The sequence below is a fragment of the Eumetopias jubatus genome, unplaced genomic scaffold (genome assembly GCF_037043125.1).
Source record: "Eumetopias jubatus isolate StellerSeaLion01/CBP00866 unplaced genomic scaffold, mEumJub1_p1.0 scaffold_1, whole genome shotgun sequence".
Taxonomy (NCBI): domain Eukaryota; kingdom Metazoa; phylum Chordata; class Mammalia; order Carnivora; family Otariidae; genus Eumetopias; species Eumetopias jubatus.
The window spans coordinates 203,454,716-203,705,192 of record NW_028274807.1 but is presented as its reverse complement, the minus strand read 5'-3'; the positions used below and the strand labels follow the sequence as shown (position 1 = coordinate 203,705,192).

The 250,477-nt window shown below is 50.9% G+C and overlaps 9 protein-coding genes, 1 long non-coding RNA gene and 1 pseudogene across 23 annotated transcripts; 6 read left to right on the top strand and 5 right to left on the bottom strand.

The window, feature by feature from the left end:
• Window positions 1-7,812: 7,812 nt before the first annotated feature.
• GATAD2A (GATA zinc finger domain containing 2A) lies at window positions 7,813-110,397 on the top strand. Of its 6 annotated transcripts, none has more exons than XM_028126844.2 (13): window positions 7,813-8,187; window positions 47,896-47,984; window positions 73,480-73,748; window positions 96,644-96,776; window positions 96,899-97,030; window positions 98,281-98,370; window positions 99,015-99,146; window positions 99,646-99,813; window positions 101,447-101,726; window positions 105,396-105,694; window positions 106,360-106,434; window positions 106,736-106,931; window positions 108,846-110,397. In XM_028126844.2, exons 2-13 carry the CDS (start codon window positions 47,970-47,972, stop codon window positions 108,974-108,976), a joined length of 1,920 nt encoding a protein of 639 aa, XP_027982645.1. In that variant the 5' UTR covers window positions 7,813-8,187; window positions 47,896-47,969; the 3' UTR covers window positions 108,977-110,397. The 6 variants fall into 6 exon arrangements, with proteins under 6 accessions (XP_027982645.1, XP_027982649.1, XP_027982646.1 ...); XM_028126845.2 differs by lacking the exon at window positions 7,813-8,187 and adding an exon at window positions 21,790-21,883; XM_088028856.1 differs by lacking the exon at window positions 7,813-8,187 and adding an exon at window positions 32,631-32,678 and having other exon boundaries at window positions 73,485-73,748.
• Window positions 110,398-115,979: 5,582 nt separating this feature from the next.
• TSSK6 (testis specific serine kinase 6) lies at window positions 115,980-116,801 on the bottom strand. Its single transcript, XM_028087227.2, has one exon. The coding sequence runs from the start codon at window positions 116,799-116,801 to the stop codon at window positions 115,980-115,982; it is 822 nt and encodes a 273-aa protein (XP_027943028.1).
• An 842-nt stretch (window positions 116,802-117,643) lies between these two features.
• Window positions 117,644-126,897, top strand: NDUFA13 (NADH:ubiquinone oxidoreductase subunit A13). Its single transcript, XM_028087175.2, has 5 exons — window positions 117,644-117,755; window positions 124,609-124,687; window positions 125,944-126,015; window positions 126,410-126,479; window positions 126,701-126,897. Exons 1-5 carry the CDS (start codon window positions 117,662-117,664, stop codon window positions 126,818-126,820), a joined length of 435 nt encoding a protein of 144 aa, XP_027942976.1. The 5' UTR covers window positions 117,644-117,661; the 3' UTR covers window positions 126,821-126,897.
• An 85-nt stretch (window positions 126,898-126,982) lies between these two features.
• Window positions 126,983-135,396, top strand: YJEFN3 (YjeF N-terminal domain containing 3). Its single transcript, XM_088028849.1, has 6 exons — window positions 126,983-127,537; window positions 130,907-131,015; window positions 133,098-133,208; window positions 133,449-133,562; window positions 133,643-133,793; window positions 135,132-135,396. Exons 1-6 carry the CDS (start codon window positions 127,338-127,340, stop codon window positions 135,338-135,340), a joined length of 894 nt encoding a protein of 297 aa, XP_087884975.1. The 5' UTR covers window positions 126,983-127,337; the 3' UTR covers window positions 135,341-135,396.
• A 637-nt stretch (window positions 135,397-136,033) lies between these two features.
• CILP2 (cartilage intermediate layer protein 2) lies at window positions 136,034-144,313 on the top strand. The gene is made up of 8 exons (XM_028126866.2): window positions 136,034-136,097; window positions 137,124-137,222; window positions 138,183-138,455; window positions 139,116-139,271; window positions 140,310-140,588; window positions 141,277-141,385; window positions 141,579-141,736; window positions 141,978-144,313. The coding sequence occupies exons 1-8, from the start codon at window positions 136,034-136,036 to the stop codon at window positions 144,311-144,313; spliced, it is 3,474 nt and encodes a 1,157-aa protein (XP_027982667.1).
• Window positions 144,314-155,858: 11,545 nt separating this feature from the next.
• Window positions 155,859-164,399, top strand: LOC114196417 (uncharacterized). Of its 4 annotated transcripts, none has more exons than XR_015769477.1 (5): window positions 155,859-156,401; window positions 156,499-156,830; window positions 157,541-159,394; window positions 161,411-161,995; window positions 162,397-164,399. It is a non-coding gene; the product is annotated as an uncharacterized LOC114196417 (long non-coding RNA). The 4 variants fall into 4 exon arrangements; XR_015769472.1 differs by having other exon boundaries at window positions 157,541-161,995; window positions 162,397-162,601; window positions 163,311-164,399; XR_003606678.2 differs by having other exon boundaries at window positions 157,541-161,995; window positions 162,397-162,601; window positions 163,035-164,399.
• On the bottom strand, window positions 158,139-192,245 carry PBX4 (PBX homeobox 4). 3 transcript variants are annotated; one of them, XM_028087095.2, is made up of 8 exons: window positions 192,042-192,245; window positions 179,332-179,405; window positions 165,350-165,597; window positions 164,880-165,070; window positions 164,302-164,437; window positions 161,262-161,418; window positions 160,953-161,059; window positions 158,139-158,514 (listed from the first exon to the last, which is right to left on the bottom strand). In XM_028087095.2, the coding sequence occupies exons 1-8, from the start codon at window positions 192,191-192,193 to the stop codon at window positions 158,422-158,424; spliced, it is 1,158 nt and encodes a 385-aa protein (XP_027942896.2). In that variant the 5' UTR covers window positions 192,194-192,245; the 3' UTR covers window positions 158,139-158,421. The 3 variants fall into 3 exon arrangements, with proteins under 3 accessions (XP_027942896.2, XP_027942897.1, XP_087884955.1); XM_028087096.2 differs by having other exon boundaries at window positions 158,427-160,158; XM_088028829.1 differs by having other exon boundaries at window positions 158,427-161,059.
• Window positions 192,246-194,929: 2,684 nt separating this feature from the next.
• LPAR2 (lysophosphatidic acid receptor 2) lies at window positions 194,930-207,717 on the bottom strand. The gene is made up of 3 exons (XM_028087169.2): window positions 207,611-207,717; window positions 196,849-197,590; window positions 194,930-196,109 (listed from the first exon to the last, which is right to left on the bottom strand). Exons 2-3 carry the CDS (start codon window positions 197,588-197,590, stop codon window positions 195,796-195,798), a joined length of 1,056 nt encoding a protein of 351 aa, XP_027942970.1. The 5' UTR covers window positions 207,611-207,717; the 3' UTR covers window positions 194,930-195,795.
• Window positions 207,718-208,645: 928 nt separating this feature from the next.
• GMIP (GEM interacting protein) lies at window positions 208,646-218,137 on the bottom strand. Of its 3 annotated transcripts, XM_028126819.2 has the most exons (21): window positions 218,026-218,137; window positions 217,001-217,085; window positions 216,448-216,523; window positions 216,278-216,335; window positions 215,845-215,970; window positions 215,698-215,762; window positions 215,490-215,597; window positions 215,009-215,089; window positions 214,729-214,899; window positions 214,502-214,639; window positions 213,961-214,157; window positions 213,540-213,640; window positions 213,377-213,466; window positions 212,940-213,017; window positions 212,717-212,871; window positions 212,306-212,494; window positions 212,053-212,190; window positions 211,755-211,951; window positions 211,023-211,413; window positions 209,583-209,646; window positions 208,646-209,451 (listed from the first exon to the last, which is right to left on the bottom strand). In XM_028126819.2, the coding sequence occupies exons 1-21, from the start codon at window positions 218,042-218,044 to the stop codon at window positions 209,072-209,074; spliced, it is 2,907 nt and encodes a 968-aa protein (XP_027982620.1). In that variant the 5' UTR covers window positions 218,045-218,137; the 3' UTR covers window positions 208,646-209,071. The 3 variants fall into 3 exon arrangements, with proteins under 3 accessions (XP_027982620.1, XP_027982622.1, XP_027982621.1); XM_028126821.1 differs by lacking the exons at window positions 216,448-216,523; window positions 218,026-218,137 and having other exon boundaries at window positions 217,001-217,089; XM_028126820.1 differs by lacking the exons at window positions 216,278-216,335; window positions 216,448-216,523; window positions 218,026-218,137 and having other exon boundaries at window positions 217,001-217,080.
• A 1,800-nt stretch (window positions 218,138-219,937) lies between these two features.
• On the bottom strand, window positions 219,938-236,717 carry ATP13A1 (ATPase 13A1). 2 transcript variants are annotated; one of them, XM_028126818.2, is made up of 26 exons: window positions 236,298-236,717; window positions 233,610-233,699; window positions 233,308-233,498; window positions 231,724-231,796; window positions 231,344-231,499; window positions 231,122-231,191; window positions 230,937-231,043; window positions 230,241-230,370; window positions 230,049-230,104; window positions 229,353-229,479; window positions 229,138-229,275; window positions 228,935-229,055; window positions 228,419-228,576; window positions 227,826-228,001; window positions 227,645-227,755; window positions 226,495-226,620; window positions 225,567-225,675; window positions 224,016-224,215; window positions 223,838-223,934; window positions 222,303-222,466; window positions 222,116-222,230; window positions 221,829-222,025; window positions 220,876-221,018; window positions 220,572-220,683; window positions 220,343-220,486; window positions 219,938-220,258 (listed from the first exon to the last, which is right to left on the bottom strand). In XM_028126818.2, exons 1-26 carry the CDS (start codon window positions 236,700-236,702, stop codon window positions 220,148-220,150), a joined length of 3,627 nt encoding a protein of 1,208 aa, XP_027982619.2. In that variant the 5' UTR covers window positions 236,703-236,717; the 3' UTR covers window positions 219,938-220,147. The 2 variants fall into 2 exon arrangements, with proteins under 2 accessions (XP_027982619.2, XP_027982618.2); XM_028126817.2 differs by having other exon boundaries at window positions 222,116-222,466.
• Window positions 236,718-246,092: 9,375 nt separating this feature from the next.
• Window positions 246,093-246,484, top strand: LOC114196470 (large ribosomal subunit protein eL34 pseudogene; annotated as a pseudogene).
• The last annotated feature ends 3,993 nt before the right edge of the window (window positions 246,485-250,477 follow it).

The following is a 250,477-nucleotide window of genomic DNA, read 5'->3' as shown; positions in this document are numbered from 1 at the left end:
GGCTCAGCTCAGAGACCAGCTTGGCCCTCTCCTTGCTACCGAGCTAAGTCACACCCTCTCTGGGCACTCCTCCCTTGGGAAAAGTAGAAGGTGGACTGGCTGATTTGTTAACTTCCTCTCTGCTCTGACCGTCCCCAACGTGGGATTATCTACACGAAGAGGGGACACAGAGGGGAGAAATGAGGAGGCGTTTCCGAGAAGATGGGCGACCCAGGCAGTTATCTGTTTATAGGTAATTGGCCATGTGTGTATTACACATGTATGTGTATTTATGACGTGTATATTGAGGAATATGGTGCTATCCTCTGGGAATGTATTATCTAATGGAGATAAGAAAGGAAGAAAGAAAGAGAAAGAGAGAGGAGGGAAGGGAGCAGAGGGAGGGAAAAAGGAGAGAAGGAAGGAAGGAGAGCCATCTTACCTACTTTGTGTGGTGAATTAATACAAAATGCACGAAAACTAAAGGATTATAAACAGAAAATGTTAGACACCAACACATTCGTGGCCCCAGCAGGTGGAAAGCCTTGCTTGGAGTTGGGGATTTTGTTCTTCACTCCTTGCACCTTTCCCGCCTTTCCACACGGCACCCCAAAGAGCTAATTTGAAGTGGCTGGGAGGACTTTGGGGAGAGTGTGGGCAGCTGCAAAGATTTCAGGATTGGAATCCAGACCGAGGTTCTGGTTTTATTTATTTGTGACCCTGGCCAAATAAAAATCCCTGAGCTTCAATTGCATCCCCTCCAAAACGGAGGTCTATCCCTTGACCACACATAACTACTAAGAGAGGGGGGTGCAATCAGGGGTGACAGAAGCTGGCTTAGCCCAGGGCAGCATGGGGAACCAGCCCTTTTCAAATCGTGAACCACGGTCCACGGACTGTGAGTTCTCCAGGAGGTTAATAGATGTTCTTAGAATGAAAGAAAACAGACCACGTTGTCAAGGAAGTTTGCAATATACAATGACAACATCCATTATCAATAGGAAAAGGTTTAGCAAAATCCTCTAGTTGAAAAAATAATTTTATAAGAGAGAAACTAATCACAGAATCCCTATTGATATCTTGAGGCCTTCTGATGTCCCATGGAATCCAGAGCGGGACATTTTACACTGATCAACGTATCCTCATGGGGGGGATGCCTGAAATCATGGATAGTGATACTGAATGCTGTATATACTATGACTTTTTCATATATACACATACCTATGATAAAGTTTAATTTATAAATTAGAAAGGCACAAAAATAACTGATAATAAAATAGAACAATATAATAAAAGTTAAGAGTATTCGGTGTCTCTTTCACATTCTTTTTTTTTTAAAGATTTTATTTATTTATTCATGAGAGACAGAGAGAGAGAGAGAGAGAGAGAGGCAGAGGGAGAAGCAGGCTCCCAAGGAGCAGGGAGCCCGATGCGGGACTCAATCCCAGGACCCTGGGATCATGACCTGAGCCGAAGGCAGACGCTTAACCATCTGAGCCACCCAGGCGCCCTCTCTTTCACATTCTCTCAAAATATCTTATTGTATTGTACTTGCCCTTCTTCTTGTGATTAAGTGAGATGATAAAATTCATACATGATGAGATGAAGTGAGGTGAATGATGTAGGCATTGTGACATAGCACTGGGCTACTATTGACCTTCGGGCAATACCTCAGAAGGAGGATCATCTGTATCCAGACCAGCATTTGTCCTCGGGTAACTGAAACCAGGGAAAGCGAAACCTCAGGTAAGGGGGTTATGACACATTCCAGGAAGTAACCAGAGTGAAGGGAGGGCCAAAGAAGAGAAAGACTTTGAATGCCAAGCCAAGATTCAACCTTTGGTGATGGAGGGCTTAAAAAAATTTCTTTTTCTTCTTAATTACAAAACCAATAGAATACAACCTCCTTAAAAATGGAAGTTTTTTGAGTAGGGGTGTGACATGGTTCTTGATTGAAGAGAAATCAGTCTAACAGTTTATGTGTAATTGATTATGAGAGAGTCGCTAAGAGCATTTTTGGGAATGGGTGGTAGTGACAGAAATCAAAAGAACAGACAGAAAAGCAAGGGGACATATCATAATGTTGAGCAAGTAACTTTGAGTTTGATGAGTGATGTTAAAGCAATCTCCAAAGTTTTAAGAGTTTTCAACCTGGAACACCAGGAAGGTGATGTTAGTGCAGAAGAAAAGAGTGACAAAGGGAAGCTGGTTGAAAGGATAGGGTTCCCTCTCCCTCTTTCTGCCATTGTGGTGTGTGCATCTGACTCTGTGCACAGACCTCATATCTTCTTACACAACTTTTAGGATCAAGGGCTTCCTGGTTGAGAAACAGAAGTAGAATCAACCTATTCCCCATGGATTCCGATGAAAACAGGTATAACTCCAAGAGGAGACATTGGAGAAGAACCAAACTGATGTATAAGGAATCACTTATGAGATGGCACATATTTATACTGTATCAAGGTCACTAACATCTTACCATGTCATGTTGAAAAGGTCACCACTCTCTCTGGACAGTTGGATGTGTTTTATTAGGAAAATAATTTTCTTCTCTTTGTTTCTCTGCTTCTGCACTAGTAGGTTGGTTCAGTGATAAATATATGAGAGCTTTCGTTTGGAAAAAAAAAAGAATTGAGAATGGGTTAAAGAGAAAGACATCAAATTTTGTCTGAAACATACGTAGCTGTTGAGTTTCAGTCACATCCCATCTAGAGGGGAAGGAAATCCCAGACAGGAACTCAGGCAGACTGGAAATACAAATCTGGGAGTTCCTAAGAGTCCTGCTCCTTGAAGGGATTCATTCTCTGAAGAAACATAGAAAGCACAGACTAGTAGCAAGAGATGAGATGGCAGAATTTCCAGGTAGAAGTTGGACGAAGACTGAACAGGAGACCAGAAGAGGCAAGTTCCCCAGAAACCATGAAAGACATTTCAAGAAGTAGGGAGTGTCCTCTAGATGCTGGAGATTGGAGAAAATGCAGACCAAGAAGAGTTCCTGTAAGGGGAATCACTCCATTCTCAGTAATATGAGAGAAGGATTTTAGTGGCAGGATTAGACAGCAGCCTGACAGGGAGGAAGGAATTGGCAAGGGAATGAAAGCAGTGAGCCAGGTCCACAGGCATAACATGCATGTCCCTTGGAGGCAGAGGCAGTCACTTCAGTCCTAGGGCACAGGGCTCTTGTCTCAAGGCCGAGAGAGGTTGGAGGAAGGGTCTGAAATGCAGTGGAATGAAGGCCCTGACCTAGGTTTTAGGCTCAGATGTAAGTGCTTGTCTAGGATGCTAAAGGCCTTCAGATCCCACAGAAGCTCAAGGGGAATTCTTCACTGGTGGTAGTAAGGAAACTCTTTCCCACCTAGCACTGCAGTTGGCTCCTCCCTCTGCACAAAAAGTGGCCACACATGTCAAAGATCAACTCCCTCCTGTTCAGAAATGCTTTCCATCCTGGTGGGGAAGTCACCCTTTTGACTTAGTAGTCTTCTAAGCTGTAGGCATGTAGGTGTACATAATACTTTTTTGCTCCAGCAAAGGGTTATCACTAGTGCCATTTAATTATGTCAATAACAACCAGGTAAGATTTTGTTACTACAGTCTAGGTTTTTGACCTAGAGACTAAAGAAGCCTGACAGAAAGGGCTCCTGGGCTCCATCTGGACTCAATTCCAGAGTTTCCAGCCATCCAACACCAAAGAAACTACACTCTGCTCCCCACCCCTGGATACTTCAGGTGCTACCTGACTTTCTCTTGTGGGGAGCAGGAGGATGACTTAGGCCAACCTCTTGATTTGGTAGTCTCTATTTCTCTCTGAAAAGACACTGACTTTTTACTATCCTTTCCCTGGGAGACCCAGAGCCAATTCCTATGACCTGCTAAAAGATGCAAGTTTCAGTAGATTAGCAATTCACATATGTGAACCTCAAAGTGCTTGGCAAACCCAAATGAATTTTGCAGTCCAACAATCTTAGGAGGCAATGATGGAAGGGGCACTTTGCTCTGGTCACCTGAACTGGCAAGTGACACTGGAGGACTTTAACTTTTGGGCTTAGTACCGTTCCCACTGGTATGAACCAGCTGTTATTCTTCACTGTTAGTGGGCACTCTTCCTTGTCCACAACCCTAACACCAGTAGGGGGTCTCTGCAGGCTGGCACCCACCAGGCCCCTCATTTTTCTAACTACCACTGAGGCCTTGCCTTCCTTGCTGCCTGTGCAGTCACCTGGCTCAGTTCCCATTTCCCTATTTGGATGTGAATGTCACTTAGCCAGTTTGCCCACATGATTTCCCAGACCCGGGAAGGGACACGCCTTGATGCAGAGAGATGCAATCGCTACTACCACTGTGGAAAGGAAAGCCATCCTTGGTATGGGTCACATGTCCTTTTCATTTTTTTATGTCAGAAGCTGTGCCTGTGTCATCCATTTTGGTGGGGCATTTCACTTCCTCTGATGAATGCCCATTTGCCTTGGACTCTTCCAGGATACAATTTCCCAGGCAATAGGGCTCTTGTTTATGTTTAGATTCCAGACTTCTCGGACATCCCTTAATCCAACATCTCTGCCTCTAGGCAATGCCTTTTTCCAGAGAATAAAGAAATTTTGTACATTCTTAAAATAAAAAGTGAAACATAATTATAGGTCCTGACATTTCTAGGGATCAGTCTTGGAATTACACAAGACAGCCCTGAAATAACCTCACTTCATTTGCAATCTCCCTTTGACAAAGTTAATTTCGGCGGCCTTGACCCTGGTTATGGTGCCCCACTTGCCCTTTTCTCTTGGAGTTAGGGGACTCTAGCAGACCTGTATCCAGAAATTTCCCACGGCTTGTCTAAGAGAGAGATAAGGCTCAGGAAGTTTTTGGTTCCTAACATGTCTCAACTTGGCACAAGGACTCAAGAGGATAGGCCCCTCTTCTTCTCCCCGTTCCTGCACATAGGCCCAAAGTGAGATTAAGGCAATGCAAGTTTAGGATCCAGCCATAGAGTAGCAGTGGGATGTGAGCAAGTCGCAGTTGCCCTGTAGGTCTCTCCATTTCTCATGTATAAAATGAAGCGTTGGACAATGAGCTGCTCTTTGATCCCAGTTCAATTCAGTCACTATAAAAGCACTAAGGGACTACTTAAACGAATAAGGCTGGATCCCTGCTCTCAGAAAGCATCCTGCTTAGTGATGGGAATGAAAGGAAAGTGCCGTACACGGTGCACTCTCCTCAGTGCAAACTTTGAGACTGGTGTTCTCATTTCTGATATGGCTGAGTAAAGTAACTGGCCTAGCTCCTGTGGGTTCAACTGCAGCTCTGCTAGCCACCAAATTCTGAGTGGTTATTGTCACCCAGACTGGCTCAGACACTTGCAGAATGTGGTAAGTGTTACAACAGAGGTGCAAACAAGGGTCTCTGGGAACACATTGTCTTCATGTTTCCAGTGGCTTCCTTCCCTAGCCAAGGACTCTGTCAACCTTGCCACTTGAGTCCAGCCAGGCTGAGTTCAGTCAGGGAATCAGGCCCCACAGGGCTGCCTGCCAACCTCCCATTCCTGTGACTCTCAGGATTTATCCTTTACTTTTCTTCCAGGAATGACAGCCTACTTGTAACAATAACAATAATCCCTTCCACCATCGTTTCATGGTTTACAAAACAGTTTCACATCATTTAATCACATTCCTACAATATCTTCTTGGTATCCCTTTAGTATAACATTCTGCCTTGCCTGACAGGCCTGTTTCCCTTTATTGCATTCATCTTGGTTCACAAGTTCCATCCTATAATTCAGGTATCTCAGTACCTTGCACATTTCTGTGCACAAAGTGGGGGAGATAAAAGTTTGCTGTATTGAAACCTCACTGTGTTGTGGGTCTTTCTCATGGCTGCTTTCTTCACCCCTTTGATTCAATGGTTGTTTGGTTGTCTACTAAGGGCAAAGCTGGGTTCTTTCTTTCTTCCTTTCTTCCTTGCTTTCTAAGTAATCTCCACACCCAACGTGGGGCTCAAACTCACGACCCTGAAATCAAGAGTCACATGCTTTTCCGATTGAACCAGCCAGGTGTCCCAAAGCTAGGTTCTTAAAAAGATTTTATTTTTAAGTAACCTCAATACCCGATGTGGGGCTTGAACTTACAACCCTGAGATCCAGAGTCCCATGTTCTACCAACTGAGCCAGCCAGACTGCCCAAAGCTGGGTTCTTTGAGGGGGATATCAGGCAAGGAGTTCAGATCAACAGTGGGGAAGACAGAGGCAAAGGACTCTGACACCTGTGGGCCATGGTAAGTCCTACTACAGCAGAGGTGCAAACACTGCAGTTTGAGTGACTGATGAATTTTGTCTGGGGGTGGGTGGGAAGCAGGAATGCTTTTTTTTTTTTTTTAAAGATTTTATTTATTTATTTGACACAGAGAGACACAGTGAGAGAGGGACCACAAGCAGGGGGAGTGGGAGAAGGAGAAGCAGGCTTCCCGCCGAGCAGGGAGCCCGATGCAGGACTCGATCCCAGGACCCTGGGATCATGACCTGAGCCGAAGGCAGATGCTTAACGACTGAACCACCCAGGCGTCCCAGCAGGAATGCTTCTTGGAAGGGACCCACCCAGTAGAGAAGGAAAGGGGCTGAAGAACTCGACAGGGGTCAGAATCAGGAATGGCCACAGATTTGATTGACCCTTGGGAAAGAGAAGAGAGCTGCACAGAAAAACACTCTCAAAAAAAGAGGAAAGAGGGAGGAGAAAAGAGAGGTGCTTGAAGTCACAAGTTTCTCCTCTGGTCGGGGGAGGGACATACAAGGTAGGAATTTCTCGAGTTATCTTTAGATAGGAAGGCCACAGCACATAGCCCCCACTGCCCCTCAGCCAAGGGAGGGAGCGGGCCAGTGGCCCCTATAGTGCTCAGAAAAGAGCTAGGGTATGCTCCCCAAAATACTGCCCAGGAAAGGAAGTGGGCCCTGAGTTCCCCCAATTCTCCTTAGTAAAGGGGGCAAGGGCCTGAACCTCTACCAATTTTCTTAGAAAACAAGAGCTAGGGTTGCGAATCTACAAAATCACCCTCATCCTGGCAATTCTCGGAAAAGCGGGCAGGGCAAGACTCGCCAAAACTTTCTTCAGAAGAGGGCCAGAGCAAGACCCTCCAAGATTCTCTTTAGGAGAGGGACTAGGGCAAGATTCCTGGATTCTCCTCAGAATGGGGGCTAGGAAACGAATTCCGAAGATTCTCCTCAGAACGGGGGCCAGGGCCAAGAATCCCCAAGATTCTTATCAGAAGAGGTCGAACCCACAACTCTTGTCATAAAAGAGCGCTGGGGATAACGCATTCCCTCGGGAACAAGGCCGAGCCAAGGGCTGCCCAGTCTCCTCAGAGCGCGCCTCACGCGGCCCCGCCCACTGCCCGGCGTAACCGCCCCACGCCCGCCCTGCCCAGGCCCTCTCCGGTGCATTGTGGGTGGGGCGCCCCTGCTGAGCACTGCGGGGAACCCCCTGCCCAGCCAGTTGTCGGCCGCCCGGCGGCCCAGCCGAAACGCCCTCCGGGGTCCGAGCGAGCCGGCCAAGAATTGACGCGTCTCCAAGTCCCCGCCCCTCGTGGCGTTCCCGCCCCGAAGCCGAGGCCCCGCCCCCGAAGGGCCATGACTGGCCCCGAGGTCCGCTCCACTCTTTCATTGGCAGACCGCTTGTCAGTCACCCCGTCCCACCTCCTCGGGACCGCCCAGACCGCCGGCGCGATCCCGAGGGCCAGCCGGCTCGCGCTTTCATTGGCTGTGGGGCACTGTCCGTCTTGAGGCTGGCCACGCCCTCCATGGGAAGCGGATCCCCGGAGCCTCAGCCGGACCTCATTGGCCTGCGGCGCCGCCACTCGACGAGACGCGCCTCAACCCGGAAGTGTGCGAGGCGAAATCTGCCTAGCAACCGGGGAAGCCGGGCTGCGAAGCGGGCAATTTCAGTGTGAGAAGGAGCGGCGAGACCGAGCGGCGGCTCCGAGCGCGGCGCGGCGGCTCCTCCCGCTCGGGGTCAGCGCCCCGGCGCGCGCACGCGCATCCCCGCCACCCGAGCGCGCTCCGCGCCGCCCGCGCAGTCGCTCGGTCGGTCGTCCGTCGTCCTGTCGCCGTCGCCGCCGCGGGCGCCACCTGAGGGAGCCGCCGCCGCGGGACCCGAGCTGATCGGACCGGACCCCGCCTCCCGAGGCCACCCGGGGCCCAGCAGCCGCCCGCAGAGGCGCCGAGCAACTTCGGTGAGTGAGGGGCTGGCGCCGCTGGTGGCGGGTCCCCGGCTTCCGGTGCCCCGGGCTTCTCTGGGGCTTCCGCTTCTCTGAGGGGACAGCCTCCGATGCGCGGACCCCCCTGTCTGAGGGACCCCCGCTTCTCTCAGGGGAGACCCCCTTCTCCGAGGGACCCCCATCTCTGAGGGACCCCCACTTTTCTGAGGGACCCCACCTCGCTGAGATACTCCTTTCCTCTGAGGGACCTCCACTTTTCTGAGGGGCGCTCCCCTTCTCTGATGGACGCTCCACTTTTCTGAGGGACCCCCTGTCTCTGCGAGGGAGCCCTCCCTTCCCCGTGTCTTTGAGGGACTGCCTGCTTCACTGAGGGCCCCTCGCCCCTTCTCTGAGGGCTCCGCCTCCCTGAGCCCCCTCCTAACTTCTCTAAAGAGACCCCTGCTTCTCTGAGCGGTGCTCTGTCTCTGAGGGACCCCCCCGATTTCCTGGGGACCCTTCTCTCAGGAGACACCCTGCTTCTGGGGGACCCTCCTCGCTTCTCTGGGGGGGCCCCACCTTCTCTGAGGAGACCTCTGGGCCTTTCCAGGGACCCCCCCCCCACGTTCTCTGAGGAGAGCCCTGCTTCTCTGAGCTGTTGTCCCTCATCCCTTTTTGCCCTTGCTTTTCTAAGGTGTCTCCCACTTTGCACAGGGCCCCTTTCCCCCTACCTTTCTGAGATGCTCTCCCTGCTGCCCCCCCTCCCTGGGGGGCCTCCTCCTTCTCCCAAGCGACCCCGGCTAATCTGAGGTATTGTTGCTTCTGTCAGAATCCCTTCTGGGCGTGTTCCCCACTTTGCTGAACTATCCCCACTCTTGATGGGACCTCCTACTTTTTGATGGGTGCCTTCTCTTTCCTGAGGGGTCCCCCACTACCCTGAAATGCCCATTCATCTGACTGGATCCTTAGTTCCCAGAGGAAAAGTTCCCCACTTTTCCAAAATGTTTTCTTTGGGGCTCTCCACTAATCTCTGGAAGCCACAATTTTCTGAGGGGTCCCTGGCTCCTCCAGAGCTTCTCCGCCTAATATGGGATGTCCTTCTCCTAGGCGATCCTCATGTCTCTTAAGTGTGCTTCCACTTTTCCAAGATATCCTCTGCTGGTGGGAAACACTGTGGATTTCCTCACTTCTCTGGTGCCCCCCGCATTCTGAGGCATTCCCTTCTCACTTGCCTGAGGACATTTCCCCCTTTCCTGAGGTTTCCTGCCTGATTCTCTAAGGGAGAAGCCCTTCATTTTCCTTGGATCCCCTAACTTCAAGCTTCCCCTGTTTCTGTTTGGGGTACCCTCTTCCTCCTTCCTGGAAGGAGAGACCAGAAATGTCCCCCCCTCTTCTGTCTTCTTTCTTGCCAGATTGGAGGAGGAGTTCTTTGAACTTTGACCTCAGCTTCCAAGGACCTGGAGAATTTTGTGGCTGGAAAGGAATTTGGGAGACAGTCAAACAGACAGTTTCTCTTGTCCTTCTGAGACCTGCTAGATTTGAGGGGGAGCAGGGGCTGTTGCCAGATGACCACTTTGGTTACTCCATTTTTGAGCCATGGGCCACCACAGTGTTGTCAGGCCATTGTGAAGGCGGGAGGGACAGGGCTGGAGCATTGTCCTCCTATTATTCCCCATTATCACACTGTCAGGCTGTGGGACCGACCCACTTCCTGTCCCATCCCTCAGTCCTTCTGCACAGTGTAGCACACCACCGTCTCACCCCCCCCAAAAAAGGAGAAGCAAAAACACTCCTTCAGGTCTTCCTGCTATGTTTTCTCTGATTTGCCCCTTGATCTCTAGAGGATCCCCAGTTTGTGGGCCAGTCTGGTTTGAATGGCAGGGCAAGAAGCAGGAAATGGGTCACCTTAGATCCAGGAACAGTGGAAGGGAGGCAAAGGACAGGGAATTTGACAGTATTTCTCTAAGTTTTAGGTAACTTCAGCCTGGCCCAAAGGAAGTTTTTACACGGCTTTTACAAATCTCATGTGTACTTTTTTTAATGGCCCACCCTGGATTCCAAATTCACTCCAGTAGCTAATTTTATCTGCTTTGCCAAACGCAGAGCTCTCTGGAGCCCAAGTAGATGAATGCTGGCATTGAGAGATGGTCCAAAGGACAGGAATGAACTCAGTTTGAAACCTGAGTAACTTGTAACCACTTCGTGTCCATGTACAAGTCTCGGGCTAAAAACATGGGGAGAATGTATTTGAAGTGGAGTTCTGAAATGTAGGCTGAACTGTTTGGTTTAGCATTTCAACAAGTTCTTCTCTCTGACTGTGCTAGAACTGCAGTTCACTTTACAGTGTGACTTCAGGCTGTCTCTCTCCTGTTCATTTCCATCTGGGTCTTGCTTAATTTGAGTCCTTTGTGAAGATTCCTGCCGAGGCTATAATTTGAGTTCTAAATCTGTCGGTGGACCATGTGGACACAAGTTTCAACTCGAGCTATTTTCTTCTGTAGAGAAGCGCTTGGAGAGTTTCCTAGGCCCTTTGCTCCTGGGGTAGTCAAGTCCAGGCAGGAAGGTGCCGCAGACCTGGATGTTCTCCTACTGCCTCTTCCTGGTCAGTTGTAGGCACTGCCCTGATGGGAAGGGGAAGGATGTTGGGGAGCTTGGGGCTTAGGGTTTCCTGAGACAGGGCAGAGAAGTGCCAGCACATATTTATTATTTTGAATGAAACCCATAGGACCAGTAGGATGGGGTGTTGGAAAGGGAAGGGGGAGCTTTGAAGTCAGAAGGACTTGATTCAGGTTTTGGTCTGTCCTTCCTAGTTGTGTGGTCTTTTACAAGTTATAATGCAAAATCAGCACATTACTAAATATTTGAGGGGTCACATATCTATGTGTGTGAAGGTGCCAACAGATGGGAAGTGCTTCCTAGACAATGAATGAATGAATCTGAGGTAATGAAGGGGAGGCAGCCAGCATAATGCCTAGCACATGGTTGGTGTGCAATAAAGGTTGACTGTTGTGCTCAAGAGATTAAGGTTCTGGTCTGAACTTCCAGACCAGGAAGCACTTGATATTCTGCCAAGGCTAAATATGCTCATAGAGAAAGAAATGTGGTATGTCTCTTGCAAAACCCATTGCCACCCTGGGTCTTGTAGCGTTTTTCTGTGTTCAGATAGCAGATGTGAGATGGATTTGCTGTGTAGCAGACATTTGTGTTGCCTTGGCCTTGCCTTCTGCCTCTGTAAAATGGGGTGATTGTGAGTTGAGGGCAAGTAGGGAGATGTATTACCATAATTAGACTGTAGGAAAAATAGAAGTTTATAATGAACTTTAGGAGTTGTGGGAAGAAAAAAGTAGGTGAACTATAAACCTAAAGGATCATATCCATATTTTGGGACTGTTTGAGTGAGTGATATACAGCAGTTACTTGGTGAATGTCTCTTCTTACACATTAGAACCTTAAAAGCAGAATGTTCTTTTAGAGTAATGGATCAGATTTGGGGACAAAAGACTGGGAAAGTGATGTACAAAGGCATTTGATGTCCCATAATAATAGTGCATTGAGAGGGCCAGTGTGTGGCTTAGTGCCCATGAGGAGATCAGAGTTCACCTTGAGCTCCCAGGATCTAGAGAGCTATAGAAGATGCTAACTCAGCCTCTGGGGGTGAGGGTGGAGGTAGGGGCTAGGGTGGGCAGGACATTTTTTTTTTTTTTTTTGAGAGGATTCTTTTTTTTTAGCCATTAGTGAAAGTCCTAAAATCATGACCAGTGAGTTGGGCCTAGCCTTTTTCACTTACTAGTGTGGTGACAGATGGCACTTGCCTCTAATATCTAAAACCCAGGGGGAAATAATGGGTGAAAATCTGAGCTAGGCCTCCACTGGGCTACTCCCAGGTTTGAAGGATTCCCCCCCACCTTTGAAATTATACCCACTCCCTCCCTCTTTCCCTCCTTCCTTCCCTCTGCCTGTCTCTCTGTCTGTCTCTCTCTCTCTTGACTTTGCTATTGAGGCAAAGAACCACCAATCTTAAATTTCTCTTAATTCTTTTAAGGACAGTAATTTCATTAAAGAAAAAGGAACAAAGTTTTATTATTTTTAAAGTATAAAAAAATAAGGTAAATAACTTTAAAGGTATCACTATCCCTTTTGAAATTATGCTGCATCTTTTGTGTGCCACAGACTTCACTTTGGTGGATGGTGGCGCCACCACCAATTCTCTTTTATCTAACAGGAAGTTTTTTTTTAACTTTTTGTTTTAATTGAAAGATCCTTACAGCAATAAAAACCCTTGGATAGTTAGAAATGATATTGATCTAGGTACATTTATTAGATGTAATGTAACATGGTTATCTGTCGGTGGGGAGCTCTAAAAGGCATGTGGGTCCCAACACTGCCCAGATTCTAACTCTGGACGATAGACTGTTGATTTATATAACTGAAATAGCTAGGGAAGTCAGGGTTTCCTTCCTGTTAGAGACAGCACTGGGGGCATTAAATCCCTGTGGATCTTGATGATTAGAAAGAAGCTGACCTCTTTTGGAATTGGGAAATAACTACTGTATGAAGTTGTTCCATCCAAATGAATGGAAGGTGTTATTTTTAATTTGTAGTATTAATTTTGGTTTTATCCTCTCTGCAGCCTGGCTGCCTTTGTTTATAGTGGTGTGTTGTCTGAATAAGACTTTATCCCTTCAGGGGCACCTGGGTGGCTCAGTTGGTTAAGTGTCTGCCTTCAGCTCAGGGCATGATCCCAGGGTCTTGGGATTGAGCCCCGCATTGGGCTCCCTGCTCGGTGGGAGCCTGCTTCTCCCTTTCCTCCCAGCTTGTGCTCTCTCTCACTATCTCTGTCAGTATCTGTCTCTCTCAAATAAATAAAAAATAAATAAAATCTTAAAAAAAAAAAAGAATTTATCCCTTCAAACTGGCCTATAAGGGACAGTTTTAGCACCCAACTAAACGAGGTTTTTCTGTGTGGCTGTAAGGTAGGGCATTTTTTTCTTTTTTATTTATTTTATTTTTTATTTGACAGAGAGAGAGAGACAGCAAGAGAGGGACTACAAGCAGGGGGAGTGGGAGAGGGAGAAACAGGTTTCCTGTTGAGCAGGGAGCCCGATGTGGGACTCGATCCCAGGACCCTGGGATCACCTGACCCGAAGGCAGACGCTTAACAATTGAGCCACCCAGTCGCCCCCATTTTTTTATTTTTTTAGTTTAACTTAAATTGGATTGAGATACAGTGTTAAATATTCTGGCTCATGTAACTTCTTCCTATGCCAGCAAATAATCCAGCAATAAATGTTTACGTGCCTACAGTGTGCCAGGTGCACCATGCTGGGTGTTGTGGGCCTAGCAGTGAGTAGGACAGATGAAGTCGGTTTTCAAGGAGCTTACATCCCAGTCACAGACAAGAAAACAATCGAAAGAAAGACTACTGCAGGGCTTCTTTGGGAATATCCCTGGATGTTGGGAACTTGAGGTAGAGTTTCTTGGAGGTTTAGAAGTGAAACCTCACTATCCCTCTAATTTCCTCACTGGGCTTCTTGCTTCTGTTTCCTCCCTCTAGAAGGCAGAAATTTTGGCATTTTCCTGGTTGATTGTTGGCTTTTGGCACTAGTTGATCCAGGATGATGGTGACTGTAATCTTAGAGAAACGAGAGAATCTGGGATGGTCACTGCTAGGAGCATTTTCATTTCCACCTCGTTTGAAATCTTAAAAACAAATTCAGACAAGTGGAGTGCTTGGCTGTTGTTTATGGCATAGGAAAGAAAAGTGAGATTTCAACTAGATTGCTTTGTTGTGTATTAGTAGGTTCTTGGTGCACAGTTCCCTCTGCCCCAGGATTCCCTCTTATACTGGGACTGGGAAAACACTATTTTGACTTTCCTATGTTGTGGTCAGATTTGATGTTAGTCCATAGAGGTCAGTTATGTTACAGGTGCTTTTCTTAAGGGTATTTGTGGGGGGTGGAGCCAGAGAGTTGGGGTGGGTATTCATTCAGGACACAGGCTCCAAGGGGGAGAGGGAGATTATAAGGAGAGTTTCTGGTAGTCTGTCTTCCTTTCCTTCAACCAAAGTACTGACACGGAGGTGAAGAGGCAGGCTCTGGCCGGAAGTGGGCGTGGGCAAGTAATGCAACTGTGCACGTGACCAGGCTCCCACCTCTGGGCTCTGCTGCCCTTGGGAAATGGATGCTTGCTCCCTCCTCACTTCCTGTTCCCTTGCCCTCCGGCGGAGTTCTTGGGCCCCAATTTGAGCATAGAAAACATGTTCAAATTTTCACTTTTTCCCTGGTAAGCTGCTTTGTCAGAGCTGGGAGCCACCAGGGGACTTGTACTTGGCAGTTCTGGGGGTTCAGCTAATGTACCTACAAACTGGCAGGGTAGCCAACAGGATGGTTCCCTTTGCTTACCACAGGAGCTTGCCTGCAGAGGGCTGCTCTGGAGATGTGTATAGAACTCAAGGAAGCAGACATTAGAAGGTCCTTCTGCAAGAGTGTGCTCTTGAAGAATGGTTTATTGTTATTTGTCTTTATTATCTTAGAAGAGTACCCTCTGTGGAGTAGAAACTTTAGAGTCAGAAAGACTTGGGTTTGTATCCAGATTCTGCCACTTGCTGGCTCTGTGACCTCAGGAAAGTGGCTTAACTGCAAATGGCTTAACTTCTTTGAGTCTCAGTTTTTCATTTGTGAGGTGGGGATGGTAAGCATGAAGCAGGTGGCCAGATTGTTGTAAGTGTCCAATAAAGATAGTTGTTATGGAATCATATAAAAGCTTACTGGCCCTCTTAAGATTGGCACCCAAGTTTGGATAGCTACCTATAGCATTTAATACTGTCTAGCAAACCAGTCCATGTTGGGGCCACAAGCTGGGTGCAACTAACTGAGGACCGATGATCTAGAGTTTCCCAGATTGGCTGATTTTTCTGTGAGTTTCCTCAGTTCATCGTAGCTTTACGCTGCTGTGCATCGCCTTTGTATACTTAATATATGGACTTGCAGTGCCCCCTGAAGCATGGATAGGGTAGCTGGGAAAAAGGCTCAAATTGGCGGGTGGGCAAAGGAGGGGTGATAGAGAGAGCTACTTGTTAGATGGCTAGGCATTCTGGGGAGTGAAATAGCATGGGCATGGGCAGGGACCTGGAGGTGAAAAACAACCCGGTGAGTTCTCTTGACCTGAGGAGGTTATGGACATCTGAAAATCAGAGTTTGAACTGAGCACCTTTGGCAAGAAAAGTCCAGTTACCTTCAAAGGTAGAAAGTTTTATAAAATGTGCCATAGTAGAATTCAAAACTGAACTCAGATTAAAATATTTAAATTGAGATCTTAGTAAGAATTTTCAATCAGAAATATCAATGATATCCAGTGAAATCAGACCAACTGGACTCTCTTTAACGGTATATAGTCTACATGAAGTTTAATCTCCTAAGGAGCTTCAAGAGAACAAATTTGGGTAGGCTGCTTCTGAGTTACTTTTCTTTGAGAATTGTTATCATTTAAGCTGGTCTAAAATCTTTAACATAGTAAAACAAGTTTTTAACTTGCATGACATTTTCAAGGTTTAGATTTTATATTGATATTTGCGAAGCTTTCAAGTTTTATATTTAATCGCTTAAAGCATCTCTATTGAAGGTTGACTTTTGACTTAAATTTGAAATAAAGATCTTTTTCTTCTCAAACCAGGAGTTGGTAAAATGTAGGCCTGATCAGGTTGGCATGCAAGAAGGCATGGGTGTTTTGTTATCAAGCTGTGAAGGAGAAAACCAGAAAGACCCATCCCCTGTATTTTTTTTAAATTTATTTTTAATTTTTTAAAAGGCTTTTATTTATTTATTTGAGAGAGAGAGCAAGGGGGGGGGCAGAGGGAGAGGGAGAAGCAGTCTCCCTGTGGAGCAGAGAGCCTGACGCTGAGCCTGATCCCAGGACCCCGAGATCATGACCCAAGTGAAAGGTAGATGTTCAACCGACTGAGCCATCCAGGTGCCCCAAAATTTATTTTTATTTTAAAGATTTATTTAAGAGAGATCAAGTGAGTGCATGTGCGCAGGGGGAGGGGCAGAGGGAGAGGGAGACAAGTAGACTCCCCACTGAGCAGGAAGCCTGCCCCAGGGCTCAATCCCAGGACCCTGTGATCAGGACCTGAGCTGATGCTTAACTGAGCCACCCAGGCGCCCCCACAACCCCCTCCATTTTTTTTTTTTTAAGATTTTATTTATTTATTTGAGAGAGAGAGAATGAGAGATAGAGAGCATGAGAAGGAAGAGGGTCAGAGGGAGAAGCAGACTCCCCACTGAGCAGGGAGCCCGATGTGGGACTCGACCCCAGGACTCCAGGATCATGACCTGAGCCGAAGGCAGTTGCTTAACCAACTGAGCCACCCAGGTGCCCAGAATATCTGCCATTTAACAACCAGGGAGTGGTGTGTGAATTGGGTATCAAATTTTTAAAACATATTTTTCTTCATGTCTAAATCATGGATGTTTATTAACAGACCAATGATGTGACTAGCACTCTTTCTTTGCTAAGTAGGTTTGAATAGGTTGATCTCTAGACTTAAGACTGACATACAGCCTTTTTTTTTTTCTTTTTCCTGGTAGCTTTCTGATTTTTTTCCTTTTAATTTTTTTAATTCATAGAAAACAGTTCACTTACTTTTTTTTTTTTTAAGATTTTATTTATTTATTTGACAGAGAGAGACACAGTGAGAGAGGGAACACAAGCAGGGGGAGTGGGAGAGGGAGAAGCAGGCTTCCCGCCAAGCAAGGAGCCCAATGTGGGGCTCGATCCCAGGACCCTGGGATCATGACCTGAGCCGAAGGCAGATACTTAACGACTGAGCCACCCAGGCGCCCCCACTTACTAACTTTTCAAAGACTTAAAATTGATCTATATCAGGTGGGCATTTTTTTTGTAAGCCATGTATAGACACAAAAGAGATATTCCTTGCCAAGTGGTGACACATGCAGATGAAGACAGAGTGGGAGATATACTTCCGGGTTCACTGTGATACATCTAGCCGTTTGTATTTAACCCTTCAGTGGAACATTTGTGCTCAGAATTCTGTAGTAGTGGGACTTCCTCAGGGCCACACAGAGACTAAGTACAGATGGAGCCTGAACTCCATGTTGCCTGACACTAAGTATACGGAATTGTGGTTAGAAACGACACTCAAAACAAACATACGCTGACAAAGTGGCCCATCTCTAGAGAGCTGTGTTTCAGAGAGCTTTTCAGTGTATATACGACAGGGATGCGTCAGAGGGGTGCAGATCTGTTTCCCACAAACTCCTAATCTAGTGTAAGAATGCTGTTACTTAAAAAATGACATTTGTTGTAGCAGGCGTAATGCACTGGGAATACTGTATTTTTCATAAAGTACCACTGTAATAGTCCCTTTAACTATTTTCTGGTCCTTGAAAAAGGTACCAAAAACATCAAAGTACTAAGGAAATGATATTAACATAGGAATGAATCTTTTCCTTCTCTTTCTCGACCAATTACATTGTAATGTCACTATGTGAGTATGAATTCGGGGTGAAATAAGAAACTTTAAAACAATCCTCCTTAGAGATTGTAGTTATGATTGTCCCTAAACTCAGTGAAAACAGTTTTAGACTTCTGAGCTCTAAAAATGAGAAGTATGGAGGCACCTGGGTGGCTTAGTAGGTTAAGTGTCTGACTCATGATTTCAGTTCAGGTCATGATATCAGGGTCTTGAGATCCAGCCCTTTGTCGGGTACCACGCCGAGCATGGAGCCTGTTTAAAATTCTCTCTCTTATTCTCCCCTGCCACCCCACTCTGTGCCCTCTCTCTCTCAAAATAAATAAATATTTTAAAAAATAATAAAAACACAAAGTATGGAAAGCGGTCAGCGCTCTTTTTCATAAAAGTACTTTTAAAAAGATTTGGTACACTTTTGCATGAACAACCTGTTTATTCTTTAGAAAACAAGTGGGCGCCTGGGTGGCTTAGTTGGTTGGGCGTCTGCTTTTGGCTCAGGTCATGATCCTGGAGTCCTGGGTTCGAGTCCCGCATTGGACTCCCTGCTTGGTGGGGAGTCTGCTTCTCCCTCTGACCCTGCCCCCTCTCGTGTACTCGCTCTCGCTCGCTCGCTCTCAAATAAATAAATAAAATCTTTAAAAAAAGAAAGAAAACAAGTGGGAGCCTAGTGTCACTGATAGCAGTAATCTCAAAATTAGCTAAAGTCTACAAAACTAGGTCGGCTTAGCCTTCGAATTTAAGTAAATAGATGACAATTCATTCTGTGTTTTGAGGGAGAAAGACATCTAAAAAGTTCCATCCCTTTTCAGCCCTTTCTGCCCCCAGAGCCCCACACTCCAGGTGTGGTCAGCTCTGGCCTTTGCCTCTGCTGTTCTGGATGCCTGGGATATTCATCTGTTAAGAACTGGCTCAAATGTCACATCCACAAAGATTTCCCAGACTCCTCCCCAGGCAGAGGAGCAGCCCCTTCCTCTGTGATTCCTCTCTTTCCTATGAATGCATTTTCTGCATTGAAATCATTCTGCCTTTCTGTGCCACCAGCCTGTGAACTTCTGGAGATGGTGCCTGCAGGCTCCTCAGCTTGCAAAACCCTTGGGATGAGTGGTCTCTTAGACAGTTCTTGTCCATCAGTGTTTATCACATAAGACATCTTGAATCTTGTCCACCAGAAACTTTAAAGAAATCTCCTGATTAAAAACAAAAAAGTACAGTACCCTAAACATTCAGTAGGTGATGCTACTCCTTTTCAGTTTCATGCTACTATGGAGCCTTTGGCCAATTTTCTGCTATAAAAGAGGCCATGAACATACGGAATTCGGCCCAAATTTCTTTTCTTTAGTCCCTCTGTTGTGCAGGAACAGGCTCAGATGGCATTTAGAAGTTTATCTAACAGTACGTTAGAAAGATAATTAGAATATTTTTGCAGTGGTTAGGGTGGAAGGAGGCCTGGCTGTTATTAGCAAGGATCTGATCTTTGAAGGATATTAAGTTTAAAGTGAATTTGGAAGGAAATTTTGCTTAACTAAATAACAGAAGTGTTTTCAAAGTATTATATTAACTGGTATCTGTAAGTATTAATTGACTGCCTTGTTTTTAGGGCAGAGGGAAAACTTCAACAAAAACATGGTACTAGCCTTATTTGTCTTTTAGTTTCTTTAGCTTTAGAATGGAATCTAAAGGTGATTGCATCATATTTCGTAATCAGCCTGCTGAACTATTTGCTGTTTAGTCCAGTACTAGACCCTGAGGTAGTAAGGTTTTTAGTCTGAGCAGCCTTAGCATTTGCCTGCCTGAGCTCTGGGGACCCCAAATAGGTCTGGATTTACTGTCACTTTTTCCATCTACACACCTGGCCCTATCACAAAAATAAACCCTGTAACTACTTCATCCTACCCCCACCCCTGCTTTCCCAGCTGGAGATGTTGGCACTGCCCTCTGGAGCAGCCCACCTGTCACCAGTACACACCTCAGTCCACAGGGGTGTGCCATTAATATGTTGCAGCTGATGCCTCTCTCTTTAAAACAGGGTGGTTGTCACCTTGGTGACTCACACAGGGCTCGCCAGTTCAGACTCTGGAATCTCTATGTCTGTCTCAAGTCTTGGGTCTCCCACTTGACCACACATTGCTGTTTGTAGTTAATTAAGTTGGCGTTAATCAAGACCCAGGTGAGGAGCAGTGAGGTAATATTTTGCTTGTATTGCTTTAATATACATCATCTGATTAATAGTCCTAGAGTAAAGCAGTTCTCAAAATATAAAGCTGCCAAATTACAGTGAAAATTTTGGATATTTGCTTTTAACCTGTTCTTGCGCGTGGGATCAGGGAGCCTCCCGCATTCCTATACCAAGTCACCTGTTTGAGAAGACTGTTTTTGTTTGGTTTTTGAATTTGAACATTTGAAATTCTTTGTAGCAAAGCAAATTGCTGACAAAACTGGGTCAGGGAAGGCATTTGGGGGTCAACAGTTTGCATTTTGTATCATTTTTTGAGGAATGCTTAGCTTTTGGCCCAGGGGAGTTGTGCCAGATGTTGCATTAAGCAGTTGGAAGATTTGGAGAGTGCGGTGGGGGGCGGAATCAAGGACAAAAAATTGCTAATTATGTGTGTAACTCAACACAATTAAAATGGGCCTTTTTGAACCTCTTATTGTGGGGGGGCACATGGCAGGAATACAATTTTATACGTAAAAGTTGTTCTACATTGTTTTTCAGGTTTGGAGTCAAGACCAATGGTGGGTTGAAATTACATTGAATCTCTTTTAAAAAATGAAATAGAATAGTTAATATCAGAGTTCATTGCAAGTGGTTAAAGTATGTTTGGTGAAACTTTTGCTTCAGTTGTATTAAGATGTGTTATAAAACAAATTAAAAACCACTAATCAGGAGTCTAGGAGTCTTATGAATTGTTTTAACTCCGGTAAAAGAACATGAAAAGGGCTTTTTTTGGTGACTCTTCAAAACATAATCTTGATATTGAGAGCTTTCTTGTGATATTAGATATTTTTTCTATTGAAATTGTGTTTCCCGGGGCGCCTGGGTGGCTCAGTCGTTAAGCGTCTGCCTTCGGCTCAGGTCATGATCCCAGGGTCTTCGGATCGAGTCCCGCATCGGACTCCCTGCTCTGCGGGAAACCTGCTGCTTCCTCTCCCGCTCCCCCTGCTTGTGTTCCTTCTCTGGCTGTCTCTCTCTCTGTCAAATAAATAAAAAATCTTTAAAAAAAAATTTAAAGAAAAGAAATTGTGTTTCCCTTTATATAGTTTTTAACATATCCAAAAGCCCATCCTTTCTCAGGTTAGACTTCTTCCCGTGTTTCCTTCTGGTCACTGGAGAGGGAAGGGTGCAGATTTGCCGTCTTGGGGGGGGCATTCACCTCCCAGAACACGGGGTGGGGGGTTGCAGATTGGGAGGTAACTGGAGAGGGAGAGCAGTCATCCTCAAGTGTCTAGAAGTGGGTGGGTCTGGAGCTTACTCAGTAGAACTCTCTTCATTGCACAGAAGTGATGGTTTAGCCGATACCCGGGAGCGCAGCTTCTGTGTGACGACCCCCGTGGGGGTGGCATTCTAACCTCCGTTTTCAGAAGCAGCTGAGTTGCTCCAGGTCAAGTAGCTCAGCTGGAGCGAGGTCAGTAGTGAGAGCGTCGTGAGTCAGCCCTGGGCGCGGTCCGCCAGGCTCTGCCGCCGGTGAGCTGGCGACGACCCCTCGGCCCTGCGGAAGGCACTGGGACTCTGCGGGGAGGGAGCCCGCCCGCACCCGCGTGGGAAACCAACCGGCGGAGCAGGGCGGCCCGTGGAGCGTAGTTGGGAGAGGCGGTGTTTCCGGGGCGGTGCCGGCCTCCCTTGCCCCGCCCTCCCCGCAGCCTTGCCCCGCCCCCACAGTAAGGCCCCGCCCCTCAGCCTTCTGTCCCCGCCCAGCCGGGCGCGGGCGGGCGGCGTCGCCTTTAAGAGCTCCCCGGTGTTTTGGGGGCCGCGGGCCGGGCGCGCTGACCTGGTGCGCATGTCCCGGGCGGTGACGCCGGCGCCGGGCTCCATGTGTGCGGCCGAGGGGCGCATTATCTGGCCGGCGGCGCGGGCGGGCGGGCGGACCGGCGGAGCGAGCGCCGCGGGCCCGGGCGGCCCCACAGGCGGAGCGAGCACGCGCGGCCCGGCGCCCCCGGCCCCTCCGCCGCCCGGCCCCGCAGGCGACCCCGGCCCCACGGCCCCACGAACCCGCGCGCTTCCCTAGGGCCCGGCCGGCCCGCGGCCCGGTAAGTTCTGGACCAAACTTGGCGGGGAGCAGGGGCCGGAGGGGTGGGGTCGGGGCTGGGATCGTGAGGTGGAGCCTGGAGCGGCGGGGGTGGCGAGGGTCGGACAGGGTCGGGGGTCAGTGGGCTCAGAGGGACCCCCGCGTGAGCATGGAAAAGTGCGAGCGAGTGAGTGAGTTCTATCTACTTGTATTCTGGGAGCGTCTCGCTAGCACTACCCTAGAAAGTTCCGCGCTCCGACGCCTCCTAGGCACGTGGGGGCCGGGCCGGGCGGGGGTCCCGGAAAGTCTCGGCGTCGCCCCCCTTCCTTCTGCGCTTCCTTCGCGGTCGGGGGAGGGGCTGGGCCTCCAGTGGTCGTTTCCGAGCGGCCAGGACGGGCGGGGGCGGCGGGCGGGCGGCACGTGGGCGCGCTGGGCGGGGGGTCCCAGGCAGGGGGGGCGGGGGTCCCGGGCGGGCCTGGCCGCTGCGCTGAACCCCGCGGCGGCGGCGGCGACGGCGGCGGCGGAGGATCCCGTGTCAGAATAAGAGTCCCCGCGCGCCCACGCCTGCAGGGCCGGCACTCTCCCTCCTCGCGCCCTTACTGCCTGACCCCCGGGAGCCGCAGGATCCTTCCCCCCTCTTCGGGCTCGAGCCGTTCTTAGGGACGTACACTTTAAATTTGCCTCCCCGTTTAGGCGGTGGCTGTATTGATTCCCCCCCCCACCTGGAATGGGTCGGCATCGGTGACTAGACAGCGGCAGCTGGCCTTTTAAAGGGATTATTGCCAAGAATCGGAATTGATCACTTCAACAAGGAAAGGCTTGTGGGCAGGGCCCCAGCCTAGAGCGTGATTGACACTTAGTGTGTGTGCACACACTGGGACCCAGAAATGAATGGGGATCCCTCTCTTAGGAACTGAATGTCAACCCTTGGGTGCGCGTTTCAGCCCTGCCCTGGGAACTTTGCGGGGGCTATTTAATTTTCTGTATTTGACCCAGCGTCTTTAGCTGTGTAGCTCATCCTTATCTTGAGAGCTTTGGATTCTTTTAGATCAAAGTCCGGGTGAGTCACTTGAGCCTTTAATTTTTTTCTCTTCCTTACCCTTTTACTTCTTTCAGTTTTCTTGAGTACACAGTGCTTGTTAAGTGTCTGGTTCTGTGTGTCCATTTCGCACAGTGACACCTTCTGGCTGTGGCAGCACAGATAAACTGAGGGACAGAGCCTTCTGTGTAGTTGCTTCAGACTTGTACTATCCTTTGATGTTCTTTTTTTTTTTTTTTCTGGTAGTGGTTACAAGTTTTTTTCTAAGTCAGATTAGGTTAAATAATGTTTACTGGCACCAGCTCAGGATGCTAAGATTAGTAGCATGTTACACCTGACAGCAAGCTGTGGAGGAGGGCAGGATAGACACCAGTCCCCAGACATGAATGCCTTTTGTACACAGATATCTTCCTTGCCCATAACACTCCAGAGTGGTGGAGGATATAATCCCCACATTACAGGTGAGGAAACTAAGGCTCCTGGATGCCAGGCTGCTTGTTCAAGGCTACTGAGTGGTAGAGGGGCAGAGCTTGGCTTGAGCCTGATTTTTGGGGCATCAGAGCCCAGGAATGTTCCTGTTTGCAACCCACTGTGTGAGCATTTCCAGGTCGTTCCTAAAACAAGAGGCCGTTTACTTGTCCAGGCCCCAGTCAACTTCTGCTGGGAGTTCGGGGGATGACCTGATAACTTAGGGACACCATTGTAGCCCTGTGTTATCCTCAGAGAGCAGAGTTGGCCTTGAAGGAGTCAAGCCACAGACTTGCCACTTTGCATTTGCTTCCTCACCTTCCAACTCAGAAAAGTTGGCCTTTTTCTAGAGCAAGTAGTTTAGGATGGAGATTTTGAGAGCAATTTGCAATAGGTCCTTTCCTCGTGTAGTCCCCCATTTTTTGTCTTTCATCACATATTCCTCCCCTAAAATTCTGAAGCTGATTTTTACAGAGGATTACCTCTCATCTTGGATGTGATATAGAAATTGGGATGGGTCCTGTATTACCGATTTGGATGCATTGTTTTTTCCACTCAGATGACATCATTTTTTTTTTTAGTGTCAAGTCATCTCTGTTAATGCAGTATCATTTGGCAAATCCTACAATCGTATATTTTGATAGTGAAGAAAGAAATAATGCTACTCTTGGAGTGTAAATAAAATCCTGGAAGGATTTGTACCAGAATGTCAACAAAATTTCTGGGTTAGGGTGAGGAGTGGGGTTTTTTTTTTTCCCTTAAACTTTCTGATATCTCTGTGTTTTGTGATTATTTAAAAAACAAGAAATGATTTCAAAAAGATATTTTTATTTTTTTATTATCATTATTTTTAAGTAATTTCTACACCTAATGTGGGGCTCGAACTCACAACCCTGAGATCAAGAGTTGCATACTCTCTTCCAACTGAGCCAGCCAGGTGCCCCAAGAAACATTTTTGAGTAATAAAACACAGTTTAAAGACTCCAGTTCTTAATTCTTCAGTAGCTCTCACTTGCTTTGCATCATTTATTTTGTGAATTTCTGGCATTGCAAGGCGTGATTTCTGGGTAGACTTATTCAATAAATATCGGAGTGTATACTGTGCCTCCGGCACCGTGCTAGGAATCCCTGCTCAGTGGAGTTTACCATGAGATTAGTGGGAGAGAAATCGTAATTAATCTCATAAACATGGGGAAACTTAAAAGGGTCAAGGAGAAAAGGACGCTGTGACCTGGTGAGCAAGACTCAAGGGGGTATTTCTCCAACTGGGATTGGAGGATGTGTAGGAGCTAAGTAGGTAAAGAGAAAAGGGAAGAACATTTCTGATAAGAGTGTCTAGGACCGAAGGAAGATTAGGGTGTGTTGGAGCAGAGAGAGAGAGAGAGAGAGAGACACACACACACACACACACACACACACACACACACACACACCCCAAGAGGGTCTGGGATTTACCTTGACAACAGTGGGATCCCTGTCGAAGAGGACAAGGCAGTGATGGGGTTCACAGCCAGGACCATCTTGAGCCTTAGGTAGCAGATCACTGAAGGATGCTTCTGAAGGGTGTGGGTGGGAGAGTAGTGAAGCCATTCTGAAATGTTGCCATTTTTTTTTTCTTTTTTTTTAAAGCGATCCTACATTTATTTTTTTTCTTTATTATTATTTTAAAGATTTGATTTCAGAGAGCACACGCATGAGAGAGAGCATGAGTTGAGGAGAAGCAGAGGGAGAGGGGGAAGCAGAGCCCCCACCAAGCAGGGAGCCCGACATGGGGCGCAATCCCAGGACCCCAGTCATGGGGTCATGACTGGAGCTGAAGGCAGACGCTTAGCTGACTGAGCCACCCGGTGCCCCTATTTTCTTTCTTTCTTTCTTTCAAGATTTTTTATTTATTTGAGAGAGAGAACGCACATGAGAGGAGGGTCAGAGGGAGAAGCAGACTTCCTGCTGAGTAGGGAGTGGACTCGATCCTGGGACTCCAGGATCTTGACCTGAGCTGAAGGCAGTCATTTAACCAACTGAGCCACCCAGGCGCCCTGTATTTTTTTAAGTAATTTCTACCCTCCAACATGGGGTTTGAACTCACGACTCTGAGACCAAGGGTCACATGTTCTACCAAGTGAGCCAGCCAGGTGCCCCAAATGTTGGCATTTTCTGATATTTGTTCTCCTGGGGGAAAATTAAGAATGACTCTCAGAGTCTTGGATATTGTCAATTCCTAACAGAGACCAAAATGTAACGGCCTTACCAATGAGTTCAGTTAAGGAATGTCAGTGTGCTAACCTCCAAAAGTTTGGGCAACTCAGATACTTGTCTGGAGAACTACCTGCTTGGACTTGTGATGTTTCTGGGTCATTAGATGGAATGAGCAAGGCTATTTTCCCTAGACCTTTTTCTCTCCCTGATAATTGAGTTAATTTATGCTCATTGTAGAAAACTGGAAAGATGATGAAACAGGTGATTAGGTGAGGTCTTTATGAGCAGTCGTCCTGGGGTAATAGAGCATCTCTGGGATTTCCTTGTAACAGTTGTTGGGTTGGGAAGTGTGGCAAAACCGGAAGAACAAGTTGGCAGTGTCATAATTTGAGGCTCACAGGACTGTGTTCGTTGCCTGCTAAGTGGGGTCGACTGTTAGAATGGATGCTCTTGAGTTATCTGAATTGTTTTAGAAGGTTAGGTAGACAGTCTGGCTTCAGGTTGCTATTCTTTTGAGTAATGATGTTCTAACTGTGCAAAGCTACATCTTGCACTGAATTAGAAGGCCACCGGTTAAGGTTAAGATAAAAGATGGGACCTGAAGTGATGGCAGGGAAGTGGAAGTAGTGAGGTTGGTTGGTGTTCTTAGAAGCAAAAGTAACAGCTGGGGACAGATCCTGCATACTTGTAGATGCTGGCAAACATGATCCAGGACTTTTTAGTCAAGAGGAATGTCAGACCATGGGCTTATTGCCTCTCCCCTTGTTTTCTAGGCTGTATTTGTGACCTCTTTTTGTCTGATGAAAATGTAGGTTAGTCTTTTAGAAGACAAAGGAACTTACTCTAATTGAATACCTGCAGGTAGCCTTAGGAAGTGACTGGGAATCCTCCGGAACCCTCTGGGGGGGGGGGGAAAGGGCCCTTGCAGCTTCTCAGTGCACTGCACCCACTTTCTCAGGATCCTCAGAAAGGTAACCCTGTTTCTTGGGCAAGTTTGTCAGGGGCCTTGCCTTCTTGTTTCCTGGCTCCTTATATGAAAGGACTGAAGGCTTGATATCTGTCTGAGAATGAGAGAGACCAGCATCTGAGATAGAGCGTGCTGGCAGCATATGGACAATACCTGCAAGTGGGCTCTCAGCAAATTGAGGTAGGAGTTTTGGGGAAGGTTTGAGACTAGTACTTTGAGGTTGCTTGGCCTCAAAGATAGCTAGCTGCAGCTGGGGATGTGGGGTGGGTTGAGGAGAGAGTAGAGGCAGTGTGGGGTTGATGAGAAAATCTCCACTTGTTGAAGGTTGAAGAATCTTTGAGCCTTTCCTCCTCCTGCAGCTTTGTCTCCAGACATGGCACCACCTGACCTGCCATGCTGATCAGATCTTTTGATTTGAATCTTCAAACTTAATTCAGCCTAAATGAGGTGATGCCTTTGGGCACACTTTAAAAAAATACTGCTGTACTGTAGTGGCCAACCAGTTCCTCATCCAGGGCTACCTGCTATTTGCTGAGTGAGAAGTGAGCCCCTGTGCCCTATTTCCAGGCAGCAGGTCCCTGCAGTGGTGTCATAGACCAGCCCTGGCTTTGCCTTAGGTTGGGTGTAAGTTCCACTTGCCACTTTCTAGTGAAGTGACCTTGCTGACTGAACCTTACCCTCTGTTTCCAGTTTCTAAAAAGGAGGTAATGTCTACCTTGAACAACTGAGTTGGAATGTGATAATAAATTCAAGTGGCTTAGCACAGGGCCTAGTGTGTATATAGTTCAGTGAATGCTGTTATGATTAGAATGGATGAGGCAGAGCACAAAGATACTGCTTTGCTTTGGGTGTGGAGCACCTCCACGTTTTCAGGACAAACTGTCACTGCTGTGTGCCCCTTGGAGCCATAGCCTGTCCCCATGTTCCAGATGGAAGAAGCCAAAGTCCCCTACAGAGGGTGACACTTTCTAGGGCCACCTTGCTGAATATTCTACAACTGGGAGTGGGCTCCAGCCTGTATGAGTTCAGATTTTGTATGTTTTTTCCACTAGCCTGGGCGCCTCCCTAGTGATACAAGATAGTTGGGTGGTGGGGCCCCACCAGGGGAAAGGAGATAGCCCCTTTCCTGGCTTTGCTGAATCTCATGTTCTGACTTTTAGGAACAGTGCCTCCATGTGTGAGATGGGAAGATATTTGCCAGGGGATCTTGCCTTTAAGAACCAGGAGGGACCCCTAGCACTTTTGGCTTTATCCCTAAGTGGTCTCTGGCCAGCGATGGGAAGTGGGTTGCCTCCTGATGGTGCATGCAGTGGCAAATGGGAAAGCCTGGGACTGAATCCTAGTCTCCTTCCAGATTTACTGCTCTCAAGCTGGCTTGGGAATTGGACAGATTGGGTTTCGCCACTGAGTAATTTAGTGCTTTTCAGCTTTGGGTGGGTTGCCTGCCTACCTGGTCTCAGCTTTCCTATCTGTAGATGGGGAATATATCTTTGATGTCCTAGGATGGCTGTGAGGACAAATGGAAATGTTCAAAAGAGGTATCCCAGCTCCTGACTCCTCCATTCACCTCTAAGACAAAATTCTGCCCCTAGATGACAACTACATAATGATTCCCAGAAGGTCGCACATCTCTATTATCACATACAATGAAACACTCAGATTGAGGCTTTGGATTTTCTTTATAACAAAATTCCACCACAGCCGCATAATTTGGAGGTCTTTAGAGTTTATTGTAAGGAGATCTCACCTAAAAAGGTCATCAAATTATTTGGAAGGGAGGTGAAAAAAAAGAAACCCTGTGGCTTTAAACCTGCATATAATCCCAGCATAACATTTCCTCTAATCCCAATTGTTCTGTGCAATTAGCCTTTGAGTCAGTGGCTGTTAAACTGTACTCCACATATTCTTACCTTAGAGGCAGCTGCTCAACATGACCTTGGAGGTGAGCAGGTTTCAGGCCTGTATTCTCTTCACTTGGTGGATTTTTGTGGTGGTAAGAGAGTTTTAGTTTTCTTGTTGGTTTGGCCAGGTTTACTCAGCAAGTTCTGAAAACTTTGCCACTACAACCTTATTCACATCTGCAGAGGAAACACATTTTTTTCCCAATTGCTCAATGGTTTGGGGAAAGTAGGAGTGTAGCAAACTGAATTCTTGGTTTGAAGGCATTGGTTGAATTGGTCAAGTCACTCCAGACCTATGATATTCTCAGGACTTGTGTATCATTGACAGAACGTTGCCAGTTCAAATGATTGGACTTCATTTTTCTTTTTTTATAAAACTTTTTTTTTAATTTATTTGACAGAGCACACAAGTAGGCAGAGCAGTAGATGGAGAGGGAGAAGCAGGCTCCCTGCTGAGCAGAGAGCCCAGTGTGATGTGGGCTCCAGGGCTCCATCCCAGGACCCTGGGATCATGACCTGAGCAGAAGGCAGACGCTTAACCTGCTGAGCCACCCAGGTGCCCCTGAACTTCATTTTTTGTTGTCTCATGTGTTACTCCTGTGCATGTAAAGGGTTCGCACCTGCCCCTTCAATGGCAGTGGTTTTTTCAGAGGATTCTGAATCCACACCTTCCCTGGGATTCTCTCTCTTATACGCACTGGAACCCTGGGAGATTTCCAGGTTTGATTAGTGTTTTCCTTAACACTTTTGTTTGATTAACTGTCTTAGCAGTGTGTATGTGGGTCATCTGTCTCTTGCTTTCCCTTCCCAAACTTTGAAATTTCTCTTTTTGAGGCTTTTGTCTCTGGTAAAGTCTGGGGAGAAGGAGGAACCTCCAGTGTCAGTAGTAGGAGTTGCCTGTTCTGCTTTTGAAGTTTTCTTGGGCAGAGATATTAACGTACCAAGTCTGGATGGAAATGAAATTGCAGCCTTGTAGTCAGTTTATGTTTGTCAGGCAGAGCTTTAAAAATGTAACTATGTTTGATCCTTGGGCCCCAGACAAGTTTAGGATTCACCTGGGACTAGCTTGCTTCCATGTGCTGTTTTACTGAACATAGCACAGACTTCAAGATGAGTGGGGCTGCTCTTGATGTTACAAACTGGAAACTGAGGCCTGAGAGGAGTGGCGTACCCCTGGTTTAATTTGCAGAAGGAAGGAGAACGTAGCTCTCTGTTCTCTTCTGGAGCCTCCTTGGTCTGATCGCTGTCATCCTTATTTCTTTTTTTCTTGTAAAGATTTTACTTTTAAGTAATCTCTATACCCAGTGTGGGGCTTGAACATAAAACCCTGAGATCAAGAGTTGCATGCTCTACCAACCGAGCCAGCTAGGCACCCCATGTCCTTACTTCTCTGTGGTTTGGTCAGGTACTTATTTATCTAATTTTTAAATTTTTTATTTAAATTCAATTTAATTAATATATAGTATATTATTAGTTTCGGAGGTAGAACTTAGAGATTCATCAGTTACATATAACACACAGTGTTCATTCCGTCAAGTTCCCTCCTTAATGCCCATCACCCAGTTACCTCATCCTCCCACCCACCTCCTCTCCAGCAACTTTCAGTTTGTTTCCTATAGTTAAAAGAGTTTTATGGTTTGTCTCTCTGTTTCTGTCTTATTTTATCTTTCCTTCCCTTCACTTATGTTCATCAGTTTTGTTTCTTAAATTCCACAGATCAGTGAAATCATATGATATTTGTCTTTCTCTGAGTGACTTATTTCACTTAGCATAATACCCTCTAATTCCATCTACTGGTTTGGTCAGTTCTGTTTTGTCCTAGGTTCCTCCTCCCTAATTAGGAGGTCTAATGGCAGGTTTCCTTCCTCATGGCCTTATCTTTTTTTTTTAAGTTTTTATTTTAATTCAGTTAACAGTACGGTGTCATATTAATTTGAGGTGTATGATATAGTAATTCAACAATTCTGTACATCACATGGTGCCATCAGGACAAGTGAAGGAGCCTCATCTTTTTTTGAGCCCTGAGGTGGTCAGGGTGTCTGTAGTATAAGGATGGGACAGGACATAGGGAGGAAGAACACAGGGCTGCCTTTAAAAAAACAAAAACAGAAACAAAACTAGCAGTGTTTCCTGTTTTGGAATTGAGTGGGTGATGGCTTTCAATTTTAAGAGCATAAAACTCCTTTTCCCTATTAAAAAAAGAGTAATGGCACTTAACTTGCAGAAATCCTTCAGGTGATATGTGGGTGACCATTTCAAGATCCAGACAAGCAACCATGGAAATAAGGTGGAATGGGCTAAATGTCAGATGCTGAATTAGGCTTCAGTGATTGGCTGTGCTAGTCCGGGGGTGGGGGTGGGGGGTCCTTAACACCCAGTGGAGGGTGCTAGATGATTCTAGAATAGCACAATCTGATGCTGGAGTGGTCTTTAAACTGTATCACAGAACCGGTTAGAGGGATTGAACATGTTTTGTTTGGAAGAGAAAAGATTGGGGGTGGGGGCCATGAGGGATTCCAGGGACACCCATTGGTGAGTCACAGTCTGACAGAGGCCTTTTCTACTGCTAGTGCCAGTAGGCACCCACTCACCCCCTCTGGGAGTATGGATGGGGTCCTTCTTTTCAGAGAGAAGATCAGGTGACCTGGCCACAAAAGGCATTGAAAGTGGACAGGTCATCCCCTGGGGAAGGGGCTTGGCATCGAGTGAGCATTTCAGATGTGCACCCATCTTTTGTGAAGGTTAAGATGGTGGGAGAGCTTGTCCACTCTGTTTCCTTGGTTTATGGCTTAAGGGAAAAAGGAAACTTAAATTGCTTAGAAAAATTAAGGTAACTTTCATCTGTTCAACCATCCTTCTGAGTCTGTGAACCACTGTTGGCCTTTTTTTTTTTTTTTTTTTTTTTAAGTTAACTATTGACATTTAAGCGCTTAAGCTGCTCTGGAAGGTGCCCCATCAAGTGAAATGCAGTGTAGGCTTCTCACCACCACATGGTGGAATGAACAGATCAGGAGATTGTTGCTGGCTGTGGGATTCTCTAGAGCTTCTTAGCAGGCTGGCTGGGATGGGTGACAGTGTTGCAGAGATGTCTTTGCAGCCAGGTGGTCCTAGCCCCAGGTTGTGAGTAACCCTAAGTATACTCCAGTGTGCTGTGCAAATGTAATTTTTGTTATATGCCATGATATGAACAAGATGGGGCTTCTGATCTATCTCCCTCTACTCTCCAGCACACTCTTCTGAGAAGGGACTGTTTTCTTGGTCCCTGGAGGTCTACAGCTCTTGTGGAAAAGGTTGGTGATGTTGGACTAGACCATTTACAAGGAGTGTTTCCTTGCACTGGAACATCAAGGATGGATGGAGTTGGCAGATAACCCTCCCAGACCTCAGGGTTTATGGAAAGTCATAGTGGGAAATAAGGTTAAAAAAAAATGCAGGTTGTTCCAGTTATTGTTGATGACTTAAAATGGAAGACTGTTTATACTTCATCTGAAAAACATGGAGAGCCCTCAGAAGTTTGTGAGGAGAGTATTCACTTGATCTGAGCAGGGAAGCCAGTCAGGAAAAAGGGACATTGATAAAAGGCAGGCATGAGCTAATATGGCCTTGAATTTGCCTGGTGGGGAATAAAAAGCAGGGACAGGTGCCAGAGACACTGTGCAAGGAGATTGGGTGGGGATTAGCTGGATACCAGGGGTTGAGAACAAGTCATCTGTCCTTCAAAAACTGGGGTCCTGGGGCGCCTGGGTGGCTCAGTTGGTTAGGCATCTGCCTTCAGCTCAGGTCATGGTTCCAGGGTCCTGGGATTGAGTGTCACGTCAGGCTCCCTGCTTGGTGGGGAGTTTGCTTCTCCCTCTGCCCCTCCCTCCTCACCCACCACTTGTTCTCTCTCCCTCTCTCACATACACACACAAATACATAAAATCTAAAAAAAAAAAAAAAAAAAAAATGGGGTCCCTTCCCTGCTCAGCCTGTGCTGTACCCCTGGAGTCCAGTGATGGCCTTTTCTTGCCCTCAAGGGTCTTAACAGCCACATAAGGGAGGATAGGGTGCCCTGAGAGAGAGGGAAGAGTGGGTATGAGCATGTCTAAGAGGTAGCTGCAGGATGAGGACTGGAAGGTGACATAGGCTCTAAGATTGTGGGTCTTTGCTTTCAGGGGTGCTGAATTTGAGCAAAGGTGAAGTGAACTGGGTCCTGGAGAAGGTGGTCCAAGGTAGCATCTACTGCCTGGGGAAAAAGTGGATGTTGGTGAGACAGTCTGGCCTTTGGTGCTGGATGCCTTCTCTTTGTTTTACGTGACTAGGAGGGAGGATACAGTGGGCTGAGGCATGAAAGCCCTCTGTGACCTCTAGAACCCTCTTGAATGCAAGGGGTATGTCTGTGAATCTGCCAGATTGTGGCTACCTCCGTTGTGGGGGAAGGTGCAGAACTTAATCTGTTCTTATGTCTCCTCCTCCCAAACTAATTGTGCTTTGTGTTCGAAGAAAGCATAAAAAATAGGTGAAAGAATAAAAGGGACTATCTCGTACTCGTATATGTAGGAAAAGTTCTGCTCTGTTCCCAAGAGTGAAGTAATGACAAATGGAACCTAGATGGACACAGCCCGTAACGTGAAGAATTGTAGCAATTAGAGAGACCAGGAAGAGGCTTGATATTATTCCACTGCCCCAGGAGCTGGTTGGTAACCTGCATTTTCTAGATTCTGAGGATTTTCCAACTTGAGGTTGTGGACACTTTTCCAGAGAGACCCAGAGCGTTTAAGACTCCTCTGAAACATTCAGATGAATTATTCCAACAGCTGCTCCTTCCTGGTTTGAGAAAGGTTCCTTGTTTCATGCATTGCTGAAATGTTTTCAAATCATGGCTCTTTTGGCAGTGTCCAGGGGAGAAGACAGGTGGGCATCCCACAGAGTGACAACACTAGTGTTGAGTGGGGGGGGGGGGGCATGTTGTTGCAGAAAGGAAAGGGGCCTTGGGGATTTGGCACTTGGAAAGAAATGACTTGGGTTCCAGAGTAGCACCTGGTTGGTGATGAACAATACGCTGTCAAGAGTCCTGATTTTGGGGGGAGGATGGGAGTAAGTAATCAGGCGAGTTAAGTGAAGGCAGCAGCCTGGTACCCCTTACACAGAGCTTGTAGGGCCTGGACTGTCCTGAGCCCTATGTCCTCTGCTGTCCTCTCTGTTGTGTCAGTGGCCTGGAGACTGATCTTCTTCCTACTAGTTTGTGTCTCCTGTGTTTACTGCCTCACACTTGTGAGCCCTGTGCTGTTCTTATGCAAAGGAGGAGAGAAATCTGCATATATGCTCCTTGCTGGGGGACCCTGGTTTGCTCCTGTGATGGGCTAGAGTGTGGTTGGCATGTGTGTACATCTTAATAGGAATGAAGATGAAAATTGGTTCTGGGGCACCTGGGTGGCTCAGATGGTTAAGCGTCTGCCTTCGGCTCAGGTCATGATCCCAGGGTCCTGGGGTCGAGTCCCGCATCAGGCTCCCTGCTCCTTGGGAGCCTGCTTCTCCCTCTGCTTCTCTCTCTCTCTCTCTCCCTCTCTCTCTCCCTCTGTCTCTCATGAATAAATAAATAAAATATTAAAAAAAAAAAATTGGTTCTGGTTTGTGACCCAGGCTGGCAGTGTTGATCAGGTCCCTTAAACCTTTTGGCTTGTACCTTGGCAGGTAAGGGCTCAGAAATAGTGCTTCAACACCTGAGGGGTTTGGTGCCTTTTAAAGAAAGGGAGTCATTGAATTTGCTACTTGGTCCACAGGATACAGCTTGCAACAGTTGAGGCTCATTCCTCCATGAGGTTTCTAGCAATTCAGGAAAGGGTTAAGTTAGTGTGCTTTTAGAAGAGGAATTGCTGGTGTGCTGATCTTTGCTCTAGGAAAATTCCCCAGAACTTTGGGAAGGATCCAGCCTCAGGATGGTTTCAAAGTCAGACTGTCCCTGCTGGTACAGTGGTTCAGATTTGAGCCTGGGCCTGGGAGGAGGATCCCAGGACTTCTTAGCCCTCTGACCCTGGCCGATCACGTTGACTTTTGTCAGTCTCTGTTTTCTCACTTGTCAAGTTTGGGCATGAGTGGCAGTACCCTGTGTGAAGTGTGGGTATCAATGGTAGTACCTCATGTGAAGGAGGGGTAATAAGGGCAATACCCTGTGTGAAGTGTGGGTAACACTGGAAATACCCCCATGTGAAGTGTAGCATTGGCAGTATCCCGTGTGAAGTGGGTAGCATTGGCAGTACCTTGTTTTGTGGTTATAAGGATTAAATGAAATCAGGCATGTAAAGTGCTGGCACCCTGCCTGATATCAAATAAAGAATTCAATAATTGTTAGCCACTGTTATGCTTTTCTTTTCCTCCTTTATAACAAAATCTCTTGTCAACATGTAAAAGATGATTCTTTCAGTGACCCAGAAGTTGTCAGTGGGCTTTTCTGTAGCAGTTTGAAACCGTGTGCCTAATGGTCGCTTTCTCAGTGAAGAGTTAGGCCCTCACCTTCTTCCCCCACTGATGCTTGAGCACTCAGGAGGAGGCTTGGACCATGGGGACAGCAGAGCCCCCTCCTTGGCAGTAGTGTCACTGTGGTCTTGGGGACAGATCTGCTGGGTCTGGGTCTTAGGCTGGATCTTGATGCTGGATGGTTAGGTAGGACCTGGGTCTGTGTGAGGCAGCTGGAGGCAGAGCAGGGCAGTGGGGTGGGCCTTGGAGGAGGCAGGAGGGTCTCCTGTAAGGCTGGCTCAGTAAAGATTTAGGTGAGTGAACACCACCCCCCTCGTGGTCCTGCCCCTCTACACTTGTGCTGGCCTCCCTTACAAGGAGGGCTGATGGCCTGAGACCCTGGGCAACTTCCCACTGGATGTCTTGATTGGGGTTGGATTGTCTTGGCAAGACTGTGCTTCAGAGACACTAGAGTGAGGTAGTTTGGACCTGGCCCATGTAGGACAGTGATTCTCTGGGATGTGTGGTCTGTGTTTTCAACAGTTGATGGTTTAGAACTGTGCCTTTGCCTGGAGGACAAAGTGTGTTGGCCTTGTGTGTGCCTGTGTGGTGGCCTGAATGTATTGGTCTTGTGTGTGCACATGTGCAGATTTGTGAGTGTGTGTATGCGTATGTGCATGCATGCTTGTACGTGTGGGGGTGGGTAGCCTTATATGTGCTTACGTGTCTGCCGGCGCTACTTGCTGGAGTGGAGCCTGACATGTGCAGTTACTCTGGCTTGTACAAATGGAAGAAAGACACTCCAGTCCATGTTGGACATGGACTTTGTGTGGCAGAGTCCTGCCTTTTGTGGGGCCTCCAGCTTACTCTGGGGTTAGTCTCAGGTACAGATGAAGTCCCATCGAGGGCACAGTCTAAGCCTGTGTGGCCCTTACAGATTTCTTTATGCTTTCTTTTAAGGCAGAGGTTCGTGTGACATTTGCATTGTATCTTGTGACACCTCAGAGTTTTTTTTTTTTTTTTTTTAAAGATTATTTATTTGACAGAGAGAGCACAAGCAGAGGGAGAGAGAGGGAGAAGCAGGCTCCCTGCTGAGCAAGGAGCCTGATGTGGGACTCAATCCCAGGACCCTGGAATCATGACTTGAGCCGAAGGCAGACGCTTAACCGACTGAGCCACCCAGGCGTCCCCCTCAGAGTTTTATTTTTTAAAAGATTTTATCGGGGCGCCTGCTGCCTGCCTGGGTACTTACTAGCCCCACTGGATTTGGATTTAGGCAAACCTTTAGTGTTCGGGGAAACTACCAGCTTAAATAGACCCGAGTCACTGCTTCTTGGTCTCCCGTTGCCAGCTTGGAAGATAGTACCCTTCTTGGGAATCAAGGTGGCAGAGATCACCTGAGGCTCCAGGTCCATCCAGCTGTAGTAGGATGGCTAGTGGGTACTTTCCTTGGTAGTGAGAAGACAGAGAGAAGAGGTGGGGTGGGGTTTAGAGGTGAAAACTGGAGGTCCTCTCCCATTTATATTTCTTTGGTGAGATTTCTCCCATCCCACCAACTGCTAACTGACCAAAATATTTCTGTCTTGTCTTGGACCTTTCAGAGATAAGTTATGTGAACTACTGTGGGTAGACTTTGTTTGGATTTCAGGACTGTGAAGTTCTTTTCTTCTAGGCCCAGGTCTTCATTTGTATGTATACTATTGGGGCCTTCTTTAGAATGCTGCTCCCTCTGGGTGCTCTTGAATAACAACAAAAGCTTTCCCTTTTCCCTTCCAAAGAAAAATACTCTGAAAAATAAGATACGGTTCTTAAACACTTGGGCAGTACTTGCTCAAGATTACCATATTGTGGCAGTCTGTCTGCTCCCCCTCCCTTTCTAAATTTGAGTATAGTTGACACCATAATGTTACATTAGTTTCAGGTGTACCAGTGTAGCTACTTATTCTCCACGACCGCCTGTTGGAAGATGGCTTGTGGGAAAGAAAGCTCAGCAAGATGGCTTGTGGGAAAGAAAGCTCAGTGGATGGCCTTTATGCTGCTCCTCAGAGACTTGGTGTAATTTACTGGTCTTTGCCCTGCTCATGAATATGCAGATCAGGGTTGGTGCCCGTGTTGTCACCAAAGGAGAGTGAGTGTGTTGCTGATTTAGGGGCTGTCTTCACAGCTTGGAGAAGGTACTCAGCTGGTGGCTTTGCTCCTGCTTGCATGGTGCATGCAGGCTCCAGGCCACCCAGACCTGGTTGAGGGAGCACATGGTGCCTGTGGCTAGGGCCCACAATGCCTCGGTGGTAGTGGAAGGTAACTGTCCACTGGTGAAAGAAGAATTCTCACCTTTCCAGGAGGTTGCCTTTATGATAAGTAAGGTGTTGCTTGCTTGCTTGCTTATTTATTTCTTTATTTATAAAATATTTTATTTAATTTATTTGACAGAGACACAGCGAGAAAGGGAACACAAGCAGGGGGAGTGGGAGAGGGAGAAGCAGGCTTCCCGCAGAGCAGGGAGCCAGATGTGGGGCTTGATCCGAAGACCCTGGGATCATGACCTGAGCCGAAGGCAGGCACTTAACGATTGAGCCACTCAGGCGCCCTGGTGTTGCTTTTTTAAAAGTAAACTCAAGAAAATTTGCCATAAGAGTAGAACGGCTGGAGGTTTTATTTCTTGACATGAAAATAAACCTGGCAGCCAGCTATAAAGCTAATATAGCTGATTGAGATCCTGTAAGACATGGAGGCAGCCTGGATGATATGTTCTTGGGAATAAGGCTGGCTGCCATTGGATTTTCTATTGGCTGCCTCAAAGATGGAGGCGATGTCTTCTGCAAGTGGGACTTTTTGTGATCCTCACTCCCAAATTTTCCTGTTTTGACTGGTCCTGGAGACTCAAGACTACTCTTTAGTCATCTCAGGAGGATTCTTTTTTTTTTTTTTTTTAAAGATTTTATTTATTTATTTGACAGAGAGACACAGCGAGAGAGGGAACACAAGCAGGGGGAGCAGGAGAGGGAGAAGCAGGCTTCCCACGAAGCAGGAAGCCTGACATGGGGCTCGATCCCAGGACCCTAGGATCACAACCCGAGCCGAAGGCAGACGCTTAACGACTGAGCCACCCAGGCACCCCTCTCAGGAGGATTCTTTGCATGTTTTACATTCACAGGTCACACAGGGACACACGTGTTTGCAAAGGAGACTGACTGCCTGCTTGCCTTGCCCTAGGCAGAGAACCCCAGACAATCATTTTTGCTCCTCTTACTTTTATTTTTATTTTATTTTTTTAAGATTTTATTTACTGGGGCACCTGGGTGGCTCAGTCGTTCAGCGTCTGCCTTCGGCTCAGGTCATGATCCCAGGGTCCTGGGATTGAGCCCTGCATCGGGCTCCCTGCTCGGCGGGAAGCCTGCTTCTCCCTCTCCCACTCTCCCCTGCTTGTGTTCCCTCTCTTGCTGTCTCTCTGTGTCAAATAAATAAATAAATTCTTTAAAAAAAAAAAAGATTTTATTTACTTATTTGAGAGAGAGAGAAACAGAGCACAAGCGGGGTGGGGGAGGGCAGAGGGAGAGGAAGAAGCAGACTCCCCGCTGAGCAGGGAGCCCAATGCAGGGCTGGATTCCAGGACCCTGGGATTGTGACCTGAGCCGAAGGCAGATGCTTAACCGACTGAGCCACCCAGGCACCCCATTCCTCTTTTAATCTATCCTGGAGCAGTTGACCAAGAGATGGGATGCTCTGGGCATTCCTGTCTGAAATGATGGGCAATGAAATGCCCTCCCTCTGTGTGAGTTGGGTACCTCATGTTGGGGTCACTTGATGTTACTGTTTTTCTAGGCAACATCATCCATGGACTCAGCCAGTGTGGTGAATCCCCTGGGCCTGGCTCTGCCTCACAAGATAGGTGGGCTTGGTGCTCAAAAGTTGGGGGGGGGGTACAGTGTTTTCCTTTTCACTGATGGTGATTGGCGGGTACGCTGTTTGGGCTAGTTGCATGGGTCTCCCTTGTGTAGAGTTGGTCATGTCAGGAGCTCAGGGCTGGCACTCCTCTTGGGCCTGTGTAAGTTTCCACATCTAGCCCAAGTGCTCCAGGGAGTAGGTTTGGATTGGGCTGTGGTATCTCTGGCTTCCATTTTAGGAAATGTTTATGTCCAAGACAAGTTAGTCATTTTTACCATTCACCCACCAGGCATTGCTTGATTCCTTTGGTTCTTGGATGTGAGATGGGGCTGGAAGAGGTATATCCCAGGGAGATGAGGTGCATTGGGAAGTCAGAGCTGGCATAAGATAGGCATACTTAAAGTCCATCTGAGACATAATGTTTACTGCTGCTCTCATTTTACCATTCTAAGTTTTTCCAGTGACATTTTGTGTAGTTTATTTGGAGAGTGGAGGGAAGGATTGCTTGATCGTGGAGGATGTCAGGGACATGGCTGGTCTGGGAAGCAGGGTTCTAGAGTCATACATTTGGCTGTGAATATACAAGGCCTATGGACTTTGTTCTGTACACACACTTTGGCCCCAAAGTGTTAAAATGATGTATGTGGTTCTACCTTAAGAGACATGCTAAGTGAAATAAGTCAGACACAAAAGGACAAATACTGTATGATTCCACTTAATATAAGTCCCTAGAATAGTCAAATTCATGGAGCTAGAAAAGTGGGATGGCAGGTGCTAGGGGCTGGGGTGGGGGTAATGGGGAGTTAGTGTTTAATTGGGGACAGAGATTCAGTTTTACAAGGTGACAGAGTTCTGGAAATGGATGGTGACGGTGGTGGTGATGGTTGCACAACAATGTGAACGGACTTAACACCACTGAGCTGTACAGTTACTAGCTAAAATGGTCAATTTGATGTTACTTATATCTTAGTACAGTGAAAAAAAGTGGAACCTTTGAATTCAGAAATATCCTGCATTCTTATAAGCATGCATTTTTATCCTCCCAAGAGTTATTTTAGGGAGAAAAGAACAAAGGCACTCATATTTTTATGGCTTAGCTTGTGCCGGATACTATGAGGTTAAAAAAAAAAAAAAAAGAATATGGATATGTGTGATTCTGAGAAGGCTCATTGTAACATCATTTTGGGAATGTTGGAGCACAGGGATTCTGCCGGTGTTCTTTGGTCCCCACAGGGTTGGGGCTTCGATGCACTTTCTCCAGCTGCTTGGGGTGACACGAGACTCTTAGAGTCTTCAGGGGACTTAGGAGAGCAGAGTCCAGAAACAATCTGAAGTCTTTTCTGCTCCAGTGCTTGGCTTAGAGATTGAAGGTATTCCTTGTTTTCCTATGGCTGTTTGTCAGCGAATTTCCTTAATATAGCACATATTGGTGCATATACACAGAATGGGAGACACCAGTTCTTAGTTTCTCATTATTAACAGATGTTATTTCCTCATTTGTTCTTGTGACATTTTCTTTGAGATGTCCTTTAATGTAACACATCAAACATCCTCAGTGCTAAACACTAACACTTCAGACACTTCCCAAAGTCTCAGACATGTCTAGATAGATGTAGACATTTGATTCTTGAGCATTTTAAATATGGGGGTTTATCTGAAGTTTTGAACTTCTGTGTGGACTTGCCAGGGCAACTGCTGGGGGCAAGGATGGAAACTCTAGATAGGAGTTGAAATATTTTGAGGAATAACATTAATGACACTACTCAGAGTAAAGCTAGTTGCTTCTGAGAGCCTACCTGGTGCCAGGGCCTGTCACTTGGTCCTAAGGATGGTCTTAAGGCCTGAAGGTCTGCCCAGGGGTCAGGTTATGATTCATCAGGAGAAAGCACTAGAACATTCAGGTTTGGTGGTATGAAAGGGAGGGATTCCTGGAATGCCCAGGGAAAAGAGATATGGTGGAGGCAAGCCTTGGAGAGGAAAGGGATCTGTTGCAAAGACCGTACTGAGTGTTTTAGGATAGGATAGGAAAGGAGGAGGGGAGTACGGGGTGTGGTTTGCCATGGGTGCAGGGGTAGGGGTAGCTCATGGTTCTCCGCAGTGACAAAGGAGGCCTTTCCAGACAAAAAGCTGTAGAGGTCTCTGGAACTTTCTCTAAGCTCTTTGCCTTTCTCCAAACAGCAGTGTAAGGGAGGGTGGGGAGAGTTTCCCCCAGGGGTTGTGGTGGCGCTGTGGCCTTGCCTATCTCCATGTTACTTCTTCCTGGTGTTGACTTGCTATTCTAATTAAGGGTAGGGTTTATATTTATATTGCTATGTTTTTGCCTCAGGTCCATGGTGGAAACATAGTGGTTGGGTATTTATAACTCAAGGAGGATGGCATTTCCTACTCTTGCTTCATTAGGCATTGGATAAAGAGATGAACAAGAGCTTTTTCTCAAGAGTATTTGGGGAAGAGAGCCTAATTCTGGATGTCTGGATGTCAAATGTCAAGATCAGCTGTGCTAAGTGTTGGGGCTGTAGTCCTCAGTGATAGAAGGGAATGAGGAGGGACTGGTTAGGGAGAGCATGCTTAACTAACAGGTGCTTGAGTCTGAAGGATGAGTGGGAAGAGGGAAGGGCTTTCCCATGGTGGGAACACTATGTGCAAAAGCCCAGTGGTGGAGGCAAGATGTGGCAGTATGAAAAATTGAGACAAGGCTAGTGTGGTTGGAGCCAGGAATATGGTGGTGCAGTCGCTAAGACCTTTGTGTATATACACATATGCATGCATGTCAGATGACTTCATAGGGTCACGTGGGCGTAAAGCAGGCGGGGCCTTGAAGGTCAGGGTAGGATGTTACAAGTATTGGGGGGTTTTGAGGGGCTGTAGGAATGGCTGCACTGGCATGGTGTGGTGAGTGGATGATCCATCCCTCAGTGAGGGCATAGTTACTATGGCCAAGGGAAGACAGGCAGGGACAGTTCAGGGGCCTGGAGGGCACATACTGGCTGTTACGCCAGTGGATGCCTCCTAGGTTTGACAGTGGAGACAGGCCAGTTCTGGTTGCCAAGGATGGGCTTGTGTAGCTGGCCTCACTGTCGGCTCCTTGGCTCTCATGGGGCTGGTTCTTTGCCTCTCTAGTATGCCAAGTCATGCTCTCCCCTACTCCATGGGGACATAGGGTTAATGAGGCTCCATGCTTTGGAGAGAGCAGGTACTGCTTTGTGCCCTGGGGCTGACTCAGAGCTGGAGCATCTCCTTGGTGTGCCTGTGCCCTGACTTTTTGTTGTGGGGTGTCTGGGTCACCTCTGTCCCTTTGATACTCAGCACAGATTGTTAGGGCTGCAGTTTCCTCCTGCTTTCAAGGATCAGGTAGTCCCATGTTTTCAGCTTCTGGGGCTGTACTGTCTCTGTTGCTATAACTCAGTTCTGCCTTATAGGTGGAAGCAGCTGTGGATATTGCATACTTTGTGGGTGTGGCTGTGTTCCAGAAATACCATTCACCAGGACAGCTCAGGCAAGTTTGCCAACCCTGGATTAGAAATGGAATCGTTGGCCCAAGTTAATCATTCCCTAGCCAGCCAGCACATGGAGCAGTATGACCTCTGGGCTTCCTTGTGATGTTTTACTGTTTCCCTGCCTCAGTTTCTTCCTTTCTGATAAGGGTGAACAGGGAACCCCCTCTTTGACACTTGGTGGTGCAGTCGCTAAGAACTTTGCCAGAGAGGGTCTAGGTAACCCCTTTCTTAAGGGGCACTCAGTTTTCATGGAGCAAGTAGACTTTGTGGACTTAGAGGTGGGAAGGTGAAGGGTATTGGGGTTGGGTTTCATCTTGGAGTTTTTTGGCCTAATGTCATGTTTCCAGAACTGGATTAGAGCCAGGGTGGTAAATATTTGGTTACAGACACAGTTGAAGAATTTTTAGATAGCACAAATGTTTGGTGAGTGCAGATGGTGGTAGAAGGAGACCAGAGGTGTGCAGCTTTCATAGGGCCTGGCCTCATATGGGGCCCTTTGGGGGTGCCTTGGAGAGCCCAGGCGTCTTAGTCAGATGACTATGGCCCCAGAGACCCATCCCTATGCAGGCCATGGATGCTGCAACTGGAGTGTATCCACAGAACTGGAGTTCCCCAGACAGCAGCTGGTTTGGGGCCAGTGTTCCTCCCCTGAAGTTTAAAGGGAGCCAACCTCACTTTGCCTGAGCTAGAGAGGATGAAATGTCAACAAAGGACTTCTGTTCCCCAAAGTGCAGTGACTTGATTTCATGTAAATTACTATGGCTACCTTCTTACCAAGTGTGATTTCCCTTAGACTGGGAAGTCATTGTGTTTGGGTGGGTTGTAGATTTGGGGTGGTGTGTGTGTGCATGGGTGTGCATTACACTCAGGTGTGGGGTCAAAGCCAAACCATAACGATTTATCAAGGGAGTGGAAGAGTCTCATACGAATTGGTAATCATGTACTTAAGGGTTACTTGATACTGTTTTAAATGTATGGGTTGGAAATAAAAACAGTAAAAGCTCTCTAACCCAGCCAGTGCAAAACAGTCCAGATGATGTATCAATAAAAAGCAACTGCAGTTTATTTTAGAGAAATGCTCCTAGTTCTGACTGTGCTAAGTGATCTCTGCTTGGTTTCTGCTCCTTTGTGAATTTCACACTATTTGTAGGGAGGGACTGCTGCTGTGGGATCCTCAGATAGGTTCCTTCTCCTTCAGTGTTAAATCATCCCTCCCTGTTCATTCCATAAGTATTTATCAAGCACCTGGTGTGTGTCCAACACTGTTCTAGGTGCTTGAAATAAAATCACGCATCACGCAGACAAGACATCCCTTTCCTTGTGGTGTTTATGTTCTTATTGGGTGAGAAAGTCCATAGACAGTAGCTGCATAATATGGAGTATGCAGAGAGGCCAGGCCTGTGGGAGAGAAGGAGCAGGGTGGGCCTCTGTAAAGGAGACATTTTGAGCCGTGACTTGACAAGGAGAGCCTGGGCTCTTCAAGGAGAGGAGGGGGCATGGACATGGAAGGTCTGCCATCTGGGGGGTGAGAGTTACCAAGGCTGAGGAGCAGGTGTAGTACAAACACTGTAGCAGCTACTGTTAAACCATACAGACATTTCTGAGAAATTGTGTGAAGCTAAATACAAATAGGACATTTACTGACATTTAGGGATTATTATATGGTAGTTATGTTTTCAAAGATCATTTTCAATTGGGGATGCCAGTTGAAGAAGTGATTGTTAAAATGATAAAGTATCTGGGATTTTGTTTAAAACATAAAAAGACCCCAGGGTGGGAGGGTGCCTGGTATGTTGGAGGCATGACCAGGCAGCCAGCATGGCTGCGGCAGGATGAGCAGGTGGGCACCAGGCAGGCCTCTGGGGCCAGGAGATAATAGGGCTTCACTCTGAGCAAACACCAAACATGGTGTGGGCAGTGGAGGTATGAGAAGCTGTTGGACTTCGATGTGTTTGATGGCAGAACCAGTAGGATTTTCTGATCGACTGGATAGTGGGGTAGTCTTATCAAGAGGGCAACTCCAGCTTTTAATCTGAGCAGCTGAAAGGCTGGGTTTGCCATGAACTGAGATGGGGAGAGCCATGGTTGAGTGTGAAAGTGGGATTTTACCTTAAAATTTGTTGCACGTTGCATTCTATCCTTTGATGCAGGGTGTGTGTTGTTATAACACATTAAGATGGCCTTCTTCCTTGCAGGGTTAACTGTTCGGGAGATTGTCGTCCAGTGTGTCTTGTGGTCTTGCAGAGTAAGGGCGCCTGGGTGGCTCAGTTGGTTAAGCAACTGCCTTCGGCTCAGGTCATGATCCTGGAGTCCCGGGATCGAGTCCCACATCGGTCTTCCTGCTCAGCAGGGAGTCTGCTTCTCCCTCTGACCCTCTTCCCTCTCGTGCTTTCTATCTCTCATTCTCTCTCTCTCTCTCAAATAAATAAATAAAATCTTAAAAAAAAAAAGGATATTAGATCTTTGTTGAGAATCAGTTGTCCACAGGTGCATGGGTGTATTCTGTTTATCCATCTTTCCTCTGTCTTTTTCACACTGTCTTGGTTACTGTAGCTTTTTTTTTTTTTAAGAGGGGGAGGGAAGGGCAGAGGGAGAGGGAATCTTAAGCAGTCTCTATGTCTAGTGAGGAGCCCAATGCGGGGCTTGATCTCACAACCCTGAGATCATGACCTGAGCCAGAATCAAGGTGCACCTTGGTTACTGTAGCTTTATGGTAGGTCTTGAAATCAGGTAGAGTAAGTCCTTCAAATTTGTTCCTCTTTTTTTAGTTGTTTTCACTATTCTAGGTCCTTAGCATTTCCATGTAAATTTTAGAGTCAGATTGTTTTTTCTACAAAAAAAAACATTCTGGGAATTTTTTATTGGGTCTGCATTCAATCTGTGGATCAATTTGGGGGGGAGAATTGACACCTCCTGACTCATGGACAAGGCATATCTTCATTTAGGTTTTCTTTCATTTGTCTCAGTGATGTCTTATTGTAGTTCTACTTCATAGGTCTAGAACTTTTTTTTTTTTTTTTTTTTGGTGGGCAGCAAAGCAAAGTTTATTGAGTGATATCAAAGTGATAGCACAAAGCTCCTGAGGAGGGAGAGGACCCAAGAGGGTTGCCCTTAAACATCTTTTTTTTTTTAAAGATTTTATTTATTTATTTGGCAGAGAGAGACACAGTGAGAGAGGGAACACAAGCAGGGGGAGTGGGAGAGGGAGAAGCAGGCTTCCCGCGGAGCAGGGAGCCCAATGGGCTCGATTGCCCTGGGATCGAGCTTAACGACTGAGCCACCCAGGTGCCCCTGAACATCTTTTTTTTTTATTATTATTGTTATGTTAATCACCATGCATTACATCATTAGTTTTTTTTTTTTTAAGATTTTATTTAATTGACAGAGAGAGACAGAGAGAGAGGGAACACAAGCGGGGGGAGTGGGAGAGGGAGAAGCAGACTTCCCACCGAGCAGGGAGCCCGATGCAGGGCTCAATCCCAGGACCCTGGGATCATGACCTGAGCCGAAGGCAGTCGCTTAACCAACTAAGCCACCCAGGCGCCCCTCCATCCTTAGTTTTTGATGTAGTGTTCCATGATTCATTGTTTGTGCATAACACCCAGTGCTCCACGCAGAACGTGCCCTCTTTAATACCCATTACCAGGCTAACCCATCCCCCCACCCCCCTCCCCTCTAGAAGCCTCAGTTTGTTTTTCAGAGTCCATTGTCTCTAATGGTTCGTCTACCTGAACATCTTTTTAAAAATTAAATTTACCCTGGGGCTTCTGGGTGGCTCAGTCGGTTAAGCATCCGACTCTTGATTTTTCCATTCGGGTCATGATATCAGTGTCCTGGAATGGAGCCCCCATGTTGGGCTCCACGCTCAGTGGGGTCTGCTTGAGGATTCTCTCTTGCCTTTCCCTCTGCCCCTCCCCGTGTGTGCGCGCACACGCGCGTTCTTCTTCGAAAATAAATAAGGATTAATTTTTTTTAAAGATTTAAGTATTTCATATTTATGCTATTGTAAATGGATTTTTAAAAATCTGTGTGTGAAAATACTGCTGACTTGGGCGCCTGGGTGGCTCAGTTGTTAAGCGTCTGCCTTCGGCTCAGGTCATGATCCCAGAGTCCTGGGATCGAGTCCCACATCGGGCTCTCTGCTCAGTGGGAAGCCTGCTTCTCCCTCTCCCACTCCCCCTGCTTGTGTTCCAGCTCTCGCTGTCTCTGTCTCTGTCAAATAAATAAATAAAATCTTTAAAAAAAAATACTGCTGACTTCTATTGATCTTGTTATTGAAGAGGGTAGGTATTCAGAAAGCCTTTGCTTCTGGGCTTTCCCCTCCATTGCAGAGTGAGGCCATGGCTCAAGAGATATGAAAGAACGAGGGTTAGCGGTGTCCACTGTGTTTTTTGGCCTGAATGGGGCCAAAAAAAAGTGGTAGAAAGTGCCCTCTTCCCCAGGAACTAGCCCAGATGGTGGCTGCAGCTAGCCCTGGGCCTCCCTGAGGAGGATGCCCTGTGCTCCTCAGTGCCCAAAGGTCTTTCCATAGAGTTCACTGATATTTGCTTATTTTGCAAGTTCTCCTGTGGGTGTGTTTCTTGCTATCCATGAACTGTGAATTGCTGTGAACCCAGTTTAAAAAGAAAGGTTTCATATCAGAGCCAAGCTCCTGGTAGTCATGTGGGCACAAAGAATGACAACAGAGGTGATACTGACAATATTCGGCAAGCTACAACTGACAGCACTGCCTAGCAGTCAGGGATTTGGCTTGTTCTCTAGGTTTAGCCTCTGTGGGTGGAGCCCTGCGTGTCTGATGTCACAAAGGAGGGGAAGTCCTAGGGCCACACTGTCTCTGTGACCTTGGGAGAATTCTGAACATTCTTGATCCTTAATTTTCCTGTCTGTAAAACAGGCAGCTCCTTTCTCCCTGGGCAGTTTTGTAATCCCTGTGGAAATGATCCCAGAGTAAAACTTTGAGTTGCCCTATGAAGGTAAAGTCTGCCAGGGTCCAGGCACATTGCACCCTGAGCTTCTTGAGGGCAAACCCTACAACTGCCTGGAACAGTGGGTGGTTTCCCTGACATCTGTGTGAGGGAGCATGGACCGGGGAGCAAAGAGGTCATGTCTGTAGAGGGAGACCTGGGTGACTTTGGGCAAATTCCTGAATGTTAGACACATCAGATCCCTTATCTGTAAAATGGGGATGATTGCGTAACCCCAAGATTGTCCTGGGGATTCAAAGAGATAGGGAGTTTTAGCATAGTAACTGGAACACGCTACTGAGTATCTATTAAATTCTAGATATTACTATTTCTGTTATTAATGTTATTACTGTTACAACCAAAATGTTGAACCATTTCTGTATATTCAGTATGTCAGCATCTGGCTGCTTATTACCACCTCATATCTCTGTCCATATTGCTGAAGTCAGTGTCTGGGATGCTAGGGTTTATTGGTTAGTACTGTATCGGGTCATAGGTTAGAGAGTGATAGAAATTTATTTCCTCAGCCTGCCCCCCTGTGGAATGTAGCAAAGGCAGAGCTGTGGTTGAAATCTAAAATTTTGCTGTGTAATTCCAGGGGTGGGAGATACTGAAAATTGTCCATATATTCCAGAAACTTTCCTTGGAAACTTAGTGTTTCTTTTTCTGTTGTTTACTTTAGGTTGGTCAGCACGTTGACACAAGTTGCCTTTTGACGTAGCTGCTGCCATGGCCAGCTGGTAGGACCAGCATCCCATGCACAGAAGCCAGGTGAGTGTTTGGGGTCTGATATCTGTGGAATGAAAGCTCTTGATTGACCTGCCCGGTGAGCCTCATTCAGCTCCTTGGACATTTGAGACCGAGCATTGTTTAGAAGCTTACAGCCACCTCCTAGAGGAAATGGAGGGAGGCTGTCACCATGGGATCACCCAGGCCCTGCCTTTTGCTTCCAGGGAGGCCATTTGTTCTCACTTTGTGTCTCAGGGTTCACTCACTTGAAAAGCCCAGGCCTAAATGGGATAAACCTTCCTGGGAGTATCAGGAGCAGAGGATAATCCTGGCCAGATGGCCTTTGCCCTCTGGCCATTTTTGTGATTTCCCAACAGTGACCAAAATGAGTAGAATTTTTTTCTGACCCCACTGTTGGTGGCACAGGGCCTGGCACTGGTGCTTGGAGCTGGTTGCCCTGACCCCCGACTCAAGCCTGTGAGGAAACTGAGCCAACCTCACCCCCTGCTTAGGGTTCTCAAGTGGATTCTCAAGGGCTGTCAGAACCCAGCAGGACAGATCTTGACACCTCAGTGGGGTTTTTGTGTTGTAACCAGCAGGGTCTGGGCAGCCATGTTTTGGCCCAGGACTGTCTATCTGGAGAAGAATGTAGAGCTAAGAGTTAGAACTTGAAGGCAGGTTGGAGACCTCTTGGGTTGTTCAGCTGCTCCTGGGTTGGTCAGCTGCTCCTCTTCCAGGCCAGCCAACAGGTGACTCCTGAGGAGTGCGTGCCCCTTTAACAGCGCCATAGCCACATGGGATGAGAACCAGCCGCCTGGATTTGCCCGCTTCTTGACAAGAGTTGGGATCGGTTTTGTGAGGTTTTGGCTCTTATTTGCATATAGCAAAAAAAAAAAAAAAAGCAAAACACATGAACATGGTCAAGTAATCCTGTTAGTGGGAAAACATTTCCAGAATGTTCTTCTAACAAATAAGCTTTACCAGTGCTTTAAAAAAATGTTTTTTAAAGATTTTATTTATTTGAGAGAGTGAGTGCAACCATGAGTTGGGGGGAGGGACAGAGGGAGAAGCAGATTCCCCGCTGAGCGGGGAGCCTGGCTTTAAAATTTTTTTTCAACAATCAAGATATAATTTGTCTATCATACAGAATTTGTCTACCATACATTTCACCCATTTATAGTATATGATTCAGTGATTTTCTTTCTTTCTTTCTTTCTTTCTTTTTTTTTTTTGGTATATTTAAGAGTCGTGCAACCATCACCTCTGTCTAGTTCCAGAGCACTTATCACCCCAAAAAGAAACTCCATCCTCTGGCGCACCTGGGTGGCTCAGTCATCAAGCGTCTGCCTTTAGCTAAGGTCATGATCCCGGGATCTTGGGATCGAGCCCCGCATTGGGCTCCCTGCTCAGCGGGAAGCCTGCTTCTCCCTCTCCCACTCCCCCTGCTTGTGTTCCCTCTCTCGCTGTCTCTCTCTCTGTCAAATAAATAAATAAAATCTTAAAGAAAAAAAAGAAACTCCATCCTTATTAGCTGTCTCTCCTTAACCCCCTTCTCCCACTAATCTGCTTTCTGTCTCTATGTATTTGCCTGTCCTGGGCATTACATATCAACAGAGTCATACAATATATAACCTTGTGTGTCTGGCTTCTCTCAGCATAGTTTTTGAGGTTCATCCACATTGTAGCATGATTCAGTAATTCATACACTTTTATGGCTGAGTAATAATTCCATTGCATGGATGGACCACTTATTTATCCGGGATAAATTTGGGTGTTTCCACCTTTTGACAATTGTGAATAGTGCTGCTATGAACATCTGTGTACACAATATGTGTGGATGCGTTTTTGGTTCCTTTGGGTATATACCCTAGGAGTGGAATTGCTGAGTCATGTGGTAAGGAACATTTTGAGGACCTGCCAGACTGTTGTCCTGGCAGCTGTACTATTTTACATAGCCCAGCCCTGCCTGAGTCCCCCAGAGGAGAAAGAAGTGACCTAAAGTCTGTGCTGGTTTCCTAGAGCTAGATGAGGTTTGGATCATCAGTGTTGATGATGCTTGATACCTGGTCCTGGTGGCTTGTTATCTGGTGCTGGTGGCATAGTGGGACATCCACAGAGGGTGGGCCTGGCACTTGACTGTTGACAGGCTATCTTTAGACATTAGCATTTAAAAATCAAGGAACTTTACATCTGAAAAAGGTCTTACTTGAACCCTGGCCCAGTGGGGTTAGTGACTGCCCTTGTCTTGCTGCTTAGGTCATTGTCTGAAGGCAGTGGGCTGGCTTAGGGTTCTCTGAGGTTCTGGGATAGGTGCTCCCCCCTCTGCCTGGTTCTTTGTTAACTCCGAAGTAGTAAGTACTTGCTGAATGAATGAATGAATGAATGAATGAATGAAACAAACAAACAAACCTCCTTCTTCCCTGTCACAGGGCAAGCAGGGAAGACACAGCCATAGCATTAGAAGCAGAGAGTCTGGGGGTTTAAAGTCCTGGAAGTCATCCTAAGTGTTCTTTCTGGCCTTGCCTCCCCCACCCAGTATATGAAGGGGCTTGATAGGAAAGGGACAGTCTGTGAACAGTTATGACATGTAATGCTTAATGCTACACAGGCAGAAACACCCTTGAATAATTATTTTTTAAGATTTATAAATATGTCAGCTTGTACTTTTTGTTGTGGGGTATAAGTCACCTCAGCAAATTGATTGATTTGGGGTTTTCTCTGGTTAATACCAGCCCACACCCACTTTTCGTTGTACCATGGCCTGTGGTCAGCTAGGGTCTCCCCATTCCTGCCACCCAGGACTCAGTGGGCACAGAAGAGGAGCAGGGCAGGAGGAAGGCTGGCTCCAGGCGAGTCCTGAGTCACACACACATAGCCCCCACACAGTGCCACACCCTGTACACAGTTGAGGTGTGCACACCTTGGGTCAGACTGCCTGCTTGGGCTAATGGATGTGGCATCTGCCCCTTGAATTTTGCTTGTCAGAAGCCCTGTTTGTTCAAGTACACACTGCTCATGTGCTGAATGACTAGCCTTATGTTGGATGTTAAGGATTAAAAATGGGTGTGACTTGGGGCACCTGGGTGGCTCAGTCATTGAGCGTCTGCCTTCGGCTCAGGTCCTGGGATCGAGTTCTGCATCAGACTCCCTGCTTGGCTGGAAGCCTGCTTCTCCCTCTCCATCTCCTGCTTGTGTTCCCTCTCTCACTGTCTCTCTATCAAATAAATAAATAAAAACCTTAAAAAAAATAAAAGTGGGTGTGACTTTCAGAAAAACAGTTCACAGAGAAAGTGAATGCAGATGGCCCTAACCAAGGTATGGAAGATGTTCAGGTCTTTCTGATACTAAGAATGTTCATTGGAGCTTCCCCAAAACAACATTTCTGACCTTTTGTCCCCAGAGGTGGATACCGATCTGTTGGTGGAAATCAGGCACTGCCATATGTTGCTTTTGGAGGTTCACAACTCCTCAGAGAAAGATTGGCTTACCCTTTGCTCCAGAAATTCCACTTCTAGAAATGTATCACAAAGATACACTGTCAGAAATAAGAATTGTGACAAGGATGTTCATTACGCAATTCTGAAGTAGCAAAGCTGGAAATGACTTAGATGTTTGTCATTTGGGGCTGGAGATGGATGGGGGTGGATCTCCTGGTGGGGTGGCGTCAAGCCCCTGAAGGAAGGAAGGAGGCATGTCCTCATGTCTTGGTGACAGGATTTCTAGGGTGAAATAAGAAGTGGAAAAAACAAGGTGGAGGATAAAGAGATGTAGTACACTTACCTATCCAAGGGAAGGTTGGGGGGGGACATGGATGTATGTGTGTGTGTTTGCTTATACTTTATTTTTAAATATAGGAAATCTAAACCATAAATGAACAACATGGTCATTTCTGGGAGGAGGGCTGGGAGGAGACAGGGTTATCAGGAGCTGTCTCTGGCTTTCTTTTCTATGTAGCACCAGATGGGTGTTTTACATAATTATAAACAAAAGTATGGCAGATGTGAGGAGGGGGGAGAGAAGCAACCCCTAAAAACCAAAAGCAAAAGGAAATGAATATGAATCTAGGTATATGTCAGTTGTGACTCAAGTTGGTGACTTAACGTCTCAGGATTTCCTTCACTAGACTTTTAAACATAGTAGTTAGACTGTAAATGTTTTAGTGCGATATGTCATAAGGGCAAAAACTTCTTTTCAAAAAACTATTTTTAGGAATTATTTTTGGTTTTAGGTTAATAATACCAATAGTCTTACTGTTATATACAGTAGTGCCCCCTTCCCTACAAAGATGCTTGCCAGGACCATCGTGGGATGCCTGAAAATGCAGATAGTATCAAACCCTATATATACTATGATTTTTCCACTTACAAAGTTTAATTTAAAAGTTAGGGATGGTAAGAAATTAACAACAACAACTAATAACAATAGAATTGTTATAGCTATGCTAAAAAGTTGTGTGAATGTGGTCTTTCTCAAAATATCTTAGTACTATACTCACCCTTCTTGTGATGATGTGAGATGATAAAATACCTATGTGATGAGATGAAGTGAGGTGAATGACGTAGGCATTGCAACATAGCATTAGGCTACTTTTGACTTATGTTGGTACTCCAGAGGATCGTCCGCTCCTGGACCGTGATCGACTGCAGATAACTGAAACTGTGGATAAGTGGGGACAACTATATTGTAGAAGAAAACAAGTAGTTAATGTCTTTAAGAGTCAGAATTTTCAGCAACAAAGAAAAATACAAGTATAAAATCAAAGCACTTGAAACATTTTAATTCTTTTTTTTTTTTTAAGATTTTTTTTTGACAGAGAAAGACAGCGAGAGAGAGAGAACACAAGCAGGGGGAGTGGGAGAGGGAGAAGCAGGCTGAGCAGGGAGCCCAATGCGGGGCTTGATCCCAGAACCCTGAGATCATGACCTGAGCTGAAGGCAGACGCTTAACGATTGAGCCACCCAGGCGCCCCAAAACGTTTTAGTTCTAAATCTGCATTGGGAATGTCCTGATTGTGTAAGACTATCAAGGATGGGACAGATGAGTATGAAAAAGAATGGATTCCCAAGTTGGAGCATTAGATGTGTTAAAAATCCACAGGTTCATTTATGTTGGTGCTCAAAGGAAAGGAAGAAACCCGCTGTCCTCTTTAGAAGGTTCTAGGGAACCAATTCATTTTGAAAACTGGTAAATAGAAACTAGCATTTTTTCTTTTTTGTACGGACTGAACTCTCGAGGAACAAAATAGTGGGTGAGAGCAACCTTCTCTCACAGGTCAGTGCTGCCCAACACAACTTCCTGGAACTCTGTATCCTCACTGTCCAATGTGGCACCTGGAATAGTTTGAAGAAATAAATTTTCATTTTATTTAACTTTAGTCTATTTAAATAGCTACATGTGGCTAATGGACAGTGTAGCTATTAACATATTCTGGCTAATTGAAATGATGGGATTATAGGCTTATAAGTTTTTGGACACTTAATGAAATGGTGAATCCAGATAGTGATCCTCCATGGCTGCGTGCCCTCAAGAAGGGTGCGTGTCCTTCTGGAATGATGTGTGCTTGGTTGGGCCTCAAAATCTAGTTTACAGTAAATCAGGGACATGTTGCATTGTACCACAGGGATGCCACCAGCAAACCTGACTGGGAAACAGGATAAATAAACGTATGGTTGAAAGGAAAGGTTGGGGGGGGGGCACCTATAGATTTCAACCAAGTGTGACTGACAAAGATTAAGAAATGCTTATTAAATTGTTAGAGGTCAGCTCATAGGATTGTCGTTTGCTTGTGCTATAGAGATAAATACTGACCAGTTCATTCATAGAATGAATGCTATGTAGGATTTGCTTCACAGGAGCTAGTAGGTGTGGGGTAAGGCCGAGTGTAGAAGACCTGCAACCTGGGTGGTGCATGTGCGCTGTGAGTCATGCTCTTCTTGCTACTTCTGTGGGTATATTCGCAGTTTTCCATAATCAAAGATTTGAAAAATGGGCTTAACCCAGGCCTTCCCTCAGGGAGCCCAGGGCAGGAGAGACAGCTGTTTACAAAAGTGAGGGTGGTGGCCGCTTGTGGTTAGTTTAAATTCAAGCAGAAAACCTTCAAAGATTCTGGAATTGTGAAGTGGCTTGTGGCCTGTCATGTGGAACATCCTCTGATTACAGCATTGTTACTTTCTGTAATAATGATACTCACAGCTACCTTTCACAGAGCCTTCAGAGAGCATTAGTGATAAAGTGGGTAGTATTCCCATTTCACGGGGAGGAAACTGAGGCAAACCAGGCATTCTGGTTTCTACCTGATGCACTGTGATGCACCTTCCTTTCCCTGAGCCTCTGGCCTCCCTCCCCAGTACTTGGAGCTCATTTTACCACTGCATGTGCTTCTTCACTTTAATACTTTGTGATATCCCATACTTAGTTTTCTGACATAATGTGTGTGTGTGTGTGTGTGTATGTGTATGTATACACATGTAAGATACATATATAAAGATTTTATTTTTATTTATTTGACAGAGAGCACAAGCGGGGGAGCAGCAGAGGGAGAGGGAGAAGCAGGCCCACCGAGCAGGGAGCCTGATAGGGGGCTCAATCCCAGGACCCTGAGATCATGACCTGAGCCAAAGGCAGACGCTTAACGACTGAGCCACCCAGGCGCCCCTGACATAATATATTTTTGATTAGAGACCAGTCTTGCTTCATTGGTGTCATCTCTCCATAGTAGCTATACCCAGTCAGGATGGATAAAATAGATGGTTTGATCCTCTGTGTGATCTAGGGATCACTGCAACCCTCCGAGTGGAAGGGACCTCTCACTCCGTGTCTCTCAGCCTGGTGTCCAGTGTCCACTTACCTGCCTCCTTGTGTATCTTCCCAGAGTTTCCTGGGAGGAGGCCTATCATGGGATCCAGTCAGCCCCTGGTTCCTGGTGGAAACTAAGCAGATATTTGGATGAATGAGTAAAACACCTGTGTGACTGAGGCGGGTGGCACATTCCCAGTAGTGTATTAATATAAAACCGTGGTGTGTGTTGTTTTGGTTTTAGGCAGTGTGAAGCCTGTAATGAACCTGACTTAAATCATGTTCTGCTGGTGGTGGTTTGTGTGACCCCAATTGTCTGAGGCCTTGCCCTCTTTCTGCCTTGGCTCCCCATTGCTAAATTGATCTTTGCCCACATGGCCATGCTTCCAGGCATTAGCTCCTTTGCTTGGAGGCAGTTCTTAGTTCCCACTTGTATGGTGGGTTTGTGTGACTTCAGTCGCTGTGGGAACTGGATGGTTGAGTCACAGAACCTAAAATTCACCAGTTTAGCCATTTTATTTTTTTTATTTTATTTATTTATTTTTAAAGATTTTATTTGAGAGAGAGAGAATGGGAGATAGCACGAGAGGGAAGAGGGTCAGAGGGAGAAGCAGACTCCCTGCTGAGCAGGGAGCCTGATGTGGGACTCGATCCCGGGACTCCAGGATCATGACCTGAGCTGAAGGCAGTTGCTTAACCAACTGAGCCACCCAGGCGCCCCAGTTTAGCCATTTTAAAGTTGTTATTTAATACACTCACAATATTGTATGATCATTGTCTCTGTCAAGTTCCAGAATGTTTTTATCCCCAAAAAAAGCCTGTACCCATTAGCAATCACTCCCCACTCCTCCACATCTGTGCCCTTCAGGGCCCTAGCAACCACTAATCTACTTTCTGTCTCCATGGATTTGCCTGTTCTAGGCATTTCATATAAATGGAATCTTTTTTTTTTTTTAAGATTTTATTTATTTATTTGACAGAGACAGACAGCGAGAGAGGGAACACAGGGGGAGTAGGAGAGGGAGAGGGAGAAGCAGGCCTCCTGCAGAGCAGGGAGCTCAATGCAGGGCTCGATCCCAGGACCCTGGGATCATGACCTCAGCCGAAGGCAGACGCTTAACGACTGAGCCACCCAGGCACCCCTAAATGGAATCATTTTTTATTCTGTGTGGCCTTTTTTATCTGCCTTCTCTCACTCAATGTAGTATTTTCACTGTTCATCCACATTGTGACATGAATCAGAACTTCATTCCTTTTTATGAGTGAATAGTATTTCATTGTACGGATATATCACATTTTGTTCATTGTTCATCTGTTGATGGACATTTGAGTTGATTCTATTTGTTGACTATTGTGAATAGTGCTGCTTTTTTTTTAATATTGATTTATTTTACAGGGAGAGACACAGCGAGAGAGGGAACACAAGCAGGGGAGTGGGAGAGGGAGAAGCATGCTCCCCGCTGAGCAGGGAACCCGATGTGGGGCTCGATCCCAGGACCCTGGGATCATGACCTGAGCCGAAGGCAGACGCTTAACGACTGAGCCACCCAGGCGCCCCTGCTGCTTTTTTTTTTAGATTTTATTTATTTATTTGACCGAGACACAGCGAGAGAGGGAACACAAGCAGGGGGAGTGGGAGAGGGAGAAGCAGACTTCCCTGCTGAGCAGGGAGCCCAACGTGGGGCTCAATCCCAGGACCCTGAGATCATGACCTCAGCTGAAGGCAGACGCTTAACGACTGAGCCACCCAGGCGCCCCAGTAGTGCTGCTTTTAACATTTGTGTATAAGTTTTTGTGTGAATACGTTTTCACATCTCTTAGCTTATGTACCTAGCAGTAGAATTGCTGGGTCATATGGTAATGCTGTATTTAACTTTTTGAGAGACTGTCAGACTGTTACCCTCATCACTGTACCGTTTCATGTTCCTGTCAGCAATGTATGAGGGTTCTAGTTTCTCTACGTCCTTGACAACACTTTTTTTTTTTAATTAATGATAGCCACCCTGGTGGGTATGAGGTAGTATCTCATTGTGGTTTTGATTTGCATTCACCTGATGACAGATGTTGGACATCTTTTCATGTGTTTATTGGCCATTTGTGTATCTTCTTTGGAGAAATGTCTATTCAAGTCCTTTGCCTGTTTTTGAATTGGATTTGTTGTTTAATTGTTCAGAGTTCTTTATATATTCTATACACTAGACCCTTGTCAGATAGATGATTTGCAAGGTATTTTCTCCCAGTTTGTGGGTTGTTTTTTCTCTCTCTCTCTCTCTCTGTCTTTTTAAGATTTTAAGTAATCTCTACACCAAATGTGGGGCTCAAAGTTACAATCCTGAGATCGAGAGTCTAACACTTCTCTGACTGAGCCAACCAGATTCCCCTCACTCTTTTTTTTTTTTTAAGATTTTATTTATTTATTTACACAGAGAGACCCAGTGAGAGAGGGAACACAAGCAGGGGGAGTGGGAGAGGGAGAAGCAGGCTTCCCACAGAGCAGGGAGCCCGATGCGGGGCTCGATCCCAGGACCCCGGGATCATGACCTGAGCCGAAGGCAGACGCTTTACGACTGAGCCACCCAGGCGCCCCTCCCCTCACTCTTTTGATAGTGTCCTTTGCACATTAGATTTTAATTTTGGTAAAGTCCAGTTTGCCTTTTTTTTTCTTCCGTTGCTACTGTGCTTTTGGTTTCACATTTAAGAAATTGTTGCCGAATCCAAGGTCATGATTTACCCTTCCGTTTTTTTCTAAGAGGTTTATAGATTTAGCTTTTAATAGTTAGGTCTTTGATCTATTTTGAGTTAATTTTTATTAAAAGGTAAGGGTTTTGTTTTTGATCCTTATCTTTTTTACTGGCCTGAAAACATTTTGGCTTATTTAACCAGGAAGGGAGAGTGATAGCTGGGAGTTCTGAAAATACTTTTTCTTGTATGTTTAACATATATGTTGAGCATTTATTCTGTCCTGGGCTCTAGGGTGGTAGCACTGAACAAGGAGGTATTCCTTGTCTTATGGGAGATGGGGTTAGGAGGGTATACAGAGAGATGAGTGAATAGAATGTTAAGTGGCGATGAAGTGGGAAAGAAGTTAGAAATCCACAGAGGGGATTGTGTGGAGGGGAGATAATGTCATTTTGCTGTCTCAGCTGAGACCTGAAAAAGAGGGTAGTTCAGAGACCTGGGGGAGGAGCCTTCCAGGCAGAGAGAGCAGAAAGTGCAAAGGCCCTGGGGTGGGAGTGAGCTTGACTGTCAGTGGCCAGAATGTCACTGTGGCCTAAGAGAATGGGGTCAGGATGGGGTGGGCCACAGGATGGCAGGAGACAAGGTCGGAGAGGCTGACCTGACCTTAAGGCTGTGGTGAGGGCCTTGTTTTTACCTTGAATAGTATCTTTTACAAAAGGACCACTTAATGTGATACCCTCAAGCCCAGCTCCGCTCTTTCCCAGAGATTGTTGCAGGTATCTGAACAACTCCCTGCCCAAGGGGAAGAATTCCACTTACAGGGTAGAGGCTAGAAGTGGGATTTCTGTTTCAGGTCTTACAGCTGTGCAGAAAGTGCTGAGAGAACTTGTCGTTGGTAGGAACTGTTTCTTAGTCCCATGGGCTTTATTGAGACCGGAAACTTAGTCCTAAAAGTAAGTTTCCCTACTGGCTCTGATCCTCCTGGGGCATTTGCCAGTGCTCTGATACCACAGAATATGTGCAGGAAGGAGCTTGACAAAGGAAGCCCAGGAAAGGCCTCCAGGTGTTACTATATTGTTGGGTGCCCTGATAAAAACGTCAAAAGAGGCACCCCTGGTTCCCCCACTTTCTCCTCATATCTCCTCCTAGGAATGGAGGTGACTTTTTTGGTCCTTTCTGCACTTGTCTGTGCAAAACCTCTCTGCCATTTCCAGTGACGGGCCTCAGTGGAGCTGGTGGTTAGAGCTATGTCTTGACCCTGAGGGAGTTGGCACTGGAAGGGTTAAGGCTTCCCATTTTGTGATGTGACACCCGATGGGCACATTGCAGATGGCATGGAAATGGCAGGTGTAACCCTTTGTAGGCCATGGAGGCACATGGCCCAGGAGGCAGCTGGGAAGGAACAGAGGGCTGTTCTTTTCCCATGTGAGGCAAATGTAGCCAACTAGCCCTTAGAGTGATATCCTGCACCAGGGGGACTCCTGGCTACTGTTTTCCCTGTGGACATTTAATATTGCTCCGATTCCCCTTCACAAGCAGTACCTTTGTTTCTGTGTTGTGTGCTCCTGCAACAGCATCTCTTTCTTTCTGGCCGCAGGGTTGGGCTTTTGCCCAACGGCCCTGGCTGCTGGTAGTTCAGAAGCCTGTGGGGAGCCACTTCCAGGGGCTGGTATTAGGTGCTCACTGGGGACTTCGAGAGCAAACACAAAAGCCAAGTTCTTATCTCCAGTGTGAGCCTGAAGGAGCTACTCTAGTTTTAAAGACACTTGCTACCTGTCTTTCCCTTCTTAACATATGATCAGTGTAGGTGCACTTTTCTCCCTACTGTGTCCTATGGCTGGAGATGAAGACTGGCTTTCATCTCATGTCTCTGGGAAGGGGTGCTCAGAAGCCAAGGTATGGGGCTGTGGTGCAGATGTAGTTGAGGGGGATCTGTGTGATCCACATTATTCCCTGTTTTCAGAAGTTTGCAGGAGATTGGCTGTGTCTGAGAGAAGATAAAAATATATACCCTACACTGTCTTTCCAGGATAGGATCTGTGCTTTCTTTAGTGCCCCCGCCCCATTCTCCCATGACTCCAGGGAGGGAAGTTGAGGTCTAGGACCTGATGTCCCAGGCCTGGCGTTGCACATCCCGCGTGCGAGTTTGAGCAGCCTGGTGAACTGTCAGCAGGCCGGCCTTGTGACTGTCTATTTTCTGGAGATGACTTGTCCTGAACCCTGCTTTATTCCCACACACTGCTGGAGTGAACTTCTACGAGTGCTGTGTTCTTTACTTTGTAGTCTGTGTGGGATTTGTGTTTAGGAATTTGAGGACCATTAAGGTTTTGTCTTTAAAATGTTGATGGTCAGATACCTTGGTGGCTCATTTGGTTAAGTGGTGGCCTTAGGCTCTGGTCATGATCCCGAGGTTCCTGGGATCAGGTCTCAAATGAGGCTCCCTGCTCAGCGGGGGGCCTGCTCCCTTTCCCTCTGCCCCTCCCGGTGCTTGTGCTCTCTCACTCTCTGTGTCAAATAAATAAATAAAATCTTAAAAAAAAAAATGTTGGGGGTGCCTGGGTGGCTCAGTCGTTAAGCATCTGCCTTTGGCTCAGGTCATAATCCCAGGGTCCTGGGATTGAGCCCCGCATCGGGCTCCCTGCTCCGTGGGAAGCCTGCTTCTCCCTCTCCTTCTTCCACTCCCCCTGCTAGCTGTGTCTCTCTCTCTCAAATAAATAAAATCTTTAAAAATAAAATGAATAAATGAATAAATAAAAAATGTTGATGGTCACCACTTAAGTGTGTTAAAGTTCCTCCTGTCCAGCTTAACTTTGTTAAATATATCCCCCAAAAGCATTAATTCAGAGACATCACATCATTTACAAGTCCTCCACTTTAACAAAATCAGATTGTAAATGTGTGTTTATTTGTAAATGTGAAAACCAGAGGTGCCAGTTCTTTTTACTCTTTTCAGTCTTAATAACCTGTTTCTCTGGATGGTTCTTGAACCAAGGGCTGGAGGTGACTAGATAGATGATGTTGTGGCCTGTCTCGGATGACCCTCACCCCCTTGGTGGTAACAGGCTTATATATTTGATGGGTTATTAGCATTTCAGATGGAGTGCAGTGTGTGGGCACACCTGGAATATTTGAAGTGCTCTGTTAGGAGGAGGCTGAGATGCTCCTGAACTTAACCTTCCCTTTTGGTTCTTGGTCCAAGCTGAGCACTGCATTTACAAATGGCGTTTTTTTCCCAGAAGGGTTAGGTGGAGAGCCTTGTAGGGGCTAGGAGCAGAGAGGTCATCCCCTGAAGAGAGTGCCAGTGCTCAGATTGGTTTGTTTGATGGAGAGACTGGAGGCACTTGATTTAAGTTGTGTATATTTGTCTTTGGAGCATACTCTTCCATTTCACAGCTCTTAGGGCTTCCTCCTCCCACCCTGTCCTTTAGGATCCAGTTACAGGTTCTAGCCCTTCTCACTCTCACAGGCTGATGGCTGGTCCTGACCTCCACCCCTCTCCCAGTCCCTCAACTCCTGAAGGGTACCTGGGTGCCCAGGGAAGTCCATGGGAGGCCCTGCCATCACGGAGAGCCTCTCACACTGAATGTAAGTGGTCCAAGGATTCCTTTTCCTTCTACATAGTTTCATCCCATTTAAAAAACAACTGTTTAAAAGTTTTGATCTGGGGTGCCTGGGTGGCTCAGTCCTTAAGCGTCTGCCTTTGGCTCAGGTTGGGATCGAGCCCCTAATTGGGCTCCTGCTCAGCGGAATCCTGCTTCTCCTTCCCCACTCCCCCTGCTTGTGTTCCCTCTCTCACTCTCTCTCTCTGTCAAATAAATAAAATCTTTTAAAAATAAATAAATAAAAAGTTTTGATCTCTTTTTATTTGGTTTCATTTCCTTTTTTTGGAGATGGGTTTTCACACACCTATATATTTTGCCACTTCATCTTTTCTATCATTTTTTCCTCCCTCTCTCTTTACAAGTCCAGATTTTGCCCTTGGGGCCCAGCTCAAATGAAGCATTTCTCAATTCTTCCCTTCCACCAGCAGAGTGAACTTCTTTTCTGGTTTTGAGTTGTAATAAAATGGTGATTAGCACATGTATTTCACAGCCTTTATTAGGTCTGTGCTCCCATGAAGGTGGGGGCCCTGAGCTACTCTTCCTCCTACCCTCCACAGAGCAGGCACCACTGGGTCACTGGTCCCTTAGAGAGGTCACTGTCTGGTGTGGTATCAGCATTTGTTAGGAGCCTGTCAGCATCCACATCCTGCTGGGCCAGACAGGCTGTGAACTAGGAGATGATGGACTGTCCTAGGTGGTTAGTAACTGACCAGGCTTCTTGTGCTGCAGAAGTTCCCTTCTGGGTTTAGGCATTACTCAGATAAACAACAGTAAAGAGTGGTTAGGTTTTGCCTTCTCTGGAATCTTAACTTACAGTATGCACAAAGTAGTAGAAATGAACATGGTTGCAGTGCTGGTGATTTGAAAATGCTCTGCTGATCCAGCCAGGTATGAAATCATTTGTCTTGGACAGGGGTTGGGGAAGTGTGGGCTAAAGTGGCTGAGGTGCATGGGGATTCATGTGAGGCCCCGTAGGGCTCTGGGTTTCTTCATGTGCTTTAGAAGTTGGTGATTCTGGCCCCTGTGTCTAATCTCATTTTCATACTTCAGGGTTTTCCTTTTTGAGATAGGTGGATCAGAAGTTGAATGGCCACTGATCACCCATAATAAATGCTGATCGTTTGCTCAGAATTGAACGGAGAAAGACCTTTTCTGAGATAATTGGGCAAGATTTGGAAGTGGGAGGAGGGGATAAAAACTCTGTGCACGTGTGGGGGTGCATGTGTCTATGAGTATGCATGAGTGTGGGTGCACATACATGTATATTTGTAGTGCAAAGTTGCTTGGTGTGCTGCAGCTTTGTGGAGTTGGGAGGTAACTGTCAGTGCCCCAGTTTCCATGTCTTCCTACCAATAAGGTGTCCATTGAGTGGAGTCAAATGATCCCAAGTCTGGGGGGTTATGTGTTCCTTGTCCCTTTCCCTCTCTTCTCACTGCCCTCCGCCTCCCCAGAATCCAGAGCCCAGGCACTATGGCCATTGGAGGTTGATAGATTGTCCAACTTGGGAGAAGCCTTTGAAAGAGTGACTAAGCCCCTTCAACAGGATTCAAAGAAGAATTTGGTGGGGTCATGTGTCTCATTTTTATAAAGTGGTTGTCCACCTGGTGAGCTGTGTTCACTTCTTTTAACATAAAGCCAAAGGTTCAGAAAACCTGCATTGAGACCCCAGGCCCAGGCAGTCCCAATGTGGGATTGATAGGACACTACCAGGCTGGGGGTGAAGTGATATGCCCACCAGTCAAGCCCAGTGTTCACATAAAGGTCAGCAGAATTGAAGGACCAAAGTGGTGACTTAAGTGGAGTCTGAGCCCCTGACAGGTCCCCAGGAAGGTCCCTGGGGTTCTCTTGCAGCTGCAGGCAGAATGTACCAAGTGAAGATCATGATTGCAGAGAGATTTCTATCAATTCTGTGGGGCAGGACAGGGTGCAAGGCTATGACAGTGCTGCCTGTCTGCCCAAGACCTGTCCTAGAGTGGGGCAGTTGGAGGCACTGTGGTATGGATCTGCATCCTCCTGATCCCCAGAAGGGGTGCTCCCCACCCCCCCTTCATGAAGTTTCCCTGGCACAGATGACCCCTTTCTTCCTAGCCCTCAAGGGTGAAGGAAAGTCCCGGTCACCTGGAGAAGTTGGGCCCTGCAGCTCCCTTCCTACTACAGGACATCCCCAAGGACCCCCTGGTCCTCCAGCAAATCAGACCCAGTGTGCTCAAGTCACTTTGTGTCCCAGCTCAAACATCCCTATTTCTTTTCTTTCAAGATTTTATTTATTTGACAGAGACACAGCGAGAGAGGGAACACAAGCAGGGGGAGTGGGAGAAGGAGAAGCAGGCTTCCCGCCAAGCAGGGAGCCCAATGAGGGGCTTGATCCTGGGACCCTGGGATTATGACCCAAGCCAAAGGCAGACGCCTAATGACTGAGCCACCCAGGTGCCCCAAACATCCCTATTTCAAGAAGGACTCACCCCAGCCCATCCCCTCCCAGCCCTGTGCCCATCAAGGTCCTTCACATCCCTGTGCTTTTCCTTAGAGCTTTGGTCTGATGCTCAGGCATGAGTGCTGAGGAACCGCTTGCTTCTGTAAGTGGGTTAAGGTTTCAGCCACTGCAGTAATTGAGTTTATAGCACATAATTTCCTTATACGATGGACCTATTTATCTTGAGAGTGTGTAGGGCTTTTAGGATGGAATAAAATTGACCCATATAGTGAGACAGGCTGACCCTTTGGTGAGCTCTCTGCACTCAGCACTTTTTGAAACTAAATTTCTTTTGACTTGTCAAAAGGGGTAACCTTGAGTCCTGGGCTCAGATTGAATTTACATGTTCAAGTCCTTTTTAGAAACCTGTTTTCCTTTGTAGTCAATTCTCTGATAACACTTATTTTGGAAAAGCATATTTGTTGTTGATATATTAGGGCAGAGTTGAAAGCACTACACATATGTTGTGTGTGGTTACGTATGATTTTGTCCAGGAGAAATGCCAGGTTCAGGCTAGGGGTTGGGAAGCTATGGCCCACAGGCTGGTGGTCTGTTTTGGTAAATAAAGTTTGGTTGGGACACAGCTGTGCCCATTTGAGGACGTACTATCACAACTGCAGAGCTGAGTAATCGGGACAGAAACAGAATGACCCACAGAGCTGAAAATATTTACTGTGTTGTGTCCCTTTAAGAAAAAGTTTGCCAACTCCTGCACTAGGTGAATCCAGAAAATTGCTCCCAGCTAAAAGAGCACCTGACAGTACACAAAATGGAAATGCACACACCTCAGATATGCACCAGGCCCCCTCTAGGCCACACCATTTTCTCTTGGGGTCACACAGCCTCCTTCCAGCATGTCACAGTAACTCAGAAAACAGCCACAGCAAATGCCAGGTCTTCCCTCAGGTGAGGAGTCAAGCTTCAGGTAGCATTTGTGTATTTCTTGGCTGTTTAACGTGCTACCATTTAAAAATCAGGTTCCTGTCTTTATGTCATGATGAAGTTTTGGGGTGTTGTGTACCTAACCCTATTGTTCCCATAGCCCTGTGTTTTTATTGCATAATTTTGCAGTATGCCGTGGTTTTTTAGAAATGCATATATGTTGTGCACCAGCAGAACTTTTACTGTACTTAGAAAGCAAACATCAAAAACATCTCACTCAACAACATAAAGTTGTAATCATTAATATCTCATCTGGACCTTGTAGGTGAGAGGTCAAGCCCAATTTCGTACTTATGAGGAGCTCCCAGTATCCTTTGGAAACCTCACCCAGATGTGACTCTGGGTGGTTAATGGGGTCTTTCAATTGGGACTGCCTGGAGTATGGGCTTCAGTTCCCAGCATTTCTCACCCATTTGCTGACTACCACCTGCCTCAGTTTCTCCACCTGTAAGGTGGGGGCAGATGATGACACTTACCTCACAGGTGGTTATGAGGATCATCTGAGGTGATCCATGTGACGTAAAAGCTCAGTGTTAGGTGTTTTGCCCTTAAAAGTAAGAAGACCCCACATTTCTGTTAACAACAGGGGAGCAATAAACTTGGGTCATGATCTGAGGATCTCAGTGTTGAAATGGGGTTGAGGTGTCTGGACCAGCCCCCTTTCCCCTACTGGGAGCTCCTCTCCATAAAACTTATATTTGTTCAATCATCAGGTATCTGTTGTCTGTCTGCTCTGTGGCCCGCATTCTTCTCTTCCAGGGCTAGGGACATACAGGAACATTGACACTGAGGCCCAGCTGTCATGTAGCCTGTTACTTGGTGGGTGGTGGTGACATCTGACTGTGGGGTGTCCCTTTAGCTTCTGGCTGCAGGGTCTTCCCTGGCCTGGCCCTGGGCAGGGCAAATCTTAGTTTCCTCAGGCTCAGTTCCCTCTCCTTTGAGGATGGCTGTTTTATCTTACTCCTTCCTAGCACAAGCATCATTTTAGCCCCACCATGTGCTTGTCACTCTAGATGAAAACAAACTGTTTAAACTTGATTTAACAAAAGGCCTTTTGACTATGTAGTGGAATGTTCACAGTGGGCAGCTTGTGAGAGTGCCAGGTAGAAAGGAATGGTGGACCTGGTTTCAGGCCCAGACTCTTCGCCTACCTAGACTTGGATTTCCCCACCTTGGGTGACATGCTCATCTTCCACAAGCAGAGGCTTGTTGAGTGAGTGGTGAGTGTCAGCTATCACCCCCCAGCATGTGTGGGTGTACCCCCACCCTGGTCACAAGACTGCTGCAGGGAGGGTCTCCCTAGCATCCTCTTAGTCTAGGTCTTTGAAGGCCCAGGGAGCTCCTAGCCAGGCAGCTGGGCCTAGTGCCTTCTTGATGGTGTACAAGAGAGAAAACACCTGTATTTTTGGAATATCTTAGGTTTTCAGATCCCTAAGGGTTAAGAATCCAGCTTCAGTCAGTGAGTAGTAAGACTTAGTTCTCCTTTTGAGCAAACCTGTAGCACAGGATTCATGTGGCTCCCTTCCTCTGCCTGAGACCCTCCCTCAGTGGCTTGGCCCTCTCCTGCCTAGACCATCTCCCCAGATTCCTGTTTCTCAGCCTCAGTCTGTGAGACTCTCTCTGTACAAGTCCAAACGCAGAGGTTTGTGTTTTTGGTTTTTTGTTTGTTTGTTTGTTTTTTAAGATTTTGTTTATTTGAGGGCGCCTGGGTGGCTCAGATGGTTAAGCGTCTGCCCTCAGCTCAGGTCATGATCCCAGGGTCCTGGGATTGAGTCCCACATCGGGCTCCTGGCTCAGCAGGGAGCCTGCTTCTCCCTCTCCCTCTGTCTCTCTCCCTCCTCATGCTCTCTCTATATCTGTCTCAAATGAATAAATTAAAACAAAAATCTTTAAAGATTTTTTTTTTTTTTAAGATTTTATTTATTTATTTGAGAGAGAGAATGAGATAGAGAGAGAGCATGAGAGGGGAGAGGGTCAGAGGGAGAAGCAGACTCCCCACTGAGCAGGGAGCCCGATGCGGGACTCGATCCCGGGACTCCAGGATCATGACCCGAGCCGAAGGCAGTCGCCTAACCAACTGAGCCACCCAGGCGCCCCAAAAATCTTTAAAGATTTTATTTATTTGAGAGAGAGCACAAGCCAGGGCGAGGAGCAGAGGGAGAGAGAGAAGAGAAGCAGACTCCTGCGGAGCAGGGAGCCTGACATGGGGCTTGATCCCAGGACCCAGAGATCATGACTGAGCCACCTAGGCACCCCTGAATGCAGAGTATTTAATGAAAGTACTTGTTTGCTTCATTTTGACCTATAGGGCAAACCCCAGGAATCATACATTTCATGAGGCTACATGAAATTCATTCAGGCTCCACACTGAATATGAAGGTGAATGGGAAAATGAAGTTTCTTACATGGAAGAGTTTAGCAACAAGCTTGGAAAAGAGATGAAGCTGCTGAGTAGTATAAGGATTGTTGCTGTGGGCAGTCCTCATGAGGAGCTCCCTCAGAGTGAGCCCACACTGATGCCGTGGCCTGGCAGCCAATTCACAACTGGCAGCCCAGGTAGAAGGTGGGCTGTGGGGATGAGCTGAAGGGTTTGGGTTTACTGCTTAGAGCTTGAAAGTCTCTTCAGTGACGCAGAGGGTGAACTCTTAAGCTGCATAGACACTTGCTAATAATGGATGGCAAGGTCGAAGCAGCATCCCCTCTCAGTCCAGTGACGGTTGCATATTTGTCTTATGTTCTTGGTTCTGCCTGTTGGAGGAGCCAGCCTTGTGATTTCCCTATATTACAGAACACCCTTCCTCTGGCCTGGGGGCACTTCCCTCCAAAGGGCCCTCTTCCCTTGTCTCACTCCCACTACACTTGTCCTTTCAGTTTTCAGTCTCTGCATGTTGGAGTGTTACTTTATCTAGCTCTCCATTTTATCTTTGTGTTCTTTGAATATAAGACTGATATGAAGTCATCGTTAGAAATAATTTCATACAGAAATATTTAATACAGAAAGTGAAAGTTTCTTAATTTATTCCTCAGAAATGAGTGCTGTGGCTTTTAGCCCAATTTCTTTCACTTTTGATTTTAATAAGCTTTTTCAGTATTTTTTTCTGAAGAAAGCCTTTTTAAGCCATGTGAATGGTATTATACTATTCTGCAATTTGATTTTCTTATTCAAGTTATTTCTAACATCACTGTGTGTCTCTTCACGTAGTATGTCTATGAGGTATGTGTAGGGAAACTGAGGCTCAAAGAGTAACAATCTCCCTCAGCCAGTTCCCTGAGATCTGGCTTCTGTTCTCGGTTGTGTCTGATAGTAGAGGCTGGCTGTTGTAATCATCCTTCTATTTCCCAAGTTAAATTGCATCCCTTATACTCGGCCTTAAGAGGATTTGACGTTTAAAACTTGAGAACTGGCGTCTCTAGTATGAGTTCCTTCCAGAACACAGCCACTGCATCTCTGCTACTGTCGCTCAGAGAGATGCATCAGGGAGTGGCTCAGGACTTGAACAGAGTGAGGTCTCTGTTCTGGAAGGGAAGACATTTGCCTGTCAGCCAGAGGCTGCTGGCACCAAAGTACAGCTTAGCTGTTCTCTTCCTTGGACCCTTCTCAGGTGCCTGGGTTTGACTGTCAAGAATGTGGGGAGCCTCCAGAGGGTGGGTAGAGGGTGTACAGGTCTGGGACTCATCTTTCTGAGCTTCCTCAGGCTGTTGGGGAGGGTGGATAGGATTCCTGGGTTCAGGCAGGAGACAAGGGGGAGGCCGTGCAGGGGGGCAGCACAGCCCCAGCCTCAGGACCACCACGACACAAACATCCACGTGCACTGTGCATCTGCTCTGGGGCACTCTGGTGGTGGGTGCCCAGCTGAGTCCTGATGGAACTGCCCACCGAGCAGAGCCTGTGTGTTGAGTGTGGAGATTGGCTAGTGCCAAGTGAGGCCAGTGTCTGGATCTCATTGTCACCCAGCTGGCATTGGATGCATCACAGGCCCTTCTTCCTTCCTGACAGGAAGGGGTGCCCTATGCTACTGAAGACAGTGGCTGCGCCATGTGCAGGCCTCTACCTGTCAGCAGACGCTCCTCATTCTCCCTGCGTGGGTCTGGTAGACTCATGCTCAGCATGTCCAAACTACCCCACTCCCAGCCTTCTCTCAGATCTGCTCTTTCCCCATCTCAGAAGATCAATTCCATCATTCCAGTTGCTCAGGCAAAAACAAACAAAACAAAGTGATCTTTTTTGCCTCCCATCCAGCTGTTGGCATGTTGTGTTGTCTGTATCCTCTAAAGTATACTTAGTATTTGGTCATGTTTCCTTCACTGCTCAGTCTCCTTCCCATCCTGATCCACAAGATACAGAAGCCTCCCAAGACTGCTCCCCCCACCACCCCAGCTCTAGTCTATCCCCAGATCAGCCAGATGATCCTTTAGAACAAATTGGATCTCCCCTCACCCATCCATGCTCCCCCTGAGGGCAGGCCACACTTAGTACCCTCTTTCTCCACCTCCTCATGCTTACTCTTCTCTGAGCTCTGGAAAGAGCACCCCAGGTCCACTTTTCAGAGCATCAGCCTGGTCATTTCTCCCAAGCATGTATTGCTAAGCACTTTTCTCATGCTTGGAACAGGAATGTTACTGGTAGTATTCCTGCTGGTGTGTTAGTAACAGCGTAGTATAAATAACGCTTCCAAGTACAGATAGTAGTAATGATAATGCCTTAGGGTTATGGCTCCATGACTTGTGTTTATTTACTTTTTTTTTTTTTTTTAATCATCAAGAGACGTTTACTGGTGTTGTGTGCTCAGCTTGTGCCAGGTGCTTTCCGTTGGTCTCCTGAGTCTTGTTTAAAAATTCTGGTTTCTACATCATTCACCCCTTTGGAGTTGTTTTAGACAGGTTTTTCTCCTGAGGTTCTCAGATCAGTTAGACAGTGGCATTTTATTAAAATAAAGTAGGGGCACCTGGGTGGCTCAGTTGGTTAGACGGCTCTTGATTTTGGCTCAGGTCGTGATCTTGGGGTTGTGGGTTCAAGCCTCATGTCAGGCTCCATGCTCAGTGTGGAGTCTGCTTGAGATTCTTCACCGTGCCCCCCTCCCCCGCATGTGTGTGTTCTCTCTCTCTCTCTCAAATAAATAAATAAAATCTTTAAAGTAGCTTTTGGTAGAGGCAATTACAATTTGCACCGACCCAAAGCTCCATGTTGTCATTCCACCTATGATTTGGTGGCCCCTTTGTTCTGGGGTTGCTCTGTGCTGTGCCTGTGTAGCCTCTAGTGTGGTTGCAACCTCCCTTCTTGGAGTGAGGAAGATCTGGGCTTCATCTTGCCCACCTCTCTGCTCTCCCATCCCTGTCTGAGGATGTATTAGAGCAGGCTCTGCTTGGCTTGGTTGTGTTTGCAGAGAGTGAGAAGGAGGGGCTGAGGCCACCTGGGTTCTAGCCCTGCTTCCTGGGTAGCATCCTGTGCCTTAGGCCGCCTTGCAGTCCTGGGAGCCTCATCTTTACAGTGGGCATGCTGCTGTCAGGATCTGCCCCTGTCTGCATGTAGTGCCAGCACAGGATCCCCCTTCAGTAGGAAAGCTGCTCTTTGTGGGCTGGCCATTCCTGAATGGGCTTGTGGTAGAACCTCTCTTGTCTTTCCCTTCATTCTACCCTTACTGGCCAGGGATTTTGAAGCAGATCCTAATTTGCTATCACAGTAATCCAGCCTTGTCACCTGCTCTTTAGAAAAAGTATTCTGATGTACCTCCTCACTGCTTTTTTGCAGAGATTGTAGGTCATGCTTCATTCCTCAAGGCTGGTTTCTTCCCTATAGGTTTGTGGCTGGATCCTGGGTTCATGCCTGCAGGGTGGTGGCCGCTAGCCCTAAAGTGCGGGGGCTACTGGTCCTTCATGCTGAGAGGAGGGGAGAGCTGCTCTTTACCAGCACCTGCCCTCCCTGGGAGCAAATGCCCCATGTGGCCTCTAAGGCAACCACCTTGGTGTGGAGTAGGTACCACCCAAGGCGTGGCAGGGGGTGGGGTGCAGAGCTGGAGGCACCTTCTGCCTTGGTCAGCCCCGTGCCCCCTCCAGCTATGCTGGTCCTTTCTGTGGTGGGGGAGGTGTGTAGCTGCTCACCCCCCCCCCCCGCCCGCCTCAAGAATCCCCCACCAGAGCTGGAGGGACATGGAGCTGGAGGGGCAGGGCATGTGTGCATTGCCAGGATGGCTATTATTTCTGGGCCTAGGGTTGGCAGGGTTCCAGCCCCTCAGCTTCAGAGTGAGCTACCTTGACACTGCACACAGAGCATAAACAGGCTATGTTCTGTGCCCTCTGCTGGGGACCCTGATCAGCTACCCAAACTGGGGTGCTGTGGGGGGCCCTATGACCCAGGGTGGTCACTGGGGCTGGAAGGAGCAGCCCTGTGGGTGTGAGGCTCTGCTCTGGCTCTTTGCCATTGCTTGTTTTACACCAGTGATAATGAAGTGAGGTCACGTGGGCACTACCTTGCCAGTCTGATGACCTGGCACACAGCAATCTGGTTGTTGGTTCTCCCCCTTCTCCTTATCTTTGTGGGCAGTTGAGAGGAAGGACTTCATGTAGGGTCTGGGTTTGGATGAGTTTCATGGATTGGAGCCTGGAGCTTACAAGGCCAGAGACTGTGCTGGCTGGCAGGGTGGGTGGGTGGGTGTGTGGGTGAGGGTGCCAAGATGGAGCAGAGGCAGAGTGGAGAAGCATGGGGGAGTTTGAGTACAGTATTGGGAGGGCATCCTCTGTATCTACCTCATTCCCTCTTCTCCAGTGTGTACCAGGCCAGACTGGGAGCTTTTCCCTTAGGGACAGAATTTCTTCTGACTCTAGTGGGGGCCCTCTTTCCCTCTTTTCTGGTTTCGTCTCCTCTCCTCTTTGATCTTGACAAGCTCCTTTCTGGTCCTGGGAGCACAGCTACCTGCTGTCCAAGGCAGCTACTGAAATTGTTCCTCTTGTCTAATTCCCAAATTTCAAGGAGCTCCTGTTTTAGGAGTCCCCAAGGAAAGATGACCCATGTGCCCACAGTGAGGGAGGGGTCGGTGACTGACACTCAGGGCAGTGACTTATCTGCAGTCTCACAGAGACGGGACTGATAGACTCAGTGAGCAGGCTGACAGGGTTTGTTGTGAAGGCATAGGAAAGGACAGAAGCCATAGAGCTTTAGGCTAAGAGGGACAAGGGGGCATTCCTTGCTTTCTCTGAGCCAGTTAGGAGACCATATCCACACAGAGAATGGGAGGCGGGGATGGGGTTTTTTTTGAGGGGTGACTGGGACTGAGCAGTTGGTACAGGGTGGGCGGCAGGCACAGGCTAGGATGCCAGGAGGGATTGGGGGCAGATGGAGGTCTTGTTGATTTCCTATGCCCTTGAGTTTCAGAGTTCTCCAGTCCTACCCTCCTTTAGCATGGGTGGGGAGCACTGTGGGGGTGACATGATCACCAGGAGACTTGCTCATTTTGACCCATTTGGACTGCCTGTAGGAGCAGATAACCTGAGTGCCCTGGCCAGGCCACACTGGCCTAACGAGTGTATATGGGACACTCTGCCTTCTGAGCCAGGAGCATGAAGCAGCTGTCCATTTCCTTCCTTTCACTTTAAGTCCACCAAAGGGGCCACTTGGGCAAGGCCCTGCACTATTGCTCATTTGTGGAATTGGCTCCTAAAGAAGATTGTGAGTGAGTCATCTCAGGAGTGTGTCCCATATATGATGATGTGGCCCCTTCATTGCCCCATGTTGCCCCCAGCCTCCCAGAAGGTGGGCTCCAGGACTGGGGATGACTGGCCCTGTCCAGGACAGGCCTCCTAGGATACTCACTGGTGAGGAAACTGAGGTGCCAGGTGCCCTGCCTGTGGACACAGGTAGAGCCTGTGCCTGTGGACACAGGTGCCTTCAGTGTAGGCACACCACAGGTATGAATTGAGATTCTCTGAGGGGCCCGTCGTGTATTCCTCAGTGGGCCCCATGTTGGTAGGTGTGAATGCGTATTATCCTGTGTAGAACTGGCACTTTGGGAATTCTACTAGAGCCTGGCAGCTAAATTCTTTTTTGTCCCCTCATGAACTCTGGCTTGGCTTTTTAGATCCTGACTCTTACAGTCTTATTTCCTGTGTCCTGCCTTGTTGGGACATCAAGGCTGGGCTTGGAGTGGCTCCTTTAAGAGCGAGCGCCTGTGTCCCAGACTCTGTTGTGGAATGCCAGCAGCCTCCCTGCAGACAGACATCACTGCGCTGTCCTCCGTCCTGTCTCCGTGAGGGTTAACAACACTTCAGCTTGTTGTCTGGAACCGGTTCAGACTGGTTTTCTGGAAAGTGCTTTGTCTCTCAGACTGAATCCTGGGAAGGGTCATGTGGAGCCCAGTGATGTCATGGGATCAAAAACTGACTCAGCTGTTTTTTTTCTTCTTTTCTTTCTTTAAATCAAGATATGTGTGTGCTGCAGGTACATGGTGCTGGCACGGTGACAGGCCAGCTCTCACCCCACTCAAAGTTTACCTTACTGGCAGTCAGAGGGTTAAACGTGACCCCCACCTCTCACCCCCCAGAGGTGAGCAGGGAGTGAGGAGGCTGTCCCTCAGTAAAGGGGAAAAGAAGGGTCAACCTGAGTCAGTGCAGTGCGGGGCTGGACCTGGGCAGTGACCCTGCTCCTGGGACAGCGTGGTCTCCCTTTGCTGGATTCCAGACACCTCCAATCCAGGGCAGGTATTCCGAATCCCATAGGCAGGGAGTTCAGATCTAGAACAGTTTTCCTCTATTTGCTTTTGAGTCTGGAGCACAGAGAATTCCTTTTCTTTCTGATAAGCAGCCACTTTCCATTGTTCCTATCCAGGTCCCCACATGTCTCAGCTCCCCAGATGCTCCACTGATCCTGCCCAGCCTTCCCCAGGCAGTGAAGAAAGGTCCTGGGCATACTTTGTGGGTCCTGCATTTGTTATGCCTACTTCCGCTAACAGCATGTGGCAAGGAAAACTCTCCAAGCTGACACTGAGAAGTTTCTAAGAAGGTAGCAACTTGGTTGTGCCAAGTTTAAATGTCATGTTTTCTCCTTCTCCCAAAGTTCAGAATGACTGAAGAAGCATGCCGAACACGGAGTCAGAAACGAGCGCTTGAACGGGACCCAGCAGAGGATGATGTGGAAAGCAAGAAAATAAAAATGGAGAGAGGATTGTTGTCTTCAGATTTAAACACTGACGGAGACATGAGAGTGACGCCTGAGCCAGGAGCAGCCCCAGCCCAAGGGTTGCTGAGGGGGGCAGAGGTGACGACCATGGGCAGATGCGAAGGGCAGGCGGGTGACGGGCCCGTGGACATGCGTACCTCATACAGGTGAGCAGGAGGAACCTGGAACCAGGTCTCCTGGGTGTGAAGAGGTGGTGAGGAGATGGGGATGAGGCTTCCCTTCAGGTCTGCAGGAAGCAGCTTTGGGTGAGTTATGGTGGAGATGGCTGTGGGTTCCAGTCCTGGCATCACTGTGCTGTCCTGGACAGACCTCCCCACTGGGGCCTGGATGTCAGTGGCAGAGGGTGTGATTCTCACAAGAGGAGGGGTAGTATTCTCCATCAGCTCTCCTGTAAGGCAGCAAGTCTTCACACCTGTTGTCTGTTCAACTGGTGCTTTTGGTTTGTAGGAAAACTTGGAGTTTTTAATTTGAATGTATTTCCTTGCTTTGTAGATCTGGGTTTCAGGAGGGCAGGGGTTCTACACTTTTTCTGGGTCATTGGGCTGGGGGCAGAGTCTGGAGGCCAGCTCAGGGATACCTCGCACATGTGCCACCACTCCTTATAGGCAGCACATTATGAAGGAGGAGGTCACTCTGTTCATCTTCTGTGATGTGTTTTGGTTTCTCCTTAGTACTGATTACTTTCAAGAGTAGTTTTCCTGATCCTCAGCTTTGTGAGGTTCTTAAGGAAAAAACTTGAAAGAATTAAGACTCAGTGTCGTTTCTGTCATACCCTCCTTCCCCCCAATTTCTTCACTCAGAAACATTCTTTTCTTGTAAAGAGAAATCTGGGCCTAGCATCTGCTGTCACTGTTAACCCTTGGAGCTCTGGTGAGAGAACCATTCTCTCCAGAATGTTCACACCTAGATGTCTTATGAGCCAGATATGCCACAGTGGGTGTGTGGGTATAGGCATGGCCTCCTGGCCCTCCCTCACTAACCCCCTAGTCCTCCCCTACAGACCCCTTTCCGTGTCTGTTTGCCTGGAGTGGGGGGGTGAGGGTGAGGGTAGCAGGTGCAGAGCCAGGGAAGTTGGGAGCACCTTCTCTTCCCATGAGTGTTGACTAACCCACACAGGGATGACTCCACCCTGCAGTCTTCATGTTAAATTCATTTTGGAGTCCAGATTTTCAGAATCCTAAGGATTTCAGAGGTCATCTGGCCTGACATTTCTCAGCTTTTACAATTCTTAACCTCTTTGAGATAAATAGGAAAATCCAACCCCTTCTATTGGGGAAGCATTCAAAGTAGGGTGGGGGTACTTTCTGTTTCTACTACCCCAAAAGGCCTTTTTCTGTCTGGCTCTGCTTTTTGCTGTCCCTGTTCTAAAACCAGAGGCCTCTTTGAAAGTTTCAGAAATAAAATTGTAAGTCTGGGCCTCCTTTCCCTCTGTCTGACTTGGTCCTCAGTAGTGTTTCAGGGGCTGTCTCAGGTAGCTGAGGAGGAGGAAGAGCCCATGTTTGTGAAGATCTGCTGGGTTCTTGTGTTCCTGGGCTCCTGGTGTGCATTTTCTTCTATAATCACCTTTCTCCTCTGCAGGGCAGCCCAGTGGATTGTGAGGGAGAGATTACCAGATCTTTCTGTTGATATAGCCTGGGGCTACATTTGGCCTCTGGGCCTCTTGCTTCCAGACTTCTCCATTATACCTATTGGCTTCCAACCCAAGGTCACTTGGACAATGTGATGTTTTCTGAGGTTGATGGGGATGATATCCTTATGACACAAAGGATGCGAGGGAGCAGGGATCATAGATTAACCCAGGCACACAGGGCAGGTGTGATCCTACAGGACTAGAGATGCCCCAGGACACTCATGGAGCAGTATGAGAGTGTGGAAAGAGTTTGGCTTTGGTGGCCGGCAGGCGGAGTTGGGGTCACATCATATTCCCTGACTGATCTTGTGCAGATGGTCTTAGTCTTTGTTTCTTCATCAGTAAAATGGGTGATAATCTCTGCCTTGCAGGTTATTGGGTGACAGATGTGTACCCAGAATTGGTCCTAGTGTGGGGAGGAAGTGTTGGTGGCAACTATCCTTCAGTCTTCACTCAAAATGTCCACATGTAGAGCTAGTATGTCCCTGAGTTCCCACATAGAATATTCTGTTTAATTTGAGAAGTACAGTTTTGAATTTTGGCAAAAATCATACGATCAGGTATACCCCACAGCCATTCTAAAACTGTAATCTGTTCTGGAGTGCGTGGCCCCAGTTTCTGTGTTAGAAATAGGCAGTCTTTGAATCCTTGTTAAGAGCATCTGGCTTGAGAACATCCCTTTAGGAACCTCCCTGTATCACGGTATGGTTGTTCCATTGGTTCCCAGGTTAGTGTGAAATCCCACATTGGGCAGATCAAAAGGCACAGCTGTACTAACCATAGTTTAGTTGGGTTGAAGCTCTTTGGCTTCAGGTTCACTGAATCTTATAAGACCAACACGCCAATTTTAGATGGTTCTGAGAGAATTTCATTTTTGTTTTTTTAATTGAGATAAAGGACACATACTGAAAAGTACAGAATAGTGCCACTTGATATATTTTCACAAACTTGAACACATCCCTGTAGCTAGAATCAAGAAACAACCTTGGAGCCCCCTTATGCCTGCTTATTGTCACTACCCCAAGGGTAACCAGTTTCTTGGCTTCTAACAGCATAGATTAGTTTTTCCTGGTTTTGTACTTTATTTTTTTTTTTAATATTTATTTGACAGAGAGAGACACAGCGAGAGGGACCATAAGCAGGGGGAGTGGGAGAGGGAGGAGCAGGCTTCCTGCTGAGCAGGGAGCCCAATGGGGGGCTCGATCCCAGGACCCTGAGATCATGACCTGAGCCAAAGGCAGACGCTTAATGACTGAGCCACCCAGGCGCCCCTGGTTTTGTACTTTAAATAAATGGTATTATGCAGTCTGTACCCTTTGCTTGCTTTCATTCAACATTGTGTTTGTGAGATTGACCCATGTTGTTGAGTTTAGCAGTAGTTAGTTCATTTTCATTGTTGCATAGTATTCTGTGTCTAGAATTTCTGTTTGGCTCTGTTTTACAACTGCCTCATTTTCTTTCACACTGTCTTTTTTAAGATTTTTTTTACTCATTTTACACAAGTTAAATCATGAGCAGGGGGAAGGTCAGAGGGGGAGGGAGAAGCAGACTTGGGACTTGATCCCAGGACCCCAGGATCATGACCTGTGCTGAAGGCAGACATTTAATCCAGACGCCCCTTATGCTGTTTTATGACTCAAATTGGGCTTTTTGAAGATTAAAGGGAGTTTCTGGTGGCTTCTAGGAGAGATAATTTTCTTTAAGGAAGTGGCTGGTAAATTAAAATGACCAAGATAAAACTTTTTTTAAACTATATTGGGGTGATGTGTAGCATACATAGGCAGACAAAAGGGTAAAAGTCAGTTCTTCGCCTCTCTACGTTTCTCCTCTCCATCTCTGGCGGCTTTTCTGACCTAGGCTCCCACTTTGTGTGTATTTTATTTTCAAAATAAATCAAAGCTGGAGGGTAATTTCCAGCAGTGATTGAGTGAGGAGAGATTTTCAACCCCACCCACCCACAGCTATAAGACAGGATAAAATTGCCCAAAAAATGTCAGTCATTTCAGCACTGTGGAAACTGACCAGAGGCATACAATAATCTGAGAAGTGTTTGTGCTTAAGGAAGTACTGAACTTTGGGTAAGAATAGGGAGAATCTGTGGCATTTAGCCTGGTGCTCCTTTCATGCCCTCTCCCCAGTTCTACTGCTAGGGAACTTCTGCCTGTCAGGTACAGGCTGTGAAGACCAACCCCTTCTCTGCAGGAGTGAGATGAGGCTCATTCAATTTAAGAGAGTTCTGGGCAGCAGCCCTGGGCCCGTGGCCTTATTGGTTGAAGTGACAGTCTTAGAGATGGGCAAATGGGGAAGGACAATGACTCTGTTAGCCCAAGGTTGCAGTCATGATTGGGGCAAGACAGAAAACTGTTTGAAGAAATAATGGGCAAAAACATATGTGAGGAGAATTCTCACTCATCCAAGAAGCTCAACAAACCTCAAGTAGCAGAAATACAAAGTGATCTATACCTGGACACATCATAGTCAAGTTGTTACAAGCCAGAGAAAAAGAAAATTTTAAAAGTAGCAAGAGAAAAAGGGCTCATCATATACAGGGGAGCATTAATATGATTAACAGCCAGCTTCTCACCCAAGATCATGGAAACCAAAAGGAGTTGAATGATATCCAGAGTACTCAAAGAAGAAAACTGTCAACCTGGAATTCTGTGTCCAGCAGAACTCCTTCAGAAAAAGGCAAAAAAGACATTTTCAGATACAGACCAAAAGACCTGCCAGTCTTCAGTCTGAAAGAAAATGACATGTTGGTAATTTAGGTTCCCAGGAAGAAAAGAGCACTGGAAATGGTAAATATGTGGGCTAATATAAAAGACTTTATTCTCATTTCTTCTTAAAACACATAACATTGTGTAAAGTGTTAACTGCAACTAACATTGGTCATAATAGACAAAAATAACCATTCACCTCTCTGGAAATTGACCAAAGGCATACAAAAATCTGTTGTGTTTATAATGGTGACAGATATGTCAGACAAACAAAACAGGAGGAATGAAATGGAGCTCCACTGGGGTAAAGTTTTTCTACTTTTTACCAGAATCAAATTAGTAATTTGAAGCAGATTGTGGTAAATTAATAAGATGTTTTTTATAATCTCTAGAGCAACTATTAAGAAAAATAACTTCATAATAAAAAAGAAATCAGAAAAATTTAGTGGTACACTAAGAAATATTTAACACAAAAGAAGACTGTCAGCCAGGAACAGTGGAACCAAAAAAAAAAAAGGAATGTGTGTGGAATACAACTAGCAAAATGGCACATGTAAATACAGTCATATCAATTATTGTGTTAAATGTGAGTGGTCTAAACACCCCAATTATAAAGGCGGAGATTGTCAGACTAGATTAAAAAAAAGCAAGATCCAGCTTAATTATATATTGTCTGTAAAAGACACTTCTTAGATTTAAGGATGCTTTTATCCTTTGGTAAAATGATGGGAAAAGCTATACCATAAGTAACCATAGGAAAGCTAGAGTGACTATTATCAGTGTTAGATAAAATTGACTTTAAGATGAAAAAATAGTACTAGAGCCAAAGAGCGACATTTTATAATAATATTTCGGGGAGACGTACCAGTCATAAATGTATATGCACCTAAGAATAGAGCCCCAAAATCTGAGGCATAAACTGATAGGGTAGTAGAAATAGACAATTTATCAGTTACAGTTAGAGAATTCAGTATTCCACTCTTAACAGTTGGTAGAGCAACTAAACAATATTGGTAAGGTTCTAGAAGACTTGAAGAGCATTGTCGACCCATTTGGCCTAACAGGAATCTATAGAGTAGCTGGTGACTACAGAAAACGTCTTTATACATGCTCATGGAACATTCTCCAGGGTAGACCAAATGCTGGGCCATAAAACAAGTCTCAAGGATGGTTGATTTAAAAAAAAAAAAAAAAGACAGTAACAAGTGTCGGCGAGGATATGGAGAAGATGGAACCCTCATAATTTGCTAAAGTATGCCATCTGTAAAATGGCATAACATTCTGCAGTTTCTTACAAAGTTACAAATGAACTTACCACATGACCCTGCATTCTATCCAAGGAACATACTCAAGAGAAATGAAAAAGTGTCCACACAAAGACAGGTACATGGGTGTTCATAGCAGCATAATTCATAATAACTAAAAAATGGAAACAATCCAGAGAGCCAAGCAAGAATAAATAAAACATGCTGTATCCATGCAGTCGATTACTATTCAGAAATTAAAAAATGAACTCCCGATTCATGCTGCAGCATGGATAAACCTCAGACTAGCCATGCTGGTGGGGAGAGAAGAGACCCAGAGACTGCATGTTGTATAATTTCATCTACAGGGAATGTCCAAAACAGACTTACTATAGCGACAGTGATCAATGGTTGCTGAGGCCGGGGGTGGGGGCGGCTGGGAGCAGTGATTAACATTTCATGGGCACAAGGGAACTTTTGGGGGGTGGTGGAAGTATTCTAAAATTGGATTGTGGTAATGGTTACACAATTCTAAGTTTATTAAAAATCATTGAATTGTATTACAGTGAATGAATCTTAGTGGTATGTAAATTATACCTCAATATGGACATTTAAAAAAATTAATGAGATTAAAATAGTTTGGTTTCTGTTCTGGCATCTATAAACGTGCTCATAGAAAACAGAAATTCACAGAGGTGGAAGTTGAGTCTGCTAGACTTGTGAGACCAACCCAAAGGTCATGGGCACATGCCTTCCCTCCCCCTACCCCACCCCAAGTCAGGACTGTTGGAAGAGGCTAGAGTTGGGGCAGGCAGAGGAAGCTATGCTGGGTTCTCTGTTTTGTTTCTGTGATAAGTAGATTCTACTGTACTTTCCTATAGAGAGTCTCTGTTTCACAAGTCATTGATCTTTAGAAATAATCTGGGATTATTTGTGTAATATGACCAATGTTAGTTGCAGTTGACACTTTACACAAGTGATAAATAACCTTTTTCCCCCCTCCTTTTGGGTGGAGGAGCATTTAACTCAATAAAACATGAACCTCTTCTTTAGAGGTTCTGCCCCTGAAAGGTAAGGACTGGGTGTCTTGTCACTCTGGGCCTTTGTGGGGTGGGGGCTCCATGAACAGCCACCCCCATGCTTTACTGAAAACGTGTTTGTATATGCCTTTTTCTGAGACATTAGCCCTCCCTGGGTTGTTAACAGGCCAGGACCAGGCTGACTCTGTGGCCTGCACTGTGGTGGTCCTTGGGGATAGAAAGGGTAGGGCTAATCACAGCTACTTTCTGGTGTACTGTAATATGAAACTGTGCAGAGGTCTTGGGGAAAGACCAGAGGTTAAGGGGTATGGCTCACTGAGGATGGAAGTCCATAGGCACCAAAGCAGACCTGTCTTTACTTCCTCATTTTACCTGGGAGGAAACAGCTGAGGCTCCCTGGGTCCCATGGGTGAGGCAGGGACAGACAAGTAGGCCAGCTTCCACTTCTCAATAGCCTGCTACATGGGCCTCAGTGGATGTGGGGCAGATGTTCTGATGACTTCCCATCCTGGGTTCTATTGGGGTGTGTGGCCTGTGGGTAGCTGCATGTCTCCCTCCTCTCTCCCCATCCCTCTTTGCATCATGCATCTCATTTGCTACAGGTCAGGGCTTCACTCGGACCAAGGGCCTGCCCTCTGGGTAGAAGGGGCTCCTGTCTGCCACTGAGGGTCCGTGGCCTACTGGCAATAACATCTGAGCCATTAGAGCTATTCTTGGCTTTAGTTTTTCTGGCTTTCCACCTCCCTCAGTCAAGCACTTGCGAACTTAAACAGACTAAAAATGCACTAAAAGCACCTTCTGTTTACCAGGCCTGCAAAAGCAGGGCCCTTTTGTTAAAGCTGGTGTTCTTGATGTGACAGAATTACTGTCCCATCTTTCTTTAGAGATTTTGGCATTCACCAAGGGTGTCATGGGGATGACACATCTTTAAACTAGTCACCTCTTCTATGCCCAGGGACGTCACTACTCGTTTGGTAGTAAAACAGGGCTTGGTTGTCGTGGAGTGGTGTGTTGTGTTCGGGCACATCATCCCACACTCATGTCAATGCCTGAGTTCTCTTACAAAGCAAAAATGAATCTGAAAGTAACATGATGGTGCAGCTGCCTATTGTCTATAATGTGGGATTATGTGGATGGCCTTGTTCTGTTCTATGTAGAAATGGGGCCTGCAGGTAGAGGGCTGCATCCCTTAACTTATCCAAGATGACTCCCTAGGTCATAGGTTGAGTTCTTGTTGTTTGGCAGATGCTCTTTACAAGCAGCCTCTTGTGAGAGGAAGAATAAAAACTGGGGTTCCCTGCCCTGTGAGGAAGTAAAGCCCAGCGAGCCTCTCCTGGTGTGTTTTTCACCTGTGTAGTCCAAAGCCTTATCAGGATACAGAACCTAGTAGTCACCATAAAAAGGAGCCATTTATACGTTTCCAGTCAAGAAGGGTATATTCTCTAACCCTAGACTAATCTTGCCTCTTCTCAGAAATGGATTCTAGAAGCGGAATCATGCATGTGCTCAGTGGGGTTTGGCTTCTCTCACTCCATGTGCTTTGGGATTTATCCCTGTTGTATGTAGCATTTTGCTGAATGTCTCCTGTGTGGTTAGGCACACTGTACCCACTTACCTGTCCATAGACACCAGGCATTCTGCAATTTGGGGCTGGTGTGAGTGCAGCTACTGTGATCATTCCTACAGGTCTTTGCGTGGGCATTAGTCCTTCATTTATCTTGCTAAATACTTAGGGGTTGAATTGCAGGGTCACAGAATACGTGCATGTTGAATTATTTTAAAGAAACTGCCAGGCCTTCCCCCTGCAAAATGTCTGGACTGTGTTACTCACAGGTATGGGGATTCAGTTGCTTCATTCTCAGTTTGGTATCATCATTCTTTACAAATTTAGCCATGGAGTCTATAGAGAGGTCTGGGTCCAGGTCCTGGCTTGCTTGTGTGACTGTTACCTCTTTCCCACGGTGATAGAAGGGTGATCATTGCTGCCCTGGCTGCCCGTGTGGGGATGGAAATGGGGTCTTCGCCAGCCATGTACTGACTTGAACCCCCACCTACTCTGTTCTCAGGACCATGCTCCATCACAGCTGTGCCTGGCCTGGCCAGCTGTCTGCTGGAATGTGTGTTCTTGAGTGAGCTGGGTGAATGTGACACAGCTGTGGGTGTGATGGCTTGGGTTCTTGCACAGCCTGGGTAGGTGTGGTTGTGGCCCTCACCCTGGCTCTCTGACAAACTTCCTCATAGGGATTGGACCCCTGCAACGCCCCCCCCCCCCTTACATGTGAGAGCTTTGGAAGTCCCTTAGCCAAAAGCCTATTTCCTTCCGTGTGACCACTACTTTCCAGAGTCTGGGGGCTCCTGCACTCTTGTGGAAGGCTCCCTGGAGCCTAGGCCCTCCGCAGCACCTGTTGTGGCCTGGCTGCTGCTTTTACTTGCTAATTCTTTGTCTTTACTGCTGGGTAACTTCCAGGAGAGGCTGGGCAGTCTCGGGGAGCAGCTCCAACTAGAAATCTCCATGGCCTGCATGCTTTTCTTAGCGTGTTTAGTGTATGGGAACCAAGAGGTATGTTCTGAAATCTGTTCCTGGTTCTGTTCTTCCTTCCCTGTCTTAGCTGTGGCCGCTCTTGTGTCATTCTCTGCTTTATCCCTTCCCTGTAGGCTCCTCATCCCAATTCTTTCTGTCTACCTGCCTTTACTCTGAACCATATCTTTATCCCAGGTTTGAAATTGAAATTTGAGGGGTTCACCTATACTTCTAAAACTCATTAGGTAATGCTGGGCTATCAGAGTGACACACTCTGGGTGTCCTGTTTCTAACTCCCAGAGAGACCCAGCTCACATGGGGCCTAGTGTAAGCCAGCCTGATGACAGGTGAGAAGCCACCTGGCCATTGCCTTTATAACACCTTCCTCTGGTCATGTAGGGGCTGTCTGTCTCTTTCTCAGTGGGTAGTGCCTGCCTTCTTGGGGATATGGTGGCCCTGACAGGAACCAGAAAGCCACTATGTACAGTCAGTGAAGTAAGCACCTGTAAACACTCATCCTTTAGCAGTCATGAACTCTTTACACATGTGTGAATTGGGCAGATTTGTAGATTAAGCAGATCACTTTCTTATTTTGAAATTATTTGGTTTCAATCTACAGTTGAACTTTTTTTCTCTTTTTTCTTTTCATTTTTTAAAGATTATATTTATTTATTTGACAGAGAGGGAACACAAGCAGGGGGAGTGGGAGAGGGAGAAGCAGACTCCCCACCGAGCAGGGAGCCCGACTCGGGACTCGATCCCAGGACCCTGGGATCATGACCTGAGCTGAAGGCAGACGCTTAACGACTGAGCCACCCAGGTGCCCTCTTTTTTCTTTTTTTAAATGTTTTATTCATGAGAGTCAGAGAGAGAGAGAGAGAGAGAGAGAGGCAGAGGTAGAGGGAGGAGCGGGCTCGATGCGGGACTCGATCCCAGGACCCTGGGATCACGACCTGAGCCGAAGGCAGACGCTAAACCATCTGAGCCACCCAGGCGCCCCTGCAGTTGAAGTTTCTGATACCTCTTCAGTACGTCTTCCTGCTAGTGCTTTGTCACATGATGACAGACTCCTCATCCTGTGACTGGTGTCTTGGCTGCTGTAGCAGATCATTTAAGTGTTTCACCTGTGAAGTACGTGAGGGCTCTGACCAGCCTTCTGCTATGCTAAAACTGCTTTCATTTGCTTTGCTTTATATCTTGCAGCCATTTCTCTGCTGTATTGAAAATAGTCTATACCAGAATCGTAACAAACCTGGAAGGTTGGGGGGGATGGCAAGCACACTGGCCTGAGGGATCCCGTCATGTCCCTTGTGGCTACCTAGCCTGGTGAAACAGTGGGACGAAGGGGGGGTGGTGCTTTGTGACTCCAGGTGGGGCAAGCAAAAGTCAGACCTTGAGCAGACTTTTCTCAGCAGAAAGTGCCCTGAAGAAAAAGGAGAGCTGGCCTGATGGCAAGAGATTTCCAAGGTGGCTTTTTTGTTTTTTGTTTTTTGTTTTTTCAGAGGGATGAGCATGTGAATTGTATTTTGTGAATCTGAGGGGAGTAGCAGGTGGGAAAAAGAAAATGGGTGTCCAGCAGCCTCATTCCACTCACATCCCCATGTGCCCTGGTACCATTTACTCCACCCTCGTGAAGCTCATTGTCTCCTCTGAAGTGGGGCTGGTCGTTCTTAAGCCTTAGAAGCTCCCAGTGTGGTCTAATAATGTTTGTCACAGTGATAATAGGAAGAAGCCTTGGGACTTACGGATGTCCAAGAATGAGGGAGAAGAGGGCAGGTGAATGGTCATACAGCCCTGTGGGAGGCAGGTGGTGGCAGCAGGGTCAGTTGCCTTCACAGACGCTGAGTTCCTTTTGCCGAAACAGCATAGATGTCAGTGAGAGGGGCCTGCCTGGGGGTGGGGTGGGAGAGGAGGTGGGGAGCGTCCGATGGGTGGAGATGGGAGACATACCAGACGTTATTAATCCCCTTCCCTGGGTCCCAAGCCCTAACACTGCTTATTTTTAGAGCTTAAATCTTAAAAATAGTTGGGATGTAAATAACCACTTTGAAAAGCTTTGTTCCGGTCTTAGTACGATGCAGAGTTCCTCAGTGCAGGGCCTTGATAGCTTTCAGAAGCAACTTTAACACAGCCACACTGTAAAGAAAACCAGTCCAGGCACACAGCATTACCTTCCTTCAAGAGGACTTGGCAGTGTCCATGGGCAGTGTGGGAAAGAGTGATTTGGGTAGCATATTTTGGGGAGCTCACATCCCAGAAATTGGGGTGCTCAGGGGCTCCAGGTCCCTGAGCCATTGGGTTTGGTGAGAGGGTCTGAGAAGGCCCACAGTGGTGGTCAGAGCAGGGCCTTAGAGCACCTTCTGGAGCAGGTGGGACGGGCGGACCATGTGGTGCCCTCTGGAGAGGAGAGAGTTAAGGCTCTGGGCCTGGGTGGAGCCCAGAAGCTTTTGGGACACCTGAACTGTAGGGTGGAGGTGGACATGTTGGGAGGAGGGAGAAATGCCTTTGCCTGGAGAATGGAGGTATGGGGGGAATGGGGTGTGAGATGGACAGGATAGTGTCCTGGCCTTGGGAGCCTGGGGCACCCAGCTGACTTCCAAGGGAAGTCTATGGTTGGCCTCCTCATCTGCAGATGCAGGGTGTCTAGGCTTCCCTGGGTGGTGCCATATTCTCTGTGAACTGGGTAACTGCAGAGCCTGTCCAGTTGCTGCTTTTACGGCTGCAAGAACAGGGTTACCAAATTTTGTTGGCTTATAATTGAATAGATCTTACAGGGAAATTATGGGGTATCTGTGGGGTGAGTCCTTTGAAATTTTTAGTATGTCTGTCTTTTCAAAACACAACTTTGGCATCAAGTGAAAGCCATGTGGGCCATGATGTGTCGGGAGGACTCCATTCAGGAGCCTTTGCTCAGACTAGCACTTGCCACGGGAAACCCTTTGCTGAAAACATTGGTGTAACCCCCTTTAAGTCTTGGCCATGTGAAAAATATCTGTTGTCCATTGGCTTTGTTAGAAATTTGAAAATATTTATTAATTCTGTCCTGGGTTTAGTCATCCTATCTTCTTAGACGCCTCTGGGCTAAGAGAGTTTCTCAGACTTTTCTTGTTTTTGGTGACCTCAACAGTTTTGAGAACTGGTCATGAGTGTTGTGGGAAATCCCTTAGTTGTGATTTATCTGGAGTTTTTTCATGGTTGGCCTGGGGCAATGGGTTTGAGGAGGACCATAGATGAAAAGTACCCTTCTTACCATACCGTATCAACACCACATGCCATCAGTTTGACTTTTCACTGTGATGTTGACCTTAATCACCGGGTTGAGGTGGCATCTGTCTCCACTGTAAAGTTAGTCTGTCCCCTCTTTCTATGCTGGACTCCTTGGAAGGAAGTCACCACATGTAGCCCACACCCCCTCCTCAAGAGCAAAGCAGCTACACAAATTATTTGGGATTCTTCTGCCTGGGTAATTTGTGTCTTCACCCCCTGGATGATCTTTTACTCATGTTTGAGTTTGTAATGCCATTGAACATTAGAAAATAGTAGTTTACAGAGTTACAGAGACCTTTGAAATACTGACACATTGCATTATTCAATATGACAAAATCAGATTAGTTAATGTCTGACCTCTTGGGCTCATGGCTATAAACACAAATTTTCCAAAGTTTTATATTTTGTTTGTTGGAAGCTTGGACTTTATCATTGGCAACAAATAGTGGTAGTTGTTCCCGAAGAAACAGGCTTTCCTTTAACCATTTTGGGGAAAATGTCTGCCAAAGTCTGAATAACCACAGTGTGTCAGTCCTTCCTTCAAGCCTTGTGAGTGCTCACGCACATGCTTTTCTTCTGGATGGCTGTCCTGCTTCGGTACGCAGGAGAAGTGTTTTATCTTGTCACAGAATATTAAAAAGACATGTGCTCAAGGGTTGAAGTTTAATAAAGTAGTAGCTTGTACTTTATCCAGGGCTTTGCCTACAGCATGGTGTCACTGCATACTGGCAGTTTGGCACTACTGTCCTAACTTGGTGTAAAAGACCATTGTCTCAGTGTTACAACACGACCTGGTAGAGCCCAGGGCAATGCAGAGGAGCTTAGGTGGGCTGGGAATAGGCTTTCTAGAGTGGGCAAAGACAAGGACGTCCATCAGGGCTGTGTGCTCACATCTCAGGCAGCAGTGGTTAATGGCCTGCTGGAGGCAGACAATAGAAGGAAGAGAAGCCTTCATTGTGAGATCTTGTCCCCAGGGACCTCTGACTGCAGGGCGGGTGGCTAGATGAGTCAATTCAGAACTAAATTATAGCTGCAAAGGTGATGGGGGCTGTTCTGATTGTGCATCATGTTCCATGAGAATGGGGGAAAGAGCTGGGGCTGTTGTCTGTGAACTAGGTGCACGTTTTATGCCTTTACATTTTACAACATCCCCTGGAGGTCAGTGGAATCCCATTCTGCAGATGAAGGAACTGAGGTTCATTGAGGTTTGGTGACTGGGTGGAGTCCTCACAGCTGCAGAGGTATGACTAGCCTCCCATGGTCCTACTGTACTCAGAGCAGCAGGAGCAGATCTGGTGGGGGTGGGGGATACTGGTGCTATGCTGGAAGGGCAAGTTGGGATTTGTCAGGGGAAGGTGGGGGAGGATCCAGCAGTTTGAAAGACAGATTTTTAGAAAGGGGCAGTAAATTTTCAGGCAAAGCAAGTACTTTCCATTTATCACAGAAGTATGTAGTTGCTGCAAGCTGGAAAGTAATGTTTGTTTCTGGTGTGTAGTTTTCATCTGCACACAGGTGACTTTCTCTTGCTGTGAGTTGGTGAGGGAGCTGGCATCCCAGGAAGTGTGTTTGGGTTCATGTGATGTAGGAAGTCCCTTCATGCCACAGAGTGCTCCTGGGTTCTCTTTGTGTTCCTCCCTGGAGGAAGGTTGGTCTGGCATGTGGGTATGGTGACCAGACGAAGGAGGCTAGCGTTGGTGCTATGGCATTCGGGGTCCCATGCTCCTTTTTCTCATATTCTCCCAGGCCCCGGGCCCTTCAGGAGTCTGGATTCCAGAGTGCTGAAACCCCACCCAGCTTTCTTGGGCAGGCGGCAGCCCATGTGTAGCTGTTTCTCAGTCAAGTCCAAGAACCACATCCGTGTTTTCACACTGTCATCTCTTTCTCACCTCGGGGACTTGGCATGTGGATGCTGCTGGCTGTCCAGGATCCTAAGAATAAATAAAAACATTTTCCTCTTTAATCTAGTCCAAAAATGGTATTTGATAACCTGAGTTAGAGGTGTCAGAGTTGACAGTCATGTGGAACGCATTCTCTCCCACCCTCTGACTGCTGCTTTTTCTGGGGTGCCATTGAGCCCTCTGTAGGCCACGGGCACCCAGCTGATCTGACCCATGGTGGAGGCCTGGGTCCCATTGCAGTGCAGGGTACACATGGCAGCCCTTGGTGTCCCAGAGTTGGGCAGGATTGCCAAGAGTCCACAGAAGCCTGGGCCTAGTGTGAGCCCAGATTATCTGCAGGCCATAGGTGTGTGACCTCAAGAAGTCATGCCTTTCAGACTGTTTCCTCACTTGTAGAGTGGAGTGAGGATCAGGCGGTTGGGAGGATTACACAGAAGTGTGCATCTTGGTGTTTGGCACAGAGATGGCCCTTGTAAAGGGTCTCCAAATGTCTTGGGTGATTTTTTCCAAACCCAAGTTACATCAGCCTTTCAGTTCTATGATTGTGGTCATTTGTAACAAGTGCCCATTTCCAAATTTCTGAGCAGAGCATACTGAATTGGATTTAGCCTTTCTGGTGTTATCAGATGTTAGCTGGACATGTTGGCTGCTGGCAGGGTTAAGCTACTGTGACCTCCTTGGGTGGATGCTGGCCCTAAAGGCTGCCCCATTGCCATTTGGTGTTGGGGCCTTTATGTGGGGTCACAGCTAATTTCTCTGGCCCAGGGAGTGCTCTATTTCACCCATCCTCACCTTGTCTCTACAGCCTTTGGTGACTCTGCACGCTTCTGAAACTGACCCCTGTTGTTTGAGTTGGAGTGAAGTCCTCTGGGCCTCCCTGGACAGGCTGTGACTTCCAGGGGGCTCTTGTGTTCCTAGAAGGAGCCCCAGCAGGACAGGCTGAGTGCTTCCTGGCCTTGCTGACAACACAGGGCTCTTCTGCTCTGGCCATGTGCCTTGGGACTGCCCTCTTCTGTGCTGGGGGCCCTGGAGGGGGGATGGGCTCTCAGGGCCAGAGTCTGGCCACAGGAGCTCCTTCTCATGTGAGATGTTCAGTGGTAGCTATGGCAGGGTATGCCATAATGGATTCCCAGAGTGATAGTTGGACCTTAAGTCTCCATGAAGAATGATGGCTGGGTTTCAAAAATCTCATCCCCAGCTGCTCACCTCCATGGCCTCTGTGGCCAAGAAGCAAAATGTGTTCTGACTTCCCAGCCCCTACAAAGCAGGCTCAGGGCTTTTCTCTTGACATCCCAGCCAACAGAGTGTCAAGTTACAGGGCTGGGAGAGGTGGTAATGGATGCCAAGAAGGGAGTCCAGGGAGTTGAAGAGGGGCTGAAGGCAGGCAGGAAGCAGGTGGGCTCCAGGGTCCTGGAGGTCTGGGGAGGGGACCAGGCCCCTGTCCGTGCCTACCATCCCCTGGGGCAGGCAAGTCTTCAGCTTTGGGGGACAGCCTGGGTCTGTGTGCAGCAGAGCTCCCTTTCTAATCACACCAAGTGTCCTTTAGTGACGGCTCCCCGTGGGAAAGGAGGGGGTGGTAGTAAGGGGTCCTAGTGAGCAGCTCCCATATCCAGATGGCCATGAAAGATCCCAGAGGTATGTGCAGGGGCCAGTGAGATGTTCCCAGGTGGTAGAACTAACCTGGGAAGTTGTGGTAACCATCTTTCTCTCTTGTAGGGCTTTTCTGGAAGTGTTTCTGGAATGGGGATGCTCATTAGATTAAAAGCATGCGGAATTGCTTTCTGGCTTTGATTCACACCACTCAGTGTAATGCTTGAGGCTGTGGTGGCTCCCAGACACACAGATGGCCCCCTCCTCTCCTGTGGGACCCTCTGTTCACTTCCTTTCTTTTTTGAGCAGCTCTGGTCTCGGGCCTTTCTGGAGCTGTGCTTCTGTATCCTCTCAAGTCTGCATTTGCCATGGCCATCCCTCATGCACAGAGAACTGCTGGTCCTTTTGGGGGGCTTCGAGGTTCAGCTGGGGTGGTTGCTTGGGTAAACTGTTTCTTTCCCATGTTCTTTCTCTCTGCTTTGTCCCAGGGTAATTTCTAGAGTGGGTCTCCTTGCTGGGGACAGCCTGAGAAATATGGAGTTACAGTGGTGTAGGATAGTTCCCTGGGGGCAGAGCTGGGCTGTCAGCCCTGCTAGCTTAGTGGTTTAAAGTGATGATGTATTGGTGTAGCATTGTCTGTCCTGTCTGCTGGTCGGATGGTCCTAGCTGGACGCTGCTTCTTAGACTCTCATCCTTGCATTCCTTTTTCAACCAGGCTGGATGTTCCCAGTGGCTTTGTCACTCACGTAAGATGGCTAGGCCCATCTCTGTGTGTCTTTGACCTTTTTTCCATACAGCTAACTTGACATCCTCAACACAGTGTGAGACCCCACCGGAGCACGCCTTCTCAGGGCTCAAGCGGAAACTGCAAGGCTTCTGTGACCTTGCCTCAAAAGCTTGTAGCATTGCTTCCTCTGCATTCCTGTAGTTCACAGAGTGAGCCATAAAACCAGCCCAGGTTCTGGGGACAGGACTGAATGGATGTGTGAACATGGAGAGGTATGGGCGGTCTCATCAGGGTGTAGTGTGGTGGTCTTCTGTACATGATTTTGTTGACTGTATTAGGGCTCCTTCTTAACATCCACCACAGTTCTGACTCATAGGTTAGGAGTTGCACTTCAAGGACCTATTGCTTGAAAAGACAGACGTAATGACACAGAATGGAGAAATCCTTCCCCCCCCCACTTTTTTTTTAAGATTTTATTTATTTGTGAGAGAGAGAGAGACAGAGCACGAGAGGGAGGAGGGTCAGAGGGAGAAGCAGACTCCCCGCCAAGCAGGAAGCCCGATGTGGGACTCGATCCCGGGACTCCAGGATCATGACCTGAGCCGAAGGCAGTCGCCCAACCAACTGAGCCACCCAGGCGCCCCCCCCTTTTTATTTATTTATTTGACAGAGAGAGACACAGTGAGAGAGGGAACACAAGCAGGGGGAGTGGGAGAGGGAGAAGCAGGTTGCCTGCCAAGCAGGGAGCCTGATGCGGGGCTCAATCCCAGGACCCCGGGATCATAACCTGAGCTGAAGGCAGACACTTAATGACTGAGCCACCCAGGCGCCTCTCCCCGCCCTTTTAAGATTTTATTTATTTGACAGAGAGACAGTGAGAGGGAACACAAGCAGGGGGAGCAGGAAAGGGAGAAGCAGGCTTCCTGCAGAGCAGGGAGCCTGATGCGGGGCTCGATCCCAGGACCCCAGGATCATGACCTGAGCCGAAGACAGACGCTTAACGACTGAGCCACCCAAGGACCCCTAGAAATCCCTTTTTTAAGAGAGAGAGAGCGTGCCCGAGCAAGTGGGGGTCAGAGAAGGGCAGAAGGAGAGAGAATTTTAAGCAGGCTCCACACTCAGCACAGAGCTGGACGCGGGGCTCAGTCTCACGATCCTGAAATCATGACCTGAGGTGAAATCAAGAGTCAGCTGCTTAACTGACTGAGCCACCCAGGTGCCCCTTCAGAAATCCTTTTAAGTGAATTTGCACATCCTTTAGCAATGTGCCATCTGCACGTGGAAAAAGCTCACCACATGTGCAAAGTGATCAGTCAGTCTCTACAGGCATCACTGGATTCCTCATGAACTCACAGATCCCAGCCTGGAACCAGGTGCTTAGGAAAAGGAAGAGGTGGGTATGTCCACCGGCCATGTTGCCTGAGCACCCACTGTGCCAGGTCCTGCTTCAGCTGCTGGGACAGAGCAGTTCATAAAACAGATATATTCTTGCCCTCCCTGGGTTTGAGAATATTAAAATATTAACCCACAATGGCCAGTTCTCTGCTCTGTGCCAGGCTTGCATTCATGGCAAGAATCTCTTTACTGTTTTAGGAAAGATTGGGGCCTGAACCTCCCTGATGGTCTTCTAGGGTGTGCAGGCTTCCTCAGCACTGAGGTCATACTCACCAGCAATCCTGAGGGGCAGCAGGGCAGGAATTCCTATCCTGGTGTAGGAGGCACAAAGAGGGGAATGTCTTGCCATGGGCTTTTCACTTACAAGAGACAGAACCAAGTGAATTTCAGATGGCTTTGTGGGGGAAGCCCCCAGTGTGCAGGCTTGGTTCATAGTGCCTACTTATGTGAGCTTTCGTGAGCATAGCCACAGGCTTTGGAGGGGGCCCTGTGGCCTGTCCCCTGTTCCCAGCCAGTGTGGCACCAGGGGAAAATTCCTGCCCATCTGGCTCTCGGGAAGTGGGTGGCATCATCCCCTTTCCTGGGGCTGTAGTGTCACATCAGGGCTGGGCCCCTCTTGTCCAGCCCCAGCTTGGGTGGGGGAACCTGCCTGACAAACAGGCAATGACAGTGTCACCCTGGGAGGCTGTGGGGTGGTACGTTGACCCAGTAGAAAGGTGAAGGTACTTTCCTTGGACTAGTTTGCTAGAGTGAGGGTGAATAAGCTGGTTGCTGGCAAGGAAGCCTCTGCTCAGGCCTGTGCTGCCCTTCAGTGGAACCCCAGAATTCTGCCCTGAATTCCTCCCCCCCATGATGGACAGTACTAGGCATAGCTAAGAAGGCTTCCTCAGGCATGCATGTTGTGGGGGGTGTTCCCCATGGGTTCACTAGAGGAGTGCTGATCATGCTCCCAGGGCCAGCATGCCAGGACCAGGCCAGCCAGGGACCTTTCTGAGGGCACATGGTTTTAAAGTTGTGTCTTGAAGTGTGAGTTGGGGCTTACATGGGGGCCTCAGGAGTGTGGTGGAGGGACATTCATTCCATGGAGTGACCCATAGTGAAGACAGGAGGAACCCAGGCAGGATGTATCTGTGAGTAGGAGCCTGAGGTACAGGGGCTGGGAGCTGGAAAAGCCAGTTGATCGGCTTGGCCTGGGAGGTGTGAATGGGCTCCAGTGGAGGAACACACTGGGGGAGGGTCTGGTGGAGCCAAGGTGAGTGTTTGCAGGAATGGGTGAGGCTGGTGCTTGGTCTAGCAGTGTCCCCCACTCCACCCTTAAACACTGCTAGTAAGTAGTTACCTGTCTCTCCCCACCCCCCAGCCAGGCCCAACAGATAAGGGGAAGAGAGAGGGTTCTGGCAGGGAATGGTTGTGGCTTGCCATACCAGTCTCCTCAGGCTGGCCCTGAGGCCTCATTGGGCCTACAGTCCTCTTTAGCTTCCCTAGCGTGTGCAAGAATCTTGGGGATTGGGGTTCTGGGGTGGCTCGGTCAGTTGAGCGTCTGCCTTTGGCTCGGGTCATGATCTCTTGGGATCCTGGGGTCAGCCCTCACATTGGGCTCCCTGTTCAGGGGAGAGTCTGCTTCTTCCTCTGCCCTTCCCCACTGCTTGTGCTCTTTCTCAAATAAATAAATAAAATCTTAAAAAAAAAAAAAAAGAATCTTGGGGATCTTATGAAATGCAGTCTTTGATGGAGCAGGTCTTTGGGGTAGCAAGATGCTGCATTTCTTCAAGCTCCAGTAAAATAAAGCTTTCCCTGCTGTTCAGTGAGCCAAGGCAAGTGGTGGTCCATTCCCACCTGTGGATATGCCCTATTGCCCCTCACCTTCTGGTTTGGGGTCTGTCCCTCCTGATGGATCCTGAGAACAGAACTGCCTTTTATCCAGGGATTTATCCCTACTGCTTGGCACAGCACCTGCTTTCTTAGTAGGTTTTCAGCAAATACGAGTGAGTGAGTGAACAAGTGTGGACGAAGTGTCCCTTTCCCATACATCAGGCAAGCCCTTTCAGAGAACAGCAAAGGTTACAGCTGCCAAGAAAGATGGTTTCTCTGTTCTCTTGATGAGGCTGTTTCCCCTGGAATGGACTGGGAGGACACTAAATTTTTACTTTGCACACACTGCTGGTTGGTGAGCAGTTGGGATCGTAGCCTGGTGCTGTGAACATGGGGTCTGTCATTGAGTTAAGATTATATAATCTCTGCCTTCCCTCTAGGAAACTTGATGAAAGTTCCAAGCAAGTGACAGAACTTTTGTGTTTAGCCAGGGCTGGCATACAGGGGAGGAGGTGATGAGACCGTTTTTGTTGATAAAAGCATGGTCTGTTTCCAGGGATTTTCATAGGTCACATAAAATCTCTTTTGATCATAATATTTTACGCAAGAGTCCCCAAGATGGGCAGGATGGGCTTATTGGATTTGCCTTGAAATCATGTAGCTTCCAAATAAACTTGGTGCCCACGTGCCCACCATGGACTGAAGCAAGAAAGCAGTGTACCTGACCACAGTGCTATCCCCCTGGCATGTTGGGCTAGATTTCCTCTGCTTTTGTCCTTCTGCCTAAATGGTTTTATAATTTAGAACAATTTTTTTTTAAAGAATGCCCATAGTAATTTTAGCCTGTGTCAGATGGGGTGTTCTTTCTCCTGAATTAAAAGAACTCCCCGTGAAAGTACTGAGAAGACTTTTGAAGCACCTTTACTTTAAAAATTGAGCTTAGGAAAGTTTTCCATGTGGGCAGCTAGAGGGGCTGGTGGCCTCTCTGTGTTTGGAAGAGGTGGCCCTGGCCCCTGTAATACAACAACAGTTCCTTGTGGTTCTGGTGCCACATAGGAAGTACCTGCAGCTGGGCAGCCCCAGGGTAAGCTGGGTGCCTCCATTTTCTGACAGCACCTGAACCCTACCTCACTTCTCAAAATGAAGGCTGTGTGTCACAAACCGGTTAGAACTGGCTGTTGCCATGGTTTTCATGTTGGAAGGCACAGTTAAAGGGTCACATGACGAAGGAGGGAAATGCCTTTGTCACGTGACTTTTTGGTGACTGATTAGCATACAGGAAATTCACTCCCTGCTGGCTGCTGGGATGCTGAGTGATCATTGATGGGGGTGGGGATGACGTCATCTTTTGGATGAGTTATTGATTACTCTCAGGCCAAGATGAGACCTGGGAGTGCTGTGGTCAGAGTAGCCATCTCAGGAAGCTTCAGCCTCCAGATGGTCTCGGTCCCTCAGCCTGCCCTCTTCCCTCAGGCAGATTTGAGTTTTGTTAGACTTCTCAACCTTCAGAAAAAGTGCATGCCCTCAGTAAGATGATAAAAAGTGATCACCATCGTCTCCGTACACTCTTGCTCAGGATATGCCTGCAGTCTGCAGTTCTAGACATGGTTCTGCCTGGGCTGCTGCTCTGTCTGCATGCAGCCACCTGGGAGCTCACCTGGGCTGGGACCAGTGGCTACAGCTCGTGTGCTGGGGCCTTGCACTACCCCTCAATATCTGTGTCTGTATCCAGAAAACCTGGATAGTTGGAGCCCTGAGGTCACCTTGAAAGTTGATCTTGGGCAGAGTGGGCAGTTAGCAGGGAGACATACAGAATGAGTGGTGGTTCCCAGATTGCATTGGTCTTTGGTTTGGTGAGGCCTGAATGTGACATCCTGGGTTACTTTATAAATAGCCAGCTAGTTTCTGGACTTGAGAATGTAGATTAATCACTCCACTGAGGAGACTGTATATCTTGAAATGGCACCTTTTCGTCCAGGCCCCTGATCTCTTGTGAAGAGTTTGACCAACAGCTGCACTGGTTAAATCAAATCAAGGTTAGGAGTATTGAGGTGTAGCCACCATGTGGCTCTTTAGGAGAGATGGAAGAGCCCTGGTTGGGGGGAAAGTTCCAGGGGCAAACATGAACCCTCAGCATTTGGTCCTCAGTACCCATCCTTGCCTAAAGACAGAGCTCATTCCAGGAATGGAAAAGGCAGTTGAGTGGGCTATTAAAACTAGTTCTCCATCTACAACTCTGTCCCTGCTTTGCTGGGGTCTAGTAGGAGGAGTGGGACAACTAGAGCTCTTTCTCCCAGTTAACTTTATCGAGTTTGTTCACTGGGTCACAGTGCCACCTGGTGGGTTTGTTTGGTTCTCTGCTGGTTTTCCTACTGATGAAAAGGATCCTAATTCTTCAACACAAGTGGAGGCCAGGTCTTAAGGGAAAGTTTACATTGGGCCCTCAGCAAACAGCTGCTTGGTTGGGGGCAAAGCACTGTCTCTGGGACCTTGTATGTAGGGTCAGCAACACAGTAGAAGCTCAGCGTCACACACAGGAGCCCTGACAAGGGGCCAAGAAAGACCCTGCCTCAGCCCCAGGATCCTGGTTTTTGTTGTTGTTCTTTTGAGATTTTGTTTATTTTGAGAGCGAGAGACCGCGCCCACATGCATGCCTGTGCAAGCAGTGAGGGGGCAGAGGGAGAGAATCTCCAGCAGGCTCCGCGCTGAGCATGGAGCCCTACATAGGGCTCAGTCTCATCACCCCGAGATCACGACCTGAGCTGAGATCAAGAGTCGGCACTTAACCAACTGAGCCACCCAGGCGCCCCTCAAGCTGAGCATTTTTATTGGACACTGAGCCACATGGTAGAGAAGGGAGCTGCGGTATTTTCCAAAACGGCCATATCACACTTGAACACAGGTGTCCTCAGCCCTGGGTATACAGAGGTGGGCACCAAGAATAGTCCTGGCTAGGGGCCTAGCTGTGGGTTTGGGTGCCTCTTGGTGAGTACAGTGAGAGAAGGCAGTTTGGGTGTATGGTAGGGAGAACGCCCAAAGAGAGAGGCTAGGGAGAGTGAGTGGGGCAGCCATGCTCTCCACCTCCTTGCTGGGACTGTCTAAATCTGGGATCTGTGGTGTGTGCGTGCCAGACCCTGGGGAACAGTGTCTGGCAGAGCGTCTGGGCACTCTGGTAACAACCTGCTTTCCCTGCTCCACAGTGACATGAAGTCTGAGAGAAGAGCCCCCTCTCCTGATGTGATTGTGCTCTCTGACAATGAGCAGCCTGCAAGCCCAAGGGTGAATGGGCTGACGAAGGAGGCCTTGAAGGAGACCAGTACCGAGGCCCTCATGGTGAGCCTTGTCCCCATGTTGGGGGATGACCCTGCCCGACAATATCCCCCAATGGTGATGGTGGGGCCTGTGCTCCCCGGCTGTGGCTCTCCCTTTCAACCCTTGTTCTCTTGCCCTTGCAGAAAAGCAGTCCTGAAGAACGAGAAAGGATGATTAAGCAACTGAAAGAAGAGTTACGATTAGAAGAAGCAAAACTCGTTTTATTAAAAAAGTTGCGGCAGAGTCAAATACAAAAGGAAACTACCGCCCAGAAGGTGTGTGTGTGTCCATTCTCTCCTCAAGAGTCAGCAGGAGCCAGTTAAAACAGGAGACGGAAATCCAAACTTATTACCTTGGCCCACCTCAGTGCCAGGAACAGGAGCAGCTGGTCACAGGCAGACAAGTTTCCTCAGGGGCATAAGGGTCAAGGTCTGAAATGGAAATTTGAATTACAGATTTTGCAAAAAGGAAGTCAGAGTAAGAGGATATTACAGTGCGTTTTGGTTTAGAATATTCTCGATCTGAGTATGTAAAACTTGTAGATTGGAAGCATCAAGAAAACAGATGTCTTAGAAGCTGCTGGAAGTTCTGGGTTAGGAGTTCTTTCCCAAACCCATTTACAGAGAGGCCTCCTGTTCTGTGGGTGGGCCATGCTGGCCATCAGGGGCTACCATGGTTTTGTGGATAGATTCCCTAATGCTGCAGGGGCATGCCGCAGTGCTGCCCAGGCCCCAGAGTCTCTGTTCCTGGGGCTCCTCCTCCTATCTCCCCTGGAGTCTGAGGCTCCTTTTGCTGCTTCTAAATGCAGGTTACTGTGTAGACCAAGGTCTGGTTTGTTTTGTTGGGTTTTTTAAAGCTACTCTTCCTTTTACTTTAACCACTATCTCAGTAAACCAGAAAGTAAATGTGTCTTGGGCAGTATGAGCTGACAGAGTATATAGAACACAAGTCCCCTTAAGGGAGCAGGACAGGAGGATACTCATTGGTCTCACTTAGGGCTTTGCTTGAGCTCTCACTTGAACATATGTCAATAAGTGGACATGGCCTGGCATCTATTAATCTCTTAGTGGACAGAGTCTGCCTATTACTTGTTTCCTTTCCAGTTGTTTAAGACTCAGTGGAGTGAACCAAGTTTGTCCTTGTCCCTTACCTAGTGGAATATGTTACTTTAAGAAGTGCCTGGACTTGGTGTTTGTCACCAAGGTTGGGATTAATCTTTTCAGGCCTGGGGTCCTTTGCCTCAGTCACCGTCACTAGCCCTTCACATACCCTGGAAGGCAAAACCTGCTCTTGAACCATAATGTGATGTCAAGCATCCCCAGGGGTGAGGGGTGCTGGAAAATCTCTCCTCTGCCCATTTCAAGCGAGTCAATTCCTGCTACAGACTTTAGCAGGATGGAAGCAGAACCTTAGAGCCTGATGCCTTTGGAAGAGGAAGAAAACCAACCTTCCTCTGTCTGGATTGGGTGTGAGGGGAGTGGGGCTGACGACTCCCTCATCTCTCACATGTCCTGCTCTCTTACAGCCCACAGGCTCTGCTGGGAGTGCCGTGACCACCCCTCCCCCGCTTGTGCGGGGCACCCAGAACATTCCTTCTGGCAAGCCATCCCTTCAGGTCAGTGTTCCCTCTGTGTTAGGCTCCTGAGCAGTCCTGATCCAGTTCCTGTGAAAGGCTGCCCATTCCATATGATTAGATTGGAGTGAGGCCCAAACTTACTTAGGCCACTGTTGACATCATGAACAAATCATGCCAGTGCTGAGAGGTTTCCTCCTTTGACTGCTCCTAGCAAAATCGGAGAGAGAACCAAGATTTAGGCAGGCCAGGTTCCTTTCATTTCGACACTCCCAAGTTTGTGGGACCCAGCAGGACCTCCTACCCACAGGATGAGATGGGCAGAGCTCCCACTCCCAGACACAAGACTAAGGTCTGAACAGGGGCCCACCTTCCCTCAAACAAGCCTGTGCCCTCACCTCAGACCAGCAAGAAAGTGGCACCCAGCCCGGGTTAGCTGGACTTCTGCTGTGGTAGGGGTCGTGTGGGTGAAAATGTGCTACCTTGTTGGTGGAATTCACTCCTGAGTGAGTCCAGTCTGCATGGCTATTGTTGTAATCCATGTTCTTTGTTCTTTTGTGCTTAAAGTAAATAGACATTTTAGTGCCCCCCCCCTTTAAACAAGTATGTACTTTACAAAACAGCAAACCTGTTTGTTTAAAAAAAAAAAAAGCCATTTAAAATCTGGGGTTTGGTGCTGTTGACAGACCTCTTCAACAAGAATGCCTGGCAGTGTCATCCCACCACCCCTGGTCCGTGGCGGGCAGCAGGTGTCCTCGAAGCTGGGGCCACAGGCGAGCTCACAGGTCGTCATGCCCCCACTCGTCAGGGGGGCTCAGGTGAGCAGGGTATGCTTGTGGGGTGTTAGAATGTGTCCAGGCTACTCCAACCAGCCACCTCACAAAGAACCCTTCCTGGTCATCAGGTTGGGGATTATGGGGCCCACCCCTTCCCTCCTTCCATTGTTCCTCTCATCATCTTTTTATTTATTTTATTTCATTTTTTTTTTTTTTTAATTTTTTTTAGAATGGAAGAGAGAGTGCGTGTGTGGGGAGGTATCCATACAGTGGAATGTTATTCAGCCTTAAAACTGTTTGTTTTTTGGGGTTTTGTTTTGTTTGTTTGTTTGTTTGTTTTTGAGAGAGTGCAGTGGGGGGACAGATGGAGAGAGAGAGAAAATCCTAAAGCTCCATGCCCAGTGTAAAGCCCAACGTGGGGCTCAGTCTTACGACTCTGATATCATCACCTGAGCCGAAATCAAGAGTTGGACACTTACCCAACTGAGCCACCCAGGCGCCCCATCCCTCTCACCATCTTGTCCCCTGTCCCACCCCACAGCAAATCCACAACATCAGACAACATTCCAGCACGGGGCCGCCGCCGCTCCTCTTGGCTCCCCGGGCATCTGTGCCCAGTGTGCAAATTCAGGGACAGAGGATCATCCAGCAGGGCCTCATCCGCGTCGCCAATGTCCCCAACACCAGTCTGCTTGTCAACATCCCACAGGTGAGGGCTGTGCTGACGTAATCTAACCCCACCCCCGACCCACACACACATCAAGGGTGCCCAGTCCTAAGGCATAGTCAGGTCTCCAGAGTGGTATGGTGTGACCTGCCTGCTCCCTCAGAGCCAGGCAAGGCCTTGGGTGCCCCATGGGGGTTTGGACTGGAGCTCTTCCGGGCCTGTCGCGGTATAAAAGTCATGGGCTGGAGTCCTATGTTAAGAACTGTGGTCTAGCAGAGGTGGATAGGTATTGAGAAGGGGAGAGGTGCAGACCTGAGCTGAAGGGTTGGGGGGCGTGTGGGACCCAGCATGTTTTGGGGGATGGATGAGGCCTGGAGATGGCTGGGATGGGGGAGTGGGGCACCAGAGCCTTCCCTACCCTCCTCCCTGTCCATGAGCACATGAAGGGAGCATGTCTGCAAATGTCCTCACAGCACCAGCACATCTATTCTTAGCCATGAGTCCTTTCACCTCTGTACAGAGCCTCTGAGATGGGGTGGGTCTGTTCCCACACAGCAGAGGCAGGAAGATGGGACTGGGTGAGTGGCCAGGCTAGAAGCAAGAGCTTTATTGACAGATAAAATTATTGGGTCTGCAGGGGCTTTTGCTGATGGGTGTATTAGCTTCTCTTATTCCTCTGGCATGGTACATTTTTGTCTGCCTCCCTCAGATAAGAGCCTGACCAGCAGGGTTCTGAGGAGCATCCCTGCCTTCTAAAGTCAGGCCAGGCCAAGGTACTGTGATGGCTGGTGTCCTCTATGTTGGGAGGCCTGTTCAGCTCTGGAGACCCTCTGTGAGGATGGGGGTCCTAGGAAACCATTCTGGGCTCCCTGAGTCCTATGATGTGTTGTGTGCAAGTTGTCAGGTGTCTGTGTTTTCCTGGGGGTGGCATATGCTGCTTTCCTTAGATTTTCAGAAGGGTCCTCAACCCTACAAAAGTGCACTGGTGGGATCAGCTCTGGGTTTTGGGGAAAGCACTTGACAGGGTTGGGGGCTGGGTGAACTAGAGCAAGGAGACAATGGAGCATTGGCCACTGGGGTCCAGATGAAGACAAGAAAGTAGTATAGGAGCACCAAAAATCAGGGGAGAAGGGGCGGACAGGAGTTGGTCCAAAAGCTGTTCTCCCCTATAACCCCAATGAGGACACATGAGGTAAGTAAAACGTTAGAGTCTCCAGACAACCACATACAAAGGTGCTCATGAAGGAAATGCCACCAGTGCTGTAGTGATCTGCTGTCATACCCCTGTGAAGAAGGCAGCCATCTAGACCTGTGCTGGGAGGAAGGCTGCTAGGCCATAGTGATGGGACAGTGGCCAGGGTGCCTGAGCGGGGTTGCCCACTGCCCTGATCGTGGTAATGGCTATGGCTTCAGAGGTGTCCTCATGTGACAAAACACAGAATACAGATTGTAAATTTGTGTAGTTGTTGGATATTAGCTAAACCTCAACAAGTATGTTTTACAAGATTGGTCATTTCATACGGTGATGAGTTTAATGTTGCTTTGCCTGTTGGCTTGCTGATGTCAGGCAGCTCGGAGTTACTACCTTAAAGACTCATTAGTGCAGCCAACAGTGCCATCCTGGACTGGGATCAGGCACCCCCAGCACCCTGACCAGGTTGTTATCTCCCAAAAGCCTTCCCCAGCGTCGCTGAAAGGGACGACAGCCACCTCTGCTCAGGCCAACTCCACCCCCACCAGCGTGGCCTCTGTGGTCACTTCTGCTGATTCTCCAGCCAGCCGTCAGGCAGCTGCCAAGCTTGCGCTGCGCAAACAGCTGGAGAAGACGCTGCTTGAAATCCCCCCTCCCAAGCCCCCTGCCCCGGAGATGAACTTCCTACCAAGCGCTGCCAACAACGAATTCATCTACCTGGTTGGCCTGGAGGAAGTGGTGCAGAACCTGCTAGAGACCCAAGGTGAGTGGCCTTGGGGCCATTTTCATCTCTTGCCACTGAAGTTTCTCTTACATAGGTTATTTTCAATGCCTGCTGCATGATGAGAGCTGTCTGGGGTGGAGCATCTTATGGATGACCTTTTGTTATTAGTCCTGCTTTCTGTGAGGCTTAACTTTTTGCTTATTTGTTTTAGTTTTTACATTCATTCATTCATTGAGAGCACAAGCGTTTGTGAGAAGTGGAAGTGGCAGTGGCTGGGGACCGGGTGGGGGGGGTGGGGGGGGCGGGCAGGAGGGGGCAGATCTTAAGCAGACTTAATGCTCTGAGCATACCCAACACTGGGCTCAGTCTCATGATCCTGAGATCATGATCTGAACCAGAATCAAGAGTTGTACACTTAACACTTAAGCAACTGAGCCACCCAGGTGCCCCATTAGTTTTTACATTTTTGAAAATATTTATTATTGGAGTATAGTCGCCATATGTTGTTACATTAGTTTCAGGTGTATGATATAGTGATTTAACAATTTTATAGGTCATTAAGTGTTCACCACAATAAATGTGGTCCCCATCTATCACCTTAGATAACTTCTTAAACATATCACAGTCACCTTTCTTCTTTTGTTGGGGCCTCTTCTGAGAGCTGGGCCCTGGGGAAGCCCAAGGCCCTGCACACATGATCTGAGGGGGTTGCTGCTCTCTAACATCGGGGCAGGCAGAGAGGGATGAGAAGGAACGTTTGCAGGAGGCTGACAGGCTTTGCTTCCAGATGGGTCTCTCCAGCTAGAACTTCCCAGAGCCTTGAGTACTCTGAGCCCTGAAGGTAGGAAAGGGACACGCATGCCTGGACCAGACTCATTTTATCACCCTCCTTGGTAACAGTTTGGAAAGCACGACTTGCATGTTAGGAGGTTTTAGGGATAAAAAGGGCATACATAGGGTCGCGATCAAAAGTAACACTGGAAATGGAGGTGGGAAGCCAGGTTGAGGGGCCTCCACCAGACGATTTGAAGATGTTTCTGCTCTGAGATTGAGTTTGTGGTGATATTATTTGGGCAGCCAGCCTGAATCCTCTCCCTGCATGATCTCAGCAGATGCTCAGAGCTGAGGAGGAGGTGGAGCTGTAACTGGTCCAGGGCAAGGGAGGGCCTGGTAGGCTTCAGACCACATACCTCGAATTGTCCCTTGGTACATGCCAACCCCTCCCAGGGCTGCTCTTACCAGCACAGACTTGGGAGTGACAGTAATGGCGCCTGTACAGAGGAAAAGCACCCTCTGCCTGCTTGGTGTCAGGGTGTTAGAGGGAGTGCTCTCTTCCCCCTCTTTAGTCAATATATCACAGAGTATATATCATATCCTTGGATATTGTATCCAGTTCCTCTTAGAGGTAGAGCCCTCCATACCTGGTTGGGGGCCAGACCCCGGGCAGAGGATGCCCAGCTGGTCACCTCAAATTTACTTATAGCTTCCTTACTGTACCCCACCCACCCACCCATCCAACCCCATTGCTCTTAAAAATACTCGCCAACCGCAGGGCCATATCAAGGACTGACCATGGGTCAGGCTGAGAGTGGGAGGCCACATAGGACCAATATTGACCTCTGTAAAATTGGCCATGGTGGCTTCCACTTGTCAGGGGGCCAGGCCCAGGAGGGAAGGGTGTGAGCTCTCACATGGCTTGGATGTGTCTGGATCCTTTTGGTGTCTTTATGATGGAGTGATATTGGCAAAAGAGCTGCCATGAGGCCAGTGCAGGATGGGTGGGTGGTGGGAGGCCCGTCAGGACACAGTGCCCACCCATCTGTACCTGGGTGCCCTGGGCATCTCCTCTTACCAATCAGCCTGTCTCTATCAGGAGTCAGTATCCCTCTCGTATTGCCCAAAACAGGACCTAACTGTGGGAGGAAGCTCTGAGCCCCTTTTGAGGTGTCCCTTGATACCTCCCAGAGCCCCAGGCTGGGTGACTAAGTGCAGCCTCGTACCAGGGTCTCCACTCTGATGTTGGTCCTGCCTACTACAGGGGCCTAGAAAGAGGTACTGTGTCTTCTAGGGTTGGATGTTTGGAAGGTTATGTGCTCTTTTCACCAGGGCATGTTAGCTGTAGGTGAGGGCCTGGAGCTGGGGGCCTGGGGTGAGGGACTCCCCCAGTCCGATCCTGTACAGCCAGCCCCTCAGCATTCAGGGGCAGCTTGGGCAGCCCCAGGGCTGGAGAGAGAGGCCAAGGGTCTCTTGGCAGCAGTGTCTCTGATATTAAGAGGAAGTTAAACCCTTGAATACTCTAGACACAAAAAAGATAGTTACAAAATGCAAAAAGTGCCCCTTACTTCACTCTCCTTTTTTTTTAAGATTTTATTTACTTATTTATTTTAGAGAAAGGGTGTGAGAATGAGCGAGCAGGAGGAGGAGTAGAGGGAGAGGGACAAGCAGACTCCGCCCTGAGTGTAGAGCCCAATGCAGGGCTCAATCTGACAGCCCCGAGATCATGACCTGAGCCGAAATCAAGAGTCGGACGCTTAACTGACCGGGCCGCCCAGGCACCCCCTCCTTACTTCACTTTCTTTTTTTTTTTTTTTTTTTTTTTTTAAAGATTTTATTTATTTATTCATGAGAGAGACAGAGGGAGAAGCAGGCTCCCAAGGAGCAGGGAGCCCGATGCGGGACTCGATCCCAGGACCCAGGGATCATGACCTGAGCCGAAGGCAGACGCTCAACCGTCTGAGCCACCCAGGCGCCCCTTTTACTTCACTTTCAATGACAAAAAGAATATTGATCCCATGCCTGAGCATGTACTTTAGTTGGCTTCCCCAGTCACCCTTCCTATGGCCAACTGAGGGGAATGCAGTCCCATTTCTCAGACAAGGGGGCCAAGGACCCAAAGCAGTTATGTGCCCTCATCTGGGCAGCACACGTGAGTCCTGGCCCTGCCACGACTGGCATGTGACTCTGCAAGTCACTTCATCTCCTCAGCCTTGGTTTCCTCCTCAAGATAACAGGGTGGGGTGCCCTGTTAGGAGGTTATTGTGAGAATCGAACACCTTTGTATGCACAAGACACTGGGTATGACACTTGTCAGCAGGAGCACTTGCTGGATAATTCAGTCCTTAGTTGACTCGCCCACTAGCAAGGATGCCTATCACAGTGAGGTGGGACCTGGAGGGTTACTTCCTCTTCACTGTGAGGAGGTGTGGGAGGGTAGGAAAGGCAGTCGGGAGGAGCCAATCTGAGATACTTTTGTTCTTTTTAAGATTTTATTTATTTATTTGAGAAAGAGACTCCCCTGCTGAGCGGGGAGGCCGACCTGGGGCTTGATCCCAGGACCCTGGGATCATGACCTGAGCTGAAGGCAGACACCTAGCCAACTGAGAAGCCCAGGCACACTAGAGAGCACTAAGGTTCTTGAGAGTTGGTACCCAGTGCACCTAATCCATGGCATTTCCCAAAGCTGCTTACCTTCTATCAGCAAACCTTTCCCAAAGCCCAAGGCTGGCCTAGTGTCCACACACAGTTGGCACCAATACATGTGTGCCAAACAATGTCTTAGAATTTGGCTTCCTGATGCCAGCTGGGCCATATAATCCAGGGCAATGCTCCAGATCTGTCACATGTCCTCATCCTGTCCTGGGATGGTAGGGGCTCTGACTCTGGGGCATCCTATTCCTATGACATGAGTCCACCTACCTCTCCCTGCAGCGGGCAGGATGTCGGCCGCTGCTGTTCTGTCCCGGGAGCCCTACATGTGTGCGCAGTGCAAGACGGACTTCACGTGCCGTTGGCGGGAGGAGAAGGGTGGTGCCATCATGTGCGAGAACTGCATGGCATCCAACCAGAAGAAGGCACTCAAGGTAGAGCACACGAGCCGGCTGAAGGCTGCTTTTGTGAAGGCTCTGCAGCAAGAGCAGGAGATTGAGCAGCGCCTCCTGCAACAGGGTGCCGCCCCCGCACAGGCCAAGGCTGAGCCTGCCACTGCCCCACACCCCGCGCTAAAGCAGGTGAGAGTCCTTGGGGAGCCAAAGCTGCGGCCCTGTGGCCTGGGAACGTGGGCTGGGCGGCCTCACCTTCTAGGAGAGGGGGCCTTGTTCCGTTGGCAGGGAGTTGTTGCTAGCAAGCAAGATGTTCTGACGTTCTGTCCCACACTGGGCAGTCATCTGCCTGGTTGTTAACTGTGTGTCTAAATTGCATTTAATGGTGGCCTTTGGTGGTGAAAATACTAATTTGCAGTTTCTTTAGATTTTGTAGCTTTCACGTGCAGTGTTCCGGCTGACAAGTACTTCTTGTCTAAAAGGACTTTTCTGAAAGCCACATTGAGATGCAAAAGGGGCATTTGGAAGAAATGTTCTAGCTAAATTGAGAGAAGCAAGTTTGAAATCAAGTTTTTTGGCTGCTTTTTTTAATGCTTTGCTTTCCCACCCCATGTAGACCCAAAGCACCCCGTTGGCAATTTTTTGTGTCCTCGGAAGTCATTTGTAATTCACTAATAAACACATCTTCTCAAGATCCTTATATAGTGGGGGGCTGTACTGCCCTCGGGAAGCGGCCCATCCCGTGGGGACTAGGCCTCGTGTGGCCACAGCTGCTGCCCTTTGGTCACTCTAGGTCACCCTAGGCCGTCTGTGGATGGTGCTGACGTCGATTTCAACCCCCCCCATTTGTATAGGTCATAAAACCCCGGCGTAAGTTGGCGTTCCGCTCAGGAGAGGCCCGCGACTGGAGTAACGGGGCTGTGCTACAGGTCAGAACTGCGGTGCCGGGAGCCCCTGCACCGCACCACCAACCAGCCCTCACGCCCCAGACCGTGACCACGTCAGTCGCCGACTGTCACGCTGCCTGTGTCTATCTGTCTCTCTCTCTCTCTCTCCCTCCCTCCTTCCCCTCCCCCCTTGGTGTAACTTACCTGGTCTCCTGATTTTGGACTTTAGGGACCCTGTGTGGGTGGGAAGAGGTCGGCCAGAGCACGGAGAGGCTGCGCTGAGCGTCTTGCCCTCTGTCACCCCCTTCCCCACATGAGCCATCACACCCTCTCTCCACTGTAGGCCTCCAGCCAGCTGTCCCGGGGCTCGGCCACAACGCCCCGTGGTGTCCTGCACACGTTCAGCCAGTCACCCAAACTGCAGAATACAGCCTCAGCCACAGCCCTTGTCAGCAGGACCGGCAGACATTCCGAGAGAGCTGTGAGCACCGGCAAGGGCAACGCCTCCACCAACTGGAAGAAGGCACCCCTGAGTACAGGTGAGCCGCCCCCACACGGTGAGGTCCATCCCTTCCTTCCTTTTATCTAGGACTTGCACACATACAAGTGAACAGAAATGGTGCATAGAGTCCTGAAACCCCAGACCTGTTCCTGAGAGCAGCTGCTTTTGACTCTTCAGCTTGATCTCTGTTCACCAAATAGGATACTCCGAACAAGTGGTAGCCTTGGGTAGATACTAATTTCCATCCTTTGTACGCTCTGTACCCACACTCTTAGCTCTTGACCCAAAATGTTGGGCAAACCCAGTTTAGGTGTAGTCTCTCTCTGTCCCTCTCCCCCCCACACACACACACATACACAATCCAGTAGACACCTGTCAGCACAGACACTTATCTTGCCAATTCTGGGCCCCCCCACCCCTTCCTGCCATAGGGAACACCTGTTTTGCTGTTATGTTGTACCTTTTTCTGGTGCACTAACTTAATTTCTTGTTCACCCAGATAGTGTTCTTCATTCCCTACTCTGTGGGACACTCTTCCCACCCTCTGACTTAGGTCAGGTGGTGCAAAGTGTAAACCAGGAACAAGACGGTGGGTAGGTGGATAAGGGTAAGATCCCTGAGGCAGGGGCTAAGATTTTAACTAGGGTGGGTGGCAGAGGATTCTGAGAAAATCACATTTGAGGAACAACTCAGCAGAGGGGGATACCCTCAGGTGAGCGTTCCCTAGTCTGCCACAGTCCCATCATCCCTGGGTCAATGCCCACACCACTTTCCCTGTTTTTAATTATTTATGTGCCGGCATTAAGGTAATAGTTAAATATTTGTTTCCATCAAAAACAGGAAAGTGAAAGGTAGGCACAAAGGGCTGAGAGAAGGAGACAGGTGAGCACTTTCACTATGGGAGCCAGTGCCCCTCCCTGCCCCCCACCCAAGTTTGCTGTATCCCTGTAGAAAAAAGGAGGTGACATCATGAGAGTCCTCTCCCTAGGCAGAACTGGGAAAGCCAGGCTGGCTGTGCAAACAAAACACGGGAGTCAGCCTGTGTGCAGCTGACCATAGAGTTAGAAATGTGGCCAAGAATCAGAGCCTTCCACCGGGTGAAGCTCAGGAGAGGGAGTACATTTTTCTGTTTGCAAAAGAATCTGAGTAGCCTAGAGAGCATTTGTAAATGTAAGCAGGCAGAGAGGCTTTTGTGCAGCATGTGTAAGATGCAGCTAAGAATTCATAGCTGTTTGAAAATTGCTTTTATGGGAAATTTGGAAGTATACAAAATCAGATACAGGTGTGTGCATGTGTACACAGTGGTAGCAGACATGAAAATCTTGCGTTAAAGTCTTTGAAAGGGAATATGAAGGAATAAGTAGTTGCTATGTTCAGCAGTAGAACTAGAGGTAAATGTGTAGTAGCTTAAAAGCAGCATTTCCCAAGAGTTCTACCAGCACTCCAGGTTACCCTTGGTTTCTGGGCAGGACCCAGTCAGGTTTCTCTTTAGTATGTAGAGAGGTTTCCCTATTGCATTTGACCTCAGAACACTTGTTCCACAAAATGTAGTAACCTCCACCAAAAATACTCTTGGGGTAACACGGTGATGGGGGCAGGGGACAGGGCAGTCCTTACCCCCATGCCAGCCAAATATCTGTATGTGTTGGAGATTGGGGGGTCATTTGTTCATTTTCCACTTGTAAAAGAGATGCTTGCTCATTGGGGAAATTTGGGGAATACAAAAAGAAGAGAATGGTGTTTCTATTCCAGGAGAACAAATGCTATACTTCGGGGCTTTTCCTCCATTCTGCCTCTTCACTGCTGTGTCCCTTGTGTGTAACTAACTGAGTGCCCTGCCTCCAGAGGCATCATGCTCTGTCACCATTCCGTGTCCCTCTTAATGTTTTCATGAGAGAATATTACCATACCATTAAAAACCCTGTCACTCTGTCACTCTGTTCTTTTGCAGGCGGGGCCCTTGCGTTTGTCAGCCCGAGCTTGGCAGTGCACAAGACCTCCTCAGCTGTGGACCGCCAGCGGGAGTACCTCCTGGACATGATCCCGCCACGCTCCATCCCCCAGTCAGCCACGTGGAAATAGTGCGAGCCGGGCCCAGTGGAGAACAGGCTCCCTCCTCCCTCCCACCTGGCCCTGCCACCCTCCACTCGGGAAGACCTCATACTCCCTGAGAAACGAGTGAGCGAGCGCTGCCTGCGCTGCCGAAGCAAGGGCTCCGTTCTTGGCTGCAAAGTCTCGTCGCAGCTGAGGGGCTGCTTCACAGGTGGACGAGGATTATCACTGAGGGACCTTTCCCTTGGGCTTTTTTCCTTTCTTTGCCTTTAGTTTGCCCAACACCAGCAGAAAAGTGGACCTCGGGGGCTGGTTCTGCTTCCGGCCCTTCCTTTCAGCCCCCTCTGTCCCCCATTCCACACCTCTCCCCCCCCACCCCCGGCAGGGTGCACGGACGGCTCACCCTGGACACTGTGACACGCTCGGCAAGACCGGCGCCCGGGGCTTCTGAAGTCGAGCGGAGCGTTCTGTTTTGTTTTTGCTTTTCCCCATCTTAGCCTCCCAATCTTTGACTGCCTTCCTTCATGGCAATGTTTAGGTTGACAGATTTTTTTTTTAATCACCTCATGATGATGGAGTTTAAAGTAAACCGTGCAGACCCAGGGGTCCCTGCCGAGCACGGCCCCCACACCCCAGAGGGTGGGCCACTGACTGCCCAGCCCTCACTCTAGCGGAAGGCCTCTGCTGCTGCTCATCCTGGAGACCCCGGACCTCCCACACTTAGCAGAAGAACAAACTGCAACCCAGACCCCAGCCAGAGAGCCTGGGATCCCAGAAGCCACGCACCGCCAGTAGAGGAGGGAGCCGAGAATTGGCAGCAACATCCAGAGCCTGAGTGGGAAGTTGGAGGGGCGGGCTATTGTGTTTTTTTGTTGTTGTGGTTTTATTTTATTAAATTTTTCCTTTTCTTTTCCTACTTATTTTGATGGACACCATCCTAAGCTGCCCTGGCCTATACTCCTGTCAGGTGTGTCTGGTGGGGAGGTGCCCCTGCCCCTCCAAGACTTCAGGGTTTCCGTTTGGGTCTAGTTTAGAACCTTCCCTTAAAACAGGGCCATGCTGCCAGGGTCGCCTTCAGACTGTTTTTTTGTTTTTGTTTTTAACCCTTTTTCGAGTCTACAGAAATGTCTTATACAAAGGATCAGGTCTGCTCTTAGTTGTTTCATTTTGGTTTCTCCCACTCCTTAAAAATCGGTTCCATGAGGATAGGCAGAAGCTGTCGTGAGTGTGCTGTGCACAAGGCTGTCTCCTTGCAGGTGCGAGGGCATCCTGTGTGCACACACACGTGTTTGTCGATGTGGAGATGGGGTACGCTGCTCCCCACTTCAGCCCCAGCCCTAGTTTTCCTATCCATGCAGTTAGGGACTTAATTTAAAATCCTTATTTTGTAGGGCCGCCTTCTTCAAAACACACTGCTACAACATTCTAATAAAGGCTCATTTAACCCCCTCTCTCATGTGTGAATATCCATGTTTAGCAACATTTTGACCCGCGGTAGAAGACCTAGTTTTGCAACATTTTAATTTTTTGTTGTGTAAAACCCTATATTTCTCATTGATTTTTGTTTTGAGTGCATAACTTAGATGGGCTGAAGGAGGGGAGGGCAGGGAAGGGTGGCTTTCATTCCAAGATCCAGGAATTTGGGGGAAAGGAGGGAAATTGACATGGGGGGTGTTTTTACACCAAAAAAATCAAGAGTATGCAAGCATTTCTATTTCTCACATTTTTCTGTGTGCCTGGCAAATAAATACTTGTCTTATACTACCCTGAGCTGTTAGCCCTCTCTGTTCAATGACATGGGCCAGATTTTCCAAATCCTTCAAGAAGGAGCACCTGGGCTGGCCAGTTCCATGGGCAAACAGACCTCAGTTCTATGCAGTAACTCGGGATCAGGTGTCCAGGCGAGAGTCACCTCTGCACTGGAGGGGTGTGACAGGATTGTCATGCCCCAGCTGGGGTTGAATGGGTCTGTGACTCATGGGCCCAAGCTGAACTGTGCTGTACAGGTTGGCCCTCAACCCCAGCCCATTAGAACCTCGCTCATCACTGTGCTCAGGAACCACCTCTACTCACCTTGCCTGGCTAGACTTCTACTGGCCTCTGAGCTGTTAAGTGGGCTTCATGAATTCAGTACAAACCCAACCGCCACGGGTGGAGGATGGGGCTACCGGCCCTGGCCCTGGCTGTGCCGCCTCCAGCCCAGGGTCCCTGGGAATAATCCCATCAGGGGCCACTTACTGTGACATGTAACTTTTTTTAAAGGAGACGTGAGATGCCTTAATCTTCTGTTCATTTCTACTGTATCAAAACTCTTACCCCCCCTTTTCTTTTGTTTCCCCCTTTGCAGTATAACTTCTCTGATAAGCCCCAAATGAGTAGTTCTTTGATGAGGTTTATGATGTTGCAGGAAAGGCATATTAAATACCTCTCTGCGTGTGGGGTTTGGACATACTAGGAAAGGGATAGTAATGTTAAGAGTGTTCTCCCAGCAGCAAAGCCTGCCAAAATTGGTCACAGTGCTGGGGTCCTTGTCTCCCCCACCCCCACCCCAGGAGCCTCAGGACTGAAAGGACCTGGTTCCTAGGAGCAGTGAGAATGTGGGAGCCCCCAGTCCCAAATGATGATGATGGTCGCAAGTTATCTGTGGCATGAACTCTGAACGGCAACTGGAAAGTGTTCAAGATGCTAGCCACTCAAGGGTGAAGGGTTGCATGTTTGAAATGGCCATATGTGTATACATGCATGTGCACATAGATACATGTGTGTCCACTTGGAGCCTCCCATTGCTCTGGCCATCCTACCCATGTCACTGGGTCCCCAGTGTCCCAACTGTGATGTTGGGACCCACACCTTTGATAAGGCCAACAGTTGCCCTCCTCCTGGGGGTAGCCTCTGCTCCTGTCTGTACCCTAAGACCTTCACAAAGCAAAACTTGGTCCCAGTGCAGAGGGAATGAAAGACACCTCAGTACAGCCCTGCTGTGTGTTGTGGTTCCTGTGTCCCACGTGTCATTTTCCTGTGGACAGAAAGACATGGGGAGGAGTTTTCTATATGAACATTCTCATCACAGGGGTGTAAATCATGGAAAAGGCCGGCGTTGCTGCTGCACCATAGAGTTTTTATTTGATGCCGAGTTATGCTGCACATTATGGTTGCCTAAAGAACTTGGACTGAGCTTTTTTTAAAAAAAAAGGACAGCTAAAGTTTTATAATCCTTAACAATGAAAGTGTAATAGACAGTTACACTAGTTCAGGGTATTTGGAAGGTGGGGGTTTGGGGGATGGGTGGGTGGGGAGGTTGTCACTTGTATTTATTGTGACGCTAAATCTTTGATAATAAATGTAAAAGATTGACCACCAAACCGGAATAGAAGTTCCAATAAACAGAGGCTGGAATCAATGGCTATGCTTGTGTCACGAGGAAGTTTTAGAATCTGACGGAAAATAAAGAAATGGACAATGTCTTGGCTGTATTTTTCTTTTGTCCCCTCGGCCCTGGTTTCCCTGCATTACTGGGGAAGGTGTAGCAGGGTGACCCCTTGTTAATGGGGAAACAGTGAGACACCTGCTTCTTGGGCTTCTTTCGGACTTCACTTCCAAAAGTGGGTGGAGTACCTCCCCAAACTGGGCACTGTGGCTTTGCTTCTGGGCCTCCCATCTTTACCAGAACCTGTGGCTTTGTGGCCTACTTATCCACAGCTGAGAGAGTGAGGTGAGAAGCCAGTGGGTTTTGCCCATCCACTAGATCTTAACCCCTTCCAGCCTCCACCCCGGAGTGGTAAGTTTTTCTGGGCCAATTTTCAGACCTGGCATCTGCATTGGGTGTCCTTGCTACAGGAGGTATTACAGATGCAGGTTCTAGCACAGATGGATATGCCCTGCCAGCTCTGAAATGAACAATTTCTGGTGAAAATTTGTTTTCAGATGTTGATACACTGTTTCAAAAGTTATTCATAAAGTGGGACCTGTGCTCACTGGTGAATTTTTAAGATTTTTTTTAAAGATTTCTTTTAGAGCAAGAGTGCGAGTGGGGGAGGAGCAGAGGGGGAGAGACTCTTCAAGCAGTCTCCCAGTGCAGGGCTCCGTCTCAGGACCCGGCGATCACAGCCTGAGCCAAAACCAAGAGTCATATGCTCAACCGACTGAGCCGACCAGTTGCCCCACTGACTGGTGAATTCTAATGTGCCTACAATACGACCCTGTTTTCCTAGGTGCTTTTATTATTTTCATTTATTTTTATTTTTTGCAGTTTCTCGTCTTTTTTGTTAAGACATTCCTGCCTCCAACCTGGGGGTAGATGGTCCTTTCCAACCACCATACCTAGCTAGGTTTAACATGGGCAAGGCACCGGACTGATAGAAGACATTACAGAAATTAACCCAAACCTGCCCCAGTCTACCTGTGATACATCCTGACCGGTGCCCCTATGCCCCAACACTGGCTGTGAGAAGCACACTTATGGGGCTCTCCGGGGCCCCAAATTCAGCCCTCGAGTGAGTTTTCACTGGGTTAGGCACAGGCTCCTCAACTGACCCACTGACTCAACAGGGGTGAGTTTCAAGCAGCTTCTCCAGCCAACAAATGGGACAACTGCCCCAATCCCTGAGGTCTTGTCCCCTCCGAACTGATCCACAGGTCTGTGGCCATGGGGTAGGAAGAGACCCAGGCCCCATTGCTCACACAGTTTAATCTATGGATAGAAAAAGGCACATACCATACCCAAGGCACTAGGATTCCTTGAACAAGGGCAAGGAAGAAAACGGAGTGTCAGGGGCGCCTGGGTGGCTCAGATGGTTAAGCGTCTGCCTTCGGCTCAGGTCATGATCCCAGGGTCCTGGGATCGAGTCCCGCATCGGGCTCCCTGCTTCTTGGGAACCTGCTTCTCCCTCTGCTTCTCTCTCTCTCTCTCTCTCTCTCTCTATCCCTCTGTCTCTCATGAATGAATAAATAAAATCTTAAAAAAAAAAAAAAACGGAGTGTCAGGGAAGAGGTGACTTAAACCAAATCTGGAATGAAGAAAGGGGGAAAGTGGTTCAGGGAATGGCAACAGCCAGTGCAAAGGCTCAGAGGTGAGACCAAACCTAGAGGGTCAAGGACAAGGCAGGCAGTGTGCCTGGGCCACAGGAAAAAGGGGTGAGGATGTGGGTTTCATTCTGAGTGTAGTGGGAGCCTCAGGAAGGCTCAGGGTGTGGTCTTTCAATGGGCCACACAGCCCTTCCCTACAACCTGGAGGAAAGGTTCCTACCTTCATTTTCCAGGTGCAGAGCCCAAGGATGGTCCAGACCAGAAGAGGTGCCCTCCTTAGTGTAAACCAGAGGGGTTGGGTTTTCTTTCTCAGCTCAGATTGTGAACCAGCCAGGACTGGAGGCAAGGCACTTCCCCTCTCTTAGCCTCGGTTTCCTCATCTGCCTATTTGAAAGGGGTTAGGGAAGAGTTGGCACTTACTCCCCAGGGCACCTGAGAACACAAAGCTTGAGTGAGCAGGAGCAGGGAATGGTCAGACCCACAAAATGACCAGCCTCCTTGGGGACTGTGTGGGGCTTGGAGGCAGGTAGGATTAGGGCTTAGGGAGACATCTTCCATGCACCCCAAATGAGAGACAGCCGCTGTCACCAAACCCACTAACCTCATTGCAACAAAATAATCCCCAATCTCTCCCAGGCCCTGTGGGGTCCCCTCTCCAGACATACACTTTTACCTCTCCGCATCTTCTCCCTCCCTCTCCATTCTAGCCATAGGACTTTTGTGGCATTCCCCAGAGACACCAGCTTCAATGTATCTTGGGAACACTCAGAACACGTTCCTTCTGTTGTTTCCAGTGGCTGAGTCCATCAGGGTTAAGCTCAAATGTCTGCTTCGGTCCTTCCTTGGTCACCTGCCCCTCCCCTCACCCAGCATTTAGCACAAGTTACAATTATTTTCTTTCCATGCTATTCATTTTTACTTGACTTTTCACTTGCCTCCTCGCTGAGGGCAGGGATGGATCCAAACCTCTTTGTGGAGTCCCAGAGCTTGGCACACAGTAGGCGTTCAATAAATGCATGAATGAAGAGACGACTGAAGTAACCAGCTTGCCCAGCAGATTCATGCCTCACTCTTGACTCTCCCCCGCCCTAGACAACTTCTTTACCAAGGAAGGGCCCTTACTAAAGAGCTTCCACCACCTCCCCACCCCACTCCAGCCATATCCAGTTTCAAATTCCAGATGTGTTATTGGGCAAGTGTCATTTGTGTGGGCCTCAATTTCCTCATCTATAAACCCTGTTTCTGTTGAGACAGGCGGCCCCCCGCGCCGCCCGCCCCCCGCTGCTGAATCCTTAAACACGGTGAGGGTGCTGGGATCCTTGCTCCCCAGCCCCGCATCTCTATTGCCAGGGCCATCGCGACCCCAGCACGACCTTTCGAGTTCTCTTGAGGCTGGAGAGCCCGAAAGTCCGGTTTGAATCCTCCCAATTCCCTTTCGAGACCTAGAGCTAGAACCTCAACAAGCTTTTCTCTTCAATGGGGCGCCACGCCTGCCTTCCCCAGGGGGACAACCTCCCACCCCTACTTGGTAAAAGGGGGCCATTGCTAGAGGCAGGTGCGAGGAAGAGCGAGTTTATTGCAAGTTCCAAGGAGGAAGCGCCCGGAGCGTGCCTTCCCCCACCAGCCTGCGTGGCTGCCTAGAGAAGGACGCCCTCCACACGCGTCCACTCGCTGGCAGCTCCTCCAGGTAGCCAACGCCTGCCCGCAGCCATCGCTCATTCCGCGCTGGCGCAATGCTTCCATTTCTTCTCGTCCCTTCCCCTCCTGAGGCCTTCTCTTGGGAAACAGAGGAAGCGCTTGCGCCCTCCTGCTCTCGAGATCGTAGGGAGAGGAGTTAGATTCTAAACAGGGCGACTACCGCCCCGGACGTCCAGAGACCGGAAAAAGGGGGAAGTGTGCGTGCGCAGTGGCGCGTGTCGGCTTCGCAGGGGTACCGAAGCGCGCCTGGCGCGCGTGCACTGCGCTTGCGCAGTGCTCGGGGCGGCGGGAATGGCGGGAACCCCGGCTTCTAGCTGGAGTCCCCAGCACGCAGCCAGCCGTTGCGCGCTACCTGGCCCGCTGAGGGCCTGGCGGACGGGCTGAACTGCAGCAGTTCTGCGATCAGGGCCTTGCAGCGCTCGGACAGCTCGAGGCCATCCGGGTAGAGGACGCCACGCTTCTGGCGCCTGGGCAGACCAGCGATGTCCGAGTCGTCGAAGGGCATGCACCCGGTGACCATGACGTAGAGCACGACGCCGAGGCTCCACACGTCGTACTTCTTGGGGTCGTATGGGATACCCAAGAGTACCTCAGGCGACGCGTAGGCGGCCGAGCCGCAGTAGGTGGTGCTCAGGTCAGGATAGCCGTGTGCCTGGCGACCAAAGCCAAAGTCAGTGAGCTTCACGCGGCGCTCGTCGGGGCTCAACAACACGTTTTCGCACTTGAGGTCCCGGTGCACCAAGTGGTGGTCATGCAAGTAACGCACAGCCCCAGCGATCTGCGCGAATAGGTCACGCGCCTGACCCCCGGGGATGCGCCCGTTGCGCTGCACTGCCTGCAGCAGGTCGGTGGCAGCCGCCTCCATCACGATATAGAGCTTCCCATTGCACACCTCTATGAACTCGAAGACGTGTACGATGTGCGGGTGTCGCACGCCCCGTAGGATGGACAGCTCGCGTGGCAGAAACTTGTTGACGAAGTCGGGCGGCGCGCGCCTCCGGTCCACCACCTTGATGGCCACTGTGCCCTTGTACTTCTTGGACGTGGCCACCTTCACCTTGGAGTAACTGCCCTCGCCTATCGTGCGTCCCAGCTTATAGCCGAGTTCGCTCAGAAGTTTGTCTCCCGACATGGTGGCGCCTGGGGCGCGCGGGGAGCAGGAGGCGGCTGCTGTCGGGGGGCGGCCGGACTCCAATCTCAGGCCTAACCCATGGCGCTTGGCACCTGCACACCCGCACCCCCATGTGCCCACTCCCGGGTCCCCGCCGCAGCGGTGCCTTTTATTGCCCAGGTAACAATTTCTGCCTTGTGAAGTGACCACGGGCGTCACCCCGCCTTGGCGTGGGGGCCCCTGGACCCCGCCCCACAGGGCCCCCCAAGGCCATGAGGCTTTGTGACTCATAATCGCTCTGAATGGCCCAGTTCCCATGAGAGATCCTGGCAAAGGGTCCCGACCACCACTCGGGAGCAGAATCGGTGCCTGGCATTGGGGCGGCTCCTCATGAGTCGAATCTGAGCAGCAGTCGCCCCCCAGCTTCGTGTACCCAGCTCTGGCCATGTGGAGGTTTGGGACGCCCGCACAGTCCCGCGAAAGGGAGAAAACGAGAGAGGGGGCTTAACTGGGTAACTCGGTGACCCGGCTCCCTCAGGAGCTTGGGGTCTCTGAATGGCCTCAGCACCGCACCAGAGGGAAGGTGTACGGAGGTGCTTTAGGGCAAGGACCCGGGCGACCGGACGGGCTACAGGCGTCTACACCGACTGAGCCAAGCCCCGTCTAAGAGAAGAAATACGAAATCCTCGGCTACAGCCTGGCCGCCCAGTCGATCCCTGGACCTATTGCCCAAGCTCTCCTTCGCGATGGGATCGCTACATTAGCGTCCTAGGCGCCCTAGTCCCGTCCAAGACATGCGCGGTACAGTCTGCCACACTCATCATGGCGGCAGCCGCCGGACGTAACTTCCGCTCGCGGCCGGAAGTTGGGGTCTTGGGAGCATGGCAGCGTCGAAGGTGAAACAGGACATGCCCCCGCCGGGGGGTTATAGCCCCATCGACTACAAGCGGAACCTCCCGCGTCGGGGACTGTCGGGTCAGTGTCTCACTACGCCGGGGTGTCAGGGTTGGGGCTTCGGGGCGCCGCGACGGTGGGGGGGGGCGCCGGGGAGTCTCGCGGGCCGCAGTTTCCGCCGCAGTGTAACGGGAGGCGGAGCCCAGGGATTCCCGATAGCTTCGGTAGTAACGAGGATAACTGCTGGAGTTTGTCGAACGCTTATTAAGCTTTGTTTTCTTCACAGAACAGTCCGGGAGGTCGGTCCCGTTAATTCTTCCCATTCCACTGTTGGTTAGACCGATCAATGTAGCCCGTGCCCCGAGCCCGCGGCCACACTTCCGTTTCACAAGTGGGGAAACTGAGGCCCTGCCCCCAGGGCTACCCAGTGTAAAACTCGTGCTGAAACTGAAACATTGAGGGAATTTAGAAGATGTTCCTCTCTGGTAGTCCCTACCTGCGGATGTCCCAGGAATATGTATTCTTAAATTTTTCAAATGTTTTAAGTAACATTTAAAATTTTGTTATTGGGCTCAATACAAGAAAATATAAAAGAAAAAAAAGTAGAAGGGCCACATACTTTGCACCTAGGGTTAACAGAGAAATACAAAATTTTATTTCGTTTTTTTAAGATTTTATTTATTTATTTGACAGAGACACAGCAAGAGAGGGAACACAAGCAGGGGGAGTGGGAGAGGGAGAAGCAGGCTCCCCGCGGAGCAGGGAGTCCGATGCGGGGTTCGATCCCAGGACCCTGAGATCATGCCCTGAGCCGAAGGCAGACGTTTAACCGACTGAACCACCCAGGCACCCTGAGAAATAGAAAATTTTAAAGAGGGGCGCCTGGGTGGCTCAGATGGTTGAGCGTCTGCCTTCGGCTCAGGTCGTAATCCCAGAGTCCTGGGATCGAGTCCCGCATCGGGCTCCCTGCTCCTTGGGAGCCTGCTTCTCCCTCTGCCTCTCTCTCTCTCTCTCTCTCTCTCTCTCTCTCCCCCTCCCCCCCTCCCCCGTCTCTCATGAATAAATAAATAAAATCTTTAAAAAAAAATTTTTTTTTAAAGATTTTATTTATTTATTTGAGAGAGAGAGAATGAGAGATAGAGAGCACGAGAGGAAGAGGGTCAGAGGGAGAAGCAGACTCCCTGCTGAGCAGGGAGCCCGATGTGGGACTCGATCCCGGGACTCCAGGATCATGACCTGAGCCGAAGGCAGTCGCCCAACCAACTGAGCCACCCAGGCGCCCTAAAAAAAAAAATTTTAAAGAAGGATGAATACATTTCCCATAACTCATCAAACTTTATATTTAATGTTATGCACACGTGCCTCGATTAAAAAAACATACACGGGCATGGTAAAAAAGAATTCAGACAGTGGGAAAGTATCAGGTGAAAACTCAAGCTCCTTCCAGCCCCGTCTTGGCTTTTTTGTTTCCCAAAACCTCGGTTAGCAGACTTTTTCTAGAAAGGGCCAGATAAATATTTTACACTTTGGGGACCAGATGGTCTCTGTCCACTGTTGCTGCCTTTTTTTTTTTTTAAGATTTTATTTATTTATTTGAGAGAGCTCAAGAGAGCACAAGCAGGGGGAGGGGTAGAGAGGGACAAGCACTCTGTGCACAAGCACACGGAGTGGGGAGACTGTAATGGGGCTCAATCCCAAGACCCCCAAGATCACAACCTGAGCCGAAGGAATGCTTAACCAACTGAGCTACCCAGGCACTCCTCTGCTGCTGCATTTTTACAGCTGTTTACAAACCTGAAAGTGCTCTTAGCCCAAGAGACAGGTTACAGGCTAGATTTGGCACCACCTTGGCATTTGACTCATCCCAGAACAGATTGGACAAAAATAATGTGATCTGAATCTCTTCAATTTCTTTTCTCAAGTATCACTTAACGCCCAGGCTAGTGTACCCCTCAGGTGTGCGGCATGAGGTCTGTTTATACATGTGCCCCTGTGTGACCGGTAGCCAGACTGGGTTGACTGGGCTCCCCCTAGTCAGCATGTCTCTTTTTTATTTTTAAGTCACAAATGTGCCCTTAATCCCAGTCCTCTTCCAGTTCATGACATGGTAGTGCCTGCCATGTGCCCTCTATACCATTATCTAGGGTTGGGCCTCCAAGTTACACCCCTCACACCAACTTGCGTTGTAGCATATACAAACCTGCCCCCTGGCTGCAATGGGGTGAGGAAGAGACCCCTTCTGGTGGCATGGTCTTTGTTATGTCCCTGCATTCAGTAGTTGCTTGTTGAGTGTGCATGTGGCACTGAGCCCTGTCTGGAAGAGCTCATAGCCTAGCAGAGGAGATGAACATAGCGCACCAGAATTTCCCATTTTGGCAAGGCCGGAGCTAACCAGGGCCTGCTTCAGCCAGGGTGAGCTGGAAGGACCTCTCTGAAAGTCCCCTAGGTGAAGGGAACAGCAAGTGCAATGGCCCTGCTCTCCATCCTGCACTCTACCCTAATCATCTGTCCTGTGCCCTCCTCCAGCCTTGCGTTTGAGCCAGAGTCCCCAGTGGCCCTCTCCCCATTAGTCCTACACACAAGCCTGGCATCCACTCCCCTCCTCCCTGCCTAGATCACTCTCCACTAGCGTCCTAGAACCTGCAAAGCTGGCTCAGACCACCTTTAATCCACACTGTTCCCGAAGTGACTGCTACCCCTGTCTTTTCCACTCAGTTCTCTTCTCTCCACTCCCTCTTGTGCCCAGTGGGTGGCCCTTTCTTTTTTCCCTGTGTCTTTAACTTTTTTTTTTTTAATTCACAGACAATACCATACAATTCACCTATTTCATGTGTACAAATCACAGATTTTTAGTCTATTCAGTTTCATAACCGTCACCAGGATCTAAATTTATAACACTTCTGGGGGGGCACCTGGGTGGCACAGTCGGTTAAGTGTCTGACTCTTGGTTTCGGCTCAGGTCGTGATCTCAGAGTCATGGGATTAAGCTCTGCATGGGGCTCTGCCATCAGCGGGGAGTCTGGTTGGGTTTCTCTCTCTGTCTGCCCCTCCCTCTCCCCCTGTGTGTGTGCGTGCATACACTCTCTCTCAAATAAATAAATAAATCTAAATAAATAGATAAATTTATAACACTTCCATCACTCCAAAAGGAAACCCCGACCTCATGAGCAGTGACTCCTCATCCTCCCTCTTCCATCCCCTGGCAACCACCAGTCTGCTTTGCGTTTCTATGGATTTGCCAGTTCTGGACATTTCATGTAAATGGGCTTCTATTTTATGTGGCCTCTGGTGTCTGGCTGCTTTCACTCAGCAGGATGTTTTTAATGTGCATGGTGTAGCATGTGTCCAAGCTTCATTTTATTTGTTTGTTTATTTTTTGGTTGAATAATATTCTTGTATGAATGGACCACAGTTTGTGTATCCATTTACCACTTGATGGACATTTGAGTTGTTGCCGCCTTTTGGCTGCTTTGAACATTCCTGTGCAGGCTTCTGTGTGGATATAGGTTTCATTTTTCTTTTTTTTTTTTTTAAGATTTTATTTATTTGAGAGAGAGAGAATGAGAGATAGAGAGCATGAGAGGGAAGAGGGTCAGAGGGAGAAGCAGACTCCCTGCTAAGCAGGGAGCCCGATGTGGGACTCGATCCCAGGACTCCAGGATCATGACCTGGGCCGAAGGCAGTCGCTTAACCAACTGAGCCACCCAGGCGCCCTAGGTTTCATTTTTCTTGTGGGAAATTTCACCTGGGAGTCGCATAGCTAGGTCATATGGTAACTCCACATTTAACGTTTCGAGGAACTGCCAAACTGTTTTCCAAATTGGCTGTACTGTTTTACATTTCTCCCTGCAGTTAGTTTATGGGATTTCCAATTTCTCCACATCTGGACAACACTAATTAGTTTCCTTTTTTTTTTTTAATTCTAGCCATCCCAATGGGTGTGAGGTGATATCTCATTGTGGTTTTGATTTGCATCTCCCTGGTGACTAACGATGTTGAGCATCTTTTCATGTGTCTATAGGCCATTTGTATAGCTTTCCAGGAGAAATATCTTCCAAGTCCTTTATACATTTTTTTAATTGGGTGGTTCATCTTTTTTTTTTTTTTTTTTAGTTTTTTTGAGTGAGAGAGTATGCAGGCGTGGGGCAGGTGGGGAGGAGAATCTTAAGCAGGCTCTACACCCAGCATGGAGCCCAAATGCAGGGCTTGATCCCACAGCCCTGAGACTATGACCTCAGCCGAAACCAGGAGTGGGATGCTTAACCGGCTGAGCCACCCAGGTGCCCCAGGTTGTTCATCTTTTATACATCTTGGTTACCATTCCCTTATCAGATACATGATTTTCAGAAACTCTCTTCCATTCTGGGGGTTGTCTTTTCATCTTGTTGATGGCATCATTTGTAGCACAAAAGTTTTTCATTTCAGTGAAGCCCAATTTATCTGTTTTTTTCTTTTGTCACTTGTGCTTCTGGTGTCCTAGCTAAGAAGCCATTGCGTCATCCAAGGTCACAGAGACTGACAAATCTGTTTTCTGAGAGTTTTATAGTTTTAGCTCTCAAATTGAGGTCTTTGATCCATTTTCAGTTAATTTTTGTGTATGGGGGAAGGAAAAAGCACACTTTATTCTTTTGCATGTGGCTATCCACTTATCCAGTTTGCTGAAAGACTATTCTTTCCCCATTGAATTATCTTGGCACCCTTGTCCAAAATCAATTGACCGTAAATGTGAGGGTTTATTTTTGGACTCTCAGCTCTGTTCCATCGATGTACATGTCTATCGTGATGCCATGCCACACTGTCTTGTACACACAGCTGTGTGTTAAGTTTGAAATTGTGAAGTGTGAGTCCTCCAACTTTGTTGTTTTTCAGAATTGTTTGGTTAATCTGGGCCCTTGAATTTCCATATGAATTTCACAATCTGCTCCTCAGTTTCTGTAGGGCTGGTAAGGGGGGCAGGTTGGGATTCTGATGGGACTCCATCGAACTAGTACCTTAGTTTGGGGAGTGCTGCCTCTGAACAATGTTAAGTGCTGATACTGAACACAGGATGTGTTTCCAGTTATTCAAGTGTTCTTTACTTATAGCCTTGCACCCACTTCTGGGCATGCCCCTCATCAGCCTCCCCCACCAGACTGGCAGCTCCTGAGGTACAGACCCACGCTGAGGGTCCGGGGTCTCAGCCTCACCACTGTCAGCAAGAAAGAGCTGTACATTTGTAAAGGCTACCTTTATCTTGGAATTTATCTTACACATGGGCCCACACATGAGTACCTGGTGTGAAGACAACGGGTCTCCATGAGGATAGCCCAGGCTTATGCCCTGGGGCCAGGTCAAAAGAAGAGGCCCCTGGGCTTCTCTATAGCTACTGAAAAGAAAGAGGCAGCTCTTCTAAGATGTTCCTGTCTAGCCCGGTGGTCAGCCATGTGTAAGAGCCATAGTTGTGCTGGGAGCTGGTCCTGGGCACTCAGGCCTCTCGGGAGAGGTTCTCCCTCTGTGCATAGGAACCAGGGCGCCCTCGCTGTCTGCCCCCTGTAACATGGAAGTGTCTTGCTCTGAGCTAATGTTTGTTTTGCATTTTTAAGATTTATTTATTTGAGAGCGAGGGAGAGAGAGAGAGCATGAGCACAGAAGGGAGAGGGAGAAGCAGACTCCCTGCTGATCAGAGCCCGATGCAGGGGCTCCGTCCCAGGACCCTGATATCATGACCTGAGCCGAAGGCAGACGCTTAACGAACGGAGCCACCCAGGCGCTCCTGAGCTAATGTTTTCAGTGGGTTTAACTGAGGGGCTGAAAAATCTAACCAGCTTCTCATGCATCTTTGGGTCCAGTAGAGATGCCAGAAAAAACGTGTACTGAACTGAGCTGAAGAAGAAAGATGAGGACAGGGACAACAGAGGCCCGCTGCAGGCAGCAAGCAGGGCCGGGACTCCCAGAGCCCCTCTGCCCCCCACCAGTCCTAGGGAGTGGCCTCACCCACCATTTGCTGGTCATTTCCTGGGTGTTAACTGGAGCTCGACCTGGCCAAATTTGTCAGTTTTTCGGGGCAACCACAAGGCCTGTCCAGGGAAGAGCCTACAGCTCAAAAGATTAGAGGGTATGGGGTGAGCCAGCCCCAACCAGGCCGCAGGCAACTTGGGCCTCCCTGAAGACCACAGCAGGCCCACAGCCTGTCAGTCAGAATTACAGCGCAGGTGCCTGCTGGTGTCAGTAAATATTCATGGCAGCCTCTGTCCCCTGGTGCCCAGGCAGGGGGCTTAACCTGCTGGGCCGGGAGGCAGTACCCCAGGGAGCCCAGGGGTGGCTGGGCGGACGCTGCAGGGCACTGCCTGCCTGTGGCAGCCCCATCCAGCCCTCTGTGGGCAGCACTCAGAGAAGTGGCCTAGGCAGCTAGGAGCCACCATGGAGCTGGACCCAGCTGTAGACACCATCCTTCCCCATTGGAAGCACCTGCTGACTGGGAACCAGACAACCTTCGAGAAGATTGTGGGGCTGGGGCCACCCAACCATAAACAGCAAGACCCTCGGACTCTCCTGCAGTCCCTGCCCAGACTGTACCTTCTAGAAACTGTGGCATGGGGGCAGAGGTATGGCAGCTGCAGCTACCTCCCTTGTCAGAGAAAAGCTGAGGCACCCTGGTGCCCCTGCCTGCAGGGTAGGTGAACGGAATAAAGAGTGGTCTGCAGTTTCGTAGGAGGGGGTCCAAGGGAAGAGACCGGTGGACATTCCACAGGGACAAAAAAATAATCTGAAGAAATATGCACTAGAGACAGTACTGGCCATCTCTAGGAGGGGGTCACTAAGACTTTCACCTTTTCCTGCATCAGTATTTCTGGTGTATTTGCACGGCAAGCCATTTAATATTTCACAAGAAGAAACTACAAGGGGTGGTCTGTCCCAGGGGCAAGTGCTGAGCTGGTGGCCGCTCTCCCCACAGGCTACAGCATGTTTGCTCTGGGCATTGGGACCTTGCTCTTCGGGTACTGGAGCATGATGAAGTGGAACCGCGAGCGCAGGTAGGCCCCAGGCCCCAGGCTGCTGAGGGCGGGAGTGCACCTGGTGTCCACTGGGGCCCTTTGTCAACCCCTCAAGACCCAAGAAGTATGGACCTGGACTGAGTCCATTTCTGAACTTTCCACTCAAGAAAGGACTCATAAGTGAGCAGCTTGTCACTGGGCATCCCTTGGCCTCTGCTGCTAGGGACCCGAAGGTCTGGATTAGGACAGCCCATCAGGTGGACATGGAGGGGCAGACCCAGGACATGCTGTCTTGGTGCATTTTTGTCAGTGCTAACCAGGCAGTGAGGACAATAAGGGCTTAGAAACAGGCCACGCAAGACAATGGTCCTGCCAGCTACCTGGGGCCTTAGGCACCAAGGCAGATGGTGGCCTCCATTCAGACTCTGGCTGCCTCTAAAGCTGGCCCAGTGCCCTGCTTGGTGACCCCTCCTCATTGACCCCTTACTGGCTGAGCCCGTCTGCCCTGCCCCACTCCACCCTGTGTTACGCGTCCTTAGCACCCCCTTTGAGCTCACCCCCCCCCCCCCCGCCGCACAAGTCTGGGAATCCCGGAGGGTAGTGCTGAAGGCAGCCAGCATGTGTCAGGTACTGGACGTTGAGTGCACTAAGACCAGGTCCGGCTTCCCAGGAGCACCCGCAGAGAGATGGACACAGTAGTGACAACTATGTGGCTGTGGGGGGGGCAGTGGCTTGGAGTGGGGCTGCTGCTGTGGGTCTGGAAGGATAGGAGGGAAGGAAGCTGAAGCTCATTCAAACCCTTCCCTGTGTGGCTGTGAGATTCCTAGGGATGAGGAGCCACTTGCATGGCCACATCACTGGGTGCTGCTCCCCCAGCGTGAATGGGGCTGGTGGCTCAAAGAGACAGAACTGCCTGCCCTGGGCTCACACCGCAGGGTTATTTTGACACGAAGAGGATATGGTTTTGTAAGGCCCAGAGCCCTGTGATGAAGGTCCCATCCCCCGTCCCTGGTTCACCACAATCTTCAGGCCAGGGCTATTTTTAGGATTAAGAAAGTTTTTAATTAAAAAGAAAGTGTGAAGCCAGCAGTCTTGTGGATCAGCGCCTGTGCCACCTGCGTGCCTCCCCCCCCCATTTCCCATCTTCTGGCAGGTAGAGCTTACTGCCCAAGCCTTGCCCCGCTCACTTGCCTCTCCCCCAACCCCCTTCCCCATGCGTCACCCTGTGGGTCTAAGGCCACGTCATCTACCCCAGCTCCAGCGTGATCTAATCTGTTGGTTTCGGGGTTTCACAGGCGCTTGCAGATTGAGGACTTCGAGGCCCGCATCGCGCTGATGCCACTGTTGCAGGCGGAGAAGGACCGGAGGTGGGGCCACTGAGACCAGGGTTGGAAGGTCGCAGGCCTGAGTGTCCCATCCTGCAGTGCAGGACCTGGCCAGAATGCACGTGGGGACTGACAGCTGTGTCCTTGCATACATGGGGTTGCTGTCACACTTGGAGAGGGCCCCAAACTTGACTTAAAGTGGAGACCCAAGGGACAGAATGGAAAGGCTCCCTGGAGGAGAAGACATTGAGGCTGCAGCAGGAGGACAGTAGAAATTTATAGTTGGGGGGAAGGGACAAGAGGGGTCAGCATGTGCAGGGTTGGAAGTGGCAGGAGGTGATGGGGAGTAAAACAGGGAGGGTCCTGGCAGGTCTGTTAGGCAGGGGTCCCTCGGGGTGCTCAGGCCTGTCCTTCACCTTCCATTCCATCCCCACAGGGTCTTGCAGATGCTTCGAGAGAACCTGGAGGAGGAGGCCATCATCATGAAGGATGTGCCTGACTGGAAGGTGGGTCCTGGGCAGGGAGGGCGAGGGTCCAGGCCGCTGTAGAAACATAGGCACCATGGGAAACCTGTGGCTGAGAGGAGTAGTGGGGGCCAGGCATGAGGAGGGGAAGGCAGAAGCTTTTGGTGTAGTCACAGTAGCCACTAGGCCTAGTGGGGTCCCAGTAGGTAGTGTGGGCCTGAGGGGGTAGCTGCACCCCCACCCATATTCCTCTGTCTCCACAGGTGGGTGAGTCTGTGTTCCACACAACGCGCTGGGTGACTCCCATGATGGGCGAGCTCTATGGGCTGCGCACGAATGAGGAGATTCTCAACGCCACCTACGGCTTCATGTGGTACACGTAGGGGTCTGCTCCCCTCGGACCACTTGGACCCCCTACACCCTCCCCACTGGGAAAGAATAAATGCTGTGGAGACCTGCCTGCCTGTGTCCCAGTGACTGAGCGACCTGTGAGTGGGGCACCATTGGGTTACACATGGCCTGATGACATAGGGTCTAGACCTGGGGATTCTGCAGAAGATGCCAGGTGGGGTGGCCTCAAAACATACCCAGAGACTGCGCCTGGATCCATCAGCCTTGGCTCACAAATACGCCTGGATTTTCCTACCTCTGTTGAAACCCTCCTTGTCAATAGCCCATCCCTCCAGGCTGGGGTTCGCCCCCAACCCCGCACCCTGAGCACATCAGTGAGTGGAGGACCTAAAGAGCAGAGCATGGGATGGAGGGGCACCGAAGGCGTGTCCCCTTGCTCCCAGGCCGAGACTCCGTTACGGGGGTCGCTACCTGTCTGGTTTCCTTCCCTTCCCAGGGCGGCGTCACTCCTGGCACGAAAGGGTTAAGTTTGCCTGCACCCGCCAGCCAATGACCGCGCACAGCGCCTTCGCGGCGCCGCCTGATTGGCGGAAGCACAGGGTGGGAGGGGAGGAGGCCCCTGTGCCCTGGGATGCTCTTAAAAGGCTGTGGCTGTGGCAGCCGGGCTTTGGGCACCGGCTCACCTCGGCCATGAGCAGCGCGGCCCGCCTGGACCCAACGGAGGCGCCCGAGGAGCGGCGTTTCCTCAGGTCAGCCAGGGATGGGGATGCCAAAGACCATGGCAGGGATGCAGCCCGGAGCCGGGGGCATCATGGACTAGGCAAGGCTGGGAGGAGGTCTCATGGGCAGGATGGATCAGAGTAAGGGGCATGGCCAGGATGGGGCCTGGGGAGTCCTGAGGCCCACCCGCATTAACCTGGAGAGATGAAGCCTGCAGCCTGCTGCTGCCAGTGCCTTGTAAGCTGCGTTGCCAGGGAAACTACATCTGCCTGGGGCTCACCCCTAAGTGAATCGTTCAGCAGCACCGCTAGTAGCTCTCCCATCAATCCTCAACCCAATCCAGGCCCACCTGCCCTTTCCATCTGTCCTTGGAAACCTGGAAGCTCCCACCCTTTGTTCCCCATCTGGGAAGAGCTGAGCTCTTAGCTCCTCAAACGTTCACACCCCTCCTGGTGGCCCACCAGCTACTATCTCCTTGATCAGGGAAGAAAACTGAGGCCTGGGTTGGGAAACCACTGTCTGAGCCAAGGCTAGGGTTTTTGAATATGTGGGCCACTTGCCAGTAGTTTGGATTTGGGCTCTGGAGTTGGCAGCTGTGGCTGTGTCTCCCACCTTATCCTGAGTTATCCTGTGATCTGGGACCCCAAGCAGGGCTGTTGACCTCAATGTAAACCAGATTCATCTGATATCCCCTGTCTGGCCTCCTCTGCCCACTATCCACTCAGGCCCTCAGGGCAGATACTGTCCAGTTGACTGGCTGATGTTCAGATTGAGCCTGTAGACCCAACACATCCTAGACAGAAGAGAGCTGGAGCTGTGATTTCACCTGGCATGGGGGATGGTGGGGCCAGTTGTGCGGCGTCTCAGATGCCAGCGGAGGAGTGATGTGGCACCGGGGTGGGTAGGAGTGGAATGCGCAAGCAAGGAGAGAGGAGACAATGAGGTTAGAAACAATGGGCGCATAGGCGTGGGGAGGAATCTGAATATTCTCTGAATATTGGGGAGCCATAAGCAGGTGTGAGACAAGTGGCGATGTGATCTGGCGTTTAAGTTTTCAAAGCCCCCACGGCTCTTGTGTGGAGGAGGAGTTTGGGGGCCATGAGACTGTTTTAGGCAGCCCGGTGAGCAATGATGGTGGGCTGGTGGGCAGAGGCCTGAAGGTCAGAAGCAGATGGAGCCAAGAGAGCAGGGAGGGTCTGGCATGGGCAGCCTGGCCCCAGGGCTTCACCTCCAAAAGAGCCCGCTCCTGGAAGCATTTTGGGAGAACCGGCCCAGTTCCTTTGAAGGCCGGTCACCTCAGCCTTTGTGCTCTCGGGGAAATCCTGGACCTCACAGTTCCTCTCATCTGGGGACTGGCATTGGGAGAAGCGAGGGGCACATCGTAACGGAGCCCCCCACCTCTGGCCAGTCCCACAGTGGCGCTGCCCTGTCCCCCTCCCCCACCAGCTCGGATTCCCACTCAGACCCCACCTAAAGCTGCCAGCGTCCCTACCCCCAGACTAGGAGCCGCCACCATCCTCCCCATTATCACTCTAATGACCAGTGAGGCAGGAAGATAATGTTCCAAGTGGTGGCCTGAGGCCAAAGCTTTGGGACCGAGGAAGAAGAGGAGGAAGGGGTATTCCTCCCGCCCTTCTCATCTTCCCCTCACCCTCCTGTGGGGGCAGCAGCCAGAGCTGTCACAGATGAAGGTGGAGGAATGAGAGAGACACATTTCCAAACACACCTTCTCCAGTGTTCTCTCCTGGGAGCCGGGCCAGCCTGCCCAGGGAGTGCTCTTCATCTGCCCCACCGTGAGCTCCTTTTCCCCAGCTGGTCCTTCAACCTTATCTGAAGTCAGCTGGGGTTGAATCTGGCTCTGGTTGCTGAGGTGACTCAGGGCATGTGTCCTCCCTGTCCTAAGCCTCCATCTCTTCCCCATGTGCGTAGGCCCCCAAAGTGTCTTTCTGACCCAGTTTCTCAGTTTCCCTTGCTCAGCTCCAGCCACAGTGGCCTCACTTCTGTCCCTTCAATCTGCCAAGCTCATTCCCACTACAGGACCTTGGCCCTCACTCTTCTTCCACATGGATTACCTCCCAGAGTGCTCCAGGCCATCTCCTCCAGGAAGCCATCCCTGATTCCCCCCTCCCGCAGCAGTCTTTATTCCTAACCTATGTCCCTCCTGCTGCCTGGCCTGATTGCTGCAAAATTGGTCGGAAGGTTGTGGTCTCTTGCTCACAGAATTGAAGGAAGGAACTTAAAGATTCACCCCAAGAAACCTTTGCTATCTGTAGGTCTGCCTCTGCTTCTTTGCTCACACCCTGTATGGCTCTGGAAACAGACACCAAGCATAGAAGTCTGTTTTCTTACTTGCTTCCTGCATGACTCTGGGCAAGCCACTTGGTTACCCTGAGTGGTTGAATATTCTGGGCCTGGTTCTGTTACTACTACTATGCTCTCTAGGGTCTGCTGAGCTGGGGGTAGGTGCTCTTCCCCCGCAGGAAAGAGTCCTGCTAGGGGAAGCTAGCATCAGGACATAAACCCTGCCCAGCTGCCCCAACCCCTTATTCTGGGGGACCATTTCCGATCTTCAATGCCAGCTCTCCTTCTCTGCCGCCACTACAGCCCATGCCCGTTGGAAGCCCCTAAGCCAGGGCCGGCTTGGTCCCTGCTCTTGGAAGAGTCCAACGCTTGGTTGTCATTATCTTAAAATTCTTAAGTTATGGGGCCCGTGTTTGCATTTTGAAATGGGCCTTGAAATTTATCTAAGCCTACGCGGACTTTACTTTTGCAAAAAAGGAAGCAAAGCTAAGATGTGACAGATCCCAGTCACTCAGGGAGTTGATGGCAGACCTTCACCTCAAATGAGTAAACCCCATCTCTCTAGCCACAATTATTGAAGGGTCACCAATAGGTCTGATAGCTGTGGGTTCCACATCCACCTCCCGAAGTGAGCCATCAAACTCCTCTGCAGCCTTCAAAATCCACCTCCCTCATGCACCTCCTCCCCCAGCCCAGTCTGCCCCCTCCAGTGTTCTGGAGCTTGCTCACTGTTTTCCGCTGCATGAAATTCACCCATCACCGTCATCAGTCTTTCCCGCCCATTCCTCCTTCTGGGTTCTTCCCGCGGTGGGGGTGGGCGCATCTGGGCGGGGCTCCAGTGTCCCCCGCTTTGGGGCAGTAGAACCAACATGCGCCACCACGCGCTCCTCGACCACCAGAGGGCGCCCGTGCCTTGAGTTTCAGCTTAAACCCGCTGCTCCATTCAACCGCATGCACGTCTAGCAGGGAAACTCAGGTTGGGGGTGGCTCTAGGGCCTGGCTGGGAACGTTGGTGGAAGGTTACTGGTTCCATCCGAACCTCTCTAAGTCTTTCTCTCTTTGTGTCTTTGAGCGTCTCTCCCCACTCTGTCCCCCAGCACTGCTGAGGCGGCTGCCCTGGAGCGGGAGTTGCTGGAGGATTATCGCTTTGGGCGGCAGCAGCTGGTGGAGTTGTGTGGCCATGCTAGTGCTGTGGCTGTGACCAAGGTATCTGACCCCTGAACCTTGACCTTGACCCCATCCAGATGGCCAGCCCATCAGAGCCGAGGCCTAGCTGCATGACCTGGCTGGCCAAAATGGTCCAGGACTCAAGAAGCCACTTTTTTGTGTGGAGCTACTCCAGCCCATCATTCAGATGGGGAAACAGGCCTAGAGAGGCTCATCACTGGTCTAGACCAGGCAGGGACCCAAGACCCTAGGTGTCAGTGAGGGTCAGGGCAGAGATAGGAGTGCCCAAAGACTTGGAGGCTGGGAAGCAGAGACTGAGGCTACTGCAGGATGCTCCTGGGGCCCTTTGTGACCACCCGCCTCTGCCATCTCCTGGATCTCAGTAAGGGAGACATCAGTTCCTGCAGGCTGAGTACCTCCAAATAACCCCATGCTGCAGGTAGGGAAACTGAGGCCCAGAGGCAGGGAGTGGCCTGCAAAGTGTAGGTCCCACGGGGTAAGTAAGCAGAGCTGTGTCTGGATCCAGGGCAAAGCCCCAGCTTCGAGGTGTCTCCAAGAGACACGAGAGTAATAAGCAATGATGATGCTGCCTTCCAGTGCTTTTGGCCACGTCGTCAAACTGTGGGCCTGTTTCCTCTTCCAAAGCAAGCGTAATAAACTGACACCAGTTAATAAACACAAATGCCTTAGAGAAGTGCCTGATGGCATCAGGGCTCCAGCATGTAACCTTTCTCTTCCTCCTCTTCTTGTCACCACTGCAGACTTTTGTTAAACACAATCTCTTTCTTTATGTAGGCTCAGTTTGTTGTTTTTTTTTTTTCACGTTCCTATTTCCAAATGAAACATATCCTGAGTGAAGCTCCCACAGGAGAAGGAAATGATGACCATCAAAGCCCCAGAGTCCAACGTAGTAAATACTTGCCTGGCCCTTACTGACTGAATGTCGTTTGGTTTTGTCCTGAAAGCCCCAAGTCTGTCCAGAAGGCCCTCAGTCCCAGCCAGCCCAGACATCATTGCCCCCCCCCATCTCCAGTCTCGGGCTCTGGGCCTGGCATGGTGGGCTCGCAGGTGCCCTCGGGGTGGGGCAGGACCTCACTGAGACCTTGGGGAGGAGACAAAGAAATACTAAGCCCTCTGTGTAGCTGGAGGTTAGGGTACAGCCAGGCCCCCTGGGGCCCCTGGTCTCAGAGAGGCCCTGTGACCCTGTCAGTGCCATTGTCATTCCCATTGATAGAGGCCAAGGGAGGCTGGGAGAGGAGAGGGGGCTGAGGCCATACAGGGAGTCAGGGCAGTGCTGCGGCTGGAACACCAGTGCTCTGAACTCCTGCATTAAAGAGACTGATGCAGGGCGCCTGGGTGGCTCAGTTGGTTAAGCGACTGCCTTTGGCTCAGGTCATGATCCTGGAGTCCCGGGATCGAGTCCCGCATCGGGCTCCCTGCTCAGCGGGGAGTCTGCTTCTCACTCTGACCTTCTTCCCTCTCGTGCTTTCTATCTCTCATTCTCTCTCTCTCTCAAATAAATAAATGAAACCTTTAAAAAAAGAGAGAGACTGATGCACAGGCCCACAGAGACGCAGAGAGTCTGGGAGACAGAGACAGAGACAAAGAGAGACACAGAAATGCAGGCACAGAAAGACTACAGAGAGACGGATGGGGGGTAGACACAGAGTCAGACATAGAGAAGACAGGTATGGCGAGGCAGATGGAGAGAGACAGGGCATCTTGGGTTGGAAAAGCACACCCCCCCCCCAGCTTTGGGGCCTCCAGGAGGGGCTGAGACCTGGAAACGTGGGCGGGGGAGGGGCAGCCACTGCGGTGGAAAAAGGTGGAAGAATGTCTGCAACTCGGAGAATAAACAAACCGCACTCTGGGCGCCGAGTGGTGGCAGACGGCACGTTTTCCTGCTCCAGCTTGGCAGAGCCTGAAGCAGGGACTCTGCATCTCCCAGGAGGAACTTGAGGCCCCCAGCGGCCATGCCCTTTACCCAGAATGCCTCTCCTCCTGTTCTGGTGCCTCTAGGCCCATGCCCATCCCTTCTGCTACTCTGGGCCTCAGTTTCCCCACCCGAACAAGGAGGAATTCCAGACATCATGTCTTTGCTTTTGCTGTGCCCTCTGCCAGGTGTTCCCCTTGCCTACTCTCTCCCGGAAGCAGAGGACAGTGCTGGTCGTGTGTGGCCCGGAGCAGAACGGGGCCGTGGGGCTGGTCTGTGCCCGGCACCTGCAGATGTTTGTGAGTAGCAAGGACCCCCTTGGCCTCCTAGGGTCACCCCCTCAACCCTGTCCCTGCAGAAATTGCTCCCTCCTCTTGATAGGGTCCCAGGGGGACATTGAGGCGGGAGAGGTTACAGAATAAGCCCAGTGCTTGCCCTAGGCGGGGTCTGCTGCCTGGTATCCAGGTCTGGGGGCTAAGGCCCAGTAGGGAGCCTGGAAGGGGCCCCAGTGCTGACTCCTTTCCGTGCCCCGCCCCCAGGAGTATGAACCAACCATCTTCTACCCTACACGCTCACTGGATCTGCTGCACCGGGACCTGACCACCCAGTGTGAGAAGATGGACATCCCCTTCCTGTCCTATTTGCCCACGGAGGTCAGCGCTTGGTGGCAAATGAGGGGGGGAGTAGGGGACAGTGCCCAAAGGCTGCCCCCTGACCCTGCCTGCTCTCTCAGGTCCAGCTCATCAACGATGCCTATGGGCTGGTGGTGGACGCCGTGCTGGGCCCTGGCGTGCAGCCGGGGGAGATCGGGGGCCCCTGCACGCGGACGCTGGCCATACTCAAGCTGCTGTCCATCCCCCTTGTGAGCCTGGACATTCCCTCAGGCATGCCGGGCAGGACGGGGGGCCTGTTGGGGGCTTGGGTGGGGGCCCTCTGCACTCCAGCTTCTGGTGGCACCAGCCTGTCTCTGAGCCTCAGTTTCCCTAGCGTGGATGGCTCATGCACTCTGGGTGAGGGTCATGTCCATCCCTCAGATAGGGAAGACCGAGGCTGCTGCCCAGGTGACCCCCTGTCCCATCTCCCCACACCCAGCCCAACGTGCCCGCTGCCCACTCTGGCCCAGTTGCCTGGGCAGACGTGAGCTCACTCGGCAAAGGCCTCACCCGTCCTGGCCGCCGCCCCACGCCTGTTGGAGCCATTAGGCAACGGGCAGATGGAACAAACAGCTGCTGGCCAGCCGGACCCTCCACGGGGGTGGCCACACTCAGGGGGATGTCCCCCAGCTTGCAAGACCTCAAGGCCATCCCAGCAGGGTGCCACAGAGCAGGGGGTTAGCTATGAAGAGATGGGCTGTCTGGTCCAAGGGTGGAGACTAAGGTCACAGAAGGAAGGATTAAAGTCAGAGGGAGGAGGCTTTTAGTTAGTGGCTCCAAACTCTGGTCAGAAGCAGGGGAGAAGGCAAGACCCCTAGTCTGAAGGTAGAGGCTCATTTGAGAGGTGGTAGAGGCTAGGGCCCAGTGAGGGAGTGCGTCAAGATCTAGTCCAAGGGCAAAGACAGAGATGTCAGGTCAGAGGGAAGAGTCTCTAGTCAGAAGGAGGATGATGAACACTCAGGTTGAGTGAGGATGATGAATGCTCAGGCCATGTTCTGTCAGAGTCAAGGACCAGGAGTAAGGAGACAGATCTGATGGGGGAAGCCTGTCAGAGGATGGGGGCAAGTCTGTCCTCTGAAAGGAGAGTGGGGATCTGGTCAGAGGGGGAAGGCAGCTAGGAAGCCTGGGTGGAAGGAGGTTCTAGTCTAAGTGGGAAAGCTCAAGACTGATAGGGAGGGAGGAATGGGGACAGATGCTGGGTCACAAGGCAGAAGCATGGGTCTGACTGGGAAAGGGCAGCAAGTGGAAATGATGTAGTCTGAAGGCAGAGGCTGAGTCAGATAGAGGAGAAAAATTAGTAGCATGATGGGAGCAGGGGCAGAAAAGTATGAAGACAGACCCTCTGGTCAGAGGAGGGAAACATCTCCAAAGAAGGGGAGACACTGGTCTGAGGGCGGAGGCCCAGGTTCCAGGCGGAGGCAGGTCTGACCAAGACTCACGTGTCAGAGAGCAGAGGCTGGGTCTGATGGGGAAGGGGAAGTGGGCGGTGAGGAGGCAAGTGTCTCTCGTCTGAAGGCAAGCACCCCTCCCAGCTCCCGATTCCCTCCCCTCCCGCCCCTCCTCCCTCAGGCTGGGACGCGGAGACCGGTGGCGGCGACACCGAGGATGGGCTCCGGCCCGACGTGCTGGTATCGCTCGCCGCGCCCAAGCGCTGCGCCGGCCGCTTCTCCGGCCGTCACCACTTCGTGGCCGGCAGGTTCGTGCCCGACGACGTGCGCCGAAAGTTCGCTCTGCGCCTGCCGGGATACACCGGCACCGACTGCGTCGCGGCGCTGTGACCGCCACCTGCGTTCTGGCGGCTTGGACCCGCGCCAATAAACAGACGTCCCACCACCACCTGGCCTCCTCCTTCTCTGTGCGCCGGGTTCGCCGCCCGGGTGGGCAAACTCGGGAAGGGACTTGCCACCGTACCCCAGAGCCCAGGCCGAAGGGATGGAGGGTAGTCGTCGCTGGCCGAGAAAACTAGCGCCAGAAGAGTAGAGGGTAGACTCAGGGTGGGACTTCCAGCCTGCTCGGGGTGGCCTAACGCCAACAGGATTGAAGTTAGACCCGATGGAGGATTTCTCGCCGCCTAAAGGGCTGCCTAAAGCGTGAGTGTTTGGGCAGCTTCAGGCTCGAGTCCAAGAGAGGCACGTCCCACAGGCAGCTTGGGACCCAAGGTGGAGAATGGAGAGTGGGTTGAGGGAGGGACTTCCAGCTGGCGACGGGGGAGTGGGGGGGAGAGACGCAGGCCAGCCTGAGGGCGGAGGCACAGCCGGACGCACCGAAGGGGGCGACCGGGAGAGGTTGCGAGCGCACCGAAGTCACCGGGGGCCAGGGAGCATTACTCCGACGGGGCGTGGCCTGGACGGGGCGTGGCCTGCGGTCACCTCCCGCCCCCATCCTCAGCCCCAGCGGCCGCCAGACCCGCGGGAGTCAGATCCGCGCGCGCCGCGGAGCCCGGACCCTCCCTCGGACGCTCGGACCCGGCCATGGCGTCACTGCCGCCACTACTCTGCCTCTTTGTCGCCGTCGCGCACCTGGCGGGGGCTCGAGGTGAGGCGCCCCCTGACCCCAGCCCAGACCCCTAGGAGCCCTGGCAGCCCGCCTGGCTTGCAGCCGCTCCCGGAGACAGAACCGAGGGATCCGCTCGTATCCGCAGGCCTGGGTCCCCCTTCGTCAGCCCGGGAGTGGAGTGGGGGCGTCGGGGAGATGGATCCTTGGGACCAAAAACGCGGGGAGGGGAGGAAACCTCTGTTCTTTTCCCTCCTCAAAGAGAAGTAGGGGCACTTGGAGTATAGATATGAACCTTAGGCTCCTCTGGGTTCCCGGGAAACACAGGGGGCCTGTCTCAGCCCTGAAGCACCTGGTCCTGGACCAGGATTAAGGGGTCAGAGCCATCCCTTCTCACGTAACTCCTCTCCTCCTCCACACACACACCATTCACAAAAATTCCCATCTCTGGAATCCCCCTCAGTGGAGAGGGCACTGGATCCATTTCTCAGACGAGGAGACTGAGACACAGACAGGGAAGGGACTTGTCTGAGGTCACGGTCCAGCCTGGCTATCTTAGATAACTCAAGGTCAGAGAAGCCAGGCTAGATTCCAAAGACTTCCTCCCAGTGGCAGCTTGGGCTCCAAGTGAAGGGATGGAAGGTGCACTGAAGGAGGGACTTCCAGCCCACAAATGGATGAAGGGGAATGCAGCTCAGCCTGAGGGCAGAGGAACAGCCAACTGAGCTCATGGCCGCTGAGTACACTCGGGGAGAACTGGGTCTGGGGAGCAAAGCAGACACACAGACTTCCCCAGCCCATGGTATCTGGGCCAGGGCAGAGGGAGGGATGGGGTGGCAGGAGATTGGGGGTAGGGGTCACAGGGAGGCTTCCTAGAAGGGGAGGGGGAGGTTCTGCATTCCTTGGGGTCAGCCAGAGCTAGGTTCTGGCTTCTCAGAGCCTCAATTTTCTTCCCTGTGAAATGGGGATGATCATGACAGCACCTTGCATAGAAGGAGCTCACAGAAGTCCCCATCAGTATGCTTCCTTCCCCGCCCCCCCCCCCCCCGCTCCTCACCCCTTCCACAGTCACACCCCCCCCTGAGGAGCCCACAGCAACTGCCTGGGGCTTTGAAGGTCCATCACTGCGCCCTGGACAGTCCTCGCCAGCCCTGGAGGACTGGGAAGGTGAGTCATCCTGGGTCCAAGTCCTGACTCTGCTGTGGACTCACTGTGCGAGCTCTAGCTGGTGTGGTCATGTGAGGAGGGGACGCAAGGGGTAGAAGTGGCCAGTACCATCCTGGTCCCTGGACATGGTGGCCCCTGGCATAGGTGTCCCAAGAGGTCTAAATTTTAGGAGCAGAGGGGTGAGAGTTCAGGCTGTCAAGGAGGAAACCAATGTAGGGTGTATGGGGGGGTACTTCCTCGCCCCTACTGGAGGCATCAATGCAGGGTGCTTCCAGTAGATTCCAGACCTCTAGTTCTGGAACCTGGGTCTCCAGTTTCCTAGCTGGGAAAGTCACTCTTGAGTCAGGAAAGGAATGAGCACCCCCTGGGGGGGGGGTGTTTGGTGGAAGCCGAATCTGACCTCTGGGAGGCCAGACCCTTCCCACCTGTGACTTCTGTGATGGGTTCAGCCAGGCAGTGAGCAAGGGCCCAGCTGGCTCTGACCTGGAGCGGCCAGGCGGCAGAAAGCTACAGCTAGGGCTGGTCTCAGGCCCGACTCCTCCTGCTGCCCTTGTACCTCCTCACACCTCAGGGGTTCTGAATTCTGAGATGGGGGGCAGGCTCAATTCTAAGGTTGGGGACTGGTCAGACAGTGGCAAGATGTGAGCGTGGCAAAATGTCAGCCTGCACCGATGGGCAAGCTCAAGAATTGGGCAGCAGAACTGGGGCTGGTGCTAGGGGAGGCCAACCTCCCGCGATCCCTTTATAGCTCCTTCTGCCCAAGAGAACCCTGGATCTTGGCGGGGTCATGGGCGGGCTGGGTTAGCCCGTGCTCGCTGGGGGTGGGGTGACCGTTTTAGACAGCAGGGTAAGGCCCTTACCTCGGAGATGGGGGTGGGCAGGCAGCTTCCCGGGCCCCTGCGTGCACTGATGGGGCCCGACAGGCTGCGGCCCGGGTCCCAGCGCGTGCGGTGCCCGCAGAGGCCAGCGAGTGGACGTCCTGGTTCAACGTGGACCACCCCGGCGGCGATGGCGACTTCGAGAGCCTGGCCGCCATCCGCTTCTATTACGGACCAGCGCGCGTGTGCCCGCGGCCGCTGGCGCTAGAGGCGCGCACCACGGACTGGGCCCTGCCGTCCACTGTAGGCGAGCGCGTGCACTTGAACCCCACGCGAGGTTTCTGGTGCCTCAACCGTGAGCAGCCCCGCGGCCGCCGCTGTTCCAACTACCATGTGCGCTTCCGCTGCCCGCTCGGTGAGGGCGGGGCCGGGGGCGGGGCCTGTGTGGTGATGGGCGGGTCTGGGGAGAGGGCGGGCTCGAGAGCCGTCATGCTGAGGAAAGAGTGGGGATTGGCCGGGATGGGTCATTGGTGGGTGGAGCCTGAATGGGCGGTAATGGAGGAGGGGGCAGGGTTTGGGGGATGTGGGCGTGGTTAGAAAGAGGCGGGGCTCTTTAGCAGAGCCCCAGGAGCCGGCAGGATCAGATGGGGGCGGGGCTTTGGAAGGGAGGGGCTGCCAATAGGGGCCCAGGTAGGGAACGGGAAGGACCCCCCAGGAGCTCATCTCCCTCCAGCTGTCCTCATTTGCTAATCTGTCACAGCCCCGTTCTGTGGGGGCGTGTTTTGACCCCAAATATGTGAGGGACGTAGGGAGAACAGCAGGGCTAACTTCGGGAAGCTTATCTGGGGTTGGGGAAAATGGGGCGGTACCTTAACTGCGCCTTCGACAGGTGCGCCTGAAGGACAACCGATGGGGGCAGTGGGCAGGGCCTCTCTCTGGGGGATACCCACCCTCTGATGAACTTAGCGGGGGGGGCATCCTCCAGTCCCACATTGTTACCAGATTTCCAGGGAGGCGCAGTCCCTGGAAGGGTGGGCGGCCGCCTCACCTTCCCCCCTCTCCGCCCTTACCGCAGAGGCCACGTGGGGCGCGTGGGGCCCGTGGAGTCCCTGTTCAGGGAGCTGCGGGCCAGGCCGTCGCTTGCGCCGCCGCCGCTGTCCAAGCCCGGCTGGGGATGCGTGTCCAGGGCGTCCCCTGGAGGCTCAAAAGTGTGTACGCCCTACATGTCCAGGTAGGAGGGATGGGGCCTGGAGGCAAGTGCTGAGTTAGAGGCGGAGCCTGGATGTGGAACAAGGCGGCTTTTAGCCAAGGCTACCTAGGGGGAAGAGGCCGGTTGGGATGGAGCCTGATGGGGCGGGGCTTGAAGGGAAGAGGCGGGTCCTGGAGGGCCAAAACTTGGACTGGCCCTTCATTCCCTTCTGGGCCCCTGAGGAGCACTGGTGAATGTGTACATCTGGGGGGGTGAACGCCTTGAGCGTCGCGTCCAGGCGTGTGCACATCCAAGTGGGCATTACCTTGGGTACACCGCCGTGTGTGTGTATGTCCTGCTGGACGTGGGACACACACAGAAGCTGGCTCACACACTCGGGGTGCACACGCGTGGCATTCGCAGCCCCCCGCCTGTCCCTCACGCCCACGCGGACACGCGCTCACACCCTGGCAGACACCATGCCCAAGCCCTCCCAGGACCAGACACCAGGCCAGCCAGGAGGCGACTGGAAATTCCGATTCGCCTGGGCTCCACAAACATGGTCTGGAGACTGCGCCCGCAGAGCCCATGGCAGGGTGGGGGAGTACGGTGGCCAATGGGGTAGTGGGGTCCCCACCCTACCCCGCCTGGCTCTGCCCTCCTGACGCCTCTGCCCTGAAGTTTCCAGCGGAATTTTCCATTTTATGGAGAAACCGCAGGATTGGGAGGGGAGGGAGATGTTCTGAGCCCAAGACCCAAACCCTAACCGGGCCCCCAGCCCCTGCTGGACATTTTCTCTCATGCTGGAAGGAGCCTCTCTGTCCTGTGAGAGTCACCTCCTCTGTCCCCTCCTCCATGGCATTTTCCCCCATCCCTCTGGACCACAGGTCCCTCCCTCTGCCCCAGTTCTGACTACTCAACCCCATATCCCCACTCATACTAGGGGCTGTTCCAAGCAGGGTCATGCTGAGGCCTCTGAGGGTCAGAAAGGGGGGTGTCTAGGCATCTTTGCTGTGGAAGGCCCTCCCCAGGAGGGAGTGAAGAGGCCCCCCTGTCCCTCTGCCTCCCTGTGTCCCCCAGGGTGCAGCTCCAAGACCTGCAGGTGCCCTGACCACATCCTTCTGGGCTCGGTGGTCACCCCATCTGGGCGTCCACTGCCAGGAGCCAGGGTCTCCCTGAGAGACTGGTCTGGCACTGTGGCCATCACTGATGCCCATGGAACCTTCCGGATGCCTGGAGTCTGTGCCAGTAGCCGGGCCAACGTCAGTGCCCAAAGGGATGGCTTTTCTGCAGGCCTGGGCCAGGCCCAGGCCAATGGCTCCATGTCTGCTGTGGTCACTGTTGTCCTCAATAAGTTGGGTAAGTGCCCTATGGAAAGGTGGATGAGGGGGCTGAGAAACTAACAAGGAAATTCTGGATGACACCAAGTACTTTGGAGGATGTGATGCAGCATGAGGTCACTGGGGAAGAAATAAGATGTGACATTGGAGGAGGCATAACACTAAATATGGCATCATGGGGGGCATGAATAAAACGTGAGACATTGGAGAAGGTGCGAGGTGAGACAGGGACTTGCAGAGGGAAGCGTTAAGATGGGGCACCATCTTGGGGCGCTTGGGTGGCTCAGTCAGTTAAGTGACTTGATTTTGGCTTGGGTCATGATCTCAGGGTCATGAGGTCAAGCCCTGCTATGGGCTCCATGGGGAGCCTGCTTGAGATTCTCTCTCTCCTTATTTTTCTTCCCCTCCCTGCTCACACACTCTTTTTCTCTTAAAAAAAAAAATGGGGCACTATCTTGGGGCACCTGGCTGGCTCAGTCAGTAGAGCATGTGATTCTTGATTGTGAAGCCTACTTAAAAAAAAAAAAAAAGATGGGGCACCATTTTGAGCAGCCATGGGATGAAATTGAATGGGGAGGTTATCAGAAGAGGCAAAGGTGAAACAGGGCATCCCTGGAAGAGAAAGGATGGGGCCCTGCCATTGGGAAGGTTTGTTGGGAGAAGCTGGGATGGGGCAGGGCCCTGACCTTTGCCACCTTTGCCCCCAGAGAAGCCCTACCTGGTGAAGCACCCTGAGGCCCGAGTGCAAGAGGCTGGACAGAATGTAACCTTCTGCTGCAAAGCTTCAGGCACCCCCATGCCCAAGAAATACTCCTGGTGAGTGCCCTGCCCCATGCCCAAGGGCCTTCAGCTTTGTGGTTTGACTCGACTTCCCAAGATAATGTGGTGCCTCAGAGACTGGGACGAAGCTGCTCTGCAACCTTCCTGGGCTGTGTGTGGGGGGCTGGGGGCACATGTAGCCCCTTCCCTATGCCAAGGGCCTCCACGGTGTTGTCCACCTGCCACCCAGGTTCCACAACGGGACCCTGCTGGACAGGCAAGAACACAGGTACGGGGCCCATCTGGAGCTGCGGGGGCTGCGGCCAGACCAGGCAGGCACCTACCACTGCAAAGCATGGAATGACGCGGGCACTGTGCGCTCGGGCACCGCCCGCCTCACCGTGCTTGGTGAGCACCCTCAGCCCCCCAACCTTGAGCATGCTCTGAAACTGAACTGAGACCTAACACCAGCCAAAACTCAACCCCAAATGGAGCCCCAACTTTAGACTGTTCTCTTTCCTTGCTGAGTCTGATCCCAGGCCCCCACTGAGCCCCTGGGTTGAGCCCCTGACCCCATTCAGGCCCCCAAACTTGGACTCAGATGGAGCCCTCCCTCTTCCTCTGATCTGATTGATTTCTTGCTCTGCAGCCCCAGGCCAGCCAGCCTGCAATCCCCAGCCCCAAGAGCACCTGATCAAGCTCCCAGATGACTGTGGTCAGCCTGGCAGTGGCCCCACCTACTTGGATGTGGGCCTCTGCCCGGACACCCTCTGCCCCAGCCCCACAGGCTCCAGCCCCCGATGTGGGGATGCGGGCTCCCGCTGCTGCTCTGTTCGCCGCCTGCAGACCAGGGAGATCCACTGCTCCAACTACGTCCTCCCGGTAAAGGTGGTGGCTGAGTGCGGCTGCCAGAAATGTCTGCCCCGTCGGGGACTGGTGCGGGGACGTGTGCTGGCTTCTGACTCAGGGGAACCCCTGAGCTTCGCCCAGATCCTGCTAGGCCAGGAGCCCATTGGATTCACCTCCTACCAGGGTGACTTCACCATCGAGGTGCCACCCTCCACGCAGCGGCTGGTGGTAACTTTCGTGGACCCGAGTGGGGAGTTCATGGACACTGTCAAAGTGCTGCCTTTTGACCCTCGAGGGGGCGGCGTGTACCACGACGTCAAGGCCATGCGGAAGAAAGCCCCCATCATCTTAGATGCCAGCGAGAGCAACACGATCCCTCTTGGGGAGCTGGAAGACGAGGCCCCATTGGGCGAGCTGGTCCTTCCCGCGGGAGCCTTCCGCAGAGCCGATGGTGAGCCTTACACGGGGGCTGTGGAGGCCCGGGTGACATTCGTGGACCCCCGAGACCTCACGTCGGCGGCCGCCGCCCCCAGTGACCTGCGCTTTGTGGACAGTGACGGCGAGCTGGCCCCGCTGCGCACCTACGGCATGTTCTCGGTGGACCTCCGTGCGGCCGGCTCCGCGGAGCTGCTGCACGCGGGGCCCGTGGCGGTGCGCGTGAACGCCGGCCAGATCCGCATGGCGGGCCACGTGGAGGCCCTCAAGCTCTGGTCGCTGAACCCCGACACAGGCTTGTGGGAGGAGGAGAGCGGCTTCCAGCGAGAGGAGTCGGCAGCCCCTCGGGTCCGCCGGGAGGAGCGGGTCTTCCTGGTGGGCAACGTGGAGATCCGCGAGCGGCGTCTGTTCAACCTGGACGTCCCCGAGCGCCGCCGCTGCTTCGTGAAGGTGCGCGCCTACGCCAACGACAAGTTCACCCCCAACGAGCAGGTGGAGGGTGTGGTGGTCACGTTGGTCAACCTGGAGCCGGCCCCCGGCTTCTCGGCCAACCCCCGTGCCTGGGGCCGCTTCGACAGCGCGGTCACCGGCCCCAACGGCGCCTGCCTCCCCGCCTTCTGCGACGCCGACCGGCCCGACGCCTACACGGCCCTGGTCACGGCCACCCTGGGCGGGGAGGAGCTGGAGCCCGCCCCCTCCCGGCCCCGCCCCCTCCCGGCCACCGTAGGCGTGGCCCAGCCGCTCCTGGACAAGCTGGGTTACCAGCGCACGGACCACGACGACCCCGCGCTCAAACGCAACGGCTTCCGCATCAACCTGGCGAAACCCAGGCCCGGCGACCCGGCCGAGGCCAACGGCCCGGTGTACCCGTGGCGCAGCCTGCGGGAATGCCAGGAGGCCCCGGTGACCGCCAGCCACTTCCGCTTCGCGCGCGTGGAGGCCGACAAATACGAGTACAACGTGGTCCCGTTCCGCGAGGGCGCGCCGGCCTCCTGGACTGGAGACCTCCTGGCCTGGTGGCCCAACCCCCAGGAGTTCCGGGCCTGCTTCCTCAAAGTGAAGATCCAGGGCCCCCAGGAGTACATGGTCCGCGCGCACAACGCGGGGGGCAGCCACCCGCGCACCCAGGGTCAGCTCTACGGGCTTCGGGATGCCCGCAGCGTCCGAGACCCCGAACGCCCCGGCACGTCCGCCGCCTGCGTGGAGTTCAAGTGCAGCGGGATGCTCTTCGACCAGCGTCAGGTGGACAGGACGCTGGTGACCATCATGCCCCAGGGCAGCTGCCGCCGTGTGGCGGTCAACGGGCTCCTGCGGGATTACTTGGCCCGGCACCCCCCAACCGCCCCGGCTGACGACCCCGCTGCCTTCAGCATGCTGGCCCCACTGGACCCTCTGGGTCACAACTACGGTGTCTACACGGTCACCGACCAGAGCCCGAGGCTGGCCAAGGAGATCGCCATCGGCCGCTGCTTTGATGGTTCCTCTGACGGCTTTTCTCGGGAGATGAAGGCTGATGCTGGCACCGCGGTCACCTTCCAGTGTCGGGAGCCTCCGGCCGGCCGGCCTAGCCTCTTCCAGAGGCTGCTGGAGTCCCCAGCAACGGCGCTTGGTGACATACGCAGGGAGATGGGCGCGGCAGCCCGGGCACAGGCTCAAGCCACAGGTCCCCTCCTTACCCGCCGGGGCAGGGCCCGGCAGTGACCTGGGCTCGCCACCTCCCTCCTCTGCCTTGCCCTGGACTCCTCTGGACCTGGGAAGTCTCGGCCCCCTTCCCCAGATGCTCCCTTCCCCAGGTTTCTGCCCACCCCCCTCCCCTGCCCAGAATTCAGAGTCAAGACCTAGGAGTGTCCGATGGGTAAAGACCAGGCAGGGAACTGTTGCTGTGTGACACAGAATGGCGTTCTTCCTGATGGCAGGAGCCAGCATCCTGGGAGACCATCAGGCATCCGACTGACGCCTGGGGCGATTGGCTCCCAGCTCGCACGCTGGCTCTGATTTTATGTGCGGTTTTTGACCCTGATTTCAGATATGCTGCCCCTTGAGATTCCCTCCCGACCTTTGCCTGAAGCGCCCTCTGCGTGTTGCTGAGTTGGGTGCTTTGTTGGGTCCTCTGCCCCAAGCTTTGCTCTGGGGGTTATTTATTGAAACGAAGCCCACGGGGCTGGTCAAGGGGGTAGGAGGGGGTGGTCCTGGCCCAGTGAATGTCGGGCAGGGGCTTCTTGGTTCCTGGGGCTGAGGGGCACAATTCTCACAGGTTTGGTGCTTGGAGACACCCTCCCCCCCAGGGGGGTTGGTGCAGGGAATCAATTAAAGACGCTTCATTTCCAACTCATGGTGTCAGTCTTGGGGAGGGAAGCTGGAGGCTGGGGCTGCTAGCCCTAGACCTTGGCAGGTGGACACCCGGACACGGGTGTGCAAGCCGTTCAGAGGTCTCGGCCAGGTCCCAGATGGGCCTCAGGCCGGCCCGTGGGTCCTGGCTGAGGCGTGCAGAAGTGTCTGTGACACGTGTGTGCAGGGCCGCCTCGTGGGCCGCCCAAGCCTGAGCGGCCCGACAGCTGAACATGGTAGATGCCGCCGCCCTGGCCTTCTCATCTGAGCCTGGCTGTGGCTGGCGGCACCCATCTGGCCCCAGGCCCAAGGGCTGCGGCGTGTGGGGAGGGGGCCCTGGCAGGGGGCGCAGGCCCCAGGCGGCAGGAGCGGAGGCTGCTCTGGACTTCCTCAGCCAGGGCCATGCTGCCCCGCCCTCAGCCCCACCTGGCTGAGGCCTGGTCACGCCTCGGCCACATGGTGACCAGGCTGCCCCCCGCCACGGCCCTGGGCCCTCTACCTCAGCAGGACTCGGGCCGGAGGCAGCAGAATGTCGCTTGCTGGTGCTCTGTGGGCGAGTCCTCCTGGCACCCCATGGCACAGGCCCTGTTCTGACCACACCCCCACTTTCCAGAGAGAGAAACTGAGCCCCCAGAAGGAGAGGCGAAGGGCTGCCCACACTCTGGGGTGAATCCTGGCAGGAGCAGGGCTGCCTGGATGGCCCAGAAGCCCCCCTCCAGCACATGCATGAGACTCCCTTGGCCCCAGGAAGGCGTCGAAGCAGCATTGCTGGGGACCTGGGATACGAGGCATTGTGCCTCGTTCAGCGCCCCAGGGATGGGGTGACAGCAGGGAGTGGGGGTGCAGGGCTGTTCCCTTAACCCAGGGCATGCTCAGGCCTTCTGCATACCCACCACCCACTTCCGCTTCCAGCACCTGCCTGCCGGCTCACCCACTTGCTGCCCCCACCCCTCCCATCCACCCCCACACCCCATCTACCTGTCCAGCATTTGCAGATGTCAGCTCTGTGCTAACATTCAGGGCCTGGCCTTGGTAGGGAGATGGGCTCCCACGCAGACCCCAACACACCTGTGGGGGCAGCACTCGGCCCACACGGTCCGCTGGCTGTTGTCCATCTAGAGAACTCTCAGTCTGACAATTACCAACCTCTCCAGCCCTCGTGTCTTTGCTCAGGCCATTCATTTGGGGGCAACAACCTTCCCCTGCCCAGGGGGTGGCCTTGGGGGCCTAGAGGGTGGGGGAGAATCTGACAAACTCAAGGGCCTCAGCCCCAGTCTCTGAGGGTGGGCCTCAGGACTCTGCTGGAGTCGAGGTTTGGAAGGCCCTCGTTGCTGGCACCCCAGCCTCTCCCTGGATAGGCTAAAATGGACTGGAGTGAGAGAAGCCTTGAGGTCCCTCGGGAGCCAGGGGGCATGTGCATTTACCCAGAACTTACTGTGTCTACACCGCTAGCTGACAGGGAGGGCTCGGCTCAGAGGGGCAGGTCCTTGCCCAAGGTAACCTGGGCTCCAAGCTTACCTGCCCCAAGGCCCTGCTTCAGGCTGCCCGGTGGGGTCCCCGGGGACCAGCAAGAGCCAGGGGGCCTCCCCCTGCAGCAGGCGGGTAAAGCTGGCTTCCAGGCTGAGAATGATGAGGTGTCAGTCTCCATGGCCAAATACCTTTCATTGAGAGAGTGCTGGGGCTGGGGCTGCTGCCAGGCCTGGGGCAGCCAGGTCTGGGGCGTGCAGCTGGCCTCCCTTCCCCGGGGCAGGGCAGGGCTGGATGAGCGTCATCTCTAAGCCCCCTCCCCAGACGCAGTGGCTGGGCCAGGAGGACGAGGGGCTCCTGGAGGGAAGTGGATTGGGGAGGGCATTCCAGGTGGAGGGCAGAGCCAAAGCGAATGCCGGGCACACGGCAGGGACGGCAGCCTCAGCTCCTCCCATCCCTGCTGACACTTTTTAAGAGGGCAGCACTTAACTCCAATTTCCAGATGAGGAAACTGAGTCTCCAAGACAAAGAAGCCGTCAGCCTGAGCTGACAGCCCTGTGCCCCTTGCTGCTGCCTTGTGACCCAGATCGAGCGGAGCCAGGAGTCCAGCCCCCTCCCTCCGGCAACGCTGGCCATCCGCCGCCTGGGAAATCCATTGCTCTCCCCCAACACAGGGGCTGCCAGACCACACCCCCTCAGCCTGGGGAGAGTGGGGGGCATGAGGCCCCCCCCCAGAGACCCTGGCTCCGCCAGCCCTGGGGTCAGCTCAGGGCACAAGGAGGCCCTCGAGCCCGCCCATGGCATTTTAGACTTTTATAATTTTAGAACCAGGGGTTCTTAAAATTCCTAACACCATGAGTGGGAGAAAAATCTTGGAACAATGCTTAAAACAAGAGAGTCTTAAAAGCTCAGAATCCAAGAGGAGGAAGAGAGTCATGAGCACACATTAAGCACTGACTGGATGCAAGCCCTCCCTGCTGCCCCAAGTCCTGACTCACTTCAAGGGTATTTAATGTGCATTTATTGTCTTGGGGTTCAAAATAGGCTTGTAGGGAGGGTAATTTTCACACACACAACCCCCATTTCACAGCTGAAGGGACTTGCCCACGCTCACAAAGCAAACAGGGACGCTGTACGCTGGGGGGAAGGGCAATGTTTCCCAGAGAAGGGGACATAGGTGCTGGGTCTTGCAGGATGTGTAGGAGTTTGCCCACAGGCAAGGCAGGAAGGGTGTTTAGGGCAGCTAGAATTGTGTCTGTGAAGGCAGGAGGAGGGAATCCTCATGCTGACATGGAGAGCAGAAGCCGAAGGGAAGCATGCAGAGAGATGAACAGAGCCTTGAATGCTGAGTGAGCAGCCTAAGCTATCTCCAGCAGGTGATGGAGAGCCACCGAAGGTGCTGGAGCCGAGAAAGGTTACACAATTTCTCATAACAAAGGCTCCTCTGGAGCCGTGCAGGACTCAGCTTGTTGGAAAGTGCTTCTTTTATGGAATCGTGGTCTGTCTCTTCCCACGTGGCAGCCCTTGTGGGGTCCAAAGCCTGCAGGCCAGCGCCCCCTCCCCTCTGGCTGCCTCCTGTCCTGGCTGAACATTGCTGGCTCCTCCATCAAGGCCTCGTGGACCTGGCGCGGCCACCCACCACTTCCCCAGCCCTGTCTGTCTCTCTCATCAGCCCTCAGAGTTGGGTATGTCCCAGTCTCAGACCCCAAAGACTGGAGCCAGCCTGGCGGGGAGACCTGGCTTTAGTCGGCTTGGGGGGAATGGTGGAAACAGGCAGGGTGCCAGCCGAGACAGAGTAGGCCAGGTGAATCTGCCTGCCTGCTGCCTGACCCTTCCCAGGGCCTGGGGTTGGGGTTCTAGGCAGGCCGGAGGGAGGGGCCCCCAGGCAGAAGGGGGGCAACAGACACCAACATTTTGGCATGGAGGCAAGGGAACAACAGAAGCTGCCCTACCCAGGGTCACAGCCGCCGAGCAACACCGGGCAGCCAGCCTCCCGCATCGTCCGTTCCCAGGTCACACTGTCCTCGTCACACCCTGTCCCTGTCCTCCCCAGACACACCCTCCCATGCAACCAGGGACACCTTCTTGTCACCCGTTTGGGTGACGCTGTCACTCTCGATTGCAGCCCTACGTGCAGTCACCAACCCCGCAAAGCGCATGTAGCCAGGCTTGCCCAATGTGCTGGATACCCCAGCCGGGCAGGGCGCTGTCCCACCCCCAACAGCCGTCCCGGGGGGTGGGGGAGGCAGGGAGCACCCCCTGACATGCAGGCCCATGCCCCAGGGTCATGTGACAGAGTGCGTAGCCAAGTGCACCCATGCACCCTGTAGCACCAAACCCCCTCACCGTCTCCCCACATCCGCCCGCACTTGGGGGTGCTCTGACCCCCAGACAGCTGGACTGGCCGAGTCAGGGCTGACGGTAAGCCCTCACCGACTCCCACAGTGCAGTCCCCCCAAGCACACTGGGCCACAGCCGGGCACAAACGGCACCTCCTGCTCTTTTGCAGCCCTGGGGAGGGCGCGGGCGGGGGGCTGGGGGCTGCGGGGCCTCAAGGTCCCAGCCGCTTTTCCTGGGAAGTCCTGAATCCCTTCCTGCTGACTCAGCCCCGGGGGCCGGCGGCTGGGGGCTGCCAAACCTCAGGTATGTCCTTGAAGGCTGCCCGGTGGGGCCTCCATCAAGGCGTGGGAGGGGGGCTCCTACTCGGGACTCAGCCCTTCCCCGGGGCCCCAGCCTCCCTTCTTGCCCTAGATGAAGGTTGAACTTTAATGGTGGGGCTCAAGGCATAGGTGCCAGCCATGGGGGTCGAGGCTGGCTGCTCATACCTCCAGTTCTTTCCGGTTGAACGTCAGTGAAGCAGTGAGCTTCCAGCCAAGCCAGGCTCCCTCATAAAGAGGCCCTGCTCAGCCCACTCTCCCTGCCGCATAAGGACGCTGGTGTCCCAGGTGGTCTGGGGGCAGTTGGCCTGGCTGCTGATCCTGGGGCCCAGCACAGGGACACACACACACACACACACACACACACACACACACACAGCTGTGCACATGTGATGCTATGTGTAGAGCTGTGGATACAAGGGTTCATCATGCATAGACTCAGCCCCCGGACTGGCCCTCACAGAGCCCCATTCTAAAGAGCGAGGCTAAGCCAGGTACAGATATCCCAGCCTGTGGCGTCAGGTGTGGGCCAGCAGGAGGGCCAGGGGCTGGGAAAACCAAGAGGAGGGCCCAGGGAAGGTTTTCTGGGGGAGAGAACAGTTGATGTGGGTTTTGACGGGTGAATAGGAGTTTGCCAAACCAAAATCAGATGTCCAAAGGTCTTGTATGCTGTTTTAGAGTTTACTTTTTGTCCATGAGGATTTTAAGTAGGGGAATGACACAGTCAGACAAACCCCAGTTCACCACTTCTTCTTGAAGATACAGCCCATAACCTCAGGGAGCTCTTTAGTCAGATTGGGGAGGCAGAGCCAAATCCAACCAGGAGGGATAGAAGAGACCTCAGGTTTGTGAAGCACCTGCTCTTGGCTTGAATCCCGTTAACAACCCTTAAAGGTTTCCATTATTAGCCCCATTTTAAAGCTCAGGAAACCAAGGCTGAGAGAGAGAAGTACTTTGCCCAGCGTCCTACAGGGAGGCAAGGTAGACATACAGAACCCCGGCCTCCTACCCGAAACTAGCTGCTGACCTGGTCCCAAGATAACCCTAAAGTTGGAAGGACAGAACAGTGAGGCTCAAATGAGCCGGTTTGCCAGGGGTCATGTGTTTGCACAAAAGCTCCCCCTGGGTTTTTTCAGTAAGATCGTCCCTATACCTTATCATTTGGTTGCTGAGAGGCTTTAATGGGGGGCTTTCAGGCAGAGCACGTCCAGCTAGAGGCCCGAGGGTGCTTCTCCTCCCTTCTGGGAGGCCTGGGCCCCTGGCCTTGGCCCCCACCTGCCATCTGGCCCGGCCGAACACAAACATTTGGAAATGGCCGACCCAACGGAATCTAGGTTGTGGTCAGGCTGTGGCTGAAGAAGCCACTGGAAAAACACGCAGTCCATGGGGCCAGGCCCAGCTTACGTTTCACCAAGCAGGAGTGGCCTGCCCGGCGCCCAGAGCCGAGGAATGTTCATTTTCTAGCTCTTTGGAACCTGTCGTCTGAGCAATCCAGCTGCTGGGTGGTGCCACCCTCTGTCTCATGTCATCAGGCTGTGACCTGCCTCCGAGGGGGTCCTTGAAGAATCAAGCCTCTTGGGTTGGCCTCCTCGTCCAGCGGCTGTTGGAGACCCCTTGTCTGCTTGCGTGACCCTGACGATGGGGAGTTCACCCCTTTATGGCTATTATGCCCTACAGCCAAGAGCCTATAAATGGACAGATTTCTCACGGGAAGAAGGGAGGTCAGGCAGCACCCTGCACCTACACCCCTCTGTGGGTCCAACCCCTTCCGGGCCTCTGGAGGACCCCAGGCCCTTTGGGTTCAGTGTGTCCCAAGGGGATGCAAATGTCTCTCCCCAAAATGTGCTCCTTACCCTGTGCCCTGTTTCAGTGCTATCTGCTTGTCCACCTGTCCTGAGCCACACAGGCTGGGCAGAAGGCCCTACACATCCACTGAGCACCTACTGGATGCTAAAGCACTTTACTTACATCTCTTCACTGACTCCTCCCAGTGAGGTTGTTCCTGTTATTGCCCCACTTTACAGATGGGGAAGCTGAGGCTCAGACAGTTAACTTGGTGTCCTGGGGTCACACTGGCAGATACTAGAAGTGGAAGCCTGTTTCTTACTGGCACCAAGATAGGGGACTGGGCAACCTCATCTTTTGGGCTGGGGCATCCCCTGGAGGCCAAAGGGGGAGCTGGTGGGCCCGAGTGTCTCCAGCTTTCCAGAGACTCCAGTCACTCAGCTGCTCACACATCCTCCATGACTCCCATGGTCCCTCTCAGTGGGGTGGGGGGCTCTGGGCGACCCCTTGCTGAGTTAACGTAGGGACCCCTGAACATAAAACCTGGCCGCTTGGGTCAAACCTAGGCCCTGTCCCCAGTCAACCTCACAGACTCAGTTTCCCTCAGTTGAAGAGCTGCTGGCCCGACAACCGAAGCCCTCTGCTTCAGGTCTTATTGAACGCAAGTTGGTATGCAGTAGGTGCTCACTAACTGCAATTATCACCCTCAGTAACGTGCAGGAGAAGGGCCGGGATTTGAGATGGGGTGTCCCACGCAGCCCCAGCTCCCTCCCTCAGCTACTGCCACCCCCCAGAGCTTTGCAGTGATGTTGAGTGGGGGAAGTTAAAGCTCCCCAAAGCACCTAAATCAGGGCCTCAATTTCCCTACCAGTGTCTGAGGGCCTCCAGAATTCCTCCGGGGCTCTGGTGTGAGGGTCTTGAAACACCTCCTGGAATCTTAGGGGAACAGAAATCTTTACTAGGGTTTGGGAATGGGCCCTCATCAGGGCCCATGAGGACTTTCCATCTTGAAACTGCATGTGGGGACCTTGAAATTGCCAAATTGCCACCACCCACCTAACTTGGGCCTGGACATACCTCTGCAACCTGGACGTGGGAGCCCTCTAAATCTTCCCATGGACTGGCCCAGGGAATCTGTAAATTTCAACGAGGGCTTGGGCATAGGGAGCCTCCAAATTCCCATGTGGGGGGGCCTCCAACCCCTTATTTCAAAGATCACACCCTTAGTGGCCCTAGGGGGTTGTGGCCGTTCTTAGAGGTGGGAGACTGGGGTGCAGGGAGGGTTGGAGGGAAACCTGAGAGAGGTTTGGATCTGGGCCCCTCTGACCCCAGGGCCTGGGGAGAGGTTCCGGGGCCCAGGGGCGGCAGCCACCAGAACCCGTCTCTGGCCCTCCCCTCTGTCCCAGATGACCCTTAAGGCTTCCCTGGAGATGGAGAAGGCCTGGGGCCAGGAGCAGAGGGGAGGAGCTTCAGGGCGAGAAGGGGCGGGGTCAGGATCCAGGGGCGGGCCCAACACCCCAGATAGAAGATGAACCCGGGGCTGCGGAGGGGAGGGGCCACCTGAGGGGAGGGGTCAGATGAGGGGAGGGGCCACAGTCAGGGTTGGAAATGGGGCAGATGAGGTCTCTGAGAGGGGGTGGGTCACTGAGGGGCGGGGTCTAGGTGGACAGAGACCAAGTGCCTGCCGGGTCCCCTAACTCTGCCCTGGTCCGGAAGTGATCAAGAAATTAAACCAGAAGCTGCGGGAAACTTCCACCCAGGATCAACGTGAGATGCCTGAAGCCGGAGACCTTCCCCACACACGGAGCCCAGCTCTCCTCCCAGGACTTCCCCATCGACCAGGCAGTCATAAGGTTGAGGCCGGAGAGGGGCAGCCTTGTCTCTAGGGACACACAGTCCACTCTCATACCCGTGATTTCAGGGCAACTGGGGGACCCCCGCAACTGCTGGAATTGCCCCATCTCTACCCCAGAAGAGAATGAGGTGCAAGGCAGGACAACGCCCCCAGCATCTCAGCCGCCCCTTGCTAGGCTGAAGTCCTGGGATGCTGGCTCCCCTGGGGAGGAGTCAGTAGGGAGTCAGGGACTCTGAGAGGTCAGGGTCTGGGAAGAAGGGCTGGGAGGGAGTGGGCTGGGAGCAGAAGAGTCTCCAGGAGCGGTAGAGCAGTTAGCCAGGCGCTCAGCGCAAAGAAGAGAGGGCGCTCGGGCAGGCGCTCAGGGCAAAGGCCCTGCGGTGGGAAGGCGTTATGGAAGGGGTAGTGAGGAGGTTGGCGAAGGGAGAGATAACGCCAAAAACGGACCTTGCTGGGCCTTGGGGGGAAGATAGAGGGGGAATTGGATTCTGAGAGGGAAGCCGGCTAGGTAAGTAAAGAGGCCTGAATCCTATTCACGTTGTAAGGTCGCCCTCTGGCGGCCGCATGGAGAACGGGCAGAGAGATGGGAGGAGTCCACCCTCAGGTTTATTCCGGCACTCACAGCCAGGCCTATCTTGGTCAGACGAGCGGCCTCCTGTGTTCCTGCCTCAGGGTCCCCTTCGGTGAAATGGTGACAAGATAGCACAGACCTTCTGAGAGCGCCCCCTATGTGGACATCGTCCTCAGCGCTTTGCGCCGATGTGCTCACAAGATTCCTACTGAGCCCTACTTTCTATTCCCGCTTCACAGAGACGCATTGCGAGAAGAGACAAGTTGAGTAACAATAACAGTAATAGTGACGAATGAGGTCCCGTTCCTTGCCCTGAGCCCGGCCTTTTACGTGGATCAGCGCTTGGACAGCACAACCACAAGGTGAGGGGTGTCTTATGTCCTTGGGGGAGGCAGGTCTCGGGCCGCCCCCCCGCCCCCCGCTCTGTGCTCTCTGCAGGGTCTGTGGGCCACGGCGACCCCTGGTGGTCGGTGGTGGGATACAGCGGCTGGACCTCTGACACCCCCACCCTCATCTCCTCCGGGTGCTGTGGCCTCCACTTCCCTCTCCTGATGGGTCCCCTCTCAGGTGAAACCCCTGATCATGCATGCACCGCCAAGCCCCCAGGTTGGTGGGATGATAATGAGCAGGACTGACTGAGAAGAGTGGTCAGAGTTTCAGGGGCTCCAACTCCTGTCCCTACACCAGCCTCTTTGGAATTTTTTATTTAATTTAATTTATTTTTATTTTTAAAATTTAATTTAATTTTTAAAAATTAACATATAATGTACTGTTTGTTTCAGGGGTACAGGTCTGTGATTCAACAGTCTTACACAATTCACAGCGCTCACCATAGCCACACCCTCCCCAGTGTCCATCACCAGCCACCCCATCCCTCCCACCCCCCTCCACTCCAGCAACCCTCAGTTTGTTTCCTGAGATTAAGAGTCTCTTATGCTTTGTATCCCCTTCTGGTTTCGTCTTGTTTCATTTTTTCCTCTCTTCCCCTATGATCCTCTGCCTTGTTTCTCAAATTCCATATGTCGGTGAGATCATATGATAATTGTCTTTTTCTGATCAACTTATTTTGCTTAGCATAAAAGCCTCTTTTATGCTAAGTTGTTGCAAATGGCAAGATTTCATTTTTGATGGCTGCATAATATTCCACTGTGTGTGTGTGTGTGTGTGTGTGTGTGTGTGTGTGTGTGTGTCTGTGTGTGTATACACCACATCTTCTTTATCCATTCATCTGTTGATGGACATCTAGACTCTTTCCATAGTTTGGCTATTGTGGACATTGCTGCTATAAACATTAGGGTGCACGTGCCCCTTCGGATCACTACATTTGTATCTCCGGGGTAAATACCCAGTAGTGCAATTAGGTCGTATAGTAGCTCTATTTTCAACTTTTTGAGGAACCTCCATACTGTTTTCCAGAGTGGCTGCACCAGCTTGCATTCCCATGGAATTTTTTAAATGCAAACTACCCAAGGGTATAAGAAGAAACAAGAGACTGCCTTCCATGCCAACCCCCAGGCCCCTGGTTCCTTCCCTAGAGGCCACGGCTGTGACCTGTGTCTCCTTCCAGAGATATTTGGATAAAAGTCTCCCCCCACCCCATTTCAAAAATGTACATAAACTGTCACTCTCAGTACTCTTTACACTAATGCACCATGGAGGAAAAGTCACTTCTGCCTTTTTAACAGTTTTATAATATTCCACTGCATGGCTGGGGAACGAACCATTGATTTAAACAGTCTTCAATTGACAATTGTTTTCAATATTTTGCAGTTACAAAAAATGTGGCGAGAAATGCATTCATTTTGCGTTTCTCATACACATATATTTGCATACTTGTAGACATGTATCTGTAGAAAATTCTTAGAAGAGAAATTGAGGAGAAAGGTGTGTACATTTTTAATTATTCATATATTCTAGAAAATTGCCCTCTTGAGCAGCTGCATGGATGAGCAGTCCCAAGAGTACTGCCTTCAGGATCACAGGTCTGGTTCTGCCGGTATCTGACTGGGGGCCCCGGGGGCGCGGGTCACAAAGCCTCTGAGCCCCAACGTCCCCATTTGTCGCATGGAGGCACCATCAGCACCCATTCCGCTTGCATGGCCAGCTCAGGGGTGCCGAGTGACTCCTCTGCACTCTTGTAAGACTTATGGCTCGATGATTGTTGTGCGGCCACATTTAGGCGGGTTTTTAAAAAGATTGATTGGTTGATTGATTGATTTAAGAGAGCACGAGCGAGAGGGGCAGAGGGAGAGAGAAACTCAAGCAGACTCCGCGCTGTGCAGGGAGTCTGATTCGAGGTTCGATCTCAGGACCCTGAAATCAAGACCTGAGCAGAGAACACGAGTCGGAGGCTCAACAGACTGCCCCTTTCAGGCGCCCCTAGGCGGTTTTGAATAGCACAATAGAAAATGTTAATAAAGTGCAACTTTATGTGCAGAATTTGAGCTAAGGTATTCGTTCAAATTAAAAATCCCCCAAAAGACCCAGCTCCAGGCCTGTGCCCCAGAGAAGCACGGTCCGAATTCGCGCCGTGGCCACAAGAGGGCGCCCGTGAGCGGAGGCCGAGCCGTGGGAGGGCGGCTGCGCCAGCCCGGGAGCCGCCAGTCGAGCTTTGTCTGTTTGCCGGGGAACGCAGGCTTTCGCTGGCTTCCACGCCCGCACCCTCCGCCTCTCCCTCACACCTCTCTGCTGCCCAGACGACCTGTCCTGGCGCATCCCACCTTCTCCCACCGCCAAGACCTCCCCAGGGCTCGCGGCCAACTCGTGGGAGTTTCCCTCCCACGTGGCGCGGCCCCTGGCCATCTTCGCAGGGAATCTCCTCCACACCCGATTGTGCTCCGGGGTCTGATTCTCTCTCGAAGCACTGGGTGGTCCCATCGCCCCACTCAACGCACGCCGCTCCGCCTGGCCGTCACCTCTCCTGCTCCTGAAATCTGGCCTTCTGTCTTCCATGACGTCCTCTCTCGTCCGTACTTCCGCATTTCTCTGTCCTGAACACAACCAAAACACCCAGCTGTATGACAGACACCCCGACCCTGACGGTCCACCGCCGAGCTACCTCCCCCCTGGCATCCTAGCTATTCTCCCTGTGGCTCAGGCCACCCCCACTCCCACTCAACAGCAAGTCAGGTATGTCCCCCCCCCACCCCGCCCAACCCTGCCTGCACCCTCCCCCACCCCGGGTGACCACAGGACCTGCTGACCACCCCCCCCCCGCCCCCCGCAGTCGGCTCTCTGCTCAACAGCTGGGAGGCCTGTGGAGACCCAGCCCCCGAGGCGCCCACTGCTCGGCTGGCCCCTCTCGCCCGCCCCAGCTGTGTGGGCACCTGGGCCAGAGCCCAGCCTCCCCGGCCCGCCTTCTGCACGCCCGCGGGCTCACCGCCCTACGGTCTCCTCTCAAAGCTACCTTCTCCGGTGGGCTATTGTCATAAAAGGGAAGGAAGCCCTGACACACGCCACAACGTGGTGAACCTCGTAAACCTTGACGCTGAGTGAGAGAAGCCTGTCACAAAAGGCCACAGAGTGTATGATTCCACTGACAGGAAACGTCCAGAACAGGCAAGTCCACAGACCCGGAAAGCAGACTGGTGCTTGCCAGGGGCTGGGGGAGGGGCTGGGGAGTGACTGCTCGTGGGGATCGGGTATCCTTTGGGGTGAAGGAAATGTTCTGGAACTAGATACAGGTGGTGATTTCACAATCACATTGTGAATGTAATCCATGCCACTGGATTCACTTAAAATGGCTAAAATGGCAAATTTTATGTTACATATATTTTACCACAATTTATAAAAAGAAAGGGGAGGGGCGCCTGGGTGGCTCAGTGGGTTAAGCATCTGCCTTTGGTCATGATCTCAGGGTCCTGGGATCGAGGTGGAGTTGGGCTCCCTGCTCAGCGGGGAGTCTGCTTCTCCCTCTGTCCCTCCCCACCCACTGTGCTCGAAGGAAGGAAGGGAGGGAGGGAGGAGAAGGAAGGAAGGAAGGAGAAGGAAGGAAGGGAGGGAGGGAGGAAGGAAGGAAGGAGAAGGAAGGAAGGGAGGGAGGGGGGAGGAAGGAAGGAAGGAAGGAGAAGGAAGGAAGGGAGGGAGGGGGGAGGAAGGAAGGAAGGAAGGAGAAGGAAGGAAGGAAGGGAGGGAGGGAGGAAGGAAGGAAGGAAGCAAAAAAGAAAGGGGAAAAAGGCACCTTCTCCCAGAGGCTGGCCCTGAGCCCACCCCAGACTTCTGATCATGTTTATTCTTTTTTTCTCTGGAATGTCATTTCGTTCAAGCAGGCCCCTGGTCTGTCAGTGAATCTCGGGCTGCAGGAAGCCAGGAGGCGGGCTGGCCGGACCTGAGGACTGGCACCTCGGAAAGGGGAGCGAGTCAGCTGCCACCTTCCGGTCGCAGACGACAGAAAACCCAAATTGAGCCTTGCGAGGAGGAAAGCCCAGAGCATGTGCAGGGCTGATCCTCAGCTGCCACCCGAGCAGACCCAGCCAGGGACAGAGACACCGAGCTGAGCGGCACCGTGGGCCACAGCCGTAAAATGGGAACCAGCTAAATGTTCAACGCCGAGGCCGAGAGGCTCCTGCCTTGGCGCTTCATTCACTGGAGGAAAACCCTGGCCAGGGTGTCAGTGGAGAATGGTAGAACTTCTATTAACAGAAAAAAATACAAACCCAACCCCCAGGGAAGTTCGGAGCTCACCGCAGGCGGAAATCAAGAGCATATGGAATGAGGCGACAGAAGAGAATGGGGAAGGCAGTGTCCGGGGTGCCGGCGCACGAAGGGACACAGGAGAGGACAGAACCGTGACGCCAACACCGCGCCGCGCGGCCCCGCCCCGCACTGCCATCGTCGGGAACAAATCTGGTGTGAACAACATCGACGTGAAAATAAGTCCAAAACTTTAATGGGAGAATTTGTGACAAGTCCTAGAAGAAACAATTCACAGTCTTAGCATAAAATTACTATTAAAAAACCAAACTGAATTGAGAAAATGAGCAGCATCTCAGCCCATTTCAGGGCCCGGCCGGCAAGCAAAGGATGGCGCCTGCTGCCTGCTGCGCTTCTGGGTTTTTGAGGTAATAATCAGCTGCACGCACAGTAAAGACTCGAGTGCCCGCAAACCACGGCAGGCCGCCCGGTCCGCTTTTCTGCTCGTCCCCAAAACTTAATTAGATGCGTCTGAGTTGACAATGCCGGGGTCTCCAGCAGGTGAAGCGGTGGACACTGGGGGGGTGGCTCCCTGGCAGCCGCCCCGGGCCTGAAAGACAGAGACTGAGCATCAGAAGGCCACGGATGGCGCCCCCCCACATCCCCCGAGAAGAACCCAGAAGAGGAGCCAGGAGCCAGCGGAGGGACTGAGGAGCCCTGTTGGGTCACAGCTGGCCTCGCCGCCTGAGCCCTGACGGGAACGCCCTTCCCCAGCACGAAGAGGCCTCCACTGGCCACCTGCCGGGGCTCTGGTCAAGGACTGATGTGGCATTGTGGTGCAGCCGAGGCTTCTGCACATTCTGAGGGGGAGACAGACCCAGTCCGGCCTGGAGCTGATGACGGTCCCTGAATCATCATGGCTGGAGGCAGTGAGCCAGAAGGGCTTGGAAACCCGGCTGGACGCTGGGTCTGGCTGGGCAGCCAGAAGGGCAGCAGCCACGGCTCCCAGGCACAGGGGCTCTGTCTGCGGTGTGGGGACAGTGGCGGGTACATGCGGTCTTGGGATATTTGTCCACAGGACCCCCCCCCCAACTGCAATGGAAAACATCATTGAAAATGGCTCTTCGAGGGCAGTCTGCTCCGTGGCGAGGCCTTTTGCAGCCCACGAGAGCAGGGCCACTCCCCTTCCCAAGCTGCGCTGCAGGGTGGCTTCTGTCCGAGCCACCTGCTCCCAGGTGTGCAGACGTCACACCCTGCATGTGACCCTCACTCGGCTCCTCCTGAGCTGGCAGGAGGCCACACGAGTTCCTCCTTCCCTTCCTCTCTCTAGTACTCTCCCTTACAGGCTGAGCCCTCCGGCCAGTGCCCTCTACCTCATCGGATCCCACCAGGCCAAGGACCCTGCCCCTCGCCCCTCCCCGCCTCAGCTCTTCCCTGCCACGTGTCCCCCGGTGCTGCCACGGCACCTGCACTTCAGAGGCCAGGGTCAGGTGAGCGGACGGACAGACTGCTGTATTCCTGAGGGAGCTGCCTCATCCCGTGACACGGGGGTGCCTGGCCCCTCCGACTGGAAGTGGCTGGGATGAGCACCGACCTCAGGGGGATACCCTGCCCTCGATGGACACCCGCAGGCCTGTGTTCCGGGAAGGAGGCCGTGGGTGGTGAAGGGACAGGTCCGTCCACAGGACTGAGGGGTGACAGGCTAGTGTCCAGGCGTGGGACTGGAAGCCAAAGGGCAGCCCAGACGTTCCTCGGGTCACAGGGTGGAGGCGATAGCTTCCGGCCGGACAGCCTCAGCCCTCGGGACGGCTCTCTTGAAAGAGCAACTGTGCCCCCCTCCAGCACAGGAGGGGTGTCCGCACCAGACCAAGGACATTCCCACTTACTCTGTGGGGAGGATAGGACCCTGCCTCATGGTGCAGGGAAACCCCATCGGGACTTAGGCAGCTCCAGATCTCCTGGGGCTGGTTCTAGGGGTAAGGATGGACCTAGTCTATCAGCTCCCCACCCATCACACCTGAGGCACTGGGCCCCAGGAAGGCACAGAGCAAGATGAGGCTGGGCCATTTGGTGGCACCAGAGCTCCCTGCTCTGCCCCGGTGCTCACGATGGGCTGTAGGGTTACCGTGGCGATGGCACATGCATCGCCCTGCACCAGGTCCTGCCAAATGGCACCAGCAGGCATCCATTCCTGCACCAACTAGGGGCTGCGGGTAAATCAGTGGGGGGTCAGCCGGCACTGTAGGGTACACTCCTGTGAAGAAGAAGGTGGGCTAAGGCCTTGCCGATGCCACACAACCTTGCATCCGCATGGACACATCTCAGCTGTGCCTGTGACCCTGCATGTGGGCCAGGCCCCGGTGACAGATGGCAGGATGCTGGGGAGGCACCAGGGGCCAGGAGAGGGATGGGGGTCCCCCAATCCTGGCTAGCCCAACACACTGCCTGACACCCTAAGAAAGTTCCAGAGGGCATGTCTGAGATGCCCGTGATCCCTGGCTTTTTCTTCCCAGTCACCAAAATGGATCTTCACTCTGGCCTAGCTGGGCCCCGGGTGAGGGGACAGTAGGCTGGCAAGGCCAAGGCACTGATGTGGTGGAGGGTCTGAGCCTAGTAGGGCTCCGTGTTCCAATGGTCGGGGCCTTGTCTGCCTGTCTCCTCGCCCCACTCAGGGTACAGACGCCCGCTGGGAGGGAGGGCTCCTTCCCAACAGCCACAGCCCTTGCCTCGGGCCCACCACTCAGCAGCTACTGGGAGTTATTGAGTCCTGGGACTGGGGGTGAAGGGCACAGGTCTTGGCAAAGCGGGCCCCACAGAGCCATGCCCCTGAGGCCACTCCGCCAACCTGTAGTCATCAAGACAACAGACCAAGTACCCAGTGGGCCCTTCCTCATTGCTGGGACCTCTGAGAGAGCCTTGTGGAGGCTGAGAGGTGGCTGGCAAGATGGCCCATTCCCAGGACCCACCACCCACCTGGGCTCTGCATCTCTGCCCCAACACTGAGTCAGGGACCTCAAGGGCATCCTTGGATTGTGCCCTGAGACTCACCTGGGACCGCAAGCTGCCTCCTGCAGGGGCGGGGCGGAGAGAGGCCAGTGTCTGCAGGGTGATAAGCGCATCCCCGGCACTGGTCAGCGGGAAGGGACCAGAGGGACCTAGAAGGGGTGGGAGGTGTCAGGACAAGTGTTCCAGCCCCAAAGTTACAGAGGCTCCTCAGGTGGGATCTGCCAGCCCCTCAGCCAGGAATGCAGCTCTCACCGGCCTCAGCTCCAGAGAGAAGGTCTCCTGCAGCCCCTTCCTGCACAGCTCAGCGGCCATGCATGAAGGACAGTCCCTGGGCTGGGAAGCCTCACTCACCGGGGCTGGGTGTTGATGGGCAGCTAGCCTGGCTCCCTAGGCCCCCGACTTTGGTGGTGTCGACTGCCATTTTAGTCGTATAAATGGTAGCCTCTTCTTGAAACTTCCCCATGTTCTTTTTATATCGGATTCTTTTGTTGCCGAACCAGTTGGAGACCTATGGACACACAGAGAAAGAAGTCGCTGGAAAAGCTGACCCAGTAATGAGATAACGTGAACATATGGTGGGCTTTCTCTGAGGTGCCCGTGCTCCCATGGCCAGGAGGAACATCTCTGAGTGGCAACACGTAGCGCTGGGGCCAGGCAAGAGGCTGGGACCGAGAAGCCGGTGCTGACTGAATCGTGGACCCAGGGAAATGGCCACAGTGGTTGGAGGTCACCCCGAGCTGGCCTGTCCTACCAGGTGCTGCTGGGATGGGGGCGGGAAGGAGCTGGAAGGAAACAGCACGTCTGACGTGTGGAGAGCCAAGCGTCCACTCCCTGCAGGGGCAGGAACAGACTAAATTCTGGATTGCTCTTTGGGGAAAGTGAGAGCCAGGGAGCCATGTGTCCCCAGGGACCCAGTAACCCCACTCCTGGGAATTCAGTCTAAGGAAACTTCTCAAAGGATGACACGGACGGATGAACTGACAGGGCAGCGGGGAGGAGCCAAGCACTGAGCTAAGCGCCTGTCACATCCTCGGAGCAGCTGGGGACAGCTGCGGTCACAGCCATCCTACAAGCCAGCAGGCTCGGTAGGTGCAGGAGCCCCGGGGCTGAGCGGGGCTGAGCCCAGCTGACCCCAAACCTGCTCCAGGACCAGGCCAGGGCTTCTCCCTGGGGTTGTTCTCAGCTGCGGGGCCGTCCTGGGCTCTGTGGGGTGCTGAGCAGCACCCCTGGCCTCCACCCCCAGATGCCAGCAGCCCCCACCCAAGGGTTGTGACAATGAAAATTTCCCCTGGGGGCAGAATCAGTGAGCCCCTGGGCCAGCTCCTTCCTATGGAGAAGGGCACAACGGGAAATACTTCAATATCCCAAAGTAAGGCCTGGGGCCCTGCAGTGACGTATGTGTGGTTTAACCAACAGAAATAACAGTGGCAGGGTTTTGATGACCTTTTCTTTTTTGAAAATGTATTTCTTTAATGTGCCTACCCAGGTGCTCCACGTTATCTTCTCCATTGTTAGCCATGAAATGAGAAAGCCCCGTGTGCGCTCCTGCCCCTCGCAGTGTCTCCTCCTGCCTGCCCCCGGGTGTGAGGGCGGCCAGAGCAGCACTTGGTTCCCTCTACCTACGAGGAATGTGCTGGAACGTCTTTGTGGAACTGAGTCTGCAGAGGAATGGCAGCAAGCAGTTTTCCATGGTAACTCAACTGGCATTTTAGAGGGAGCAGACAGCAAGCCTCCCATGTGGGCGAGGCAGGGAGGCTGGCCCTGTTCTGAGCAGATGGGAGACCCAGGGGCTGGGGGAGAGCTGGTCCCGGGCCAGTGTCCGCCCTGTCCATGGGGAGCACCCCAACACGGGCACCTCAAGTAGGTGCGGACATGGCCCAGGCTCTCAGATATCCTCTCGGTCAGTGTGGCCCGGAGCCACCAGCCGCCCCCGCCCAGTCTCTCAGGCCCATCTGGCCGAGCCCGCTGCAGGTTCCGCCCGTCTCCCCGTCCACGGTTTGGCAACCCTGCCCCTTTCTCCCTCGGGCCTCAGCTGCAGCGGCAGCTGATTCTATCTTGAAAACGTCTGTGGCCTCATGTGTGACACCCCTTGCCCTCAGGGTGCCCCCATTACCTTCTCCTTAGGTGAACCTCCCAGCTTGCACATCTGCACCCTAAATTCAGAGTCCCCCCTCAACTGTCGGCCATTTCATGCTATCCTGAGACCTGGTGGACCCGCCACCATGGGGAAGGGGCTCCCGGCACAGAATTCTGCTGCTGGTCAGTGTGTGTGTGGGGTGGCGGGGGGGGGAGTCTTAGGGCCTGAGCACAGAGGAGAAGTCACTGGAACGTGCCTAGTTTTGTTGGCAACTGACCCTCTCCTCAGATGAAGTCTAGACCCAACACCCATCTGCTTTCCAGAGGCGCCAGAGCCTGAAACGAATCGGGCTGTTCCTCAGCTGCACGAGGTGGCAAACAAGCTGCCGCGCCTCACGCTTCTTCGGAGCCTTGAGGCCCCAGAGGTGTGCCCCTTGCTTCAGCGCTGGCCTCGGTGCCGAGGACGCCAGAGCAGTCCAGGGTGATGGAAGTCAGGGGGACCGCGACACCTGCAAGGTTCTGCTACCAGGGGCCCCCTGGACTTGTCGCAGCTGGACTTGGCCGGGGCTGGGACACAGTTCTGGCTAAGGGCATGGGCTCTGGAGGCAGCCAGACTGGGCTGGAAACTCAGCCCCTTCAAGTGCACAGTGGGTGATGATCAGTGACCTAGCATTAGCGCCGTGAGCCCTGCTGCCAGAGGCTCGGGGGCTGCTGCCCCGGGGGTGCGGCCTGATCCTGCCTCGTGAGCCGCCTGTACTCACCATTCCCACTTTAAAACCTTCTGAGATGTTTCTTGGGTTCTCCCCTCCGCTTCCCCTCCCTTGCTCCCAATTCCACTGAGGACGCTGGAGGTCCAGACTGCAGGGCCTCCCAAGGCTGTCCAGGTTTCATCTCCAATCTGTACCCCCACCCACCCTCCACGTGGAGACAGATGTTGCCCGGTATTGCACAACCCTGGCCACGCGCTCTGGACCGCTGGAGAAACAATCAAGCACGCATGCATCCGAACTTCTCCCAGTACAGCTGAACTGGTACTCTGGCATGAGAGCTAGTCTATCATTTTCAGTTCTAATTTTGCTCCAAGTTGTTTTTCTCTTCCTGTGCTAACACATGCTCAGCTCTCTTACGCAGCACACGACATCCCTGCGATACAAGTGTGTGCTCGGTCCTGACGGCCAGACTCTACACTCCACTGATGCGGCCTCAGGGACCTCACACTCCACCCACGGGCTCCACACAGTTAATAAACTTCCTTGGGCATCCTCCTCACTGGACACGACCTTCTCCCCCTCCTCCATGCAGGAAGGCCCATCACCTGGGAGACTGTGATGCCGCCCTTCCTGGCCAGCTCTTCTTTGGCTTCTTCGCTGGGGTAAGGGTTGCTCAGATGGGAGTAAAAATACTCATTCAGCACTTCGGTGGCCTGCTTGCTGAAGTTCCGCCGCTTGCGCCTGCAAAGACCCATCTTCTCAGCCTCAGCCAGTGTGCACCCCAGCCTCTAGGGATGCCCGTGTCCCCGTCTGTGATTTCCTAGAGGTCAGCGCTTTTTTTTTTTAAGATTTTATTTATTTGAGAGAGAGAGAGCAGAAGCAGGGGGAGAGGGAGAAGCAGACTCCCCATTGAGCAGGGAGCTTGATGTGGGGCTCGATCCCAGGACCCCAAGATCATGACCTGAGCAGAAGGCAGATGCTTAACCCACTGAGCACCCAGGTGCCCCAAGGTCAGCACTTCTGATCGCCTCCCAAGAGGCTGTGTGAGGGCTGCACGCCTGGCCACAGCTGGAGCCCCGGGACAGGCTGGGAGTCCCCCAGAACTTAAACCCAAGCCAGCTGCAATTTGGTTCTTCTTCTTAAGAGCCAACCCTGGGATCACGGGCAGTATGTAGGGCCTGACCTGGCATCGAGGAACCGTGAACGCAGGGTCATCACAGCCTCGCAGGTGCTCTGCTTCAACTGCATCTGGATGGCACTGAACTTGCCGTGGATGACACTGACCATGTGCTCGATCTCCTTGGGCGAGACGGGCCTCATCCTGCTCTGCTCCCGGAGGAGGTTGGTGACATGCGTGGTGAACTCACGGCAGGCCTGGGGTGGGGACACATGTGCCAGCCTGTGACTACCCAGAAGGCTGGCTCGGGGCTCCACGCGGGACCAGCCACCTGCCGCCCCCCTGCAGCTCCCACACAGGCTGGCTACTGAGAAGTGAATGCAAAGGGTTTCCAGCAAAATCGGCCACCTCTGCCGTGAGACCAAGTGCATGTAGTCTCTGGTCTATGCCACAAAAGAAAGGTGGTTAGCGTTCCATGTTTTGCTTTGACAAATGCGCATTCACATGATAGAAACTCTTCCATGCAGAAAGATCACCTGTTCATATTTCTCTAGCTCAGAGTGGTAAATCTGTCGGATCTGGGACAGCTTGGCCCTGTAGTCAGAGTGCTCAAGGCTATTGTCATTTGGACAGCCACCTGGTGTTGCTGTGTTGGCCGCTGCCGCCAATCCTCCCCTTCCTCGCCTCTCCGGCCTGGATACCCCCTCGGCCAGCAGCATGTTATCCAGCCTCATGAGCTGAGCACTGGGGGGACCTTCTTCTTGAATGCCATGGATGCTTAACACTAGATAGGAGAGATGAGACCGAATCAGTGTCCGCTGTCCGAGGGAAAACAACCACAACAGGTTATCGGCACTGGCATCATATCTGAACCCCTGAGGGGAAAGGAAGGCTTCCTTTTATCTGGTAAGAGACAGCAAGTTACCCACTTTGACGGTGATCCAGGTGCCACACAGGAATGCAGTCCAGGGAGTGCATACAGGCCACCGTTCAGCGTAGCCATGTGGGCGGAACTTAAGAGTCCACAGCCAGGCACCCATGGGAGGCCTGGGCGGGGCAGGTTTGGGGTGGCACCGGCACTGGAGAAGTCCGAAGCCCTGAGCCGTGTGTCTAGAAGGGAGGGGAGGGCACACTTCCAGATACTCACACAAGCAGAGGCATGGACATGAATGTGAACAGCAGCCTGGTGTTGGTACAGTGCTGTGTTGGTGTGCATCTGTTGTGATGATGTGTGTCAGGGAGGGGAACTGTTGCCTTAAAGTCAGAGAGGAGGGACGCCTGGGTGGCTCAGTCGGTTAAGCATCTGCCTTCGGCTCAGGTCATGATCCCGGAGTCCCAGGATCGAGCCCCACATTGGGCTCCCCCGCTGAGCGGGGAGTCTGCTTCTCCTGACCCCCACCTCTCATGTTCTCTCTCTCACTCTCTTTCGAATAAATAAATAAAATCTTAAAAAAAAAAAAAAAGTCAGAGAGGAAAAGCTTGATCTAGAGGGTACCAGAAAAGATGAACTAATCCACTTAGAGATTTTAAACAGAAAAACAAGACATTTGGCCCTAAAACTTGGGAGGCTGGGCCTCAGCTGGGCTGAGAGAGGGGGCCCGTTGGGGGGCAGGGCTCGATTGGCAGGGGAGACAGTGGGGAGAGCTGCCACTGTCCAGGTGGACACAGGACAGCCAGAGGGAGAGTCCCCAGGATCCCTGAGCACCGGATATGGGTGTGAGAGAAAGAGGCCAGGGCAACTCCCAAGTTCATATGGGCAGCGCCACGGACGGCACCACATTCTCCCAAGCACAGTGTGCAGAGTGGCCTGACCCATCCTGAGTCCCTGACCCAGCCAAGCACAGATTCGAGGTAGCTGCTTACTGGGAGGTGGGGATGGACGGACTGGTTTGGGTGGGAGACAGATATTCATGTGTCATCTGCATGTGGTGTGTTTGGGACATCTGTACGTATCCACCTGTGCATGCACGCAGCTCTACTTATGAGAAGTAGGCCATGGCCTCTGAATGCTGAAAAACCAACATAAGGGATAGGCAAAGGAGGAGATGGAAAGAATGATCAGGTAGGTCAAGAAGAACCAGAAGTAGTCACGGGGGTGAAGGGCTTAGTCATTAGGAGACCGCTGTTAACCTCTGTAAAAGGTTAGGGTCTGGTGGGATAGAAGCTGACTAGAAAGCTCCAGAGGACTGTGGGAGCCAGGCAGTGCAGGGAGGGAAAGCCTGCTGCAGGGGCTGCAGAGTGAGGCTCAGAGCCGAGGAGGGTGGTCTTGCAGGAGCTGAATTTTGTTTGTTTCTTCAGTGACAGAAGTGCCTGTGACTACAGAGAAAGAAACAGGTGGATGATCATGGGGGGCGGGGGAGTGGCCCTGAGGGGAGGGAGGAGGCAGGGGACTGGGAAGGAGGTGATGATGTCCATCTAGTTCTGACTTCCCAGAAAAAGTTTAAAGTGTTTTCTTGGGAATAGGCTCCTTTAATACTATCAGCTACTAACAGACTTAAATGTTCAAATGAAAAAGGAGTGGAGCCCTATTAGCAGAGATATTTATGTATCACTTGTCCCTTTCCTGATCCCTGCACAAAGGATTGACCTTTTCTTTTTTTCTTTTTTTCAAGATTTTATTTATTCATTTGAGACACAGAGATAGAGAGAGAGAGACAGCATGAACAGGGGTGGAGGGAGAGGGAGAGGGAGAAGCAAGCTCCCCGCTGAGCCAGGAGCCCCATGTGGGGCTCGATCCCAGGACCCTGGAATCATGACCTGAGCTGAAGGTAGACGCTTAACCATCTGAGCCACCCAGGCGCCCCATGGATTGACCTTTTCTGTCACAGATTTACTTGTGAAAACTGAAGGAGCTCAAAAGCTATCCTTGTAGGAATTTTCTTCATGTGTGGGAACGCAGTCCCACTGGGTCACAGGGAGGTGCTTTCTGAAAGAGCTGAGGGAGAGGGACCCTCCATCAGAGCCTCCATCACAACCTTACATAATCTTCAAGGGCACCGGAAGTGAATCTTATTTCCCGTACTCAACCAGGATGGGGCTCCTGGGGTGCACCTCCCCCCCCATCCGGTCCTTGCAGACGCCAGCTACAGCTAAGCGGCTGGGGGTTCCTGGACAGGCCCTAAGTCTGCTCTACAATTAACCTGTACCGCCTGGTCTTGGTACAGGCCCCTGCTCCACTGATCTCTCTTTGCCCAGAGTAGATAATGGATGCCCTCCTGCTCAGGTCCCTCTGTTTTCAAATCCTGTTGATTCTACCTCCTCAATCAACTCACCATCCATCCTCTCCCTTAATGCCATTCCTGGGTCCTGCTGCGCTCACCCCACCCCTCCCCTCCACGATTCGCAGAGGAAATCCCCCTCTCTGCCCCATCCATCGTGCACACCTGCAAGCTGAGCACCTTCAAACACTGTGTTCATCATTCCAGTCCTGTTCAAAGACTACAACAACTCCCGGGCACCCTCGGATAAAACCTAGAGTCTGACACCTGGCCCTCAGGGACTCACCTTCGTGAAATTTTCCTCTGCTGGGCCCTGCACATGGCCCTTTGACAGCACAGCAGACACTCTGTTGCTGTATCAGGTTTATTCCGCAGCTGTCCCCCGAGTGCCTATGGTCCAGGAGGGGGACCAGGAGCAGGCCAAGAGGGACACACAGGACCCAGCATGCTCTGATGCCCAGGTTGGGGGAGAGGCTACCTCTTCACCTTCCATTATGGCTTAGTTAAGTTAGGGAAAGGAGTGATCAGGTTGGAACACGAGGCTTAGTGAAGGCATGTGTGTGCACCAGAGGCATGGGCGCACGTGAGGGTAAGTGTGTCTGTGTGTGCCACGTTTGCGTGTGTAACTCTGGGCTCCTGCAGGGCGTGTGGCAGTCTTTCTCCTGTTCTTTACCCAACAGCAGACATCTGGGAGCCCATTACAAGCCGAGTACCATACCGAGTGTTGAAGGTTTTTCAAAATACACCAAAAAAAACACATGGAACTTATCTTTCTCAAATGAAAATTCTCAAATCACAGAGAATACCCAAGCCTTTTCTCACATTTCTCTATAGGTATGTATTGGTGCTGCCTTTTTTGGAGGTGAGTTTTGAAGTGCTGATTAACAATGAAAAAGTGCATATCCTTTGATCTTCAAATTATTGTTCTGAGAGTTTGTCCTACAAGAACATTGACACCTATAGATGCCATATTTACGGGATGCCCACACTACCTCTACTGTTCGTAATTTTGGAAAAACTGAAACCATCCAGATGTCCACGAATAAGGAGACAACATGCCTGTCATACCCCAGGCCCTGTGGTGTTAGCCATGCTATTATGGTAAGCAATCACACCCTACAGGCTTTATTTCTTTACGACTGGACATTTTTGGAAATGTACATATTTGAGTAAAAGCAAAACTTAAAAAAAAAGTGCACTTTGCCCTCCGCCAATGCTCTGCAGCGCAGCTCTGTCTCTCCCTCAGCACCAAGACCCTGTCCTCCCAGGCACTGTAACTGGCCTAATTATGGTCATTAGATACTCATTACCACCAATTACAACAAGCTCATTTCCGGTAGGCTGTTCCAGAGCATCTCAGATGTGCTCCTGGGCACCCTCAAGGGCCCTCAACTGGCGACTGGGAGGCCTCGGGGACCAGGAGCTCAGCTCAGGGACACTGTCTGCTTGAGGCACTTAGAGGAGGAGGTAGGATCTAAAACAAAGCCCCCCAAACCCACACCCAGGCCAACAGCCAGAGTTCCTTCTGTTCCCAAATTACTGAAAGCGATAAAAACCCTGGTAAATCAAACAATGAAAGGAAATTGTGAATATCAACACATTACGTTTGTTTTTAAAGAAGTAATATGGAACTGTTATGGGCTGAACTGCATCCCCCTAGTTCACCCGTTGCAGCCCTAACTCCAGTGTGACTGCATCTGGAGACAAGTCTTGTGAGGAGGTGATTAAGATGGAATGAGGTTGTAAGGGTGGGGCCCTCACCCTAGGACAGCGGCCTTCCAAGAAGAGGAAGAGAGCCCTCCCACTCCCCCAAGCTCCATGTGAGTGCAAGGCAGGAAGGTGGCTGTCTGCAAGGCTGGAAGTGGCCCTCACTAGGAACCGAATTAGCTGGCACCTTGATCTTGGACTTCTAGCCTCCAGAACTGTGAGAAAATAAATGTCTGTTGTTTAGGAATCCCCAAGCAGATTAAGATAGGAACATGATCCCAAGTTGTTTTCATTTTTCTCTCCTTAATGGAACAAAGACATGGCTACTGGGGGAGACGGAAGGCTCAGAGGGGAAGCCTCCTTCACCCTGACTGCCCCCATCCTGTTTGCCTATCCCTTCGCCCATTCAGGAGTGCTCTTGCTTGGCAGCAAGACTGTGTTCCAGCTTCCTCCTGTGCCAAGGTAGGAGACTGGAGAGGGCCATCTCCAGGGCCCATACCCACATGGGAGGAAGTCTAACCCATGAGTTGAGCCGCAGAGACCTCAGATGCCCCTAACTGGCCTGACCACATGGCTGTGAATGTGTCACCCTGCAGGCTGCAGCTCCCAGCTGTGAATGGAGCTGCCCTGAGCACCCAACGAGATGGGATGATGCAGGACAGGCCTGCCTGACCTGGAGCTTGCCAGGGTGCAGGACTCAGCAAAACACTGACCTCCCTTCCTCCCTGCTGCCCTCAATGGGCAGGGCCCTAGGCCCTCAGAAGCCTGCCCCCCTCACCCACACAGCGGGGTCTCCACCACCCAGTGTCTGGAAGGATGAAGCTGAGAGAACTCGGAATAGAAAGATGCACTGAAGCCAAGTGACAGGTGGCAACTAAACTGCTTTCTGAGGGGCCCTTGGACAACGGAAAGTCCAAGCCTGCTGCTGGGACCTCATGGTTAGGGTCTGGAGCTCAAGAGTCTTGAGAACATGCTGAGTACCCACAGTCACCCTCATCTGGTCACACCAGTCCCCACATCCATCTGCCCATAGTGCCAGTCTGGAAGTGACAGTACCAGTGTCTTTGCAGTCATGGGTGAGAATAATCATCAGGAAGAAAAGCTTGGGGACTTCCTGCTTCCAGAAACCTTGTGATGTTTTTTTGAGCCCTTAGTGAGGGCTAAGTGCTGGGCATAAGCTGCGGCTTTGGGGTGACAAGTGGCTTCTGCCGCCCCCAGGGAGCTGCAGAGCCTGGGGTTCTCCTGCCAATACATCATGGCAGGAACAGGGCGTCTGGGGCAGACCCAGTGTGGTCACTGAGACCTGGGCTGAGGTTAGCGCTCCTGTCCTCATTCTTGGGATTGAATTGAGCTCGACTGGCTCCAGCTTCTCTTGCAGTCAAAGAAGCAAAGGTAATAAGGGAATTCTACAAGGAATTCTGGCAAAGGGCTCACCCCAGCAATCACCGTCATCTTTTGTGAGAGTGTGTCCTCCCTCACACAATGCCTCTGATATTGGAGAACATAGAAAGGGGTGGCAGGTGGTAAATCATCTTCTGTACCTGGACCCAATTGTTTAAGAAAAAACAACAACAACAACAACAAAACTCAAGGAACTCCAGCTATAGGGAGGTCCCAGGGGCTTGTGGTTGCTCTTTCTGCTTCCGTCGCTCCTATCTCTTGGGTCTCCTCCACATCCTTCCCTCAGGACGGACACCAATGGAGTGTGTACATGGGACCCAGGAGTCTTTTCTTATCAGGGTAATTTCAGCTGATAGGCCAGAGGTTTCCCAGACTAACTCCGCACTCACCGGGGGACCCGGTAGACTATGCACACTCCTTGGCGGGCTCTGACTGCAGAGATGAGAGGACCAGCACCTTCCTGCCCCGTCACAGAAACTGGACTGATCCAGACTTGGTCAGTGGCAATTGTTGCTGGTAATGGGCAGTTTCTGAGCCCTAATGCCTGGGTTAAGGAGCCGCTGCTGCGAACACCCCATCAAGCCACAGGCTGGGGCCCCCCGCAATGCCCCCAGTGTCCCTACCTGTAGCTGTAGCCCATCGCAGTTCTTCCCTCCTGCAGCTCAGAAAACCTCTGCCAACCCTGCCCTTCTGGAACTGCCCTCCCTCACCCACTTTCCTGCTCCTGGCTCCAGAGGCCGAGTTCCTCCCACCAAGATCTGTAAACTGTAAAGAGCCAGAGATAACTCTTTTGGGCTTTGGGGGCCATGGGGTCTCTTGTCACTACTGCTCAGTCATCCTGTAGCACCAAAGCAGCCCCAGACAAGAGTAAACAAATGAGCAGCTGTGTTCCAATAAAACTTTATTTCCCAACGCTATGGTCTAGTGATCTCTGCTCCAGAATAGGCATGTCATGGAGCCTAATATGTACCTGAAGAAGAACCTGTAAGCGTGCAGGTCCAGGTAGGTCAACACGGTTGTATTACTGCCTTCAAATGCCCTTTCCTTGGGGACCCCTCTTGATCCTTCTCCCTTCTAATATGGGTGCAGTCCAAAGGATTTTAGCTTGTTTAGTTCAGTTCCAACCTAGATCAGGACTCCTCAAAAGGTGGCATCTGGGTTTGTCACCTGTCCACGGAGAAGACCATACAGACAGAAGAGGGTGCACATAGAAACTTCTGTAGCAATGTGATGGAGCAATTTTGTCTGTTGAATCGAATGAGACTTTTGGGCTTGTTATTTTGTATGTCTGCTTTATTTTCCCTTTCCTTTTCCCAGAACTTCATCTTGCTTGTATTTCACACTGGTACTGGGCAGTGGTGAGCCAAACCCTCCTCAAGGCCAGAGCAGACTGAGCCTGGGTCACTGCCAGAAGCTCTGACATGTCCCTGAGATGTCCCAGTCTCAGATCCAAGCTCTGGGGTTCCATAGGAACAGTCCAGAAGTGACCCTCTTGGGAGTAAACCTATTTCCTCCCCCATGTTTGCAGGATTCCTGTGTCTCTGCATCATTATTGTCTTCAGTGTTGCGGCAGAGATGGGGCTGTCATCTGGAAAAACCCTATGGAAGATTCTTGGATCCTGGAGATAAGAAACTGAGAGAAAGTCCTGTGTGCAGTAGAAAGGTTCACTCCATAAGCTCCCATCAAGGGGATGCAGAGACGCTAAATGAAGAGCAGGACCACGTTTTAAAGAAGAGTGATCCATTCCCACGGGAAAATCCATCTACTGGGGAGGCAGGCCCCTCTAACTCTGAGAACGCAGGCCCGGTGACATGGCGAATGTGGCAGGAACACAGGCTGTGGGTGCTGTGTTGGATTCTGGGAGCAAAGGAGTTCAGGCAAGCCTTCACAGAGGAGGAAGACCAGGTTCCCTGGCCCAGCAAAGGACACCTCAACCAAGGCAATAGTATGGGAACAGGAGTGGGGTTTCTGAGTGCCTGGGGGGCCATGGAGGTGACAGACAGGTTGGGAGAGGCCTGATTGAGGAAGGGGCACCTGTGCATGCAGGCGGGGGCTGGGCGGTGTGAGGAGGTGGCATGGAGGTGAGGGAGACCAGGACAGCGGGACGACCAGCAGGAGGCCCAGGGAGACACTAAGGAAGGTGAGGGGCAAGAACAGGAGGTGACCTGACTCTCCCAAGGGAACCCGAGTCCCACATGTCCTTCAGAATCTGGCCCTGAGAAGCTCCCTGGCATCCTCCATTGCGGCTTGCTCCCCTCACCCACTCAGCTCCAACATAGCTTCTCTCTGGCCTGGAGCACCAAGCCATTCCTGCTTCTGAGACTCTTTCCCAACAAGGAAGGGAAGATGTGCCATCAGGCAGGTAGAGGCCCACTTCTACTCAAGGCCCTGAAGCTGCAGGTCTGTCTCTATTATTGTTGTGTGAGACTACCCTGCTCGCTAAAGACCATCACTGTCTGGTTTGCTGTCACCACCCAGCTCCCTGGAACATGCTTGGCCTCACAGAATCATGTTCCAGAAATAGGCACTTCTGCTAAGAAACCTCTCCCAAAAGGCCACCAGGCCATTTTATGACTACCAAGCTCTCAAGGAAGACAGAGCCCCTTTCTTCAACACACTGCTGCAGAGAAGAGACCCCGGAAAAGCCAAACTCACCATAAAGAGGCCTCAAGACAGGAGCTCATAAGGAAATCACGACACAGCCTCATTCATGCAGAGATGCATGACTAATTGTCTAACTAAATGACCAGCAACCCGAAGCCAACAGCATCTACGTACATGTATGTGCATAAATATATGAATCGTCGCCCAGAGGATTTATATCTGCATACAGATGTTTTCAAACTGTGTCAGTGTAAATCATCAGTGGAAATGAAAATCAGTGTAAATCATCACAGTAACCTAAAGGAGAAAAACCTCCGCTTCTGATCCCAGGGTCCTGGGATCGATCCGCAAGTTGTGCTCCCTGCTCAGCGGAGAGCCTACTTCTCCCTCTCCCTGCCGCTCTGCCTACTTGTGCTCTCTATTTCTCTGTCAAATAAATAAATAAAATATTTAAAACAAAACAACAACAACAAAAACAATAGCCACTAACGATAAAAACCCTTAGCAAACCGGGGTGCCTGGCTGGCTCAGTGAGTGGAACATGCAACTTTTGATCTCAGCATTGTAAATTCCAGCCCCATGTTGGATGGAGAGATTACTTAAAAATAAAATCTTAAAAACAAAACAACAACCCTTAGCAGACCATGAATAGAAAGAATCCTCCTTAACCTGATAACAAGCATCTCCCCAGACTGCCTGGCACACTCAGACATACTGGGGACCCTTTAGAAGCGCTGCGGCAAGTCAGACATGGACAGGGAGGCCTCTCCTCAGCCCTGTCCTCAAGTGCTGGTGGAGAGGATGCGAGAGGAGCCTGGGAGGGACAGACGGGCAAGGTAAGGACAGGAAATGTGACCAACTCAAAGGGTGAAGGTTGTCCCTGCAGACCAGAAACAAAAGCACAAGATCATTTTAGTCAATGGCCAAACCCTAAGAAAAAACCTGAACAGGGTAACAGACTCTGCAAGAAAGGGGTGCTTTCCAAGAATCTGGGTCCATACTAAGGCCTTAAAGCTCCTGGCTCACTCTTTTTTGGAGGTGCACCTGCAACTAAAACCCTTCAGGTTCTTGAGCTTTTTAAAAAGATGTGTATTATTTTAAAGCAATCTCCACACCAATGTGGTGGGGCTCAAACCTATAACTCCAAGATCAAGATCATGAATTTGCAATTGCAACAGACCCAACTGGCTGACAAGGAAAGGGAAATGAAGGTAAAAAGCCCGCTGGATTACTCAAGCCTGACAGGTCCTCGCCAGGCCAATGAACAGTGGTCAGGAAATAACAAGACGTTCCCTTATGTTATCTATTATTTACATTTACGTCTCTGAAAGGCAGCCAGCTGTGCTCCTGCAGCAGAGACAGTTCCTTGGCCCACGAGCAAGGCTGGCCAAGGCAGGTCTCCGGGACTTTTCGTTTCTCAGGAGACAGTAAGCACAGAACCGACCAAACCAAGGTATAGATGTGCGCTTACGACCAGCACAGGGACAGTGACCGCGTGGAGAAGACAAAGCAGGTCCCTGGGTCAACTGCCCAAGATGCCAGGTGGCTTTTCAGGGCACTTCCTCTGCACACTGGGTCTAAGCTGCCTGTCCATCCACAATCCAAGAGCCAATGTTTTTCCAGAAGTTGGCCCTCAAGTTCATTTGGAGGCAAAGCCTGACCCAACCAGTGTGTAAGAATGTTCCTGCTCTGGTGCTAAATGTCACCTTTGGAATGCAGGCTCTGCCTCAGGAATCATCAACACAACATGCCTAAAATCCAAACAATTCTGAATTCTGTAATGCATTTAGCCCCAAGGGTTTCAGGAAAGGAACCGGGCCAGTATTTGGTCCTCCCAGCTAAATCCCAAACTCTTCAAACATGCTTTATTTTGTTCTTTTAGGACAGCTCCTCTAGACGCCAAGAAGAGGGAAGGACGCAGGAGGGAGGGTACACTCCTGGGGGGGGGGGGCGGTCCTTGGCCTTCAGAGAGCTCTGCGGGCAGGGATGCCCAGACATCCCTGGTGTGGAAGATACTCCAGTGTCCCTCCCACAGGCCAGAGGAGATACTGGAAGGCAGTGAAGTGAGGCAGTGCTTCCAGGTATGTCTGCCAACACAGGGTTTATACACAGGATGGCTTTCTTCTCAGGATGACGTGAACAATAGCCTTGTGTTCTAAGTCAGGCTGCGGACACAATCTTCCTGAACCCCATAAGGTGAACAGGATGAAAAGGATTTCAATTAATAGGTATCAGTCACCAGAAACAGTTCTTCATTCAACAAAAACCCAAGGTACATGGCACTGTGTGCCGGGTACCAGGACAGTCATAGAACACAGTACACCTGGACCCTGAGCTCACTGGAGGAGACAGATGGCAAAGGCCCAGAGCCATCATGGATGCAGTGAGAGCAGTGGGGACACAGATGGCACTTGGGGCTGGTGGGTGCGGGCTGGGAGGCACAGGGAGGGTTCCCTTTCCGAGCCAGGACAGGGTGTGGAAGGGCAGCACGCAGCCTGGCTGTGGGTTACTGGGGTGTGACCTGCTCTCTCCAGAGGTTCACTCTGCTTATCTCTAAAACAAGAGGAAAAGTCAGAGGCTGCCAGCACGGTGGTACAATAATGCCAGGAAGCTCGGAGCTACTGGACTGCAACCTGTGCTCCAACAATGCGCACTGGGCTTTCAACGCTCTGCACGGGTTTGGTCTTTACCCTAAAGGCCTGTTGCAGATTTTAGCCAGAGGGGAATGTGAAGAATATGTGGGTTAACTCAAGAAGCAGACATGCTTTGTCCCTGCGTGAGGAGTCCCAGGAGGCCTATCTCTCAGGATCACCAATAAGGTGGTGACCCACTGGTGCCAGTGTGCAGGATCAGGGCCCTGAGTAGTTTTCTTTGGGCTAATACTGGGTTATTCCCGTCACAAGACTGGGAGAAGCTGAAGCATAACTGAGATCTTGTTTACTCTCCTGCCACTCATATGTTGGACACTCAGCGCTCCCACAGCTGCACTTCCTACTGATGAGAAAAGACACTTGGCCACAGTGAACTTGACAACTCAGCCAGCCCACGTGGAGCCCAGCTCATGGCAATTGCAGATGGCCTGCAATTTTCAAGGCTGAGTAGTGCTGGCCCATTCCTGTGGTACCACGCCCCAAAACACATTATGCAGTCCAACGTTTGAGCCAGATGGTAGAAAGGAAGCATGAGGGAGAGGAAGAGAGAGAGAGAATCTTAAAAAAAAGAGAATCTTAAACAGGCTCCACGCCCAGCGCAGAGCCCAACGCCGGGCTCCATCTCACAACAGGGAGACCATGACCTGAGCCGAAATCAAGAGTAGGACGCTTAACCAACTGAGCCACCCAGGTGCCCCTTAAAAATTGTTTTTAGTACTGCTAAATTCCATATTTGCAGAGCTAGGTTGTCGTCATTTAAAAAACCTCAGCGTCCCACACATCCAAGGAGCTATGATGACAGAGCCAACAGCTGGGGGCGGCGGGGAGCCCCAGAAGGGCTGTTTATACCCAGGGCCAGGCGGGGGCTGGGCAGGGGGACTGCACACCCTAGCAAGACCCTGGCTGATTTTTTTATGAGGGTGACCAACGTCACACAATTCAATAGTACTAAGGAGCATGTGATTACAGCCAACGTCTCCAGGGGATGGACATATGCTGCCATGGGCAGTTTCTTCCCGCCCACAGGACTCCGGGGTTTGTTGTTCACTCAGTTGTAGGAGTGCTGTTTATCCAATTCATATACAACACAGAAGGGAGTGCTGTGAGGGCCTGAGGGTAAACTTGTTGAAACCTGCAAAATGCCCAACCTTTGCACTTCAATTTACTAGAAGCCATAATATCTGCTCCCCATAATTTAAATACAAAACGGACAAGACAGGCCATTAGACATTCAAACACCTTTGGGAGGCACCTGAGTGGGAGCTCAGCATGGGATGTCACAGCCCTGAGGGGGCATCTATGGAGGAGGGCGAGTTGGCTCTGGGCAAGAGAGCATCACATGGGAGCTGTGCCAGCAGTGACCTGGTGGGGGATGGGAGTGGGGGCTGAGGGTTGAAAGGGGTTCACATTAGGGAGGAGGATCGGGTATACGTGGGGTGCAAGGAAAACTGAACAGATAAGTAAAAGTACTGAGGATAATGAAAGCGGAAATCTAATTGTGAGGAAACATCAGATAAATCCAAATGGAGGGGTCTGCCTGTGATCTTCCAGATGGTCAAGGTCATGAAAGTCAAGGAAAAATGGGGGCTTGTCACAGGGGAAAAGACCAAAGGGACATAACTACATGTAACACAAGATCCTGGCCTGCATCCTTTTCTATAGATTATTGGGACAACTGATAAAGCTTGAATAAGGTCAGGATTCCATGGTAGTGGCATATTAATGTCACTTCCTGACTATAAGGGTTGTCCTGGGGGGACAGAGGAAACTCTCTTGTTCACTGGAAACACACACTCCAGTGTGCAGGGGTCATGGGCATCATGGCAGCAACCTATTCCCTGACAGTGCAGGAAGAAAATGTATTTGCACTGTTCTTGGAACATTTCTGTAAATCTGTTGATTATTTCAAAATAAAAAGTCAAACATGCACAAGGAACCTATGAGAACAAATGTAGAACGAAAGCTTCTTGGTTACAAAGTGCACTCGAAGGTAAAAGGATCAGGAATGAAATATAGCCCAGTCTGGCTTTTATGAGAAAGGAAAGTGTTGGTAAAGACAATAGATAAAATGTTGGCAGCTAGCTGGGTTGGGAGCAATACCATGAAGATCGCCATGAAGTATTTCTTTGAACTAATATGGTTCCCCACAAACGTCAGTCCCACAAAATGAGCAGTTCTCACCAAAGTGTGAAGGTCACAGATGATGAAGAAAGACTGAGGAACCGTCACAGATCAGAGGAGACTAAGGAGATAGAATGACTAAATGCAATGTGGGAGGCTGGACCAGAAAAAGGGCATTAGGGCAAAGACTGGGGAAATCCGAATAAAGCCCGTTGTTCAGTTCAAGAGCACTGTACCAAGGTTAATGTCCTGGTTTTGATCATTGCACTATGGTTCTGAAGGTGCTGACCTGAGAGGAAGCTGGGAGAAGGGTACAGGAGAATGGGCTGTACTATTTTTTAACTTTTCTGCAAATCTAAAATTAACTCAAAATAAAGTTTTGTGGTTTTTGTTTTGTTTTGTTTTTTGTTTTTTTAACAAAAGGATTTGCAGTGGCAGAAGCCTCCATGGGGATTACTCTCAATGCTTAAAACAAATAAAACAAAATTGTTATTATTCTACTTTTCTAATTCTATCATCTTTTCCTTTTCCAAAACAACTGAATGCCACAGTGCCTCTTAGGTCTTGCTTAAGAACAATGCAGCTGCTTGTTACTCACTGGCAACAGTATTACTCCAGATACAAACTGCAAAATACAAGGATGTTATACACCAGAGAACAGGCCCTGACAAGGCAGAAAGGAAGCATGTGAACCATCCACTGAGGGAGATGGGACAGGCGTGACCGTCCACGACACACATCAGGCTGAGCCAGGACCAGAGGGGCATGGTTGTCATGGTCCTGGACCCACAAAAAATGTCTTCTCAATGGCCTACCTGTCTTTTCCTTGATCTCACAGAGCACACTGAAGAGAGCTGGCTTCATCCGATGGCAATTCAGAGCATGCTTTCTGAAAGAGAAAGCACCAGAAGAGTGTGTTGAGAAAGAGAAGTTATCCTGTCAGTTCTGTTGAAGGTGGTCCTTACGAAGTTATAGTACAAAAGCATTTCATCTGAATTCCATCTTGCAAAATTCAAGTGGAGCAATATACAAATACTCAAACCGCTTCCCTTTACGTGTAGACTTTTATTTTTTTAAAAATATTTATTTATTTATTTGAGAGAGTGAGAACGAGAGAGAGAGAGTACATGGGGGGGGAGGGTCAGAGGGAGAAGCAGGCTCCTCGCTGAGCAGGGAGCCTGATGCAGGACTCGATCCCGGGACTCCAGGATCATGACCTGAGCCGAAGGCAGTCGCTTAACCAACTGAGCCACCCAGGCGCCCTACATGTAGACTTTTAAACAGTGCAAATTTAAATAATGCGAATAACTCATCAAGAGCTATGAATTTTCAAGGTCCAGTGTGTTCGCACTATTGCCCCACAGCATCACTTCGATGCATAGCAGAAACCCCAGCTGTCGTACCCTAGGGTCACGAGACATTAATTTACGAGGTGTTTACTGAACAGCCACCATGTGCCATATACCATTCTAGGGTCACAGACACAGATGAGATTCCCACCCATGTGGCAGTTAAGATGGAGGGAGTGAGAGACACCAAACACACACACAAACAAGACAACTATGAGCAGCGGCAGGTGCTTTGTGGCAACCAACAAGAGTGATGGCTCGAAGGTTTATTGGAGTTTGCATGTCTCTGATGTGACATCAAAGCCGAGATTGGAATGACAAGGAGAAGTCAGGCAGGAAAAGAGAGGCTGACGAGAGTAATAATTTAGGTAGAGGAAACGGCCAGTGCAAAGGCCGAGTGAGAACACACTTGGTTTTTTAAGAGCCCAGGATGCTATAGATTAAGGGGTGAGGGAAAGAGCCATGAGGTGAAGTTAGACAAGGGGGACCACCTCGAAGAGCCTTGTCAGTGAGGGAAATGACTCTGGCTTTTGTTTGCCTGTGATGGGAACTGTGATTGGCAGAAGGATAGCCCCCCAAGATGTCTACGTGCTGATCCTCAGAGTAAGTTACAAGGGAAAAAGACCTCTGTGGGTGTGATTAAGGTTAAGGACCCTGAGATGGGGAGATGAGCCTGTATTACCCAGATGGGCCCTATCTAATCACACAAGTCCTTAAAAGTGGACAACTTCTTCCAGCTGTAGTCAGAGAGAGAGAGAGACGGTGACCTAGAGTCAGAGACACTATGCTGTTGGCTCCAAAGATGGAGGAAGAAAGTACAAGCCAAGGAATGCAGGTGGCTTCAACAGGCTGGAAAAGGCAAGGAAATGGGCTCTTCCCCTATTGCCTTCAGAAGGAAGGCAGTCCTTAGAACACCTTGATTTTAGCCCAGGGAGATCCATGTTGGACTTGTACCCTACAGAAATGGAAGACAATAAATAAATTTGTGTTTTAAGCAGCTAAGTTAGTGGCGATTTGTTACAGTGGCAACAGAAAACCATTACAGGGAGCAACAGGGATTTTACAGAGTAGTTATCACATGATATGAATTGCATTTCTTATTAGTGTTGATTTTTTTGATATGTAATTCACATACCATAAAATTCACCCTTAAAAGTATACATAAAATTCAGTGGCTATTAGTAAATTCATGATGTACAGCCGTTACCACCATCTATTTCTACAACACTCTCCTCACCCCCAGAAGAAACCCTGTTCCCGTCAGCAGTCATTCCCCCTTTCCCCCTCTTCCTCCCACCGAGCAACCGCTAATCCTTCCGTCTCTATAGTTTGTCTCTCCTGGACATTTCATAAAAATGGAACCACACAGTATGGGTCCTTTGTGGCTTGCACCTATCCCATAGCATGTTTTCACAGTTCTTCCAAGTTCTTGTATACCAGCGCTTCATCCCTTTTTAGGGCCAAACAATATTCCACTGTATGGATATGATTTGTTCATCCATTTATCAATTGATGGACATTTGGGTTATTTCCACTTGGGGCTATTATGAATAATGCTACTATGAACATTTATGTGGAAGTGTTTGTGTGAGCACGTGTCTACGGAGAGTTGCAGGGTCATATAGTAACTCTGTGTTTAACTTTCTGAGGAAATGCCAAACTTTTATAAAATGGCTGTACCATTTTCCATTCCCATCAGCAACTTATGAGGGTTCCAATTTCTCCACATCCTCACCAACACTTGCTATTGTCTTTTTTATTATAGCCACACCAGTGGATGTGAGGTAGTAGCTCACTGTGGTTTTGATTTGCTTTTCTCTAAAAACTAATGACACTAAACATCTTTTCATGTGTTTATCAGCCATTCTTCTTTAGGAAATGTCTATTTAAATCCTTGGCTCTTGGGTGCCTGGGTGGCTCAGTCGGTTAGGCGTCTGCCTTCGGCTCGGGTCATGATTCCAGGGTCCTCAGCAGGGAGCCTGCTTCTCCCTCAGCCTGCCTCACCCCCTGCTTGTGTACTCTCTCTCTGACAATAATTTATTTAAAAAATTAAATTCTTTCTTTAATGGGGTTGTCTTTTTACTGTTGAGTTGTAAGAGTTCCTTACATATTCTGGGTACTAGACTCTAATCAAATACCTATTATTTGAGTTGTCGAGTTGTCTTTTTACTTTCTTGATAGTGTCCTTTGAAAAACAGAGTTGTTTTTTTTTAAAGATTTTATTTATTTGAGAGAGAGAGAGACACAGAGAGAGAAGGAACACAAGCAGGGGGAGTGGGAGAGGGAGAAGCAGGCTTCCCGCGGAGCAGGGAGCCCGATGCGGGGCTCGATCCTCATGACCTGAGCCGAAGGCAGACGCTTAACGACTGAGCCACCCAGGTGCCCCCAGAATTTTTCATTTTAAAGAAATCCAATTTATCTATTCTTTCTTTTGTTGCTTGTGCTTTAGGCATCATATCTAAGAAACTGTTTAATTCAATGTTACAAAGATTTATGCCTGTGTTTTCTTCTAAGAGTGTTACAGGGTTAGCTCTTACTCTTGGGTATTTGATCCATTTGAGTTAACTTTTGTATATGGTGTTAGGTAAGGGTTCAAATTCATTCTTTTGCATGTGCATATCCAGTTTTTCCAGGCCATTCCTTGAAGAGACTATTCCTTCCTCCACTGAATGGTCTTGGCACCCTTGTAGAAAATCAACTGGCCCTATATGTATGGGTTTATTCCTGCAACTCAACTCTATCCGTTGATCTACTTGCCTATCTTTAAGTGAATTGCATTTTTTTAAATATTTTATTTATTTATTTGACAGAGAGAGACACAGCAAGAGAGGGAACACAAGCAGGGGGAGTGGGAGAGGGAGAGGGAGAAGCAGGCTACCCACCAAGCAGGGAGCCCGATGCGGGGCTCGATCCCAGAGCCCTGGGATCACGACCCGACTCCCAACAACTGAGTCACCCAGGTGGCCCGTGAATTGCATTTTTAAAAGATCACTGTGGCTGCTCTGAGACCAAAATGGAAGGCAAGGGATGGAACCAGGAACACAGTCTAGAGGCTACTACAGCTGTAATAGTCCAGAAATGCTGCTGGCCTAGTTTAGAGTTATGGTAATAGACATAAAAAGTAGATAGATCTTGGGCCGCCTGGCTGGCTCAGTCAGTGGAGCGTTTGACATGATCTTGACATCCTAAATTTGAGCCCCACATTGGGCAGGAAGCCTACTTTAAAAAAAAGAAAGAAAAAAGTAGATAAATCTTTGACTTCACTGGTGGAATCAACACGACCTTCTAAAAAAGTGGTGTGGGATTTTGGGGAAAGAGGAGATTCAAGGATAACTACTAGTTTTGGGCCTGAGCAACTAGATTAAAGGAGATACCATTAACTACTATACGGGAGACTGGAAGGCAGCCGGTTTAGGGAAGAAGGGTCTGGAAAGCAGAGCTGTGCTTTGATCAGGTTACACGTGAGATACCTATGAGCTATCCAAGAGAGGTATCAAGTAGGTATCAAGCCGGGCACATGGACATGGGACTCAAGGTTGGAGATAAGCAATATAAAGATGGGAAGTCCTGGGCATAAAGATGGGAAGTCCTGGGCATAGAGATGGCATTTTAAGCCACAAGACTTGAGGAAATCACCATAAGAGAGTGTAGAGAGGGGTCCATGTCCCAGGCCCAGGCCCATGGACTTATAGAAGTCAAGAAGAGAAGAGCCTACAGAAGAGACTGGGACTGAACTGCCATTGAGGAGGAACCAAGAAAAACAGTTTCAAGGAGAGAAGAGCAATCTGTGAAAAATGCTTCTTAGAGGGAAAGCAAGAAAAGAACCCAGGAGAGACCTTGGACTTAGCAACATGAAGGTCACTGGTGACTCAGCAGAGGGAAGAGAAGGTTGGGAAAGAATGGATGGAGGAGGGGAAGTGGAAGCAGCAACCACAAACTCTTTGATATTTGATCATAAAGGAGAGTAAAGAAATGCAGGAGGTGCTAATAGAAAAGGTGTGTATTAAGCAGGTTTTTTATTATCTGTTTTTTATTTATTGACCATGCTGCCCTCATGTTCACAAGAATTATTACTTCATCTCTGCTAGTCAGCTGGAGCGTTATGGACCTTCTTTCCTGCCTCACATTCATGTTATGTCTTCCTTCCTTCCTTCTTTCCTTCTTTCATCCTTCCTTCCCCCCATCTTCCCTTTCTTTTCTTTAAGTATGCTCCATGCCCAGCAGCGTGGAGCCCAACGCAGGGCTTGAACTCCTAACCCTGAGATCAAGACCTGAGCTGAGATCAAGAGTCGGGCACTTAACCGACTAAGTCACCCAGGCAAGTGCAAGACTCTGATGGGTGGTCTGTCCCACCCCGGATTCCTTACTCCCTCTCCTGTTCTCTTTGAAGCATTTACTATGGCTTGCCTGGGCATGAGGAAGGCCTCAACTTACTGTTTTCAGAAACTCCAGGCCCACACTGTACTTGGCACACTAGCTGAGCAAAGACTTGCTGAACTAAACTGAAGAAAAGGTAGAAGCTATATATGTCAAACTGGCAGAGAACAGAAACAGAAAGTTTGAAGGCAGAGCTCTGACGTTTCCAGACTTAAACTGGAGCAAATAGAGAAGTCAAAAATTGGGGTGAGAACTGCTGGATTCCACCATCAAAGAAGGTAGCAGAAGCCAAGGGAACACAGAGCTCTGCTGGGAGCCCCTCTTCTTGGTCTCTCTTCTAGGGCCGAGGACATAGTGGGTACCCATCCACTCTTAGAATGAGGAGAATTGTTCAGGGGTTTAATAGTACTACATGAGAAGAGAGAAATAAGATCAAAAAAGATAATGGCCAAAGGACACTAGACTTGGGCAGGAGGAAGTCATGCATAAAAGAGAAAAACTGCGTTAGAGTGAAAAAGAACAAGAGCCCTTAAACCACTGGGGGGCTCAATCTGAAAGGCTATAAATGAGCGTCTCAAGACATTTCTGAAGAAAAGATGGTAGACAGGAGCTAATGAATATTCTGATCCAGGGTCAATACCTTAGAAAGGTTTGAATACTTTGAGAAGTACTTATACAAGGAACAGAACAAACTTTATGCTCACTCCTTGTTTGGCAAGGAATTCAAGGCCATGCTCCATTGGACAGCAGCTAAGGCATGCAGTCACCCCATCTGAGTCCCCCTTCGAAGGCTGTGCCCTCCACTCATGCCTGATGGAGCCACACTGCATGCCTTCATGCTCCCTGCATTCCCTGCATACATGCTTGCCCCAGCCTAGAATGCGGTACCTTCTTTTTCTGCCTGGGTAAAGCTTTGCATCCAGATATGGTCATCTCTTTGGGGCATGCTTGTGCCCCCCTGCCTGACTTCAGCTAGATTCTAGGGTTTTATCATCCACACTCGTCTTACTGCTAGGTGGCCTCCCTCGCTCTAATTCCTTATCTGGCTCATTCCTTGTCACACTTTCTCTGGTCCCCATGCCCAGCACCATACTCTCCAATGTCTGCCATTCCTGAAACCGTGAGCTTTTGGGAATCATTGTTGTATCCCCGGGCCTGGCACAAAATGAAGTTTTATTGAGTAAATGAGAGTAAATCCATGAGAATGAAATTTAAAAAACATCTTCTTTAGCTTTAGCCCAACTGTCCAATCTTCAATAGCACCTGTGATCACCTTCCAGCTCCTGTGAGCAGGAAGTGATGTCATATTCTAGTGAACCCGTGGGAGCTCTGGGAAAGTCAGGGAGGGTGGCAGGTCAGCACCAGTGTTCCAGAGAACACAGCCAAATCTCTATCCAAACACCTCCTAGTTGTCTGACTTCAGGCAAGTTCTTACTCAGGTCCAGTTCTTTATCTAGAAACTCTGTGAAAGGGGCACCTGGGTGGCTTAGTCATTGAGCGTCTGCCTTTGGCTCAGGTCATGATCCCAGGGTCCTGGGATCGAGCCCCACATCGGGCTCCCTGCTCCGCGGGAAGCGTGCTTCTCCCTCTCCCACTCCCCCTGCTTGTGTTCCCTCTCTCGCTGTGTCTCCCTCTGTCAAATAAATAAATAAAAATCTTGAAAAAAAAAACGAAACAAAACTCTGTGAAGAACCCCCATTTTCTAGGTTATTGGGAAGTTTAAATGAAGGAAATCATTGTTTTCATCATCAACCACTGTGTTCTGACAGAGGCACTCAGTAACTAAAATGAATGAGGGGTACTTGCTTATTTGTGAAACTTTTCTAAAATACTCTGCATGTTGCTTTACTTAATAAAACCACTTCAAAAGGGATTTTGCTGTGGCTTTAGGAAATTTAAAACCAACAAAATTCAACTCTTAGGAAAAGTACTCCAAAGACAGCAAGACTTTCCTTTGGCACTGGACCAAGCCAAGCTAAGCCAACCCTAAGAGCAAAGTCAAAACCTACAAGCAGGTTAAGAAGAGACTGCTGGCATTAAGTTGACTGAGATCTAATGAACTTCCTTAAGGATGATGAAAAGAAAAATTTCAACTCTGAAATTCTACTTCCCAGGTTTGGACTAGTAGACACTATCTTGCTAACACTATCTAGCTATGGGAAATTCCAAACCATAAATTCCTTCTCTGAGTCCCCACATACTTTGAATAGGCATGCTGAAAGCCGAATGCTCACTGACAGAACTGAAATGCTAAATATGGGGATATAGACCTTTAGAAAAGGAGCATACCATTCAGTTGACAGTTTACACCTTGCCACTTGGGTAAGTTCTAAGGTCAAAATTAAATCATCTCCTTTTATTTATTATTTATTTTTTAAAAAAGATTTTATTTATTTATTTGACACAGAGAGAGTGAGAGAGCACAAGCAGGGGGAGCAGCAGAGGGAGAGGGAGAAGCAAGCTCCCTGCTGAGCAGGGAGCCCGATGTGGGGCTCGATCCCAGGACTCCGGGATCATGACCTGAGCCGAAGGCAAATGCTTAACCGAAGGCAAATGCTTAACCGACTGAGCCACTCAGGCACCCCTAAATTATCTCCTTTTAACAATCAGAATTTAGTCTATATTACAGACAATGCCAATCTGTAGAAATACTGGAGGAATTAAGAAAGTCATGAAAATTTCTACTAGTAGAAAATACCTAACATATCGCATATGTAAAAATCAAATTAAAAAAGAAATTCAGAGAAATCTTTTCTTCCTAAGAAAAGCTATGAAGGCCCTTAATTGTAGTACCTGTTATGTTGTCTAAAAGCCAACTTCTGAATATAATCTTTTTAGTTTCTTTTCTTTTTTTAAGATTTTTAAAATTTATTTATTTGACAGAGAAAAAGAGAGAGCACAAGCAGGGGAAGCAGCAGAGGGAGAGGGAGAAGCAGGCTCCCTGCTAAGCAGGGAGCCCAATGTGGGGCTCGATCCCAGGACCCTGGGATCATGACCTGAGCCGAAGGCAGACACTTCAACTGACGGAGCCACCCAGGCACCCAGAATTTTTTTAGTTTCAAGTACACCACCTCATATACCACATTACTTGCTCTTAAAAAGATATGATAGTGGCCATTCTCCATCATCCCTTTATTCACTGTATATAAAGGGTTTTTTTGCCCTAAAACCTATTCCCATTCCCTAGCGGTCATTTTTTATTGCACTCAAGTTCTACAAACGCAAAGTTGGGCTGTGGTTTCATAGGCGCTATAAAGGAAATACAGAAACAACCCTGGAACTTCCACAGCCTGATTTCCTTGGATTGAAAATGTAAACAGACCCTGAAACAACAGGGTCTGATGGCCCCAAAGCAAGATTTTCATTAAGAGGAAAAAAATAAACTATTTTCTGAATTTTATTTGGTCATTTCTAATTTTCTTTCTATATTAAGTAGGCAAAACAATGCTAATATGTGACCCTTGTGATTAATTTAAAATCCATTATGCCTACAAACATAACTTAGGCTCCAAAATAACTTTCACTTGTCAGATTAACCAACTACTAGGTAAACTAATTCATGAAAATTGAAATAAATGGGATGCTATTATCTCCACTTTTGAGAGCCTGACCTCTCCAAATGTGGTTTGGGATCAGCAGCATTGGCACCCTTGGGAGCCTGTTAGAAACATAGATTATTGGGCCTCCTTGGGACCTGCTACATCAGTACTTGCATTGCAATAAGATTCCCACAGAAATTTGCTGTATGTCTAGCCAGAGAACTGCTCGAAAGCACCACAGTCGGTATTTTCTGTAATTATGGAAATGTTCTCTATGTGTGCTAATATGGTAGCCACTAGTCACATGTGGCTACTGAGCATTTGAAATGTAGCTAGTGCAACTGAGTAACTGAGTATTTAATTTTAATTCATGTTAATTAAAAAGACATATAGTGAATGGTACCCCACTGACCGGTACGGCTCTCTAGCGAATCCATGTGCACTTGTGAGCAAAGGGTCAAGAAGTGACCACTACAGCCAAATCTGCTAATCCAGCAACACACAGCACAACTCAACTGTCGTTCCAACATGCACAACGACTTGAAGAAAGACCAGTCCTCTTCAGCTGCTCTCCCAGAACATCAGGTATGGAGCATGGATCTCCAGATGATACTGTGACCATTCTGCTTCCTTTCTCAATCAGGTTTCCAAAATTTACCCCTCAGCTCTAGAGTTTCCATACTGATTTCTTTGAAATCTTACTACTGGACAAAAAAAATGAGTCCACCAGCCTTTGATGAGAGAGCTTCCAGGCTGTGGGGCACCTGAGGCCTGAGGCTCCTCAAGGGTAAAGTATATGAACACACTGTTGGCAGTGGGGAGTGGTGGAGGGCCCAGAGCTTGCAACAGATTTTTATGACCCAAACGCTGGTTAAGAACCCTGGGAGGAAGGAAGAACTCTGGAGCCTGACAGTCTTGACAGAGGGCCCTCAACCCTGTCTAATAACCCTCATAAACCCCTCATAAAGGTAGTCAAAGAAGCAAATGAAATAAACTATGTAGAAACTGTAAAATGTTGTAAAATTTATTATTATAAAAAAGCAAGACTGCATGATAGAGCAAAATATTCAGACAATCCTTGGCAAATGAGATAAAATTTTCTGCCTTACTCGTCTCACACAAGAAATGAATAAGTGCATCATCAGTGAACGGTTCCAAATCAGAAAACACAGAATAGAATGTACCTTCTCCAGGAAGAGCTTAGGGTATAGCTGAAGTTCAGAAGATCATTCAAAAAGACTGGTTATCTCTCACAAAGTAAGTCTCCAGCTGACCTGGGCTGAATCTAAACTAAGTGGTGTATTCCAAACACCCTTACAGTCCACTATCTGTGTAGCCCAAAGGAAAAACAATACACAGTTCACTATTCCAAGACAATTCAGCTATAATGACAAAATGAATAATGCACAAGCACTTGGAGCTGCCTTCCAAATAATGCAGAAAGGTGTAAGTAAGAATTCTGGTGTAAGGAGAGTAGGTGTGCTTTCCCTCTTTAAACACACTTACGGTGACAAAACAATTTGAAAGGTCCTCGCATGTGAGATGAAAAATTCTTTCTTGCTAGACAGTTGAGCTAAACTGACTCCAGGGGCTACAAAGGGTTCAGCAGGCGCACAGAGAGAGAGGGCAGGGTCAGAAAGACTTGCAAAAGCCTCACCCAGTTGGTTGATGAGGACAGACACAATCTGCTTTCCCTCCCAGGTTGATAACCTACCAGGCTGCAGAGTTTACTCTGAGGAAAAGACCCACCCAAGCTATTTGCTCCAGAGTAAAGTGATCCCTGTGAGAACTGAAGACTGTTGTCTGGACTTGGGTGACTTTTAGGGCTTTGAGTTCAGACTCTTGTCTGGACTTGGGTGACTTTTAGGACTATATCCAAAGAAGTGGGGCAGATCTGAAGCTTCTAAGTCTCAAAATAAAAGACCCAGGGGCCTTTCTACCTCAGAAAGAAACCAGGAAACACCTAACAACCATGTTGTCATGCATATATAATGTCCCACTATTCAATTTCCTAGCCTTAAAAGAAAAAAAAAAAAGCTATCTTCAAGAATAGCAAGAAAGACGTGACTGACTGTACACCATTCTAAAGTCTATCTAGGGGAGGTCTGGATTGCTATAAGAAAAAAAGTGTAGCCTTGGGGCTGTAATGGGGTGACAAATGTTTGAGGAAGGCCACACTCGAGCAGAGCTCACTCCTTAAGCAGCTCCCTATCTAGAACAGAAGGAACTCAGAGAGCTCCACAAACACTCAAAGCACTGCCTCTTGTGGCTCCTGTGTGTGAAGAGCCCACTTTCCCCCCATGGCTCCTCCTAAACCTTCCAGAATCTTTAGTGCCACAAACTTTACTATATGCTAGGTGCCACGCATTGTGCACAGCCCTGGGAATACAAAGGAAAATAGGATAGAGCCCCTGCTCTCAGACTAGTCTAGCAGACAGGGCATCACACAAGGGCACCCTCTCCTGGCCCATCTTTTTTTTTTTCTGCCAGTGCCAGTTATCACCTCTACTCAGCACACACCTATGACAGCTATTTATAAGTTAGTCTCCCACACATTCCCACTTCCCAATGAGCTCTGAGAGGGCAGAGAACCTCTTAGCCATCTTGGTTTCTCTAGCACCTAGCACAGTGCTCCAACAAGTAGAATGAACATAGTAAGGGAGGAGGGGGATAACACTCTTAACTTTTCAGATAGAGGCTATGAAACTGCAGAGAGTGGACAGTCCACTAGAAGCAAAGGAAAGTTTGAAGAACAAATGCATGCTGAATCCACCTTTTCTTTGTCTCCTCCTTCCTGTGACTGCTGCTCACTCGGCTTTGGCATAACCCCGCCTCCCTAAAGGGCTCTAGTGACTGCACAGTCCACACAACCATACCCTGGTCCCATCCCCAGGGATCATCCTTCACCCCCAAACAGGCCTCATTCAACAAGGCCTCATCCTCCAAAAGGACTTCGGTCCTTTCCTATTTTCTAATCATTTGAGCAGACCCCAAACACAATGGATTGCCTTGTGAAGCAGATTCTACCATTCCTGGCTGGATGACAAGTGGTGGGTAGAGGTAGGTAAGACAGGTCGTCTTTTTTTTTTTTTTTTTAAAGATTAAAAAAAATTATTTATTTGACATAGAGAGAGCACAAGCAGGGGGAACAGCAGGCAGAGAAAGAGGAAGAAGCAGGCTTCCCGCTGAGCAAGGAGCCTGATGCGGGGCTCGATCCCAGGACCCTGGGATCATGACCTGAGCCGAAGGCAGACACTTAACTGACCGAGCCACCCAGGCGCCCCAGGACAGGTTGTCTTAAAACTGCTTTGATTCTTCTCACTGCAATTGAAATAAAATCCAAACTCCTTCCTGAGACTTGTGGGCCCCGTGTGGTCTGGTTCCAACCTCTCTCCAAATTGAACTCAGGACTTGAAGTCTCGGGCTCTGCTTTCGTCCAGCTCTTTCCCACCTCGGGGCCTCTGCAAGTGGGGTGTTCTCCACATCTGACTTCCCATAGCATGCTACTCCTTTTCTTCGAGGTTTTCTCACAATGTGTACTTAGTTTTTGCTACTTACTTTCTCTCCCTCTACCTATGAGCTTGAGAGCGGGGACTATGTCAGCACCCAGCTGGATGCCCCCCACACAGGGAGTGTCTAATAAATATATGCTCAGTTAACACAAAGGCGGCTCTCCATCCTTCCACCCAGCTCCCCTACTAACTTTTCCTGATGGTTCACACACCAAATCACCCCCATCTCCTCATTCCTGAGTCCCACTGCCCACAACTCACTCTCCATTATCTGCTCTCAAAACTTCCCACCTCAGAAGTCCCACTAATGCATCCGTTTAGCGGTCCATCCCTCACAAATCCTCTCTCTCAGCCCTTACAGCCCCCTGCTCTCCTCTTATCCCTTACATTCCATAAACCCCGAAACCGCCTTTCACCATACACCTCCCCATCCACACACTCCCCTTAAGCCCATTCCTCTCGCCCCAGGATGGGCCCCTAAAACCCATCACCCGCTGCTTAGCCCCATAAGCCTTTCAATCCGTCGCATTTGACCTCATAAATCTCCTCGGCCTCAGAAATCCCCTTCAGTCCTCCCCGAGGCCCCACATCTCCCCTCCCCGCTCCCCGCCCACAGATGCACCCCCCCCCTCACCCTGCACCCTCCTCACCCCTCGGGCCCCCTGCCAACTTGGCCCTGGCCCCTGGGCCCGCCCCCTTCTCTGCCGTGACTTGGGGTGGCCCCGCCCCCGTCGAGCCCGCGCAGCACCTGGCCTGCGCCTCTTCCAGGCTCTGGTCGGTGATGGCCATGATCTGCTGCAGGACCTCGCCTGTGTCGGGGCCCGGAGGGGGCCCGGGCGGCGGGCGGCGCGGGGCCGGAGGAGGCGGCGCGGGGCGCTGCGGGCGCGGCGGGGAGTCCATGGGCGGTGGGGCCGGGAGAGCGCTGAGGGGGATCCGCCGGGCCTGGAGCGCTCACAAGGGCGCCGCAGCCAACCACCGCCACTCGCGCGCTGCGCGCGCGCGCCCCAAGCCCCACCCCTCTCCACCGCTTCCAGCCAACCGCCGCCAGCCAGGAGGCCGCGCGCCGCCCACGGGCACGCCCCTAACAGCCCCTTTCAACGGCCCAGGACCCGGTTGGGAGTTGCCGAGGCAACAGCTCTTCGCACCCACACCCTCCTCCTTCCACCCCCATATCTCCTCCTCCCTCACCTGCTCAGAGCACTGATTCCTGCTTAGAGACCTTAATCCGTCGTAGGGCCCCTCACATCTCCTCACAGCCCCCACACCTCCTCAGAGAGGTCCCGCATTTCCTCAGAGACGCTCAAGTCTCCTCAGAGAACCCCCATCTCCTCAGCGCCCTCTACTCCCCACCAGAGCTCCCACTCCTCCTGAGCCCCCATTCCTCCTTAGAGCCTTCACTCCCCACAGGTCTCCATTCTTCCTCAGTGTCCCCATATCTCAAATCCCGCCACCTCCTCTGGAACCCACACATCTCTTCCGAATCCCCACTTCTCAGGGTACCCCACTTTTCCTTCAAGCCACCCCTTCCTTCTCAGAAATCCGATTCTCAGATCCCCACCAACACCCACCATTAATCTCCAGAAGCCTTGAGCCCCAGAGCCCTCCTCAGTCCCCTAATGGTCCCCTCAGTCTCAGCCCCATCAGATGGGTCACTAGGGCTCCCAGCCTCCCGGCCCTTCCCCTTGGAACTTTCCACGAGGGGTGCAGGTGTGTGCGGTGACGGTGGCTGAGTGATTTTCTCAGCTGCACAAACCAATTCTCCTTTCAAGGTCCGGCTTATAAATGACCTCGGTTTTATTCATTCTCTCCATTTACCGCAATCTGGACCTAGAATGCCCAAGCCCGCGGTCACTGAACTACTGAAGGATGCTTCCTGAGGGTCTCCTCTGAGGTGTACCCCAAGTAAGGGTGACTCTCCACAAGTCTTTGTTTCTGGCCACTAGAACTCATGCCGTCAGAGAAGGATCGTCGTGTGAGGGAAAAGGAACGGACTGGACGTGAATCACTTCTCCAAAGTCATTGGGACCTGCTGGAGCCTGTTTGCTTTGAGCGCAGATTCCAGATGCAGTCTCATAAAGGGTCCTCAGCCTCTCTGGGAACCCTTTAGGGCAGGGCCCATCTTCTTCCCATTGCTGCTGGAGAGGAAACTCAAAACATCTGGTGTGATTGGATTGGAGAACTCCAAAAAAAAAAGACAGCAGGGAATGGAAATGAGTGATTTGGGCCAGTGTTAGGAACCACTTTGAAAGCTCCCTGATTAAGGAAACCCAACACTGGGCCCCAGTTAGAGGAAGTACTAGAACTTGTGGGGCCCATGGAGAGCTGTTGCCCTGCGCAAAACTTCAGCCCTGCACAGGAAGCGTAAAAGTTGTGGGTAATTTTGGTGTTCTTCAGAGAACAGTGGTTCTCTGAACATAGGACTGAAAGCTTTAGGGACCAAAGCTTGAAGGGTGGAGAGACCTACAAGGGAGGGAAAAACCAATGGGACAAGATGCCAAAGGAGACCGGAGGAGTGTGGGTTAGAACCTGGGGGAAGCTGATGTAAGAGCAAGTGAAACACAGAGCTGCTTTTGGGAGGACTTCGGGGTCCCCACCCCATAGGAATTGGCTTTGGCACCCAAAGTGTCTGTCTGTCCAATAGGCCTGGAGCTTCACAGAGGCAAGGACTGCATCCTTCATGGTCCTATGCCCAGGCCCATGGTGTACAGGGCTCGCTTGGGTCACCATCTCTGGAGATTCTGGCCTCAGGCCCTGGGAGTCCTGCTGTCCGTCTTGGATCCTGAAGTACCCAGCAACCCAGTTCATTCTTGCCTCCACACAGAGCTGTCTGAGGGCAGGGGAAGTTTTCTCCAAGGGAAACCTAGCCCCATTTAATGTAGAAGGACTTCGATGTTTTTGGTTCTTCCACGATGTGTACTTTAGTGGTTTAAGAATTTGGCCTCTAATGGGAGGCCTGAGTCCACATTCTAGCTGTTATTTAGCATGTGAACCTTGAGTAGAGCTATAACCCTGTCTCCTCCCTGGTGAAGTGGAAGCAGAGAATCCAGATTCTGGTCTACACTGTACCTGGCAGGGTGCCTCCATGAGCATCTGAGAGGGGGCTCATCATGGCATGTCTGAAGACTTGGGGGGCTGTGGGGTGAGGTGAGGAAAACCAGGCTGAGGTCATGACCAACTTAGGACATTGTGGGGATCCAAAACTCTTTCTCCAGGGGCCTCTCTAGTCCCTTGATTCAGCTCTGTGACCTTTGGAAGCTGTGTAACCACAGGCCAGATTGCAACCTCTCTGAGCCACAAAGTGTGCATCTGCACCACAAGATGCAAGTAATGATTAAATAATGCACCTACAGTGCTTATCAGTGTGCCAGGCACATCCGAGGAGTTTGAGAAATGGCAGCTCTCAAATTCTGCATCCTGCAGTATTTGCTTCACGGGCTCCACTCCCCCTGGCCCGTAGGTATGGATGGATGTAGGTGGTGGGGTGCGCAATGGGATGGACACGCCTGACTGTTAATAACCCAGACCCAGACGAAAGGGCAGGCAGGAGAAAGAGGGCTCACGCAGGTCAGAGACCACTGTGGGCTCCAGAGGACAGAGACAGATGGGGGCGGGGAGTTAGAGGCAGGGGGACACACAGAACGGATGCAAGACCTCCAACAAGAGAGATGGAGAGGGGCGCCTGGCTGGCTGTCAGTAGAGCCTGCCACTCTTGACCTAGCGGTTATGAGGTCAAGTCCCACGTTGTGTACAGGATTTAAAGAGAGAGAAAGAGATGGAGTAACAGCCGTGCAGAGCTCAAGAGGAAAGAGAACAGGGCTGAGGAGATCCCAGCCTAGCCCGAGCTGAGGCGGAAAATTCTGGAACACAGGGACAGAGGGACTATCTGAGTTGATGACAGAAAATGCTCTGGAGACCTCAGTGGAAAAAAAGGTTTACTCCTTACATCATATGCTCTCCCCACAGACTCCCCTCAATTCTAATTGGGACAGGCAAGACCCCAGAGGCTGCAAGGGGCCACAAACCTTTTCCCAGCTCATGCTCAGCACCCCTCAGTCTGTGCCCCTAAAGAATCAGCTTCGGGCAGATGGTGCATCCATGGGCCATCCTTGTCACCCTGTCGCACTGGGCAGAGTGGCCTGAGAGAGCCCTCATGTCCCCCATCTTTAGCACCCACACTACCACAGAGGAGGAAGCGGTCCACAGGGTTTACCAGGGATGTGCAGTAAAGATAGAAAGTGTCAGTTAGAAAACTCCACAACCTGAGATGATTGAAGAGCCGATTCCTGAACCCCCTCTGACTCTCTCCTGGGCATTTAGAGATGACCCCAAACCCCCGGGCCTCGGGGGCAGGCAGAGCTGTGGGCCTGGGGAAGGCTGGCAGGGGCGTCGTGCCACGGCAGACTGAGGATCTGTCCTGCAGCTTAGGTAGAGCCCGGTGCGTTTGCAAGCAGGCGGGGGCTATACTGTGGCATGTGCAGCACCCCACTGAAGTCCCAGGCTGGCTAAAGGGTGGAGTCCATCAGGGGGTGGCCATTCTCTGGAAGCATGATGCGAGTGCTGGCACCTGTTCGGGTGGAGGGTGCATAGCGGGCAGACTCGTGGGTGGACCGGCGAAGGCACAGACCGCAGAGGAGGCGGCGGAAGGTGCGGCGCATCTCAGCATCTCGGCATGAGTACACCACGGCATTGACCAGTGAGTTGGCCTCAGCCAAGAGTAGGAAATACTTCTCCACGGCCAGAACGTTGCAGGACTTGCAGCCCAGACCGTCCAGGAGCAGCACCACCTGGCCTGGCGTCCAGCAGACCACGAACGCCCCTGCAGGATGGAGCCTGAGGTGAGTGGGGCCAGCTCTGGGGGCCCAGCACCCACAGCTCAGAGCTCAGGGCTGGGGCGGGGGGTCCTCCAGAGCTCAGACAATAGCTGTGTAGTTTGCAGGGCCACAGCAGCCTGACAGCTTTCTCTGATGTGTCTGCCAGAAAGGGATGCCTTTCCTGACTGGTACATGGTAGACAGGGCGCTGGACATTTCTACATGGAGATTTGTTCTGTGGGGGAAAGGAGGTCACTGTGGGACAGGCCAGTTACCAGGTGGGGGAAAGAGGGGTCATGGGGAAGAGTCACTCCTTGTTCTTGGGGTAGGGGCGTGTATCCTCGCGGGATGCACGTGTCGCCTCCCCCACTCAGACCACTCTACAGCCAGACTGACCTTATCGCTCCCTGCTCAGAACTCGGGAGGGCTTCCCATGGAACTCAGAACAAAATCTGACTCTTGCCTGTGCCCTCGAGGCAGTGCTGACCACCTCTCCTGCTTCTCTCCAGCCACTTGGGCCTCCTCCTCCTCTTCTTATTTGGGGGCATTTGGCCCGGTCCTGCGGGGCTCTCACCTTCTGTTCCCTCGGCCTGGAACTCTTCCCTTCCCCAGCATTCAGGTCTCTGCTCAAATGTCACCTCCTTGGAGAACATTCCCCACCCAAATGATCCCCTCCCATGTCTCGTGGGAGTCGGGGGGCAGCAGGGTTCCTGCAACCCTGGGCCAGCTGAGGGCACTCACTCACCCAGGATAATGACAACGGTCTTGACCAGGCTGAGTGTGGTCTCTCGGTAGCGGGGGTGGCAGCTGACGTGCTCCGCCATGCGCTGCACCCTCCGCCTCACATAGAAGAAAATGCGGGTGTAGACAGCCACCATGAGCAGGAAGACAAGCAGGCTGGACAGGGCCCAGACAGCCAGGTAGGAGCGGCTGAGCAGGGGGGCCATGCGTGAGCAGCGGTCCAGGGCACAGAGGCAGTGCCACGAGTGGGCGGGCAGCAGCCCCAGGCCCAGCGCGGCCACCCACACCCCCACGATGAGCAGGACGACACGGCCGCGGGGCAGGCGGCTGTGCAGCTGCACGGCCATCACGCTGCGGTGCCGCTCCACGGCGATGGCTAGCAGGGTGGCCACCGAGGCGGTCAGGCTCGTGTCCAGCAGGCCCTGCCGCACGAACCAGCCCTCCAGCGAGAGCCGGGCGGTGCGAGGGCCTGTGTGGAACATGAGGAAGAGGTAGGCCACACCAGCAAAGAGGTCGGCTGCGGCCAGGTTGCCGAGCAGGTAGTAAATGGGCTGGTGGAAGCGGCGGTTGGAGGCAATGGCTGCGATAACCAGCAAGTTGGTCAGCAGCACCAGCACGCTGACAGTCAGCCCCAGGGCCACCACAACCACATCCTTGGGCCGCCAGTGGGAGCTGAGCTCCTTGCCACTGTTGTTGTAGAAGAAGCCGATGGTCTCATTGTAGTAGCACTGGCCCATGGTGACCATCTGGGGGCACAGAGGGAGAGGTCAATGCAGGTGGCATTTGTTGGAAGGACCCAGGAAGAAGCAGCAGCCAGAAGGGAGGGTCAAGACAGGAAGGGCAAGGGTCTCGAACTCAGATGCCTCAGGGTAAAGTGGCGGTGGTGGGTGATGTGGGAAACAAAGGCAGAAGAAAAATTATTAAATTTCCTTACTACCTACAGCCCATTGATAAGTCCTTGAAACAGGCAGAGTGACATTCCTCTGGGGACCCAACTGTCTCGATCTTAATACTTTGCTAAGGGCAAAAGTCAATCCTAGCCCGACACCCCCCGCCCTCGACCCCAGGATCCTGTAAGTCTACTTTACATATAAACATTCCTTTGGAAATTTCCTTTATCTCTATCCTCCAAGGTATGTGTTGGCAATCATCCCCCAAGCATATGGCCCACCAACATACATCGGAAGGGTCTCATGACTAAGGTTTCATCAGACGGTAATAAATGACCTTTCCCCAACAAGAGCTAGCCCCCTCAAGGTCCTGGAAACCTTGCTTCCAGAATTCCTATGAGACTTAGGGATCCCTAACCCCCTCCCAACTTGAAAGTATACAATGGGCCACCCCTCATGACCCCGGTGCAGCTCCTTCTGCCCACGGGTCCTGTCCCCGGGCTTTAATAAAACCACCTTTTTGCGCCAAAGACGTCGCAAGAATTCTTTTCTTGGCCGTCGGCTTTGAAGCCTAACATTCTTTCCTACATCATATGGTGCCCAACGTAGGGCTTTGAGTCCAGAGTCACACTGGACTCTGAGCCCTGGTGCAAACTTGGTGAGTACTTTTCTCTCCTCTTCCTTTACTTTCATTCCAGGGGCCCTTCAAGGAGCATGGTCTTATTGGAACACTTGCATGTCGATTGCTCAGGCTGCAATCCTCTAGCCGGTGGCTACTCTAAGGGGAGGAGAAAGTCTGCCTTTTGGCTGGAAGTTAGTACCTGGCCGGAATGGTAATAAGACCCAGACACTTGATGCCCTCTCTTTATTCCTGACCTTATGCAAAGTTGTCTGTCTTGGGCATGGGACAGCCACCTAAGTCACCAGGACGGCTGCCAATCTTAAGACTCCCATGTGAGGTTTACTCCTGATTGATCTAATGTGACCCCTTTCACATCCCTGGTCTAGCCACTTCTGGCCATGGGACCTCCACTGGGAGCCGGCCACAACCAGTACCCGATTGAATTAAAACCCAACTGGGACTGTTTCCTAGGGAAGTTGGCTATAAGGACTACATGTGTTGGAATGTTGCTTAGATCATGATGGATTTCTATGTTTACCATTTTCCGTCATTGTCCTCTAATAACTACTTAAACTACAAAATTTGGCAATTTCCCCTTGTAAAACTTTTCTAGTGTTCTCCATGGGATAAAAATGGCAGGTTCTTAAAGGCAAGGTAAAATAAGGTGTGACCTTGACAGTACGACCTTCAAGGCATGGTATTTCAGTTCATATGCCAGGCACCCATCTGTAGCCTAGGATGCAATGGGGAAGCAGGGGGACACTAGCATCCCTCCGACAGGGGCCTTTAACGGTGGTGGTGGTCATTTTGTTTGGGGGACTTTGACACCAGGAACCTCTGACATACCCTGTGCATGGGACGATACCTGGGAGTCAGGGGTGGGGGGGAGGGTGGGGAATTTTCTAGGTAATGGACCTTCTCTTCAGTTCCCAAGGACTCTCCTTTGGGGTGCCTTTTAACCCACTGGAAACAATTCAGACTGCAAAACTTAGGAAAGGACTGGGCTCCTGTAACCCTGCATGGCCTCCGTGGGATCTGTCAGATCTTTTCTGCAGGAAATAGGGTAGATGGACCTAGGGTACCTTCATTGCTCATACCTAGGCCTTCATTGCTCTACACCGGGACCCCGACCTAAGGGCCTCTTGCAGATTGTATTTGCCCGAACGTGTTGACTAGCGAACTCCCCCTGACATATTGGATGATAATTATCTAAACAGGCCTTCTCCAAATAAACCCAGGTTGCTGGAGGAAACGCAGGCCATCCCTAGCAAAGGGGACTCTGACTCTCTCACTGTTCCTCCTCCTAATAGATGTAGGGGCTTCTCCCTCACTCATTTCCCGGGTTAATGGCTATAACTAGAGCCAACTGTGCTTACTCCGCCTTGGGACGGGGTACTTTAAGGAATATTCCCAAGTAGCTGCCAAAACTCCCTTTGTTTCATGGAAATTCCCTGTCTTCTCTGGTCTGACACGGGCTGCCTGTTCCCCCTTGTTGGCGGGAAAACATGGTGTTTGCTCCTCTGTTGGAGATGATGACCTCTAGAACTGGGAACCCTTTCTGGGTCTTCTAGGAGCACTTTGCCTCTTCTGCCTTCCCCTCCCCCTCCTCTTGTTTTCGCACCACCTTGGGTGTGGCCTACATCACTGGCTTCTATACCATGCTCCGTGCCTCCAGCACCACTGGCTTCTCCTCCTACCCTCACTATCAAGGAGGCTTCTCCTCCTACCCTCACTATCAAGGAGTGAAGAAGAGCACCCCCTGGACCTAACACCACCCACTCCTGATTTCTCCACCAGTATCTCAGGTAAAATTCGACAATGGGAAGGATCCAGGTGGAACATAATTCAGTATTTAAACTAAGTTAAGTTTGTTGGTTTAATTAAGATAGGTCTTTTCAAGTTGTCAGCACTAAATGTGAAACATTTATTCTATCTAGGCTTACTGGAGGTCAAATAAGTTCATGTTATCTCTTGCAATTTGTTAGCAAAAAGATGACAAAAATGATGGTTGTCTGTCTCATCAAAGTTTTCATAGGTAATTGTTAAGATAGCTTTCAAAGTCTTTGAGAACCTGAAACTTTAAAGCTTTGCTTGGATGATAAATGGGATTAAATTCATTGGACATCTAGGTCTTTTCCAAATAGGATAAAGTGCTAAATCATTGATAACTGACATAGATTTATGCTTTTAACTTCTTATTGCAAAGAAACAAAGAATATTTGGGTCTGTTGGTAAACATGCTTTGTGCTTAACCAGTTCATAAAGTTGCTGTCTAAAGAGTTCTGGTGAAACAGCTCACAATTGGTTACTACTTAGTTTTCACTGGAGACTAAGGTTTCTTTTTTTCTTTCCTTTTTTTTTTTTAAGATTTTATTCATTTATTTGAGAGAGAAAGAGATAGCGAGAGAAAGCACAAGTGGGGAAGAGAGGGAGAAGCAGGCGATCCCAGGACCCTGGGACCATGACCTGAGCCGAAGGCAGTCGCTTAACGGACTGAGCCACCCAGGTGCCCCGAGACTAAGGTTTCTAAGAGTGAAAAATTCTAACTGTAATTAAGACTGATGGAAATAAGAAAAGCAACTCTGCATATGAAAGAAAGATATCAGGATTGGAAATACATTTTTGTTGAAGGTAAAAGAAGGTAATTTTGTCCTAAATGAAACTGGTTGTTTAGAAAGAAATGGCTTGGGACAAAATCTGAATGCAAAGGAAAGCTGTAGAAGGTTTGTGATGGGAAATCTTTGGAAAAATTTTAGGTGTGGTCAGGATGGACTAAGATTGAATGAATGGATTTTTTTTTAAGATTTTATTTATTTATTTGACAGAGAGAGACACAGCGAGAGAGGGAACACAAGCAGGGGCAGTGGGAGAGGGAGAAGCAGGCTTCCCATGGAGCAGGGAGCCCGACGTGGGACTTGATCCCAGGACCCTGGGATCATGACCTGAGCCAAAGGCAGACACCCAATGACTGAGCCACCCAGGCGCCCCAGGATTTTTTTTTTAAGGTTTTATTCATTCACTTGACAGAGAGCACAAGTAGGCAGAGTGCAGGCAGAGGGAGAGGCAGAAGCAGGCTCCCCGCTGAACAGAGAGCCCAGGATGCAGGGATGCAGGGCTCAATCCCAGGACAGATGCTTAACCCACTGAGCCACTCAGGCGCCCTGACCATCCCTAATCCTACTTAGGCATGTGCTTTAAAACTTTGTAAGGTTTTAACAAACTTCCCCAAGATTGAAATCGTGAACAAAATCTCATTGACTAATTAGGCCTATTTGTTTGGTATGTTACGTTCTGGTATAAGGTCAACATCATTCGATATTCTGGCTATTGAAGTGTTATATGTCACAGAAATAACTGAGTTTCCTTGTCAATTGCATCATAATGAACTCTCATATCAGATTATTAACAATGTCCATTTCTGGGGTGCCTGGGTGGCTCAGTCGGTTAAGCATCTGCCTTCGGCTCAGGTCATGATCCCAGGGTCCTGGGATCGAGCCCCGCATCGGGCTCCCTGCTCGGCGGGAAGCCTGCTTCTCCCTCTCCCACTCCCCCTGCTTGTGTTCCCGCTCTCGCTGTCTCTCTCTCTGTCAAATAAATAAATAAAATCTTTAAAAAAAAACAAACAAACAATGTCCATTTCTGAGTTTCTGTCATTTATAGTTTTTCTTATTCTCTTGCAAAATGAGTTTCATCTTCGGGGCCCCTGGGTGGCTCAGTCGGTTAAGTGACTGCCTTCGGCTCAGGTCATGATCCTGGAGTCCCGGGATAGTGTCCCATATCGAGCTCCCTGCTTGGCGGGGAGTCTGCTTCTCCCTCTGACCCTTCCTCCCCTCATGCTCTCTCTCTCTCAAATAAATAAAATAAAATCTTTAAAAAAATTGAGTTTCGTCTTCAAGGAGATTCATAAAAAGGACTTTGAGGACAAATACAGGAATTTAATATCTTTAAGATCAAAACTGAAATGGGTAAGAATTTCCAGAACTAACTAAAAAGCTGCATTCAAATGAAATAAGAACTAGTAACATGGTACTAAATGAACTAAAAAGATGATTATAGTTTTGTGACACTTGTTTGAAACATTGCTGGTTCTCTAATGTTTACTCTTCCAGATTAAGGAAACTTTCTTTTAAGATATCTATGACTTACAGAAATGTGATAAAAGTATTCATTTGTGAACAAATTCACATATTTAACTTTTCTCTCTACCTGAACCCTCTGAAATTAAAAAGGTCTCAGTAAGTATTCTTTCTTCCATGGCAATCATAGTTATTTGCATAAGTTTAATAAGCATCGTTCTCCTTTTAACAGGACACCATTGGAAATATTGGTTATTTTACCAAGGCTTTGACTGGAATGTCATATTTGAGAGAGACAGGCATAGACTCAGATATGACCAAACAGCTTTAAGAAACTAAGGTTGACTGGGGCACCTGGGTGGCTCAGTCGGTTGAGCATCTGCCTTTGGCTCAGATCATGATCTCAGGGTCCTGGGATCGAGTCCCACGTCAGGCTCCCTGCTCAGCGGGGAGTCTGCTTCTCCCTTTCCCTCTGTCCCTCCCCCCTTCTCCTGTGTGTGCTCTCTCTCTCTCAGATAAATAAAATCTTAAAAAAAAAAAAAGAACGGGCCCATGGGGTCCTGTTATTATCCCCACAGAATAACAAGCATGAAGATTGTCTATACGAGCTATTGTGGCAATTTTTCTCAAGTTTACCTCACATTGTCTAGCATAGGTAAACAACAAACATTTAAAGACAATCAGATCTAGAATTTAACATCCACAAAGGTGTGTTATTGGAACATGATTTTTCTCTCTAAAATAACCCTTATTGGGCGCCTGGGTGGCTCAGTTGGTTAAGCGACTGCCTTCAGCTCAGGTCATGATCCTGGAGTCCCAGGATCGAGTCCCGCATCGGGCTCCCTGCTCGGCAGGGAGTCTGCTTCTCCTTCTGACCCTCCCCCCTCTCATGTGCTCTCTCTCACTCTCTCTCTCTCAAATAAATAAATAAAATATTTTAAAAATAAAATAAAATAAAATAACCCTTATTTCCAAAGATAGCCAAATCAAGACTAATTTGTAAGTCCAATTTTGAAACCTGGAACCATAAAGCCCCTTGGAAATGTTGGCCTGATACCTTGCTTACAGAGTTCCCAGCAGCCTTACCAGGTAAGTAAAGAATGTCACTTCCTGGCAGGTGCAAGAATCTCCAGTTAGTTTGGGAACCTCATGAAGAGGAATCCGCCCACATCTACAGGTATTGCTGGTATGTCTGATGGCAAGCACTTGGCTTGGCTTCTGGCCTGGAGAGGCTACTAAAAGTTCAACCTAGAGATTCCTTATAAAAAGTTCCAGCAAAACAGATTCTAAAAGATCTATATGATCAACCACTATTCTTGCTGAGCTTATATAAATAATTAGGTCAAGTTTGTTAAAATTGGACTTACAAATTAGTCTTGATTTGGCTATCTTTGGAAATAAGGGTTATTTTAGAGAGAAAAATCATGTTCCAATAACACACCTTTGTAGATGTTAAATTCTAGATCTGATTGTCTTTCAATGTTTGTTGTTTACCTATGCCAGACAATGTGAGGTAAACTTGAGAAAAATTGCCACAATAGCTCGTATAGACAATCTTCATGCTTGTTATTCTGTGGGGATAATAACAGGACCCCATGGGCATATTATTTTTTTTAAAGATTTATTTATTTATTTGAGAGAATGAGAATGAGAGAGAGAGAGAGAGAGAGTACATGGTGGGGGAAGGGTCAGAGGGAGGAGCAGACTCCCCACTGAGCAGGGAGCCCGATGCGGGACTCGATCCCGGGACTCGAGGATCATGACCTGAGCCGAAGGCAGTCGCTTAACCAACTGAGCCACCCAGGCATCCCGGGCATATTATTATTTAAACAACTGGAAAATGGGATTGATTCCCCAATGATTATATAACTCAACTAGCACCTTGACCAATTCTATGTGGCTGGGATGATGAAATCGTTCCCTAAAAGCCAGAGCATATCCCACTACGTAGGCTTGTGGAGATAATGGGTGACTCCACTTTCTTTATGATTGGATTGGATGATGCACTTGGGGATGCCCTTATCTCTTGACAAGTCTTCTCCCACTTGCCAGTGATTCTTTATAATTAGGATACTGTTAACACTGGACCTCAAACAAAGAGGGCTTCTTGATGGCTTCATCCCTCATAGTCATATTTATCCTAGAAGTCACCTCTGTTTAGATACAATTGCAAACAAAGGCTTTAGCCAAGCATACAGTAGCCCTCCTGGTAAAAGGCGCCTCAAAGCTCACTATGGGACAGTCCCTGACTAGAAGGACTTCACATCAGCTCCAGAATATCTTAGAGACCAAAGGTCACCAATGGATGATGGAGGCCGACTTATTAAATACCAGGCTACACTTATAGATATGCCTGAAATAATACTTAAAACCTGTCAAACTTTAAACCCAGCTACCCATATGCCTGGACCTGATCATCGTGCCTCTCTATAGAGCATAACTGTTTAGAGGTTACTGATCTTGTTTATTCTAGTCAACCAGATTTAAAAGATTCCCCTTTCAAAAATGCAGATGACAGTTGGTTTGCTGATGGCAATAGTTTCATGGAAAAAGGAATTAAGAAAAGCTGGGTATGCTATAGTGCTCACTCATGCCTGCAATTGCCAAAACCTTAAAAAGTAATACTTGTACTGACTCCAAATATGCTTTCCTAGTCCTACATGCCCACAGAGCGATTTGGAAGGAAAGGGGATTATTATCAAGCTATAACTCCCCAATCAAATATGGGCCTTAAATTAGGACTCTTCTTTTTTTTTTTAAAGATTTTATTTATTTATTTGAGAGAGAGAGAATGAGAGATAGAGAGCACGAGAGGGAAGAGGGTCAGAGGGAGAAGCAGACTCCCTGCTGAGCAGGGAGCCCGATGCGGGACTCGATCCCGGGACTCCAGGATCATGACCTGAGCCGAAGGCAGTCGCTTAACCAACTAAGCCACCCCGGCGCCCGAAATTAGGACTCTTCTTGAGGCTGTACACCTACCTCAGGAGGTAACTGTAATTCACCTCAAAGGATATCAAAGAATATGACCTTAGAATCTAAAGGAAACAATTTGGTAGACTGTGCAGCCAAAGCAGGCAAACAAAATAAACAAATATAAGGCTTTTACCAGTCTTAACTCCAAAAAAGTCCTTAAGTCCAGCCTATTCAGACCAAGAAATGTACAGGATTGGCTTGTTAACAATGAGGGAAAAATCTTTATACCCAAAAATAAGCAAGGGAAGGTAACACAGGGCTTACACCAGGCTCCTGATTTGGGTAAAAAGGCCACGGAGGGGGCAAAAAACTTTGCTAAGAGAAACTGTCTGTAGATTTGGACTCCCTTCATCCCTATAAAGTGACAACGGGCTGTCTTTTATTACACAAATTCAAAAGATGGCCCTCCAAAACTGAATACCCTTGATATCTTGACTGCAGTTAAAGGAGGCCCAGAATTAGATGACTGTCTCCTAACGGGACCCAATGGCTATGCGGCTCTAACTTGTGTCCACGGCTTCCCCCAGGCTGGATAGGCCACTGTACTAGGTTTTGCCTGGATGCACGGACGCATTCTTAAAACCATTACCAACCCAGCCAACCTTCTAAATTTAACCCAACAGTGGACGCGTTCTGTGTTTCATTGGTATGACCATCTAACATTCATTTTTGTTCCCTCTTTGGGACCAGAGGGTGTTGTTTGGCACATGGAAGCTCTTAATAAGTACATGGTCAAAGCCCTAAATGACACTCAAAATAGCATTTCTCTACTAAATACTGAAGTAACACAAACGTGTAAGGCAGTTTTACATAATAGCATGGCATTAGATGTTTTAACTGCTACACAAGGTGAAACTTCGGCTATCATAAAAACAGAATGCTGTATATACGTTCCAGATTACCACAAAATATTTCTGGGTTTCTGATATGAATACTCACATTGGCCCTTTAGATGATCCCTCTCTTTCCTTTAATGATTGGTTAAACTTCTGGACTGGAAGAGGATTTTTGTCAACTATCGAAGGACTCTTATTTGGGCTTTTCTTTTTGTTGGACTTATCATGTTTTGCTGTTTTCTCCCATGTCTCTCCACTTGGTGCCAAGACACCTTCGCTGCTATAACTTCAAGCCAAGAGATGATCCCTTCCACTCAGAAAGATCCACACATGCAGTCTCCCTTGGATTCAGCTGCCTATGCCTTTTGTAACTCCTATATCTATATAAGCCACAACTGACCAATGTTGACCCATAGGTAGGGGCATCTCTATGCCCCTATTCAGCAGGAAGAAGTGGCAGAAGATGAGACCTTCCACCCTCAGCAACCTTAAAGATTTAAGGGTCAAAACTGTTCAGGGGGGAATAATGTGGGAAACAAAGGCAGAAGAAAAAATTATTAAATTTCCCTACTACCTAGAGCCCATTGACAAGTCCTTGAAACAGGCAGAGTGACATTCCTCTAGGGACCCAACTGCCTCGATGTTAATACTTTGCTAAGGGCAAAAGACAATCCTAGCCCGACCCCCCCCCCCCCAACCCAGGATCCTGTAGGTCTACTTTAACATATAAACATTCCTTTGGAAATTTCCTTTATCTCTAAGCCCAAGATGCATGTTGGCAATCATCCCCCAAGCATATGGCCCACCAACATACATTGGAAGGGTCTCATGACTAAGGTTTTATTAGACGGTAATAAATGACCTTTCCCCCTCAAGGTCCTGGAAACCTTGCTTCCAGAATTCTTTAGAGACTCAGGGATCCCTAACCCCCTCCCAACTTGAAAGTATATAATGGGCCACTCCTCAAGACCCCAGTGCACTTCTTTCTGCCCACGGGTTCTGTCCCCGTGCTTTAATAAAACCACCTTCTTGCACCAAAGACGTCTCAAGAATTTTTTCTTTCCTACATCAGTGACCAGGTCGACCAGAGTGGACAGCTATGCAGCCCCAGAAGTTGGGCGGCGGGTTTTGGGCGCGAGTGCTCCCACAGCGGGCGGGGCATCGGGCCATTACGAGTGGGACGGAGGACCCTGGCGGCCTCCCAGACAAAGGGGGCGGTCAGGAAGGCGGTGGCGGGCGGGCGGGCGCCCCTGGGCTGGAGGAGGAGCTGGGACAGAGGGGAGGAGGGGGCGGTGCCCGGGCCTCACAGGCACGTGCCGCGCCCTCCCTGGGACCCGCGCCCACCCACCACCGTCAGTACCCGCCTCACCTGGGCCGCCCGTCACGCCGCAGACGGGGCGGCCTCCCGGAGGGTCGGGGTAGGCCCCAGACCCATAGCCTGGTGACCACCGCAGGAGCGGAGGAGCGTCCGGTGCGCTGAGCGCGGGCAGCCGAGAGAGCACGGGAGGCGGGGTCCCGCCCCTGTCCCTGCCTGGGCGCGGCGCCCCGCCCCCCGCCACCTGGGGGAGCCCCGCCCCGTCTCCGCCACCTGGGGGAACCCCGCCTCTGCAGCCGCGGTAAAGACAGGGTCTCCCGGAACCGCAGCCCCCCCATTTCCTCCCGGCCTCACGGCCTCTGGGTCGCCCCTCCACTTCCGGCGCGGGACCCCCGCCCCCGTCCTCGCCCACCTCACACGCACGCAGTTTAGAGCCTTCCGGGGGCTGAGTCACTCACTGCACCAGAATTCCCGCCGTGACCTCGCGCAGCCTGGGCACAGCTCCGGGTGGTCTCAGGGTCCGCGCCCCCACCCGGCCCCACCCCCCTCGCTTCCTGGCGTCCAATCCGTCGCCGAGTTCCAAGCCACGCCCTGATCCGACTGGTCTCCCACCGCCGGGACCCCCGCCCCGCCTCCGCTTCTCCAGCACCGAGATACCGCGCGCAGCGGCCTCCGGTGCCCCTCGGACCTCTCCGGCCCCAGCTGACCCTGGGGCCGCACTTAAGTTTCTCGAAATCCCGCCCCCGCGCCCTCCGCCCCCGGCAGCGCTGCCCCCTGTCCGGCCCCGGCTTGTGGCGGCCCTGGGCTCCCACGGCCCAGAGCACACAGCCCCATTGTCCCGGTTATCTGCACTTTGTTATATTTGTTTGATTATGCAGGACCGGATCGGGGACGTGGAGCTCCGGGAGGGCCGGGCCGGTGTGACTCAGCCTGGTGCCCAGGCCCAGCCAGTACTGCTTGTAGGTGCTCAAGGATGTGTCGGGATGAAAGGGGGCCTTGGTTCCTCTGGTGGGTAAAACGGGGCCAAAGGATGCTGCCCTCACCTAGCTCTCCCATCACCCTCGCCTGGCAAAGAAAGACACTCAAGGGTATAAAGGACATGGTTTATTCCCAGGCCATCAGACCCCAGGTACCACCAGAATGTTGAGTCTAGGCTGCCCACACCCTCCAAGAGCTGGTTACCTGAGGTCAGCAAAGGAAGCAGACAGAGGTGGGGGAGTGGGCACCAACCAAAGTAGCAAAAGGCACCCCTGTTCCAGGGGTCAGGGACTAGGGTGGACACCAAGGATCCCATGACTTGTACTGACCCTGAGTACTGACCCTGACTCACCTCTGAACCTGAGTTGCCCTGATGGGCAGTGACCTATGTCTAGTGGGGGGGGGGGGAATCCTGGTATATTGTCCCCAAAAGGGTTTTAGTCCCCCAGGCCATGTAGTCTTTCCTTACAGGAACTCTCCAGAACCCCCAACACTGAACACCTCAGTCCTTTCCCCTCAGTCAGAATGCTGGGATGGTCAGAGATGGTCCTCGGCTTCCCCAGGTTGGGGGTCTGGGCAGCAGGTGGCCTTGGGCACAGCTTCATGGTGTAGCTTGGAGAGTAGCCGGGCTGTCTCCTGGGTGATCTCAAAATGTTTGGGCAGCGGGGTGCGGCGCAGAGGGCTGCCCTCAGGCGAGGAGGAGGCAGCAGCGGGGCCAGGTCCCCGCCTCCGCAAACTCCCTCGGGTCACTGATGTGACAGGGGTCTCCTCGCTCAATTTGGAAGCTACCAGGGCCAAGCTGGACAGCTGGTGGGTGACAGGCCGCACGCCGCCCCGGGGATATTTCACTGGCTGACGGCTGAAGTGGCCACGGGATTGTGTCCCCAGGAGTGAGTCCTCTGGACCTTGGCTGGACACTGTGGGTTGGCATGGTCAATGCTGAGCACCGCTAAGTCCTCTGGATTATCTCGGGGGAGTCATCTCTCAGCCAAGCCACCCCAGGCAAGGACACCCCTACAACTCCTGGGCTGCTCCCCAACATACTTACCTTCCCCTCCCTCCTCTTTGGTGTCCTCAGCCACTTCTCTCTGGTCTCTCTGTGGAGCTGGAATCTGTAGGAACAAACCCAAGACCAAAACCCAACAATAAAATCCCAGTTCTTTGAGACTCTTGGGGAGCTGAGGGTTTGTTCCTGGACACGTAAAAGGTCTGTTGCAGTTTTGGTATCTGGGGAGACGATGCCCTTTAACAGTATACTGCTTGTCCCCTTGTACAGAGCAATATTATTAGTCGCAAACTGTGGGCTCCATGAAGGAAGGAACAAACGCCCTTGCTCAGCAGAGAGCCAGCCCAGGGAGTGACTTAGCCATGTCCGCATTAAGACCAGGTGAACTACCTGTCTCCATCCTGCTCTGCTCTGCAAACTTGCACCTGCGTTTCAATTTATCTGTACATCCTTCAGTTGATCCTTTAGCTAAATGCTAATAGCAGCTGGAGTTCTTTCTACATGTCCTGAGCACTTTCTGAGCCATATACCATTGCTCAGAGACCCAGCGCTCACTGACAGCCCCTTTACCATCTCTGGGCCGCTATGGAGGGGAGGTGCATGCTCTCCGGAATGGTGTGTGTAGCAGGATCTGAGGGACAGGGAAGCCACCAGTAGGAGTCTCATCTAAATGGTTTTCACTAACAGTATCTACCTCTCAGGGCTCTGTTGAAGATGACAGGAAGCCTATAAAGTGCCAATGTATAGTAGATGCACGGTGCGTGGCATTCCACAGACCCCTCTTTGGCCTCACTTTCTACCACCTTCTCCTCACTAATTCATTACAGCTCAGGGCTGCACCCTAAACACACCGGGCATACCCTCACCTCAGGGCCTTTGCACTGGCTATTCCCTTGGGAACACCCTTCCCCAGATCTCCATCTGGCTCATTCCTCACCCACATCTTTCCAGTCATAGCTCAAATCCACCTTCTCCATGAGACCTGCCCACAGCATCCCATTTACTGCTACAGACTGCCCTTCACCTCCCCTTGTGCCCCCAGTGTCTCTTACCCTTTCTTCTCCATAGTACTTGTCACCTTGTAATGTCCTATAAACTGACGTTATACCATATTTCTTATTTGCCATTGGTTTCTTTCCCACTAAAATGCAGTCACCAAAAGGATGGGGTCTCTGAATAATTTACTCACTGATGTATTTGTAATGCCTACTACAACAGTGCTTGGTATATAGTAAATGTTCAATAAATATTCTGTTGAAGGACTAAATGATCACCTGTGTTAGTAACTCTGCAGAGCTGTACCCTGTCATTCCTCCATTATTACCTCCATTATTATTACCCACCACTCCATTCCTCACTTTTAGGGAGAGAGGGAATGAAAGAGAAAAATTTAAAGGCAAAGGAAGGAAGGAAGACAGGAGAGTGAGAGGATTAAATGGAGAGAAGGCCCTCCCCATGTCTGTGGGCCCAGTGGGTTCCTACCTCAGGAGGCGTGGCCTCAGGATGCTTCTCCAAGGTACCGTGGGGCTCAGGGTCTGGGTCGGAGTCCGAGGCTGGGACTGGGGGCAGGGGATCTGGAGCAAGGTAGGAGGGTGGTGGCTGGGGGTTGTTGTTTATGAGGGGCCCGGGGGCTGGACTGGGGTCTTGGGGCAGGGGCTCAGTGGCCACGGGGAGGTCGTCCATCCCAAAGATTTGCTCGTAGTATACAATGAGGAACTCGACGAGCTGGGCCTGGTGCCCAGAGTCTAGTAGGCAGGTGACAGGGCCGGCACCAGCTGTCCCTGGACCGTCCGGTGGCCGCAGCAGCGTTGGCCCAAACACAATGCCCAGGTTGTTGGCAGACATCTTGTTTTCCTCAAACTGTGCAGCCACCCTGGGGATGGTATGAGGAAAAAGATCAGAGCGTGGAATGCATGGTCACTGGCCATCAGGTAGGAGCTATAGGCCAGGCTCATGGGAACCTGCCCAAGTCACGGGTAAGTGGTCCCAGGCGTTGTTGGGGACTGGCAGAGACATGCCTGGCAATGGAGATCAGGGGTCAGCACCCAAAGTCTAGAATCATGTATTAAAATTCAGAGCTCAGAAAACACATGCAAAGATCAGAAGTCAGTGTCAGGGGTCAGTCCGAGGTCAGTAGTCGTATGTCCACGGACAGGGCCACAGATCCGTGCCTCAGGTCAGAAGTCACATTTCAAGGTCAGGGACAGTGCACACCTGAACAGATGGGCCACCAGGTGCCGCAGGGTGCTGTAGTTAGAGTCAGGCAGCTGCACCAAGAGGGTCTTCAGCGAGCGGATAACCTCAGGGCTGGGGCTGGGGGTCCCAGGGTCGTGCCCAGGGTCTGCATGCAGGGTCTTAGCCAGAGAGATGAAGGCGTCGTAGAGGTGGAAGGGGACCACGGGGTCAGTGAGCTGGGGGTGGAATGGCGGGAGGGACATGGGTGTGGGTGGGCTGCAGAGGGTCCTCAGCCTGAGCCCGCCCGACCCCTATCCCCGAGCCACTGAATACCCACCTCCTGGAGGAATCTCTTGAGAACACTCGAGACATCATGAGGCGAGTTTCCTGACATGTCCACCAATGCTCGACCATTCTCAAGAGCCTGGCACAGCCGCTCCACACGGACCCGGGACCCGCTGACCCGATAAATGCCCTGCGGGGCAGGGGCAGGGGCAGGGGCAGGGGCAGGAAATAGACATCTGGCTCACCAACCTGGCCATCAAGAGGGCCAGGTCACTACTGGGGGTGGTCAAGAGTCAAGGCAGCACCTGCACACCCAGAGCACGATGTTCTATCTCGGCCGTGCACTTGGTGATCACAAAGGGCACCTCCTCCGGGAAGTCCCTGGGCAGCTGCAGGAAGTCGACCCCAAAGAGGGGCGTCCGGGCTGGGAGCCGCCTGTGTCCACAGATGATCAGCAGAGTCTCCAGGCAGCGCTTGTGACAGGTCAGAAAGCACTGAGGGGAAGGTCATAGGGTCAGGGAGGTCATCAGGGGTCAGCGGGTGAAGAGAGGTCAGAGGGATCCTCAGGGGGCAGGGGCCTCATAGGACATCATTAGGTCAGGGCATGTCCCAAGGGCAGAAAGGTCATAGGGATTTCAGGTCCGGGGGGGGGTGCCTGGGGTCAGGAAGGTCACTGGGGTCAGAAGATGTCATTGGTTGACGGGCCCAGGCCACACCTCCTCGCACTCGGTTCCGCTGACCATGAAGGCTTCACACTCGCGGCACTTGGCTGGGCCCCGAAGTCGCCGCAGCCGGTGGGTCTGGGCCGCGCTGGACAGCGTCCACTTCCTGAAGGGGCTTCCTAGACCGTTCTCCAGCCCATCTACCAGGTCTGTGGGGGCACAGGGTCAGGGGTGCCTGGTCCAGCCCCCGCCCCACCCCACCTGCTTCCAGCCTCACCAGGGTCTCGCTCCTCAAAGTCATCTGAGGACTCGGTGCCTGTGGATGAGACCTTCACCAACCGCCTTGTGCCAGAGCCTAGATGCAGAGGGTCACAGAGGTTGGGGGCCACAGGGGTCATGGGGAAGCTCCAGGGCTAAGGAGATATTCCTGGTTTTTAGGCTTTCCAGAACCACCCACGGATGCCCTTGGGAAAAGGGTTAGAGGTTAGGAGGGAAGTCAAGTCAGAGATTGGGGGCTGGAGAATGAGGTCAGCAATCTGGGGGGTGGTTCAGAAACTGGCTCAAGAGAATGGATCAGAGGATGAGGAAACTAGGTCAGGGGTGCACGTAGATCAAAGGTCAAGTGATAGGTTAGAGATGGAGGGCCAGAGCCTGGCCAGGGTCCGGAGGAGAGTTCCAGGTAGGGAACGGGTTAGGGCCGGGTCCTGGCCCCACCTGGGCTGGAAGTGGGAGAGTCCAGGGACCGAGACTCGCCGCCACCGCCCATACTGTCCATGTCGCTGCCTGGAGTCAGGCCTGGAGTTCCTAGGAGGGAACAGGTCAATTAGGACTGACCCGAGCCCCAGCACCACTCCCTCTGCCCCCTCACTGTGCTCACCCTGCCAGCCTGCGTCAGCCCAAGGGCCTGCCTCCGCTGCGCTTTCATCCAGCCGAGGGGGTGGGGGGCAGGAGAGCTTCTTTCTTGTGTCCAGGGGAGAGCTGAAAGGAGAGGTTTGAGGGCTCTGAGGACCAGGAAGCTGCTCCGGGATGACATCACCTATGCATTGCATCTAGGAGGACCCAACTCCAAGCACTTGAGTCTGCAAGCCTTGATACCAGTGAGCACCCAGTAGAGCAGCAACCCTAAAGTCTGGGATCTCCCAGAACTGGAATACCCACCCCCACAAGAGCCTTGCATACTAAATCCAAGAACTGAGGCTTTGAGTTTTCTGACCCCCAAGTACTCAGCCTGGTGGTGCCAACAGCCGGCAACTGTCTCTGGGGCTCATTTCTGACCCCGCTCCTGGGAGGAGGCCCACCTGTGCGCGGCGGGCAAGAACTCCTGGAAGGAGAAGGCAGGCGGAGGGGGTGGTGGGGCCTCGGGCTGCAGCAACCTCACGAACTCCTGGTAGCGCTGGCCGGGCTCGAAGGGCTCACAGCACTCCGCCAGGGCGGCGAAGGCGCGGGGGCCACGCTCGGCCTGGGCCCCTCGAAGCCCAAACAGTCCCAGGGTCACCTGCGGCGGGGGTGGGGGGGTTGGGTGGTTGGGGAGCGCAAACTGCAGGGAGAGAGGGGCGGAGCCTGATCTTTAGAGACACCAGTGCGGCCAGGGTTTGGGGGCGGGGCGAGCAATGAGAAGAAGCTGGGGGGCGTGGTCAGAGCCTGGTTTGGAGGGGTGGGGGGGACGGGGAGACAGGACCCGCTGGGGGTGGCGCCAAGGCTGAGGTGTGGTCAGGGACTGAGGGTGGAAACCCGCCGTCTAGGGAGAAGGAGTCCTAGGCCCTGGGGACGGGTTAGGGGCAGAGGGCCCTCAGCTGGGGCCAAAGGAGAATATGGGGCGGCAGTGGGAAAAGGTCTCACCCGCCTCAGCACTTCGTCCCCCTGCAGCACCAGCTTGCGCACATGCGACACGATCCGCTGCTTGGCGGCCTCCAGGTCTTGCTGCCGCGCGTTGGCGTCGCGGACGCAGGTCTGGTACAGCGCCATGGCCTCCTGCACCTGGGGAAACCAGGGCCCGGGCACATGTGGGACAGAGTGTGGGGCGGGGTGCGCCGAAGCGCTGGGGGGGCACCGGGCCGGGTCCCCACCTTGGCCTGGGCCTCTTCTCGAGATCGCCGCCGCCGCTCCTGCTGTTTGCTGGGCCCCGGCGAGGCCTGGGGTGCTGGGTCCTCAGGAGACGCCTGGGAGCGAACCCACAGGTCCTCGCTGCGCTGTACATACTGGAGCTGGGCCCTCCGCAGAGCCTGCGCTGCGTCATTCTGGGGCCGTGGGGGGGTGGGGGCAGGGACAGAAGGGGACAGATCAGAGCCTCTTCCTCCCCTCCGCCAGCCCAGCGGGTGCGCACCCACCCACCCTGCCGGGACTCACCATCCGCTTCTGCTCTTTCAACCACTGCTCCTTAAACTCCTTCCTCCACTTCTCAATCTCATTTCGTTTGGCTGCCAGGGGCTGGCAAGGAGGACAGATGGGGGTGTTGCCTCAGGGCCACCCGACCTTTCCGCTCCCTGCTACCATGTGCCTTTCATCCTCTGGACCCTCTCCCGGGTCTGCACTCTCACCCACCCACTGGCTCTCCACCTCATCCTTTCTAAAGCCTGGACCCAGAGATGCCAAAGCTCTCTTCCTGGGAACACTCAGTGCCTTGCCCCCGTTCAAGTCCTGCAAACAAACAGAAGCAGTTTTGCAGTTGCACAGGAAGCCTGGTTTGAATCTCTGCTGGGTAACCCTGGGCAAGTTCCTCAGCATCCCTTTGCCTCAGCTTCCTCATCAGCAAAATGGCACTGATGGTTAAGTGCCTTCTCCCTGGGGAGGTGTGAATGGAATAGTGCATGCAGCAGGGCCCCCTCACCTGGTAGTAATCTCTTTTCTGCTGGGCCACTGTTTCCATGGCCAGGGCTCCCAGGCTGAGGTCGTGTTCCAGAAACAGGGTGTAGATGTACTGCAGTGGCATGTGGCTCTGGGGGGGTGAGGGGGAGAGAGGGAGGGTTGGTGTTGGAGGATGCTGAGGATCTAGGGGGTTTAGGGCTGGGGTTCTGGAGGGGTCTGGTCATGGCTACCTGCTGGTGGATTGACACCTTGCCAGCCTCGGCGATCTTCATGATGCTTTTGGCAAATTCTAGCTCTGGGGGGAGACAGCAGGGGTCTGAGTTGGGCAGGGTGTGGGCACTGCCTGGGGCCTGGGGCTGGGCAGAAGGGGTCCTCACCAAGGCTGGCTCTCTTCTCCGTCCAGGCCAGCAGCTCCTTGGCATAGCGGCTCCAGGTCTTGGCATAATCCAGAGCTGCATCCACGCCCCCCGCGGTCCGAATGAGCCGCAAGTCCAGTTCTTCCCCTGGGGCAGGAGGGCGGACCTCTGACCTCTGACCTTCTGTGGCAGCTTTCCCTGAGCCCCAAGCCCGACCAGACCAGTGACCCCTATTCTACACTCTATGGCTCCCCCAAATATCCCTTTATGATCTTGTCCAGGTTGCAATTTTATACTGATTCTCCACCCAGACTGGGGGCTCCCTGACGGCAGGGGCTCAGCTCTTTCGTGTGTACTGCCGTGTCCCTGGTGTGCGGAACTGGCAGGGGGTGACAACTAGCTGAAGAAGGACTCCTTTCTGCCCCACTCCCCACCCCACCTCAAAGCCCCCTACCTGTAAGGGGCGCAGGACCCTCCAGGGAGGGGCCACTCCAAAGTCTGGTTTCCCTGGTCTGAGGGGGAGGGAGACAGCATTCAGGAGCAAGCAGGGCAGGGGCTTCAAGCCCCTAGAGCCCCTCCCCCTGGAGATGCCCTCCTCCCTGCCTCCTTGGTGCCGCCCTTCACCTCAGTGGCTGTGGGGGTCTTGTCAGACTCTGGGTCTCCTGAAAGCACGGGGTCTCCAGGCAGCATCTCAAGGGTCCTGGGAGGTAACGGTGTCAGGATGCCACCCTCCACCCAGTCTGTCTTGCTTAGGGGTGTCGGGGGCCCCCAGGGCAGTGTGAGTGATGGTCCTGGATATCATCTCTGTGACATCTCTTGTATCTGGGAGGTCTGAGTGGTTTGGGGGGGTGGGGAGGACCAGGTGTTTTTTGTTTTTTGTTTTTTTTTTTATGGAACTTGAGAGAGTTTGAAAGGTCCCAGGTGAATCTGGGGTTCACAGAGTGGGATTATAAGGATCTCAAATGTTTAAGGAGTCACAAGGATATATGGGGGTACTAGGACCGTTTTAGGGATTTCCAGTGGTTTTGGGGGGCTGAATTTTGGGATTTTTCAGGTGTTTTGGAAGGACCCATCTTAGACTTCTCAGGTTACTAGGTAAGTGGACCCAGATGTTATAGGTTCCTAATGAGGCACCTAAATGGTTAGGGATTTGGGGGTGGCCCAGGCTCAGACTCACACATTCCCCAGTGAGATCTCGAGGTTGTCCAGGCTCCGGAAGATGTCACTGTACCTCTTCCTGCTCTCTGGAGCCAGGGGTAGCCCTGGGGGAGGGGAATGTCATACATGGGCCAATCAAAGCCTCCCTCCACCCACGGAGGCACCGACACCTAGGCCCTTAGCCAGTTGTTTGGAGGTTGGAGAGAGAGAGACAGAGAGTGTTCTGGACCTGTACAGAGTGCGGGATGGGGGCGGGTGTCAGAGTCAGGACTGAGGCAGTGTGGCCTGGGGTGAAGCCAACTCAGGGCAGGCAGATGGACTCAGGCACAACCCAACACAGAGACAGCTGCTTAGAGGAACAGAGACACCCACACACACACATGGGCCCAGAAGCAAAGCGACAAAACAGATGCCCCAGATGCAGCCACACTGTCCCTGGAGAGAGAGCCAGGTTGACAATAGAACCACATGGACCTCAGGCCAGACAGATGGAAATACACGTGGGAGAGACCGGCACAGAGCCTGTGGCACAAACACATAGGGCAGACTGAAAGCAGAGGAACATAAAGACCGAATGACACTCGATATGCACAGCAGAGACACAAAGACAGCCGGAAATACAAGTCGGACCTTGCCACATTTCTGCCACAGCCCCCGTTCTAGGGGGCCCACATCAGCAATGCCTCCTCCCCTGACTACGGAGGAGCCGAGTGGGGATTCTGCCGTGTCGCCCTCTCCATCAGCGGTCATGACACCCTGCCCCCATGACAAATATCAGAAGCAGAAGCGGCCACTTCCCTTTCCTGGGCCCCCTCCCCCAGGCATCCGGGGTGAAGACTCCAAAGGGGGAGGGGGCGAGGGAATGATGTTCTGGGCCCCTCTCGGCTTGGGGGGTCCTCACAGTGGAGGATGCCCGCATCCCTCCCATTCGAGACTCCTTTCCCCGCTCTCTGGACGGAAAGGGACAGGCGAGACCACTCAATTTAGGAAGTGGGGTACGGTTTGGGGAGGTCCCTCTCGGATCCCATATCCCGGACCGCCTACCCGGCTCTGCTGCGTCCATGGCCCGGTCCGAGGATCTCTCGGCGGGGACCCGGACCGGGATGGGATCTCGCGCTGGCGGGGCCCAGCCCCGATTTCCTGCCGCGGACGCGGCCGCCGCCGCCGCCGCCGCCCGGGTTCCGCGTAGCCCCGCCCAGCGCAGGCTAACGCCCCACGCCCAAACACGCCCCTGCTCAGCAGAGGCTCCGCCCCCGGCTACCCCTCGGCCGACTGGCCACGCCCCAAGGCTCTACGCGCCCTGCCCGAAACGCGGGAGATGCTGTGGGGCCCGGGATTCTAGTGCGACCATCCCAGTCCTGGACACCCCATGGCTCCATGCCAGCCGGGGTTCTCCTCGCCAGATCTTTACGCGGCCCCAAAGCCCCAGCACACTCACTGTCCGGGGCGCCTGTCCCTGAATCTTCTACACTCCGCGACGCAGCGACTTCCCTGCCCAAGGGCCTCTTGGACCCCTGAACCCATACGGGCTCCACTGGATCCATGGTGCCCCCTGGTGGAGAGGCCTGATGGCAAGCCTTATTCCAGTGGGATCTTAAGTTCCCCCTAATGCTCTAGGGCTGGAGACCCCTGGTCTGGGGCGGCCCCAGTGACCTTGGAAGCTGGACCAGACTCTTGAAGCCCTCATTACAGTACAGCCAGAAGTGCCCCTAGCACCTCGCTCAGGCAGGGGACCACAGATCTCTGCCCTGAGCACCCCAAGTATCATTCCCAGGAAACAAATCCCAAGTCCAGAGTTCTTGCCTCCCGGTTGCCTCAAATTGTCTCAGGGATTCCAAGTGATCACAACAGCCCTTCTGCCTGGTGGGTTCTGGCACCCGTGCACTTCCATACACCTTAGTCTGTGCTCAGGGCCCATGTGACACTCACAGCATTCGCAGTTGGTCCCTGCCCTTTCCCTGCTTTGGAACCCAGGGCTTTCCTTGGGCTATGGGCCACACTCCTCCTGATGGGGAAGCTGGACACGGACAGACTGCTGAGGATGACCAAGGTGTGAAGATGGGAAAGGGTGGTGAGCCCCTCACAGATCTGCAGAGGTTGTCCTGTAGGCTGGGCCTGGGTACCAGGCCTGAGATTTTCACATGCAGCTTGTCAGTTATAAAAATGCACCCATATCCCTAGTGGAATTTCTAGTTTGAAAGACAGATTTATGGGGCGCCTGGTTAATCAGTCAGTTAAGCATCTGCCTTCAGCTAAAGTCATGATCTCAGGGTCCTGGGATTGAGCCCCACATCAGGTTCCCTGTAGGGAGCCTGCTTCTCCCTCTCCCATCCATGCCCCTACCCATGCTCTAAATAAATAAAAACAAGTTTACAACTTTGCTTTCTAAAGTTCTTAGCTGTTGAGAAGGCAGGAAAATCTCCCATGGCCATGACTCTGCTCTCATGCAGCCTACTCCACAAACTCCTGAGTTGCAAGGAGTACGTGCCCTCTGAAAGGAAGGGCAGTGTCGGTACAAGGGCGGAGCCAGGCTGCAAAGCTGGGCTGATAGGAGATGATGAATGGCACAGGGCCCCCTCAAGTGGGACCCCAGTTAGCATCTGCAAGATCTGGATTGAACTTCCTCACATCGAACACACGAGAGGAAGGAGTGCTGTTATTTCACATATTACTGAACAGAAGAAAATGCCATTAATCCTAAAACCTTCCACCAGTGCCTAAGAGACCAGGGCATGAAGCTCAGAGACCACAGAAATAGGGAGGTGCTTGTCAAATTATGAAATATGCACAACTCTCTGGGGTTGGAGCTCAGCCCATCTAAGTGCTGAATATCTGGGTCCCAGGGGCTGTTGTTAATAACCTCACGGCTCCTGGGGAGGGTGCCAGGACCCTGCTCGGTGACCGCACAGCCCCACCGCGACCTGTTCAGTGGTGCAGACAGAGGTGGAGGCAGGGCTTCTTAAAATGGTGGATGCGGCTTTATTTACCAAAGGGGCCGGCCCAGGGCTGGTTCTGCCAGCCAGGCCCTCAGGTGGCTGTGGGGTGGTCCCAGCTCAGCTCAGTCCTGGCGGCAAGGCTGGGCCTGCCTCGCCACGGGAGCAGTGTTCCCCCTTGGGGCTCCTGCCCAGTGGCACCGACATGGGTAGCAGGTGCCGGCACTGCCATCTCAGGAAGGCACTTTCAGCTTCGGGGTCCCCAGGAAGAACTGCAGGACACGGTCGGCCAGGAGCGCCAGGCAGAAGTCCAGGAGCAGGACCTGGGCGATGACGAGCTTGAACTGCGGGGCAAGGAGCACTGGTGAGCTGGGTGCCTGCAGATGGGCCAGGCTGAGTCCTGGGGCCACACCCACGGGGCCACTCACCTCCACGGGGATGTCCACGAGGCCAAACTGACTGTTGAAGTCGGGCGAGGAGCCAAGGAGCAGGCCCATGATGGCCAGGAGCGACACGGCCAGGCTCCACACTAGGGGCCTGTTCTCTGGCAGGCTCTCCATGAACGGTGGGCCCTGTGGGGACAGATGGACAGTCAGTCATGTGCTGCAGGGGCCAAGAAAGTGGGCAGGGCGAGTTCAGGCAAGGGCTGGGCCTCACTTTGTAGTTGATGGCAAAGGTGGCCATCTGCATGGCCATGGCCATGATGTACACGGTGCTGTTGACCAGGCTCGGCTCGAACTCCTTGTACAGGTCCACAAACTGCTCCTGCCTGCGGCGACACAGAGGGCACGGGGCTACCCTCTGGCCCCCACCATCCCTGGGCAAAGCCAGGGTTCTGCCTGGCCGACCCCACCAGTCAGGCCTTGGTTACCCCAGGGAAACGTGTGCATGTGCATCCTCCTGCACCCTCCCCTGGGAGCGCTCTGCCCCTCCCCAAACCCCAGGCTGGGCCAGCACTCACTTCTCAGGGCTCCGGGCCTGGGCCTCGCTGTACAGGTAGACAAGACTCAGGAAGTGCACACAGAACTGGAGCACGACCGTGAGGATGGTGTACATGTTGAAGATGTTGGGCAGCGGTCGCTCTCGGGAGAGAGTCTTGAGGGGCTGTAGTGGCAGGATAGGGAGTAAGGGTCCAGGCTCACACTGGGCCTACCCACACCCCCTCCCCCGCCCTCCTAGCAGAACTCGTGTAGAGAGCAGTCACCAAATCCTGGAGGTTATGAGTTAGCACCAGACCCGAGCCCTGCTCGTTCCCCAGCCCCTTGGCCGAGATGATGCCACCACACCCTCACTCAAGGCCTACGCTCCACATATCAGCCACAGGGTGTTTAAAAGTCACCCCCTTCCCCTTGTTCTAGAACAAACCAAAGCCCTCCCTGGGACCCAACGGGTGCTCATGGTTGACACAACCCACCTCCACCTCCTCCAGGCACCAGGTGCTCCTTGCATCAGTCCATGCCTACCTATGGCCCTTCTGGCTACCTCCTGGAAGGTTCCCTTGTTCCTTATGCATCACACAGGCTCCCCTGAACGATCCCGAGGCTGTCCCCTGTAGCCTGTGACCCACTTTATATTTTTCATGACACTGAACGCTTTCTGAGTGGTCTTAATAATCATTTCCCCATCTGTCCTCTCTTTGCCTGTGGGCTCTGTGTAGCCCACCTGAGACCCCAACTGGTGGACAGTGCTGGGGCCCGAGTTGTGCCACTCCAGGGAGCCTCGGCGTGCACCTGCTCTGTCCCCTGATCCCCATCTGTAACGTGGGGATGACAGTTCCCACCCTGAAGGCTGCTGTGAAGACGAATGGATGACAAGCAGTGGTGCCTTTAACAGTCCACCCTAGCTGGCCCAAAGAGGCAGACGGTACTCCTGGGCTGGGGAGGGAGCCCCTGCTTTGCCTGTGGCTCAGCCCACCTTGGAGCGGGAGATGAAGAGGAAGCAGCCAGCCAGCAGCAGCCCCTGCAGCGTGGCCTGGAAGTCACTGAACTTGACGCCCTCTAGGTAGAGAACACTCTGGCTATAGGCCAGGATGAGGGCATTGAGTGCCAGGATCTTGAACATCTGCAGCGTGGTCACCAGTGTGCAGCGGCCCTGCTTGATCACGTGGCAAACTGTGGGAGGGGCATGGGAAGGGAGGAAGGTGTGGGCGTGGGGGCCCATCAGGATGGGCATGGGGGGAGGTAACTGGGGGTGGGACTCACTGCACTGGATGGAGGAGAGCTTGGAGGTGAAAGGGGCAGCAATGCTGGCGTCCCCCAGCTTCACGATGGGCGTGTTCTCGTCCTCGAGCTCTCGCAGCACCTGGCTCAGGCGGTCCTGTGGGGCAGGCGGCAGGGATAAGACCTGGCCACCAACGGGTGCTGGTGTCCCCCACCTCCTGTGACTCACCCGCTGGGAGGCCAGCTGCTCCTCGGGAGGCGGGAGCCCCGACCTCTGCTTGGCCGCCCTGGAAGTGGCCCGGACACTGCTGCTGCTGCTCAGGACAGGGCTGTCTCGGGGCCGTCGGCGCCGTTCAACAACTCGCTCAGGGGCAGTGGCCAGGAGGGCCACACCTGGGGGGAGGTACGTGAGTGTGTGTCTGGAGCCTAGAGGGAGCCTGTCACCCCAGGCCTGCTGGCCCTGTGCTGAGTGAAGCCCAGTGTGGAGCATGGAGTGGGGTGTCTGCTCACAGGAGCCAAACCTCCCCATCTCAGCTGATCTCCCCACGGAGTGCCTGAGAGAGCATTCTATCTTGCTTTCTACATTTGGAAAGCAAAACCCAAATACATGGAACTGATTTCCAGGGTTGCCTGGGTGGCTCAGTCGGTTCAACATCTGCCTTCGGCTCAGGTCATGATCTCAGGGTCCTGGGATTGAGCCCCGCATCGGGCTCCCTGCTCAGCGGGGAGCCTGCTTCTCCATCGCCCTCTGCCCCTCCCCCTGCTTGTGCTCTCTCTCAGATAAACAAAAAAATCTTAAAAAAGAAAAAAAAAAAAAAGCTGGGCGCCTGGGTGGCTCAGATGGTTAAGCGTCTGCCTTCGGCTCAAGTCATGATCCCGGTGTCCTGGGATCGAGTCCCACATTGGGCTCCCTGCTCCTTGGGAGCCTGCGTCTCCCTCTGCCTCTCTCTCTCTGTCTCTCATGAATAAATAAATAAAATCTTAAAAAAAAAAGCTGATTTCCATGGTGTACTGCCAAGAATCACAATTCCAGGACATAATAGTCAATTAATAAAGCAGTTAAGGATTTGGAAGACACTGTAAGTAGGTCATTTTTTTTTAAGAGGGAAAGAGTGAACGTGTATGTGTGCCCTCAACAGCATGCATGTGAACAGGGGTGGGGGTTGGGTGTGGGGAGGGGAGGGGTAGAGGGAGAATCTCAAGCAGGCTCTATGCCAAGCCCAGAGCCTGACGTAGGGGCTTATCTCACAATCCCGAGATCATGACCTGAGCCACAATCAAGAGTCAGATGCTTAACTGACTGAGCCACCCAGGTCCCCTGTCAGGTTGGTCTTTTAACATCAACCTGATGACTGCATTCTGTTGACAGAAATCCAAGGCTATAAATGGCTGGCAAATGCTTCAGTTTCCTTTGTGCATCCCCACTTGTCCCATCTCTCCCTGGCCTCTGGCCTCAGCCCCCACATGGTCCCCACACGGTGCCGGGAGGCCTGAACAAACCAAGCTGTGTCTGCCACCTGGAGCCTCCCTGGCTCCCTATGTTCCCAGAAGCTCTGGTGCCCTCCCACCCCCACCCCCCGCACTGTTCATCAGATACCCGTATCCCCTCCAGGCCTGCGGCTCCTCAGATCCCCAACCCCACTGGAGCCTGCCCCATCCCCCGCTGCCTCCTCAAAGAACTCGCTCAGTGACGTGTCTCTGACGCTAAACCCGTGCTGGCAGAACAGCGATGGAAGGGACAGTCTATCAGCTCGCAGGACTCACCCACGTCGGCATGCTTCAGGGCACCCACGTCATTGGTGCCGTCGCCACACATGAGGGTCACATAGCCCAGCTCCTTCAGGCTGGTGATGACAAACTCCTATGTGCGCAGAGATGGGCTGAGTGAGGGCTGTGTGCTACCCCCAGGGCCCTGCCTGCCCCCCGCCTCCTCTGCACACACCTTCTGTTTGGGGGCCACACGGGCAAACACCTGCACGTGGGGGATGAGGCGAAGCAGCTGCTGGGGGTCCTCAGCCTGCAAGTGGGCCAGGCCATCGCCCGTGAGGCACAGCGCATGCTCCAGGGCCAGCGCCTTCGGGGAGCCCTTGGCCAGGGGCAGCACGACACTGCCATCGATGGAGCGCCACTCACAGAGTCGACCTGCAGAGCCAGAGCCCAGGGCCAGGGAGAGGGGTTCACAGCAACTCCCTGTCACATGGACCCCACGTAAGCCGTCCCAGTCTCATCTCTCTGAAGCACCTTCTTGGTTCTCACCCCTCTTTATCCCTACCAATCCCTGTCCACTCCCGCACCCTAGACGCCAGGAACCCCACAGATGTTCACAGAACCCTCCGACACAAAGGATTCAAGAACCCAGAGCCTAGGCCACTGACCTGAGACCACATGATGGTCAGATGCAAACCCTGACAACCTAACCTCAGGAGCAAGGCACCCCTGACCTTGGGGCCTGCCTGAAACTCTGCTCTTCCAGGATCAGGGCCCCCGGAGTCACTTCCCTGGGCCAGACCCTGCTTGCCAACCACTTCCTCTTTCTAGATGGCTGGCCCAGGCATGGATGCTGAGTGATAAGCATGGCTAAGGGAGGCCTTCCGGCACTGCACGGCTCATCTGGGCTGTCTTGGCTAGGAGGGAAACCAACCTCCACCTGGCTTTTACTGTGGCCATTTTGTTGAAGCAGCATCACCTGCCAATCAACAGTCCCAATAGCCACCTCTGGGCCACCTGCCTACGATCCCTGGGCTCTGCAAGAGCCTAGTGCCTGGAGCTGAGACAGAGATCTGGGACCAACAGCGCAGACTAGGAGAAGGGCTGGGAAATTCTAGAATCCGGCATAGTTCCAGAAGCCAGCACCCTCCTCTGACCTGCAGCCTGGTGACACTCCAGGGCATGTGGCTCCCCAGCCAGACACCAGCCCTTGGCGTCTGACAGACCCCGTACTCCACCTGACTGAAGTAGGTGAGTTTACTTCTATTTCCTTGTCTGTAAAGTGGGGGCCCCAACAGCAGACCTGTTCAATTTCCTCCTATGTGATGCGGGGATGATAAGGCCTCCCGTATGCAGCAGAGAGACCAACGTGGTAACACATACCAAGCTCTCTGCCTGGGGTCTGGCCATGCTGAGCATGAGCACCAGCATCCCCGTGCTTAGGAGGGGAGCCCTTGCCTCACACAGGCAGTCTGCCCGGCCCAAGGCAGGCGGGAGGACAGGAAACATGGCCCGGTCTGACGAAAACCAACCACCCCGGTTGTCAGCTGTCACTGATCCCAGAGCCAGTGACTTCCCGCATGCTGCTAGGACACGTGGGTGTGGAGCTCCTTGGCTAGACGGCCCCAGCTTGCTGACAAGGCAAGGCCGTGTTCCACAGGCTGGTGTCACAGGTCCTGGATGACACTGGGTGTGTTCGCTCAGGCCTGAAATGCCAGCGGGCCACTAGACAGGGGCTGTTCTTGCATTCAGGGTCCCCCCAGCCTATGGCCCCATGATCCCTCACCTTTCTCCACGGGAGGCTGCAGGATCAGCGTTTGTGCCTTTTCAATGAAGTGCAGCTCCTGAGCCACGTGGCAGGCAGTGAGCGGGTTGTCGCCTGTGATCATGACCACCTGAGGAGAGGACAGAGGCTCCATGGGGCAGGGCCCAGCAGGTCAGAACTCCAGCCTGGAGACCTGGTGGCTGAGGCCCTCTAAAGAAGGCCATAGAAGGAGGTGTTGGCCCCAATGCAGAATGGGCTTCCAGGGGCCACAATCCTCCCCAACCTGGTGGTGTTTTATGCAAACGATACATGTACGTGTGTCTGAAAACACCCGCAGCCTTTATTTGCAATATAGACTAAGAACCAGCCATTAGCGTGGACCCTCTTGGCTTGGTAGCTACCCCAGGCAGAGGGGAACAGATGCTCCAGCTTTCTCACTGAGAGCCCAGTGATGGGAAGATGGGCTGTGACGGCTGAGGGCCAGGTGGGGGCTATTAATGTCACCACCTCTGAGACTGCTCACTCACCTCCCACATCCTAAACTGCATCTTGAGTCCCAAACTAGAAAACAGAAACCACAGAACAGATGGATGTGTCCGAGAGTCACCTCCACATCCCCTGTCCCAGCCCAGCTCTTCCTTTCCAGAATGGGGTGGATTGGGGGAATTGCCCTCACCTCCCAGGGATGCTGGGGGTGAAGGAAGCAACCTGAGAAGGGTGGGCACAGGCCAGGTCCCAAAGCATCCTCAGACTCGGGACAACGTGGGCACCAGAGCCACGATGGAGCTCAGCCAAAATCCAAGAAAGACATCCTTGCTACTGAGACCTGCTCCACTGAGGGGGAACTGTCCTCTGTGGTCATATCACCCTCTCTGGAAGAAGGAGCCAAGATCCACCCACCTGCCCACCCACCCTTGGGGCCCAGTGGGGAGGGGTCCAGAAGCTGTACCCGGTGGGATGCATTTTGGATCTCACGGATCACGGCCTTAGAGTCAGCCTTGAGCGGGCAGGAGACCACAATGAAGCCGACGAACTTGAGGTTGCACTCCAGGGCCTCCCGTTTGATCTCCCGGGCCTGTGTAGGGACACATAAGTACCCTCATGACCCATCTCTCCTCCATTTCTGAGCTGGGCGGGGGGGGGGGGGGGGGGGCGCGTCAGGGACAGACCCATCCTTACAGAAGGAACATTTGAGGGTTAGGTGAGAAGTGGGGAGGACACTAGGCACCCTGGACCCATAGGGTCTCAGCAGTGCTGCAAGTTTCCCCCACCACAGGGCCTTTACTCCCTGCTGGGCACAACAGCAGGGCATAAGCCCGTGTGACTCAGCTTCCAAGACAGTAAAGTCAGACCCTCCTTTGCTATTCACTGAGCGCAATCTCACCCTGAACCTCATGCCAGAAACCCCAAACTCTTCTCCTCACAGAGCTTGCCTTCTACCGGAAGAGATGTGTGATAAAGAAAGTCACGGAAATCAGAACACTAACTGCCACTAACTGCCGAGGAATGGGGCAGACAGGCTCGGGGAGTGGCACCGAGCAGGCTGGTTCTGAGGGCAGGGCACTGAGCCACGACCTGGTGTGCACTCTGGAAGGATTTCTCAGCTGTCAGGTAGAAGTGGACTGGATGAGAGGTAAGGTGGAAACAGAGCAATACTGATGGTGGCGGTGGGAGGAGAGCTGGTAACTGACCGGACATAGGGTGTGACACGGAGCTGGAGGTGCCCCATGACCATGTGGTGACTGAGTGGTCAGGCAGGGTAGGGGCAGAACCAGGCTGGAGATGGGAATCCAAGGCGCCTCCTGATGATCCCTGGGGGGGGGGGTGTAAGGACCCGAGAGTGTGGGGTAAGAGGCTGGATGGAGGCGGGGCCTGGTTGTACTCTGCAGGAAATGGCCTCAGGAGCCAGGATGGGATGGGGTCCCATAAAGGGCAGGGTACGCAGTAGAGAAGGGACCCAGGGCTGAGTGCCACTCAGGGCCTCCCAAGGTAGAGGCCTGGAAGGAGGAAGAAGGAATCGTGCCTGCTCATAGTGAGGCTGCAGGGAACAGAAGGCAGTATGGACGAGGGGCCAACAGATGGGAAGCCTAGGCCCTTACCTGCTGGTGGGTGAGGTGCCCCAGCTCCTTGTACCCCAGCGCCAGTACTCGGGCTCCTTCCCGGGAAATCTCCGTGTGGATGTGGTGGTAGTCAGGTGGGCACTGGGAGAACTGCAGGGAACGCAGGGGGTGTCACCGACCGCCCCGCGCCCCCCTTCCCCTGGGGCCGGGACTGGCTCACCATGGAGTGCAGGGTTTCAGGGGCCCCCTTCACAGCCGCGATGTAGCAGAGATCAGTGGAGCCTAGCTTCTCATAGGAGGCGAGCACGGACATTCGCTTTAGGGCACTGGCAAAATGAAAGCGCTGGTGAATTTTCAGCCCCTGAGTTTTAATACTTCGGGGGAATACTTTCTCATCTGGAAACAAATAAGTACGAATCCTGAGGGCCTTCGCTCCAAAGAGGCAGCCAAGCCCCCGCCTCCCCTTTCCGCCCCTCTCTTCCCTCCCCTCGACCCCCAGACCCAGACCCTGAGGGGTGTTTGGGGGTTGGGGGGGGGCTCCTCGCTCCAGGAAGGGTCAGAACTGGGAGACCTGTACCCAGAGGACCTTGCTCGTGGCTTCTGGCAGGGTGGGGGCAGGTTCAACTCCCAAGGGGTGGACTGTCTCAGGTCAGAGGTGAGCCTGTGCCCACCCGCCTAAGGGACCATCAGAGTTGTGGGCCTGCCTGGCCCTGAGCTGGACACACAGGTGTCTCTGAGGGGTGCAGCCTGCCTGCCCAGGGGTGCAAGAGCGGGCATTTCCTCCCAGCCAGGCCCGAAGCTCCAGCCCCTCACCTTTGGTCAGTGTCCAGTCCACGGCTGTCAGCATAGCCTTCTCGAGGGGGTCACCCACAAGGGTGCCATCATCCAGTTGCATGAGAGAGTGGCATGAGGCCAGAGCACGGTGCGTTTCTACGGGGATGCTGGACACAGGAGTGACCTCCTTCCCGTCTCTGTTAAGGACAGGAAACAGCTGATTATGGAGTAGAGGGACCCCCGGGAATTGCTAGCCAGGATGAGTGACGGGCCCGCACTTGGTGCCAGTCATTGCAGGGGCTGAGAGAGATGCACGGTCTTGGTCCTGACACCTGCGCCTATCTCATGGGTGCCCCCTACATATCTTATGGCCGCTTGGGGTGGGGTGGAGCCAAACTGCCAGGCCGCTGTTACACTGAGGAACGTAAGGGAACCCCCCCCACCCCACACACCCCTGGTCAGACTTCTGTGTACACGGTGGGGGCTCCAAGTGGGTGCTATCTGTCCCTTGAGCTCCCACGTGCTGGGCAAGAGGCCCAAGCCACCCGTACTCACCTGAGCCCAGCCACCCCACGGACGACCAAGCTGTCGCTAGTCAGGGTCCCTGTCTTGTCGAAACAGCACACCTCTACCTTGCCAGCAAATGGGATCCGGAAGGGCTCCGTGCAGTACATGTCTGGGAGGAGGGGAGCCAGGGTCAGGGGTTCTGCCAGGCCCCAGCCCATGCAACAGCCCTCCCCCCGGTCCCAGGCACTCACACAGCTTGGCCAGGGCGATGAGGGAGGTGTTGACAGCCAGAGACAACTCAATGGGCAGCTCAGGGGGCACAACCGACGTGAGGATCAGAGTGCATTCCAGAAACAGCTTGTAGCGGTTCCGGCTGGGGTCCTTGGTGCCTGCAGAGACAGGGCCTGCCAGCCTGGGGGGCCTGGGGGCGGGGCCCAGCAGACAGGGGAAGGGCCCCAGCGCATACCTTCAATCCACACGTAGGCGGCTGCTGCGATCGCAAAGACCAGGAGGAACAGGATGAAAATGAAGGTCTCCAGGTTGTTCGCGGTCACCCTCTTGACTCCAAAGAGGATGGTACGCAGCAGCTTGCCCTAGAGGGCCAAAGGGTTAGAGGCCTTTCCTGGCAGGCCGTGGCCTCCCGCACCCCAGAGCACCAGGGCCAGATCGCCCCTCTGCTGATGGGGAGTGCCTGCCCTGGGTCCACCTGTGAATCCTGCAGCCATGACACAGGGGCCCACACAGCTACGTGGCTGGCTGCCACTCAGCTCAGGGCTATAGAGACCAGCGGCCAAAAACTGGGGGTCAGGGAAAGAAGTGGCTGAGATGGGGGACTGAGTCTTCTGGAAGGAAGTCTGGCGAATCACCTCTACGGGGCCGCCCTCATGACACTTTAGTGAGGAGTTTACGGATGTGACTCTGTTCGGGACCCCAGTGTGTACGGCAACAACCCGTTTCCTGCCTGTGCTCCCCACCAGAACCGCAGTGTTGGATAATGGGCCTGGTGTGTAGGGCTCACGTCTGCACCCTGGCCCCAAGCGGGGACCTGTTGTCAGAATAAGTCTGTGGCGGGGATGTTCTGGGGTCCAAAAGAGCCACTGTCTCAACTGTCTACCACACACCCTGGGGCCTACCCTCCCCAGAGCCAGACGGGGGTCCATACCTGGGATGTGTTGAATCCGGTCCTGAGAACGTAGGCCACACATCCATTGTCGACTGCTGCAGAGACAAACGGGAGCAGCAGTGTTGGTGTCTGTTCATCCCCACTCCCTCACAGCCAAGCAGATGTGGTGGCTGGGGGTGTGGGGCAGGGATGGCGGGGCCGGGCCACCCCAGACCCCCCCAAGGCACCTACGCTTCAGGCCTGTGGTAGCCTTCTGCGGGGGGATGTGCTGTACCACCTTGGTGCCCCCAAAGATGACGTGGAGCCGGGAGTCGGCCTGGAGGTCCAGGACCCGGTCAGGGTTAAGGTCTTCAATGGGCTCCTAAGGAGGAAGGAGAGAGCGGTGAGGATGCTCTCACCTCAGCCTCCTTCTCTGTCCCCAGTCTCCCAAGAGCAGGCCCCTGGGGCTGGGATGAGCCACTCCGACCCTCAGAAGGCTCCCAGCCTAACATAGCACATCCGACCAGGCGGCCTGCCCTGTCTCCTCCCCACCTGCACCTGCACCTGCAGTGTTGACCCCTTGTGATCTCGCAGCTGGCCTCACAGAGGCTTCGCGCTCTCCTGGTTTCCCTCAGCCCATGTCAGTCTGATGTCTCTGGTCCCAGGCCTGGACAAGCCCTGACGATCTTGGCCTCCCTTCCTTCCTTCCTTCTCATCGCCACCCAGCTCCCCTTCATCCAGGGGGCAAAACCACCAGGAAATCTGGCAGCTCCAACTAGGCACCACAACTACTCTGCCTCCTCTAGCCTCCTAGGTCAGGGCTCCGTCCCTCCTCTATCCGAGCCTGGGCAGGAGGGTGGCCCAGCCACCAGCCCTCTCGCTCCCCAACGAAAGGGCCAGTGACACACCTGGGTAGACCGCGTCTGACCCCCGCTCCGCCCCCAGCACCTTCATCTGTGGCACCGACTCCCCTGTGAGCATGGCCTCGTCCACAATACAGCGGCCCCGCAGCAGCAACACGTCACATGGCACTAGGTTCTCCTGTGGGGAGCGGCCTGCAGGAAGGGGCAGGAGCGTTGCAGAGGAGCTGAGAGAAAGGGCTCCCACCACGACAGACCAGAAGCGTGCCTCACCGATGGAGACGATGTCTCCAGGGACAATCTCGTCACTGGCGATGGGCCTCCACTTCCGGCTACGGTAGACCTGGGCAGAGGTGAGGTGCAGTTAGCTCTGGGTCTCACAGTGGGCTCGATGCAGGTGCATCCCTAGAGCTGACCTCACCCTGCCCCCACTCCAGGCCCACCCCAAGACTGGCAGGTGCCTCCCCCCAACCCTCATCTTCCCGCTGGCCACACCTGGATCATGTGGGGCTTGTTGCCCATCTTCCGGATCTCTGACATGTTCCGCATCTGCTGCTGCACCAGGGAGGCCTCGAAGGCCACCAGCATGGAGAGGGTGAAGACGCTGTAGTACCAGTACTCATCCAGACACCAGAGCCCCACGCAAAACACCTGTAGGACACAGCCTGTGTGTCCACACCCCCGCCCGGCCATCCACGGGAGCACATGAAGACACCTGTGGAGGCTGGGAAGGCACACCACGGGCTGTTCCGCCCATGGGCTCAGACCCATGAGGGCACAGAGAGAATTTCAGGTCTGGAGATGGAGATTGCTCTGGCTGGGAAAGCCCCAAGGAGCAGGAGGGGGGTCGGGGAGGGTCCAAGCTGCTGCTTTACCTGGAACACGAAGAAGGGTGCTGTGGCTCTCTCTTTGAACAACTCCGAGAAGTCAGGCACCACCATCTCAGCCCTACGAGAGACCAGACCCCACATCCTGTTCACAACATGAGCCTCAGAGGTCCCACCCTGACACCTCCACTCAGGGCACTGCAGGCCTCCCCGGGACAGGAGAAGCCAGAAGGGACACTCCACTTGACTACGGCTCTCCTTGTCCCCGAGACACTGGGGCAAGCAAACTGCTGCCAGCCTCCTCCGCAGCACCCAGGTAAAGCTTCTGAACCAGTGCCAGGCTGTGCAGGCACCCACGCCACCCCCCACCCCCCGAGCAGGGCTAGTGTAAGACACAGCCCGTCAACAGGCTGAGTACGAAGGCACGCAGAGAAGGAGCACCTGACTGTGGTATGGGAGCCCTGAAGCTGCACAGAAAAGGCCTGGCAGCTGAGCACTGAGGAGTCTTCTGGGGCCTGAGCCCCACCCCGAATTGGAGAGGGGAGGTCTGGAGCTGAAATTTTCCAAAAACTCCCTTAATAAAAGCCCCAGAATTTGAGGAGTAGGGCCTAAGGGTGTGTTCTGCGGCACTGTGTGGGGAGGCCCAGTCTGGCCGGCAGGGGGGGTGGGGGTGGGGTGGAGCCAGGTCAACTGGGGCCACCCTCGCCCTGCCCTTGGAGACGTGTCCTAGATATGGGGTGTCAGAAAAAAGAAACCACTGTGATAAAAACAAACAACCACAACCAGGCCCCATTCTTCATTATTCAGGTGACTTCGCATGAGCCGGGAAGGTGTGAGAGGACATCCCAGGCCACCACCAAGGCTGACCTCAGGCAGAGAGAATAGGTAAAAATTTCTTATAAATCTTCCTATTGGATTGCTACTTGTGACGATATATATGTAATTTTTAAATAGTAGTTGAGTTAGGGAAGAATTCCCTAAAAGTTCTGGGGGTTTTCAGGTCCAGGATGATCATCATGGTGGCAGGGCCAGGGGCTCTGAAGATGAACAAGGGGGTCTGAAGCCCTGCTCTGCCCCCTCCCAGTGGTGTGTGGGCACTGGTGGTTTCTCGGCTTAAAGGGAGGAAGCATGTACAAGGCATCTGCCATCACGCCTGGTACAAAGGAGAGCTACTGTGATCACTGACAAGTCCTTTTACCGCTCTTCCCAAAGTGCTGGGATGAGTATGAGGAGCACGGTGACAACTTACACTTAAAAGAAAAATTTAAAAACAAAGAAAAATCCTACAATAATTACAAAACGGGGATCAACAGTCATCTCTCTGGGACCTCGGGCCAGGTTCCCATGAAGAGCTGCATATGCTCCTGCTGGACGGTCCTCCAGGGTCCCTGTCAGCAGTCAAGGCCAGGGGAGACAAGACTAGAGCACGTTTCTAAAAAGGTGGCCGCCATCTTCATCTGGGATGTACTGTGGACCCCTCCGCCCCAAGTCCCCATTTCCTAGGCACCAGGACTCAGGAGCGCAGCAGGGCAGAAAGCCGGGAAAGGAGCCACAGGCTCGGCCAAGCGCTCACGCTGTGACCACGGGCAGAGCACCAGCCCTGTCACCATGCATGGGCATGCCGGGACTCACTTGTTGCTCCCAAACTTCTTCTCAGCTGCGCGGATCTCTGAGTCCTCCTGGAACCCTCTGTTGCTCTGGTAGTATGAGAAGGCATTTCCCACAGGAAAGGCCACAGGGAGGAAGCGCTTCTTCTCCAGGGCATCATAGGAATACTTAATCTTCTGGAATTCGAAGGACAACACCTCCTGTCCGTCCTCACCCTGTGGGAGCAGGTGTTGTCTATGGCAGAAGGCCCACACCTGGGGGTGTCCGTCAGTGCCTGGGAGTCCCATCCAAGCCCTGTGCCGAGCAGCCCAGCAGCTGGTCCCTACCTCGTCCCGGTGCAGGGCCACGAGCTCAGTGGAGCCATTGTTGGGGGTCGGCACCACCTTCACGAAGGTTGCTTTGCTGGGGTCGTACTCCTGCGAAAGGCAAAGTACTGCTGCTGAGCCCTTCTTAACCCCCAGCTCCACAGCGCCCCCGCCAAGTCCCCCCCAGGGAGGTTGCAAGCACAGCCACTCTGGGCTCTGGCCTGTCTACTCCCCAGTCTGTCACCGAGACAAAGACACCACCTCGCCACCCCTCTGGTCTCGTATCGTAAAATCGGAGTCACGGCCAGCACCCCAAGCCTGGGGCCCTGCTGAACTCAAACAGGAAGAATGTCCCCTGCATGACCTGCACCCCTCAAAACATGTGGGCCAAGCCCTGTCACAGCCCACTGGCCTGGTGCTGCTCTGCGTCCCCTCCCTTAACTATTCATTTCGGGTCCTGAAGTGACAAGGGGCAATGAGGCTCAAGGCTCGTCCTTGCCTCAGCCAAGGGCCTCGGCATGAGCCGTTTTTCTCTGCCTGGAACATGTGGTCACCCAGTCGGCTTCAAGCCTTTGCTCAAACGTCACCTTCTTAGGAGACCTCCCCTGGAGGAGGGTCCACGTGAAGGGCCCTCACAGTGTTCTTCTCCGTGGCCTGGGTTTTCCTCTCTTTAGCAGAGGCAGCTGAGCGCGAGCTCTATACCTCTCTCACCAACACCATGAAGGCAAGGGCTTTTGTCTGTTTGGCTCACTGCTGCTTCCTCAGCACCTAAGTGGAGGTACTGGATGAAGCTTAGTTAGCGCAGCCTCAAGCCTGAGCTGCACCCATCTCACCCATCTGGGCCGGCCTGTGGTGTATGTGTTTGCGGGCAGAGGTGCCAAAGGGTGACCCTCAGAAGAAAGGCCCTGCCCCTTGGGGAGTCCATGGGCCTCTGGGCAGGCAGAAAATGATGACAAAGACTTAATGAGGGCGCCTGGGTGGCTCAGTTGGTTAAGCGACTGCCTTCGGCTCAGGTCATGATCCTGGAGTCCCAGGATCGAGTCCCATATCGGGCTCCCTGCTCAGCGGGGAGCCCTCTTCCCTCTTGTGCTCTGTCTCTCATTCTCTCTTAAATAAATAAATAAAATCTTAAAAAAAAGACTTAATGAACTCTGGTAACACCATGGTAAAAAAAAGTGTGAAGTGGGGCGCCTGGGTGGCTCGTTCAGTTAAGCGTCTGCCTTCAGCTCAGGTCATGATCCCAGGGTCCTGGGATGGAGCCCACATCGCGCTCCCTGCTCAGCTGGGAGCCTGTTTCTCCCTCTCCCACTCCCCCTGCTTGTGTTCCCTCTCTCGCTGTGTCTCTCTCTGCCAAATAAATAAATTAAATCTTAAAAAAAAAAAAAAAGTGCGAAGTGCTACACAGGGCCATGGCCATGCCAAGCCCTTCGCAGTTTTTTGCAGGTTCTTCTCACAGTGGCATAGTGAGCGGGTGTTATAGTTCTCACTTTACACAAGGGAAAAGAGAAACCAAAAGAGAAGCACCCCTGTCTGCGATCTCTGATGCAAGCCCAGATCTGCCCATCCTCACCCTGCAGTTGGTTAGCTCCTCCTTGTCCTCCATGCCTGGAGAGGAAGTTAACACTCACGCTTTTCAGCTGGAGGCCAAAAGGCAGTTGGAAGTTTGGGGGTGGGTGGTCACACTCCCTCCAACTTCCCTGCATTTTCTGGTCCCTCACTGGAGTCTTTCATTGTACTGACCTGAAGCTACCCGTTAAGTTTGAGCCCCTCCCCTGGGATAAGGCTTGTTGGGAAAACCATTCTCTCAGAAGAAAAAGAGGATTCAGTCCACATTTAGAGTCAAAGAGAGGGGGCTTCTGTCTCTTTCTGCAGCCCTTCATGCTGTTCCCTTTCCCTCTTCTTTCAGCAACACACGCCTGGGATCAAAGGGGAGGCTGGCTGGACCTCAGTGCCCATGGCTCCAAACACGCCAGTGTCATCTGAGGCAGGCCCAGAGGGCAGTGGTGCAGTAACTGCTGACCCAGGGCAGCTCTCCCTATCCAGATCTTGGGGGTTAAGGGTCAGAAATGCTACGGGGCTGCTGTATTCCAACACAAATCCCCACTGTCACCCCCCTCATTTTGGAGTCAGACATAAAGAGGCTCCACGCCGTCATCATTTGCTCACAAATTGCTCCTGCTCCTCTTAAATGTTACGATCAAAGAGAATTTCAACCTAATTTTGGTCCTGATATGCAAGGGCCTCTAAGCACTGGGTAACAGAGTTCTCAAACCAAGCTTCACAGATAGGGAAACTCACCCCGCAGGTCTAGCCTCACACTTTGAAAACCAAGATAGGAGACAAAAGAAGGAGAGACCATTTCTAAGAGAAACAACCTAGTCCTCGATAGTAATGGTAGCTAGCATTAACAAGCCAAATCAAAGAGCGATGATGCTGGAGCCTACCCCGAGCTTTTTATAGGTATTACCCTATCGAATCTAAATGACCACACCAGGGAGGGATTCCAAGGAAAGGAAGTTAACCTGCGCCAGGGTCGCACAGCAAGTCAGTAGCGGGGCCAGGATTTACCCACCCAGAGGACACCGCTGGGGATTCAGGCCCAGCAAACGGGAGGCCCGGGATGGGGTGGGGACCGACACGAGCTTCGTGACTGTGACCCGCCGCAAGGCCCGACCGAGGCGAGGGTCGGGCTCGTGCCCGCGCACTTACCGGGGTGCAGGTGAGCGCGCAGTGCGCGTGCACGGACCAATGCCCCGAGAGGACGGTGAGCGCGTGCGCGAGGCAGATGGTGGCGAGCACGAGCAGCGCGGCTTCAGGGATTTGCACCCAGCTGCTGCCCCAGCCCCAGCAGCCGGCGGCCGCGGCGCCCAGCCAGGCCGGATAGAGCAGTCCCGCGAACGGCAGCACCGTAAGGCGCCGCAGCAGCGCCAGCCGCCGGTATGGCCACACGGCTGCGACCAGCTCGTCACCGCTCGCTATGAGCGCTGGGCCGGCGGCGAGGAGGGTGCGCGGCTGCGGCCCGGGCTTGGGTTGCCTGCCGGGCCGGGCCCCGCAAGGCCGGGCCCCGCAGGGTACCGCGTTGCCCACAGCCGCCGCCGCCGCAGCCGCCGCCATCTTTTCCAGCGCCGCGCTCGCTTCCGGGCAGAGGCACCGCCTCACTTCCGATATTTTACTTCCGGTGAACTCCGGGCGCCGCCATGGCAGCCGGAGGGTAGAAAGAGTCGGACAATGTACAAATTGAGTTCGGAAGTTGTTACGCAGCGCGCCGCCATGACAGGCTGAGGGCGGAAGGAGAGGCAGGGCGCAGCCATGAGAGTCTTAAAAGGGTAAAGCTGTCTGCCCGCCCTGCCACGCCGGACTGAGACCGGAAAAGACGAAGCGAGGCGGGCTGGGCGCCACCTTGACACCTGAACCGGAAAAGAGGAGCCCTTATCCGGACTACCCGGGCAGTGGCCAGTTTGGATCATCAGGGGCGGAGCCTGGACACTGCGGAGGCGGGGCCAATTACAGAAGAGCTGGGGTTCTGAGAGCGAGGCCTGGACAGGCCGAAGGGGCGGGGTTTGTCATGAGGGCGGGACTCGTTAGGGGCAGGGGTCCCGGGTGGGTTTCCCTGCGGGAGAGGCCCCTCCTTCGGGGTCCTGGGCAGGGCTGGCGCGGATAGACTTAACAGAGCCGACACAGGACACAGCCGCTGCTGAGAGGAGCGGTCATGTAATAATGATTACACACACAGAAAGTTGTTATTTTAACATAAAAATATGAAAAATAGGCGTTTAGGGGCGCCTGGGTGGCTCAGTCGTTAAGCGTCTGCCTTCGGCTCTGGTCATGATCCCAGAGTCCTGGAATCGAGCCCCGCGTCGGGCTCCCTGCTCGGCGGGGAGTCTGCTTCTCTCCCCCTGCTTGTGCTCTTTCTATCTCTGTCTCTCTCAAATAAATAAATTAAATCTTAAAAAAAAGGAAAAAAAAATGGGCGTTTATTTGAAATTACATGTATTCTGTAATATTTACTTTTCTGTAACATAAATGCTATTGTTTGAACAAAACCACATTAGGAATCATTAACAGTGGCAATCGGTAGTATTTAGTAGTACTAATAGAAAACATTGCCTGAGAAAAATCTATAACAGCACGTTTATGTTTCTTTGTCCTGATATAGCAATTTGAACTACTTTTTAAACTCTTTATTGGATATTTATATCTTGTAGGTTAACTGTTGCATATTCTTAAGATACGTAAGTGTAAGACTTGGTAAAAGGAGAACATAATGCAGTAAGACTTAGTTAATATTCTATATTTAATAAAAGTAACGATGACGCTTCTTTCTGTCCCATTACACAGTAGGATATTTTTACTCTAAGTTTTCCAATAATACTTACCTGAATGGACTGAAATCTTTAGGATAACATTTTGTTTTATATAGTGATAAAACTAACGCAGTCCAAGGTGAGATCACTGATTTGCTTCCCTGCTCTTATCAAGCCCACGATTACTGATTCTTGGTGTCATTCCAATGTGATAACATCAAGCTAAATATTGTCTCAGCTAAAGCCTTTCAGCATGGATTTACTTCTTAGGGTTTTTGACTTTTATGGATTAGTTTTAAGCTCTCCAAAACAGCAGGGTTTGTTTTGTTTGTTTGTTTGTTTTTTGTAGGCCAGGTATTGGTCAGTCAGGTCTTTGTATATATAAACTCATCATATAGTATCTATGTCCAACACTCTAGAGAACATTGAATGTCATGATAAATTAAACCTCCCTTTCTCAGGGACAATTGTTTTTAAACACATAGGTAATTTGAAATTGTGAAATTGAAGTTAGATTCCAAATAGTTTATTCAGAAAGAAACAGAATATCCTGTTTAATTTGCCCATTTCTGATGACGTTTTGAATTCTGAAGCAATCTTATTTCAAAAAATGAGTCTTGGGGTGCCTGAGTGGCTCAGTTGTTAGGCGTCTGCCTTTGGCTCGGGTCATGATCCCGGGGTCCTGGGATGGAGTCCCACATAGGGCTCCCTGCTCCGAGGGAAGCCTGCTTCTCCCGCTCCCACTCCTGCTGCTTGTGTTCCTTCTCTCGCTATCTCTGATCTCTGTCTCTGTCAAATAAATAAAATCTTTTTAAAAAAATGAGGTTTTTTTTCTGTATGAATTTTTAGGGGCAGTTGCTTCATCCGTGTCTGGGCTCCCATGGCCTCTTCAAAGATCATCAAAATGTTTTGGAGAAACAGCATGTAAATTTCTGCTTTACTGTAATTGTTTTCTCCATTCTAATCTTCAATGTATTTCCAAATTAGAGGACTTTTTCTTTTGTCACACTTTGAAACTGATTTTATGGCAGGCCAACTTAAAAAAAAAAAAACAACTCTTTATTAGAGCAGTTTTAGGGTCAGGCAAATTGAGAAAAGAGTACAGCGATTTTCTATACATCCCCTGCCACCATACATATATAGCAGCCTGATTATCAACATCTCTCACCATTATTACCAATAAACCCATTGCCTATAGTTCACCTTAGGGTTCACTCTTGGTATTGTACATTTTATTGGTTTGGACAAATACAGAATGAATTCATCCATCATTACAGTACAGAGTAGTTTCACTGCCCTACAAGTCCACTGTGATCTGCCTATTCATCCCTCCTCCCCTCAGCTCCTGGGAACCACTGATCTTTTTAGTGTCTCCATAGTTTTGCCTTTTCCAGAATATCACATAATTGGAATCATACAGTAGGTACCCTTTTCAGATTGGCTTCTTTCACTTAGTAATACGAATTTATGGTTCCTCCATATCCTTTTATGGCTTCATATCTGATTTCTTTTTAATGCTGCATAATATTCCATTATCTGGATGTACACCAGTTTACCCATTCATGTACATCTTGGTTCTTCCAAGTTTTGAATTATAAAGCTGCTATAAACATCTCTGTGCAGGTTGTTTATTAAGGACATGGTGACTTCTAATTAATTTTCAGCTTTACTGAGAAATAATTGACATGTATCATTGTGTAAATTTCAGGTGTATAATGTGATTATTTGATACATGTATATAGTGCAACGTGCTTACCAAAATATAGTTAGTTAACACCCCTTTACCTCACCATTTTTTATTGTTGTAGTTATGGTGAGAACATTAAAGCTCTGCTCTCATAGCAACTTTCAAGTATACAATATTGTTAATTATATCACTATGCTGTACATTAGATTCCCAGAACTTATTCATCTTGTAACTGAAAGTTTGTACTCTGACCAACATCATCTCCATTTCTCCCACCACTCAGCCACTGGCAACCATCATTCTACTCTCTCCAGTTCATGTTTTTAGATTCCACACATAAGTGAGATCATACAGTATTTGTCTTTATCTGCCTTATTTCACTTAGCATAATGCCCTCGAGGTCTAAAGGTACATCCATGTTGCCACAAAAAGCAGGATTTCCTTCTTCTTTATGACTACTATTCTAAAACTTATGTATCTAATACATACATATATATGTATATGAATAATCTCACATTTTAGTTAGTTGTATATATCACATTTTCTTTATCCATTTATTTGTTGATGGACACTTAAGTTGTTTCCATGTCTTGGCTATTGTGAATAATGCTGCAATTAACATGGGTGTAGCTATTTCTTTGAGATAGTGTTTTCATTTCCTTTGGATATATACCCGGAAATGGGATTGCTGGTGGTTCTATTTTCAATTTTATTTGAGGAGACTTCAAACAGCTTTCCATAGTGGGTGTATCAATTCACATTCTCACCTACAGTGCACAAGGGTTCCATTTTCGCTACACCCTTGCCAGCATTTGTTATGTTTTTTTTTATAATAGTTACTCTAACAGGTGTGAGGTGATATCTCACTGTGGTTTTGAGTTGCATTTCCCTGACGATTAGTGATGTTGAACATCTGTTGGCCATCTGTATATCTTCTTTGGTAAAATGTCTCTTCAAGTTCTCTGACCTTTTTTTTAAAGATTTTATTTATTATTTATTTGAGAGAGAGAGAAAGAGAGAGAGAGCACACGAGAGGGGGAAGGGTCAGAGGGAGAAGCAGACTCCCCGCTGAGCAGGGAGCTGATGCGGGACTCGATCCTGAGACTCCAGGATCATGACCTGAGCCAAAAGCAGTCGCTCAACCAACTGAGCCACCCAGGCGCCCCTCTGCCCATTTTTTAATTGGATATATTTGCTCTTGAGCTGTATGAGTTCTTTACATATGTTGGGTATTAACCTCCCCCCACATATATATAGTTTGCAAATATTTCCTCCCATTCCATGGATTGCCTTTTCCTTTTGTTATTTCTTTTGTTGTGCAGAACATTTTGGTTTGGTATAGTCCCCCTTGTTCGTTTTTGCTTTTGTTGATTGTGCTCTTGATGTCATATCCAAAAAATCATGGCCAAGACCAATGTTGAGGAAATTATTTCCTATGTGTTCTTCTGGAATCTTTATGGTTTCATGTCTTGTTAAATCCTTAGTCCATTTTGAGTTAATTTTGTGAGTGGTGTAAGACAGGAGTCCAACTTTATTCTTTTCCATGTGGATATCCAGTTGGTCCCAGCACCATTTATTGAAGAGACTATCCTTTCCAACTTGACAATTGTTGGCTGCCTTGACAAATATTAGCTGACTGTATATGTGGGGGTTTATTTCTGGGCTCTTGTTTCTGACCCATTGGTCTATTTTTTTTTTTAAAGATCTTATTTATTTGAAGGGGGGGGCAAGGGAGAGCACGACCAGAGGGAGGGGTAGAGGGAGAGGGAGAAGCAGACTTCCCACTGAGCAGGGAGCCTGAGGTGGGCCTCCATTCCAGGACCCTGAGATCATGACACGAGCCGAAGGCAGATGTTTAACCGATTGAACTACCCAGGCACCCCTCCATTGGTCTACTTGTTTGTTTTTGTTGTTGTTGTTGTTTTCAAAGATTTTATTTATTTGACAGAGAGAGGGAACACAAGCAGGGGGAGCAGGAGAGGGAGAAGCAGGCTTCCTGCTGAGCAGGGAGACCGATGTGGGGCTTAATTCCAGGACCCTGGGATCACGACCCGAGCTGAAGGCAGATGCTCAATGACTGAGCCACCCAGGTGCCCTCTATTTGTTTTTATGCCAGTATCATACTGTTTTGATTACTATCATTTTGTAACACAGTTTGAAATCAGGAAGTGTGATGCCTTCTGCTTCGTCCTTTCTTAGGATTGCTTTGGCTATCCAGGGACTTTTCTAGTTTCACAGTAATCTTAAGATCATTTTTTCTATTTCTGTGAAAAATGGCATTGCAATTTTGATAGATATTGCATCGAATCTCTATGTGGCTTTGGGAAGTGTAGACATTTTAACAATATTAATTTTTCTGATCCACGAACATGGGCTATCTTTCCATTTTTCTGTGACTTCAATTTCATCAAAATCTAGTTTTCAATTCATAGAGCTTTCACTTCCTTGGTTACATTCATTCCCAGGTATTTTAGTGTCTTTAATGCTGTTGTAGATGCTGTCTTTCTTTTTCAGATAATTCATTTTTGGTGTACAGAAATGCAACTGGATTTAGTATGCTTTGTATTTTAAAACTTTTCTGAGTTTAAGTTTTTTGACAGTCTTTAGGATTTTTTATGTAAAAGGTCATATCATCAACAAACACAGACAATTTTACTTATTCCTTTCTGATTTGGATGCCTTTTGTTTCTTCTTGCCTGAGTAGGGCTTCCAGTGCTATGCTGAAAAGGAGTGGTGAGAGCGGGCATTCTTGTTCCTGATTTTAGAAGGAAAGCTTTCAATCTTTCACCATTGAGTATGATGTTGGCTGTATATTTCTCATATATAGCCTTTATTATGTTGAGGTGTGTTCCTTCTATACCCAATTTGAGGGTTTTCTATCATGCAAAAATGTTGAATTTTGTCAAATGCTTTTTTTGCATCTGTTGAGATAATCACGTAATTTTTGTCTTCCCTCCTACTAATGTGGTGTATCATATTTATTGATTTGTGTGTGTTGAACCATCCTTGCATCCCAGGGAAAAATCCCATCTGATCATGGTGAATGATCCTTTTAATGTGCTGCTCAATTTGGTTTGCTAATATTTTGTTGAGATTTTTGCATCTATATTCATCAGAGATATTGGCCTGTGTGTGTACATATATATTTGGTAGGTGGCAAAACAACACTCCAGGCATTTCTTAGGCTGTACTTTTATTTTTTTAAGTTAATACACAGTACTATGTCATATTTGATAGATTCCATGCTTCTGTGATCAGTTAATATTTCTTGAAAAAACATAAAGATTAACAATATTTATTCATCCTAACTGAAGTTCCTTGGGTAATAAATTTTTAAATAATTTTAAATGAATATATTAAATTAACAGCTTGTTCACTTCCATACTTTCAATAATTCCTCTGCTCTTTTTTAAAAAATATTTTATGTATGTGTGTATGTATGTATGTATGTATGTAATCTCTACACACAATATGGGGCTGGAATCTACAACCCTGAGATCAAGAGTTACATGCTCCACTGACTGAGCCAGCCTGGTGCCCCTGCCCCCTCTCTTTTCAATTTCAGATATCCATAACAAAATTTTGCTGAGCAAAATAAACTTCAGTTTAGTTCAAGTGGAATAATTAGGAGTGTGGGTCAAGGAGTGTGAATTAATGAGTGTTTACTGTGTTCAGTGTAATTCTAGAGTATGAGAGTATAAGAGATCCTAGTTTAATGTGTTAGATTCTTCCAGTATAGCTAAGGAAGAGAAAGAAAAGAACAGCAAGGGCCCTAACCAGCCCATGTGGGGCCTAAAAGAAAGTCATTCACAGATAGCCCTGGTACAGCTTTCTGATAGCAGCTCACCCCCATCCTGACTCTCAACTTTAGAGTACTGTAATCCCCAACAGTGAAGGTGAGCACCCCAGGATACTGGGCCATGGGGCAGTTTACTGTGAGAAAGATGATTCTGACCTCCTGTCTCTCTGGGAATGAACCAGCACTCAGATTTGCCTAGAAGCCACCCTTCTGCTCAGATGACTGATGGATAGTTCAACCTTGGACGCTGACTGACCCGCAGGTAAAGTGAGTGTCTGGGCTGCTTCATGCCTGCTTGGGTAGAATGGTTGTTGTATTTAGTCTCAGAATAATATACTTTTTATGAAATGAAATTAAAGTAGTTGTCATACTAGTAAATTTGTAAAATAGGAACAGATTTTCCTAAAGGTATATTTACTTTTATTGTGGTCATCTATCTTAAACATAATAATGCCAACTGTTACTCAAGTCTGGTAGGTGACTCTATAGCTTACTGATACATAAAACCCTGGGCAACTTAAAGCCATCATCTAGTTGTTTTAATCAACCAGGTGAAGTGAGGCTTACAGGTTTCTGGTGAATCTGAGACTCCTGATATGGAAACATCAAGAAATTTATATATCTGGATTTCCTTATTGTGATTTTGGGCACAGAAATAACATGACTTGGTTATAAAAATAAGTGTCATGTAGAAGGCGCAGAATACACTTATCTTGAACCTACTGGAGAGCCAAGAAATAACCCATGCATATATGGTCAACTAACCTTTGACAAGGGCACCAAGAATACACAATAAGGAAAGGATAGTCTCTTTAGTAGACTATTAAAAACTAGGTATCCACAAGCAAAAGAAGGAAATTGAGCCCTTATCTTACACCATACAAAAATTAACTTGAGACTGATTAAAGACTTCAGTGTAAGACATGAAACTATAAAATTCCTAGAAGAAGACATAAGGAGGAAGCTCCTTGACATTGATTGGTCTTGGCAATAAACTTTTTGGATCTGACACGAAAAGCACAGGCAAGAAAAGCAAAAATAAGCAAGGGGAACTACAGAATAAGCTTATCTCATTTTTTTTTAAAAAGATTATCCCCGAAAATAAAACATTTAAAAATATTTTTGATAAATTTAGGCTCACTGAGAAGGTATCTATAGATCCCTGGGAGTTTTGAAAAACCTGCCATAGTTTGCTTCTGCAGAAATAGTCAAGCACTCCATCTGTCCCTCCCAGGACTTGGAGATTTCCATCAAATGCCAAAATGACCCACCAATCTTGACTGGTTATGCTAACAGATGTGTTTTAATGACTAGTTATAAACATTAACTAGGGCGCCTGGGTGGCTCAGTTGGTTAGGCGACTGCCTTTGGCTCGGGTCATGATCCTGAAGTCCCGGGATCGAGTCCCGCGTCGGGCTCCCTGCTCGGCGGGAGTCTGCTTCTCCCTCTGACGCTCTTCCCTCTCGTGGTCTCTGGCTCTCATTCCCTCTCTCTCAAATAAATAAATAAAATCTTTAAAAAAAAATTAACTAAAAGGTCTTTTTTCTTGCAGATGTTAAACATTTAAAAGATTATATGAAATACTGCTCCTGATTTCTGTTAGCAATACTGCTATCATCACCTACAAAACCTCACCATAATAATAAAAACCACACAAAGATTAAAGGACCATTGTGAATATAAAGAAAATTAAAAATTTACACTAAATATGGGGCATCTGGCTGGCTCAGCTGGAAGAGCACGTGACTCTTGGTCTCAGGGTCATGAGTTCCCACCCCACGCTGGGTGTAGAGATTACTTAAATAAAAACTTTAAAAAATATAAAAAGAAATTTACACTAAACAAAATTCCAGCACAGTTTTGAAAATGGAAATTGAAAATCTAATTCTAAAACGCATATGAGATATAAAGGGCCATGAAGAGCCAAGACATTGTTAAAGAACTAAATAAGGGAGACAATTCTATAAATTCAAAAACTTAATAAAAAACTATAAAGGTTAAAGGAGTGATCTTGAAACAAGACTAGAAAATAGAACAATGGAAAAGATCACACCCCAAAATAGACCAACACATATGGGACATGTGAGCTATGACAAAAGTACTGTAAATTACTGATGAAATGCATTTTAAAAATTAATGGTGCTAGGTTAATTGGATAGCCATATAGAAAGGCAAATCTTTTTATTTATTTATTTATTTATTTATTTTGAGAGACAGTGGAAGCAGGATGGTGGTGTGGGGGGGAAGGAGCAGAGAGGGAGAGGGAGAGAGAGAGAGAATCCTAAGCAGGCTGCATGCCCAGTGTGGAGCCCAACATGCGGCTCAGTCTCACAACCCTGAGATCATGACCTGAGCCAAAATCAACAGTTGGATGCTTAAGCAACTGAGCCACCCAGATGCCCCTAAAAGCAAATCTTAAAACTATCATTTTTTTAAAAAATTGTTTTAAAGATTTTATTTATTTGATAGAGAGATACAGAGAGAGCACAAGCAGGCAGAGCTGCAGGCAAAGGGAGAGGGAGAAGCAGGCTCTCCACTGAGCAGGGAGCCTGATGCAGGGGACCCTGGGATCATGACCTAAGCTGAAGGCAGTCGCTTAACCAACTGAGCCACCCAGATGCCCTAAATTTTTTTTAATTTTTTAATTTAATTAAAAAAATTTTAAAAGATTTTATTTATTTAGCTCTTCCGGGGACGGCATCCATAGGCATTCAGAATGGTCCAGCGTTTGACCTACTGTCGTAGGCTGTCCTATAATACAGCCTCTAACAAAACTAGGCTGTCCCGAACCCCTGGTAATAGAATCGTTTACCTTTATACCAAGTAGGTTGGGAAAGCACCAAAATCTGCATGTGGCGTGTGGCCAGGCTGACTTCAAGGAGTTCGTGCTGTGAGACCTAAAGTCCTTATGAGGTTGTCCAAAACGAAAAAACACGTCAGCAGGGCCTATGGTGGTTCCATGTGTGCTAAGTGTGTTTGTGACAGGATCAAGCGTGCTTTCCTTATCGAGGAGCAGAAAATCGTTGTGAAAGTGTTGAAGGCCCAAGCACAGAGTCAGAAAGCTAAATAAAAAAAGGAAGCTTTTTTGAGTAATAAAAAAAAAAATCAGAAGACTTAAAAAAAGATTTTATTTATTAATCGACAGAGAGAGAGACAGTGAGAGAGGAACACAAGCAGGGGGAGTGGGAGAGGGAGAAGCAGGCTACCCACTGAGCAGGGAGCCCGATGTGGGGCTCAATCCCAGGACTCTGGGATCACGACCTGAGCCGAAAGCAGATGCTTAACCGACTGAGCCACTCAGTTGCGCCTGATGCCCTAAATCTTAAAACTATCACATACCATTCACAAAAATCAATTGCAAGAGAAATGTACATTTAAACATGAATGTTGAAAAATAATCTTTAATAAATTATTTTTATGATCTGGAGTTAGGGAAAGGTTTTTGAAATTTCTTTTTTTTTTAATTTATTTTTTAAAGTAATCTCTACACCCAATGTGGGGCTTGAACTCACGACCCTGAGATCAAGAGTTGCATGGTCTTCCAACGGAGCCAGCCAGGTGCCCCTAGTTAGGGAAAGATTTCTTAAACAGATCACAAAAAGCAACAGCTATAAAGGAAGAGCTTGATAAACTGAACTACATTCAAATTAAGAATATGTGCCTATCAAAAGACACCATTAAGAGAGTGAAGAGTAGGGATGCCTGCGTGGTTCAGTCATTAAGCATCTGCCTTCGGCTCAGGTCAGGATCCCAGGGTCCTGGGATTGGGTCCTGCATTGGGCTCCTTGCTCAGCAGGGAGCCTGCTTCTCCCTCTGCTGCTCTTCCTGCTTATGCTCTCTCACTATATCAAATAAATAAAATCTTAAAAAAAAAAGAGAGAGTGAAGAGTAAAGTCAAGAGAACAGATATATATAACACATATAACTGATAGAGGGCTCACATTCAGAATATGTAAGTAATTCCTGTAAGTCAATAAGAAAAAGACAATCTAATAGAAAAATGGGTAGAAGACCTGAACGTGTAATTTACCAAAAAGGATATCAAAGTGAGTTCAACTTCCTTTTTTTTCTTCTTATTTTAAAGATTTTATTTCTTTATTTGACAGAGAGAGCACAAGCAGGGGGAGTGGCAGGCAGAGGCAGAGAGAGAAGCAGGCTCTCTGCAGAGCAAGGGGAGCCCGATGTGGGACTCGATCCCAGGACCCCAGGATCATGACCTGAGCCAAAGGCAGTCGCTTAAGAACTGAGCCACGCAGGCGCCCGAGTTCAACTTCCTTAATAATCATGTACATTTGAATTAAAATCACAATGAGATACTACTCCACATCCTCCAGAATACCTAAGATTAAAAAGACTGCCAACACCAAGTGTTTGTGCAGATGTGGTGCAATGAGAACTCATTTGCTGTAAGAGGGAGTGCACTGTGTTTGACATCATATGCTAGATCTAACAGTGAACATAGCAATTTAGCATGACAGAGGCTCCCTGTGCACAAGCTTGAGAGTTAAAAATTAAAGGGGTGGGTCCTACACTTTCATGAGCTTACCTCCAGGAGCCCTTTCAGATTCTCCCTGAAGATCGGAGAAAAACTGCCTGCTTCCCTCAAAGGAAGGGAAAAGTAACCACTTTGAAATATGCCCAGAGTATTCTGTTCCCTTAACAAAACCCTGCCCTCGAGGAAACTATTCTACCAAAGTCTAACCATTCTGGGTTTTTCCAGACCCTCACAGACATGGGGAATGGGAAATAACCAACTCCAGTTCCCTGTAGCCTTCCAGTTTCACCCAGGCAGAGGGTGGGGAGTGGCCAAGAAGCAGTTGTAAAGGTCTCAGCCTGAAGCACTGGCTCGCTAAAAGTTAACTGGCTTTATGATAGGACTAGGGGACACCTCTCCCCCCTCCACACCTCCCCACCACATTGTTATGTATAGCTCCTGAACAATAACAGGGGATTACAATGGAAAGAACTGCAAGCCTCTGACTTTATTTCAGAAGAAGTCTCTAGGAAAACCCAAAGACAATAGTGGGGGGAAAAATACAAGGACACCAGAGGAAATTTTAGCCTCTAACACCTAAGCTTCAGCAGATGGTAAATATAACTTCTACACAGATAAACATAGAACCTCACACTAAAGGCATATTTACCTCAGGTCCTCTTACCTGGTACATCACATTCAGCTTTCAACAAAAACTACAAGGCATACTAAAAGGCAAAAACCTATAGCTTGAAGACACAGAGAAAGCATCGGAACCAGGCTCAATATGGCAGAAATTTTAGAATTATCAGACCAGGAACTTAAAATAACTATGATCTACTATGCTAAGGGCTCTAATGGAAAAAGTGGACAACATGGGAGATCATATGGGTAATGTAAGAGAGAGAAGGAAACTCTAAGATCAGAAGGAAGTGCTAGAAACAAAAAACACTAAAAGAAATAATGTCTTTGATGGGCTCATCAGTAGACTGGACACAGTTGAGAAAAGAATCCCTGAGCTTGAGGGTGCCTGGGTGGCTCAGTCGTTAGGCGTCGGCCTTCAGCTCAGGTCATGGTCCCAGAGTCCTGGGATCGAGTCCCACATCGGGTTCCCCGCTCAGCGGGAAGCCTGCTTCTCCCTCTCCCACTCCTTCTGCTAGTGTTCCCTCTCTTGCTGTGTCTCTCTCTATCAAATAAATAAATAAAATCTAAAAAAAAAAAAAGAATCCATGAGCTTGAAGATATGTCACTAGAAACTCCCCAAACCGAAAAGCAAAGAGAAAAAAGAATGAAACAGAATATCGAAGAACTGTAGGACAATTATAAAAGTGTAACCATACTTGTAATACAAAAGGACAAGAAAGAAGGAATATATGAAGTAATAATGGCTGAGAATTTTCCAAAATGAATGACAGACACCAAACTACAACCAGGAAGCTCAAAGAATCATAAGCAAATACCAAAAAAAGTCTACACTTAGGCATATCATATTTAAACTGCAGAAAAATCAAAGACACAGAGAAGATCTTGAATTGCAAGAAGCAGGTGGAGCAAATACACCTTATTTATAGAGAAACAAAGATAAGATGTTCACTAGACTTCTCTGCAGAAACCCACCAATCTAGAATTCTGTGTCCAGCAAAATATCCTTCAAAAAAAAATGAAGGAAAAATACTCTCTTGGACAAACAAAATTTGAGGATTTTGTAGATCTGCCTGTCAAGAAATGTTAAAAGAAGTTCTTCAGAGAGAAGGAAAATTATATAGGTAAGAAACTCCAATCTACATGAAGAAAGGAAGAGTGTTAGAGAAGGAATAAATGGACTTCTCCCTCCCCTCACATCTTGATGCCAAGCCCATACTTGGATCCCCAGGTCCATGCTGAATGATATGGACATGGAGCATGATGGCTCTGTGGGCTTAAAAAAATAAAGAAGACTTGCTTTCATGACCCACAGCTGCAACCTCTAATTTATTTTTTTATTTTTATTTTTATTTTTTTTGAAGATTGATTTACTTATTTATTTGACAGAGAGAGACACAGCGAGAGAGGGAACACAAGCGGGGGGAGTGGGAGAGGGAGAAGCAGGCTTCCCGCTGAGCAGGGAGCCCGATGCGGGGCTCGATCCCAGGACCCTGGGATCATGACCTGAGCCGAAGGCAGACGCTTAATGACTGAGCCACCCAGGCGCCCTGCAACCTCTAATTTAAAGATACTGCAATGGACATAGCAAGTTCTCTGGCTCATGGAAGGGAGAAATCTACTCCAAAGACTCTGGGCAAAATTTGGAAATAAGAAATAAAAATAGGATGAAAGCTATCTTCCCCTCAGCTTTACAGAAGTTGATAACATACCTTATTGCATCATATGCAACAGAATATTTCCCTACAGTGTTAAAGAAAAACCAATTTGGAAGAAAAAAAAATAAAAAGAAAAAAGAAGAACCAGAGCTGGACAGTAGTAGTTAATGCAATAAAAGCAGGTTTTATTCAGAAACTATTGCAACAGGGGAAAAAGCCCTCAGTATAGAACTGCGCCCCATCCCTAGGACAGCACAAAATGAGGACTTATAGCCAAAGAGGAGGGTCAGGGTTAGGGGATGGAAAATTACTAAGAGGAAACCTC

Excerpts from the sequence above, each read along its gene's own strand:
- GATAD2A (XM_028126844.2), top strand. Across the intron at positions 98,371-99,014 it reads CTGGCAAGCCATCCCTTCAG|ACCTCTTCAACAAGAATGCC; the intron begins GTCAGTGTTCCC and ends TGCTGTTGACAG. Across the intron at positions 106,435-106,735 it reads GTAACGGGGCTGTGCTACAG|GCCTCCAGCCAGCTGTCCCG; the intron begins GTCAGAACTGCG and ends TCTCCACTGTAG.
- TSSK6 (XM_028087227.2), bottom strand. The coding sequence starts at position 116,801 with ATGTCGGGAGACAAACTTCTGAGCGAACTCGGCTATAAGCTGGGACGC.
- NDUFA13 (XM_028087175.2), top strand. The coding sequence starts at position 117,662 with ATGGCAGCGTCGAAGGTGAAACAGGACATGCCCCCGCCGGGGGGTTAT. Across the intron at positions 126,016-126,409 it reads CAGGCGGAGAAGGACCGGAG|GGTCTTGCAGATGCTTCGAG; the intron begins GTGGGGCCACTG and ends CCATCCCCACAG. Across the intron at positions 126,480-126,700 it reads AGGATGTGCCTGACTGGAAG|GTGGGTGAGTCTGTGTTCCA; the intron begins GTGGGTCCTGGG and ends CTGTCTCCACAG.
- YJEFN3 (XM_088028849.1), top strand. The coding sequence starts at position 127,338 with ATGACCGCGCACAGCGCCTTCGCGGCGCCGCCTGATTGGCGGAAGCAC. Across the intron at positions 127,538-130,906 it reads GAGGAGCGGCGTTTCCTCAG|CACTGCTGAGGCGGCTGCCC; the intron begins GTCAGCCAGGGA and ends TCTGTCCCCCAG. Across the intron at positions 133,563-133,642 it reads TGTCCTATTTGCCCACGGAG|GTCCAGCTCATCAACGATGC; the intron begins GTCAGCGCTTGG and ends CTGCTCTCTCAG.
- CILP2 (XM_028126866.2), top strand. The coding sequence starts at position 136,034 with ATGGCGTCACTGCCGCCACTACTCTGCCTCTTTGTCGCCGTCGCGCAC. Across the intron at positions 140,589-141,276 it reads TGTTGTCCTCAATAAGTTGG|AGAAGCCCTACCTGGTGAAG; the intron begins GTAAGTGCCCTA and ends CTTTGCCCCCAG. Across the intron at positions 141,386-141,578 it reads ATGCCCAAGAAATACTCCTG|GTTCCACAACGGGACCCTGC; the intron begins GTGAGTGCCCTG and ends CCTGCCACCCAG.
- PBX4 (XM_088028829.1), bottom strand. The coding sequence starts at position 192,193 with ATGGACTCCCCGCCGCGCCCGCAGCGCCCCGCGCCGCCTCCTCCGGCC. Across the intron at positions 165,598-179,331 it reads TGAGATCAAGGAAAAGACAG|TGTTAAGCATCCATGGCATT; the intron begins GTAGGCCATTGA and ends TCTCCTATCTAG. Across the intron at positions 164,438-164,879 it reads TCACGGTTCCTCGATGCCAG|GCGCAAGCGGCGGAACTTCA; the intron begins GTCAGGCCCTAC and ends GGGTCTTTGCAG.
- LPAR2 (XM_028087169.2), bottom strand. The coding sequence starts at position 197,590 with ATGGTCACCATGGGCCAGTGCTACTACAATGAGACCATCGGCTTCTTC. Across the intron at positions 196,110-196,848 it reads GACCGTTGTCATTATCCTGG|GGGCGTTCGTGGTCTGCTGG; the intron begins GTGAGTGAGTGC and ends TCCATCCTGCAG.
- GMIP (XM_028126819.2), bottom strand. Across the intron at positions 216,336-216,447 it reads AGACCCCCACAGCCACTGAG|ACCAGGGAAACCAGACTTTG; the intron begins GTGAAGGGCGGC and ends CCTCCCCCTCAG. Across the intron at positions 214,640-214,728 it reads GAGAAGAGGCCCAGGCCAAG|GTGCAGGAGGCCATGGCGCT; the intron begins GTGGGGACCCGG and ends TGGTTTCCCCAG.
- ATP13A1 (XM_028126817.2), bottom strand. The coding sequence starts at position 236,702 with ATGGCGGCGGCTGCGGCGGCGGCGGCTGTGGGCAACGCGGTACCCTGC. Across the intron at positions 229,276-229,352 it reads CGCCTACGTGTGGATTGAAG|GCACCAAGGACCCCAGCCGG; the intron begins GTATGCGCTGGG and ends CTGTCTCTGCAG. Across the intron at positions 228,002-228,418 it reads GGACTGGACACTGACCAAAG|ATGAGAAAGTATTCCCCCGA; the intron begins GTGAGGGGCTGG and ends ATTTGTTTCCAG.